General features: G+C 45.6%; 1 protein-coding gene across 2 annotated transcripts; it reads right to left on the bottom strand.

Moving 5' to 3' along the window:
• Positions 1-114189: 114189 nt before the first annotated feature.
• PDZRN3 (PDZ domain containing ring finger 3) lies at positions 114190-234980 on the bottom strand. 2 transcript variants are annotated; one of them, XM_072347623.1, is made up of 10 exons: positions 234153-234980; positions 228679-228765; positions 227424-227531; positions 130099-130349; positions 127584-127671; positions 121093-121191; positions 119759-119821; positions 118717-118818; positions 117542-117658; positions 114190-116630 (listed from the first exon to the last, which is right to left on the bottom strand). In XM_072347623.1, the coding sequence occupies exons 1-10, from the start codon at positions 234867-234869 to the stop codon at positions 115080-115082; spliced, it is 3183 nt and encodes a 1060-aa protein (XP_072203724.1). In that variant the 5' UTR covers positions 234870-234980; the 3' UTR covers positions 114190-115079. The 2 variants fall into 2 exon arrangements, with proteins under 2 accessions (XP_072203724.1, XP_072203725.1); XM_072347624.1 differs by lacking the exons at positions 227424-227531; positions 228679-228765; positions 234153-234980 and adding an exon at positions 142299-142634.
• Between the last annotated feature and the right edge of the window lie 53378 nt (positions 234981-288358).

The following is a 288358-nucleotide window of genomic DNA, read 5'->3' as shown; positions in this document are numbered from 1 at the left end:
TGTGCGGCTGTGTGGTACCGGCAGCCCTCGGCTGGGCCCGGTGGGCTGAGCGAGGCTGATGGGCGGGGAGCGGCAGGATGAGCTGGAGCTGCCGGTGTCTTCTCGAGCGCGGTGCAGGGCGGTGATGCTGAGCGAGAGCTGAGGCCGAGAGCTGTGCGGCGCCTCAGCCTCTGCCCCGGCCGCGCTTTGCGTTGCCGTTCCCGGCTGAGGTCGGGCCGCCCGCTCACAAGTGGGGCCCGTCGGGGCGCCGCGCGTGGTCTCCGGCGCCCATCCGCCGCTCCTGGGCCACCCGCCTCAGCCATTCCCCGTCCTCTTCTTCCCGGGGTGGCTCCTCGAAGCGGCTGCGCTGGTTGGGCTCCCCGTGCCAGGAGGAGCTGCGCACCAGCGGGCGGGGGGGCCTGGAGGGGCTGCGCTGCGTGCGCCGTGCTGGGACGCTGCGGGAGCGATGGGCAGATCTTGTCTGCCGCCGCTCCCTGGTGCGCTGCAGCCTTCCCCGGGGCCGGCGGGTCGGGGGGCGACCCGAGGGGCGCCAGCTGAGGCGCAGCATGCCGGTGATTAAGCCCCGGCACAGGGGGCAGTTGGACGTGTCGGCCGTCCAGCGCTGGATGCACTCCCTGCAGAAGATGTGCCTGCAGGGCAGAGCGCGGACGGGGTCCTCCATGGGGCCGAGGCAGATGGGGCACGGCTCCTCGTGGGCCACCGCCGGCCACGTCCACGTCTCCCTCCTCCTCCTGTTGGCAGCCGCCTCCCGGCTCATGGCTGCGGCTGCCCTGGCGCTGTGTGGCTCCGAGGATGGACTCGCTGCAAGCTGCCTCTTGCGGAGCAGTCGGCAGCCTCCGGGCCTCAGCGCCTGTCAGGCGTCCTACCTGGGACAGCTCGTGTGCCACCGGCAGGAGCTCTGAGCTCTGCTGATCCTCCGATGGGATCGGCAGTCACTCGCAGTCCTCTCGCAGGACTCGGATGTCTCTCGCACTGGCAAGGTCTCAGTGTCTCGTGCTCCCACAGGAGGACGTTCACACCTCGAGAGTCGCCAGCAAGACTCAATGCGGGCTGGGCCCGCTGGCTATGGGTAGGCACCCGGCCCACTGTGAGGTCACGGGGCCACTGTGACCCGGCGATGCCGTCACAGACTGCACAGACAGGTGGAGGTTTGCTGTCCGCTGGTTGTGGCCTTGATATTCGTGGCGTTTTCCTGCCAGAGTCCAGCCAAGGGCTTTCACTGGGACATTTTCACAAACAGTGAGAATAAATGATTTCCTGAAGCTACCAATGTATCAGATTTGGGGCTGTTGTCGCTCAGTGCTGTAGCTGTGACTGTGCTGGTATTTGGTAGCAGTGCTGGCAAAGCAAATGCTGTCCTGGGTGTATTTCACCAGGAAGTGACGGGGCAGTGCTTACCAAGAAGGGATCCCTGTCTTGGTGGGGAAAGAGCAGCCCAGCTTCTCTGTTTCTCTTGTCTCCTTAATGTCTCATCTCGCCCCTGCTCTGCACCCTCCAGGACTTTCCCTTACATCCCAACCTTCTCTCTTTCCTTTTTGGATGGCATTTAACATGACTTGGGTGTTGAGTTGTGAACATCAGTCTCATGTTTATAGCGTGTTCTTATTGGAGCGTTGTCGTGGGTTAACCTAAAATCTACCTGCACCCATGACAGGGGGGCAGTCGGCTCGCAGGCTGCTGGGCCAGAAGGAAAAGAAAACGGAAAAAAGAAAAGAAATACAGCGGCAACAGTCTAAGGAGGCACACTTATTTACTAAGTACTGTATCGGAATACAGAATAACACAATGTAATACAATATAATTGGAATTAAGGCTAACGAATCGAGTAAAATAGGAGAGAGTGAGTCCCAAAACCGAGAGGCCTACAAAATTGCAAAACCATGACAAGCGTGTTATCATACTTGGGGATATGAACTTTAATATTACCTTCATCCTCCTGCATGTCAGTTGTTACCATCAGTTCTCCAGTCTTGTTTGTTGTTGGGTTGTGTGTTGAATATTGTCTTTCCTCTCCCTTTTCAGGCCAATGTACTTTGGAAGCCTCTGTTGGTCTTCACGTCCCTTGCCAAAGCCGCTTCCAAGTGTGCTTTGGAGAATGTTGTTGGCCATGGGGCTTTTCTGCAGGGCTGCTTTCCAGCTGGTCACTCCTCACGTTCCCTGGTTCCTCGGGTTGTTCCTCCCCAAGTGCAGGACTTTGCCTTTCCCCTTGGTTCATTCTTGAGATTCCCCTCAAGCCGTTTCTGCAGCCCACCCGGATCCCTCCGGATGGCTGCACGGCCTTCTGCTGCATCAGCCTCTCAGCCCAGTTTGGGATCCTGTGCGGCCTTGTGAGGGTACGCTGTGTTCCATCACCCAGAGCATCCTTGGGGCTCTTCTATGGGACTGGACCCACTTTTGTCGCCTGCGATGAGCCTGCGGGGTGGCTGCATTTCTCCCACATTCAGGCAGAGCAGCAGATGTGTAGAGGTACGAAGGGGCACAGGTGCCTCAGCTTTGCATTGTCTGCATGTTGCCCTGAGTCATTTTCCAGATGCAGGTGAAGCTGTTTCGTGGCACAGTTACAGCTGTACCCCAAACGCCTACACTTGCTGATGGCCCTGCTAGCGTGTCAACATCTCATGCTGCCGTCTGAGTGTGGTCTCTCAGCTTGCAGCCCTGTCTCTGAGCTTCGTTTCCCTTCCTCAGGTCCCGGCCTCATGTCACAAACTCGTGTTTCACTCCCATGGCCTGATCTTGTGAATTGCTACGTATTAACAGCTTGAGGCTTTCATATTTCCAGTCCCAGCAGACTTCCCTGGTAATGGTTCTAAGCACCACTGCATCTCTCTGTGTTCTTGGGCTCACGTCCTGGCTTAGGTTGGAAAGGACCTTAAGGCCCACTCATTTTTAGCCCTTAACCATGGCCAGGCTTTCCATGCAGCTGCTCAGGCATCGCAGGCTCCATCCACCTTGGCCTTGAACACCTCTGGGGTTGGGGCGCCCACACTTCTCTGGGCAGCAGTGCCAGCACCTCACCGCCCTGTGAGTAAAGAAATGGATCTTTGTGTGGAACCTGAATGTCCCTTGTTTTGCTTAAAACTGTTTCCACTTGTCTTGTCTCTGTCTGACAGTGGGAACGGTTGCTCTCCCTCCTGTTAAGCTCCCTTTAAGTACTGGCAGACTTGGAATCCAGAACCAAAAGGCGTGAGATTTGCTTGTAAGCGTATCTGGGTGCAGGCTGAATGCCTGCATGGGCAGGTGAGCCTTACAGGCAGCGATGAGGTGCTTGGTGGGGCAGAGTCACTGCCATGATGGCAGGGGATGGCTGCAGGATGGGCTGGGCTGTGTGGCTGTGGGTTGCAATGCGAAAGGGAAGCTGTTCACAGCCATGGTGGGAATTAGTGTCACTGAATCCAGCGTGAGAAGTTGGTAGAGCTGTAGGGTTTCTTGTTGGCAGTAAAAAGCAGAGAGATCTGCTTAGTCTAAAGCATGTGTAGGGTGGCGCTCAGATGATACACCTTGGCAGTGTTGCAGCAACAGCAGTGATGAGATTTATGCGAGAGAAGGAGATTTTTCTTACTTTTTGGGTCAAAAATGGAGGGGAGATGTTTGGAAATGCTGTTACTCATCGATGACTACAAAAGAGGTTGCAGTAACAGAATGTCCAGGATTTTCTGACTTGTCCAAGGAAACCAGATGCCAGGCCTTGTGCTCGGTGCGTTGGGTTCAAATGCTTACCCTGTCCATCCAGGTTATGGCTTACAGTCGCACCTGCGACTGCTTTCTGGGAGGAACATAAGCCATGTCAGCACTCTCCTGGCTGACACAACTGTCTTGCTTCCAAGGGTTGAGTGTCCGTGTGCTGCTGCACAAAGTCTCAGGGTTCTGGGAGTAAATTTAGCAGCTCTTTTACAACAGCGGCCTCTTTAAGACAAATTGTCCCCAGCTGCTCCAAAAGGGCGAGGCCAGAGCTGGCCCGGAAAGGAGAGCCCGAGCGGCACCTTCCGTGGAGCAGCCCTGAAGGAGAGCTGCCCCAGAAGCAGCGCTGAGGCTCAGCCCCGTGTGTGGCTGCTGCCGGGCAGGACTGGGCCCCGTCTGCAGCAGCTCCAGGGGAGCACAGGCAGCAGCAGCACCGCGGGGTCTGCGCTCCGCAGGTGCCGGGCCGAAGCCCCTCCCTGGCTCGGTGGCGGCCGTGCAGCCTCAGCTGCAGCTCCCACCCGGCCGGGCTGTGCTGCAGCAGCAGGCAGAGCCCTGCTCAGCCCTCTGCCCCCCGGTCTGAGCTGCCACACAGTCACACAGCTCGGGCTCTCAGGGTTCTGGAAGTCAGCGGTTTCACCGACCGACCTTTTCCTCGGTCCCGGTCCTTGTTTTGCACTGAGATTCCAGGTTGAGAGTTTACCTTTCAGAAAGACACAGACGCAACAGCTGCTTGATGATCAATTTCACAACATTAAACATAGTTAATGGATATAAGTAATACAATTTATTTAGTGCATTTTTTTTACAATAACTGGGAAAGATGCAAGACATAGAAGTGGTGGGATACCTGACCGTGTTTTTGTGCAACAAATGCATCGGTCTGGTTTGGTGACAGTGGTCGCCGTTCTCAGTAAGCCCCTGTTTGGTTGTTGTGAATGATGGGTGTGCACTGGGGCCAAACTGAGCTGTGTGGTGGCGCAGAGTCACTGCCATGATGGCAGGGATGGCTGCAGGACGGGGTGGGTTGCCTGTCTGCAGGTTGGGATGCAGAAGGGAAGCTGTTGAAATGATGGTGGGAATGAGTGTCGCTGAACACAGCATGAGAAGTTGGTAGCGCTGTAGGATTTCTTGTTGCCAATAAAGTCCAGGGAGGTTTGCTTAGTCCAAAGCATGTGTAGGTTGGCACTCGCTGTATCCATCTTCCAGGTGTTGCAGCAGCAGCAGGGATGAGATTAGTGCAAGAGAGGGCGATTTTTCTTCCATTCCGGAGTCAAAAATCGAGGGGAGCTTTATGTCCCATTTCAGGGTGCGCTCTAATTTGTTGACAGCGTCCAGCTCCCCGTGCACTCTCTGTGTGGCAGTTGGGCCATCGCAGCCCTGTGCTCGTGGTGGTGACGTTCTGTTCTTCCAGCTCTCGGCCGCTGTTGGCTGTGCTCTGTGCAGTGTGCGGCTGTGTGGTACCGGCAGCCCTCGGCTGGGCCCGGTGGGCTGAGCGAGGCTGATGGGCGGGGAGCGGCAGGATGAGCTGGAGCTGCCGGTGTCTTGTCGAGCGCGGTGCAGGGCGGTGATGCTGAGCGAGAGCTGAGGCCGAGAGCTGTGCGGCGCCTCAGCCTCTGCCCCGGCCGCGCTTTGCGTTGCCGTTCCCGGCTGAGGTCGGGCCGCCCGCTCACAAGTGGGGCCCGTCGGGGCGCCGCGCGTGGTCTCCGGCGCCCATCCGCCGCTCCTGGGCCACCCGCCTCAGCCATTCCCCGTCCTCTTCTTCCCGGGGTGGCTCCTCGAAGCGGCTGCGCTGGTTGGGCTCCCCGTGCCAGGAGGAGCTGCGCACCAGCGGGCGGGGGGGCCTGGAGGGGCTGCGCTGCGTGCGCCGTGCTGGGACGCTGCGGGAGCGATGGGCAGATCTTGTCTGCCGCCGCTCCCTGGTGCGCTGCAGCCTTCCCCGGGGCCGGCGGGTCGGGGGGCGACCCGAGGGGCGCCAGCTGAGGCGCAGCATGCCGGTGATTAAGCCCCGGCACAGGGGGCAGTTGGACGTGTCGGCCGTCCAGCGCTGGATGCACTCCCTGCAGAAGATGTGCCTGCAGGGCAGAGCGCGGACGGGGTCCTCCATGGGGCCGAGGCAGATGGGGCACGGCTCCTCGTGGGCCACCGCCGGCCACGTCCACGTCTCCCTCCTCCTCCTGTTGGCAGCCGCCTCCCGGCTCATGGCTGCGGCTGCCCTGGCGCTGTGTGGCTCCGAGGATGGACTCGCTGCAAGCTGCCTCTTGCGGAGCAGTCGGCAGCCTCCGGGCCTCAGCGCCTGTCAGGCGTCCTACCTGGGACAGCTCGTGTGCCACCGGCAGGAGCTCTGAGCTCTGCTGATCCTCCGATGGGATCGGCAGTCACTCGCAGTCCTCTCGCAGGACTCGGATGTCTCTCGCACTGGCAAGGTCTCAGTGTCTCGTGCTCCCGCAGGAGGACGTTCACACCTCGAGAGTCGCCAGCAAGACTCAATGCGGGCTGGGCCCGCTGGCTATGGGTAGGCACCCGGCCCACTGTGAGGTCACGGGGCCACTGTGACCCGGCGATGCCGTCACAGACTGCACAGACAGGTGGAGGTTTGCTGTCCGCTGGTTGTGGCCTTGATATTCGTGGCGTTTTCCTGCCAGAGTCCAGCCAAGGGCTTTCACTGGGACATTTTCACAAACAGTGAGAATAAATGATTTCCTGAAGCTACCAATGTATCAGATTTGGGGCTGTCGTCGCTCAGTGCTGTAGCTGTGACTGTGCTGGTATTTGGTAGCAGTGCTGGCAAAGCAAATGCTGTCCTGGGTGTATTTCACCAGGAAGTGAAGGGGCAGTGCTTACCAAGAAGGGATCCCTGTCTTGGTGGGGAAAGAGCAGCCCAGCTTCTCTGTTTCTCTTGTCTCCTTAATGTCTCATCTCGCCCCTGCTCTGCACCCTCCAGGACTTTCCCTTACATCCCAACCTTCTCTCTTTCCTTTTTGGATGGCATTTAACATGACTTGGGTGTTGAGTTGTGAACATCAGTCTCATGTTTATAGCGTGTTCTTATTGGAGCGTTGTCGTGGGTTAACCTAAAATCTACCTGCACCCATGACAGGGGGGCAGTCGGCTCGCAGGCTGCTGGGCCAGAAGGAAAAGAAAACAGGGAAAAAAGAAAAGAAATACAGCGGCAACAGTCTAAGGAGGCACACTTATTTACTAAGTACTGTATCGGAATACAGAATAACACAATGTAATACAATATAATTGGAATTAAGGCTAACGAATCGAGTAAAATAGGAGAGAGTGAGTCCCAAAACCGAGAGGCCTACAAAATTGCAAAACCATGACAAGCGTGTTATCATACTTGGGGATATGAACTTTAATATTACCTTCATCCTCCTGCATGTCAGTTGTTACCATCAGTTCTCCAGTCTTGTTTGTTGTTGGGTTGTGTGTTGAATATTGTCTTTCCTCTCCCTTTTCAGGCCAATGTACTTTGGAAGCCTCTGTTGGTCTTCACGTCCCTTGCCAAAGCCGCTTCCAAGTGTGCTTTGGAGAATGTTGTTGGCCATGGGGCTTTTCTGCAGGGCTGCTTTCCAGCTGGTCACTCCTCACGTTCCCTGGTTCCTCGGGTTGTTCCTCCCCAAGTGCAGGACTTTGCCTTTCCCCTTGGTTCATTCTTGAGATTCCCCTCAAGCCGTTTCTGCAGCCCACCCGGATCCCTCCGGATGGCTGCACGGCCTTCTGCTGCATCAGCCTCTCAGCCCAGTTTGGGATCCTGTGCGGCCTTGTGAGGGTACGCTGTGTTCCATCACCCAGAGCATCCTTGGGGCTCTTCTATGGGACTGGACCCACTTTTGTCGCCTGCGATGAGCCTGCGGGGTGGCTGCATTTCTCCCACATTCAGGCAGAGCAGCAGATGTGTAGAGGTACGAAGGGGCACAGGTGCCTCAGCTTTGCATTGTCTGCATGTTGCCCTGAGTCATTTTCCAGATGCAGGTGAAGCTGTTTCGTGGCACAGTTACAGCTGTACCCCAAACGCCTACACTTGCTGATGGCCCTGCTAGCGTGTCAACATCTCATGCTGCCGTCTGAGTGTGGTCTCTCAGCTTGCAGCCCTGTCTCTGAGCTTCGTTTCCCTTCCTCAGGTCCCGGCCTCATGTCACAAACTCGTGTTTCACTCCCATGGCCTGATCTTGTGAATTGCTACGTATTAACAGCTTGAGGCTTTCATATTTCCAGTCCCAGCAGACTTCCCTGGTAATGGTTCTAAGCACCACTGCATCTCTCTGTGTTCTTGGGCTCACGTCCTGGCTTAGGTTGGAAAGGACCTTAAGGCCCACTCATTTTTAGCCCTTAACCATGGCCAGGCTTTCCATGCAGCTGCTCAGGCATCGCAGGCTCCATCCACCTTGGCCTTGAACACCTCTGGGGTTGGGGCGCCCACACTTCTCTGGGCAGCAGTGCCAGCACCTCACCGCCCTGTGAGTAAAGAAATGGATCTTTGTGTGGAACCTGAATGTCCCTTGTTTTGCTTAAAACTGTTTCCACTTGTCTTGTCTCTGTCTGACAGTGGGAACGGTTGCTCTCCCTCCTGTTAAGCTCCCTTTAAGTACTGGCAGACTTGGAATCCAGAACCAAAAGGCGTGAGATTTGCTTGTAAGCGTATCTGGGTGCAGGCTGAATGCCTGCATGGGCAGGTGAGCCTTACAGGCAGCGATGAGGTGCTTGGTGGGGCAGAGTCACTGCCATGATGGCAGGGGATGGCTGCAGGATGGGCTGGGCTGTGTGGCTGTGGGTTGCAATGCGAAAGGGAAGCTGTTCACAGCCATGGTGGGAATTAGTGTCACTGAATCCAGCGTGAGAAGTTGGTAGAGCTGTAGGGTTTCTTGTTGGCAGTAAAAAGCAGAGAGATCTGCTTAGTCTAAAGCATGTGTAGGGTGGCGCTCAGATGATACACCTTGGCAGTGTTGCAGCAACAGCAGTGATGAGATTTATGCGAGAGAAGGAGATTTTTCTTACTTTTTGGGTCAAAAATGGAGGGGAGATGTTTGGAAATGCTGTTACTCATCGATGACTACAAAAGAGGTTGCAGTAACAGAATGTCCAGGATTTTCTGACTTGTCCAAGGAAACCAGATGCCAGGCCTTGTGCTCGGTGCGTTGGGTTCAAATGCTTACCCTGTCCATCCAGGTTATGGCTTACAGTCGCACCTGCGACTGCTTTCTGGGAGGAACATAAGCCATGTCAGCACTCTCCTGGCTGACACAACTGTCTTGCTTCCAAGGGTTGAGTGTCCGTGTGCTGCTGCACAAAGTCTCAGGGTTCTGGGAGTAAATTTAGCAGCTCTTTTACAACAGCGGCCTCTTTAAGACAAATTGTCCCCAGCTGCTCCAAAAGGGCGAGGCCAGAGCTGGCCCGGAAAGGAGAGCCCGAGCGGCACCTTCCGTGGAGCAGCCCTGAAGGAGAGCTGCCCCAGAAGCAGCGCTGAGGCTCAGCCCCGTGTGTGGCTGCTGCCGGGCAGGACTGGGCCCCGTCTGCAGCAGCTCCAGGGGAGCACAGGCAGCAGCAGCACCGCGGGGTCTGCGCTCCGCAGGTGCCGGGCCGAAGCCCCTCCCTGGCTCGGTGGCGGCCGTGCAGCCTCAGCTGCAGCTCCCACCCGGCCGGGCTGTGCTGCAGCAGCAGGCAGAGCCCTGCTCAGCCCTCTGCCCCCCGGTCTGAGCTGCCACACAGTCACACAGCTCGGGCTCTCAGGGTTCTGGAAGTCAGCGGTTTCACCGACCGACCTTTTCCTCGGTCCCGGTCCTTGTTTTGCACTGAGATTCCAGGTTGAGAGTTTACCTTTCAGAAAGACACAGACGCAACAGCTGCTTGATGATCAATTTCACAACATTAAACATAGTTAATGGATATAAGTAATACAATTTATTTAGTGCATTTTTTTTACAATAACTGGGAAAGATGCAAGACATAGAAGTGGTGGGATACCTGACCGTGTTTTTGTGCAACAAATGCATCGGTCTGGTTTGGTGACAGTGGTCGCCGTTCTCAGTAAGCCCCTGTTTGGTTGTTGTGAATGATGGGTGTGCACTGGGGCCAAACTGAGCTGTGTGGTGGCGCAGAGTCACTGCCATGATGGCAGGGATGGCTGCAGGACGGGGTGGGTTGCCTGTCTGCAGGTTGGGATGCAGAAGGGAAGCTGTTTAAATGATGGTGGGAATGAGTGTCGCTGAACACAGCATGAGAAGTTGGTAGCGCTGTAGGATTTCTTGTTGCCAATAAAGTCCAGGGAGGTTTGCTTAGTCCAAAGCATGTGTAGGTTGGCACTCGCTGTATCCATCTTCCAGGTGTTGCAGCAGCAGCAGGGATGAGATTAGTGCAAGAGAGGGCGATTTTTCTTCCATTCCGGAGTCAAAAATCGAGGGGAGCTTTATGTCCCATTTCAGGGTGCGCTCTAATTTGTTGACAGCGTCCAGCTCCCCGTGCACTCTCTGTGTGGCAGTTGGGCCATCGCAGCCCTGTGCTCGTGGTGGTGACGTTCTGTTCTTCCAGCTCTCGGCCGCTGTTGGCTGTGCTCTGTGCAGTGTGCGGCTGTGTGGTACCGGCAGCCCTCGGCTGGGCCCGGTGGGCTGAGCGAGGCTGATGGGCGGGGAGCGGCAGGATGAGCTGGAGCTGCCGGTGTCTTGTCGAGCGCGGTGCAGGGCGGTGATGCTGAGCGAGAGCTGAGGCCGAGAGCTGTGCGGCGCCTCAGCCTCTGCCCCGGCCGCGCTTTGCGTTGCCGTTCCCGGCTGAGGTCGGGCCGCCCGCTCACAAGTGGGGCCCGTCGGGGCGCCGCGCGTGGTCTCCGGCGCCCATCCGCCGCTCCTGGGCCACCCGCCTCAGCCATTCCCCGTCCTCTTCTTCCCGGGGTGGCTCCTCGAAGCGGCTGCGCTGGTTGGGCTCCCCGTGCCAGGAGGAGCTGCGCACCAGCGGGCGGGGGGGCCTGGAGGGGCTGCGCTGCGTGCGCCGTGCTGGGACGCTGCGGGAGCGATGGGCAGATCTTGTCTGCCGCCGCTCCCTGGTGCGCTGCAGCCTTCCCCGGGGCCGGCGGGTCGGGGGGCGACCCGAGGGGCGCCAGCTGAGGCGCAGCATGCCGGTGATTAAGCCCCGGCACAGGGGGCAGTTGGACGTGTCGGCCGTCCAGCGCTGGATGCACTCCCTGCAGAAGATGTGCCTGCAGGGCAGAGCGCGGACGGGGTCCTCCATGGGGCCGAGGCAGATGGGGCACGGCTCCTCGTGGGCCACCGCCGGCCACGTCCACGTCTCCCTCCTCCTCCTGTTGGCAGCCGCCTCCCGGCTCATGGCTGCGGCTGCCCTGGCGCTGTGTGGCTCCGAGGATGGACTCGCTGCAAGCTGCCTCTTGCGGAGCAGTCGGCAGCCTCCGGGCCTCAGCGCCTGTCAGGCGTCCTACCTGGGACAGCTCGTGTGCCACCGGCAGGAGCTCTGAGCTCTGCTGATCCTCCGATGGGATCGGCAGTCACTCGCAGTCCTCTCGCAGGACTCGGATGTCTCTCGCACTGGCAAGGTCTCAGTGTCTCGTGCTCCCACAGGAGGACGTTCACACCTCGAGAGTCGCCAGCAAGACTCAATGCGGGCTGGGCCCGCTGGCTATGGGTAGGCACCCGGCCCACTGTGAGGTCACGGGGCCACTGTGACCCGGCGATGCCGTCACAGACTGCACAGACAGGTGGAGGTTTGCTGTCCGCTGGTTGTGGCCTTGATATTCGTGGCGTTTTCCTGCCAGAGTCCAGCCAAGGGCTTTCACTGGGACATTTTCACAAACAGTGAGAATAAATGATTTCCTGAAGCTACCAATGTATCAGATTTGGGGCTGTCGTCGCTCAGTGCTGTAGCTGTGACTGTGCTGGTATTTGGTAGCAGTGCTGGCAAAGCAAATGCTGTCCTGGGTGTATTTCACCAGGAAGTGAAGGGGCAGTGCTTACCAAGAAGGGATCCCTGTCTTGGTGGGGAAAGAGCAGCCCAGCTTCTCTGTTTCTCTTGTCTCCTTAATCTCTCACCTCGCCCCTGCTCTGCACCCTCCAGGACTTTCCCTTACATCCCAACCTTCTCTCTTTCCTTTTTGGATGGCATTTAACATGACTTGGGTGTTGAGTTGTGAACATCAGTCTCATGTTTATAGCGTGTTCTTATTGGAGCGTTGTCGTGGGTTAACCTAAAATCTACCTGCACCCATGACAGGGGGGCAGTCGGCTCGCAGGCTGCTGGGCCAGAAGGAAAAGAAAACAGGGAAAAAAGAAAAGAAATACAGCGGCAACAGTCTAAGGAGGCACACTTATTTACTAAGTACTGTATCGGAATACAGAATAACACAATGTAATACAATATAATTGGAATTAAGGCTAACGAATCGAGTAAAATAGGAGAGAGTGAGTCCCAAAACCCAGAGGCCTACAAAATTGCAAAACCATGACGAGCGTGTTATCATACTTGGGGATATGAACTTTAATATTACCTTCATCCTCCTGCATGTCAGTTGTTACCATCAGTTCTCCAGTCTTGTTTGTTGTTGGGTTGTGTGTTGAATATTGTCTTTCCTCTCCCTTTTCAGGCCAATGTACTTTGGAAGCCTCTGTTGGTCTTCACATCCCTTGCCAAAGCCGCTTCCAAGTGTGCTTTGGAGAATGTTGTTGGCCATGGGGCTTTTCTGCAGGGCTGCTTTCCAGCTGGTCACTCCTCACGTTCCCTGGTTCCTCGGGTTGTTCCTCCCCAAGTGCAGGACTTTGCCTTTCCCCTTGGTTCATTCTTGAGATTCCCCTCAAGCCGTTTCTGCAGCCCACCCGGATCCCTCCGGATGGCTGCACGGCCTTCTGCTGCATCAGCCTCTCAGCCCAGTTTGGGATCCTGTGCGGCCTTGTGAGGGTACGCTGTGTTCCATCACCCAGAGCATCCTTGGGGCTCTTCTATGGGACTGGACCCACTTTTGTCGCCTGCGATGAGCCTGCGGGGTGGCTGCATTTCTCCCACATTCAGGCAGAGCAGCAGATGTGTAGAGGTACGAAGGGGCACAGGTGCCTCAGCTTTGCATTGTCTGCATGTTGCCCTGAGTCATTTTCCAGATGCAGGTGAAGCTGTTTCGTGGCACAGTTACAGCTGTACCCCAAACGCCTACACTTGCTGATGGCCCTGCTAGCGTGTCAACATCTCATGCTGCCGTCTGAGTGTGGTCTCTCAGCTTGCAGCCCTGTCTCTGAGCTTCGTTTCCCTTCCTCAGGTCCCGGCCTCATGTCACAAACTCGTGTTTCACTCCCATGGCCTGATCTTGTGAATTGCTACGTATTAACAGCTTGAGGCTTTCATATTTCCAGTCCCAGCAGACTTCCCTGGTAATGGTTCTAAGCACCACTGCATCTCTCTGTGTTCTTGGGCTCACGTCCTGGCTTAGGTTGGAAAGGACCTTAAGGCCCACTCATTTTTAGCCCTTAACCATGGCCAGGCTTTCCATGCAGCTGCTCAGGCATCGCAGGCTCCATCCACCTTGGCCTTGAACACCTCTGGGGTTGGGGCGCCCACACTTCTCTGGGCAGCAGTGCCAGCACCTCACCGCCCTGTGAGTAAAGAAATGGATCTTTGTGTGGAACCTGAATGTCCCTTGTTTTGCTTAAAACTGTTTCCACTTGTCTTGTCTCTGTCTGACAGTGGGAACGGTTGCTCTCCCTCCTGTTAAGCTCCCTTTAAGTACTGGCAGACTTGGAATCCAGAACCAAAAGGCGTGAGATTTGCTTGTAAGCGTATCTGGGTGCAGGCTGAATGCCTGCATGGGCAGGTGAGCCTTACAGGCAGCGATGAGGTGCTTGGTGGGGCAGAGTCACTGCCATGATGGCAGGGGATGGCTGCAGGATGGGCTGGGCTGTGTGGCTGTGGGTTGCAATGCGAAAGGGAAGCTGTTCACAGCCATGGTGGGAATTAGTGTCACTGAATCCAGCGTGAGAAGTTGGTAGAGCTGTAGGGTTTCTTGTTGGCAGTAAAAAGCAGAGAGATCTGCTTAGTCTAAAGCATGTGTAGGGTGGCGCTCAGATGATACACCTTGGCAGTGTTGCAGCAACAGCAGTGATGAGATTTATGCGAGAGAAGGAGATTTTTCTTACTTTTTGGGTCAAAAATGGAGGGGAGATGTTTGGAAATGCTGTTACTCATCGATGACTACAAAAGAGGTTGCAGTAACAGAATGTCCAGGATTTTCTGACTTGTCCAAGGAAACCAGATGCCAGGCCTTGTGCTCGGTGCGTTGGGTTCAAATGCTTACCCTGTCCATCCAGGTTCTGGCTTACAGTCGCACCTGCGACTGCTTTCTGGGAGGAACATAAGCCATGTCAGCACTCTCCTGGCTGACACAACTGTCTTGCTTCCAAGGGTTGAGTGTCCGTGTGCTGCTGCACAAAGTCTCAGGGTTCTGGGAGTAAATTTAGCAGCTCTTTTACAACAGCGGCCTCTTTAAGACAAATTGTCCCCAGCTGCTCCAAAAGGGCGAGGCCAGAGCTGGCCCGGAAAGGAGAGCCCGAGCGGCACCTTCCGTGGAGCAGCCCTGAAGGAGAGCTGCCCCAGAAGCAGCGCTGAGGCTCAGCCCCGTGTGTGGCTGCTGCCGGGCAGGACTGGGCCCCGTCTGCAGCAGCTCCAGGGGAGCACAGGCAGCAGCAGCACCGCGGGGTCTGCGCTCCGCAGGTGCCGGGCCGAAGCCCCTCCCTGGCTCGGTGGCGGCCGTGCAGCCTCAGCTGCAGCTCCCACCCGGCCGGGCTGTGCTGCAGCAGCAGGCAGAGCCCTGCTCAGCCCTCTGCCCCCCGGTCTGAGCTGCCACACAGTCACACAGCTCGGGCTCTCAGGGTTCTGGAAGTCAGCGGTTTCACCGACCGACCTTTTCCTCGGTCCCGGTCCTTGTTTTGCACTGAGATTCCAGGTTGAGAGTTTACCTTTCAGAAAGACACAGACGCAACAGCTGCTTGATGATCAATTTCACAACATTAAACATAGTTAATGGATATAAGTAATACAATTTATTTAGTGCATTTTTTTTACAATAACTGGGAAAGATGCAAGACATAGAAGTGGTGGGATACCTGACCGTGTTTTTGTGCAACAAATGCATCGGTCTGGTTTGGTGACAGTGGTCGCCGTTCTCAGTAAGCCCCTGTTTGGTTGTTGTGAATGATGGGTGTGCACTGGGGCCAAACTGAGCTGTGTGGTGGCGCAGAGTCACTGCCATGATGGCAGGGATGGCTGCAGGACGGGGTGGGTTGCCTGTCTGCAGGTTGGGATGCAGAAGGGAAGCTGTTTAAATGATGGTGGGAATGAGTGTCGCTGAACACAGCATGAGAAGTTGGTAGCGCTGTAGGATTTCTTGTTGCCAATAAAGTCCAGGGAGGTTTGCTTAGTCCAAAGCATGTGTAGGTTGGCACTCGCTGTATCCATCTTCCAGGTGTTGCAGCAGCAGCAGGGATGAGATTAGTGCAAGAGAGGGCGATTTTTCTTCCATTCCGGAGTCAAAAATCGAGGGGAGCTTTATGTCCCATTTCAGGGTGCGCTCTAATTTGTTGACAGCGTCCAGCTCCCCGTGCACTCTCTGTGTGGCAGTTGGGCCATCGCAGCCCTGTGCTCGTGGTGGTGACGTTCTGTTCTTCCAGCTCTCGGCCGCTGTTGGCTGTGCTCTGTGCAGTGTGCGGCTGTGTGGTACCGGCAGCCCTCGGCTGGGCCCGGTGGGCTGAGCGAGGCTGATGGGCGGGGAGCGGCAGGATGAGCTGGAGCTGCCGGTGTCTTGTCGAGCGCGGTGCAGGGCGGTGATGCTGAGCGAGAGCTGAGGCCGAGAGCTGTGCGGCGCCTCAGCCTCTGCCCCGGCCGCGCTTTGCGTTGCCGTTCCCGGCTGAGGTCGGGCCGCCCGCTCACAAGTGGGGCCCGTCGGGGCGCCGCGCGTGGTCTCCGGCGCCCATCCGCCGCTCCTGGGCCACCCGCCTCAGCCATTCCCCGTCCTCTTCTTCCCGGGGTGGCTCCTCGAAGCGGCTGCGCTGGTTGGGCTCCCCGTGCCAGGAGGAGCTGCGCACCAGCGGGCGGGGGGGCCTGGAGGGGCTGCGCTGCGTGCGCCGTGCTGGGACGCTGCGGGAGCGATGGGCAGATCTTGTCTGCCGCCGCTCCCTGGTGCGCTGCAGCCTTCCCCGGGGCCGGCGGGTCGGGGGGCGACCCGAGGGGCGCCAGCTGAGGCGCAGCATGCCGGTGATTAAGCCCCGGCACAGGGGGCAGTTGGACGTGTCGGCCGTCCAGCGCTGGATGCACTCCCTGCAGAAGATGTGCCTGCAGGGCAGAGCGCGGACGGGGTCCTCCATGGGGCCGAGGCAGATGGGGCACGGCTCCTCGTGGGCCACCGCCGGCCACGTCCACGTCTCCCTCCTCCTCCTGTTGGCAGCCGCCTCCCGGCTCATGGCTGCGGCTGCCCTGGCGCTGTGTGGCTCCGAGGATGGACTCGCTGCAAGCTGCCTCTTGCGGAGCAGTCGGCAGCCTCCGGGCCTCAGCGCCTGTCAGGCGTCCTACCTGGGACAGCTCGTGTGCCACCGGCAGGAGCTCTGAGCTCTGCTGATCCTCCGATGGGATCGGCAGTCACTCGCAGTCCTCTCGCAGGACTCGGATGTCTCTCGCACTGGCAAGGTCTCAGTGTCTCGTGCTCCCACAGGAGGACGTTCACACCTCGAGAGTCGCCAGCAAGACTCAATGCGGGCTGGGCCCGCTGGCTATGGGTAGGCACCCGGCCCACTGTGAGGTCACGGGGCCACTGTGACCCGGCGATGCCGTCACAGACTGCACAGACAGGTGGAGGTTTGCTGTCCGCTGGTTGTGGCCTTGATATTCGTGGCGTTTTCCTGCCAGAGTCCAGCCAAGGGCTTTCACTGGGACATTTTCACAAACAGTGAGAATAAATGATTTCCTGAAGCTACCAATGTATCAGATTTGGGGCTGTCGTCGCTCAGTGCTGTAGCTGTGACTGTGCTGGTATTTGGTAGCAGTGCTGGCAAAGCAAATGCTGTCCTGGGTGTATTTCACCAGGAAGTGAAGGGGCAGTGCTTACCAAGAAGGGATCCCTGTCTTGGTGGGGAAAGAGCAGCCCAGCTTCTCTGTTTCTCTTGTCTCCTTAATGTCTCATCTCGCCCCTGCTCTGCACCCTCCAGGACTTTCCCTTACATCCCAACCTTCTCTCTTTCCTTTTTGGATGGCATTTAACATGACTTGGGTGTTGAGTTGTGAACATCAGTCTCATGTTTATAGCGTGTTCTTATTGGAGCGTTGTCGTGGGTTAACCTAAAATCTACCTGCACCCATGACAGGGGGGCAGTCGGCTCGCAGGCTGCTGGGCCAGAAGGAAAAGAAAACAGGGAAAAAAGAAAAGAAATACAGCGGCAACAGTCTAAGGAGGCACACTTATTTACTAAGTACTGTATCGGAATACAGAATAACACAATGTAATACAATATAATTGGAATTAAGGCTAACGAATCGAGTAAAATAGGAGAGAGTGAGTCCCAAAACCCAGAGGCCTACAAAATTGCAAAACCATGACGAGCGTGTTATCATACTTGGGGATATGAACTTTAATATTACCTTCATCCTCCTGCATGTCAGTTGTTACCATCAGTTCTCCAGTCTTGTTTGTTGTTGGGTTGTGTGTTGAATATTGTCTTTCCTCTCCCTTTTCAGGCCAATGTACTTTGGAAGCCTCTGTTGGTCTTCACGTCCCTTGCCAAAGCCGCTTCCAAGTGTGCTTTGGAGAATGTTGTTGGCCATGGGGCTTTTCTGCAGGGCTGCTTTCCAGCTGGTCACTCCTCACGTTCCCTGGTTCCTCGGGTTGTTCCTCCCCAAGTGCAGGACTTTGCCTTTCCCCTTGGTTCATTCTTGAGATTCCCCTCAAGCCGTTTCTGCAGCCCACCCGGATCCCTCCGGATGGCTGCACGGCCTTCTGCTGCATCAGCCTCTCAGCCCAGTTTGGGATCCTGTGCGGCCTTGTGAGGGTACGCTGTGTTCCATCACCCAGAGCATCCTTGGGGCTCTTCTATGGGACTGGACCCACTTTTGTCGCCTGCGATGAGCCTGCGGGGTGGCTGCATTTCTCCCACATTCAGGCAGAGCAGCAGATGTGTAGAGGTACGAAGGGGCACAGGTGCCTCAGCTTTGCATTGTCTGCATGTTGCCCTGAGTCATTTTCCAGATGCAGGTGAAGCTGTTTCGTGGCACAGTTACAGCTGTACCCCAAACGCCTACACTTGCTGATGGCCCTGCTAGCGTGTCAACATCTCATGCTGCCGTCTGAGTGTGGTCTCTCAGCTTGCAGCCCTGTCTCTGAGCTTCGTTTCCCTTCCTCAGGTCCCGGCCTCATGTCACAAACTCGTGTTTCACTCCCATGGCCTGATCTTGTGAATTGCTACGTATTAACAGCTTGAGGCTTTCATATTTCCAGTCCCAGCAGACTTCCCTGGTAATGGTTCTAAGCACCACTGCATCTCTCTGTGTTCTTGGGCTCACGTCCTGGCTTAGGTTGGAAAGGACCTTAAGGCCCACTCATTTTTAGCCCTTAACCATGGCCAGGCTTTCCATGCAGCTGCTCAGGCATCGCAGGCTCCATCCACCTTGGCCTTGAACACCTCTGGGGTTGGGGCGCCCACACTTCTCTGGGCAGCAGTGCCAGCACCTCACCGCCCTGTGAGTAAAGAAATGGATCTTTGTGTGGAACCTGAATGTCCCTTGTTTTGCTTAAAACTGTTTCCACTTGTCTTGTCTCTGTCTGACAGTGGGAACGGTTGCTCTCCCTCCTGTTAAGCTCCCTTTAAGTACTGGCAGACTTGGAATCCAGAACCAAAAGGCGTGAGATTTGCTTGTAAGCGTATCTGGGTGCAGGCTGAATGCCTGCATGGGCAGGTGAGCCTTACAGGCAGCGATGAGGTGCTTGGTGGGGCAGAGTCACTGCCATGATGGCAGGGGATGGCTGCAGGATGGGCTGGGCTGTGTGGCTGTGGGTTGCAATGCGAAAGGGAAGCTGTTCACAGCCATGGTGGGAATTAGTGTCACTGAATCCAGCGTGAGAAGTTGGTAGAGCTGTAGGGTTTCTTGTTGGCAGTAAAAAGCAGAGAGATCTGCTTAGTCTAAAGCATGTGTAGGGTGGCGCTCAGATGATACACCTTGGCAGTGTTGCAGCAACAGCAGTGATGAGATTTATGCGAGAGAAGGAGATTTTTCTTACTTTTTGGGTCAAAAATGGAGGGGAGATGTTTGGAAATGCTGTTACTCATCGATGACTACAAAAGAGGTTGCAGTAACAGAATGTCCAGGATTTTCTGACTTGTCCAAGGAAACCAGATGCCAGGCCTTGTGCTCGGTGCGTTGGGTTCAAATGCTTACCCTGTCCATCCAGGTTCTGGCTTACAGTCGCACCTGCGACTGCTTTCTGGGAGGAACATAAGCCATGTCAGCACTCTCCTGGCTGACACAACTGTCTTGCTTCCAAGGGTTGAGTGTCCGTGTGCTGCTGCACAAAGTCTCAGGGTTCTGGGAGTAAATTTAGCAGCTCTTTTACAACAGCGGCCTCTTTAAGACAAATTGTCCCCAGCTGCTCCAAAAGGGCGAGGCCAGAGCTGGCCCGGAAAGGAGAGCCCGAGCGGCACCTTCCGTGGAGCAGCCCTGAAGGAGAGCTGCCCCAGAAGCAGCGCTGAGGCTCAGCCCCGTGTGTGGCTGCTGCCGGGCAGGACTGGGCCCCGTCTGCAGCAGCTCCAGGGGAGCACAGGCAGCAGCAGCACCGCGGGGTCTGCGCTCCGCAGGTGCCGGGCCGAAGCCCCTCCCTGGCTCGGTGGCGGCCGTGCAGCCTCAGCTGCAGCTCCCACCCGGCCGGGCTGTGCTGCAGCAGCAGGCAGAGCCCTGCTCAGCCCTCTGCCCCCCGGTCTGAGCTGCCACACAGTCACACAGCTCGGGCTCTCAGGGTTCTGGAAGTCAGCGGTTTCACCGACCGACCTTTTCCTCGGTCCCGGTCCTTGTTTTGCACTGAGATTCCAGGTTGAGAGTTTACCTTTCAGAAAGACACAGACGCAACAGCTGCTTGATGATCAATTTCACAACATGAAACATAGTTAATGGATATAAGTAATACAATTTATTTAGTGCATTTTTTTTACAATAACTGGGAAAGATGCAAGACATAGAAGTGGTGGGATACCTGACCGTGTTTTTGTGCAACAAATGCATCGGTCTGGTTTGGTGACAGTGGTCGCCGTTCTCAGTAAGCCCCTGTTTGGTTGTTGTGAATGATGGGTGTGCACTGGGGCCAAACTGAGCTGTGTGGTGGCGCAGAGTCACTGCCATGATGGCAGGGATGGCTGCAGGACGGGGTGGGTTGCCTGTCTGCAGGTTGGGATGCAGAAGGGAAGCTGTTTAAATGATGGTGGGAATGAGTGTCGCTGAACACAGCATGAGAAGTTGGTAGCGCTGTAGGATTTCTTGTTGCCAATAAAGTCCAGGGAGGTTTGCTTAGTCCAAAGCATGTGTAGGTTGGCACTCGCTGTATCCATCTTCCAGGTGTTGCAGCAGCAGCAGGGATGAGATTAGTGCAAGAGAGGGCGATTTTTCTTCCATTCCGGAGTCAAAAATCGAGGGGAGCTTTATGTCCCATTTCAGGGTGCGCTCTAATTTGTTGACAGCGTCCAGCTCCCCGTGCACTCTCTGTGTGGCAGTTGGGCCATCGCAGCCCTGTGCTCGTGGTGGTGACGTTCTGTTCTTCCAGCTCTCGGCCGCTGTTGGCTGTGCTCTGTGCAGTGTGCGGCTGTGTGGTACCGGCAGCCCTCGGCTGGGCCCGGTGGGCTGAGCGAGGCTGATGGGCGGGGAGCGGCAGGATGAGCTGGAGCTGCCGGTGTCTTGTCGAGCGCGGTGCAGGGCGGTGATGCTGAGCGAGAGCTGAGGCCGAGAGCTGTGCGGCGCCTCAGCCTCTGCCCCGGCCGCGCTTTGCGTTGCCGTTCCCGGCTGAGGTCGGGCCGCCCGCTCACAAGTGGGGCCCGTCGGGGCGCCGCGCGTGGTCTCCGGCGCCCATCCGCCGCTCCTGGGCCACCCGCCTCAGCCATTCCCCGTCCTCTTCTTCCCGGGGTGGCTCCTCGAAGCGGCTGCGCTGGTTGGGCTCCCCGTGCCAGGAGGAGCTGCGCACCAGCGGGCGGGGGGGCCTGGAGGGGCTGCGCTGCGTGCGCCGTGCTGGGACGCTGCGGGAGCGATGGGCAGATCTTGTCTGCCGCCGCTCCCTGGTGCGCTGCAGCCTTCCCCGGGGCCGGCGGGTCGGGGGGCGACCCGAGGGGCGCCAGCTGAGGCGCAGCATGCCGGTGATTAAGCCCCGGCACAGGGGGCAGTTGGACGTGTCGGCCGTCCAGCGCTGGATGCACTCCCTGCAGAAGATGTGCCTGCAGGGCAGAGCGCGGACGGGGTCCTCCATGGGGCCGAGGCAGATGGGGCACGGCTCCTCGTGGGCCACCGCCGGCCACGTCCACGTCTCCCTCCTCCTCCTGTTGGCAGCCGCCTCCCGGCTCATGGCTGCGGCTGCCCTGGCGCTGTGTGGCTCCGAGGATGGACTCGCTGCAAGCTGCCTCTTGCGGAGCAGTCGGCAGCCTCCGGGCCTCAGCGCCTGTCAGGCGTCCTACCTGGGACAGCTCGTGTGCCACCGGCAGGAGCTCTGAGCTCTGCTGATCCTCCGATGGGATCGGCAGTCACTCGCAGTCCTCTCGCAGGACTCGGATGTCTCTCGCACTGGCAAGGTCTCAGTGTCTCGTGCTCCCACAGGAGGACGTTCACACCTCGAGAGTCGCCAGCAAGACTCAATGCGGGCTGGGCCCGCTGGCTATGGGTAGGCACCCGGCCCACTGTGAGGTCACGGGGCCACTGTGACCCGGCGATGCCGTCACAGACTGCACAGACAGGTGGAGGTTTGCTGTCCGCTGGTTGTGGCCTTGATATTCGTGGCGTTTTCCTGCCAGAGTCCAGCCAAGGGCTTTCACTGGGACATTTTCACAAACAGTGAGAATAAATGATTTCCTGAAGCTACCAATGTATCAGATTTGGGGCTGTCGTCGCTCAGTGCTGTAGCTGTGACTGTGCTGGTATTTGGTAGCAGTGCTGGCAAAGCAAATGCTGTCCTGGGTGTATTTCACCAGGAAGTGAAGGGGCAGTGCTTACCAAGAAGGGATCCCTGTCTTGGTGGGGAAAGAGCAGCCCAGCTTCTCTGTTTCTCTTGTCTCCTTAATGTCTCATCTCGCCCCTGCTCTGCACCCTCCAGGACTTTCCCTTACATCCCAACCTTCTCTCTTTCCTTTTTGGATGGCATTTAACATGACTTGGGTGTTGAGTTGTGAACATCAGTCTCATGTTTATAGCGTGTTCTTATTGGAGCGTTGTCGTGGGTTAACCTAAAATCTACCTGCACCCATGACAGGGGGGCAGTCGGCTCGCAGGCTGCTGGGCCAGAAGGAAAAGAAAACAGGGAAAAAAGAAAAGAAATACAGCGGCAACAGTCTAAGGAGGCACACTTATTTACTAAGTACTGTATCGGAATACAGAATAACACAATGTAATACAATATAATTGGAATTAAGGCTAACGAATCGAGTAAAATAGGAGAGAGTGAGTCCCAAAACCCAGAGGCCTACAAAATTGCAAAACCATGACGAGCGTGTTATCATACTTGGGGATATGAACTTTAATATTACCTTCATCCTCCTGCATGTCAGTTGTTACCATCAGTTCTCCAGTCTTGTTTGTTGTTGGGTTGTGTGTTGAATATTGTCTTTCCTCTCCCTTTTCAGGCCAATGTACTTTGGAAGCCTCTGTTGGTCTTCACGTCCCTTGCCAAAGCCGCTTCCAAGTGTGCTTTGGAGAATGTTGTTGGCCATGGGGCTTTTCTGCAGGGCTGCTTTCCAGCTGGTCACTCCTCACGTTCCCTGGTTCCTCGGGTTGTTCCTCCCCAAGTGCAGGACTTTGCCTTTCCCCTTGGTTCATTCTTGAGATTCCCCTCAAGCCGTTTCTGCAGCCCACCCGGATCCCTCCGGATGGCTGCACGGCCTTCTGCTGCATCAGCCTCTCAGCCCAGTTTGGGATCCTGTGCGGCCTTGTGAGGGTACGCTGTGTTCCATCACCCAGAGCATCCTTGGGGCTCTTCTATGGGACTGGACCCACTTTTGTCGCCTGCGATGAGCCTGCGGGGTGGCTGCATTTCTCCCACATTCAGGCAGAGCAGCAGATGTGTAGAGGTACGAAGGGGCACAGGTGCCTCAGCTTTGCATTGTCTGCATGTTGCCCTGAGTCATTTTCCAGATGCAGGTGAAGCTGTTTCGTGGCACAGTTACAGCTGTACCCCAAACGCCTACACTTGCTGATGGCCCTGCTAGCGTGTCAACATCTCATGCTGCCGTCTGAGTGTGGTCTCTCAGCTTGCAGCCCTGTCTCTGAGCTTCGTTTCCCTTCCTCAGGTCCCGGCCTCATGTCACAAACTCGTGTTTCACTCCCATGGCCTGATCTTGTGAATTGCTACGTATTAACAGCTTGAGGCTTTCATATTTCCAGTCCCAGCAGACTTCCCTGGTAATGGTTCTAAGCACCACTGCATCTCTCTGTGTTCTTGGGCTCACGTCCTGGCTTAGGTTGGAAAGGACCTTAAGGCCCACTCATTTTTAGCCCTTAACCATGGCCAGGCTTTCCATGCAGCTGCTCAGGCATCGCAGGCTCCATCCACCTTGGCCTTGAACACCTCTGGGGTTGGGGCGCCCACACTTCTCTGGGCAGCAGTGCCAGCACCTCACCGCCCTGTGAGTAAAGAAATGGATCTTTGTGTGGAACCTGAATGTCCCTTGTTTTGCTTAAAACTGTTTCCACTTGTCTTGTCTCTGTCTGACAGTGGGAACGGTTGCTCTCCCTCCTGTTAAGCTCCCTTTAAGTACTGGCAGACTTGGAATCCAGAACCAAAAGGCGTGAGATTTGCTTGTAAGCGTATCTGGGTGCAGGCTGAATGCCTGCATGGGCAGGTGAGCCTTACAGGCAGCGATGAGGTGCTTGGTGGGGCAGAGTCACTGCCATGATGGCAGGGGATGGCTGCAGGATGGGCTGGGCTGTGTGGCTGTGGGTTGCAATGCGAAAGGGAAGCTGTTCACAGCCATGGTGGGAATTAGTGTCACTGAATCCAGCGTGAGAAGTTGGTAGAGCTGTAGGGTTTCTTGTTGGCAGTAAAAAGCAGAGAGATCTGCTTAGTCTAAAGCATGTGTAGGGTGGCGCTCAGATGATACACCTTGGCAGTGTTGCAGCAACAGCAGTGATGAGATTTATGCGAGAGAAGGAGATTTTTCTTACTTTTTGGGTCAAAAATGGAGGGGAGATGTTTGGAAATGCTGTTACTCATCGATGACTACAAAAGAGGTTGCAGTAACAGAATGTCCAGGATTTTCTGACTTGTCCAAGGAAACCAGATGCCAGGCCTTGTGCTCGGTGCGTTGGGTTCAAATGCTTACCCTGTCCATCCAGGTTCTGGCTTACAGTCGCACCTGCGACTGCTTTCTGGGAGGAACATAAGCCATGTCAGCACTCTCCTGGCTGACACAACTGTCTTGCTTCCAAGGGTTGAGTGTCCGTGTGCTGCTGCACAAAGTCTCAGGGTTCTGGGAGTAAATTTAGCAGCTCTTTTACAACAGCGGCCTCTTTAAGACAAATTGTCCCCAGCTGCTCCAAAAGGGCGAGGCCAGAGCTGGCCCGGAAAGGAGAGCCCGAGCGGCACCTTCCGTGGAGCAGCCCTGAAGGAGAGCTGCCCCAGAAGCAGCGCTGAGGCTCAGCCCCGTGTGTGGCTGCTGCCGGGCAGGACTGGGCCCCGTCTGCAGCAGCTCCAGGGGAGCACAGGCAGCAGCAGCACCGCGGGGTCTGCGCTCCGCAGGTGCCGGGCCGAAGCCCCTCCCTGGCTCGGTGGCGGCCGTGCAGCCTCAGCTGCAGCTCCCACCCGGCCGGGCTGTGCTGCAGCAGCAGGCAGAGCCCTGCTCAGCCCTCTGCCCCCCGGTCTGAGCTGCCACACAGTCACACAGCTCGGGCTCTCAGGGTTCTGGAAGTCAGCGGTTTCACCGACCGACCTTTTCCTCGGTCCCGGTCCTTGTTTTGCACTGAGATTCCAGGTTGAGAGTTTACCTTTCAGAAAGACACAGACGCAACAGCTGCTTGATGATCAATTTCACAACATTAAACATAGTTAATGGATATAAGTAATACAATTTATTTAGTGCATTTTTTTTACAATAACTGGGAAAGATGCAAGACATAGAAGTGGTGGGATACCTGACCGTGTTTTTGTGCAACAAATGCATCGGTCTGGTTTGGTGACAGTGGTCGCCGTTCTCAGTAAGCCCCTGTTTGGTTGTTGTGAATGATGGGTGTGCACTGGGGCCAAACTGAGCTGTGTGGTGGCGCAGAGTCACTGCCATGATGGCAGGGATGGCTGCAGGACGGGGTGGGTTGCCTGTCTGCAGGTTGGGATGCAGAAGGGAAGCTGTTTAAATGATGGTGGGAATGAGTGTCGCTGAACACAGCATGAGAAGTTGGTAGCGCTGTAGGATTTCTTGTTGCCAATAAAGTCCAGGGAGGTTTGCTTAGTCCAAAGCATGTGTAGGTTGGCACTCGCTGTATCCATCTTCCAGGTGTTGCAGCAGCAGCAGGGATGAGATTAGTGCAAGAGAGGGCGATTTTTCTTCCATTCCGGAGTCAAAAATCGAGGGGAGCTTTATGTCCCATTTCAGGGTGCGCTCTAATTTGTTGACAGCGTCCAGCTCCCCGTGCACTCTCTGTGTGGCAGTTGGGCCATCGCAGCCCTGTGCTCGTGGTGGTGACGTTCTGTTCTTCCAGCTCTCGGCCGCTGTTGGCTGTGCTCTGTGCAGTGTGCGGCTGTGTGGTACCGGCAGCCCTCGGCTGGGCCCGGTGGGCTGAGCGAGGCTGATGGGCGGGGAGCGGCAGGATGAGCTGGAGCTGCCGGTGTCTTCTCGAGCGCGGTGCAGGGCGGTGATGCTGAGCGAGAGCTGAGGCCGAGAGCTGTGCGGCGCCTCAGCCTCTGCCCCGGCCGCGCTTTGCGTTGCCGTTCCCGGCTGAGGTCGGGCCGCCCGCTCACAAGTGGGGCCCGTCGGGGCGCCGCGCGTGGTCTCCGGCGCCCATCCGCCGCTCCTGGGCCACCCGCCTCAGCCATTCCCCGTCCTCTTCTTCCCGGGGTGGCTCCTCGAAGCGGCTGCGCTGGTTGGGCTCCCCGTGCCAGGAGGAGCTGCGCACCAGCGGGCGGGGGGGCCTGGAGGGGCTGCGCTGCGTGCGCCGTGCTGGGACGCTGCGGGAGCGATGGGCAGATCTTGTCTGCCGCCGCTCCCTGGTGCGCTGCAGCCTTCCCCGGGGCCGGCGGGTCGGGGGGCGACCCGAGGGGCGCCAGCTGAGGCGCAGCATGCCGGTGATTAAGCCCCGGCACAGGGGGCAGTTGGACGTGTCGGCCGTCCAGCGCTGGATGCACTCCCTGCAGAAGATGTGCCTGCAGGGCAGAGCGCGGACGGGGTCCTCCATGGGGCCGAGGCAGATGGGGCACGGCTCCTCGTGGGCCACCGCCGGCCACGTCCACGTCTCCCTCCTCCTCCTGTTGGCAGCCGCCTCCCGGCTCATGGCTGCGGCTGCCCTGGCGCTGTGTGGCTCCGAGGATGGACTCGCTGCAAGCTGCCTCTTGCGGAGCAGTCGGCAGCCTCCGGGCCTCAGCGCCTGTCAGGCGTCCTACCTGGGACAGCACGTGTGCCACCGGCAGGAGCTCTGAGCTCTGCTGATCCTCCGATGGGATCGGCAGTCACTCGCAGTCCTCTCGCAGGACTCGGATGTCTCTCGCACTGGCAAGGTCTCAGTGTCTCGTGCTCCCACAGGAGGACGTTCACACCTCGAGAGTCGCCAGCAAGACTCAATGCGGGCTGGGCCCGCTGGCTATGGGTAGGCACCCGGCCCACTGTGAGGTCACGGGGCCACTGTGACCCGGCGATGCCGTCACAGACTGCACAGACAGGTGGAGGTTTGCTGTCCGCTGGTTGTGGCCTTGATATTCGTGGCGTTTTCCTGCCAGAGTCCAGCCAAGGGCTTTCACTGGGACATTTTCACAAACAGTGAGAATAAATGATTTCCTGAAGCTACCAATGTATCAGATTTGGGGCTGTCGTCGCTCAGTGCTGTAGCTGTGACTGTGCTGGTATTTGGTAGCAGTGCTGGCAAAGCAAATGCTGTCCTGGGTGTATTTCACCAGGAAGTGAAGGGGCAGTGCTTACCAAGAAGGGATCCCTGTCTTGGTGGGGAAAGAGCAGCCCAGCTTCTCTGTTTCTCTTGTCTCCTTAATGTCTCATCTCGCCCCTGCTCTGCACCCTCCAGGACTTTCCCTTACATCCCAACCTTCTCTCTTTCCTTTTTGGATGGCATTTAACATGACTTGGGTGTTGAGTTGTGAACATCAGTCTCATGTTTATAGCGTGTTCTTATTGGAGCGTTGTCGTGGGTTAACCTAAAATCTACCTGCACCCATGACAGGGGGGCAGTCGGCTCGCAGGCTGCTGGGCCAGAAGGAAAAGAAAACAGGGAAAAAAGAAAAGAAATACAGCGGCAACAGTCTAAGGAGGCACACTTATTTACTAAGTACTGTATCGGAATACAGAATAACACAATGTAATACAATATAATTGGAATTAAGGCTAACGAATCGAGTAAAATAGGAGAGAGTGAGTCCCAAAACCCAGAGGCCTACAAAATTGCAAAACCATGACGAGCGTGTTATCATACTTGGGGATATGAACTTTAATATTACCTTCATCCTCCTGCATGTCAGTTGTTACCATCAGTTCTCCAGTCTTGTTTGTTGTTGGGTTGTGTGTTGAATATTGTCTTTCCTCTCCCTTTTCAGGCCAATGTACTTTGGAAGCCTCTGTTGGTCTTCACGTCCCTTGCCAAAGCCGCTTCCAAGTGTGCTTTGGAGAATGTTGTTGGCCATGGGGCTTTTCTGCAGGGCTGCTTTCCAGCTGGTCACTCCTCACGTTCCCTGGTTCCTCGGGTTGTTCCTCCCCAAGTGCAGGACTTTGCCTTTCCCCTTGGTTCATTCTTGAGATTCCCCTCAAGCCGTTTCTGCAGCCCACCCGGATCCCTCCGGATGGCTGCACGGCCTTCTGCTGCATCAGCCTCTCAGCCCAGTTTGGGATCCTGTGCGGCCTTGTGAGGGTACGCTGTGTTCCATCACCCAGAGCATCCTTGGGGCTCTTCTATGGGACTGGACCCACTTTTGTCGCCTGCGATGAGCCTGCGGGGTGGCTGCATTTCTCCCACATTCAGGCAGAGCAGCAGATGTGTAGAGGTACGAAGGGGCACAGGTGCCTCAGCTTTGCATTGTCTGCATGTTGCCCTGAGTCATTTTCCAGATGCAGGTGAAGCTGTTTCGTGGCACAGTTACAGCTGTACCCCAAACGCCTACACTTGCTGATGGCCCTGCTAGCGTGTCAACATCTCATGCTGCCGTCTGAGTGTGGTCTCTCAGCTTGCAGCCCTGTCTCTGAGCTTCGTTTCCCTTCCTCAGGTCCCGGCCTCATGTCACAAACTCGTGTTTCACTCCCATGGCCTGATCTTGTGAATTGCTACGTATTAACAGCTTGAGGCTTTCATATTTCCAGTCCCAGCAGACTTCCCTGGTAATGGTTCTAAGCACCACTGCATCTCTCTGTGTTCTTGGGCTCACGTCCTGGCTTAGGTTGGAAAGGACCTTAAGGCCCACTCATTTTTAGCCCTTAACCATGGCCAGGCTTTCCATGCAGCTGCTCAGGCATCGCAGGCTCCATCCACCTTGGCCTTGAACACCTCTGGGGTTGGGGCGCCCACACTTCTCTGGGCAGCAGTGCCAGCACCTCACCGCCCTGTGAGTAAAGAAATGGATCTTTGTGTGGAACCTGAATGTCCCTTGTTTTGCTTAAAACTGTTTCCACTTGTCTTGTCTCTGTCTGACAGTGGGAACGGTTGCTCTCCCTCCTGTTAAGCTCCCTTTAAGTACTGGCAGACTTGGAATCCAGAACCAAAAGGCGTGAGATTTGCTTGTAAGCGTATCTGGGTGCAGGCTGAATGCCTGCATGGGCAGGTGAGCCTTACAGGCAGCGATGAGGTGCTTGGTGGGGCAGAGTCACTGCCATGATGGCAGGGGATGGCTGCAGGATGGGCTGGGCTGTGTGGCTGTGGGTTGCAATGCGAAAGGGAAGCTGTTCACAGCCATGGTGGGAATTAGTGTCACTGAATCCAGCGTGAGAAGTTGGTAGAGCTGTAGGGTTTCTTGTTGGCAGTAAAAAGCAGAGAGATCTGCTTAGTCTAAAGCATGTGTAGGGTGGCGCTCAGATGATACACCTTGGCAGTGTTGCAGCAACAGCAGTGATGAGATTTATGCGAGAGAAGGAGATTTTTCTTACTTTTTGGGTCAAAAATGGAGGGGAGATGTTTGGAAATGCTGTTACTCATCGATGACTACAAAAGAGGTTGCAGTAACAGAATGTCCAGGATTTTCTGACTTGTCCAAGGAAACCAGATGCCAGGCCTTGTGCTCGGTGCGTTGGGTTCAAATGCTTACCCTGTCCATCCAGGTTCTGGCTTACAGTCGCACCTGCGACTGCTTTCTGGGAGGAACATAAGCCATGTCAGCACTCTCCTGGCTGACACAACTGTCTTGCTTCCAAGGGTTGAGTGTCCGTGTGCTGCTGCACAAAGTCTCAGGGTTCTGGGAGTAAATTTAGCAGCTCTTTTACAACAGCGGCCTCTTTAAGACAAATTGTCCCCAGCTGCTCCAAAAGGGCGAGGCCAGAGCTGGCCCGGAAAGGAGAGCCCGAGCGGCACCTTCCGTGGAGCAGCCCTGAAGGAGAGCTGCCCCAGAAGCAGCGCTGAGGCTCAGCCCCGTGTGTGGCTGCTGCCGGGCAGGACTGGGCCCCGTCTGCAGCAGCTCCAGGGGAGCACAGGCAGCAGCAGCACCGCGGGGTCTGCGCTCCGCAGGTGCCGGGCCGAAGCCCCTCCCTGGCTCGGTGGCGGCCGTGCAGCCTCAGCTGCAGCTCCCACCCGGCCGGGCTGTGCTGCAGCAGCAGGCAGAGCCCTGCTCAGCCCTCTGCCCCCCGGTCTGAGCTGCCACACAGTCACACAGCTCGGGCTCTCAGGGTTCTGGAAGTCAGCGGTTTCACCGACCGACCTTTTCCTCGGTCCCGGTCCTTGTTTTGCACTGAGATTCCAGGTTGAGAGTTTACCTTTCAGAAAGACACAGACGCAACAGCTGCTTGATGATCAATTTCACAACATGAAACATAGTTAATGGATATAAGTAATACAATTTATTTAGTGCATTTTTTTTACAATAACTGGGAAAGATGCAAGACATAGAAGTGGTGGGATACCTGACCGTGTTTTTGTGCAACAAATGCATCGGTCTGGTTTGGTGACAGTGGTCGCCGTTCTCAGTAAGCCCCTGTTTGGTTGTTGTGAATGATGGGTGTGCACTGGGGCCAAACTGAGCTGTGTGGTGGCGCAGAGTCACTGCCATGATGGCAGGGATGGCTGCAGGACGGGGTGGGTTGCCTGTCTGCAGGTTGGGATGCAGAAGGGAAGCTGTTTAAATGATGGTGGGAATGAGTGTCGCTGAACACAGCATGAGAAGTTGGTAGCGCTGTAGGATTTCTTGTTGCCAATAAAGTCCAGGGAGGTTTGCTTAGTCCAAAGCATGTGTAGGTTGGCACTCGCTGTATCCATCTTCCAGGTGTTGCAGCAGCAGCAGGGATGAGATTAGTGCAAGAGAGGGCGATTTTTCTTCCATTCCGGAGTCAAAAATCGAGGGGAGCTTTATGTCCCATTTCAGGGTGCGCTCTAATTTGTTGACAGCGTCCAGCTCCCCGTGCACTCTCTGTGTGGCAGTTGGGCCATCGCAGCCCTGTGCTCGTGGTGGTGACGTTCTGTTCTTCCAGCTCTCGGCCGCTGTTGGCTGTGCTCTGTGCAGTGTGCGGCTGTGTGGTACCGGCAGCCCTCGGCTGGGCCCGGTGGGCTGAGCGAGGCTGATGGGCGGGGAGCGGCAGGATGAGCTGGAGCTGCCGGTGTCTTGTCGAGCGCGGTGCAGGGCGGTGATGCTGAGCGAGAGCTGAGGCCGAGAGCTGTGCGGCGCCTCAGCCTCTGCCCCGGCCGCGCTTTGCGTTGCCGTTCCCGGCTGAGGTCGGGCCGCCCGCTCACAAGTGGGGCCCGTCGGGGCGCCGCGCGTGGTCTCCGGCGCCCATCCGCCGCTCCTGGGCCACCCGCCTCAGCCATTCCCCGTCCTCTTCTTCCCGGGGTGGCTCCTCGAAGCGGCTGCGCTGGTTGGGCTCCCCGTGCCAGGAGGAGCTGCGCACCAGCGGGCGGGGGGGCCTGGAGGGGCTGCGCTGCGTGCGCCGTGCTGGGACGCTGCGGGAGCGATGGGCAGATCTTGTCTGCCGCCGCTCCCTGGTGCGCTGCAGCCTTCCCCGGGGCCGGCGGGTCGGGGGGCGACCCGAGGGGCGCCAGCTGAGGCGCAGCATGCCGGTGATTAAGCCCCGGCACAGGGGGCAGTTGGACGTGTCGGCCGTCCAGCGCTGGATGCACTCCCTGCAGAAGATGTGCCTGCAGGGCAGAGCGCGGACGGGGTCCTCCATGGGGCCGAGGCAGATGGGGCACGGCTCCTCGTGGGCCACCGCCGGCCACGTCCACGTCTCCCTCCTCCTCCTGTTGGCAGCCGCCTCCCGGCTCATGGCTGCGGCTGCCCTGGCGCTGTGTGGCTCCGAGGATGGACTCGCTGCAAGCTGCCTCTTGCGGAGCAGTCGGCAGCCTCCGGGCCTCAGCGCCTGTCAGGCGTCCTACCTGGGACAGCTCGTGTGCCACCGGCAGGAGCTCTGAGCTCTGCTGATCCTCCGATGGGATCGGCAGTCACTCGCAGTCCTCTCGCAGGACTCGGATGTCTCTCGCACTGGCAAGGTCTCAGTGTCTCGTGCTCCCACAGGAGGACGTTCACACCTCGAGAGTTGCCAGCAAGACTCAATGCGGGCTGGGCCCGCTGGCTATGGGTAGGCACCCGGCCCACTGTGAGGTCACGGGGCCACTGTGACCCGGCGATGCCGTCACAGACTGCACAGACAGGTGGAGGTTTGCTGTCCGCTGGTTGTGGCCTTGATATTCGTGGCGTTTTCCTGCCAGAGTCCAGCCAAGGGCTTTCACTGGGACATTTTCACAAACAGTGAGAATAAATGATTTCCTGAAGCTACCAATGTATCAGATTTGGGGCTGTCGTCGCTCAGTGCTGTAGCTGTGACTGTGCTGGTATTTGGTAGCAGTGCTGGCAAAGCAAATGCTGTCCTGGGTGTATTTCACCAGGAAGTGAAGGGGCAGTGCTTACCAAGAAGGGATCCCTGTCTTGGTGGGGAAAGAGCAGCCCAGCTTCTCTGTTTCTCTTGTCTCCTTAATGTCTCATCTCGCCCCTGCTCTGCACCCTCCAGGACTTTCCCTTACATCCCAACCTTCTCTCTTTCCTTTTTGGATGGCATTTAACATGACTTGGGTGTTGAGTTGTGAACATCAGTCTCATGTTTATAGCGTGTTCTTATTGGAGCGTTGTCGTGGGTTAACCTAAAATCTACCTGCACCCATGACAGGGGGGCAGTCGGCTCGCAGGCTGCTGGGCCAGAAGGAAAAGAAAACAGGGAAAAAAGAAAAGAAATACAGCGGCAACAGTCTAAGGAGGCACACTTATTTACTAAGTACTGTATCGGAATACAGAATAACACAATGTAATACAATATAATTGGAATTAAGGCTAACGAATCGAGTAAAATAGGAGAGAGTGAGTCCCAAAACCCAGAGGCCTACAAAATTGCAAAACCATGACGAGCGTGTTATCATACTTGGGGATATGAACTTTAATATTACCTTCATCCTCCTGCATGTCAGTTGTTACCATCAGTTCTCCAGTCTTGTTTGTTGTTGGGTTGTGTGTTGAATATTGTCTTTCCTCTCCCTTTTCAGGCCAATGTACTTTGGAAGCCTCTGTTGGTCTTCACGTCCCTTGCCAAAGCCGCTTCCAAGTGTGCTTTGGAGAATGTTGTTGGCCATGGGGCTTTTCTGCAGGGCTGCTTTCCAGCTGGTCACTCCTCACGTTCCCTGGTTCCTCGGGTTGTTCCTCCCCAAGTGCAGGACTTTGCCTTTCCCCTTGGTTCATTCTTGAGATTCCCCTCAAGCCGTTTCTGCAGCCCACCCGGATCCCTCCGGATGGCTGCACGGCCTTCTGCTGCATCAGCCTCTCAGCCCAGTTTGGGATCCTGTGCGGCCTTGTGAGGGTACGCTGTGTTCCATCACCCAGAGCATCCTTGGGGCTCTTCTATGGGACTGGACCCACTTTTGTCGCCTGCGATGAGCCTGCGGGGTGGCTGCATTTCTCCCACATTCAGGCAGAGCAGCAGATGTGTAGAGGTACGAAGGGGCACAGGTGCCTCAGCTTTGCATTGTCTGCATGTTGCCCTGAGTCATTTTCCAGATGCAGGTGAAGCTGTTTCGTGGCACAGTTACAGCTGTACCCCAAACGCCTACACTTGCTGATGGCCCTGCTAGCGTGTCAACATCTCATGCTGCCGTCTGAGTGTGGTCTCTCAGCTTGCAGCCCTGTCTCTGAGCTTCGTTTCCCTTCCTCAGGTCCCGGCCTCATGTCACAAACTCGTGTTTCACTCCCATGGCCTGATCTTGTGAATTGCTACGTATTAACAGCTTGAGGCTTTCATATTTCCAGTCCCAGCAGACTTCCCTGGTAATGGTTCTAAGCACCACTGCATCTCTCTGTGTTCTTGGGCTCACGTCCTGGCTTAGGTTGGAAAGGACCTTAAGGCCCACTCATTTTTAGCCCTTAACCATGGCCAGGCTTTCCATGCAGCTGCTCAGGCATCGCAGGCTCCATCCACCTTGGCCTTGAACACCTCTGGGGTTGGGGCGCCCACACTTCTCTGGGCAGCAGTGCCAGCACCTCACCGCCCTGTGAGTAAAGAAATGGATCTTTGTGTGGAACCTGAATGTCCCTTGTTTTGCTTAAAACTGTTTCCACTTGTCTTGTCTCTGTCTGACAGTGGGAACGGTTGCTCTCCCTCCTGTTAAGCTCCCTTTAAGTACTGGCAGACTTGGAATCCAGAACCAAAAGGCGTGAGATTTGCTTGTAAGCGTATCTGGGTGCAGGCTGAATGCCTGCATGGGCAGGTGAGCCTTACAGGCAGCGATGAGGTGCTTGGTGGGGCAGAGTCACTGCCATGATGGCAGGGGATGGCTGCAGGATGGGCTGGGCTGTGTGGCTGTGGGTTGCAATGCGAAAGGGAAGCTGTTCACAGCCATGGTGGGAATTAGTGTCACTGAATCCAGCGTGAGAAGTTGGTAGAGCTGTAGGGTTTCTTGTTGGCAGTAAAAAGCAGAGAGATCTGCTTAGTCTAAAGCATGTGTAGGGTGGCGCTCAGATGATACACCTTGGCAGTGTTGCAGCAACAGCAGTGATGAGATTTATGCGAGAGAAGGAGATTTTTCTTACTTTTTGGGTCAAAAATGGAGGGGAGATGTTTGGAAATGCTGTTACTCATCGATGACTACAAAAGAGGTTGCAGTAACAGAATGTCCAGGATTTTCTGACTTGTCCAAGGAAACCAGATGCCAGGCCTTGTGCTCGGTGCGTTGGGTTCAAATGCTTACCCTGTCCATCCAGGTTCTGGCTTACAGTCGCACCTGCGACTGCTTTCTGGGAGGAACATAAGCCATGTCAGCACTCTCCTGGCTGACACAACTGTCTTGCTTCCAAGGGTTGAGTGTCCGTGTGCTGCTGCACAAAGTCTCAGGGTTCTGGGAGTAAATTTAGCAGCTCTTTTACAACAGCGGCCTCTTTAAGACAAATTGTCCCCAGCTGCTCCAAAAGGGCGAGGCCAGAGCTGGCCCGGAAAGGAGAGCCCGAGCGGCACCTTCCGTGGAGCAGCCCTGAAGGAGAGCTGCCCCAGAAGCAGCGCTGAGGCTCAGCCCCGTGTGTGGCTGCTGCCGGGCAGGACTGGGCCCCGTCTGCAGCAGCTCCAGGGGAGCACAGGCAGCAGCAGCACCGCGGGGTCTGCGCTCCGCAGGTGCCGGGCCGAAGCCCCTCCCTGGCTCGGTGGCGGCCGTGCAGCCTCAGCTGCAGCTCCCACCCGGCCGGGCTGTGCTGCAGCAGCAGGCAGAGCCCTGCTCAGCCCTCTGCCCCCCGGTCTGAGCTGCCACACAGTCACACAGCTCGGGCTCTCAGGGTTCTGGAAGTCAGCGGTTTCACCGACCGACCTTTTCCTCGGTCCCGGTCCTTGTTTTGCACTGAGATTCCAGGTTGAGAGTTTACCTTTCAGAAAGACACAGACGCAACAGCTGCTTGATGATCAATTTCACAACATTAAACATAGTTAATGGATATAAGTAATACAATTTATTTAGTGCATTTTTTTTACAATAACTGGGAAAGATGCAAGACATAGAAGTGGTGGGATACCTGACCGTGTTTTTGTGCAACAAATGCATCGGTCTGGTTTGGTGACAGTGGTCGCCGTTCTCAGTAAGCCCCTGTTTGGTTGTTGTGAATGATGGGTGTGCACTGGGGCCAAACTGAGCTGTGTGGTGGCGCAGAGTCACTGCCATGATGGCAGGGATGGCTGCAGGACGGGGTGGGTTGCCTGTCTGCAGGTTGGGATGCAGAAGGGAAGCTGTTTAAATGATGGTGGGAATGAGTGTCGCTGAACACAGCATGAGAAGTTGGTAGCGCTGTAGGATTTCTTGTTGCCAATAAAGTCCAGGGAGGTTTGCTTAGTCCAAAGCATGTGTAGGTTGGCACTCGCTGTATCCATCTTCCAGGTGTTGCAGCAGCAGCAGGGATGAGATTAGTGCAAGAGAGGGCGATTTTTCTTCCATTCCGGAGTCAAAAATCGAGGGGAGCTTTATGTCCCATTTCAGGGTGCGCTCTAATTTGTTGACAGCGTCCAGCTCCCCGTGCACTCTCTGTGTGGCAGTTGGGCCATCGCAGCCCTGTGCTCGTGGTGGTGACGTTCTGTTCTTCCAGCTCTCGGCCGCTGTTGGCTGTGCTCTGTGCAGTGTGCGGCTGTGTGGTACCGGCAGCCCTCGGCTGGGCCCGGTGGGCTGAGCGAGGCTGATGGGCGGGGAGCGGCAGGATGAGCTGGAGCTGCCGGTGTCTTGTCGAGCGCGGTGCAGGGCGGTGATGCTGAGCGAGAGCTGAGGCCGAGAGCTGTGCGGCGCCTCAGCCTCTGCCCCGGCCGCGCTTTGCGTTGCCGTTCCCGGCTGAGGTCGGGCCGCCCGCTCACAAGTGGGGCCCGTCGGGGCGCCGCGCGTGGTCTCCGGCGCCCATCCGCCGCTCCTGGGCCACCCGCCTCAGCCATTCCCCGTCCTCTTCTTCCCGGGGTGGCTCCTCGAAGCGGCTGCGCTGGTTGGGCTCCCCGTGCCAGGAGGAGCTGCGCACCAGCGGGCGGGGGGGCCTGGAGGGGCTGCGCTGCGTGCGCCGTGCTGGGACGCTGCGGGAGCGATGGGCAGATCTTGTCTGCCGCCGCTCCCTGGTGCGCTGCAGCCTTCCCCGGGGCCGGCGGGTCGGGGGGCGACCCGAGGGGCGCCAGCTGAGGCGCAGCATGCCGGTGATTAAGCCCCGGCACAGGGGGCAGTTGGACGTGTCGGCCGTCCAGCGCTGGATGCACTCCCTGCAGAAGATGTGCCTGCAGGGCAGAGCGCGGACGGGGTCCTCCATGGGGCCGAGGCAGATGGGGCACGGCTCCTCGTGGGCCACCGCCGGCCACGTCCACGTCTCCCTCCTCCTCCTGTTGGCAGCCGCCTCCCGGCTCATGGCTGCGGCTGCCCTGGCGCTGTGTGGCTCCGAGGATGGACTCGCTGCAAGCTGCCTCTTGCGGAGCAGTCGGCAGCCTCCGGGCCTCAGCGCCTGTCAGGCGTCCTACCTGGGACAGCTCGTGTGCCACCGGCAGGAGCTCTGAGCTCTGCTGATCCTCCGATGGGATCGGCAGTCACTCGCAGTCCTCTCGCAGGACTCGGATGTCTCTCGCACTGGCAAGGTCTCAGTGTCTCGTGCTCCCACAGGAGGACGTTCACACCTCGAGAGTCGCCAGCAAGACTCAATGCGGGCTGGGCCCGCTGGCTATGGGTAGGCACCCGGCCCACTGTGAGGTCACGGGGCCACTGTGACCCGGCGATGCCGTCACAGACTGCACAGACAGGTGGAGGTTTGCTGTCCGCTGGTTGTGGCCTTGATATTCGTGGCGTTTTCCTGCCAGAGTCCAGCCAAGGGCTTTCACTGGGACATTTTCACAAACAGTGAGAATAAATGATTTCCTGAAGCTACCAATGTATCAGATTTGGGGCTGTCGTCGCTCAGTGCTGTAGCTGTGACTGTGCTGGTATTTGGTAGCAGTGCTGGCAAAGCAAATGCTGTCCTGGGTGTATTTCACCAGGAAGTGAAGGGGCAGTGCTTACCAAGAAGGGATCCCTGTCTTGGTGGGGAAAGAGCAGCCCAGCTTCTCTGTTTCTCTTGTCTCCTTAATGTCTCATCTCGCCCCTGCTCTGCACCCTCCAGGACTTTCCCTTACATCCCAACCTTCTCTCTTTCCTTTTTGGATGGCATTTAACATGACTTGGGTGTTGAGTTGTGAACATCAGTCTCATGTTTATAGCGTGTTCTTATTGGAGCGTTGTCGTGGGTTAACCTAAAATCTACCTGCACCCATGACAGGGGGGCAGTCGGCTCGCAGGCTGCTGGGCCAGAAGGAAAAGAAAACAGGGAAAAAAGAAAAGAAATACAGCGGCAACAGTCTAAGGAGGCACACTTATTTACTAAGTACTGTATCGGAATACAGAATAACACAATGTAATACAATATAATTGGAATTAAGGCTAACGAATCGAGTAAAATAGGAGAGAGTGAGTCCCAAAACCGAGAGGCCTACAAAATTGCAAAACCATGACAAGCGTGTTATCATACTTGGGGATATGAACTTTAATATTACCTTCATCCTCCTGCATGTCAGTTGTTACCATCAGTTCTCCAGTCTTGTTTGTTGTTGGGTTGTGTGTTGAATATTGTCTTTCCTCTCCCTTTTCAGGCCAATGTACTTTGGAAGCCTCTGTTGGTCTTCACGTCCCTTGCCAAAGCCGCTTCCAAGTGTGCTTTGGAGAATGTTGTTGGCCATGGGGCTTTTCTGCAGGGCTGCTTTCCAGCTGGTCACTCCTCACGTTCCCTGGTTCCTCGGGTTGTTCCTCCCCAAGTGCAGGACTTTGCCTTTCCCCTTGGTTCATTCTTGAGATTCCCCTCAAGCCGTTTCTGCAGCCCACCCGGATCCCTCCGGATGGCTGCACGGCCTTCTGCTGCATCAGCCTCTCAGCCCAGTTTGGGATCCTGTGCGGCCTTGTGAGGGTACGCTGTGTTCCATCACCCAGAGCATCCTTGGGGCTCTTCTATGGGACTGGACCCACTTTTGTCGCCTGCGATGAGCCTGCGGGGTGGCTGCATTTCTCCCACATTCAGGCAGAGCAGCAGATGTGTAGAGGTACGAAGGGGCACAGGTGCCTCAGCTTTGCATTGTCTGCATGTTGCCCTGAGTCATTTTCCAGATGCAGGTGAAGCTGTTTCGTGGCACAGTTACAGCTGTACCCCAAACGCCTACACTTGCTGATGGCCCTGCTAGCGTGTCAACATCTCATGCTGCCGTCTGAGTGTGGTCTCTCAGCTTGCAGCCCTGTCTCTGAGCTTCGTTTCCCTTCCTCAGGTCCCGGCCTCATGTCACAAACTCGTGTTTCACTCCCATGGCCTGATCTTGTGAATTGCTACGTATTAACAGCTTGAGGCTTTCATATTTCCAGTCCCAGCAGACTTCCCTGGTAATGGTTCTAAGCACCACTGCATCTCTCTGTGTTCTTGGGCTCACGTCCTGGCTTAGGTTGGAAAGGACCTTAAGGCCCACTCATTTTTAGCCCTTAACCATGGCCAGGCTTTCCATGCAGCTGCTCAGGCATCGCAGGCTCCATCCACCTTGGCCTTGAACACCTCTGGGGTTGGGCGCCCACACTTCTCTGGGCAGCAGTGCCAGCACCTCACCGCCCTGTGAGTAAAGAAATGGATCTTTGTGTGGAACCTGAATGTCCCTTGTTTTGCTTAAAACTGTTTCACTTGTCTTGTCTCTGTCTGACAGTGGGAACGGTTGCTCTCCCTCCTGTTAAGCTCCCTTTAAGTACTGGCAGACTTGGAATCCAGAACCAAAAGGCGTGAGATTTGCTTGTAAGCGTATCTGGGTGCAGGCTGAATGCCTGCATGGCAGGTGAGCCTTACAGGCAGCGATGAGGTGCTTGGTGGGGCAGAGTCACTGCCATGATGGCAGGGGATGGCTGCAGGATGGGCTGGGCTGTGTGGCTGTGGGTTGCAATGCGAAAGGGAAGCTGTTCACAGCCATGGTGGGAATTAGTGTCACTGAATCCAGCGTGAGAAGTTGGTAGAGCTGTAGGGTTTCTTGTTGGCAGTAAAAAAGCAGAGAGATCTGCTTAGTCTAAAGCATGTGTAGGGTGGCGCTCAGATGATACACCTTGGCAGTGTTTGCAGCAACAGCAGTGATGAGATTTATGCGAGAGAAGGAGATTTTTCTTACTTTTTGGGTCAAAAATGGAGGGGAGATGTTTGGAAATGCTGTTACTCATCGATGACTACAAAAGAGGTTGCAGTAACAGAATGTCCAGGATTTTCTGACTTGTCCAAGGAAACCAGATGCCAGGCCTTGTGCTCGGTGCGTTGGGTTCAAATGCTTACCCTGTCCATCCAGGTTCTGGCTTACAGTCGCACCTGCGACTGCTTTCTGGGAGGAACATAAGCCATGTCAGCACTCTCCTGGCTGACACAACTGTCTTGCTTCCAAGGGTTGAGTGTCCGTGTGCTGCTGCACAAAGTCTCAGGGTTCTGGGAGTAATTTAGCAGCTCTTTTACAACAGCGGCCTCTTTAAGACAAATTGTCCCCAGCTGCTCCAAAAGGGCGAGGCCAGAGCTGGCCCGGAAAGGAGAGCCCGAGCGGCACCTTCCGTGGAGCAGCCCTGAAGGAGAGCTGCCCCAGAAGCAGCGCTGAGGCTCAGCCCCGTGTGTGGCTGCTGCCGGGCAGGACTGGGCCCCGTCTGCAGCAGCTCCAGGGGAGCACAGGCAGCAGCAGCACCGCGGGGTCTGCGCTCCGCAGGTGCCGGGCCGAAGCCCCTCCCTGGCTCGGTGGCGGCCGTGCAGCCTCAGCTGCAGCTCCACCCGGCCGGGCTGTGCTGCAGCAGCAGGCAGAGCCCTGCTCAGCCCTCTGCCCCCCGGTCTGAGCTGCCACACAGTCACACAGCTCGGGCTCTCAGGGTTCTGGAAGTCAGCGGTTTCACCGACCGACCTTTTCCTCGGTCCCGGTCCTTGTTTTGCACTGAGATTCCAGGTTGAGAGTTTACCTTTCAGAAAGACACAGACGCAACAGCTGCTTGATGATCAATTTCACAACATGAAACATAGTTAATGGATATAAGTAATACAATTTATTTAGTGCATTTTTTTTACAATAACTGGGAAAGATGCAAGACATAGAAGTGGTGGGATACCTGACCGTGTTTTTGTGCAACAAATGCATCGGTCTGGTTTGGTGACAGTGGTCGCCGTTCTCAGTAAGCCCCTGTTTGGTTGTTGTGAATGATGGGTGTGCACTGGGGCCAAACTGAGCTGTGTGGTGGCGCAGAGTCACTGCCATGATGGCAGGGATGGCTGCAGGACGGGGTGGGTTGCCTGTCTGCAGGTTGGGATGCAGAAGGGAAGCTGTTTAAATGATGGTGGGAATGAGTGTCGCTGAACACAGCATGAGAAGTTGGTAGCGCTGTAGGATTTCTTGTTGCCAATAAAGTCCAGGGAGGTTTGCTTAGTCCAAAGCATGTGTAGGTTGGCACTCGCTGTATCCATCTTCCAGGTGTTGCAGCAGCAGCAGGGATGAGATTAGTGCAAGAGAGGGCGATTTTTCTTCCATTCCGGAGTCAAAAATCGAGGGGAGCTTTATGTCCCATTTCAGGGTGCGCTCTAATTTGTTGACAGCGTCCAGCTCCCCGTGCACTCTCTGTGTGGCAGTTGGGCCATCGCAGCCCTGTGCTCGTGGTGGTGACGTTCTGTTCTTCCAGCTCTCGGCCGCTGTTGGCTGTGCTCTGTGCAGTGTGCGGCTGTGTGGTAACGGCAGCCCTCGGCTGGGCCCGGTGGGCTGAGCGAGGCTGATGGGCGGGGAGCGGCAGGATGAGCTGGAGCTGCCGGTGTCTTCTCGAGCGCGGTGCAGGGCGGTGATGCTGAGCGAGAGCTGAGGCCGAGAGCTGTGCGGCGCCTCAGCCTCTGCCCCGGCCGCGCTTTGCGTTGCCGTTCCCGGCTGAGGTCGGGCCGCCCGCTCACAAGTGGGGCCCGTCGGGGCGCCGCGCGTGGTCTCCGGCGCCCATCCGCCGCTCCTGGGCCACCCGCCTCAGCCATTCCCCGTCCTCTTCTTCCCGGGGTGGCTCCTCGAAGCGGCTGCGCTGGTTGGGCTCCCCGTGCCAGGAGGAGCTGCGCACCAGCGGGCGGGGGGGCCTGGAGGGGCTGCGCTGCGTGCGCCGTGCTGGGACGCTGCGGGAGCGATGGGCAGATCTTGTCTGCCGCCGCTCCCTGGTGCGCTGCAGCCTTCCCCGGGGCCGGCGGGTCGGGGGGCGACCCGAGGGGCGCCAGCTGAGGCGCAGCATGCCGGTGATTAAGCCCCGGCACAGGGGGCAGTTGGACGTGTCGGCCGTCCAGCGCTGGATGCACTCCCTGCAGAAGATGTGCCTGCAGGGCAGAGCGCGGACGGGGTCCTCCATGGGGCCGAGGCAGATGGGGCACGGCTCCTCGTGGGCCACCGCCGGCCACGTCCACGTCTCCCTCCTCCTCCTGTTGGCAGCCGCCTCCCGGCTCATGGCTGCGGCTGCCCTGGCGCTGTGTGGCTCCGAGGATGGACTCGCTGCAAGCTGCCTCTTGCGGAGCAGTCGGCAGCCTCCGGGCCTCAGCGCCTGTCAGGCGTCCTACCTGGGACAGCTCGTGTGCCACCGGCAGGAGCTCTGAGCTCTGCTGATCCTCCGATGGGATCGGCAGTCACTCGCAGTCCTCTCGCAGGACTCGGATGTCTCTCGCACTGGCAAGGTCTCAGTGTCTCGTGCTCCCACAGGAGGACGTTCACACCTCGAGAGTCGCCAGCAAGACTCAATGCGGGCTGGGCCCGCTGGCTATGGGTAGGCACCCGGCCCACTGTGAGGTCACGGGGCCACTGTGACCCGGCGATGCCGTCACAGACTGCACAGACAGGTGGAGGTTTGCTGTCCGCTGGTTGTGGCCTTGATATTCGTGGCGTTTTCCTGCCAGAGTCCAGCCAAGGGCTTTCACTGGGACATTTTCACAAACAGTGAGAATAAATGATTTCCTGAAGCTACCAATGTATCAGATTTGGGGCTGTCGTCGCTCAGTGCTGTAGCTGTGACTGTGCTGGTATTTGGTAGCAGTGCTGGCAAAGCAAATGCTGTCCTGGGTGTATTTCACCAGGAAGTGAAGGGGCAGTGCTTACCAAGAAGGGATCCCTGTCTTGGTGGGGAAAGAGCAGCCCAGCTTCTCTGTTTCTCTTGTCTCCTTAATGTCTCATCTCGCCCCTGCTCTGCACCCTCCAGGACTTTCCCTTACATCCCAACCTTCTCTCTTTCCTTTTTGGATGGCATTTAACATGACTTGGGTGTTGAGTTGTGAACATCAGTCTCATGTTTATAGCGTGTTCTTATTGGAGCGTTGTCGTGGGTTAACCTAAAATCTACCTGCACCCATGACAGGGGGGCAGTCGGCTCGCAGGCTGCTGGGCCAGAAGGAAAAGAAAACAGGGAAAAAAGAAAAGAAATACAGCGGCAACAGTCTAAGGAGGCACACTTATTTACTAAGTACTGTATCGGAATACAGAATAACACAATGTAATACAATATAATTGGAATTAAGGCTAACGAATCGAGTAAAATAGGAGAGAGTGAGTCCCAAAACCCAGAGGCCTACAAAATTGCAAAACCATGACGAGCGTGTTATCATACTTGGGGATATGAACTTTAATATTACCTTCATCCTCCTGCATGTCAGTTGTTACCATCAGTTCTCCAGTCTTGTTTGTTGTTGGGTTGTGTGTTGAATATTGTCTTTCCTCTCCCTTTTCAGGCCAATGTACTTTGGAAGCCTCTGTTGGTCTTCACGTCCCTTGCCAAAGCCGCTTCCAAGTGTGCTTTGGAGAATGTTGTTGGCCATGGGGCTTTTCTGCAGGGCTGCTTTCCAGCTGGTCACTCCTCACGTTCCCTGGTTCCTCGGGTTGTTCCTCCCCAAGTGCAGGACTTTGCCTTTCCCCTTGGTTCATTCTTGAGATTCCCCTCAAGCCGTTTCTGCAGCCCACCCGGATCCCTCCGGATGGCTGCACGGCCTTCTGCTGCATCAGCCTCTCAGCCCAGTTTGGGATCCTGTGCGGCCTTGTGAGGGTACGCTGTGTTCCATCACCCAGAGCATCCTTGGGGCTCTTCTATGGGACTGGACCCACTTTTGTCGCCTGCGATGAGCCTGCGGGGTGGCTGCATTTCTCCCACATTCAGGCAGAGCAGCAGATGTGTAGAGGTACGAAGGGGCACAGGTGCCTCAGCTTTGCATTGTCTGCATGTTGCCCTGAGTCATTTTCCAGATGCAGGTGAAGCTGTTTCGTGGCACAGTTACAGCTGTACCCCAAACGCCTACACTTGCTGATGGCCCTGCTAGCGTGTCAACATCTCATGCTGCCGTCTGAGTGTGGTCTCTCAGCTTGCAGCCCTGTCTCTGAGCTTCGTTTCCCTTCCTCAGGTCCCGGCCTCATGTCACAAACTCGTGTTTCACTCCCATGGCCTGATCTTGTGAATTGCTACGTATTAACAGCTTGAGGCTTTCATATTTCCAGTCCCAGCAGACTTCCCTGGTAATGGTTCTAAGCACCACTGCATCTCTCTGTGTTCTTGGGCTCACGTCCTGGCTTAGGTTGGAAAGGACCTTAAGGCCCACTCATTTTTAGCCCTTAACCATGGCCAGGCTTTCCATGCAGCTGCTCAGGCATCGCAGGCTCCATCCACCTTGGCCTTGAACACCTCTGGGGTTGGGGCGCCCACACTTCTCTGGGCAGCAGTGCCAGCACCTCACCGCCCTGTGAGTAAAGAAATGGATCTTTGTGTGGAACCTGAATGTCCCTTGTTTTGCTTAAAACTGTTTCCACTTGTCTTGTCTCTGTCTGACAGTGGGAACGGTTGCTCTCCCTCCTGTTAAGCTCCCTTTAAGTACTGGCAGACTTGGAATCCAGAACCAAAAGGCGTGAGATTTGCTTGTAAGCGTATCTGGGTGCAGGCTGAATGCCTGCATGGGCAGGTGAGCCTTACAGGCAGCGATGAGGTGCTTGGTGGGGCAGAGTCACTGCCATGATGGCAGGGGATGGCTGCAGGATGGGCTGGGCTGTGTGGCTGTGGGTTGCAATGCGAAAGGGAAGCTGTTCACAGCCATGGTGGGAATTAGTGTCACTGAATCCAGCGTGAGAAGTTGGTAGAGCTGTAGGGTTTCTTGTTGGCAGTAAAAAGCAGAGAGATCTGCTTAGTCTAAAGCATGTGTAGGGTGGCGCTCAGATGATACACCTTGGCAGTGTTGCAGCAACAGCAGTGATGAGATTTATGCGAGAGAAGGAGATTTTTCTTACTTTTTGGGTCAAAAATGGAGGGGAGATGTTTGGAAATGCTGTTACTCATCGATGACTACAAAAGAGGTTGCAGTAACAGAATGTCCAGGATTTTCTGACTTGTCCAAGGAAACCAGATGCCAGGCCTTGTGCTCGGTGCGTTGGGTTCAAATGCTTACCCTGTCCATCCAGGTTCTGGCTTACAGTCGCACCTGCGACTGCTTTCTGGGAGGAACATAAGCCATGTCAGCACTCTCCTGGCTGACACAACTGTCTTGCTTCCAAGGGTTGAGTGTCCGTGTGCTGCTGCACAAAGTCTCAGGGTTCTGGGAGTAAATTTAGCAGCTCTTTTACAACAGCGGCCTCTTTAAGACAAATTGTCCCCAGCTGCTCCAAAAGGGCGAGGCCAGAGCTGGCCCGGAAAGGAGAGCCCGAGCGGCACCTTCCGTGGAGCAGCCCTGAAGGAGAGCTGCCCCAGAAGCAGCGCTGAGGCTCAGCCCCGTGTGTGGCTGCTGCCGGGCAGGACTGGGCCCCGTCTGCAGCAGCTCCAGGGGAGCACAGGCAGCAGCAGCACCGCGGGGTCTGCGCTCCGCAGGTGCCGGGCCGAAGCCCCTCCCTGGCTCGGTGGCGGCCGTGCAGCCTCAGCTGCAGCTCCCACCCGGCCGGGCTGTGCTGCAGCAGCAGGCAGAGCCCTGCTCAGCCCTCTGCCCCCCGGTCTGAGCTGCCACACAGTCACACAGCTCGGGCTCTCAGGGTTCTGGAAGTCAGCGGTTTCACCGACCGACCTTTTCCTCGGTCCCGGTCCTTGTTTTGCACTGAGATTCCAGGTTGAGAGTTTACCTTTCAGAAAGACACAGACGCAACAGCTGCTTGATGATCAATTTCACAACATTAAACATAGTTAATGGATATAAGTAATACAATTTATTTAGTGCATTTTTTTTACAATAACTGGGAAAGATGCAAGACATAGAAGTGGTGGGATACCTGACCGTGTTTTTGTGCAACAAATGCATCGGTCTGGTTTGGTGACAGTGGTCGCCGTTCTCAGTAAGCCCCTGTTTGGTTGTTGTGAATGATGGGTGTGCACTGGGGCCAAACTGAGCTGTGTGGTGGCGCAGAGTCACTGCCATGATGGCAGGGATGGCTGCAGGACGGGGTGGGTTGCCTGTCTGCAGGTTGGGATGCAGAAGGGAAGCTGTTTAAATGATGGTGGGAATGAGTGTCGCTGAACACAGCATGAGAAGTTGGTAGCGCTGTAGGATTTCTTGTTGCCAATAAAGTCCAGGGAGGTTTGCTTAGTCCAAAGCATGTGTAGGTTGGCACTCGCTGTATCCATCTTCCAGGTGTTGCAGCAGCAGCAGGGATGAGATTAGTGCAAGAGAGGGCGATTTTTCTTCCATTCCGGAGTCAAAAATCGAGGGGAGCTTTATGTCCCATTTCAGGGTGCGCTCTAATTTGTTGACAGCGTCCAGCTCCCCGTGCACTCTCTGTGTGGCAGTTGGGCCATCGCAGCCCTGTGCTCGTGGTGGTGACGTTCTGTTCTTCCAGCTCTCGGCCGCTGTTGGCTGTGCTCTGTGCAGTGTGCGGCTGTGTGGTACCGGCAGCCCTCGGCTGGGCCCGGTGGGCTGAGCGAGGCTGATGGGCGGGGAGCGGCAGGATGAGCTGGAGCTGCCGGTGTCTTGTCGAGCGCGGTGCAGGGCGGTGATGCTGAGCGAGAGCTGAGGCCGAGAGCTGTGCGGCGCCTCAGCCTCTGCCCCGGCCGCGCTTTGCGTTGCCGTTCCCGGCTGAGGTCGGGCCGCCCGCTCACAAGTGGGGCCCGTCGGGGCGCCGCGCGTGGTCTCCGGCGCCCATCCGCCGCTCCTGGGCCACCCGCCTCAGCCATTCCCCGTCCTCTTCTTCCCGGGGTGGCTCCTCGAAGCGGCTGCGCTGGTTGGGCTCCCCGTGCCAGGAGGAGCTGCGCACCAGCGGGCGGGGGGGCCTGGAGGGGCTGCGCTGCGTGCGCCGTGCTGGGACGCTGCGGGAGCGATGGGCAGATCTTGTCTGCCGCCGCTCCCTGGTGCGCTGCAGCCTTCCCCGGGGCCGGCGGGTCGGGGGGCGACCCGAGGGGCGCCAGCTGAGGCGCAGCATGCCGGTGATTAAGCCCCGGCACAGGGGGCAGTTGGACGTGTCGGCCGTCCAGCGCTGGATGCACTCCCTGCAGAAGATGTGCCTGCAGGGCAGAGCGCGGACGGGGTCCTCCATGGGGCCGAGGCAGATGGGGCACGGCTCCTCGTGGGCCACCGCCGGCCACGTCCACGTCTCCCTCCTCCTCCTGTTGGCAGCCGCCTCCCGGCTCATGGCTGCGGCTGCCCTGGCGCTGTGTGGCTCCGAGGATGGACTCGCTGCAAGCTGCCTCTTGCGGAGCAGTCGGCAGCCTCCGGGCCTCAGCGCCTGTCAGGCGTCCTACCTGGGACAGCTCGTGTGCCACCGGCAGGAGCTCTGAGCTCTGCTGATCCTCCGATGGGATCGGCAGTCACTCGCAGTCCTCTCGCAGGACTCGGATGTCTCTCGCACTGGCAAGGTCTCAGTGTCTCGTGCTCCCACAGGAGGACGTTCACACCTCGAGAGTCGCCAGCAAGACTCAATGCGGGCTGGGCCCGCTGGCTATGGGTAGGCACCCGGCCCACTGTGAGGTCACGGGGCCACTGTGACCCGGCGATGCCGTCACAGACTGCACAGACAGGTGGAGGTTTGCTGTCCGCTGGTTGTGGCCTTGATATTCGTGGCGTTTTCCTGCCAGAGTCCAGCCAAGGGCTTTCACTGGGACATTTTCACAAACAGTGAGAATAAATGATTTCCTGAAGCTACCAATGTATCAGATTTGGGGCTGTCGTCGCTCAGTGCTGTAGCTGCGACTGTGCTGGTATTTGGTAGCAGTGCTGGCAAAGCAAATGCTGTCCTGGGTGTATTTCACCAGGAAGTGAAGGGGCAGTGCTTACCAAGAAGGGATCCCTGTCTTGGTGGGGAAAGAGCAGCCCAGCTTCTCTGTTTCTCTTGTCTCCTTAATCTCTCATCTCGCCCCTGCTCTGCACCCTCCAGGACTTTCCCTTACATCCCAACCTTCTCTCTTTCCTTTTTGGATGGCATTTAACATGACTTGGGTGTTGAGTTGTGAACATCAGTCTCATGTTTATAGCGTGTTCTTATTGGAGCGTTGTTGTGGGTTAACCTAAAATCTACCTGCACCCATGACAGGGGGGCAGTCGGCTCGCAGGCTGCTGGGCCAGAAGGAAAAGAAAACAGGGAAAAAAGAAAAGAAATACAGCGGCAACAGTCTAAGGAGGCACACTTATTTACTAAGTACTGTATCGGAATACAGAATAACACAATGTAATACAATATAATTGGAATTAAGGCTAACGAATCGAGTAAAATAGGAGAGAGTGAGTCCCAAAACCGAGAGGCCTACAAAATTGCAAAACCATGACAAGCGTGTTATCATACTTGGGGATATGAACTTTAATATTACCTTCATCCTCCTGCATGTCAGTTGTTACCATCAGTTCTCCAGTCTTGTTTGTTGTTGGGTTGTGTGTTGAATATTGTCTTTCCTCTCCCTTTTCAGGCCAATGTACTTTGGAAGCCTCTGTTGGTCTTCACGTCCCTTGCCAAAGCCGCTTCCAAGTGTGCTTTGGAGAATGTTGTTGGCCATGGGGCTTTTCTGCAGGGCTGCTTTCCAGCTGGTCACTCCTCACGTTCCCTGGTTCCTCGGGTTGTTCCTCCCCAAGTGCAGGACTTTGCCTTTCCCCTTGGTTCATTCTTGAGATTCCCCTCAAGCCGTTTCTGCAGCCCACCCGGATCCCTCCGGATGGCTGCACGGCCTTCTGCTGCATCAGCCTCTCAGCCCAGTTTGGGATCCTGTGCGGCCTTGTGAGGGTACGCTGTGTTCCATCACCCAGAGCATCCTTGGGGCTCTTCTATGGGACTGGACCCACTTTTGTCGCCTGCGATGAGCCTGCGGGGTGGCTGCATTTCTCCCACATTCAGGCAGAGCAGCAGATGTGTAGAGGTACGAAGGGGCACAGGTGCCTCAGCTTTGCATTGTCTGCATGTTGCCCTGAGTCATTTTCCAGATGCAGGTGAAGCTGTTTCGTGGCACAGTTACAGCTGTACCCCAAACGCCTACACTTGCTGATGGCCCTGCTAGCGTGTCAACATCTCATGCTGCCGTCTGAGTGTGGTCTCTCAGCTTGCAGCCCTGTCTCTGAGCTTCGTTTCCCTTCCTCAGGTCCCGGCCTCATGTCACAAACTCGTGTTTCACTCCCATGGCCTGATCTTGTGAATTGCTACGTATTAACAGCTTGAGGCTTTCATATTTCCAGTCCCAGCAGACTTCCCTGGTAATGGTTCTAAGCACCACTGCATCTCTCTGTGTTCTTGGGCTCACGTCCTGGCTTAGGTTGGAAAGGACCTTAAGGCCCACTCATTTTTAGCCCTTAACCATGGCCAGGCTTTCCATGCAGCTGCTCAGGCATCGCAGGCTCCATCCACCTTGGCCTTGAACACCTCTGGGGTTGGGGCGCCCACACTTCTCTGGGCAGCAGTGCCAGCACCTCACCGCCCTGTGAGTAAAGAAATGGATCTTTGTGTGGAACCTGAATGTCCCTTGTTTTGCTTAAAACTGTTTCCACTTGTCTTGTCTCTGTCTGACAGTGGGAACGGTTGCTCTCCCTCCTGTTAAGCTCCCTTTAAGTACTGGCAGACTTGGAATCCAGAACCAAAAGGCGTGAGATTTGCTTGTAAGCGTATCTGGGTGCAGGCTGAATGCCTGCATGGGCAGGTGAGCCTTACAGGCAGCGATGAGGTGCTTGGTGGGGCAGAGTCACTGCCATGATGGCAGGGGATGGCTGCAGGATGGGCTGGGCTGTGTGGCTGTGGGTTGCAATGCGAAAGGGAAGCTGTTCACAGCCATGGTGGGAATTAGTGTCACTGAATCCAGCGTGAGAAGTTGGTAGAGCTGTAGGGTTTCTTGTTGGCAGTAAAAAGCAGAGAGATCTGCTTAGTCTAAAGCATGTGTAGGGTGGCGCTCAGATGATACACCTTGGCAGTGTTGCAGCAACAGCAGTGATGAGATTTATGCGAGAGAAGGAGATTTTTCTTACTTTTTGGGTCAAAAATGGAGGGGAGATGTTTGGAAATGCTGTTACTCATCGATGACTACAAAAGAGGTTGCAGTAACAGAATGTCCAGGATTTTCTGACTTGTCCAAGGAAACCAGATGCCAGGCCTTGTGCTCGGTGCGTTGGGTTCAAATGCTTACCCTGTCCATCCAGGTTCTGGCTTACAGTCGCACCTGCGACTGCTTTCTGGGAGGAACATAAGCCATGTCAGCACTCTCCTGGCTGACACAACTGTCTTGCTTCCAAGGGTTGAGTGTCCGTGTGCTGCTGCACAAAGTCTCAGGGTTCTGGGAGTAAATTTAGCAGCTCTTTTACAACAGCGGCCTCTTTAAGACAAATTGTCCCCAGCTGCTCCAAAAGGGCGAGGCCAGAGCTGGCCCGGAAAGGAGAGCCCGAGCGGCACCTTCCGTGGAGCAGCCCTGAAGGAGAGCTGCCCCAGAAGCAGCGCTGAGGCTCAGCCCCGTGTGTGGCTGCTGCCGGGCAGGACTGGGCCCCGTCTGCAGCAGCTCCAGGGGAGCACAGGCAGCAGCAGCACCGCGGGGTCTGCGCTCCGCAGGTGCCGGGCCGAAGCCCCTCCCTGGCTCGGTGGCGGCCGTGCAGCCTCAGCTGCAGCTCCCACCCGGCCGGGCTGTGCTGCAGCAGCAGGCAGAGCCCTGCTCAGCCCTCTGCCCCCCGGTCTGAGCTGCCACACAGTCACACAGCTCGGGCTCTCAGGGTTCTGGAAGTCAGCGGTTTCACCGACCGACCTTTTCCTCGGTCCCGGTCCTTGTTTTGCACTGAGATTCCAGGTTGAGAGTTTACCTTTCAGAAAGACACAGACGCAACAGCTGCTTGATGATCAATTTCACAACATTAAACATAGTTAATGGATATAAGTAATACAATTTATTTAGTGCATTTTTTTTACAATAACTGGGAAAGATGCAAGACATAGAAGTGGTGGGATACCTGACCGTGTTTTTGTGCAACAAATGCATCGGTCTGGTTTGGTGACAGTGGTCGCCGTTCTCAGTAAGCCCCTGTTTGGTTGTTGTGAATGATGGGTGTGCACTGGGGCCAAACTGAGCCGTGTGGTGGCGCAGAGTCACTGCCATGATGGCAGGGATGGCTGCAGGACGGGGTGGGTTGCCTGTCTGCAGGTTGGGAAGCAGAAGGGAAGCTGTTTAAATGATGGTGGGAATGAGTGTCGCTGAACACAGCATGAGAAGTTGGTAGCGCTGTAGGATTTCTTGTTGCCAATAAAGTCCAGGGAGGTTTGCTTAGTCCAAAGCATGTGTAGGTTGGCACTCGCTGTATCCATCTTCCAGGTGTTGCAGCAGCAGCAGGGATGAGATTAGTGCAAGAGAGGGCGATTTTTCTTCCATTCCGGAGTCAAAAATCGAGGGGAGCTTTATGTCCCATTTCAGGGTGCGCTCTAATTTGTTGACAGCGTCCAGCTCCCCGTGCACTCTCTGTGTGGCAGTTGGGCCATCGCAGCCCTGTGCTCGTGGTGGTGACGTTCTGTTCTTCCAGCTCTCGGCCGCTGTTGGCTGTGCTCTGTGCAGTGTGCGGCTGTGTGGTACCGGCAGCCCTCGGCTGGGCCCGGTGGGCTGAGCGAGGCTGATGGGCGGGGAGCGGAAGGATGAGCTGGAGCTGCCGGTGTCTTGTCGAGCGCGGTGCAGGGCGGTGATGCTGAGCGAGAGCTGAGGCCGAGAGCTGTGCGGCGCCTCAGCCTCTGCCCCGGCCGCGCTTTGCGTTGCCGTTCCCGGCTGAGGTCGGGCCGCCCGCTCACAAGTGGGGCCCGTCGGGGCGCCGCGCGTGGTCTCCGGCGCCCATCCGCCGCTCCTGGGCCACCCGCCTCAGCCATTCCCCGTCCTCTTCTTCCCGGGGTGGCTCCTCGAAGCGGCTGCGCTGGTTGGGCTCCCCGTGCCAGGAGGAGCTGCGCACCAGCGGGCGGGGGGGCCTGGAGGGGCTGCGCTGCGTGCGCCGTGCTGGGACGCTGCGGGAGCGATGGGCAGATCTTGTCTGCCGCCGCTCCCTGGTGCGCTGCAGCCTTCCCCGGGGCCGGCGGGTCGGGGGGCGACCCGAGGGGCGCCAGCTGAGGCGCAGCATGCCGGTGATTAAGCCCCGGCACAGGGGGCAGTTGGACGTGTCGGCCGTCCAGCGCTGGATGCACTCCCTGCAGAAGATGTGCCTGCAGGGCAGAGCGCGGACGGGGTCCTCCATGGGGCCGAGGCAGATGGGGCACGGCTCCTCGTGGGCCACCGCCGGCCACGTCCACGTCTCCCTCCTCCTCCTGTTGGCAGCCGCCTCCCGGCTCATGGCTGCGGCTGCCCTGGCGCTGTGTGGCTCCGAGGATGGACTCGCTGCAAGCTGCCTCTTGCGGAGCAGTCGGCAGCCTCCGGGCCTCAGCGCCTGTCAGGCGTCCTACCTGGGACAGCTCGTGTGCCACCGGCAGGAGCTCTGAGCTCTGCTGATCCTCCGATGGGATCGGCAGTCACTCGCAGTCCTCTCGCAGGACTCGGATGTCTCTCGCACTGGCAAGGTCTCAGTGCCTCGTGCTCCCACAGGAGGACGTTCACACCTCGAGAGTCGCCAGCAAGACTCAATGCGGGCTGGGCCCGCTGGCTATGGGTAGGCACCCGGCCCACTGTGAGGTCACGGGGCCACTGTGACCCGGCGATGCCGTCACAGACTGCACAGACAGGTGGAGGTTTGCTGTCCGCTGGTTGTGGCCTTGATATTCGTGGCGTTTTCCTGCCAGAGTCCAGCCAAGGGCTTTCACTGGGACATTTTCACAAACAGTGAGAATAAATGATTTCCTGAAGCTACCAATGTATCAGATTTGGGGCTGTCGTCGCTCAGTGCTGTAGCTGCGACTGTGCTGGTATTTGGTAGCAGTGCTGGCAAAGCAAATGCTGTCCTGGGTGTATTTCACCAGGAAGTGAAGGGGCAGTGCTTACCAAGAAGGGATCCCTGTCTTGGTGGGGAAAGAGCAGCCCAGCTTCTCTGTTTCTCTTGTCTCCTTAATGTCTCATCTCGCCCCTGCTCTGCACCCTCCAGGACTTTCCCTTACATCCCAACCTTCTCTCTTTCCTTTTTGGATGGCATTTAACATGACTTGGGTGTTGAGTTGTGAACATCAGTCTCATGTTTATAGCGTGTTCTTATTGGAGCGTTGTCGTGGGTTAACCTAAAATCTACCTGCACCCATGACAGGGGGGCAGTCGGCTCGCAGGCTGCTGGGCCAGAAGGAAAAGAAAACAGGGAAAAAAGAAAAGAAATACAGCAGCAACAGTCTAAGGAGGCACACTTATTTACTAAGTACTGTATCGGAATACAGAATAACACAATGTAATACAATATAATTGGAATTAAGGCTAACGAATCGAGTAAAATAGGAGAGAGTGAGTCCCAAAACCGAGAGGCCTACAAAATTGCAAAACCATGACAAGCGTGTTATCATACTTGGGGATATGAACTTTAATATTACCTTCATCCTCCTGCATGTCAGTTGTTACCATCAGTTCTCCAGTCTTGTTTGTTGTTGGGTTGTGTGTTGAATATTGTCTTTCCTCTCCCTTTTCAGGCCAATGTACTTTGGAAGCCTCTGTTGGTCTTCACGTCCCTTGCCAAAGCCGCTTCCAAGTGTGCTTTGGAGAATGTTGTTGGCCATGGGGCTTTTCTGCAGGGCTGCTTTCCAGCTGGTCACTCCTCACGTTCCCTGGTTCCTCGGGTTGTTCCTCCCCAAGTGCAGGACTTTGCCTTTCCCCTTGGTTCATTCTTGAGATTCCCCTCAAGCCGTTTCTGCAGCCCACCCGGATCCCTCCGGATGGCTGCACGGCCTTCTGCTGCATCAGCCTCTCAGCCCAGTTTGGGATCCTGTGCGGCCTTGTGAGGGTACGCTGTGTTCCATCACCCAGAGCATCCTTGGGGCTCTTCTATGGGACTGGACCCACTTTTGTCGCCTGCGATGAGCCTGCGGGGTGGCTGCATTTCTCCCACATTCAGGCAGAGCAGCAGATGTGTAGAGGTACGAAGGGGCACAGGTGCCTCAGCTTTGCATTGTCTGCATGTTGCCCTGAGTCATTTTCCAGATGCAGGTGAAGCTGTTTCGTGGCACAGTTACAGCTGTACCCCAAACGCCTACACTTGCTGATGGCCCTGCTAGCGTGTCAACATCTCATGCTGCCGTCTGAGTGTGGTCTCTCAGCTTGCAGCCCTGTCTCTGAGCTTCGTTTCCCTTCCTCAGGTCCCGGCCTCATGTCACAAACTCGTGTTTCACTCCCATGGCCTGATCTTGTGAATTGCTACGTATTAACAGCTTGAGGCTTTCATATTTCCAGTCCCAGCAGACTTCCCTGGTAATGGTTCTAAGCACCACTGCATCTCTCTGTGTTCTTGGGCTCACGTCCTGGCTTAGGTTGGAAAGGACCTTAAGGCCCACTCATTTTTAGCCCTTAACCATGGCCAGGCTTTCCATGCAGCTGCTCAGGCATCGCAGGCTCCATCCACCTTGGCCTTGAACACCTCTGGGGTTGGGGCGCCCACACTTCTCTGGGCAGCAGTGCCAGCACCTCACCGCCCTGTGAGTAAAGAAATGGATCTTTGTGTGGAACCTGAATGTCCCTTGTTTTGCTTAAAACTGTTTCCACTTGTCTTGTCTCTGTCTGACAGTGGGAACGGTTGCTCTCCCTCCTGTTAAGCTCCCTTTAAGTACTGGCAGACTTGGAATCCAGAACCAAAAGGCGTGAGATTTGCTTGTAAGCGTATCTGGGTGCAGGCTGAATGCCTGCATGGGCAGGTGAGCCTTACAGGCAGCGATGAGGTGCTTGGTGGGGCAGAGTCACTGCCATGATGGCAGGGGATGGCTGCAGGATGGGCTGGGCTGTGTGGCTGTGGGTTGCAATGCGAAAGGGAAGCTGTTCACAGCCATGGTGGGAATTAGTGTCACTGAATCCAGCGTGAGAAGTTGGTAGAGCTGTAGGGTTTCTTGTTGGCAGTAAAAAGCAGAGAGATCTGCTTAGTCTAAAGCATGTGTAGGGTGGCGCTCAGATGATACACCTTGGCAGTGTTGCAGCAACAGCAGTGATGAGATTTATGCGAGAGAAGGAGATTTTTCTTACTTTTTGGGTCAAAAATGGAGGGGAGATGTTTGGAAATGCTGTTACTCATCGATGACTACAAAAGAGGTTGCAGTAACAGAATGTCCAGGATTTTCTGACTTGTCCAAGGAAACCAGATGCCAGGCCTTGTGCTCGGTGCGTTGGGTTCAAATGCTTACCCTGTCCATCCAGGTTCTGGCTTACAGTCGCACCTGCGACTGCTTTCTGGGAGGAACATAAGCCATGTCAGCACTCTCCTGGCTGACACAACTGTCTTGCTTCCAAGGGTTGAGTGTCCGTGTGCTGCTGCACAAAGTCTCAGGGTTCTGGGAGTAAATTTAGCAGCTCTTTTACAACAGCGGCCTCTTTAAGACAAATTGTCCCCAGCTGCTCCAAAAGGGCGAGGCCAGAGCTGGCCCGGAAAGGAGAGCCCGAGCGGCACCTTCCGTGGAGCAGCCCTGAAGGAGAGCTGCCCCAGAAGCAGCGCTGAGGCTCAGCCCCGTGTGTGGCTGCTGCCGGGCAGGACTGGGCCCCGTCTGCAGCAGCTCCAGGGGAGCACAGGCAGCAGCAGCACCGCGGGGTCTGCGCTCCGCAGGTGCCGGGCCGAAGCCCCTCCCTGGCTCGGTGGCGGCCGTGCAGCCTCAGCTGCAGCTCCCACCCGGCCGGGCTGTGCTGCAGCAGCAGGCAGAGCCCTGCTCAGCCCTCTGCCCCCCGGTCTGAGCTGCCACACAGTCACACAGCTCGGGCTCTCAGGGTTCTGGAAGTCAGCGGTTTCACCGACCGACCTTTTCCTCGGTCCCGGTCCTTGTTTTGCACTGAGATTCCAGGTTGAGAGTTTACCTTTCAGAAAGACACAGACGCAACAGCTGCTTGATGATCAATTTCACAACATGAAACATAGTTAATGGATATAAGTAATACAATTTATTTAGTGCATTTTTTTTACAATAACTGGGAAAGATGCAAGACATAGAAGTGGTGGGATACCTGACCGTGTTTTTGTGCAACAAATGCATCGGTCTGGTTTGGTGACAGTGGTCGCCGTTCTCAGTAAGCCCCTGTTTGGTTGTTGTGAATGATGGGTGTGCACTGGGGCCAAACTGAGCTGTGTGGTGGCGCAGAGTCACTGCCATGATGGCAGGGATGGCTGCAGGACGGGGTGGGTTGCCTGTCTGCAGGTTGGGATGCAGAAGGGAAGCTGTTTAAATGATGGTGGGAATGAGTGTCGCTGAACACAGCATGAGAAGTTGGTAGCGCTGTAGGATTTCTTGTTGCCAATAAAGTCCAGGGAGGTTTGCTTAGTCCAAAGCATGTGTAGGTTGGCACTCGCTGTATCCATCTTCCAGGTGTTGCAGCAGCAGCAGGGATGAGATTAGTGCAAGAGAGGGCGATTTTTCTTCCATTCCGGAGTCAAAAATCGAGGGGAGCTTTATGTCCCATTTCAGGGTGCGCTCTAATTTGTTGACAGCGTCCAGCTCCCCGTGCACTCTCTGTGTGGCAGTTGGGCCATCGCAGCCCTGTGCTCGTGGTGGTGACGTTCTGTTCTTCCAGCTCTCGGCCGCTGTTGGCTGTGCTCTGTGCAGTGTGCGGCTGTGTGGTACCGGCAGCCCTCGGCTGGGCCCGGTGGGCTGAGCGAGGCTGATGGGCGGGGAGCGGAAGGATGAGCTGGAGCTGCCGGTGTCTTGTCGAGCGCGGTGCAGGGCGGTGATGCTGAGCGAGAGCTGAGGCCGAGAGCTGTGCGGCGCCTCAGCCTCTGCCCCGGCCGCGCTTTGCGTTGCCGTTCCCGGCTGAGGTCGGGCCGCCCGCTCACAAGTGGGGCCCGTCGGGGCGCCGCGCGTGGTCTCCGGCGCCCATCCGCCGCTCCTGGGCCACCCGCCTCAGCCATTCCCCGTCCTCTTCTTCCCGGGGTGGCTCCTCGAAGCGGCTGCGCTGGTTGGGCTCCCCGTGCCAGGAGGAGCTGCGCACCAGCGGGCGGGGGGGCCTGGAGGGGCTGCGCTGCGTGCGCCGTGCTGGGACGCTGCGGGAGCGATGGGCAGATCTTGTCTGCCGCCGCTCCCTGGTGCGCTGCAGCCTTCCCCGGGGCCGGCGGGTCGGGGGGCGACCCGAGGGGCGCCAGCTGAGGCGCAGCATGCCGGTGATTAAGCCCCGGCACAGGGGGCAGTTGGACGTGTCGGCCGTCCAGCGCTGGATGCACTCCCTGCAGAAGATGTGCCTGCAGGGCAGAGCGCGGACGGGGTCCTCCATGGGGCCGAGGCAGATGGGGCACGGCTCCTCGTGGGCCACCGCCGGCCACGTCCACGTCTCCCTCCTCCTCCTGTTGGCAGCCGCCTCCCGGCTCATGGCTGCGGCTGCCCTGGCGCTGTGTGGCTCCGAGGATGGACTCGCTGCAAGCTGCCTCTTGCGGAGCAGTCGGCAGCCTCCGGGCCTCAGCGCCTGTCAGGCGTCCTACCTGGGACAGCTCGTGTGCCACCGGCAGGAGCTCTGAGCTCTGCTGATCCTCCGATGGGATCGGCAGTCACTCGCAGTCCTCTCGCAGGACTCAGATGTCTCTCGCACTGGCAAGGTCTCAGTGTCTCGTGCTCCCACAGGAGGACGTTCACACCTCGAGAGTCGCCAGCAAGACTCAATGCGGGCTGGGCCCGCTGGCTATGGGTAGGCACCCGGCCCACTGTGAGGTCACGGGGCCACTGTGACCCGGCGATGCCGTCACAGACTGCACAGACAGGTGGAGGTTTGCTGTCCGCTGGTTGTGGCCTTGATATTCGTGGCGTTTTCCTGCCAGAGTCCAGCCAAGGGCTTTCACTGGGACATTTTCACAAACAGTGAGAATAAATGATTTCCTGAAGCTACCAATGTATCAGATTTGGGGCTGTCGTCGCTCAGTGCTGTAGCTGCGACTGTGCTGGTATTTGGTAGCAGTGCTGGCAAAGCAAATGCTGTCCTGGGTGTATTTCACCAGGAAGTGAAGGGGCAGTGCTTACCAAGAAGGGATCCCTGTCTTGGTGGGGAAAGAGCAGCCCAGCTTCTCTGTTTCTCTTGTCTCCTTAATGTCTCATCTCGCCCCTGCTCTGCACCCTCCAGGACTTTCCCTTACATCCCAACCTTCTCTCTTTCCTTTTTGGATGGCATTTAACATGACTTGGGTGTTGAGTTGTGAACATCAGTCTCATGTTTATAGCGTGTTCTTATTGGAGCGTTGTCGTGGGTTAACCTAAAATCTACCTGCACCCATGACAGGGGGGCAGTCGGCTCGCAGGCTGCTGGGCCAGAAGGAAAAGAAAACAGGGAAAAAAGAAAAGAAATACAGCGGCAACAGTCTAAGGAGGCACACTTATTTACTAAGTACTGTATCGGAATACAGAATAACACAATGTAATACAATATAATTGGAATTAAGGCTAACGAATCGAGTAAAATAGGAGAGAGTGAGTCCCAAAACCGAGAGGCCTACAAAATTGCAAAACCATGACAAGCGTGTTATCATACTTGGGGATATGAACTTTAATATTACCTTCATCCTCCTGCATGTCAGTTGTTACCATCAGTTCTCCAGTCTTGTTTGTTGTTGGGTTGTGTGTTGAATATTGTCTTTCCTCTCCCTTTTCAGGCCAATGTACTTTGGAAGCCTCTGTTGGTCTTCACGTCCCTTGCCAAAGCCGCTTCCAAGTGTGCTTTGGAGAATGTTGTTGGCCATGGGGCTTTTCTGCAGGGCTGCTTTCCAGCTGGTCACTCCTCACGTTCCCTGGTTCCTCGGGTTGTTCCTCCCCAAGTGCAGGACTTTGCCTTTCCCCTTGGTTCATTCTTGAGATTCCCCTCAAGCCGTTTCTGCAGCCCACCCGGATCCCTCCGGATGGCTGCACGGCCTTCTGCTGCATCAGCCTCTCAGCCCAGTTTGGGATCCTGTGCGGCCTTGTGAGGGTACGCTGTGTTCCATCACCCAGAGCATCCTTGGGGCTCTTCTATGGGACTGGACCCACTTTTGTCGCCTGCGATGAGCCTGCGGGGTGGCTGCATTTCTCCCACATTCAGGCAGAGCAGCAGATGTGTAGAGGTACGAAGGGGCACAGGTGCCTCAGCTTTGCATTGTCTGCATGTTGCCCTGAGTCATTTTCCAGATGCAGGTGAAGCTGTTTCGTGGCACAGTTACAGCTGTACCCCAAACGCCTACACTTGCTGATGGCCCTGCTAGCGTGTCAACATCTCATGCTGCCGTCTGAGTGTGGTCTCTCAGCTTGCAGCCCTGTCTCTGAGCTTCGTTTCCCTTCCTCAGGTCCCGGCCTCATGTCACAAACTCGTGTTTCACTCCCATGGCCTGATCTTGTGAATTGCTACGTATTAACAGCTTGAGGCTTTCATATTTCCAGTCCCAGCAGACTTCCCTGGTAATGGTTCTAAGCACCACTGCATCTCTCTGTGTTCTTGGGCTCACGTCCTGGCTTAGGTTGGAAAGGACCTTAAGGCCCACTCATTTTTAGCCCTTAACCATGGCCAGGCTTTCCATGCAGCTGCTCAGGCATCGCAGGCTCCATCCACCTTGGCCTTGAACACCTCTGGGGTTGGGGCGCCCACACTTCTCTGGGCAGCAGTGCCAGCACCTCACCGCCCTGTGAGTAAAGAAATGGATCTTTGTGTGGAACCTGAATGTCCCTTGTTTTGCTTAAAACTGTTTCCACTTGTCTTGTCTCTGTCTGACAGTGGGAACGGTTGCTCTCCCTCCTGTTAAGCTCCCTTTAAGTACTGGCAGACTTGGAATCCAGAACCAAAAGGCGTGAGATTTGCTTGTAAGCGTATCTGGGTGCAGGCTGAATGCCTGCATGGGCAGGTGAGCCTTACAGGCAGCGATGAGGTGCTTGGTGGGGCAGAGTCACTGCCATGATGGCAGGGGATGGCTGCAGGATGGGCTGGGCTGTGTGGCTGTGGGTTGCAATGCGAAAGGGAAGCTGTTCACAGCCATGGTGGGAATTAGTGTCACTGAATCCAGCGTGAGAAGTTGGTAGAGCTGTAGGGTTTCTTGTTGGCAGTAAAAAGCAGAGAGATCTGCTTAGTCTAAAGCATGTGTAGGGTGGCGCTCAGATGATACACCTTGGCAGTGTTGCAGCAACAGCAGTGATGAGATTTATGCGAGAGAAGGAGATTTTTCTTACTTTTTGGGTCAAAAATGGAGGGGAGATGTTTGGAAATGCTGTTACTCATCGATGACTACAAAAGAGGTTGCAGTAACAGAATGTCCAGGATTTTCTGACTTGTCCAAGGAAACCAGATGCCAGGCCTTGTGCTCGGTGCGTTGGGTTCAAATGCTTACCCTGTCCATCCAGGTTATGGCTTACAGTCGCACCTGCGACTGCTTTCTGGGAGGAACATAAGCCATGTCAGCACTCTCCTGGCTGACACAACTGTCTTGCTTCCAAGGGTTGAGTGTCCGTGTGCTGCTGCACAAAGTCTCAGGGTTCTGGGAGTAAATTTAGCAGCTCTTTTACAACAGCGGCCTCTTTAAGACAAATTGTCCCCAGCTGCTCCAAAAGGGCGAGGCCAGAGCTGGCCCGGAAAGGAGAGCCCGAGCGGCACCTTCCGTGGAGCAGCCCTGAAGGAGAGCTGCCCCAGAAGCAGCGCTGAGGCTCAGCCCCGTGTGTGGCTGCTGCCGGGCAGGACTGGGCCCCGTCTGCAGCAGCTCCAGGGGAGCACAGGCAGCAGCAGCACCGCGGGGTCTGCGCTCCGCAGGTGCCGGGCCGAAGCCCCTCCCTGGCTCGGTGGCGGCCGTGCAGCCTCAGCTGCAGCTCCCACCCGGCCGGGCTGTGCTGCAGCAGCAGGCAGAGCCCTGCTCAGCCCTCTGCCCCCCGGTCTGAGCTGCCACACAGTCACACAGCTCGGGCTCTCAGGGTTCTGGAAGTCAGCGGTTTCACCGACCGACCTTTTCCTCGGTCCCGGTCCTTGTTTTGCACTGAGATTCCAGGTTGAGAGTTTACCTTTCAGAAAGACACAGACGCAACAGCTGCTTGATGATCAATTTCACAACATTAAACATAGTTAATGGATATAAGTAATACAATTTATTTAGTGCATTTTTTTTACAATAACTGGGAAAGATGCAAGACATAGAAGTGGTGGGATACCTGACCGTGTTTTTGTGCAACAAATGCATCGGTCTGGTTTGGTGACAGTGGTCGCCGTTCTCAGTAAGCCCCTGTTTGGTTGTTGTGAATGATGGGTGTGCACTGGGGCCAAACTGAGCTGTGTGGTGGCGCAGAGTCACTGCCATGATGGCAGGGATGGCTGCAGGACGGGGTGGGTTGCCTGTCTGCAGGTTGGGATGCAGAAGGGAAGCTGTTTAAATGATGGTGGGAATGAGTGTCGCTGAACACAGCATGAGAAGTTGGTAGCGCTGTAGGATTTCTTGTTGCCAATAAAGTCCAGGGAGGTTTGCTTAGTCCAAAGCATGTGTAGGTTGGCACTCGCTGTATCCATCTTCCAGGTGTTGCAGCAGCAGCAGGGATGAGATTAGTGCAAGAGAGGGCGATTTTTCTTCCATTCCGGAGTCAAAAATCGAGGGGAGCTTTATGTCCCATTTCAGGGTGCGCTCTAATTTGTTGACAGCGTCCAGCTCCCCGTGCACTCTCTGTGTGGCAGTTGGGCCATCGCAGCCCTGTGCTCGTGGTGGTGACGTTCTGTTCTTCCAGCTCTCGGCCGCTGTTGGCTGTGCTCTGTGCAGTGTGCGGCTGTGTGGTACCGGCAGCCCTCGGCTGGGCCCGGTGGGCTGAGCGAGGCTGATGGGCGGGGAGCGGCAGGATGAGCTGGAGCTGCCGGTGTCTTGTCGAGCGCGGTGCAGGGCGGTGATGCTGAGCGAGAGCTGAGGCCGAGAGCTGTGCGGCGCCTCAGCCTCTGCCCCGGCCGCGCTTTGCGTTGCCGTTCCCGGCTGAGGTCGGGCCGCCCGCTCACAAGTGGGGCCCGTCGGGGCGCCGCGCGTGGTCTCCGGCGCCCATCCGCCGCTCCTGGGCCACCCGCCTCAGCCATTCCCCGTCCTCTTCTTCCCGGGGTGGCTCCTCGAAGCGGCTGCGCTGGTTGGGCTCCCCGTGCCAGGAGGAGCTGCGCACCAGCGGGCGGGGGGGCCTGGAGGGGCTGCGCTGCGTGCGCCGTGCTGGGACGCTGCGGGAGCGATGGGCAGATCTTGTCTGCCGCCGCTCCCTGGTGCGCTGCAGCCTTCCCCGGGGCCGGCGGGTCGGGGGGCGACCCGAGGGGCGCCAGCTGAGGCGCAGCATGCCGGTGATTAAGCCCCGGCACAGGGGGCAGTTGGACGTGTCGGCCGTCCAGCGCTGGATGCACTCCCTGCAGAAGATGTGCCTGCAGGGCAGAGCGCGGACGGGGTCCTCCATGGGGCCGAGGCAGATGGGGCACGGCTCCTCGTGGGCCACCGCCGGCCACGTCCACGTCTCCCTCCTCCTCCTGTTGGCAGCCGCCTCCCGGCTCATGGCTGCGGCTGCCCTGGCGCTGTGTGGCTCCGAGGATGGACTCGCTGCAAGCTGCCTCTTGCGGAGCAGTCGGCAGCCTCCGGGCCTCAGCGCCTGTCAGGCGTCCTACCTGGGACAGCTCGTGTGCCACCGGCAGGAGCTCTGAGCTCTGCTGATCCTCCGATGGGATCGGCAGTCACTCGCAGTCCTCTCGCAGGACTCGGATGTCTCTCGCACTGGCAAGGTCTCAGTGTCTCGTGCTCCCACAGGAGGACGTTCACACCTCGAGAGTCGCCAGCAAGACTCAATGCGGGCTGGGCCCGCTGGCTATGGGTAGGCACACGGCCCACTGTGAGGTCACGGGGCCACTGTGACCCGGCGATGCCGTCACAGACTGCACAGACAGGTGGAGGTTTGCTGTCCGCTGGTTGTGGCCTTGATATTCGTGGCGTTTTCCTGCCAGAGTCCAGCCAAGGGCTTTCACTGGGACATTTTCACAAGCAGTGAGAATAAATGATTTCCTGAAGCTACCAATGTATCAGATTTGGGGCTGTCGTCGCTCAGTGCTGTAGCTGCGACTGTGCTGGTATTTGGTAGCAGTGCTGGCAAAGCAAATGCTGTCCTGGGTGTATTTCACCAGGAAGTGAAGGGGCAGTGCTTACCAAGAAGGGATCCCTGTCTTGGTGGGGAAAGAGCAGCCCAGCTTCTCTGTTTCTCTTGTCTCCTTAATGTCTCATCTCGCCCCTGCTCTGCACCCTCCAGGACTTTCCCTTACATCCCAACCTTCTCTCTTTCCTTTTTGGATGGCATTTAACATGACTTGGGTGTTGAGTTGTGAACATCAGTCTCATGTTTATAGCGTGTTCTTATTGGAGCGTTGTCGTGGGTTAACCTAAAATCTACCTGCACCCATGACAGGGGGGCAGTCGGCTCGCAGGCTGCTGGGCCAGAAGGAAAAGAAAACAGGGAAAAAAGAAAAGAAATACAGCGGCAACAGTCTAAGGAGGCACACTTATTTACTAAGTACTGTATCGGAATACAGAATAACACAATGTAATACAATATAATTGGAATTAAGGCTAACGAATCGAGTAAAATAGGAGAGAGTGAGTCCCAAAACCGAGAGGCCTACAAAATTGCAAAACCATGACAAGCGTGTTATCATACTTGGGGATATGAACTTTAATATTACCTTCATCCTCCTGCATGTCAGTTGTTACCATCAGTTCTCCAGTCTTGTTTGTTGTTGGGTTGTGTGTTGAATATTGTCTTTCCTCTCCCTTTTCAGGCCAATGTACTTTGGAAGCCTCTGTTGGTCTTCACGTCCCTTGCCAAAGCCGCTTCCAAGTGTGCTTTGGAGAATGTTGTTGGCCATGGGGCTTTTCTGCAGGGCTGCTTTCCAGCTGGTCACTCCTCACGTTCCCTGGTTCCTCGGGTTGTTCCTCCCCAAGTGCAGGACTTTGCCTTTCCCCTTGGTTCATTCTTGAGATTCCCCTCAAGCCGTTTCTGCAGCCCACCCGGATCCCTCCGGATGGCTGCACGGCCTTCTGCTGCATCAGCCTCTCAGCCCAGTTTGGGATCCTGTGCGGCCTTGTGAGGGTACGCTGTGTTCCATCACCCAGAGCATCCTTGGGGCTCTTCTATGGGACTGGACCCACTTTTGTCGCCTGCGATGAGCCTGCGGGGTGGCTGCATTTCTCCCACATTCAGGCAGAGCAGCAGATGTGTAGAGGTACGAAGGGGCACAGGTGCCTCAGCTTTGCATTGTCTGCATGTTGCCCTGAGTCATTTTCCAGATGCAGGTGAAGCTGTTTCGTGGCACAGTTACAGCTGTACCCCAAACGCCTACACTTGCTGATGGCCCTGCTAGCGTGTCAACATCTCATGCTGCCGTCTGAGTGTGGTCTCTCAGCTTGCAGCCCTGTCTCTGAGCTTCGTTTCCCTTCCTCAGGTCCCGGCCTCATGTCACAAACTCGTGTTTCACTCCCATGGCCTGATCTTGTGAATTGCTACGTATTAACAGCTTGAGGCTTTCATATTTCCAGTCCCAGCAGACTTCCCTGGTAATGGTTCTAAGCACCACTGCATCTCTCTGTGTTCTTGGGCTCACGTCCTGGCTTAGGTTGGAAAGGACCTTAAGGCCCACTCATTTTTAGCCCTTAACCATGGCCAGGCTTTCCATGCAGCTGCTCAGGCATCGCAGGCTCCATCCACCTTGGCCTTGAACACCTCTGGGGTTGGGGCGCCCACACTTCTCTGGGCAGCAGTGCCAGCACCTCACCGCCCTGTGAGTAAAGAAATGGATCTTTGTGTGGAACCTGAATGTCCCTTGTTTTGCTTAAAACTGTTTCCACTTGTCTTGTCTCTGTCTGACAGTGGGAACGGTTGCTCTCCCTCCTGTTAAGCTCCCTTTAAGTACTGGCAGACTTGGAATCCAGAACCAAAAGGCGTGAGATTTGCTTGTAAGCGTATCTGGGTGCAGGCTGAATGCCTGCATGGGCAGGTGAGCCTTACAGGCAGCGATGAGGTGCTTGGTGGGGCAGAGTCACTGCCATGATGGCAGGGGATGGCTGCAGGATGGGCTGGGCTGTGTGGCTGTGGGTTGCAATGCGAAAGGGAAGCTGTTCACAGCCATGGTGGGAATTAGTGTCACTGAATCCAGCGTGAGAAGTTGGTAGAGCTGTAGGGTTTCTTGTTGGCAGTAAAAAGCAGAGAGATCTGCTTAGTCTAAAGCATGTGTAGGGTGGCGCTCAGATGATACACCTTGGCAGTGTTGCAGCAACAGCAGTGATGAGATTTATGCGAGAGAAGGAGATTTTTCTTACTTTTTGGGTCAAAAATGGAGGGGAGATGTTTGGAAATGCTGTTACTCATCGATGACTACAAAAGAGGTTGCAGTAACAGAATGTCCAGGATTTTCTGACTTGTCCAAGGAAACCAGATGCCAGGCCTTGTGCTCGGTGCGTTGGGTTCAAATGCTTACCCTGTCCATCCAGGTTCTGGCTTACAGTCGCACCTGCGACTGCTTTCTGGGAGGAACATAAGCCATGTCAGCACTCTCCTGGCTGACACAACTGTCTTGCTTCCAAGGGTTGAGTGTCCGTGTGCTGCTGCACAAAGTCTCAGGGTTCTGGGAGTAAATTTAGCAGCTCTTTTACAACAGCGGCCTCTTTAAGACAAATTGTCCCCAGCTGCTCCAAAAGGGCGAGGCCAGAGCTGGCCCGGAAAGGAGAGCCCGAGCGGCACCTTCCGTGGAGCAGCCCTGAAGGAGAGCTGCCCCAGAAGCAGCGCTGAGGCTCAGCCCCGTGTGTGGCTGCTGCCGGGCAGGACTGGGCCCCGTCTGCAGCAGCTCCAGGGGAGCACAGGCAGCAGCAGCACCGCGGGGTCTGCGCTCCGCAGGTGCCGGGCCGAAGCCCCTCCCTGGCTCGGTGGCGGCCGTGCAGCCTCAGCTGCAGCTCCCACCCGGCCGGGCTGTGCTGCAGCAGCAGGCAGAGCCCTGCTCAGCCCTCTGCCCCCCGGTCTGAGCTGCCACACAGTCACACAGCTCGGGCTCTCAGGGTTCTGGAAGTCAGCGGTTTCACCGACCGACCTTTTCCTCGGTCCCGGTCCTTGTTTTGCACTGAGATTCCAGGTTGAGAGTTTACCTTTCAGAAAGACACAGACGCAACAGCTGCTTGATGATCAATTTCACAACATTAAACATAGTTAATGGATATAAGTAATACAATTTATTTAGTGCATTTTTTTTACAATAACTGGGAAAGATGCAAGACATAGAAGTGGTGGGATACCTGACCGTGTTTTTGTGCAACAAATGCATCGGTCTGGTTTGGTGACAGTGGTCGCCGTTCTCAGTAAGCCCCTGTTTGGTTGTTGTGAATGATGGGTGTGCACTGGGGCCAAACTGAGCTGTGTGGTGGCGCAGAGTCACTGCCATGATGGCAGGGATGGCTGCAGGACGGGGTGGGTTGCCTGTCTGCAGGTTGGGATGCAGAAGGGAAGCTGTTTAAATGATGGTGGGAATGAGTGTCGCTGAACACAGCATGAGAAGTTGGTAGCGCTGTAGGATTTCTTGTTGCCAATAAAGTCCAGGGAGGTTTGCTTAGTCCAAAGCATGTGTAGGTTGGCACTCGCTGTATCCATCTTCCAGGTGTTGCAGCAGCAGCAGGGATGAGATTAGTGCAAGAGAGGGCGATTTTTCTTCCATTCCGGAGTCAAAAATCGAGGGGAGCTTTATGTCCCATTTCAGGGTGCGCTCTAATTTGTTGACAGCGTCCAGCTCCCCGTGCACTCTCTGTGTGGCAGTTGGGCCATCGCAGCCCTGTGCTCGTGGTGGTGACGTTCTGTTCTTCCAGCTCTCGGCCGCTGTTGGCTGTGCTCTGTGCAGTGTGCGGCTGTGTGGTACCGGCAGCCCTCGGCTGGGCCCGGTGGGCTGAGCGAGGCTGATGGGCGGGGAGCGGCAGGATGAGCTGGAGCTGCCGGTGTCTTGTCGAGCGCGGTGCAGGGCGGTGATGCTGAGCGAGAGCTGAGGCCGAGAGCTGTGCGGCGCCTCAGCCTCTGCCCCGGCCGCGCTTTGCGTTGCCGTTCCCGGCTGAGGTCGGGCCGCCCGCTCACAAGTGGGGCCCGTCGGGGCGCCGCGCGTGGTCTCCGGCGCCCATCCGCCGCTCCTGGGCCACCCGCCTCAGCCATTCCCCGTCCTCTTCTTCCCGGGGTGGCTCCTCGAAGCGGCTGCGCTGGTTGGGCTCCCCGTGCCAGGAGGAGCTGCGCACCAGCGGGCGGGGGGGCCTGGAGGGGCTGCGCTGCGTGCGCCGTGCTGGGACGCTGCGGGAGCGATGGGCAGATCTTGTCTGCCGCCGCTCCCTGGTGCGCTGCAGCCTTCCCCGGGGCCGGCGGGTCGGGGGGCGACCCGAGGGGCGCCAGCTGAGGCGCAGCATGCCGGTGATTAAGCCCCGGCACAGGGGGCAGTTGGACGTGTCGGCCGTCCAGCGCTGGATGCACTCCCTGCAGAAGATGTGCCTGCAGGGCAGAGCGCGGACGGGGTCCTCCATGGGGCCGAGGCAGATGGGGCACGGCTCCTCGTGGGCCACCGCCGGCCACGTCCACGTCTCCCTCCTCCTCCTGTTGGCAGCCGCCTCCCGGCTCATGGCTGCGGCTGCCCTGGCGCTGTGTGGCTCCGAGGATGGACTCGCTGCAAGCTGCCTCTTGCGGAGCAGTCGGCAGCCTCCGGGCCTCAGCGCCTGTCAGGCGTCCTACCTGGGACAGCTCGTGTGCCACCGGCAGGAGCTCTGAGCTCTGCTGATCCTCCGATGGGATCGGCAGTCACTCGCAGTCCTCTCGCAGGACTCGGATGTCTCTCGCACTGGCAAGGTCTCAGTGTCTCGTGCTCCCACAGGAGGACGTTCACACCTCGAGAGTCGCCAGCAAGACTCAATGCGGGCTGGGCCCGCTGGCTATGGGTAGGCACCCGGCCCACTGTGAGGTCACGGGGCCACTGTGACCCGGCGATGCCGTCACAGACTGCACAGACAGGTGGAGGTTTGCTGTCCGCTGGTTGTGGCCTTGATATTCGTGGCGTTTTCCTGCCAGAGTCCAGCCAAGGGCTTTCACTGGGACATTTTCACAAGCAGTGAGAATAAATGATTTCCTGAAGCTACCAATGTATCAGATTTGGGGCTGTCGTCGCTCAGTGCTGTAGCTGCGACTGTGCTGGTATTTGGTAGCAGTGCTGGCAAAGCAAATGCTGTCCTGGGTGTATTTCACCAGGAAGTGAAGGGGCAGTGCTTACCAAGAAGGGATCCCTGTCTTGGTGGGGAAAGAGCAGCCCAGCTTCTCTGTTTCTCTTGTCTCCTTAATGTCTCATCTCGCCCCTGCTCTGCACCCTCCAGGACTTTCCCTTACATCCCAACCTTCTCTCTTTCCTTTTTGGATGGCATTTAACATGACTTGGGTGTTGAGTTGTGAACATCAGTCTCATGTTTATAGCGTGTTCTTATTGGAGCGTTGTCGTGGGTTAACCTAAAATCTACCTGCACCCATGACAGGGGGGCAGTCGGCTCGCAGGCTGCTGGGCCAGAAGGAAAAGAAAACAGGGAAAAAAGAAAAGAAATACAGCGGCAACAGTCTAAGGAGGCACACTTATTTACTAAGTACTGTATCGGAATACAGAATAACACAATGTAATACAATATAATTGGAATTAAGGCTAACGAATCGAGTAAAATAGGAGAGAGTGAGTCCCAAAACCGAGAGGCCTACAAAATTGCAAAACCATGACAAGCGTGTTATCATACTTGGGGATATGAACTTTAATATTACCTTCATCCTCCTGCATGTCAGTTGTTACCATCAGTTCTCCAGTCTTGTTTGTTGTTGGGTTGTGTGTTGAATATTGTCTTTCCTCTCCCTTTTCAGGCCAATGTACTTTGGAAGCCTCTGTTGGTCTTCACGTCCCTTGCCAAAGCCGCTTCCAAGTGTGCTTTGGAGAATGTTGTTGGCCATGGGGCTTTTCTGCAGGGCTGCTTTCCAGCTGGTCACTCCTCACGTTCCCTGGTTCCTCGGGTTGTTCCTCCCCAAGTGCAGGACTTTGCCTTTCCCCTTGGTTCATTCTTGAGATTCCCCTCAAGCCGTTTCTGCAGCCCACCCGGATCCCTCCGGATGGCTGCACGGCCTTCTGCTGCATCAGCCTCTCAGCCCAGTTTGGGATCCTGTGCGGCCTTGTGAGGGTACGCTGTGTTCCATCACCCAGAGCATCCTTGGGGCTCTTCTATGGGACTGGACCCACTTTTGTCGCCTGCGATGAGCCTGCGGGGTGGCTGCATTTCTCCCACATTCAGGCAGAGCAGCAGATGTGTAGAGGTACGAAGGGGCACAGGTGCCTCAGCTTTGCATTGTCTGCATGTTGCCCTGAGTCATTTTCCAGATGCAGGTGAAGCTGTTTCGTGGCACAGTTACAGCTGTACCCCAAACGCCTACACTTGCTGATGGCCCTGCTAGCGTGTCAACATCTCATGCTGCCGTCTGAGTGTGGTCTCTCAGCTTGCAGCCCTGTCTCTGAGCTTCGTTTCCCTTCCTCAGGTCCCGGCCTCATGTCACAAACTCGTGTTTCACTCCCATGGCCTGATCTTGTGAATTGCTACGTATTAACAGCTTGAGGCTTTCATATTTCCAGTCCCAGCAGACTTCCCTGGTAATGGTTCTAAGCACCACTGCATCTCTCTGTGTTCTTGGGCTCACGTCCTGGCTTAGGTTGGAAAGGACCTTAAGGCCCACTCATTTTTAGCCCTTAACCATGGCCAGGCTTTCCATGCAGCTGCTCAGGCATCGCAGGCTCCATCCACCTTGGCCTTGAACACCTCTGGGGTTGGGGCGCCCACACTTCTCTGGGCAGCAGTGCCAGCACCTCACCGCCCTGTGAGTAAAGAAATGGATCTTTGTGTGGAACCTGAATGTCCCTTGTTTTGCTTAAAACTGTTTCCACTTGTCTTGTCTCTGTCTGACAGTGGGAACGGTTGCTCTCCCTCCTGTTAAGCTCCCTTTAAGTACTGGCAGACTTGGAATCCAGAACCAAAAGGCGTGAGATTTGCTTGTAAGCGTATCTGGGTGCAGGCTGAATGCCTGCATGGGCAGGTGAGCCTTACAGGCAGCGATGAGGTGCTTGGTGGGGCAGAGTCACTGCCATGATGGCAGGGGATGGCTGCAGGATGGGCTGGGCTGTGTGGCTGTGGGTTGCAATGCGAAAGGGAAGCTGTTCACAGCCATGGTGGGAATTAGTGTCACTGAATCCAGCGTGAGAAGTTGGTAGAGCTGTAGGGTTTCTTGTTGGCAGTAAAAAGCAGAGAGATCTGCTTAGTCTAAAGCATGTGTAGGGTGGCGCTCAGATGATACACCTTGGCAGTGTTGCAGCAACAGCAGTGATGAGATTTATGCGAGAGAAGGAGATTTTTCTTACTTTTTGGGTCAAAAATGGAGGGGAGATGTTTGGAAATGCTGTTACTCATCGATGACTACAAAAGAGGTTGCAGTAACAGAATGTCCAGGATTTTCTGACTTGTCCAAGGAAACCAGATGCCAGGCCTTGTGCTCGGTGCGTTGGGTTCAAATGCTTACCCTGTCCATCCAGGTTATGGCTTACAGTCGCACCTGCGACTGCTTTCTGGGAGGAACATAAGCCATGTCAGCACTCTCCTGGCTGACACAACTGTCTTGCTTCCAAGGGTTGAGTGTCCGTGTGCTGCTGCACAAAGTCTCAGGGTTCTGGGAGTAAATTTAGCAGCTCTTTTACAACAGCGGCCTCTTTAAGACAAATTGTCCCCAGCTGCTCCAAAAGGGCGAGGCCAGAGCTGGCCCGGAAAGGAGAGCCCGAGCGGCACCTTCCGTGGAGCAGCCCTGAAGGAGAGCTGCCCCAGAAGCAGCGCTGAGGCTCAGCCCCGTGTGTGGCTGCTGCCGGGCAGGACTGGGCCCCGTCTGCAGCAGCTCCAGGGGAGCACAGGCAGCAGCAGCACCGCGGGGTCTGCGCTCCGCAGGTGCCGGGCCGAAGCCCCTCCCTGGCTCGGTGGCGGCCGTGCAGCCTCAGCTGCAGCTCCCACCCGGCCGGGCTGTGCTGCAGCAGCAGGCAGAGCCCTGCTCAGCCCTCTGCCCCCCGGTCTGAGCTGCCACACAGTCACACAGCTCGGGCTCTCAGGGTTCTGGAAGTCAGCGGTTTCACCGACCGACCTTTTCCTCGGTCCCGGTCCTTGTTTTGCACTGAGATTCCAGGTTGAGAGTTTACCTTTCAGAAAGACACAGACGCAACAGCTGCTTGATGATCAATTTCACAACATTAAACATAGTTAATGGATATAAGTAATACAATTTATTTAGTGCATTTTTTTTACAATAACTGGGAAAGATGCAAGACATAGAAGTGGTGGGATACCTGACCGTGTTTTTGTGCAACAAATGCATCGGTCTGGTTTGGTGACAGTGGTCGCCGTTCTCAGTAAGCCCCTGTTTGGTTGTTGTGAATGATGGGTGTGCACTGGGGCCAAACTGAGCTGTGTGGTGGCGCAGAGTCACTGCCATGATGGCAGGGATGGCTGCAGGACGGGGTGGGTTGCCTGTCTGCAGGTTGGGATGCAGAAGGGAAGCTGTTTAAATGATGGTGGGAATGAGTGTCGCTGAACACAGCATGAGAAGTTGGTAGCGCTGTAGGATTTCTTGTTGCCAATAAAGTCCAGGGAGGTTTGCTTAGTCCAAAGCATGTGTAGGTTGGCACTCGCTGTATCCATCTTCCAGGTGTTGCAGCAGCAGCAGGGATGAGATTAGTGCAAGAGAGGGCGATTTTTCTTCCATTCCGGAGTCAAAAATCGAGGGGAGCTTTATGTCCCATTTCAGGGTGCGCTCTAATTTGTTGACAGCGTCCAGCTCCCCGTGCACTCTCTGTGTGGCAGTTGGGCCATCGCAGCCCTGTGCTCGTGGTGGTGACGTTCTGTTCTTCCAGCTCTCGGCCGCTGTTGGCTGTGCTCTGTGCAGTGTGCGGCTGTGTGGTACCGGCAGCCCTCGGCTGGGCCCGGTGGGCTGAGCGAGGCTGATGGGCGGGGAGCGGCAGGATGAGCTGGAGCTGCCGGTGTCTTGTCGAGCGCGGTGCAGGGCGGTGATGCTGAGCGAGAGCTGAGGCCGAGAGCTGTGCGGCGCCTCAGCCTCTGCCCCGGCCGCGCTTTGCGTTGCCGTTCCCGGCTGAGGTCGGGCCGCCCGCTCACAAGTGGGGCCCGTCGGGGCGCCGCGCGTGGTCTCCGGCGCCCATCCGCCGCTCCTGGGCCACCCGCCTCAGCCATTCCCCGTCCTCTTCTTCCCGGGGTGGCTCCTCGAAGCGGCTGCGCTGGTTGGGCTCCCCGTGCCAGGAGGAGCTGCGCACCAGCGGGCGGGGGGGCCTGGAGGGGCTGCGCTGCGTGCGCCGTGCTGGGACGCTGCGGGAGCGATGGGCAGATCTTGTCTGCCGCCGCTCCCTGGTGCGCTGCAGCCTTCCCCGGGGCCGGCGGGTCGGGGGGCGACCCGAGGGGCGCCAGCTGAGGCGCAGCATGCCGGTGATTAAGCCCCGGCACAGGGGGCAGTTGGACGTGTCGGCCGTCCAGCGCTGGATGCACTCCCTGCAGAAGATGTGCCTGCAGGGCAGAGCGCGGACGGGGTCCTCCATGGGGCCGAGGCAGATGGGGCACGGCTCCTCGTGGGCCACCGCCGGCCACGTCCACGTCTCCCTCCTCCTCCTGTTGGCAGCCGCCTCCCGGCTCATGGCTGCGGCTGCCCTGGCGCTGTGTGGCTCCGAGGATGGACTCGCTGCAAGCTGCCTCTTGCGGAGCAGTCGGCAGCCTCCGGGCCTCAGCGCCTGTCAGGCGTCCTACCTGGGACAGCTCGTGTGCCACCGGCAGGAGCTCTGAGCTCTGCTGATCCTCCGATGGGATCGGCAGTCACTCGCAGTCCTCTCGCAGGACTCGGATGTCTCTCGCACTGGCAAGGTCTCAGTGTCTCGTGCTCCCGCAGGAGGACGTTCACACCTCGAGAGTCGCCAGCAAGACTCAATGCGGGCTGGGCCCGCTGGCTATGGGTAGGCACCCGGCCCACTGTGAGGTCACGGGGCCACTGTGACCCGGCGATGCCGTCACAGACTGCACAGACAGGTGGAGGTTTGCTGTCCGCTGGTTGTGGCCTTGATATTCGTGGCGTTTTCCTGCCAGAGTCCAGCCAAGGGCTTTCACTGGGACATTTTCACAAACAGTGAGAATAAATGATTTCCTGAAGCTACCAATGTATCAGATTTGGGGCTGTCGTCGCTCAGTGCTGTAGCTGTGACTGTGCTGGTATTTGGTAGCAGTGCTGGCAAAGCAAATGCTGTCCTGGGTGTATTTCACCAGGAAGTGAAGGGGCAGTGCTTACCAAGAAGGGATCCCTGTCTTGGTGGGGAAAGAGCAGCCCAGCTTCTCTGTTTCTCTTGTCTCCTTAATGTCTCATCTCGCCCCTGCTCTGCACCCTCCAGGACTTTCCCTTACATCCCAACCTTCTCTCTTTCCTTTTTGGATGGCATTTAACATGACTTGGGTGTTGAGTTGTGAACATCAGTCTCATGTTTATAGCGTGTTCTTATTGGAGCGTTGTCGTGGGTTAACCTAAAATCTACCTGCACCCATGACAGGGGGGCAGTCGGCTCGCAGGCTGCTGGGCCAGAAGGAAAAGAAAACAGGGAAAAAAGAAAAGAAATACAGCGGCAACAGTCTAAGGAGGCACACTTATTTACTAAGTACTGTATCGGAATACAGAATAACACAATGTAATACAATATAATTGGAATTAAGGCTAACGAATCGAGTAAAATAGGAGAGAGTGAGTCCCAAAACCGAGAGGCCTACAAAATTGCAAAACCATGACAAGCGTGTTATCATACTTGGGGATATGAACTTTAATATTACCTTCATCCTCCTGCATGTCAGTTGTTACCATCAGTTCTCCAGTCTTGTTTGTTGTTGGGTTGTGTGTTGAATATTGTCTTTCCTCTCCCTTTTCAGGCCAATGTACTTTGGAAGCCTCTGTTGGTCTTCACGTCCCTTGCCAAAGCCGCTTCCAAGTGTGCTTTGGAGAATGTTGTTGGCCATGGGGCTTTTCTGCAGGGCTGCTTTCCAGCTGGTCACTCCTCACGTTCCCTGGTTCCTCGGGTTGTTCCTCCCCAAGTGCAGGACTTTGCCTTTCCCCTTGGTTCATTCTTGAGATTCCCCTCAAGCCGTTTCTGCAGCCCACCCGGATCCCTCCGGATGGCTGCACGGCCTTCTGCTGCATCAGCCTCTCAGCCCAGTTTGGGATCCTGTGCGGCCTTGTGAGGGTACGCTGTGTTCCATCACCCAGAGCATCCTTGGGGCTCTTCTATGGGACTGGACCCACTTTTGTCGCCTGCGATGAGCCTGCGGGGTGGCTGCATTTCTCCCACATTCAGGCAGAGCAGCAGATGTGTAGAGGTACGAAGGGGCACAGGTGCCTCAGCTTTGCATTGTCTGCATGTTGCCCTGAGTCATTTTCCAGATGCAGGTGAAGCTGTTTCGTGGCACAGTTACAGCTGTACCCCAAACGCCTACACTTGCTGATGGCCCTGCTAGCGTGTCAACATCTCATGCTGCCGTCTGAGTGTGGTCTCTCAGCTTGCAGCCCTGTCTCTGAGCTTCGTTTCCCTTCCTCAGGTCCCGGCCTCATGTCACAAAATCGTGTTTCACTCCCATGGCCTGATCTTGTGAATTGCTACGTATTAACAGCTTGAGGCTTTCATATTTCCAGTCCCAGCAGACTTCCCTGGTAATGGTTCTAAGCACCACTGCATCTCTCTGTGTTCTTGGGCTCACGTCCTGGCTTAGGTTGGAAAGGACCTTAAGGCCCACTCATTTTTAGCCCTTAACCATGGCCAGGCTTTCCATGCAGCTGCTCAGGCATCGCAGGCTCCATCCACCTTGGCCTTGAACACCTCTGGGGTTGGGGCGCCCACACTTCTCTGGGCAGCAGTGCCAGCACCTCACCGCCCTGTGAGTAAAGAAATGGATCTTTGTGTGGAACCTGAATGTCCCTTGTTTTGCTTAAAACTGTTTCCACTTGTCTTGTCTCTGTCTGACAGTGGGAACGGTTGCTCTCCCTCCTGTTAAGCTCCCTTTAAGTACTGGCAGACTTGGAATCCAGAACCAAAAGGCGTGAGATTTGCTTGTAAGCGTATCTGGGTGCAGGCTGAATGCCTGCATGGGCAGGTGAGCCTTACAGGCAGCGATGAGGTGCTTGGTGGGGCAGAGTCACTGCCATGATGGCAGGGGATGGCTGCAGGATGGGCTGGGCTGTGTGGCTGTGGGTTGCAATGCGAAAGGGAAGCTGTTCACAGCCATGGTGGGAATTAGTGTCACTGAATCCAGCGTGAGAAGTTGGTAGAGCTGTAGGGTTTCTTGTTGGCAGTAAAAAGCAGAGAGATCTGCTTAGTCTAAAGCATGTGTAGGGTGGCGCTCAGATGATACACCTTGGCAGTGTTGCAGCAACAGCAGTGATGAGATTTATGCGAGAGAAGGAGATTTTTCTTACTTTTTGGGTCAAAAATGGAGGGGAGATGTTTGGAAATGCTGTTACTCATCGATGACTACAAAAGAGGTTGCAGTAACAGAATGTCCAGGATTTTCTGACTTGTCCAAGGAAACCAGATGCCAGGCCTTGTGCTCGGTGCGTTGGGTTCAAATGCTTACCCTGTCCATCCAGGTTCTGGCTTACAGTCGCACCTGCGACTGCTTTCTGGGAGGAACATAAGCCATGTCAGCACTCTCCTGGCTGACACAACTGTCTTGCTTCCAAGGGTTGAGTGTCCGTGTGCTGCTGCACAAAGTCTCAGGGTTCTGGGAGTAAATTTAGCAGCTCTTTTACAACAGCGGCCTCTTTAAGACAAATTGTCCCCAGCTGCTCCAAAAGGGCGAGGCCAGAGCTGGCCCGGAAAGGAGAGCCCGAGCGGCACCTTCCGTGGAGCAGCCCTGAAGGAGAGCTGCCCCAGAAGCAGCGCTGAGGCTCAGCCCCGTGTGTGGCTGCTGCCGGGCAGGACTGGGCCCCGTCTGCAGCAGCTCCAGGGGAGCACAGGCAGCAGCAGCACCGCGGGGTCTGCGCTCCGCAGGTGCCGGGCCGAAGCCCCTCCCTGGCTCGGTGGCGGCCGTGCAGCCTCAGCTGCAGCTCCCACCCGGCCGGGCTGTGCTGCAGCAGCAGGCAGAGCCCTGCTCAGCCCTCTGCCCCCCGGTCTGAGCTGCCACACAGTCACACAGCTCGGGCTCTCAGGGTTCTGGAAGTCAGCGGTTTCACCGACCGACCTTTTCCTCGGTCCCGGTCCTTGTTTTGCACTGAGATTCCAGGTTGAGAGTTTACCTTTCAGAAAGACACAGACGCAACAGCTGCTTGATGATCAATTTCACAACATTAAACATAGTTAATGGATATAAGTAATACAATTTATTTAGTGCATTTTTTTTACAATAACTGGGAAAGATGCAAGACATAGAAGTGGTGGGATACCTGACCGTGTTTTTGTGCAACAAATGCATCGGTCTGGTTTGGTGACAGTGGTCGCCGTTCTCAGTAAGCCCCTGTTTGGTTGTTGTGAATGATGGGTGTGCACTGGGGCCAAACTGAGCTGTGTGGTGGCGCAGAGTCACTGCCATGATGGCAGGGATGGCTGCAGGACGGGGTGGGTTGCCTGTCTGCAGGTTGGGATGCAGAAGGGAAGCTGTTTAAATGATGGTGGGAATGAGTGTCGCTGAACACAGCATGAGAAGTTGGTAGCGCTGTAGGATTTCTTGTTGCCAATAAAGTCCAGGGAGGTTTGCTTAGTCCAAAGCATGTGTAGGTTGGCACTCGCTGTATCCATCTTCCAGGTGTTGCAGCAGCAGCAGGGATGAGATTAGTGCAAGAGAGGGCGATTTTTCTTCCATTCCGGAGTCAAAAATCGAGGGGAGCTTTATGTCCCATTTCAGGGTGCGCTCTAATTTGTTGACAGCGTCCAGCTCCCCGTGCACTCTCTGTGTGGCAGTTGGGCCATCGCAGCCCTGTGCTCGTGGTGGTGACGTTCTGTTCTTCCAGCTCTCGGCCGCTGTTGGCTGTGCTCTGTGCAGTGTGCGGCTGTGTGGTACCGGCAGCCCTCGGCTGGGCCCGGTGGGCTGAGCGAGGCTGATGGGCGGGGAGCGGAAGGATGAGCTGGAGCTGCCGGTGTCTTGTCGAGCGCGGTGCAGGGCGGTGATGCTGAGCGAGAGCTGAGGCCGAGAGCTGTGCGGCGCCTCAGCCTCTGCCCCGGCCGCGCTTTGCGTTGCCGTTCCCGGCTGAGGTCGGGCCGCCCGCTCACAAGTGGGGCCCGTCGGGGCGCCGCGCGTGGTCTCCGGCGCCCATCCGCCGCTCCTGGGCCACCCGCCTCAGCCATTCCCCGTCCTCTTCTTCCCGGGGTGGCTCCTCGAAGCGGCTGCGCTGGTTGGGCTCCCCGTGCCAGGAGGAGCTGCGCACCAGCGGGCGGGGGGGCCTGGAGGGGCTGCGCTGCGTGCGCCGTGCTGGGACGCTGCGGGAGCGATGGGCAGATCTTGTCTGCCGCCGCTCCCTGGTGCGCTGCAGCCTTCCCCGGGGCCGGCGGGTCGGGGGGCGACCCGAGGGGCGCCAGCTGAGGCGCAGCATGCCGGTGATTAAGCCCCGGCACAGGGGGCAGTTGGACGTGTCGGCCGTCCAGCGCTGGATGCACTCCCTGCAGAAGATGTGCCTGCAGGGCAGAGCGCGGACGGGGTCCTCCATGGGGCCGAGGCAGATGGGGCACGGCTCCTCGTGGGCCACCGCCGGCCACGTCCACGTCTCCCTCCTCCTCCTGTTGGCAGCCGCCTCCCGGCTCATGGCTGCGGCTGCCCTGGCGCTGTGTGGCTCCGAGGATGGACTCGCTGCAAGCTGCCTCTTGCGGAGCAGTCGGCAGCCTCCGGGCCTCAGCGCCTGTCAGGCGTCCTACCTGGGACAGCTCGTGTGCCACCGGCAGGAGCTCTGAGCTCTGCTGATCCTCCGATGGGATCGGCAGTCACTCGCAGTCCTCTCGCAGGACTCGGATGTCTCTCGCACTGGCAAGGTCTCAGTGTCTCGTGCTCCCACAGGAGGACGTTCACACCTCGAGAGTCGCCAGCAAGACTCAATGCGGGCTGGGCCCGCTGGCTATGGGTAGGCACCCGGCCCACTGTGAGGTCACGGGGCCACTGTGACCCGGCGATGCCGTCACAGACTGCACAGACAGGTGGAGGTTTGCTGTCCGCTGGTTGTGGCCTTGATATTCGTGGCGTTTTCCTGCCAGAGTCCAGCCAAGGGCTTTCACTGGGACATTTTCACAAACAGTGAGAATAAATGATTTCCTGAAGCTACCAATGTATCAGATTTGGGGCTGTCGTCGCTCAGTGCTGTAGCTGTGACTGTGCTGGTATTTGGTAGCAGTGCTGGCAAAGCAAATGCTGTCCTGGGTGTATTTCACCAGGAAGTGAAGGGGCAGTGCTTACCAAGAAGGGATCCCTGTCTTGGTGGGGAAAGAGCAGCCCAGCTTCTCTGTTTCTCTTGTCTCCTTAATGTCTCATCTCGCCCCTGCTCTGCACCCTCCAGGACTTTCCCTTACATCCCAACCTTCTCTCTTTCCTTTTTGGATGGCATTTAACATGACTTGGGTGTTGAGTTGTGAACATCAGTCTCATGTTTATAGCGTGTTCTTATTGGAGCGTTGTCGTGGGTTAACCTAAAATCTACCTGCACCCATGACAGGGGGGCAGTCGGCTCGCAGGCTGCTGGGCCAGAAGGAAAAGAAAACAGGGAAAAAAGAAAAGAAATACAGCGGCAACAGTCTAAGGAGGCACACTTATTTACTAAGTACTGTATCGGAATACAGAATAACACAATGTAATACAATATAATTGGAATTAAGGCTAACGAATCGAGTAAAATAGGAGAGAGTGAGTCCCAAAACCGAGAGGCCTACAAAATTGCAAAACCATGACAAGCGTGTTATCATACTTGGGGATATGAACTTTAATATTACCTTCATCCTCCTGCATGTCAGTTGTTACCATCAGTTCTCCAGTCTTGTTTGTTGTTGGGTTGTGTGTTGAATATTGTCTTTCCTCTCCCTTTTCAGGCCAATGTACTTTGGAAGCCTCTGTTGGTCTTCACGTCCCTTGCCAAAGCCGCTTCCAAGTGTGCTTTGGAGAATGTTGTTGGCCATGGGGCTTTTCTGCAGGGCTGCTTTCCAGCTGGTCACTCCTCACGTTCCCTGGTTCCTCGGGTTGTTCCTCCCCAAGTGCAGGACTTTGCCTTTCCCCTTGGTTCATTCTTGAGATTCCCCTCAAGCCGTTTCTGCAGCCCACCCGGATCCCTCCGGATGGCTGCACGGCCTTCTGCTGCATCAGCCTCTCAGCCCAGTTTGGGATCCTGTGCGGCCTTGTGAGGGTACGCTGTGTTCCATCACCCAGAGCATCCTTGGGGCTCTTCTATGGGACTGGACCCACTTTTGTCGCCTGCGATGAGCCTGCGGGGTGGCTGCATTTCTCCCACATTCAGGCAGAGCAGCAGATGTGTAGAGGTACGAAGGGGCACAGGTGCCTCAGCTTTGCATTGTCTGCATGTTGCCCTGAGTCATTTTCCAGATGCAGGTGAAGCTGTTTCGTGGCACAGTTACAGCTGTACCCCAAACGCCTACACTTGCTGATGGCCCTGCTAGCGTGTCAACATCTCATGCTGCCGTCTGAGTGTGGTCTCTCAGCTTGCAGCCCTGTCTCTGAGCTTCGTTTCCCTTCCTCAGGTCCCGGCCTCATGTCACAAACTCGTGTTTCACTCCCATGGCCTGATCTTGTGAATTGCTACGTATTAACAGCTTGAGGCTTTCATATTTCCAGTCCCAGCAGACTTCCCTGGTAATGGTTCTAAGCACCACTGCATCTCTCTGTGTTCTTGGGCTCACGTCCTGGCTTAGGTTGGAAAGGACCTTAAGGCCCACTCATTTTTAGCCCTTAACCATGGCCAGGCTTTCCATGCAGCTGCTCAGGCATCGCAGGCTCCATCCACCTTGGCCTTGAACACCTCTGGGGTTGGGGCGCCCACACTTCTCTGGGCAGCAGTGCCAGCACCTCACCGCCCTGTGAGTAAAGAAATGGATCTTTGTGTGGAACCTGAATGTCCCTTGTTTTGCTTAAAACTGTTTCCACTTGTCTTGTCTCTGTCTGACAGTGGGAACGGTTGCTCTCCCTCCTGTTAAGCTCCCTTTAAGTACTGGCAGACTTGGAATCCAGAACCAAAAGGCGTGAGATTTGCTTGTAAGCGTATCTGGGTGCAGGCTGAATGCCTGCATGGGCAGGTGAGCCTTACAGGCAGCGATGAGGTGCTTGGTGGGGCAGAGTCACTGCCATGATGGCAGGGGATGGCTGCAGGATGGGCTGGGCTGTGTGGCTGTGGGTTGCAATGCGAAAGGGAAGCTGTTCACAGCCATGGTGGGAATTAGTGTCACTGAATCCAGCGTGAGAAGTTGGTAGAGCTGTAGGGTTTCTTGTTGGCAGTAAAAAGCAGAGAGATCTGCTTAGTCTAAAGCATGTGTAGGGTGGCGCTCAGATGATACACCTTGGCAGTGTTGCAGCAACAGCAGTGATGAGATTTATGCGAGAGAAGGAGATTTTTCTTACTTTTTGGGTCAAAAATGGAGGGGAGATGTTTGGAAATGCTGTTACTCATCGATGACTACAAAAGAGGTTGCAGTAACAGAATGTCCAGGATTTTCTGACTTGTCCAAGGAAACCAGATGCCAGGCCTTGTGCTCGGTGCGTTGGGTTCAAATGCTTACCCTGTCCATCCAGGTTATGGCTTACAGTCGCACCTGCGACTGCTTTCTGGGAGGAACATAAGCCATGTCAGCACTCTCCTGGCTGACACAACTGTCTTGCTTCCAAGGGTTGAGTGTCCGTGTGCTGCTGCACAAAGTCTCAGGGTTCTGGGAGTAAATTTAGCAGCTCTTTTACAACAGCGGCCTCTTTAAGACAAATTGTCCCCAGCTGCTCCAAAAGGGCGAGGCCAGAGCTGGCCCGGAAAGGAGAGCCCGAGCGGCACCTTCCGTGGAGCAGCCCTGAAGGAGAGCTGCCCCAGAAGCAGCGCTGAGGCTCAGCCCCGTGTGTGGCTGCTGCCGGGCAGGACTGGGCCCCGTCTGCAGCAGCTCCAGGGGAGCACAGGCAGCAGCAGCACCGCGGGGTCTGCGCTCCGCAGGTGCCGGGCCGAAGCCCCTCCCTGGCTCGGTGGCGGCCGTGCAGCCTCAGCTGCAGCTCCCACCCGGCCGGGCTGTGCTGCAGCAGCAGGCAGAGCCCTGCTCAGCCCTCTGCCCCCCGGTCTGAGCTGCCACACAGTCACACAGCTCGGGCTCTCAGGGTTCTGGAAGTCAGCGGTTTCACCGACCGACCTTTTCCTCGGTCCCGGTCCTTGTTTTGCACTGAGATTCCAGGTTGAGAGTTTACCTTTCAGAAAGACACAGACGCAACAGCTGCTTGATGATCAATTTCACAACATTAAACATAGTTAATGGATATAAGTAATACAATTTATTTAGTGCATTTTTTTTACAATAACTGGGAAAGATGCAAGACATAGAAGTGGTGGGATACCTGACCGTGTTTTTGTGCAACAAATGCATCGGTCTGGTTTGGTGACAGTGGTCGCCGTTCTCAGTAAGCCCCTGTTTGGTTGTTGTGAATGATGGGTGTGCACTGGGGCCAAACTGAGCTGTGTGGTGGCGCAGAGTCACTGCCATGATGGCAGGGATGGCTGCAGGACGGGGTGGGTTGCCTGTCTGCAGGTTGGGATGCAGAAGGGAAGCTGTTTAAATGATGGTGGGAATGAGTGTCGCTGAACACAGCATGAGAAGTTGGTAGCGCTGTAGGATTTCTTGTTGCCAATAAAGTCCAGGGAGGTTTGCTTAGTCCAAAGCATGTGTAGGTTGGCACTCGCTGTATCCATCTTCCAGGTGTTGCAGCAGCAGCAGGGATGAGATTAGTGCAAGAGAGGGCGATTTTTCTTCCATTCCGGAGTCAAAAATCGAGGGGAGCTTTATGTCCCATTTCAGGGTGCGCTCTAATTTGTTGACAGCGTCCAGCTCCCCGTGCACTCTCTGTGTGGCAGTTGGGCCATCGCAGCCCTGTGCTCGTGGTGGTGACGTTCTGTTCTTCCAGCTCTCGGCCGCTGTTGGCTGTGCTCTGTGCAGTGTGCGGCTGTGTGGTACCGGCAGCCCTCGGCTGGGCCCGGTGGGCTGAGCGAGGCTGATGGGCGGGGAGCGGCAGGATGAGCTGGAGCTGCCGGTGTCTTGTCGAGCGCGGTGCAGGGCGGTGATGCTGAGCGAGAGCTGAGGCCGAGAGCTGTGCGGCGCCTCAGCCTCTGCCCCGGCCGCGCTTTGCGTTGCCGTTCCCGGCTGAGGTCGGGCCGCCCGCTCACAAGTGGGGCCCGTCGGGGCGCCGCGCGTGGTCTCCGGCGCCCATCCGCCGCTCCTGGGCCACCCGCCTCAGCCATTCCCCGTCCTCTTCTTCCCGGGGTGGCTCCTCGAAGCGGCTGCGCTGGTTGGGCTCCCCGTGCCAGGAGGAGCTGCGCACCAGCGGGCGGGGGGGCCTGGAGGGGCTGCGCTGCGTGCGCCGTGCTGGGACGCTGCGGGAGCGATGGGCAGATCTTGTCTGCCGCCGCTCCCTGGTGCGCTGCAGCCTTCCCCGGGGCCGGCGGGTCGGGGGGCGACCCGAGGGGCGCCAGCTGAGGCGCAGCATGCCGGTGATTAAGCCCCGGCACAGGGGGCAGTTGGACGTGTCGGCCGTCCAGCGCTGGATGCACTCCCTGCAGAAGATGTGCCTGCAGGGCAGAGCGCGGACGGGGTCCTCCATGGGGCCGAGGCAGATGGGGCACGGCTCCTCGTGGGCCACCGCCGGCCACGTCCACGTCTCCCTCCTCCTCCTGTTGGCAGCCGCCTCCCGGCTCATGGCTGCGGCTGCCCTGGCGCTGTGTGGCTCCGAGGATGGACTCGCTGCAAGCTGCCTCTTGCGGAGCAGTCGGCAGCCTCCGGGCCTCAGCGCCTGTCAGGCGTCCTACCTGGGACAGCTCGTGTGCCACCGGCAGGAGCTCTGAGCTCTGCTGATCCTCCGATGGGATCGGCAGTCACTCGCAGTCCTCTCGCAGGACTCGGATGTCCCTCGCACTGGCAAGGTCTCAGTGTCTCGTGCTCCCACAGGAGGACGTTCACACCTCGAGAGTCGCCAGCAAGACTCAATGCGGGCTGGGCCCGCTGGCTATGGGTAGGCACCCGGCCCACTGTGAGGTCACGGGGCCACTGTGACCCGGCGATGCCGTCACAGACTGCACAGACAGGTGGAGGTTTGCTGTCCGCTGGTTGTGGCCTTGATATTCGTGGCGTTTTCCTGCCAGAGTCCAGCCAAGGGCTTTCACTGGGACATTTTCACAAGCAGTGAGAATAAATGATTTCCTGAAGCTACCAATGTATCAGATTTGGGGCTGTCGTCGCTCAGTGCTGTAGCTGCGACTGTGCTGGTATTTGGTAGCAGTGCTGGCAAAGCAAATGCTGTCCTGGGTGTATTTCACCAGGAAGTGAAGGGGCAGTGCTTACCAAGAAGGGATCCCTGTCTTGGTGGGGAAAGAGCAGCCCAGCTTCTCTGTTTCTCTTGTCTCCTTAATGTCTCATCTCGCCCCTGCTCTGCACCCTCCAGGACTTTCCCTTACATCCCAACCTTCTCTCTTTCCTTTTTGGATGGCATTTAACATGACTTGGGTGTTGAGTTGTGAACATCAGTCTCATGTTTATAGCGTGTTCTTATTGGAGCGTTGTCGTGGGTTAACCTAAAATCTACCTGCACCCATGACAGGGGGGCAGTCGGCTCGCAGGCTGCTGGGCCAGAAGGAAAAGAAAACAGGGAAAAAAGAAAAGAAATACAGCGGCAACAGTCTAAGGAGGCACACTTATTTACTAAGTACTGTATCGGAATACAGAATAACACAATGTAATACAATATAATTGGAATTAAGGCTAACGAATCGAGTAAAATAGGAGAGAGTGAGTCCCAAAACCGAGAGGCCTACAAAATTGCAAAACCATGACAAGCGTGTTATCATACTTGGGGATATGAACTTTAATATTACCTTCATCCTCCTGCATGTCAGTTGTTACCATCAGTTCTCCAGTCTTGTTTGTTGTTGGGTTGTGTGTTGAATATTGTCTTTCCTCTCCCTTTTCAGGCCAATGTACTTTGGAAGCCTCTGTTGGTCTTCACGTCCCTTGCCAAAGCCGCTTCCAAGTGTGCTTTGGAGAATGTTGTTGGCCATGGGGCTTTTCTGCAGGGCTGCTTTCCAGCTGGTCACTCCTCACGTTCCCTGGTTCCTCGGGTTGTTCCTCCCCAAGTGCAGGACTTTGCCTTTCCCCTTGGTTCATTCTTGAGATTCCCCTCAAGCCGTTTCTGCAGCCCACCCGGATCCCTCCGGATGGCTGCACGGCCTTCTGCTGCATCAGCCTCTCAGCCCAGTTTGGGATCCTGTGCGGCCTTGTGAGGGTACGCTGTGTTCCATCACCCAGAGCATCCTTGGGGCTCTTCTATGGGACTGGACCCACTTTTGTCGCCTGCGATGAGCCTGCGGGGTGGCTGCATTTCTCCCACATTCAGGCAGAGCAGCAGATGTGTAGAGGTACGAAGGGGCACAGGTGCCTCAGCTTTGCATTGTCTGCATGTTGCCCTGAGTCATTTTCCAGATGCAGGTGAAGCTGTTTCGTGGCACAGTTACAGCTGTACCCCAAACGCCTACACTTGCTGATGGCCCTGCTAGCGTGTCAACATCTCATGCTGCCGTCTGAGTGTGGTCTCTCAGCTTGCAGCCCTGTCTCTGAGCTTCGTTTCCCTTCCTCAGGTCCCGGCCTCATGTCACAAACTCGTGTTTCACTCCCATGGCCTGATCTTGTGAATTGCTACGTATTAACAGCTTGAGGCTTTCATATTTCCAGTCCCAGCAGACTTCCCTGGTAATGGTTCTAAGCACCACTGCATCTCTCTGTGTTCTTGGGCTCACGTCCTGGCTTACTAGTTATGAAGGCGGGTGGGGCAGTAGCTGGGGCAGTAGCTGGGGCCACCAGAATGGAAACTGCATGCAGTGTCCCTGTGCTTGCAGGAGAGGGGTGTGCTTCTAAACCCTTAATGTCTTGGCCCTTGGTGAAGGAGGAGGATGACTTGCCTCCTTGTAGGAAAAACATGAGGGCTGGTGTTAAGCTGGTGGCTGTGGAAATGCCTAATAGTAGTCATAAGGCTATTAGGGCTGCTGCTGATCGTGAGGAGGCCAAGCTCAGGTGCCTTTATGCTAATGCACACAGCATGGGTAATAAACAAGAGGAGCTGGAGGGCATTGATTGTTCAGACAATTTTGATATAGTTGCCGTCACTGAAACATGGTGGAATGACTCCCACACATGGAGTGCAGTGATTGAGGGCTACCAACTTTTAAAAAAAAATAGGTTAGGTAGGAAAGGTGGTGGTGTAGCTCTCTATGTTAAAAAAGATTGTGAATGCGTGGAAATCAATAATGGTGATGACAGGGTTGAAAGCTTATGGATCAGAATAAAAGCCAAGGCCAGCAATACTGATGTTATTGTGGGAGTTTGCTACAGGCCACCTACCCAGGATGATGAGGTGGAAGAGATGCTTTATAGGCAATTGGGGGAGGTCTCAAGGTCACTCCCCCTCATTCTGGTGGGGGATTTCAACTTCCCAGACATCTGCTGGGATTACAGTACAGCAGACAGGGAACAGTCTCGGAGGTTCCTAGAGTGTGTGGGAGATAACTTCCTGACACAGTTGGTGAAGGAGCCGACGAGGGGAAACAAAACTCTGGACCTGCGGTTTGTTAACAGAGATGGTCTGGTGAGGGATGTAAAGGTTGGAGGCCGTCTGGGACAAAGTGATCATGAAATGCTGGATTTCTCGATCCTTGTCGAACCGCGGAGGGGAGTCAGCAGAACTGCCACCTTGGACTTCCGGAGGGCAGACTTCAACCTCCTCAGGACTATGGTTGAGAGGGCCCCCTGGGGGGTAACTTTGGAGAGTGTGGGAGCCCAGGAAGGTTGGGAATACTTGAAGGAAATTGTCCTGAAGGCGCAGGAGCTGACTGTCCCAAAATCGCGAAAGATGAGCCGACGGGTGAGGAGGCCGGGCTGGCTGACCAGAGACCTTTGGCTTGATCTAAAGAACAAAAAGAGAGTTTACGGTCTCTGGAAGAATGGGGGAGCTACTTATGAGGATTACAGGTTTGTAGTGAGGCTGTGCAGGGAGAAAATTGGGAAGGCCAAGGCGCAGCTAGAACTGAGCTTGGCTTCTAAGGTTAAGGAGAATAGTAAATGTTTTTATAAACACATCAATGCCAAGAGGAAGGCTAAGGAAAATCCCCATCCCTTGTTGGATTCTGAGGGCAACTTGGTCACTGAGGATCGGGACAAGGCTGAGGTACTTAATACCTTCTTTGCCTCGGTCTTCAATAGTTATGCTTGTAACTCCCTGGGAACGCAGCCCCCTACACTGGTAGATGGGAAGGGGGAACCAAAAGAGCCTTGCGTGATCCGTGATGAGATGGTTCTGGACCTACTTAGAAAGCTGAATGTTTATAAGTCCATGGGGCCGGATGGGTTGCACCCTAGAGTTCTGAGGGAGTTGGCGGATGTGGTCGCCAAACCACTGTCCATAATTTTTCAGCAGTCTTGGCTGACTGGGGATGTCCCGGTGGATTGGAGACTGGCAAATGTGACGCCTATCTTCAAAAAGGGCCGGAAAGATGATCCTGGCAGCTACAGGACCATCAGTCTCACCTCGGTGCCTGGGAAGGTTATGGAAAGGATAATCTCAGGTATCATCATGGACGAACTAAAGGTCAGCCAAGGGATCGGGCCTAGTCAGCATGGATTTATGAATGGTAGATCCTGCCTGAGTAACTTGATTTCATTCTATGACAAGGTGACCCGCTTAGTAGATGAGGGAAAGGCTGTCGACGTGGTCTACCTGGACTTCAGTAAGGCCTTTGACACTGTCCCCCATAACATTCTGGTAGAGAAGCTGGCTGCCTGTGGTTTGGATGGGTGCACGCTCCGCTGGGTGAAGAACTGGTTGGATGGCCGGGCCCAGAGAGTTGTGGTCAATGGAGTGGAATCCAGTTGGCGGCCGGTCACAAGTGGCGTCCCCCAGGGCTCGGTGCTTGGGCCGCTTCTGTTTAACATCTTCATTGATGATTTGGATGAGGGGATTGAGTGCACCCTCAGTAAGTTCGCAGACGACACTAAGCTGGGAGGGAGTGTTGATCTGCCTGAGGGGAGAAGGGCACTACAGAGGGACCTGGATAGACTTGATCGATGGGCCAAGGTTAATGGAATGAGTTTCAACAGGGTCAAGTGTCGGGTCCTGCATTTTGGTCATAACAACCCCAGGCAACCCTACAGGCTTGGGGAGGTGTGGCTGGAAAGCTCCCAGACGGAAAAGGACCTTGGTGTGCTGATGGACAGTCGGCTGAATATGAGCCAGCAGTGTGCCCAGGTGGCCAAGAGGGCCAATGGCATCCTGGCTTGTATCAGGAATGGTGTGGTGAGCAGGACTAAGGAAGTCATCCTGCCCCTGTACTCAGCATTGGTGAGGCCTCACCTCGAGTACTGTGTCCAGTTTTGGGCACCTCAGCACAAAAAGGACATGGAGGTACTGGAGCAGGTCCAGAGAAGGGCAACAAGGCTTGTTAAGGGCTTGGAGAATCAGCCCTATGAGGAGAGACTAAGGAAGCTGGGGCTGTTTAGTCTGAGGAAGAGGAGGCTGAGGGGAGACCTTATTGCTGTCTGCCAGTACCTGAAAGGTTCTTACAGTGAGAGTGGGGCAGGTCTATTCTCACTACTGACTTGTGACAGGACGAGGGGAAATGGCCTCAAGTTGCGCCAGGGCAAGTTTAGGTTGGATATTAGAAAGAACTTCTTTACAGAAAGGGTGGTTAGGTACTGGAATGGGCTCCCCAAGGAGGTGGTTGAATCGCCATCCCTGGATGTGTTTAAGAGCCGTTTGGATGTGGTACTCAGGGATATGATTTAGCAGAGGTTTGTTGTTGTTTTTTAGAGATAGGCTACTGGTTGGGCTGCGGTTGGACTTGATGATCTTCAAGGTCTTTTCCAACCTGAGTAATTCTATGATTCTATGATTCTATGATTAGAGTAATAGTATCATGGGTTAGCTTGCTACACGTTGTCTGTGGTGAGGTGCAGTGTTACAGTAGGATAATATTGTAGGAAAAATCAAAGTGGAGTAGATATTTGCCAAGGGTTCTTTGTGATTAAGATAGCAGGGATTTTTTCTGACTTTATTCAGAACCATAATTGAAACCAGTGAAGTGATTGGTTTGTGCACTAGCTTTAGCACTCGTTTGCATATGCATATGTGTTTTTCTTTATGTAGCATTACTTGAGGAGTTGTACAGACATACTGTGGCAGTATTTGGATTGAGATCAATGAATTATTCTACCTCTGGCTGTAGCTCTGATGCACAAGATAGTGGCAGATGAGTTATGGTTATTCCTGAGTTAGTGCTGTGTGCAGGTGTGGGCTGCAGAGACCATCAGTATCCACCTGAGAAGGTGAAAAGAGGACCCACAGGCTCCCAGCTGACAGCATGTGCTGCCTGCACTTCATGTATCCCTCTCCAGCCTCAGCGCTTTCTGATGGGATTGCACTGCTTTGGTGCAGAGCTAGCTGACTCCGTGTAATGCTCTTTTCTTTGGGATAGACTCAAACCTTTCGTGGGGAATCAGCAGTTTTACAGAAGCTAGTTTTGTAGACTGACAGGTACTGTGATAATTTCTGTCTGGTCAGGAGGGGGATATGCACAGATCTCCCTTCTGAGTGAAATCAAATACAACTCATTACTCCTCTGCAGCATTTGGGATGCTGACAATAATTTCAAGCAGCAAATCCATCAAAACAAGAGCACAACTCTGAAATCAGGTTATGATGATGTTTCTACTTAGACTGCTACTTGTCTTCCAAATAAACAAATGCTATGGTTTTGATTTTAAACAATTGGATGACAAGTGGGGTAACTCTTAAGATATTCTCAATTATATGAGGTTTTTAGTAATGAAGTATGAGGTTTCTCTTTCTTGTCATTTACAGATGTGAAATCTCATGTTGATGCATTACACCTGTGTTCCTAATATGTGCTTTTGGTGTATCATATATAGGTTCCTCTGAAAGTTGTTTCTCTTATTTATTCCCATGGGAATGACAACAAATTTGAAGAGTGCGATGGCAGTGTTTGATAGAGCAAATTCTCAACTACAGAACACTGTTTTTCAACATAATCATCACCACTGGCTATGCATTTTCACTAGCAATGTGCAAGAATCCGTATGCTATGCCTGTAAAATAAATAGATAAAAAATACCAGCAGAGGTGACCTGCTGTTGCCACTGCTGAAGTGAGTTACTTGCTGCCTTACTGTACTAACATCCTCTGTTTGGTCACCATGAACATTCAGCAAGCATTTTTTTTCATATACAGGAATTCATTGATACGCCTTTGCTTCATACGCACTTCCTTGTCAGATGCCATTCTATCAGACTGCCCCCCTGCTGCCATCTGTCACATGGCAATGAAATTTAACTGAGTATTGGTGGGAAGGTTCAACCTCAGCTGCCATACCACCAATATCTTTCTTTGACATCGTGGGCCAGCATAACAGAAGAGGAGGCATTATGTTCAGATTAGCCCTCATATGTTAAGTGTATATATAATAGTTGATACTTCGGTTAATGTTTCATGTAACTCATTTTTAAGCAATATTTTTCTTTGCTTTGATTCAATTTCTGAAAAATCTTACTTACAAATAGTGATTTTAATAGAAAGCTCTGAGTGCTTATTTGTTGTAAGATTAATAGCACATTGCAAGCTAAACTGCCCTACTGCTCATATTCTAGTTTATCCTGATTCAGTGTAGAAGTAAAAGTTCTCTTATCAAAGATCTGCCTTTCTGAATTACAAACAGCTTTGCTGTTTTTTCTTTTTTTACCTTCTCATTTGTAGGAAGCTCAGATGTGGCTTAGTAAACAACGGCAATATTATCTGTAATCAGACACCTGTCCATCCCATTACAACTGTCACTTGTCCCAATTTTTATTCCTTATATGGAAAATGTTGGCACTGCAATGCAAGAGGAAGGGGAAAAAAAACATGTGCTAATCCTTTTAACCCGTTAGTAGGAATGCCAGCCAGCTGATCAAAATACCCTGCTTTGGGAATCTCCACAAATGCAGGGCCATGGAGGAAGATATGCAAGTAACATTCTGAAATGAAAGATAGTTTGGTTTCATGCTTTAGTGGTTGTTAAAGTTGTTATAGTCACCATATATACAAATGCATCATCACCTGTATTAGGCTCTTCAAATTTTAATATTTAAATACCTGCTTAGGGAGATACAGTATGTGGTTTTTAACCCAGTCACTTTCACTGATGGTAGCAGAGTTCTTTATATACAAATCCTGCAGCCCATATATTTCTGCAACATTTTATTTCCAGTGCTTCTGTGGGCTAAAACCTGTGAGTTTCAGCACTTTTGTTCCTAATTGAGTTGAGGGACTCTGTACTATATGATTAGTTTTAATAAAAATGATATTTAATGTCAAGCTGTTTTTTCCTTAATGAAAAATGATTGTTTTGACTCATGCCAGCCTGAAATGCAAAGACCATTTGTGGTAAGGCAATTTCTTCCACGTGAACTTAATTTCTATAGCAATGTATCAGGGTTTTCTCAGATGCACTCTATTTAGCCAACCAGAAGTTTTCTCTGGCCTGAATCGGGATATGTGATTTTACATGCACTGGGATTTGTGGATATTTGTTAGTGCTGCCTGTGTTCCTGCAGGATGTATGCAGTGAGTCTGAACTGCTCTGTGTAAGTAAACCCAAACAAGAACATGGCAGTTTCACTGCATCAGTATTGCACAGTTGCCAGGCTGATGATCTGCATGTATAAAAACAGCGTTAGCAAGAGCAATTAATAAATGTGGATGTGCTTCATGATTAGGGCAGTCCTCTGGTGTATGAGAGAGATTCAAGTTTTTGCCTCAAACAATGTGTAACAGATTTTGGTAGTGTTAAGGTCCTACTTTAAGACAACCAAAGTAAAACACAAGGCCCCTTTTTCCCCTTCATTCCTACCTACCCTTCAGGAACTGTCTCATGGCAAGAAAATAATTCCTCTTTTAGTTCCCATTAGTCCTATATGGCAGTGTCTTTACCTCAGACCCACCTGGACTTGTGCTGTCACTCAGAGATAAATTACAAGTTGGTGGAAACAGTCTGGCCCTTTACTCTCTGCTTCTGTAATATGGCAAAAGTTGGAATTTTGGTGGAAAATATCTGACCAGCTCTTAAGACAGTGGTAGGGTCTGTTTGAATCTTGCTGTTGTACTGTGCCTCTTCTTTGCCTTCCAGACTTCTACAAACCTTGCCTGTGTTCTGATTGATTGCATTCTCTAGTATTTGGTGTTTTGCCAAAGGGTGATCTTCTCCAGTGTCATACCTTGTAAGAAGACAACACTTAAAACAGCTTTTCCTCATTGAATGCAGTAGGTGCATCTAAGATCATAAATCTAGATGACAAAACATAAAATTTACATGGAAGATGTAATTTATCCTCTTCCAACTGATAAAAAAGTGGAGTCATTAGTGGGTAGTAAATTCAGATACAGTATAAAAGTTTTACCTGGAGGTGCTAAATCATCTGACCACATCAAGCTTATAAGGCTGTCTTTGCTAATAACTACAGTGTGGATTATCTGTCACTGGTTAGGGAGGAACATGAGGGAAGGTCAGTATTTGCCAAGCCTTTCCCATTTAAGTAATAGCTTTTTCAGACCTTCATGGTTTGGTTTTTGTCACTCTTTGTGATTACACAATTTTTCTTTGGGTTGTTAGCAGAATACTGGGCAGTGAGGCAGCGTTGCTTGCCTTTAACAATGTATAATACTTTATCATATATAATTACTGTACTATTATATAATATATATTGGTTTGTTTTGTTCCCAACTCTGCAGAAATGTTTGAGTTATGCTAGTATGCTAAGTCACCTCAGTTACACAAGGCAGGTCCATGAGCACTTACCATGTGTGCAAGTGCACAGGTGCATGTACATGCAATAAAGGCTACAAACTTGATTCTCAGAGGGTCTTGTTTACATTTCCCCCTTTCCACTTTAGATTGAGTTGTAGCATTTTCCCATACAATTGTATTGAAATCTTCACTGCAACAGACAGTTCCCTGCTGAGCCCAGGCTGCCTGTGTAAAATAAAGCAGGTGGTGAGCATGTTGTGACTTGAAGGGTTTAAGCTCTTCCTCCCTTCTTTCTTTCAAAAGCTGGAAAAAAATCAGATGAACCCTGATATTAAACTTCAGTATGGCTGAAAAGCAAATTGATGAGCTGAAGTAGAGACTTCTTTTCACAAGCTATTTTACACAAGACTTTGTTAAAAGCAGCCGTTGAACTTTAAAATTACTGATCAGGAAGTCTGTTCCTTGTAAAACAATGCTGTGTGTACAGGGGTTGTATGTTGCATTTTGGCCTGCGATTGGATTAGAACCAATCAGGAGGTTAATCCAAGCATTTTTTTAAAAATGATGGAGAATGACCCATTAAGAATAAAAAGGCTCTTCTGAATGTTATTACTTTTTGACTAAAGAAGATTCATAGTTGTCAAGATTCTACTGAATTTGTCAGTACTTGCTGAGTTAGTTCAGGTCTGGATTACCGAAGTAACTCACGGCACTGACATAATTCTGCTCCCCTTGAAATCAAAAGGGGCTGGAGTTAGGTCAGTGCTAAGAGCTTTCTGAAAACCTCACTGCTGGGCTGCTTGTGCCTCTGTCCACCTGTGAAAAAGAGGCCTTGTGCTGTGTGACAGATGGGTTGCCACAGAGTAGCATGTTAGTATTGCTGAGAGAATATCACTGTAGCCATCAGAGCAGACAAATTATTCTAGTTTTGGTGTTTTTCCAGGAAATGTATGCAACTATTTTAATTGAATCTCCAAGTATTGGAGTAAATATATTATCAGGCTGTAGTGGAAATGCTGAGTCATGGCTTGAAGTGGTGATTGATCACCTGGTGGGAAGACAGGGCCACACTAGAATAGCTCAGGTGTATGCAACGTACCTGAATAACCTGAAGGGGGAAGCCAGGATCTAGCTCTTCTGAGATCTCATTTAAGGGTTGGTAGTGGAGGCAAGGGGATCTTGTTGGCGGTGTCTGCATATCTGAGTCTTTCTGAAGGTAAGCAGCTTCTTTCCTTTATTTCTGTGCCTATGGCTGTTGCATTTGAGCAAATCCTCACTTCCTGTAGCCTCGGACCTTGCTGCTCTGCTGTTGTTGCTGTGCTTTCTATCATATTACAGAGGCTTCTTGACTAATTTACCTCCTGAAGGGAAGAAGACCAAAAATTGCAGAAAGGCTGTGGTTAGTGCCATATTCTAACTGTACAAAGCCCACAGATGACCAATTCTAGTTTGGAAGTATAGAATGAAACTCTGGCCCAGCAGTATCCAGTAGGATAAACCACTGCAGCAGTGCAGTGTCCCAGTTTCGTGAGGCTGTGTGAGGAATTGGTCATGGAATCAGGTAGACGACTGCTTTATGAGCTTTTATTGTTACTGCAAGTGGGAAGAAGTGGCGGTGTTCTTCCCCTGCTGAAGAAGCTGTTGTAGTTCTGCCTGGGAGATGTCAAGGATGGAGCAGAAGGGTCATCTTCGCATTAACCCACATCCAAACAGACCTAAGTGAAACATAAATATTTCTTACAAAGTCAGGGCCAGGGTTCTATTGCACAAATGTTACTATGGGATTGGAAACAGTGTACTGGCAAGAGGGTTTCACTGGGGATCAGTTTGAAAGGTTTGGACTTCAGGGCCATTATGCTGCGGAAGAAATAAATAATATGTCTCTAACTTTACAAAGTTTCTGCCTTAAATATGTTGGGTTTGAAGGGGAAACCACAGAGTCAAGGACTTTTCTGAACAAAAAAGAATATTGTTTTTCATACATCTGTGCATTTGAAATTGCATTTTTTCATATTTCTGCTGTCATTTTTTTAGAAAGGAAATGCAAATAAAATTTGAAATTAGAGAAGATGAGAATCATAAAGGCTGCTTAACCCAGTAGGCTGCTCAGCACCACTGTCATCTTGCTCTCCCCAGGTGGAATAGAGGAGAGAATAAGAAAGGCAAAAGTTTGAGAGCTCCTGGGTTGGTGAGATAGAGACAGTTCACTTGGTAAAGCAAAAGCTGTGTACACAAACAGGGCACAACTACCAATTCATTTACTAGGAATTCCCAGTGGTAGGCAGGTGTTCAGCTGCTTCTAGAAAAGGGGAGCACATCATGGGTAATGGTTTCTTTGGAAGACAAATACCATCGCTCTGAATGTCAGCCACCTCTCATTCTTTACTGCAGCTTCATGATGCCATATGGTATGGATGGCATCTTGAGTCAGTCTGGGTTTGTCCCCTCCCAGCTCTGTGTACCCCCAGCCTGTCTGTTGGCAGGGCAGCATGAGAAGTAGGAAAATCCTTGGCTCTGTGAAAGTACCACTTGGCAATAACAAAAACATCTGTGTGCTTTCACCCCTATTTTCATCAAAAATCCAAAACATAACATCACACAAGCCTCTGCGATGAAAATTAACTGCATCCCAGCTGAAGCCAAATAAAAGGCTGAAATAGCTTAGCATCTAATATTATCTCCTTCCTTTTCTTAGTTCCCTTCACCCTTCTGTTTGTCTTGGGACAAGAGATGCCTCATGTTGGCTGCTTTTGTGTAATGAATCAAGGAGAAAGAAATGAGCACCTATAAAATCTGCTGGTGGCGGGCCAGGATAATCGTGTCACTTAGTGTTATTATCTTTCTTGAAAAATGATAGCAGTCAGTGAAACTGTTCTTGGTGGGATGTTTGATTCATCTGTGGCATCCAGTTGGATTCTGGTCTTTTACTGGCCTGCTGTCCTCTGACAGATATGTTGGTGCTATAGATCAGGAACAGGCACACAGCAGCAATGCAAGCTATAGCAGATAGCTTTTCAGGCAATGTGATGGGTTCACTGCCCTCCTTTGGCAGTTGAGCTGATCAGCATAGTGAGATTCACAGGCCTGTAAAGGGGACAAACTGCTGTAGGGCTTGCTGGCTGATGCTAACATTCACAGCTCTACTTTCCTTTGATTTCCTGTTTAAACAGACTGGTATTAGTGTTATAGCTGCGTTTTGTACCTAGCAGCACTGCTACAATGAATGACCTGTCAGCATTTTTAGGGTAAGGTGCTAATTTCAGGCAATTACAACTCAGCCATAAAAGGTTGCTTCAAGCAGGAATATGAAATACAGATGCTCAGTAGAGGTGTTAATATTTATGTGTAATCTTTTATAACAGTAGCTTTGCACTTTAAAAGTGGTTTCATCTTAACTCCTGCGTTTGTACTTCAGAAACTAACATTTCCTGCTGGCTGTACAGGTGCTGGGTATGTTTTGTGATAAGAATGAAAGTTTGTCTTCAGCGGTCTGTTGTCTGGGTTAGCTGAGAATTCAACATTATGGACACCATCAACCACTGCAATAGCTAACCATTTGGCATTAAGGGTTCTTGTAGCTCGCATGCTACATGGAATAAATCCCTAACTGGTTCCTTTTTTCCGCTCTTAGCAAGCAGTTTTCTAGGCTGAGACTTCCACTCCATTCGCCTACTTTGGGAGTTTGTCAAGAGCCTCTGTACTTACTGTTTTGTTTGCACTGCTTTCTGCAAGTTGGTAACACTTATTGTCTTTTTGTGTAAAAACTGCAGTGTTTTTTCAGTACTTATTTCTGTCTCTTGATACTTTGAAGATAATCTTAACGTCTTTATTAGACTTGGTTGATCTCTAAGAGTCTTACGTTGTAAAAGGCTAGTAGTTACATAGGGGTTTGTCAAGTAGGGCCTCAGCAGCTGTCTAGTATGGCTGTTGAAGTTTAAACAAGCTGAGAAGCACCCTGGAAGACACTTTCCCTAGCCAGGAGTGTTTTACAAGCATAAGGAATTTTTCCAGCAATTACCTTTGATTTATATTATTAGTAGTTATACCTAAATTTCAAGTTTAGTAAGATTTGAATGAGACTGATTATTTCTTATATTACTGCCATGATTAAAACCAAAGAAAGAGCTGATTTTGCACATAGTGCTACTTCCAGGTGCGGTCTATGGATATTTTAAAGTTTTCAGGTTGTGATGTAGCAATTGATTTTTCAGTCACCCAGAATCAAAAGTGCTTTGAATGAGTTAGAGTAACAGCTTTCCTTTGATCTCCTTGGGTAATAACACTGCATAAGAACACACTGTGATCTACTTTACCTGGGCTGTCTGGTAAACCTTACTAGCATGGTGGCAACACTGGAGAAATATGTGGCTCACCTCCAGAGTGTGTGGATTTAGTTCAGTTTTCTGAGAAGTCTCTTGGTGAAACTTCCTACAACAGTTTTGCAGTTTGGGACAACCTCAGAACTGTGCAGCGATCTGTTTCTGCGGTCATGCAGTTTCTGTCAGACAAGCGTCTTTCTGAAAAGTCATGCATCCACAAGTAGCTGTCCTAATTTTGATGAGATTGCCTGTGCAGAAAGAGACTTATGGGGTAACTGGAGTTATGTAGGCTACCCTACGTCTGTATGGCCTCAGTTAAATTTGGGATTCAGAAAGTATTGCAACCTTGTCTTTTTTTTCTCTCATAACTGCTTGGAACATTCCTTTCTCTTTACTCTTTTCATGTAAGTAAATCTTGTTCCTGCTGACAGCCAAGGTAATTGCTTTATGTAGAATGGAAGTCTTCAATTCTCTTTCTCTATTTTTTTTATATTATGTAACCTTCCACAACTAAGTTTAAAAGGACAGAAAAATTCATGGTGTTTGCAATAAGAGCATGTTTTATGCTTGTCTGCTACTAAAGCAGAGGCAATACTGCCTTGATATGGAAATGTCAGAGGCATAGACCTGTATCTAAGGCAGTAAATGTTTCTTTTAATTGTTATCCCACTTTACTCTGGTAGATATTAATTTTAAACTTTTCTTAGCATTTGTAGCAATAAAACTAGCAAAAATCCTGATGTTTATTCCTAAATGGGTTTGTGTTTGTGAGCCAAGCCTTCAGACTTCAAGTGAGACTTTGGCCCCTTTTGCCTTCAGAGACAGCTGGGAACTCTGCAAATATATGGAAGCACTGGGACACCACAGAATTTGGGCTTAAGGCATTATTTGTTACTGGTGAAATTACAGAGAGTGCCCAATGTAGGTGGACTGGGGTAAATGTGAAAAGTCTTCATACAAATTTCTCTCTTCCTAGCTGCTCTTATGATACCCGCCAACTGTGATCTTAATGTCGCCTTGTGGCTTTTAACTGTAGTCCCCTGTGATGTGTAGCAGCTAAAAACCACATCACTGGCCACACATCCCCATAAAGACGATGTGCCCTCAGTGTGTAGCTTGAGCTCAGGGAGTGTTATGCTTTGTTTTGTGATGTGCCACAACCTGAAGTCTCTGCTTTTCCCAGGTTCTCTGTGTTACACGTGATGTAGTAGCATAATGTTCAGCTCCATTTGTTCTCTTTTCTGATGATTCTTTTTGAAGTTGGCCTGACTTTGACAGAGCAAATCTGGAGCCTATAGGGAAAGCTGTGATACGCCTTCTGCACTTCAACTCATGGATTGATTCATGTTGAGATTCTAAAGATTTTAAATTTTAAAATCAAATTAAGGAATGTGTGGTGCTTGGCAATGATACATAGGGCTTGAAAAATACATTCAATTGTGTTTAACTGCTAGACAGATTTTCACAGTTTTTGATTTAATGTCTAGAGCATTGACAGGAAGATTTGGCCCAGTACTTCCCTACTTAGCTGTGCTATTAGGCTACCAGACTGGAATGAAAAACAGCAGGTATTACCATGTTAGTGGAAGGCATCCTACAGCATGTTTTGTTCTAGGATGAAGCTGAACAATGAAGAAGTAACAATTTCTTGCCTGACTGAAAACAGCTGGTAAAATTGGGCTTATCAGGATGCAAAAATCTCATTCATTTCTTGGGAGTAGATGTCAAACTGCGTTCTTCTGACTGCAAGAATCCCCATGTTACTTAGCACTCAGCACATGCAATGTTTTTCATGGAAAAATTTCTAACTTGCAGTGCAGGCATGGCTTTAAATGCTGTGACTGTCCAGAGAGCAGTACCCTCTGAAGCTATGAATGAGACTCATTTCTGTGTTGTTCATCCTCCATTATCTTACAATTGCATCTCTGTAAATAAGTATATGCTATACAAGTGCCAGTGAACCTGATTTTACTGTCCAAGTTTTCAGGAAACATTTAGCTGAGATGCTGCTATATTACATCTTTTGTGAGTTGGAAAAAGTGGTACTTTCCTCTTTCTGGAGCAATATTTCCATTCTGTTCTGTATGAATAAGCTAAGGAAATGTAAGCCCTCTTTCTGATATTACTGCAAAGAGATTTACATGCAAAATATTTGTAAATCTTTTTAAGGATGCCTATGTTATTTATGGTTGTTTTATTTTGGTTTATATGCCATATTGCTCTCTTCTGTTCAATAGTTTTTCTAGCATCAAGCTTTTTAATGCATTCAAGCATTAATCACTGCAGCCTGTGCTCAGTTACCCCTGCTCAGGAGCCATCTATTACATTCCAGCATCCACAGCCAAATGATCTAATTTTTCTGTTGTTTATTTTAGCCGATGGTTCATAAACTCATGCCTATTATTGCAGTAGTAAAGATAAAGTTTTGATATATTACACTGTGATATATTTTCCTCTCTCCTGTCTTAGGAGAAGTCATGATTAAAATGGTGGCTCTGTCATGGGAAGAAATTACATGGGAATTTGTCTGATATTATACATTTAAACTCATGAATTGTAAGTCTGTAAGTATTAGACCACAAAAGCTGGCTTGATTAAACCAAGAACAGTTACTCTGTTTTCAGACTCTACTGCCCCGCTGGTCCTCCTGCTCTTTGAACCTCCACTCTTCTTGGCCTCCTACTATTTTTAGTTTTCTCACTCATCCGGAGTGAGATCACTGGGGCTTCTGCCCTTTTTTGACTTCCACTCCTCATTGTACCTTGGGAAATTAAAAAAGCATGCACACTTCTGCTGGTTCCTATAGACCTGCCACTTCTTCAGCTTCTATGTTCTTTTGATTTCATGTGTATTTGAGCCTTCACTCTCATTTGAGTCTCCACTGTTTCTGTGTCTCTATCTTTTTCAGTCTACCTGCTCCATGCCTCCCATTGCTTAAGGCTCCCACTAGTTTTAAAATTAGATGACGTGAGCATTTGTGACCCAAAAACTTCTCTGTAATTAAAATTTGAGTCACCAAGGTGAATTCATTTTTCAGCCTGCATTACTCAATTGAAGTTGATCCTGTCCTGAATTTACATGTATGTGAATTTCTGGAGATGATTAATGGGGTAAATATGTGTGTAAGCAATGAAGATTTGGAATTCTGCTTTCCTCATATGTGGCTGTAAATACCTTTGAGACTATTTTGATGGTCTCTGGAGAAATTTACTTATGTCTGTGAAACCAAACTGCTGGAAAAGATAGTGCAGCTGTTTAAGGTTTGTCCTTCTTTCTACCAAAAAGTCCTGGTACTACTCCTCTCGTGTGAAATAGGGCATACATGCTGAATTAGAGATCTTGTCATGTTGATTATCCTCTCAACAGTGAATACGTTGTCTGATGATGGGGTAATCTACAAATAACAAATTAAGTACAACTTTTGTATGAATGAATAACCAAAATGATTCATTAAAAATACATGAAGACAGATGGCTGTAAAGTAAGAAAATTGCAGCTGTTCATTCTCTTACAATTCTTAGGAGCACATTCTTAGCTGAGGTGCTTGAGACTATTCCAAAAACAGAGGAGACTGAGGGCAGGAAACCTGCTTGTAAGAGAAAAGCACAACAGGAGATGTTGCTCTGCTGTAATTCATGTGGGGTGTTGCTCTAATCCATAAAGCACAGCCATGTGCTCATATCCCTAAAGGGGCATAACTGTTTCATGATAACAGTACTCCCTAGAGATGCCTTACTGGTGTTATAAAAAGCATTTATTGTGGAGAAGCCTGCATTTGTGGTCCCGGTACTTAGGAATATTGAACAATACTTGCAGCTGAGCTGGTGATTCACAGAGATTAGCTCTTCTCATTAGCTGGGCACCACTTCTTCCAAGCCATAGGGGGAAAAATAAAAGAGGAAATTCTTAAGATAATTGCAGTTGAATCCGTAGAACAATTTCTAGTACTGTCATATAAACAGCAGTGTTTGTGTCAGGTCCAAAGAGCAGTGACTCATATTCTTTTCTTAGGAAGCCATATTGTGCACATGATTTGTGCTTTGAGAACCCTGTGAGGGCAACAAGCACTGTGTGAGGCTGTACACAGTGTTTGTTTTCTTCTTAGCAGAGGGATTATGTTGGAAGACTGTATGTTGTGGGGGTGAGCTTGCCATTTCAAAGCAGTGAATGAATAATTGCAACACTGGATTTGGGGTCTGAACATCATCTTTTGCAAGATGCTTTCAGATATGTATTCCCAGATATTTACAGCACGTTATACAGCATCTGATGCTGAAGGAGATTTTTACTGTGACTGGCTTGCAAGCATGTTTGAAAGCTCAAAAATTACATTTCTTAAACTGTTCTGGTCAAAGAATTTGTACGTGTGTTTCCTAAACATGTTTTGTGTAACTTAATTCCTCAGCTATCACTTAAACAGTAGCATTCTTTGGGAGGATGATTGTCCCTTAGCTGCCTTCAGAGGAACCAGTTTACTTCTATTTATCAATTGTTCTTTACCAAGTATTATAACGACAAATTTACAGAAAAAGAGAACGTGCAAGCTATATTTTTCAGTTTTAAAAATAGCAATTTCTGTTCCAAAAAACAGAAGACAAATCAAAAATGTCTGTCAAAACTACAGCAACACTGGAGAGCTGACACAACTGGCATTAGTATTGCTGCTATTAAGAGTGCTGTTAAGAGTAGTGTAGAGAAGGCTTTCTGTAGTCATGGTGTAAAAGCACACACTATTTTCTGAAAGATTAATAATGCGCATGAAGTATAAATAAAAACAGATTTGCAGTCTACAGACTAGCATAGCTGCAATGAGCCTTTTGATGCACTGCTTTAGCAGTCAAAACTTATGAAAAGTCAGTCTGAAAGAAACTGCTTGAGAAGTCCAGCCCTTTGATCAAACCCTTCTAAACCGCAGCTAGCATACTGTGTATCCGTCAGGTTTTATTTGCTTGTGTTTCCCTCTAAATTTCACTGCTGGTAGATGAGTAATATGTCTCCAAATGATTTATTTTCAAGAAAACAATGACCAGCTGCATCTTTCTTAAATGTACAAGCAGTTAAAGAAAAGACGATCCATTTATCTCCAAACACCAGCTTTCCATAGTCCCTTAATTTATAGGATTGTCCATTAAATGGCTGATTAGCTTTGTGTGCTTTATGCGTGCTTCAAGAGAAGCAATCTCTTTAAAGTTTGCAGAGAATTGCTATTATCCTTAGTACTTCAGTTGATTATTTATTTATATCCTCTTTCTTGTTCACTTCATTTATTGCCAGCCTAACCGTATCACATGCTCATGGAGTTGCTAGTGTGTTCCAAGTATTTAAAACTGGCATCATACTTGCTTTCTTTCTGTAAGCAAGAAAATTGCTTATTTTCTAGCTTTTTAAATCTCATTCTCCTCAGAGCACACCTTCTCCCCTGTCCTCATTGGCAATCTCTTCCCTTTCAGAAGGAGATGGCTCACATGGTCCAATTGTGGCCAGCAAGGTTCATCTGTGCAATTCCTCTAAAATCATCAACAAAGCCCTGGAGCTCCTGACAGGGAACTCCCTGCAGCCTTTCCTGCTGCCCTCTGCTAAGTGCCCCTGCTTGCTCACAAAGGAAGCAGAAATCTTCCCTTCCTTCCAGGTAACCATTGGACCTGCACCAAATTGCAGACAAATGTCTCAACTAGTTACTGGTTGTCACTGTCTTAGTCACCTGCTTCTTTGTGAGGCTTCTGACTTGAGTTACTGATGTCTCTGTGCTCTGTTATGTCCTATAAAAAGTACCATTCTCCAGTGTAAACAGCACAGATACAGGACTGTAAGCAAGTGAGATTCACTTGAGCTGGGAACTCTTTGTATTTCTTGTATCCCAAAGAAGTTAGGGTATAAATGCACATGGTTATCTTGGCTTGCTTGAGTCATGAAGTAGTGAAGAATTCTTGATTCTGATAGGTGTATTTCACTAGTGGATTAAATTCCCTTCCATTTTGAAGGAGGTGAAATCTGGCGAGGCACAGCGATTGTTTTGTTTGTTTTTAATAACTAGCTTTAAAGCAATAACAGGCGTGTAGTGTCAGGCTGATGTATTCTGGTTTGATTTCAGGCATTACACAAGGGGATAGACTATTTCTACATCTCCCCCTAGAGCTCTTTAGCAACTACAGCAGCAATAATAATAACATATTAAAAAATAAAATAAAAAAAATATATATCACAATGATTCCCTTAAGGGAGTAGCAGAAAGCCATAGACCCATAGTGAAGGTTCATAGGATGGAGCGTCTTTCCTCCCCCTGTAAGAACAATGCACGTGAAAATGCAAAACTTGTATATTGCTGATTGCCAGTTCTGATGCTCAGGAGAAATAAGTTCTCTTTAAGTTTTTTCAGTTATTTTAAAAATATTAGGCTTCTGACCACAAGGGTCATCTTCTCTACCATCGCCAATGTAGCAAAATTAATTTTCTGCTGAGATTGTTAGAGTAATTGTTGAGAGAACCTGTGGAATTACAGTGTCAGACTAATGCCTAGCATGGCTACCTGGAAAAATGCAGTGAGTTATGGTTTGGGTCTGGGTAACTGTAACCCCAACTGATGGGCTTCGAGGCTTGAGAAAGAGGAATGGGAAATGTCAATAGAGGGAACAGCTGATGCCTTTTTAATGGGAGAGGGTCAGCGGGGCTGGCAGGAGAACTGATGAAGTGCCAGTGTAATGTGCTGTGTGCAGCACTGAGGTAGTGCTGTGTACTGTGTTTATAAGAGCATGGTAACTGTACCCAGGAAAAGACATGAGCCCACCTCTTTGTTAAGCGAGTCTCAGACTTGCCATGTAATACAGATTTAGTTAGCTCCTTCTTTCCTTCCTTTCTGCATTTCATTTTTATTTTATTTTTATCTAAAATGATTGAAAAAAAGAACCTTTAGGCTCTTCTGTTCCGGAAATCTCAAGAGGATATATTTTGGATTTGCTGGGTGGTTATTGGGTGTTATGTTTGTATGGTGAGAGGGAGAGATGAGGTTAAAAGACAAGTTCAGTAGGAGTGCTGGAGGGAAGAATTGCACAAATCTTTTGTGCACTTTCAGCATATGTTTGTATGAACGTTTCATCAGAGCAGAAACAGCAGAAGTGAATCTTTTCTTTTATCAGATTTGAGGGAGGTGGTGGCATGACAGGAATAAGAGTGTGTGACCTTTTTTTTTTTTCTCCATACAGAAGCAGATGTGGGGATAAGGCTTGTACTGGAAAACGTAATCCTCTGAACATGTAGCTGGGGAGAAAGGGAGAACACAGCATTACAGAGAATAGAGCCAGGTGCTGAGCCATTGTTTTTCAGTTGTGGCAGACATAAGAACATCCTCTAATTAAGTTTCATCTACATCTGTCTTGCCATCTTACACTGTTTTTTTTTTCAAGTTCTTGTGATGTATTTCATCAACTGATTTTTTTTTTTTATGCCTTGATTTGCTTGGAAGGCATCTGATTAACTTTCATCCAGATTTTTAAGGTAATAGTTACTTAAGCGTTAAACTCTACAGTGAATATATGACAGGTATGGCTGCACTGTCAGCTGAGTTATGCTAATGGAAGGGATGGAAAAAACAAATGTGAAGCATGTATGTTAGTGAGCATGGTCATTGGTTAATTAGTGTGCTAACATGCACAGTGGTGTAGTTCAGCACCCTTAGAAGGTCTCCCTCCAATTGTACTTCTGCTGCTAGACATTTTGCCTTACATGAAAATGCTCCAGAAAAGCGTGTTCCACCTAAAATAGCCAGTGTCATTTTTTCAGATTTAGAGAAGAAAAGCCCTCTTTACTCCTTTCTCATTTTCACTTTCTCCTTGTTCTTCAAAACAAGGCATTAATCAATGACAGTAGAAACTGCTACTCTTAGGGCTGTCGATGTTTATAGCTTTGGGTTTAATAGCAAGGACATAAATACATACTTTTCATTACAGGTTTGCTGTTATTTGCTCATCATCCACAGTATCTGATATTATCATAACTCTTTGGATGAAGCTATTGAAGTTATAGTTTGTAGCTCATACTGGCATGAAGCAGACAGCCATAAAAGTGTATTAAAAAAGCGCACAGATTTAGATACAACTATTAGACAGTATCACTCATTTTCTCACTGTTCACATAAGAGCAAATCTAAACTTAGTATCTTGTATCTTTAACCTTCTTATTTCCTTATCCTGTGCACACCTTTGTCCCTCTGTAAAATCTCTTCAACTTAAGCTATGGCTATGTTTGCCATTGCAAGTGCTTTTTGTGTTTGGCTTTTTATGGCTAAGTACTGCTAAGCAAAAACAATTCTGTTTCTATCAGACAAAAGAAGCAGCTTGATTAGGGCTTAAAGAAAAGATGACTTGAAGCTATGGTTACAGTGAGCTGTTGTAGTGCCCACCAAAATCTGGGCTGTGATATCAAGGGCTATTATTTTGAGGACAACCTCCACTGAGAAATCTTCACATGGAAGCTTTCCATTTCTATATGATCAACTTTGCCTTGGAAATTTTTCCAGTGGGTCGCTGCCCAAGAACTTTTTATCTACATTTGGGGGATTATGTAATGTCAATACTTTCGCTTGTTTACAAGTGAGTGGGTAGAAAGACAATGAAGCAGTAAAACTTGTCTACTAATTAAAGATGGCCAATGTGAAAATAAAGCCTCAGCTGAGACTTGTCAGTATAGCAAGTATCTGAGATGGTGACTTAATGGGTATAAATCATTCATCTTCTGGCAGATAATCTTTCTTTCAGCTATCACTTAAATTACTAACAAGAAATTCTAGGTCAAATTCTCATTTCAACTTTGCTGAATCTTGAAGTGCTGCTGGGCTGCGCAAGGATATGAACTAACCTTTCTGTCTTACGGGGAGGAACCCTCACTTACGTGTGTCTGATCAAAAGTGCATTGCCTCTACTGGGTTCTGAATTAACTTGTTAGCACTCCAAGCTATTTCATAACCTATGTCAATTTAAATTTCTGTTCACGCTCTGTATCATAGAACGCAGATTTACAGAGTATATCATCAATGCTCTTTCATCTGTCCCCCTTCAGAACTGTTCAGTCTGATGTTGGCAGAGACTTATTTTTCCTGTGTTTTCCTAGCTTTCTGTGAATAATCCAGGCTTATCCTTAAGTAACCTAATTCTGTGCCAGAGAATATTAGGATTTTTTTTTAGCTTCTAAAATTTCATATGGCTATCAAACAAAATAAGACATCCTTTAAAAGTCTTTATACAGATCTAATTGTGTTCCCTTCTGAAGAAGTAGCACAGTTAGCAGCTTCAGAATAGGTTTGATTTACACTAAGATGTTATTCTTTGTAAGCTACTAGAGGCTTGTGGTAACTGCTTCAGGAAAGAGCCAGAAGTGAGTGTATTTCTCATCCCCCTATGTAGCAGCTCAATTGCTGCATTGTCATCTGAGCTGATGCCTTAAGACTCACTGATAGTGGGGTTCTTTTTGTTTTGTTTTCTTGTGCCCTTGTGGTGTGATATTGGAGCAAACCTGTATTATGTATAGCACAATCTGCTCTTTAATAGTACTGTTTCAGAAGCATTTTCTACAGAACGCTGCTGCTGCCAGGGTTAACCTTTGAAAATTCAATCCAGTAATGGTTGAGGAGCTTCCTGAGCTGACGGGCTTATCTTCTTAGTCTTCTGTTCATTCCGACTTGCATTGTAATTCCTAAATATTGGTTGTCATCTGGGTACATCACCTGCTCAGTATTATTCTTTTCTATCAAAGCCTTTCTGATTTTGAAATGGCTGTCTTTGTCTGACTGTCTTAGAAGCCAAACCACCCTTAGGATGGTTTTGTTATCCCATTACTGAATTTTTCTGCTGCTACTTTTCTTGGGACTTTCAGTCAAATATGTAATGTAAACAAATTGTTGTGTTGTGTGGTAGTAAATGATGCCAACACATTGAAAGGATTTGAGGGTAGAGGCTGAATGCTTCGCCTTTTCCAATAATCAGAATCTTCTTAGGATACCTGTGCCTGCAGTGGGTGAGAGGACACTGTCAGCTGAAAACTGTGAAAGTGCACTTAGCTGTAATCTGTAGCATGAGTGAACGTTTTTCAGCAAGTTGTTTTCCTTTCATAAAATGCAAAACTGAAGCTTTATGCTTGGGAGGGAGGCACAGCTGTCCCCAGCCTTTATGCTAAATGTTTTAAGATTCAGAAAGGACTTTCTAACTCCAGAGATAATAAGAAACCCATGAAGAGCCTGTGAAAGCTGAGATTTCATACTTGGGTTCTGGATGAGGCATCCTAGGGGAATCGTGCAGCCTGTGTAGACAGGCTTCTTTTGTATGTTAAATGCTGTTTGAACAGAGAGAGTAAGAAACGGTGTCGAGCTCTCATTGAATTCACCTGTTCTGGAGGCCTTGGGTCTGTGACTTGATATACAGCTGCTGTGCTTTGGCATCCCCTTCTTTTCATATTCCTACCAGCAGTGTTACAGAAGAATGTTTCAATACCACACAGAGGACACTTGCTTTGAAAGAAACTAGAAATGTCACAGAAGGGAGATGAAACATCTCACTGTGTGTCCTGTCACGCATGGTGATGTGCCTGAGGATCTGCTGTGTCAGCAGTTCCCTTCCTTTTTCTCTTCTTTTCTAAGAAGGGAGTGAGAGTGGAACCTGTTGTGGCCTTGTGAATAACTTGCTGTAGTGTTTCCAGATGGTCTCTCTAAGTGGAAGGGTTTTTGTGTCAGCATTTAAACAAGCTTACTTTCTGCAGCCCTGTGTGTGAAGGAAATGTTTTGTTGTGCAGGGAGAAGCAAACAGCAACTGCAGCACTGCAATCAGTGGCTGAATGGAATGACTATAGATGCTTTATTCAGTGACAGTGTTTTTTTCATCTGGCAACCTCCTGTCTTGGCTGAGTTCCTCTTGACATCTGACAATGAGATGACAGCCCTGGAGACTTTACCTTCTGCACCAAGACCTCCCACAGGAATGTCACTCCTGTGAGTAGACGAACTTCAGATCAGCCCACGAAGTGGAAGAATCTCAAGCTGAAATACCCTGTGACAGTGTTATAGTCGCTCCCTTTTGTAAATGCCATTTGCTTAAGCACTGCTCTCCTGCTAGTGATAGGCTTGACTGTTCTCACAAAGCAGTGCTCTATTCTCACTGTAGGTGCTCATTTTTAATTCCTTTTAACCCTACCACGTGGTATATAACCCTACCACTGGGCATAAATTGCTCTGGAGCAGTTCCACTCCCTTAGAAGAGGAGGATGGGACACCTTTGGGAACAGGAAAATGTTTGCTTGCCACAGATGGTTATGTACCCGAGGTCTGTCTAGTGTATTGATCTTCAAACAGTATTGACTTACCTTACATATAAAAGTGCTGTCTGCATTTGTGAGCATTGTTGGAGTGAAGATTCTTAATTTGGTCCAAATATCTTTTATTATATTATCTTTATTATATTATTTATTATATTATTATCTTTTATTATATCGCTTATTTCCAAATTTTCTTTTATTACTTTCAGATAAATGATATGCTCGGTCACTGACCATTTAAAGGTAACTCACATTCCTGACCTTAAGAAATGATTGTTGTTACCAGAACTGACCAACCAGGAAAGTGACAGAAGGTTCAAGAAAGTTTGAAGTGCTAGTGAAATATTTAATGGAAAAAAAGAGAACATTAAGAGATCTTTTTGCTGGGGTCTTGCTTCTGTTTGTGAGTTGGCAGAACAGGGAATCTGATTCTGAAGTAAATCTACTCTTCCTGTAGTAAGGAGTTCAGATTTTTGTCCTCCCGTTTTTAGGCAATCTTGTCTCAGATGTTGGTGATGAATTGAGGTTTAAAGCTATGCTGGGAGTATATAAGCCCTTTGGCAGGCACTTGTTATTTAGCAGAATTACTGCATGTTAGACTTGCGTGCCCCTGCTGATGGCACTAATCTCTGTGTTAGGAGACAAAGTACCAGCTGTGCCTGGTCCTGTTTGTACTATTTTAGCCACATGGATGTTCATCCACTTAATTTAGAAATATTTCTCTGCACTCATCATCAGCCACATGCAGGCAACTGAAATTGCCGCATTCATTCTGACTCAGTTTTGAAAACGGCAGATGCTACGTTACTGTAAGACATGGTGAAAGAGGTTTTGTTTTTGTTTCTCGTTTGTCTGTGAACATTTGATGTGTAAGTTATTCATGCTGATGAATGAGGCTACTTTTCTTCAATAAGGTCTGCTCCTCTCATTAAGTGAAGCAGAGCTTCCACAGAAACTGGTACCATTTATGCTTAGGAAAAGGACTTAGAGACTGCTCTGGGACTCAGGAAGGAGAAGAGATGGCGTATGTGGCTCACAAACATGCACAGCTGTGTTACGTGGCAGTTATTACTTTTTCTTAATTATGTGACTTTTTCTCTAGCCTGAATAATTCAAATAAACAATACTGCCGTGAGTATGATTAAAAGCATGTAGCCCTCTCTGTCCTCTAGTCTAGTGGTTTGTGTTCTGCTTACAGTGCAGATAAAGGGAATTCAAAGGGAAGAAATAGAAAAGCATCTGCCAGGTCTTGCTTGTTAAGCGTGAGCCTTGCATAGCTGCTTTGCATGCCTGCTCACCTCTACAGCTGTGTCACAGTTGTGCAAATGCCACCTTAACCTCATGATCTAACTGTACTCATGGTCTCATGTGAGGAAAGGGCTGAGCCATTGTGCCAAGGATCCTGTCCATGCAGACTGTGCCTTGTACACCCTGTGGGTCATGCACTTCCTCTCACAAAACCTGAGGTACTGCCAGAGTTCATATTGGAAAGATGGTAATTAGGGTGCTTAATGAAAAGTTTTGCAGGTCTAGGCTGTGAAATGTGTGCTGTATTGAAAATATTGACCCTGTTTAAGTGTCTGCTTCATAGGGCCTATGGGCTTTGCCTTAAATCTGTATTCTCTATCATGTTGTTTTCTTGTTTATGTTGTGTTTAGCAGTCCTTAATTGTGTGTTCGAGTGGGGGTTTGCATTAGCTGTTCTCCTAAGGTTTGCTCCTCCGTCAGCCATTCTGTAATACAGAGACACAGATGCCTACAAAGATTACTGGAAAGAATAAAGCAAAACTTCCAGTTGCATTGATAAACACTGGCACAGGAGAAAGGTGTGTGGCAGAAGGGAGCAATCTTTCCTTACTGGAAATAAATTTTGAGGACTTTGGAATGGAAATACTGAAAAAGGCTGATAAAATTTTTACTGAGCAAGCATGTAGTGCTTGCCTCTGTCTTGAGTTCTGCTTGTGGGGAGAAAAGCCTGCGGAGTTCCTTTGAATGAGATTTCAAATGCGTTAGAGTGGAGAAGCTTTTTCTGGAAAATTGGCTTTGCCTTTTGCTGCATTTGGCATCCATGCTTGCTGAAGTTCACGGCAAAACTGAGTCCTGCTTCTTGTACAAAGTATTTGGATGTGACCTTACTACATTTATTTTGGCTGCTAACTCGAGCCCTGAGGGCTAGTAAATGCTGGATACTTATATTTAACCAGAGCTGAGCAGAAGTTTGACAAAACTCGGAAGGCTTTTGATTTACTTTTATTAAACAATTATCATTGGATTTGCCTTTTGGGGAGTCTTTGTTTATAGCATTCTAAGCTAACAAAGACCAGCTAAGCTGAAGGATGGATTATTGAAAATCAAAGCTAGTTCTCCTAATGGGGACAATGGAATCCACTTGGTGTGAGCCTTGCTGTGACACCTGGGAGGCCTGCACTCCAATATGATAAAGTATTTTCTTTGAAAGGAGGTCACTGAAAGTTCACTTTTACAGAGGAGTTCTTATTCTCAGTTAATGGGGCTCCCTGTTGCATGGTCCTGCAGTTGTCAAGCATAAAAAGGATGGATTGTCAAAGAAATTACTTTTAAAGCTCCTTCCTGGCAAACTTATCTGAAAAGACAGACCAAGTGCTCTCCTGGCCAAAATGAGCCGTCTGTGACCCAGCCACCCAAACTATCATCGCCCTTTGCACTTCTACTGATTAGAATTTGTCAGCATTTGAATTTTGAACCTTTGTTTCTGGGCACGTGCTGTCCTTCAGGGTTGCATCTTAGAGCAGAGTCTCCTACCTGGGTTTCAGAGCAAGCCGTATTGAACTTGATGTTCTATAAGGTCTTTTCCAACCTGAGCTATTCCATGATTCTATTTGATCTTTTAAACTGTGGAAATGAAAAAATTTCCTTTGTGGATTTTCCTAGTTCCAAAAAAGCAACTTCTTAATTTAACATGAAATATATGCATATTGTATGACATTTTTAGTCCTTAAGAACTAAGCACAAATTCAAAACATACAAGCAGAACCAAATTTGGCTTTTTTTGTGTGTGAGTTTTCCGAATGTAGTTATGTGTGTATGTAAGTGAACTCTAATCTTAACTGGGCCGAGATCCAACTGAGAATCTGCAGTGATTATTCTTTCTGGTCTCCTTTCAACTTAGCTGACTCATTTCTGCAGAAAGGGGAGAGATGGAAGTAGGATGTGAGAAGTGTATGAGCCAAGGCCAACATCATCTGCCGGGAGAAATGTGTATGGGCTATCTGGGCTTACTTCAGTTTGGCCTTTCATATGTAACTGTAGGTGTTGGGAGAGGTATTAGAGAAATTTAGTTATGTTCTAAAAATTATTCTGATTTTGTACACGTGGAAGAAGTAAGAATATGGGGCCAGGTTTCTACATGGGCTTTGATTCTAGTGGAGCTACACTGATCGTTACAATATCGGTATAGTATTTCTGTAAATTAAAACACTTACTGGAGCATTATTACCTGGTCGTTGTTTTCATTATTAATTGATTTAATAAAATCTCCTCTAAAAAGCATTATGTGATGGCTTTTCTCTTTGTATCCTTCACTAGTGTAGTTTAGAATAAGTATGTTGATTAATTGCCAGCAAGGACAGGGCTATCCCCCTGCAGCCTGGAACTCTGTGTGTTTACAAGCTACTCAGGGGACAGCTGTATTAAACTTCATGCCTCCAGGGCCACCTCTTATGCTTGTCCTCTGTCCTGACTGGTGGCAGAACCTGGATGCTGAGTGTTCTGCAGTCCATCTGGAGGCAGAGACCTCCTTTTCTTATAGCAGTGCTTGTCCTACCTTCAGGATCCTCTTCTAATTCTTTGAGATTATGTGGAGTCTTTTAAATCATGCGAGTGGGCTTTGAGTCTTTCGGATCACATCAGTGAGCTCTATATTAAAACTCAAATGTTAAGTCAGCCCACCTAATCTTTGTATGTGACCCTCATCATATTTTTATGTAAAATGTCGACCACTATCTTGACAATCAAGTCTACAGTGGTCAGTCTTCTGTCTCCAGTGATGTGTGGGAAATAAGCAGTTTTCTCAATAGAAGCTCCTAAATCTCATACAGCTTTTTGCCATGGCAGACACTGAAAGATAAGTGGAATCAATTCTGCATGTTTGCATTTGAACAGTGAACATCACATCTTCATTTAAACCTTGTATTGCTGAGAAACTCTGCTTTGGTAAGAGAGATATCACTCTTCTAGGATAACTCTAGCTGCAGGCTCACAGAAGCTGCTCTGATGGAGAAATGAAGCTGCTGGGATGAAAACCCAAGCAGAATCTTGGCTATTTTCCTTCAATAACGAATTTACATTTGATAAAACCAGAGGCCTTTTGGTTTTATTAAATGTACCTCTCTGTTTCTGGGGATATGGAGGTATAGCATCTGCTGTGGCAGCTTCTATCTTGATTTTTTGACTTCTCTCTAATTAGTTTATGTTTCAGTAAATCCTTTATACAGCAACTGCTTTAAGAACAACTGAAAACACAGGAGCTCAAATTGCTTATGTCTTGCTTTTAAGGCTTCCAGGCATTTGAGCAATTTTGTTAACAAGTATCCTGTAACCTATTTCCAAAGGCCACTAGTAGATAATTATATTTGGTTAATTTACATACTTTCTGTTTATAATCCTAATTAGTTCTCCAACCAGTAGTCCCTAGGCAATATCTAGTCTTACCTCATTTTATTTGCCATCCTTAATGTGCAAATTCTCTTAATTTACAAAAAAACGCTGTTAGGTTTGGTTCAGGGCTTTCCCATTTCAGTGCACATCTAAACTGGTTGATTCCATGCTGATTTGAAGCCTATTTGCAAATAAGCATTTTACATTTTTATGGATCTTGCATCTGAGAGCATTCTGCAATTTAGGGAAACTGACCTGAGTTTGACACACAGCCTATTTTTATTGTGAAGAATTGAGCCAAATTCTGCACCAAACTATATTCAGGAATTCCTCTTCAAATCTTTAGTTTGTTGAAGTGGTGTATGTTAGCATGGGATGGTGCCGTGGGTTAAGTACTTTGGTAGGACACTGAAGAAGGGAGTGTGGCAAGGTAGCCCATAGAGAAAAGTAAAACCTGCAGTTTGTTTAGCTTCTGCCCAGATTTTCAGGAGAACAGATTCTGTGAAACTGTATTAGTTGATAAGTTGTATTACTAAAGCAGACAATTGATTTTTAAGTGACCAAAATGACAAATGGTTAGTGAGGAAAATTTCAAAGGTATCTGAGTAATTTTTGGTCTATAACTTTATTTCAGCATCCTAAAGAGTGCAAATTTTGTGCTGTTGTTGCTCTGGTGTCATTTCTACACATCACATTTGAATTTTCAGATATGTTTCTGCTGTTACATATGTGCATGTATGCTCAGCATTAATGTAACTGGTGCCTAAAGGAACTGCTACCTATTAAGATTTTTCCAAAGAAGCCATCACAATTTGATGATAATTTTACCTCATTAGAGCGTTTGAAATTCTACTCTAGAATTTACAAGTAGAATAAAGACAGCTTAAGTGCTTTTCTATGCCCGGTTTTAAAGACTGTGATTCCACAGTAATTATAGTTCTGCCTGTCTATCTGGATATCTGAAGTTTATTCTGCTATGGCACTCTCACCTGCAGTTAGGATGAACTGAACACAAAATCAGAGTAAAGAAGATATGAGAGAGAGACAGCAAGGATCACACACATGTATGCTTTGAAACTCACAAATATGTTTTTCCTACTATGCCACTTGTGACAGTAACCAGCTTTCCAGTAAGTCAAGTGAAATTCTGTCTCTGATAAAGTGAACAGAAAATCTTCCATAGCCTACAGGAGCAGCAGTGCTTCATCCTGAAGGAAAGTATTATTTCAAGATATATTTACAGGAGATTGTTGACAGTGTTAGATTTCAAGGGGCAATGAACATTTACATTAGCTTAAGATGTATTTTCTGGTATTTAAAATAGTTTAATGTGGAATATGGTAGGCATTTAGCAAAGGCTAAATATATGCTAACCCACAAAAGGAATGGGGAAATAAGCCCCAAATCTGTTATTTGCTTCTTGATAGCACACAAAATGGGTACTGAGAAGCTGTTAATCTTTTTCTTTCCAACTTTTACCTGTTATCATTCAGGTTATAATTCTGGCTCTGAATAGTCACAGTGGAAGAACAGAAATTGATTAAGAATTTGGGGGAGAAAAAGGGAGAGGGGGTGAAGAATCTAGGAGCTCTTAATAATGAGTCTAGTTTGCTATTTATCCAGGAAAAAAAAAAAATAAATAAATAAATCAAGTTTATTTCAGAATTCTTGTTTAGAAACAGAAAACAAGAAAAGGAGTGAAGTATCTCTTTGAAATTCACTTTCTGTCCTTTTCTCCATCTCCTTTAATTTACAAATTCGTCTGTCTTTAATGCAAACCTTTGCTAAAGTTTGTAGGTTAGTCACCATTAAGATACCGTGAAGCAAAACAGAAGAGTAGAAGTCCTATCTTTCTTTATGCTTACAAGGTGAGGTGAACATCTGCACTGTTTAATTTTACTCTTCATATTCCTGCTTCTTTCTTGCCTATTTCCTCCATGTCACCTCAGTGCTGGCTTCCCTCAAGGTCAGGATGTGGTCCTTCCTGTTAGGCTTGACTCCCACACATAGGAGCTGTGCTCTAGGAAAGGATACTCAGCATGGCGCAACAGTAAGGGAGTTAAAAATAAATTGTTTGAAATATAAAACAATAATTTATTTTACTTCATTTTACTTGTTAACATTTGCAGCTAGTGATGATTTAATGAAACCGCTTTTATAATTCAATACATTCAAATCTATAAAGCAAACAGTAACTACCATGGGCTTTTCAAATTCCACAAACTGTCTTATATAAACAAATCAGCTGTACATGCACATTTTCTTCAAGAGGTTGCAATGTTTGCAAACATGCTTTAAAATCTTTAAAGCTGCAGTACACTTCTCTTTGCTTCAGGCTTTTCAGATGAAACCTATATACTTTCTTTATAAACCTTAGAAAGAAAAATGTTTAAATGTTGATGGTAACTAAAAACTGCTGTTTGATAAATGTTAAATATTACAAGAGAATGGCTCTATTAGGAATTCAATAACTCTGAGTTTAAAACTTGAGCTAAATATAGATAAACAGCACTCAGTGTAGAAGTGAACAACAGCAGAATAGTATCAGAAAATATGGTTTCACAAAAAATACATATGTGCAGTTGCTCTTGTGGGGTTTTGCTTTTTTTTTTTTTTTTTTAGACAAAGAAGAGCATGGGCACCTTTTTATATGAATATAGTTTAAGCAAATTACCTGTGTAAATATGGTTAATACATTTCTGATATTTAAACACTTTATGTAAAAGGTAACAAGTAAAAAAGTACAATCGGTATCCAAAAAGCACTGCTAATATTGCCTCTGAAGGAGCTGGGGTGGGCAAACTTTCTCTCCATTTTATAATGGAGATCCTGGCACCCGCAGTCGTAGAGTTCAGTATTTGAACTATAAACTCGATGACTGTATCTTATATACAAAAATCTTGCCACATTGAACGAGGCATTGATTCCTACCTCAATGGTAGCGTTTTATGTACATAATTTAGCAATGATGATTATACTGTAGTCACTGACAGGAAGGAATTGTACACTCGTGTTCCATCTGGTGACTTTGTTCCATGGGTAAGCAGTTCCTGGATTGTCATCCAGTTGTCAAATATTTTTTTATTCCTTTTCTTCATCATTTTTTTGTGGCTCAGTTCAATGATATTCACCTCTTTCTTTTCTTCTGCACCTTGCTGTTCCTTTAAACAATCCAGCCTGCTCTGCATCATGAACTCACGTCTCCTCCTCTGCTCCTTTGCTTTCACTAAATGCTGCTTCCGCTCTTCCTTACTCCAGTAGCGGCCCATCTTCATTTCACTTATGGCATCATCATCAGTAGTCATCCCACTGCGCTCTTCCTTAATCTTTATGGCTCGTTCTCTTAGCAATCTGTCCCTGACTGGCCTCTTGGTGATGTAGCGGGTTCCATCACTTCGGACCTTCACTTTCCACTCCATCCTCGGCTCACTCTGACTTGCACCGAAGTCTTTGCACATACTCACTAGGCTCATTTGGCTCTGTGCGTACTCCACTGCTGACTTCTGTTGGATCAGTTGCATGTAGCTCTGATAGTGCTGTGCATGAGCAGGAATATGAGCATGCTTATATGGAGAGTGGTGGTATGGGGTGACATAAGAGCCAGAAGTTTTTTGACCATGAGTAGGGCTTTTGCTTCCATCACTGGATTTTCTCTCCTTGCATTCCATCTGTTTGCTTGTGTCAGGATCTTTAGCAGATGAATGGCATTTACCAGTGCTGGATTCATGACTTTCTGAGTTGGGAAACAAATTCTTTTGGGAGACATTATATGCCACTGCTCCCTCATTACTTTGACAGTTGATGCCTTCTGCAGTTCTGCGCAAGGAATTGTCAGGAGAAATCTCGAGCGTGAGCGGAGTGCTTCGGCAGCTTTCACCTGTGTTGTATGCACTTGAGCTATCCTTGTCAGACTTCTCTGGGAGCTCTGTAATGTCTGAGAGCTCATGCCTGCGAACATCAATGCTTGTGTTGTAGTTGCGGAACCCACTGTTATGCAGCATCCAGGGCTCCCGGTACTGATCTTTCAGCTGCTGCATTTTATGAGCTCTCACAATGTTCAGGCACTCTAGCTCAATATTGCGCAGCTCCTCATTCAGCATCTCCAGCTCTTTGTCAACGCTTTCTTGGTCACTTTTGCTCATATCCAGAGTGCTGGTATGGTAATACAGGCTGTAAGGGTTGGCAGACTTCACCTGGCATTTGAGTTCCAGCAGTTCCCGGAATCGCTCACATTCATCTACAGGGATGCCAAGGAAGTCGACATCCGTGCAGTCGGCTGAGATAAATGACTCATTGCTGAACTGCATATCGCCACTTCCAAGGGTATCATGACTGTATGTCAGCTTCTTCTGGCTTCCTAAAGTGTTAGTGGAAGTAGTGTGATCATCTGCATTGTTTTCTTGCTCAGAGCTCTCATCATTCCGAGTGCTGTCATCTGTGCGCCCTACGCCACTGTCCTTCTCATGCTGGTTAGATAAAATAGTGGCTGTGTCAGTGGTACCACCATCTTCCTCGTGCTTCTTCTAATAGTAAAAATCAAAAGACAAATTATTGTAAGGACATAAAATATCTCGGGTTGTCTATTATGTAATGGTTTTCTTAATTGCTGCCTGTTATATTTGGTGCATTTGATTTTTACTTGTACGGAAAGAAAACATAGAGATGCTGATTGAAAACACACCTTGATTTGGATGACCTTTTCAGAAGAACTGAGTCTGATTTCAGTTAGATAGCAACAACACTAGAATGTAAAATTTCAACGTGTTTCTTCTGGCGTGTGGCTGCACAGAATTATCCAGTTCTACTATGGTGCCACATTGAGAGTATCGCTCCTCCAAAATGTGGCTCCCACAGCAGATGTGGAGTTTTAGAAAACTCCACATAAAAACATGAGAAACTATTCATGAACTCGTATGATTGCATTGATTGTGGCAGGATAACAGGGAATCCAGGTCCAAATCTGTCTCTCTGCATAAACTTGCTATGCAGAAACATTTTCTTTCCCTTTCTTGTCAGATATACAGACCTCAGTTCAGTTATTTGCCTGACTTCCCCGTTTGTGTTTTATGGCTTTGGCAGACAGGCAGTTTTCAATATATGTGTGTATGTCAAATAGGCTATTTTATACAGAGAGCAATAGTTCTCAGCATCCTATATTTATTCTATACTTAGTTTCTACTTTTGTCACTGATCACAGCCTGAATGGTGCATTTTGAAGATCATGTCATAATGGGAAAAATGAAAAAGGATATATTTAAAAATAATTTAGTCTCCAAGAAGTTGTTTGTGGATAACCCTATAATATCTTGATTTTGCAGTAAATCTTTTTGTCTTGATGGTCATTTGAGACATTTATGTATTCAGTCAAGCTCAATACTGGAATATTGAGTGCAGTGTGAAGCTTTGACACCATTTCACAACAGAACAGCAGTACCTGCTGAAGCATGCTGGCAGTAAATTGCATTGCCTGGTGGTGCTGCTCCTCTAACATGTCCATGTGCAAGTCATCCAGAAAATCATTTCTGTCATCGTCCATCCATCCTTCATCCAGCTGTGTGAAAAAGAAGGCGAAAAAACCCAAACCAAACATTGTCAAAAGAATGTATACTGTTGTAAATTCGGTTCCTTCTTTGTGGAAGGTGATTGAGAAGTTTTAAGAGATTCCTTCCTGTGACAGTGCTGCTGTGTCCTGTGAGGATGCACACACCTCCTACTGAGTGTGGGCATTGACTCTTCCACCTTCCCCCACCTCAAACTTCAGCAGTATGGTTTTAATGTCAACTCCCTTTGCATGAAACCTATACAGTCCTTTCATCCATGGAAATGCTTCTTAGCATTGGGGCTGTTCTGGTTTGCATGTCATTTGATTAGGATATATAAAATACTCAAGGGTGCAACGCTTTAATACACAGCTTGTGTGGCAGCATAAAGGGCCAGAAGCAAAAGTTCTTGCTCTGGGTCTGTGAGTCTTTTTACTCCCAACCTGTCAGCCCCAAGGGAGAGAGCTCAGAAACATCTAGACTAACAAGATAGTCATGAGCATGACCCCGTGTTTCTGAGTGCACTGGCAACACATGGGTGCTTTCCCAACACGTGGAACAAGACAGTGCTGCTTGTTCAGCATCTTTGTTGTGCTAATCCCTGCTCCATGAAGGGACCTGATACAACCTATTATTAAGCTTAGGGAGCTTCTTGACAGTATTTAACTACATTAAGAGATGGTGTTATAAAGGGATAAATAATAGATGTTTTAATGAATGATTTATCAATGACTGTAGGATTTAGAACTCAGTATGGCCTTCCAAGCCACGGTTTGAAAACATCCAAAGTATCTTGCACTGGTAATTGTAACATATGTTGCAGCATAAATAAATCACTGAAATTCTTATACATTGGACTGTAATATAATGCATATCTATAAGCATAATGACTACTGTATTCTATTATTTTATATCACATGGATGTCCAGTCAAACTATCTAATATAGTTTTAGATATATTCAGTAGATTTAGTTTAGATAAAATTCTTTGATGGAAAATATTTTCTACAAACCAGCAAGTCTTTTAATTAAGACTCGAGAGAGTGTTTACTTATTTATTACTATGGTACCTGAATTTCTGGTCTTGCAACAAGTAAGGAGATGTTCTTGCTCTCTTCACTGGTGAGTAGTGCTACGGCTTCTTCTCGGTTCTGTACCTCTATGCCATTGATCTTTAAAGAAAAGAGCAACAGAATGACATCCTTTCAGAAGGATATTTAAATGCTGCCATGGCCAGCTCTAGAGGGCTGCATGGCTGGATAGATCCCAGTGCAGTACAAGCCAGAGAGCTTGAATCGACAGCCATGTTATTTAGGTAACTGTCAGGCAATGGATACATGAGGCTGTTCCAAACGTGTGCAGGTGATGCACAGATCATGTTATGAGAACAGAAATTAGACAGGGAGCAGAGTCAGCTCTTGTGGGTGGAAAGGAACATCCTCAAATGGGACAGCTGAGGGGCTATGAACAGCATCCCCAAAGACTACATGGGATGTGGACGTCTATGTGCATTAGTAACTGTGTAGGAGACAGACCACTTCCATCAACATCGCTATGATGTAAGATTGCACGACTGCTCCTTCTGGCATGCAGGAGTGGGTGTTCAGCCTGCACTGTTAGACACCCTGTTAATGAGGCTGACCCCTGTGATTTTGCAAATAAGATCAGAATGTTTATTTATTTATTTATTTATTTTTGTGGTAGAAGGTAAAGTTCAAGGTGTATCAGAGTGTGTGCTGGAAACAGACAAAATCTACTGACAAAATCTTTAGCCAGCAGACCAGGCTAGTATACATCTTAACCTGGCCAGCAATACCTAAATTTCATATGCAGCAGAGGAAATTCAAGTTTCAGAAAGTTAAAAGTGACTATACGAATGTTGAAAGGAACTTTATGAGCAACCAGGTCTAGTGGAAGCTGTCTCTGTCTATGGTAGGGGGACTGGAACTAGATGATCTTTAAGGTTCGTTCCAATCCAAACCATTCTAATACCAAATACCATTTTAAAGGAGTGATTTGTAAAAATGACACTAAAATGAAGATGTGGAATTACAGTGGTTGCAGCAGTAGGTTATAGTGCGTTACCAGGCTTTCAACCATTCACACACATACTTGAATAATGCGATCCCCTTCTCGGAGTCGACCATCTTTTGCAGCAATACTGTTGGGATCAATCTACAAAATAAGAGAGCTATAAGCATTGTGGAGATTTTAGGCCTCAGCATCTTTCTTCCCAGCATAACCTCAGCATTAGTAATATGACTAATGTGGTAAGCCATTGTGCCTGTTATTGCTGATACATAGTTGTTACATCTTGTTAGTGACTACAGGAATTTTCCTTGCATATAGAAGACAAAATGAAATGCAGGTTAATATGCCAATGTCAGAACTAAAGCACTAATTCTTGAGATGTGTCTTCAGGGACTGTAGGTTTATCATGTTTGCAAAATATTTAGTTACCTCATAATTTAACATTTTGCTTTACAGCATAGTACTCTTAGTTAGAATCTAAAGATTTTGCCTACAGAGCAGGAAGAATTATATCCTGAGTGATGCAGTTTAAATTTAGTTGATTTTTCCATTCCAAAATGCTGTTGTGAAATTTGAAATTGACCTGTGTGATAAAAAGATTTGATAAAATGCTACTTATTTTATGACAGGAAGCAAAGACAGAAAATTGAGCCCCAAATCTTTGCAAATATACATTTTTTTTTTTCTTTCATTTATATTATTTCTGGAATAATTGAGAACAAAAATGGAAGACAGAATATATTACAAATTTTCTGAAAACGACATCTGGAATTGAATATTGAGAACATGATAAGGAAAAATAAATACTAAATGTGAATGTAACAGAAACAGCCATACGAAAAGATGTCTTATAAATTCTAAGAGGTAATCAGACATTGTAAAATCCATGTATTTCTGTGATACAGTGGAAAAGCAATATTTAATGTGAAATGTTTTTACAGGTGAGAACCCAAGGATTTTTAATGAGTGTCTCAATTACAACCCACATTTTGTGTTTGTACAGACTGAAATAGGGTAACATTGCAGTTTTCTTCTCTAGGCTTCAGAACAAGGAACATGCATTCAAATTATAAAGGCAAGCATTTGTTCTGGGGTAGTTAATAATGTTCAATACTGGAGAAACTGTCAATTTAACATTGCTTTTCAAGTGAATAAAGAGCCTTCTACAGGCTGTGTGTTTGTTTTTTCCTGCTGTATTTCTAAAGATTGCTCACTGAAGTCAGTGGGAGTTGGACTTCAATGGAACGGGATTTCACTCAGTTTGAAGAAAAGGAAAAATAATTAGATTTCTTCCAATTATTACTTTCTAGCTGTTGTTTGAACATGGTGCAAGTAGAAGCAAGGAGTCATCTTAAATGTCTAGCACTGCAGTCTAAAAGACAAATTTTTTCTTAGGGGAATCAGCTCAATCCTACCTCGCTCACATAAATACCAATGTCATCCTCATCATCCGTCCTGTAACACACAGTAAGACCAAGCTTGTCCTGGCTGTTCACTCTGTGCAAATCTACTTCCTGAGGTTAAAAAAAAAAAGAGAGAGAAAAAAAAAAAATAAAAATAAAAAAAATAAAAGACATTGTCAATGAGATACTTGTGATCGATGAAAGTTATTTTTCAAGTACAATGAAAATATTTTGCTTAAGTGATATAGTGGATCTCCTCTCATTTTACTGTGTAGACTAGCTTAACTTACTGAGCAAAACATGATTATATGCATACAATCAATACTTCAAGTGTTTTTGGCCCTTCAATCAATACACTGTCATTTTGAAAATAGACCTTTTATTGATCTTATAGAAGAAAAATTACCTATATTTCATGTAGTCTAAGACTTCAAATGCTAAAATGCTTATATAGTAAGATTTCAATATTTGCTACAACTGATATACGTATCTTCTTATAAGCAGGTTTTTTTTTTTTTTTCCTGTTTCTTCAGAGAAAAAACATAATATTCTATTACATTAACTTGTGTAATTTTTATGAAATGATGTAATAAGTTTCTCATACATGTGATTGAAGATCAATATAGAGTTAGCAAAGCATTTGGTACTGGAAAGAGAAATAATGGAGTGCTTCAATATCTTGCAACGATGTCGTGTGAGTAGGTTGTGGTTTACCATTCCAGGGCTCTGTGGTGGTCATGTTGGTCTTGGAGGTATTTAAACCATCTTAAGAATACATTCTTGCCACACGGAATTAATCTGGGTTGTTTTCTCCTATGTTTGCTCTTGGTTTGTGTAAAAGTGTTGCAAGATGCTCATTAAGCTGTGAGATGCTCCTGGCTCCTTTGTAGTAAGTGTAAACATCTCTGTTCTCCTCCCTTCCAAAGGGCATCCCAAGATCCCAAGGATCCTAGGGTGCCTAACACGCTTAACTATCTTATTGTGACTGCTGCATCAGTTCTTCCACAGGGAGGAAGTATGGTTTGTGCTAGCTAGAGGGGGAGAAACAAGAGAAGTGGGGTTTTTTTTTTGTTTTGTTTTTTTTTTTTTGTTTTTTTTTTTGTTTTTTTTTTTCTCCTTACTCTCTCTGTGGTAAGGTTTGGAAAGGACCTTGCTTCTCTGCAGCTTACGCCTGGCTATGGGACTTCAGTACCATTGCAGTGAAGGGCTAGAGTGGGGCCAGGAAGACGAAGCAAAGGGACCTGTGCTGAGAAGGGGGAACAGCCCCTGTGTGAACTGAGGGCCATGCCTGCCAAGGGCAGACCTTTCTATGCTCGGGAAGCATCCAGCATTGTGTTCATGTGGAAGAGTCTTGCTAACAGGATTCATTATTTCTGAGCGTCTCTTCTGTTTTGACCTGCGCTGTGCCATTTGTAAGGGCAAGATAATAAAACAAGCTGATATGAATAATTTATTGGCATGTCAAGATGACAGCTGCCAAGATCAGCAATCTCATGTTATTTACTTGTCAACATGTGTAATTTCTTTTTTTCCAAGAAGCATTGCTGTAAATGTCAGTGACATTTCAGATGGTATTTAAATGGTTTCAATCAATAGTATCCATGGTGAACTGCTGCTCTTTTTCTCTTTTTCACTCTTTTGTTACACACTGGATGAACACAACACAATGCTTTAATAGTTTCTTTTTTTTTTTTTTTTTTAAGATTTCTAAAGCTTTTGGGGATTTCTAGAGAGTAGGTAAAAATTTTTCAGTACAAAAAGTGAGACAAAGTAGACTTGATTCTAGTCTTCGTTGATGTAATTAATCCTTGGAAGTACCACTGCAGCTAACTCATTCATTCTGGATGCAAGCAGGCTGTGATCTAGAGATGAGGTGAGAGTGTGTTGAATTGGACATAACTCAGGCATATTTCCTGCCTGCTTTAGCAAAAAGACTTCATGTTTTGAGGAAAGTTTTCATACAGTTTACTTGTTTGAAAATACAGCAATGAAATAACTGCAAGAAACTAATGCAATAGTTCACTGCTGTTTGTCATGCCGGTAGTGGAAACATACATACTGTGTTTAAATAATATATAAACATATGTATACAGTGGTTTTGGTCCTATTTGAAACATCCTATGTAACCGTGAACACTTGCCAGCACTTCTTGGAGTGCAGGGAGCAAGGTAGTAGCTTTGTTCTTCCTTCTTCCCTTCAGCATGTTTTAATAACAATATGTTCTTTTCCAACAGTACACAAGTATGGAGAGTACTCTGAGAATTAAAAAATAAGTATGAGTCTATATTTAAAATATACCTTCTCTGACATCTGTAATACAATGGAAGGTAATAAATGATCTAGTATATTAACTAGTATATATTTTAAAAAGAGAACAGACAGGTATGCTTTATAAACAAGCTCAAAAATAAAGCATCCAAAAGCTAAAGCAAACAGAATACTCTTACAGCAGGTGTTTAGAACCTGAATTTTTATGAGTAATTTGTTGACATTCTTACCCTGGGGTGCAATCCCTCTAGTCCTTGGTAGGAACAGAATAACTTGGTTTGATGCTACCCAAATATGGTAGTTTTATGTGCTTAGTGGTAGGAACGGCTGCTGTCTATGGGTCTTTGCAACAACAAAGTTTTAATATAATCATAAAGGTTTGAAATATTTGAGAGATGAAAGTATGCAATTCCAGTTGGAGTTGAAGAATCAACTCCAGCGTCTTCAAAGCAAAGGTTATTTCCCTTGTTCGGGGTGGAATCTGTATAATGTACAGATACATGAAAGAGAAAAACAGAACAGAAAATTGGCACCTGTGAATACAGATATTGCGGTAGCTTGTGTAATTGTACTAGGAATTAATTAAGCTCTAGGAATTAATGTGGGCCTAAAGAACTTTGAAGGTCTAAGTCCAGACAGTGACATTGGTCTTGCCATGTCTTACTCTGTTTTCTGATGCGTTGCCCTGCTGGATGGCCCAAGGGCCCAAGCATGTGAGCCTGCAGGGCTCTGTGCTCCTGCTGCAGAAGGAGCCGCTGCATGCACAGCAGTGCCTGGCCTGCTTCCAAAGCCCTGCTAGGCACCTGCTCATTTGGTTTGGGCAGGCATGCCACAGAGGCTCGAGATGAAAGCTCAGCCAGGGCTCAGATACTGTTGTAATGAACACATTATGAAATATATCAGCCACCTACAATGAGGAATGGAGACACTGAAGTGTCGTGGCACCTGGTCTAGATGTGCACAAATTAGTTAGTAGACAATGGTGGTATGGACAAAATGTGTCAGTATCAAGGGATGTGTTAAAATGATAATTGTGAAAATTTCAGATATGATGTAAGTTTTACACAAATGCTTTGAATCTTTTGCTTCTTCATGTCAGGTTAAAGTGGGATTTTGAGAGATGTGTGAGAAAAACAAGCTTGCACAGGTGATTTGTTTGAAAGATTACTGGCTCCATATGAAATGAAGGGCCAAGGAGGGCTCAAAGTAATTGCTACTGAAATCCACATGGCATTCAGAGGAAGGCAGGAGGAAATAAATGTGCACTATGACATTATACCTGCAACTGCCCACAATAATAGAGTAGTAAGTGGTAATAGTAAATTAACCTCTGTAAACTCAAGAGAGCCTTCATTTGCAACAGATGATTGGATTGTTATACTGGTGATTTAAAATTATGGCATGCTTGTGTATTTATAAAAATCCAAGTCTCTAACAAGACAAAAATGAACAGTAGAAAATTGGAAGGTGTGGGCAGTAATGGATAAAAAAAATATATTGCAAATGTTCAGAAAGGATTGTCTGAAGTTTGCACCATAAGTACTCTGCCCTTTGTCTCTCTGTAAAAAGTGGTGGTGTTTTGTTTTGTTTTCCTGAGCTGACTTCTGAGATACCTAATGAGCAGGGCCCACCTGGCTAAGGTGTGAGAGTCCATTTCTGTCCTCCTGGCATCACTGCTGTGACTGCAGTAGGGTCATAGCTCTTTGGAATAGGCTTGGTGTCAGTGGTAAAGAGCCATCTAAATGAGCAACTTCAGCTTTTTAAATGAAGAGTTCAAGATGGAGTGAGAGCATGAGAAAGGAGATTTTCTAGCAGTTAGCAAATGTTGCATGTTGCTTTTCATCTCCAAGCTGTGCTGTCAGCTCTGGTGAGCTCAGTTCTCTGCTCAGAAAGAGAACAAGAGTTGGGTATAGGAGGGGGTAAAGGACCAAGTCAGATGTGAGAGAACAAGTGTCCTTTTAGATTTAGAATGTTGTCCTTTGTAATCTGAGAAAATTAGCTCTCTGAGAAAGCACTCAATTAGGCTGCATGCTTGTTTGAATAAACATTAATGCATAGTGCTTCTGGGGAAGCAGGCAGTGGCATTATTCTTCCTTTATGAACCCAAAGTGACTTCTGGATGGGCCTCTGTGAAAAATGAATGTACTTCTAATTTGCAATAGAATCCGGAAATAGAACAGAATTCAAGATTTAGTCCTTCTTTCCTTGTGGCATGTAAACTTAGAGTGAAAAGGAATAATATCTGCTTATTTTAGTAGTAGGAAATAGATGACACTTATCACTGAATCCTACTGAGAATTGGGAATGTGTTTTTGGTGTCTTGGCAATACTGCTAGTGTAAATTCCTTCCTAAGAGCTATTTACATTAGAAGCTTGTTTTGAACTCAGTATTTCACTGTTTTGTGTTTTGTTTACTTGGTACAAATCACTAACCACTCAGCTATAGACCATAAAAGTTTGGGTGAGGAGCTGCTGATTTAAATTCAAAACATGTTTTATGGACGCAGAAACCCATAGGGCTGACTTGATGGCTTTCTTACTTTAGGCATTCTTGCTGCAGTCAATGAAACAGTGCTTTTGTGGTCCTTTAAAGCATATCTATCAAAAGGCAAACAAAAAAGCAACTAGCCAAGTTGAGTCCCTGTTAGCACTTTGACCTTACCATTGATCATAGTCACTACAATTTGAACAAGAATCTTTAGTGGCTTTTAAGAAATACTATTAGGCTACAGAGACTTTTCTAATGTTCATCCCCGTGTTACTGAGCTGATCACCTTTTACCATCGAGTACTATATCAATGTCAAAATTATTAATGTTGTGGTTTAAGCCACATTAATGTCTGGCTACTGAAGTACATGTGTTTGAACTGTTTTAAGCTCAACTGGTGGACCTTCTAATGGAAGCAATATGATTTATCTACAGTATTAGATTTCCTAAAAGATAGATTTTGAAAATACACTAGCAGAAAATACTAAATTTGTTCTACATTTTCCCTTAAGACCGGATTTGTGTTCTTTTTATTTAAGGGAAAAAAAAAAAAAAAGGCATTTCTTTAAAAGAAAGGCCTTGAAGGCTGATAAAATCGGTACCAGCAAAACAAACCCTGTTTACCCTGACTTCTATTTGGGTTTGTATACACAGATGAATTACTACCAGATCTGCAAAATCTGAAGACAGCGTGCAAACTTTTTATGGGGATTGAGGCCTTGATTTTGCAATCACTTTTATAGAGGGGAACTTCATGCTCATAGAAGGACTGAACTTTGCTCACGTTGAAGCTGTTGATAAATCTGTCACTGATTTAAACAGGACTACAGATAGTTTGCCATTATGTGCTTTGAGAGCTTTCTTAGCAGGACCACGATCTAAAAAATCAGATGTGCAAGCAAGCTAGGAGTGTAATCTAGTCACTAACTGTTAATCATGAACATATTTTCTGGATCAAATATAGTTGGAAGTATTTAGAAGTACTGAGATATTTGCTGCTATTTATTATAAATTATGAAAATAATTTCAGTGGGCCAGTACTGTTTAAGTAGATGCAGAAGTAGGGCCTACAATTCATATGCTGTACTCTGAGTGTTTGAGAATGGGTTATAAGAACTAAGAATGAGAAAACTGAAAAAAAATTGTTTGATGGGACATACAAACACAAAAACCACAAGTGAATTTTACAGATGTGGCAGGAAAATGAACTTGCATATCTTCATGACTGACCTCTAATTTTGTATGTATCCTCATGTAACTCTAGTAACGAAAAAGGAGGGAATAGCTTAGTATAGTGTGAGAGCTGTTCTCATCTTTTCTTGTAAACTTAAAATATTTCTAAGTGATACGATTGAGAACATCTGTTTCTCACCTGGGGAATATTTAAGGGAAACACATGTTTTTTATTATGGTGACCGTGTGGGATAGGTCCACTCAGCCAACCTGAAAAATCTTGGAGATTTCTAGGAAGCCTAAATCAGCACAGCTATAGAGAATTTACCTGATGGAACTAAGGAATTCATTATTTAGTTAATTAGCTGAAGATCTAGCTCATCATTCCATGGTACATTGTCAAATACGTTGCTAAGGGTGTCAGTAAGATTTGCAACCTGAAAAGCAACCAAGGTGCAATGTTATTAAAAATAACTGCTTTGAAATGGTCTTTTCAATTTATACAGAATATAAAGATCATGACATCCATGTGTTAGGCTTTGAGTAAATGAGCTGGTTACTAAACGTTAAGTACCTCCAATTCTAACTCATCTCGGTCCATTTCTTGATGGATTCCTCCCATGTAGTCATTTGGGTCATAGTATTCATGCACTGATGGATGACTGGAGAGAAAAAAAAAAGTGTTACAATAGCACTCAGTTCTACAGTTAGCATAGCAATGCATTCCTTATAGCATATTCCTACAAGCTTATAGCAAGTCATCATGAAACACAACAGACTAACAACCAAACCATGAAGATACATACGGTTAATTATATACACTATACTGGCAAATGTATTAGACAGTACATTACATGTATTGCAAGAAGAATCTAGAACATCTGACACGTGATGATGAATGAGAAATTTGTAAGAGTCTTAACGTTTGATTAGCAACTTTTCCTCAAATGTAAAGCTGACCTGGAGAAAAATACGAAGAGAGTGGTGGCAAAGTAGGACAACAGGTACTGTGTGACACAGCTAATGGGGCAGATATTTGCCAGAGTGCGAGATTACTTATTCATGAGCTCATGTTATTTGCAGAGATGTACATGAAATCTTTGTTGCCTACTTCCTTGGTAGTTTCTCTTAGCCTTGAAGACAGAAAATCATATTAAGTATTTTAAAAATAATTTGCCACCCAACTATTTTGATTTAAATCAACAGCATTTTGTTGATTGATTTGAATACAACAGGCTGTGCATAGTGATTTAAATGCCATTTAAATATGCAACGCTCATGTCACTGTTGGCATGATGTTTTTTTACATCTTGAACTGTCCAGCAGCTCTGCTGTCTGCACAGCAAGTTTAAGCAGTATGATTTTTTTGTCATCATTCTTACATGCTACAATTTTATTTCTCCCTTTAATTTTCTTAACTAGATACATGTTTCTATGTATGTGTGACAGTATTTAAATAACAGCATCTGCTAACTGGTTAAGTTACCCAATTCACTAAACACAGGATACATTCATTTGGATGGAATTTGGAAAAATTGCAGGAAGTATTAAGGAAGCATAAAGCGCATCCTCAGAAACTTGTGTTACTCTTCACTTGCACACACTGGATAACAGCATAATTTAATAGCAGTCTGACTGCCCTTGTATGCAGGATAGCAGTAAGGCAGGGTACAAACAACATCAAGACCTCAGAATAAGGCCAGCAGTTGGAACCTGTGCCTAATGCCTGAAGGGCAATGAGTCCTTGGCAGGACTGAGCTGGCATTATGTAGGCACACTGCAACTTAACAGAATTTTCAAGAATTAATCTTCGTTGTTTTCTTACTGCATTTGGTTTTGCAGTTGGAAAGTGGCAGGTAGTTGACTGAGGTACTGAAAGCCCCTCTTGCAAATATATTTGGGAGGTGCCCTAAGAACATGCAACCTCTCCACAGTGCTCTAATCCCTATTTCCTGCTCACTGCATACAAGCTCAGCTTTGTCAAGCGCTTATGCTAAAACATGCAGCTGTGCTTGAAATTTCAATGGATGATAACAGGTAGCGATGCAGTAATACTTGACCCAACCATCTTCCACGTAATCAGCACTGAGAGCCACAAGAGGAACAGACTGCACACAGAAGACCAGTTCCTGGCTGAACATGTGGATGTTAGCATGCCATACAAGTCACTTTGGAGCAGTACAAGATTGGTGCCTGTCTGTAGTGAAACTTGCTAGGAGTGCTGACAGCGCTGTCCGGAGGGGCGTGCTGGGTGTCTGTGTGCTGTGTTCACCGCTCAGGCTCTCAATGGAGTTCTTGCTCAGAGCCATACTGCACAGGCAAGACATGAGCATGCTGGCACTGCTTCTCACCCCATACAGGGTTGTCTTAGAACCTGGTATTGCTGTGGACTGATCAGATCACAGTCTGAGACAACACAACAACTGAGACATTCGGAACATTTCAATTACTTTTTCCATTGGGGAGGTATGTGTCAAGACGACAGGCAATTTGTATGGACTCCTTGGGGAGCTTTTTTCCTCTTGAACAGCATGTGAGGGCGTGGTGTGTGTGCACCAGGAGATAATTGTCATTTTTATTTGTACATACAAAACATCAAGCTACCATTAACAATAATTAAAATTTGATTCTAAAACATCCATGACAGCACTGGTAAGTAATTTTAGTCCTAGAAAATAATTTATTTGAGTAACATCGCTGCAGGGTTATAATAAAGTAATTAATACACTGGAACAGAATGTAGCGACTCTTAGCATTATACAATTTATGGCAGCCATAAAAAATAAAGTTAAAACATAAGCAACCCAAAGAGGCAATGAGAGGAATTACAAGAAGCAATAACTTTATCCATCAAACGCCAAAAAAAATGAGCTTTATGAGGCTGTGTTGTGACTCAGTGGCATTACTCATGTGAGTAATAGCTTGGTAATGTATAGAGTGTTTTGAATTATGAATCAATGTTGTATGAATCTTGGCTATATTTGGGAGCACACAACCACCAGCAAGTAAAGGTATGTTTGTAAACTACTTCTAACATGCCATGTTAAGGAATGCAAGGATTTTCAAGTGCTTCACAAGCAGTTACTTACTCTTCAGGTAGGAGGTAAGGGTCCAGCACTGAGACGGGTGGGGTAGGCGAGCCCATCTTGCTTAGAGCCATGATGTGTTCAAAGGTGATATCTGTCTGAGTGCCCACATCCACCAGCTGAGACTCGGGAGCAGTGAAGATCTTGGTGCGTGGAGTTCTCCTCAGGACCTGCACCACAATGGGCTCCTTGGCTGTTTTGAATGCTTCCACTGCCTGCTCATGTGTTGCTTTAGATAAATCCTTCCCATTGACCTGTGAGAGAAAAAAAAGCAAAACAATGCGAGGAACAGTCAGAAAGTGCAGGATAGCTTTGTTGTTGCGGGCTGTTAATGGAAAGGACTCAGATTCCATCTAAATGCTCATGCAGTAACTACTAGGAATGATTTATGTGATGTAATGCATCTCTTTTTCATCTGTCACTGGAATGATTTTACAAATCCTGTGCTCTCCTTCAAAATTTAATTAGCAGATTTTACTGGGATCACTCTGAACTAAAGTACAAACCAGCATCTCATTTACTTCTTGAAGATTAGAAATCTCTCAGCCCTAGTTCGAGCAGAATAAGTTATTGATTCCCCTGTAATTTTTCTGCTTTTGTTTGTTTGTTTTTTAATCATTTAACCTTGTTGCTGAACTAGTGCTGTTACAGAAATAGGTATCAGTGTATATCAGTGTATGTTAACCACTTTTTTGGATGGGACATGATGGTCATACACTAAAATAGAGATTTCTTTGGCTTGTTTGTTGAAAGATCTGAAAATGTAGGTCTCTGCACTCAGTCACTAAGAGCTGTGCTACAGAAATAGTAGAATTTTACCATTTTTTAACCTGCCAACTGTTGTCATTTTAACACAGATTTAAAGAAACAATTAAACAGAAGCTGCCCAGAGCAATTTTAGTGAAAGCTGTATAATAACATTGCAATCCCATAGCACTATGCTACTGTCATATAGTTGTTGCCTCAGTCCAAAGAATGTAACAAGTGTAGGCTCTCATGCAGACACAAAATGCAATTCAGAATTTGTAAGCTCTCCTAGCAGTGAGAGTGAGGACCCTTATCATAGCAATCCTCACCTTTATGAATAATGTCTTACACTGTTCTCTTTCCAGACATAAATTATTCACTTGATAAACTGTATTGCTGTATCTATCTGAGGTAAGTGCTGCACAGTAGAAACTCCTGCCTTCTGCAAGTTAGTGCTGAGTTTCTCAGGTCCAAGAGTAGCATATTTTTTCCAATGAGTAAAACCAGTGGGTGTAAATACAGAGCCAGGTATTAACAGCAGCTATTTCTTTGTCATTTAATTACTTCTGTAAATGTGCTGAAATGCGCTAATGTGGTGACTATGCCACATTAGTTTCTTGAATATTATTTACAACACTAAATGTCCAGATTCTGCTACACGTGTGTATCAGATAGCACTTAGTTCATACTTCGATCTGCCATGTTTAGTCCCTCTAAAGTAAGTGGGGCAGCTTACAGAGTACTATCACTCCGTGCGCTAACTGAATTGAGCCCATACTTCAAGTATTGCTTGCGGCAAAAAGCTGGGCAATAATAAAGAGGGTTAACTTGAGTGCAGAATCGATTGAAAGGTCTAAATTCCTTCTGAATTGCCTTGCACACATAACACTTATTACACTGTCATCTTTGCTTTATCTTAGAGAGGCAAAGACACCAGTTTTTTTGTAAAGCCAGCTGAGAATGGAAGATGCTAACCCTGCATTTGCATTCCACTAACAGTAGTATTGACCACAATTGCTCACAGTAATGCAGAGCATGTAAAGTTTGGCCTGGTCAAATTAGATATCATTAACTTGCCCAATCAAGCAGATTACTTTAAAACAATTTGTACATCTGTAAAATTAACTTCAGTGTAATGTTTTCGCTGGAAAAAGGAAATGCTGATTATGGTTCCAGTTTTATTATTTCCTACAAATTAAGTGTAGCACATTTTACTGTGTGCATCCTAATTCCTTTGGTACAGCTAAGTACAGCAAGCCATCAAAATAAAAGAATCCAAAATTGCAGCAAGCATAATCTCCAGAAATGTGCTAAAATAATTCTTGAGTGAAACATTTTTTTATGTGAGCTGCTTTCCATGTCTTTTGTTAAAGTCTGGTAAAATTGTGCAAAGGATAGCTTTCCAGTTTACTCTAGTACTGTAAGTAACCTGGATGCCAAGGATTTTAGCAGAGGTCTGCTGAGATGATTCATTGCTGCAGATCTGAGGACTGGTATCCCCTTTGTACTTTTATATGTGATTTACATGTAAATAATCAAAATTCAAAATAGACTGACATAAGCAAGGAATAAGGCCGTAGTTGGATTGTATCAGAAATTATTATTACATGAGTTATTTCCAAGTATCTATGTTGTACGGCAGTATCCTCATCATACTAGGCAACATTCTCTGGCCAAAAGCCGTTCACACAGAATGGTTTCTGGTCAGTCTGTGGATCTCTTATTGAGGGACTGACTCCTTAATTCACACTGGGTAGAATCCTTTTAGTCCTGCAGGTTTTTGTTTCCATCTGCAGTTAGTTGTAGGCAATATGGTGAACATTATTATATTTGATTTATTGAGAACTGTGCTAACAAAATAAGAGTTAATGGGTTGCACAGAGCTATCACTCTTAACCATTCAGATTCCAAATGAAGAATGATGGAAGAGGAAGCAATGATGGAAAAATATGCTTTAAAGCAATTTGCAGTTGGGAAATTATACCGCTCCAGATTAGGCCCTTAGAAAAACAATGCAAAGTGCCACATTGTGCACTAAATACTGAGCACTGAGTAGTTCATATCTACATGGTTTTTATAATTATCTTTATTGTGCTGGAATAGGAAATAATACCACTTTTTTTGTTGTTGAATCACGAGGAAGAGAGTGCTACATTTCGATAACAAAAACTGGTAATCCTCAATTCTGCTTATGTGCACTTAGCCAATGTGCTTTTTTGTCCAGGAAGTTAGCAGGTGTTGGTGTTCGATTCCTACTAGCAAAATAATTATGAAAAAAATACAGTAGGATGATTTCAATAATCTGTTGTCCGTGTGGAATTAGTTCTTGAGGCTCACTTTGAGTTCTTTTGAAATGTAAGCCAATAGAACATGTTGATTAGGGTGTTTCCCTGCTATCTGGAAAATGTGTCACAACTTAAGAAACTCCCAGTGCATAAAAAGCCAATGAATACATTTGTACAGTTCACTTTGTTAAAAAAGTGGCTGTACAAACATAAAATTTATTCCTGATGCTGCTCAATTGTACTCAGCAAAATTCATCTTTATAAATAATTACATCTGGAATCATACAGAAAGAAAAAAATCCATGCATATGAATGCTTCAGAAGACTTCCAAAAAACTACAATAAGCGTACTTTCCTAAGAACCTTACCAGGCCATGTGACAGAGACAATGGCATGAGACATGGAAGAGACATGGCAGAGACATGGCAAAAAAAGATGGACACGTTAACCACTATGATGTGAAAATGCTTGGGAGTGCCTTCTAAACTGAATATGAGAAAGCTGTAGTTAAACTAGAACATGAAGAATGGACCTTGATGAAATTTGTTGTTAATGTTCCTATCTGGCTCCACAACTGCATGAGACACAGATATAAATTCTGTTAACAAAGGCCATAACACAGGTGAAGGTCTTGTACTTGGATTTATTGAACCTCATGACATTCACCTAGGCTCACTGCTGGAGCCTGTCTAGGTCTCTCTGAATGGCCTCCTGACTCTTGGGCATGTCAACTGCACCGCACAGCTTGGCACCATCTGCAGACTTGCTGAAGGTGCACTTGATCCTACTGTCTTATGTCACTGGTGAAGATGTTAAAGAGCACTGGTCCCAGTACTTGGACACCACTTGTCACTGATCTCCATCTGGACTCTGAGCCATTGACCAACCCTCTATGGGTATGATCTCACAGTGAGTTTCTTGTCTTGAACAGTCCACCCATCAAATCCATATCTTTCCAATTTGGGGGGAAGGGTGTTATGGGAGACTGCGTCAAAGGCCTTAACTGAAGTTCAGATAGATGACATCAGTGGCTCTTCCTTTGTCTATTGATGTAGTTGTGCCAGCATAAAAATCCCCAAGCATAAGAGTTTACCATGTGTCCTTTAAATATTTTGCACATTATTTTTGCTTAAATAATGCATGATGTCTTTTGAGTCTTGGTAGTATACTACAGAAACTAGAAAGACTTCTGTAAAAGAAAATTATTTTTCCTTCTATCAAGTTAGACTGATTTATATGGGTTTTATGTCATGAATGGTAAACAATTGTATGCGTTGTACAGCTTGTTGGTTCTTCTCTGCTTCACAAATGTCACAGAAGAAAACTTTTTTGCTTAAGAATGAGTAAGCAGCTTTTCTTTGTAGAAATGCATGCAAATCCTTGGGAAGTGCTCTATAATAACATTAGTTCTGTCAGACTACAAACGTCTGTGCTCCATTTAAAACACTCTTTATGGTCTGATTCACCTCTTTAGCAAGTTCTTAAGAAGTCTGCATATTTACAAAAAAGCACCAGAACTTTAAAGATTTTATAGGAACTAGAGAAGCAAAAAGCCTATTTTCTAAACCTCCTTTTCCTCAGGAACTGGAAAAAGAAGGTTCAAAATATAGGTTAATTCTTCTTGCAGCTCCGTCTAATCCCTCTTTTATTTCCCTCATACGGACAGTCTCTCCGTCTCTCTTTTACTTTTTAGAAAAAAGAATAATATTGTTTAGTAATGGACTGTTTCCATGTGTGTGCATTTCCTTCTGCCTTGTGAGCCATCCATGACAAAATAGTTAAGACCAAAGAAAAAATCTTTTCTTAAGAGTACAGAATGCATTTGTTCTTGAAACCATTAACTTCCAAATGGAAAATCCTGGTAAGAAAGACCACTGAAATAAGGAATTTTTATTCTATTAGCAATTAGCTCATTTATGTGTTGACAATATAGCACCAGCATTGTACATTGCATACTGAAATGTATCTGCTTCTGGCTGGATTCTCAGGCTCTGCTCCTATTTTATCATTTGCTTCAAAGGAAACAGTTTTAGGTCAACACTGAGGTTTCTGAAACTCTTACACTTTCGCTACATACCGAGTGTACAGAGTACACTTGGAGTCTCTTCTCAAACATGCATTTATCATGTTAAATGATTTTATGTAGTGACAGGATTACTTCTACATATTTTGTCAGTGTTAAAATGACAATCTTTTGCATATCTGCTCATGGCTTAATAGCCTGGATCAGTATAAAACTGGACAAGTTTACAGGTTTTCCCTTTTTAATGACTCTTTCTGCCATCTCAGTTGCATGACCCAAGGGAACCAATCAATTATATTTCTGAGTGAGTTACAAACAACATCCATAAATAATTATGAATTGCTAATGAGAATAACCCAGTAACTGCAATTACCCACTATCTCTCATTTTCTAGATTTGCCTATGGGCAAATACTTTGAAGAATGATGCTTCTGCAGTGATGTTACTTTACAACATACCCATTCCCATTTCTTTGCTGTCACTTGCCATTTGCAGTTTTTGAGTCTATCCTCCTGCTCCCCTCCCTTTTTTCACAAATGTAATGTGCCTTTAATGTAAGATGGGGAAAGAGCAGTTCAGGTTAACTCTAAAGATATCAAGGAACGACTGGATGTTGTGTTGAGGGACATGGTTTAGTGGGAGCTATTGGTAATAGGTGAATGTTTGAACTGGATTCTATGATTCTATATCTATCTTGAAGAAGGTTATTGAAGTTGCTGTCAGAAAGAGATGGAAAAAATGCCTGGTGTTGCTATCTGGGAATCCAGCAGCAGTAACAGATCCAACTGGTTCAGCTGGGAACCTGCTCTTTCAGTAGCTACCTGCTATCAGGTATCTGCACCTTGTGATCTTGTGCCACATGCTTCCAGAAGCAGAGCAGTGCTGTCAGCTGCAGAACACAAACCTTAGAAGTTGTAGTGTAGGTAGAAGTCCCATCACCACCTCATCTCTGCCCTTTCAGTTCATGCTGCTTGAACGTGCCCTTCAATTTCCAGTGTGCTATTTGTCTTTAAAAAAACCCACAACTTATTTTTCCTTTACTTGGCTAAAACTGATAGCAGCTATACAGATACGGAGATGCAAGAGCCTATGCTGCACTCTATAAGCAAGTCTAAATTGAAGAAGGCTTTCATACCAACTGTGATTTTTTTACTGTATGAATGTCCAGTTTCTCAAAAACAATGCTGTTGGACCTAATTTTCTGTGTAAATGCATGCACTTAAACAGATAAAAACAGAAAGAAAATCTTTAATCAGATTGAAACAATATTTAGTACAATTAGTTTTTCTATGAAGCATTTAATTTTTCAAGAGTTCCTAAGGAGTCTGAAGGCAGTGTTTGGAAATTCTACTGAATCCATCTAAGGTATTGCCTCAGGATAAAGCCAGAAGAAATTTCAGTACTTAACAATGAAATGCAGAAGTGCCTACTTCCTGTGCCAGTGTGCCCCATCACCTACAATGAGATCACACCCAGAATTATCATTGGGTCTAATCAAGCTATAAAAGCTATACCATGATACTTCAGTTTTTTATTAGATGACAGCTCTAGCTTTTTGTCTAAAGATACACTGAATTAGTAGGAAGATTTGCTTCAGTAGTCACTATTTAGTAAATACTGAAGTGCTGTGTATATATGTAAACAGCGAAGTGTATGTATTATCATCAATTAATTACTCTTCCAGTCTCCTGTCAAATTCCTAACTGGTTCAGAAGGACTAGTTGGATCTGCTTATATTTACCTACCAAGCCTCTGAAAGAAAACAGTCTGATTTATATAAAAGTGTAGAGTTGTACAGTCCTAGTGAAAATGAAGCACGACCTTTTGTTTCATTATTAATGGACACAACAAAACACATTTATTAAATTTGCACTTTTTCATTAGTCCATATGTTTCTTTTATTCCAGCCCATGTCTGACATGTGACAGTAAAGCACAGAGTGATTTTGTCCCTAGTGCCTTCTCCCTTGAGGTTTCTTGCCACCTGCTTCATAGCATTAAACAGATGTATATGTGCAAAGCATTACAAAACCCATCTTTTCAATCATTTATCACTTAAAATAATAATTAAAAAAGAGAAATAGAGCTATGCTATGGTTAATCAATATATCTGCTAAATATAAAGAGAAAAGGCACTGCGGGTTTTAGGATGAAGCCGTAAGATATTTCAGGTACACAGTAGGTCAAGTTACCCATTTACATTGCAAGTAGCCATAAGGCATTTTGTTTATTTCATATCACGACTTGTTTATGTTCCTTTAATGACTGAAATATCCCTCTAACATGCAATAAAGGGTATCTTCAGAGAAATTCTAACAGAGGCATTACATTATTCATTGTCAAGTGAAGAGGAAAATTTCAATTGCCAGTTTCTGGTAAATGCCTAATTAAGAAAGGGGACTTCTGAGCCACAGACAGGCGCCACAATCATTAAAGGGCAGTTTTCTGAAGATTATGAGTCTCTAGTATGTCAAGCAGAGTTTTTCTACAGCTGAACTAATTCAGCAGTAGAAAACCCTGTCTAGAACAAAGCCCTGGGAATTAACGTCTTGTTTAAGCAAACACATACCTACTTTGAAGTAAGTGCGATAGGTTCACAACTGTTACTGAGGTCAAGTTTAATGGTAGCAGAGTGACAGAATATAACTTCAACAGTATTCTTAATTTCAGCTGCAGCACAGAAAGTGTACATGTACATACAGTGTATTTGAAGCCATATACTGCATATCAAGTTGACCGGTTTACTATAATTGGCACTTAACACTGAAAACTACTGAAATGCAGACTAATTCTCTGGCTGCCCAATTAAATTTGAAGGTGTGAAAAGCATATACACATATATACATAATTATTTTGTTTCCCAAACCTCACAGCTTTGATTAGAAATTTCTTTTTGAGATATGGCCCTGATTTGGGATAACATCATTACTAAGAAATGTTATTGTTCTTATTGTTAAGAAAAGTCTAGTCAGTCTGTGTGCTTGAATCAGCCTTTGTAAACACTGGTTGCTTTATTTTTTGTAATTCTAAATGCGTGAACAGAATTCTAATGACAAAGGGAGGCGTATCAGAGATCAGCTCAGTGCAGCTAGCTTGTGTATCAGTCTCCTTGCAAGAGCTGCTGCTGGAATTTGAAAATGAAATATAGTGTCAGCTACTTCCTCATCACTACCATCTTCTCATTAGCACAACAATTTGTATGCTAACCTTGGTGTTTATATGACTTTAGCCACATAATATCTTAATCTAGCATAAAGGGCAAATCCAGTTTGCCCACTGCCCTTTTTACCACTGTTGTTGTTTATACTTGTCTCAGAAATGTGCTTGGCAAAGAGCATGTGGACAGAGCTTTCAAGTTCTGAAAACACTGCCAGGTCATTGCATCAACTGTTTTGAGAGGTGCCTGCTCAACAGTCAGAGAGGTAGAAGTCATCTGCCCTCAGATCATCTGAAGCGAGTGCAGTGGCAATGTGAGCTTGTTTCCTACCAGTGTTTCTGTCCTTGATCTGGAAAGATAGCCTGGAGGAAAGAGTTGGGCCCCATTCTGCTTTAAACCACCATTTCTCATCTTGAAGTGTAGGTTTTGATGGGTTGTAGTTACAATATATTCCTACCATGAGAAGCAGATGAACTCCATTATCTTGAATCCCAGGGAACAGCTCTGAACATTGCTTGTACAGTTAATTTGATTTAAAATCCTGTGTTCTTACCCTTGGAGTTTTTAGATGTCTACTGAGGAAATGCTTGCCTTTCAAAATGTGTGTAAATGTGTGCTTAGAGTGAGATAGGTAGTTAAAAAACTGAGGTCCTAATCTTTATTTTTATTTTACAAACTCAAAAGCCCTGCTTCAGATGGTATATTCTTCTCTAAGTTTCCTTCAGTGGAGATTTTTTGTTTCCCAAGGTATTTCCCTAGAAAAGGAAGTGCCCATATTTCTGCTGTTTGTACAGGAGCTAAAGACACTGAGAAAAGAAAACTGGTCTGCAACATCTTCCCAATATTATGATTTTACCCTTAAGAAAACTCTTTCCTTTTGTCTCTATTTTCACCATCAAAAATATTCTGGAGAAAATTTCCATATAAATTGAAACCCAAACTCTAATAGCATGTAATTACTTCATTTCATATGCTATGTGCAACTGGGAAGTGAACCTCAGGATATATTTATGGTATCATATCAGGATATATCTATTGTATATGCACCATGTTGCTGCCCCAAGCATGCTTATCACCAGTGATGCTGTTCGGCATCAAGATTTCAAGTTGCCACAGTCCCCTTTGTATTTGTAGTGCAAAGCATTGATATGCACAGCTACAATAGCCTTTAATGACTAGGTGTCTTAATTTGCTTTTTATTATGTGATTAAAGGTACAATAAGGTATGTGTTCAACAAGAGGCAAGACCATTGTTCTGCATCATTAAGCTCACAGCAGCCCAAAAAGAAATTGTAGGCAATGTGCCAAAGCCCTTAATGAAGAGGATCTCTTTGAATTATCTATGGATGAGGAAGGGATAAAGCCTGAGCCCTGGTATATTTGATCCTCTTTGTGCTCTCTGTTATGAGGACTTACGGAGCCAGATGTACCAGACCTTCTGGAATTGTATTTTATTGAAGTATTGTTTTCCCAGCCACATAAAAGCTCTTGGCCTAATAGAGAAAGTGTAGTTATGTACTATTATTAATTCTTGCAAGTGTTTTCTGAATTCCCACACCTCAGAGCCATTAACCTTCTAAATATAAGGTTAAGGGGATTTATTTGTAACAATGGCCAATATTTCCTAAATCAAATTATGTAAATTTTGGTTTAACTGAGACTTTGAAAAAAACTTCTTTTAGTTTTCTCAGGAATGGCACTGTCAGCTTATGACACACTATGAGGGTTACATGGATGATGCAAAATAAAACCCACTGTAAGAGATCTTACTGCTATCATACTTTAAAACTTTTGTCTTTCGTATCCTGGTATTTTAATGAAAATAATGCTTCATACTCCTTACCGTTAAAATTTAACTGATTGCTCTTAAGCTATATGAGGATGCATTTTTATAGTCATTGTGACATTTAATTAGCTGGACATTTTCCCTAAGCTACAGAATTCCCTCCCACCTATCTTGTGAAAAAGAGAAAGTAGTATGCTGTTGAAATAATTTTGCATAATAATTTCTATTCTGGTATAATCATGGTTCATATACTAGAGAATTCAGATCTATGTTAGAAATTCTAGTTTTATAGGATTACATGCACCTTTCACTTCTACAGGAGCTGAGGGTATTCCAACCATGTTTCCCCAAAGGACTCTCACGCTCAACATTAATTACTGCTGCTGTGCACTGAGCTGCTTCTGCTGCAGAACAAGGTTGCAAGACTTTTCAGACTGATTTCCAACCCCATATCAGACTGCCCTGAACCAGCAGTCAGCACCAGATAGTTCAGTCAGCTCAGGTATCACCAGGACTGTTCCTGTGACTGATCTTAAGGATGTGTATTTAAAGAACACTGCCCTGCTTCTGTCAGTAAGTTGCAAAGGTTTTCTGATTCCTTCATTTTCACATCAAAGATTGCAAAAGCTTTGTAAAAAGTTATGAATAATTTGTTGCTCTGGTTGCTGAACTTCTGAATGGGATTCACTAATAGTCATCAAATGTAGACTGCATGAAGACTTGGCAACCCTGGGGGATAAGTAACTATCACCACAGCCACTGCATGATCTGAGCTGAGAGCTCACCAACAGAATGAGCACCAACAGAACGAGCACCAACTCTGCTGTTGCAGGCAGCATGTAAAGCCAGTTCTCAGTATGAAACAATATCCAAGAAATCTGATAATCTTTGAAATTCTTCCCATCATCACATGCACAGCAGCTTAGCAAGTGGAAGTGAGTCAGTATAAATAGAAATGACAGTAAGCATGTCTTTCTATTTGTTCTCACAAGTTATTTTTTCCCTCCACAAAGCAACAGTGTGTCCTTTGGGTAAGCAAGTGGGAATTAGATCAAAACTATGTCTTTAAAATTTAATCGCTTCCCTATTAGCATAATATACAAAACACATATATTATTCACTGTGTTGTCAGTGCCATCACTATCTGTGTTCACATGCAGGTAGCAGCACAGCAAAGAGCCCAGGGTTTCACTGCTCTGCGACGCTGAGCAATACCCTCTGCTGGCAAGCAAACACATGGCAGTGCTGGGAAATGTCACCCCCACCCCCCAGTCCTCATGTCACTTGGCAACTGTCATGTGTCCTAAACAGCACTAGGGATGGCAAAGTAGTAAAGTACAGTTTGAGAGATCTCAATATTTCCTATTTATCTGTAGTGTTCAATGCACTTCATGTTTTTGGGGATTAACCATAATGTGCTGATGATTATTTCAAGAGATCAGTAAGTGTGTGTCCCTTAAAAACCTGGCCATCACTGTTCTTGTCGAAATTATACTCCAGATGCAATAAAGTTAAGAGATTTCAGAGAGATAAACAATACAGATGAAAAGCAGAAAGACAGGAAATATTTAATAATAGAAGTTGGTATATTATCACACTTTTTGAAAACTTATCAGCTGCTCAATATGAAGAATGGGGTGTATAAAGATCTGTAGATATGTACATATATGTTATATGTAGTTTTCATCTGGTGTCAACTTCAGCTATTTGTTAGCTGATATTCCTGCACATAGAGGTGAGAGAACAGGACATAAACTTGTATTGGCAGGAAGCAGACTCAGCAGTGAATGAATGCATGGCATAGAAATCTCTATATGTACTTGTAAGCAGAGACAAAACCTTCTGAGCATCAGTCATTGCCTGTGCCTTCCTAACTTGCTCCGAGCGTGTGACCAAGCTATGACCCTCCTTGTGAAATTTTACTAATGCATACTAGAGAAATAAAGCAGTGCCCTGTTTCGTGATATAAAATAATGCAAAACATTTGGTGTATAATAGCATACATTTAAATATTTGATGTTCTGCAAGTGTACAGTAGGGAAAGTAAAAACATAATCATTATCTTACACACATGAAATTAGGCAACAGACCCTTTCATTTCCACTTGTATAAGCAATTTTTGGTATTCCATCTTCCCTGTCATTAACAGTGGTTACAAGCCTAAAAGAGAACATTTGTTTTTTAGAAATGAAATCTAATGCTTTACCTGACAAACTTCATACAGTAATTTGTACTGTTCTTCTTGCTTCTGTAGAGTGCACAAACTGCATCCCATGTTTAAACAAGCAGCAGAAAATATCTTCCTTATTCAGCCGTGCAGCCACAGAAATCTCAGTTAACAAGCATGCATGCAGATATCCTTTGAAACACCTGGGTGGGTCGGCTGACCTGGAGCACTTCACAGTAGTATCGCACAGAACGTTGCAGAGCAACCCTGCTCTTTTCTTTACAGCTTCCCCTCTCCCTGGCAGTACACAACACTCCCTCTGCTGCTTCACTCTGCCTGCCGTACTGAGCTCCAAAGCACGCACTTTATACTGCTACTCATGCATATTAATCAGCTCTCATTGACTATTCATAACAGACAGTGATACAGAAGCTATAATTGCCAACTATGACAGCTGAAATTTCTCTAATTAACAGGCAAGTGCTTCAGTAGCAGGCATAATAAAAGACACTAACAATTTTGTAAACCATTTTGTAGCAATTACAAATAAACATGACTACATTTTACTATGGTCCCTCAGGATAATTCTTAACATATTTAAGCAGACCAGAAATACATTTTAAATGTAAGGCACAATGCAATGAATCTAATAGCATGCAACTCAGCAGTGGCTGCAGCAAAGTTGAAATGTGCTGAGAAGCATTCATTTTTATCTCATACTGTGTTGGCATCTGAGGAGCTCAGTTATAGCAGGAGATGACTGAACTAGGAATTCAACACAACACAGAAAGGCCATCCCCATCCCTGAAAGCTTATGTACAGCCATCAGGGCTTGACTGCAAGGCAGTAGAGATGTTCCTGCTAAATGTATGTGGATTTTAACAAAGTAAATTACAAAAAGCATTGGATTAATATTTATAGAATAGCTTTAGGTTAATATTTATACCAACTGAAAAACGGCCATCTGTGCTGATTTCTCTAATTTATTAAAACTCAAAATGTTTCCCATTTACAAAAAAGCTATACAATAAGTATGGCATGTATTCACTATTTGAGTGCCTCAATCTACCTGTGCCACAGATGTAAAATATGAATCAGTGAGCTGCCCAACAAACTAGAAATGCATCCATAAGTGTAAGCCTTATGGCTATTGCTCACCCTGCAGGACATGCTGCCCTGTGTTAACAGTTTGGACTGAATATATGTTTAAACATTTAGAAAGTATGCATTTTTACAGTCTTATTTCAATTTATTCTGCTACACAGAAAAGAAGCCAGCATAACACAAGAATGAGTTGAAAAGTTTAATTTAGATACAGGTGTTTCATGGCAGAAGGCCTTGATCTCATGCTGTGGTCATCTACCTGGTTTCTGACTGCTGGCTTAGCAGATTTCAGAGGAAATTTTCAGGGATGATCATGTGCAACTTTTATGTACAGCCTCAATCCATAGGTATCTTGCTGTAGGATGCCCAGCTATTGCTACAATTACACTGACACAGTTCAAATTAAAATGGTCATCTTCTGAAAAGCAGTTCATGCTATGTATATGCTGTAGTGCCAGGTTTACTAGGTAGGGACTGTGACAAGAAGGGATCCTAGGGATCCCCGCACTCTAGAGAATGTGTTTTGGTGGGAGTCTGCCCGCCTCTGGGAAACAAAGATGGGAAACTTCTTCACATTCCTATCAAATGTCAGAAACCTCCTAAAGTAGGCAGGGGCTCCATCCCTGTGACGTTTCTCCCACAGTACTTCTGCTGCAACAGTAACTTTCAAGGTTAGAGCAAGACAGAGATTGCCCACGTCTTACTGCTGGCCCTCCCTGCTGAAGGATTCTGGCTCTTGCTCTTAGATACATTTCTTTCCAACAGTGTATTGGGTGCATCTTCACAGTCTGTGGCTGTGGATCTTCAACAACTGGAAAGCTCCTGCATATGGGAATTAGTGCTCACTCAAAGCAGGGTTATGTGATTTGATTAAGCAACTTAAGGTAAAATTTTCAAAGCTGACTCCTGTGGCTTTTCCTTTTTAAAGGAATTATGTTAATTCTTAAAGGCCACTTGCTGTTTAAATGTTAAACTTAGTTTAGGTGGCTGGGTTCAGTCAGGGATTCTCAGAAATAGCATGCAGCTGGATATGATGAGAAATAAAACTGAAACATGCATGATATTTCAATTGTAATTTCAACAGAAATGCATCAATTTATTGTTGTGCTGTGGTGATGTAATAGACTGTGAGAGATAATTTTTCATTATAGCTAACAACTACCCCAGAGACCAGTAATGATCTGTTTTCATGAAGTTTCATCTGATTCAAAAAGATAAGCCTTACATCAGGTCAGGAAAGTAAGTCCAGCAGAGCTCTCTCATGTATGTGATGCTTTGGATTCTTCAGCTCACAGAGTGAGCACGCTGCTCAGCAGCAGGCAGCATGGCTTAATGGTGTGGCTGCCTTTGTTGCACTGTTGCTCTGGTAAATAAGCCAGTCCAAAAGTCAGGCCAGCAGTTACCTCAACTGAGATATTTTCCGTTATTGAAATCTAATTCATACTTCCCTGTTCATCTCATGGACAGACATTGTGGCACTGTCTTGTGAGTATCGCCTCATTTTTTATGGTACTTTCCAACCATCAAACATTTGGACTGAAAACTTCTACTCTGGGCGTTGTCCAAGGTGGGTTTTTGTTTTAAAAGGCATATTTCAGCCATAGTGCTTTAGTCATTTCAAAGAGTAAGAGTACAGGAAAAAATACTTTGACTGCCCATGAGAAATGTTGGATATGTTTTCTTTGAGAAAGTTTTAGTATCAGTGGAATTTGAAACAAGAATTTGAAGTTTGGCACAGGGATGCCCGGTGCTGTCCCTGTGATAACTGCTAAATTTGATCAGCTTTTCAGCTGCTGCAGTTCGCACATTCTCAGTGAAAAGGTTTTTCAACTTTTCAGTGTAATTCTTATGAGACTTCTTCAGAACCTTTGCGAGGTTCAGGAATGGACACCAAAACCAAAGATGTGCAGTGATCCTCACTGCTGGACCCAGGTAGCATGCGAAATCCGCCTGAACTACAGAGGGTGTGTAATTGCCATAGCTTTGTAACATACATGCACAGGCCAGTCTGTGTGTTACAGAAACTAGTAAACATGTTGTATGTGGTTAAGGTAAACCAGCTGTGTTGGTTTGTCCGGATAAGGCAGCTTGTCACTGGCTGTCATCTGTGTTAACAATGTGTCATGTGTGGTCCCGCCGGCACCCCACAGATAATGAGCTTAGCAAAATGTAGGCATAGAGAACATCTTACATCATATGTAATATGAATATTATATTGGTCCCAGCTGAATCTGAGCAATCCAGACTGAATGGGAAGTTACTAAGCCAGCTGACTAGGAACAATGGTAAATAGCCTTTGAATATACAAGGTGCCAGGAAGAGCTTTCATTAGCATTTATCTAGATTATTTGCTCCCTATCTGATTATGTATGGCCAAGTCTGCAAAATCTCTTTTACCAAGATATCTGGCTCCAACTATCAGACATTTGCTTTTGTGTGTAAAAGCTAATTTCCAAGGAACTGAAAATGGAAAGCATCTAGAGTGTGAGGGCCACTGCAGACTGCAGGGTGCTGCTCTCGTCTCCAGGAGGCAGGATGTTCCAGACAGGTTGTATGATGGCTACAAGCAAATCCTGTCCCATCCTAAGGACAGGTTTTGCTGTTTATGTTTGTCATAGTTGCAACCTGCAATCCCCAGGCTTCTAACTACAAGCCTAGTTTAAATTTTGCTACTTAAATGTTTCATTTATTTTATGATTAAGCCTGTCAGATGTTGGTGGGTAAAGAGAATGCACAAGACTTAAGCACTGGTAGTGTCCTGTCTGCATGGGCTGGTGAGTCAGAATAAAGAGGGAAATGAAGAACTCATGAGGGACCTGCACCCTGGAAGGAACATTATTGGGGACTCAAAGGCTAAAAAGCACTGGCTGCCAGCTTTGTCAAGGGTAAGGACTTGCATTGCCAAGTGTTGGCTCTTAGACAGCAGTTCCCACCAGCAAGAATAAACTCATGTCCTTTGTGCAGGGAGCAGATGGCACATAGCTGCTTCACAGATCTGGGCAAACACCAAGCACTGCACTCAGTTCTGGGGCTCCTAATGTTTGAGCAGTTGACTGTAATATTAGTAATGGTTTGGCACTGTTTATTTTGTTTCTTTAAGCGCAAGTTGGCTTTGTTTGTATGTAAGTAACTGTTTAACATTATATTTTTGTACATATACTTAGCAAGTTCTTTTTAAACAAATGATTCCTATTTAAGGAGTATGATTGTGGAAATGTTTGCCTAATGCATCAATACTTTAATTACTTTTTTTTTTTTTTAACAAATATTTAAGATTTGAGAGAAACAAAGGCTAGGAAAGAGAACAGCTGTGACTTTATAAATAATTCTCACATTTGTGTGTTTTATAAACAGAAGTCAGGAAACTGTACAGATTATGATTACACAGAGTGGTGTGAAACAAAACTGTTTGTGCTACACAACTGGACTTTAAAGCAAGTATCTGGAATTCTTGAAGTGTTTTAGGGTTCCTTTAAATTAGAGCCACTGGGTTACCTCTATTAAATCCTGAGAGCCTCTTTGTTGAGAAAGTGCTCTAAGTTCTCTTTCCCTACGCTTATGTGCAAGTTTGCAGTACTACAGTCCACTGATAGACATGGCAAGTGTTTGATTCTTAATAACACATTTAATTGACATGGACCTGCTTTAAAAATGCCCTTCCGAAATGTCTTTCATTAAATAATTGAAAGTAAATGAGGATTTTCTATGGCATTGTGTAGGCACAAAAATTAAATTCATACTAAAAACATAAAGATCCCAATTCTGCAATTTTTTGCATATGGGCAGAGCAATCTGCCTATACACTGGAAGCTCCAAGATTGGAGCCAAAATATTTAAACTAAAACATACCACAAGAGAGGCTGTGAAAGCAAATGTAAAACTTTGGCTTTCTTCCCATCAGTTAATGTTGCTGCCTTGAGGTTCTTATTTGCTCCACTTAGCTTCTCTGAAAGAGTTCCAATTCTCAAAAGTAACTTAAATGAAATGATATTTATTGTTAGATCGTTGAAGGGATTGTTCTGTCCTCTAAGCTCTTTAAGAAGTCCAGTATCTTCTTAATTAATGCCACTTGAAAAAGAGAGTAACATTATAGGACAATTAGAGCAACATCACTGTAAGCAATGCAACACCAGCATGTATGAGAACATTGTGTTAACTCAGTCTTTGCAAAGCAGAAACGATGAGGTCAGAATAGTGTAAATGACTGTTCAATATGCCACTGAGACCTTGTGATGGAGAGAAGGATGCAGAGAGCTGATCTATAGACTACAGATCTATCTCCTCCTTGGGCTGCCTGTTCTGGTGTCTATTCCCACAGTGCCAAGAAATGCTGATCAAAGATTAAGACAAAAGGTGATCCCTAAACCAGCAAATGTACACACTGGATTTACAGAGACACTATTATGGAGTGGGTGGAACAAGGTTTTAGCTACTACAGGACCAAAAATGAACTAATCAAAATACAAATGCTCTTTCACATATTAATAAAGCAGTTCCAGAATCACCATCAGCAGTATCTCCAACCCAGCAATGCCAGCTTGAGGGACCTGGAGGCACACACTTCAGGTAGCTGCACTTTAGCTCAAATCCTGGATGCAGTATCATTGCCCATTTTCCCATTCATCACAAAATGTATTCAGCCACTAAGAACACAAACCAAAAAGTATAGAACACTGGCAAGGAAATGAGAAAATCTTATTATAGGCTGGATTTGTGCTCTAAAAGGTTTTTCTGTGTTGGAAGAAACCTCAGCTTCCTCTCAAAAAGCATCTTTGATTTCCTGGGTTTGATACTGGAACAGGCAAGCTGGCCTCTGTAATTTGTTACAGGTGATTTAACTAGATACTTTCTATTTAAGAAGAACTGCAAATTTAAGGCTGTACAAAGTATTGCTTCTTACATGGCAAGAGCACTGTGATCATTGTTAGCACAGTTATAAGAATATTGAATTGAAAATTAAAGATCTTTAAATGATGAAAGCAGATCATGAAAAAATATGAGTGTAAAACTGATTGACAGTTACACACTTGTGTTTACAAGGTTCATGTGTTGTCAAATCTAAAACTACTTACAGAGCTTCTATCCCCACTTTGCTTTACTGTGTAATATCACTTTAGAGGAATAGCATTGGTGAGCACAGGCTGCTGTGAGTGATGGTTCATTTCAAATAAAAATGTTTTTTATAAAAGTGATAATACTGTTTTATAATTTCAGAGCCAGCAAAATGATTCATTGTACTTGAATGCTGCATAGAATCTATCGACATAATACTTAATCTTTAAAACTGATAGACATGTGCCCAAAAGCTAATAAAGTTCATTCTAATACAAACGAGCAAGTAAAATAGTATATCATAGTCTGTGATAGCTTTGGATCTTGATCATATAACTGTAGCCCAGGGACAAAGAAAATTGAAGTGATTTAGAAAGGTAGCCAATAGGATTTATCTAATATTAGGCAGTTTGCTGAAGCAAAACAGTAATGTCAGAAAGAGACAAAGGTGTAAAATCCATTTGACTGTGTCCAAATGCTTCTACTCTTTGACCTTAACGGCTCCTGATGAACTCTCTGTAAGGTCAGCAGAATAATAATAATATATGGTCAGAAATTACCAAGACCTGCTAAGTATCACAGCCTTTACTAAGTTTTATATTTTAGATACTGCATTCATATTATGAAACTTAAACCTTCTCTATTTGAAAAGACATTAGCTTTCATTTCTCAGTTTGTACTGTTCCACTCTTAATTTGAAACAGAGCAAAACAGGAATGACATCTATGGTTCATTAGGTTTTATATTAACCATCTAATGAAAAGGATATGTGGGAATATTAAGTATTAATGGTAAATGGCAGTCAATATGAAAAAAGATGCTGATATGTTTGTCTTTGTATTCATTTCTATGTTCAGGTGCACAAGAGGTATCTCATTGCTAACCCTACTTAGCAAAAAAAAAAACAACACAGAAGATGAGCAGACTTTGAATGAAATGAAATTTAAGGCATTTAGCAGCAAAGAGAATGTCAGTATTCATTTTTGTCTTTGAAGGTGGGAAAGCTGCATTTCCTCCGAAGGTGATAGGCGCTTGCTCCAGAATTGGTCTGTGATTAATTCCAACATGGGCACACAGAGTGGGCCAGCAGTGAATGAGCCGTGCTGGTTTTGCCCACATGAGGCACCAGTCATCTCTGCATCAGCAAAGTACTGTCAAAAGAGATCAGGCACACTGGGTAGGAGATAAGTGACTGAGGTTCATGGTGACTCAAGTGATTTGCAGTCACAGAGACAGGCTGTGCCAGTGCTGTGAATTGCATCTGTGTTTTCCTAGTGCCAACTAGGAATAATCTTGAAACTGTCTTCTTCCAAATACAGAAGAATGTAGAAAATGGCTGCGGTCCTGCTGAGTGCTCTAGTGCACTCTGAGTTCCCTATTGCTCAGTGTATAAAATACACCAACAATTCTGTGTGGTTTCCATTTCTCCTGTTCATAGTATAATCTTGCCATCCTATAAAACTACAGCTACTCTGCTCACTTCTTGTTTTGTTATGAAATCAGTACTATTTTGGTAACACTGATTTGATAAAAGATCAACTCTAACACAGGAAGGAAACTTCTCACATCTAACTTGGCTCACTTTGAACAAGCAATTCTGATCCAATGTGTGCAGTTCATTCCCGGAGATCACAAAGCTCACAGTGTTGTTCCTTCCAAGTTAACTTGATCTACCTTGATCTTAAGTGGTGGTGGAATCTATTTCCACTTGTTATTAGCACTGCATTTTTGTGCAGCCCTGTGAATCAATGGTACATGTCTACCCTAATGAAAAAGAAAATTACTTACACAGGTTATTGTATTGGCAAACCGCACAGAATTATTGTGTAGACATACGTTCTCTGCTGTTCCCTCCCACAATATACATACTCTGAGAACCAGTATTGATTAAGGGGAATTGAAATGAATACAAAAATATAAATGTTTGATAAAAGAAACGTGAAAGTAGACAGGCAGACACAGTGATGAATATCCATAATAACCTAGAAATACTCATTCCTATTGGAACATACAGTCACCCACTAATCTCATAATTTAAAATGAAGCCCCATAGCTGCAGGCTCTCCACAATGCAGGAAGCGGAATGAGATTTTCCTGCAGACTCTTCTTTTTCAGACTGGTAAGCCTACTAAGAAAGGGAGCTGTGTGTGCTTCTTTTGCTTACTCTGTGAGAATAGATCAACATCCTGGATAAGAATTTTACAGACAGAATGTTGATTTAAAAGATAAGTATTAATTCACATGATGGTTTAGTCATAAACAAGATGATTTGGGTTCTTTCAAAGTACTATTGCAAGTCCAGAATTTTTGTCCTGGTGGCTAACTGCAGTAAGGCACTGGGCTGTGAAATATCAAAGCTTTTATGGTTTACTGTATGCTTTACAGCTTTATTTACTTATATATTTATTTATTTGTTTAAATATATTTTGGGTTGTGGCTTGTTTTGGAGAATCAAGAAATATGTATCCATTTTAGTGAAACATATTATCCACTGTCTATCTTTGTTATCCTTCCTCCTTCTTGAAAATGAGAGGGCTGCTGCACAGTACCATGCTTTCTGTTCAAATTGTTTTTGTCTGTTCTGACTATGATGATGATGATAGAAAACTCACATACATTGTTTCAATACTGCATAGTGCAATGAACATACTGGATTGCGTGTACGTGTCTAGAGGCACAATCAGTTAATGGCTGGAGGGAAGAAACTTCAGGTGAGGCACCTATGAAAACACTGAACAATTCACAAATAAAACACAGACAATGAGGGCACCTACTTAGCAGTTTAGTTGCCAATATGGTGATCGACATGATTTTCTTTGCTACTTAAAATCCCTTCCTGTTTATTGGCTTTATTTTTCAGGTCATAAACTGCCAAACACAGATTCCTAGGTCCTTAGTATTGAAGTTTCTGTATGCTTTCTTTGAGTTTCATGTTCTTAGCAGAGAAGAGAAATCAAAATAATTAGAGCTTAAAATATTCTCATTTCATGGTGTGGCTAACAAGTGAAACTACAAGTAATGATGTAATCTAACGTGTCAAAAAAGAAAATGAAAAGAGGAGACAGAAGGCAGGACGGAGCCAAGGGATGAGATGTGCCATGTCATCTTCTAATTAACTAACTGATCCTTTAAACTGTCAAAATCAGCAAGGAGCTCCATGGCCCGGTGTCTTATTAATATTCATATGAGGCCAGTAGAAGCTATGATTCCAGTCCCAGCGGTTATAGTTAAACATTAAAAAAAAAAAAAAAAAAAAAAGAAAGAAAGGCAGGCCAGCCAAGACTTCAGCAGCTCCAATTCATAAGGAAATGCAGGCAGGCCACCCTGCTTCCTCCAAACCTCTGCTGGGGGAAATTCTCTGAGGATGCATATTGATTTCTGAATTATTAGGGGGTTGTCTATTGAGAAAACAATTATTTTTTTTCTTGCTATGAACTGCCGCACTGTTCATCTCATCGAGCTCCATGGTGTCAGATGAAAGAAAGACGCATGTAACATTTTGTCCATTTTTAATTTTGAGCACACCAAATGAATACTCAGTTAATAAAACCCTTTCATTTAGAGGAATGGATGAATTCATTTTGCCTTGTAGGATGCAATTCAGGATTGCTTTTGCAGAAATCTGGGGCCCGCAAGCAAAATAATCTTCCATAATCTTCTTATAATACAATTACTCTCTTACAATTCAGCCTGCCAGTCTTTTCCCTCTCCCACAAAGTAGAGTTTCCTGAACCTTGAAGTCTAAGGGAGCAGCTGACATTTGGTTTCTCCATTCATTTTCTGTTTAATTCTTCATGGCAGGACAATGCGATATTTTATTTATTTATTTATTTTTCTTATATAAAACCATAAAGCAATCTTCTCTTTGTACTACACAGTATATTTTGGGGCCCAATACAGGTCAGCCACTGACAGGTTTGTTCTTGTCTGCAGTAGAAGATGGGGATAGGGACATAATTCAGCACCCCCTGAGGTCAAAGGGAATTTCAGTGCTGGCCTTATGTAAGTAATTTCAAGAGCAGACTATGTTGAGAATAGCTAATCCCATTTTACACTTGCCATTTCTATCTGTGCATGTCATAGTAGAAAGTAATATATTATGCAGCATTTTACAGCAGTATGATCAGAATAGGAGGGGCTGGGCCATAAATCATGTGCTATGCTTCCCAATGAAAAAATAATTAAAATGTTTGAAACTCATCAGTGAATTTAATTGAAATTCTAAAGAAAAAATATCTTTGGTTACCACCCTACTTCTTCTGTCACCTTTACTCCACCCATGACCAGTTTTCTTTGATGCAACCTTTTAACAAGTTTAACATAGCTCCTAGAGCAGAACAAACTGGGGATCAATCATTGCAGTCCAAGTCCTTTTCCTCTGCAGATGAGCAGGGTCAGGAGCAGAGCTCCTGTGGAGAGCTGAGGGCAGAGCCCTGCTCCTTCTGCATCCTGCACTGTCTTCCAGCACCATCTCACAGGACTGGTTCTGGATTCTCACCACAAAGTCCTCTAATTTTTAGCACCTGAAATAATTGCTCCATTGGCTCCTCCATCGGCTGCAGCAACCTGGCTGTGCCCCTGCAGTGTCAGCAAAGCAGAGCCCTTGGCAGGCCCCCCACCTCCAAAGCCATGGTGAGCAGCCCATGTCTTCCTCCATGCAGGCAGACTGCTCTGGCCATGCATACGGGAATCCTGGGCCTATGATGTGCAGATAAATGTACATATGGTGCTTACGTGGATCTGAGATTTGTCTGGGCAGCCTCTCAGTGCCAGATAAAAAAGGGAATCTCTAAGCAAAGATATTAACCCAGACATATAACAATGCATGTTTGTTCCATTGTTTAACTTCTCTTACGTACAAAAGACAGGCTGAAATAAAAAAAATTTAAACAATTTAAACTGTCTGTCAGCTGGGTTAACACCAGGCACTGAACTGCCAGACCACAAATCTTGAATGTGTTGACTCTAAATGTCTACCAGGAGCATATGTTATGGATCAGAGAACACACTGATTAATCCAGCAGAGACGAAAGTCTGTCACTTTGGTCATGGTGGCATGATACCACAGAAGACAGTAGTGAAGAAGCAAATGAACAGAAAACAAATGTCAGTGAATATAATAGCTATGAAAGGTTATCTTCTGAAATACAGTTTTGTAAGCTCAAATATTGAGTGCACCTTTTTTGTTCAATAATTGCTGCTTTTTACAAATCATGACATTCATACGGATTTTTTGTAAACTAATGCATATCTGTTTCCCTGCTATCATTTATTTTTTTTCGAGCAGTTTACAATGTTTAGTGTGACAGCTGATTCCATGAAGCTGTGTACATTGCCATTTCACTGGGAAGCATTTGGAAGCGCAGTAATGCTGTACTCAGGGCTAGATTCTTTTTCTTCAGTAGTTTGAATGTATCTGGTATGACTTCCTCAACTAAAGGTTGCTTCAGCAAACCTTTCCCATAACTTACAGAGGAACACTTCACTCATTTTCCATTTAGACTGAGTGTTTACTTGAAAGCATTTCAAATATTTTCCATCTCTGCACTCAGAGTTTCTTTTTTTATACTGTAAGTTTAATTTGATTTAGTTTTGAATTTGAAGGAAAACAAAAAACCAACATCTTGGATAATAAGACCTTCCTGAAATTCAAGCTGTAATACTGAATTTCTTGTGCACGAGGTACCACAGCCAATAGTCTGTGGGGATCCTCTGCATGTAAACCAGGGATTTGTATGTGGATTACACTCAGAGACATCTGATTCTCTGAAAAGAATGGAACTCCCAGCACTGTCTTTTAGCTTCCAGAACAGTCTCTGATTAAATTCTGCTGAAAGGCTCCTGATTCTGCTTGTCATTCAGCAGTGTTTTAATGTCCCCTACTTCTTGCAAAGATAGCTGCCTTTGTCCTACTAATATCCTGTCAATACATGCATGTATAGTTGCTAGCTTAATGCATAATTTATGAATTAGGTTTTCCAAAACCATACACTGAGTGGATATAGTAATGATACACGTTTGGTAAATTCTCTGCCTTGTTTTGGCACAGGATAAATTATCAGTAATCTCAGAAGAGAGAGATGTGTGTGTGAGTGTATGTGCATATTTTATGCTTGGAAATAAACATTTAAATCATGGTACCTAGCAAGCATGTCAGAAAATACGTGAACCTACACTTTTACCTAATTTTATTGCAAAATGACAGTGTATTTGTGCTTTCTGGAGGAATAAACACTGCTATATTAGCCAGGTTCGTCTAACAAGCCACTGTTCAGTTACACTTGTCCTCAGCTTGTTCTTCTGCATAATTTAAAAGACAGCTGTCATAGCTACATGTTATCTGGTCTAAAATCTGACACTCATACAGTGTTAAAAAGCTACCTACTGTGCTCAGTGAGAGTGTGCCCGTTCCCCTCAGCATCAGCTGGAGCTGGGGGCACTTGTGCATGGCAGTGGGACTTAAAACCTTTCAAGTTTGACTTAACCACATAGAGTCATACTATGGAGAAAGTTCAGAATTGAAAGGAGAGGAAAAAAATGAGTCTTTACAGTGCTGTTCACAGTGCCTGTTGCACTGAGCAAGATGGCATCCTGTGCACCAGGGCACAGCACAGGAGGTCTTTGCTGGGGTAAGCAGCTCAGGCCAGCAGCACCCAAGTAGCCCTCAGTTCCCCAAAGTAACCCCTGGGAAGCAGTCTGTGTAATCCACAGCCTGACACTGACTTGGAGAAAGAGCATTAAGGCAAGGCTTTGAATGGAGCAAACCACTGGAAAAACAGCAGCAGCAACTCATCAAATCAAGTTACACTACCAGAATGACCAGGAGTTTGTTCAGAAACAGAATTCATGCTAATGGCAGAGTAAAGACTGAGCTCAGGATCCGTGTGACTCAAGGACTGATTTATGCACTGCAAATAAGTATATCCTTCTGAGAAAAGGCCATTTCCTGTTTAAAAATTTAAAAATACTTGATTAAACTCTGAGGTTAGCAAACTAAACACATTACACTATTTAGTCCATTAAAACTCAGAAAGCCCGTTACTTATCATGCAGGGATGCACTGATTGTATTTAATCTTTCCTCTGCCTGCAGTTGTTTTCATTTCCTGTGAGCAGTGTGCTCCACCAGCAACAAAATGCAGCGAGCATCTGCTGCCCAGAGCCAGAGCTGATTATAAAAACCTATTGTCCTTTTGGCAATATTTGTAAGAAAATATCTGCATTTTATGAACTCTTATCATTATTATCATTGTAACAAACATATGAAAGCTGGAGCCAGGTGATAATAAGGAAACTTGAGCAAGCTTCACTGGAAAAACTCTGTCTTTTGCAGTTAAATTCTGTGTGTTTTGATATTCTGAAATGTCTGAAGTGCTACTTTATGAAAAGCATTTTTGAACTGAAGCTAGAAATAGAGTAAGTGTGTTTCTTATAGAGGAAAAAACAGAGGACCTCGACCCCTACTATACTTGTCCCACAATAGTTTGTTATTTTCCAAGCAACAAAGGCAAGTCCTACTATTAGTCTAACATTCCCTGCCGGGTTATAAACAGACAGAGTAAATGATGCACTCAGACCCTTGTTTTCTCTCACCTACTTACGGGCATTTCATACAGCTGAGGCAGGCAGCCTTAGAAGTAGCAGTCATCTCCATTAAAGGAATTTATCAAACAGAACTGGGATGGAGCACAGTGATAAGCCCTGATATCCAGCTTAGTGCCAAAGATAATGATTTTCCATAAAGATCAAGTTCAGAAATACTTTTCTGTGAAGTTTATGAGCCAGCACTAATTTCATCTTTTAGGTCTCTCTTTCTCCTCAGAGTGGTGAAGAAACACGTGGTTTTAAAGCCTGCCTTCCAGCTCCGTGTTTCTGAAAGGCTTTCCTTTCACACTGCTGTTCACACATTGAACATACAAAGCCATGAAAGCACAAAGATTCTAAATCACAGTGCTTGTGAATTTACTTAATTTACTTTATTTCAAAATCATGGAATAATTTTGGAAAAGCAACGTGCATTCTCAAACAGCTGTAATACACACAGTACGGATCAATTCTGCCGAGTACAATGATTTAAACTGAGATGTGAAACTGTCTGCTCCCAGATTTGGTTTTCATTTACATGTAAAGAGTATACTTTCCTCTTTACACCTTGTGCATTGTGTTGGGAACTTTCTCTAATGAATTCAGGAGAAATGCTAATGGAGAATTATTGACTTAGCAATTCATGGAATAGTAATTTTATTTTTTTCCCTGTTCATTTAACCACTTTATCTGAAACTCAGCATCTGCATTACAGCCTTTTCAGCTCAGTTTGGTCATTCAGCTTAAAGATGATTTCTGCTGTCAGTGAGCAGAATTAGGTGACTTCTCAGTTCTGCAGTCTGAATTTGTCCTTGTTTAGCCCAGACATCAAGAGCAAAGGAGAAAGGGAAGACTTACTGTTTCTTCCAACAAATACAACACCTCCGAATGGTGGGGGAGCAAGAATTGCTATTATAAAATATAATATAGCCAGAAACTTCCAAAAGGTGTCATGTTGTGATTTTTAAGTGACCAACATCAATTTAATGCAAAATGCTGCCCCAACAGAAATGGGATTATTATCTCTGTTAAATATGTCTTTAGGAACTTAAAAAAGCCTTGAGTCATCACTCAGATGTACTTAACACCACATCTTTAAGTTGTTGAGTAAGTCATTTTTAAGGTGACTTACTCATTTGATTTTGTGGCATTTAAAAGTGTGCATTTGCCAGAGAAAGCAGATCAGCAGGAAGAAATTGTGTGACTTTTTTCCTGCTGCTGCAGATGTAGCCTTTTGGGTCCTCTGGTAATTACTTGGATCAGACTACAGAACTTTCATGATTATCCTGCAAACTTTGCTCCTACCTGGAAGAGAAAGGATTAATCTTTTCAACTGTCGCAGCACACAGCCTGCACTGTGCTGCTGGACATGATGGTAATTTCTTAAGTCACGTGCTTAGGGTTAAAATCTTATTCTTGAGTTGCAATATCTGATCAGGATTTAAGTATCTGTTTTGTGTGATTAAGAGTAATTCTGAGCAATTAAAGAAAACACTTTAAAAGTTCACTTGCAGCAGGTGGCAGAAGACTAAAGAAGATAATTGCTCTTTTTAGCCATCTGCATTAACTGCCATTAGCAGAATTAACCTGAGAGTCACCACTTTGAAATCTGAGACAAAGTTCTATTCCCTTAATCACACAATATAACATTGTCTGAAGTCTAATTAGGAAAAATAAATAAATAAATCTTCCTTCCATGGGGTGTCTATTTCTCAAATTTATTATCTTTTATTAAAAGTACGATAAATTGAACAAGTGCTTGTATTAAAGGCTTTGGAATTACATGTTGGCTTTGAAAAGCTGTTCAACTTAAAAGAGTTTGTCCTGGAAAGTCCTGATCCATATTCCCAGCAACTGCAGGAATGAACTTCTGTTGGAAAGAAGTCACATTTCTATTCCATCCATCAAGTGTCACAGCCATGGAATAATCCAATACCCCTCCCCATGTATGCTGACAGTCATGACTGCTTAAATTGCTGCTTGAGACTTTGTTAAATGATCAGGAACCGTGCCACTTTTATGGCCCTTTTGCTGTGAAAGGCTAGGAGCAGTTATAGACACATTTGTTGAGAAGTAGAAGATACAACAGTGTCAAAACTGGAAAGTGAGCAAAGGGAAATCTGTCCTCACACAAAGAGCGGCTGGAAAAGTAAAGAACAGCAGGTATTCTTGCCTCCTTGAAACCACTGCATGAAGTGCTGTAGCACCATCCGGTTAAAGCTGATTTAAACAAAAAGCATGACTCTGGAAAAGCAGCCATTTCTGATACCCAAGCATTTTTTTCTGTCTTTTCTATTCTCTGGAAATTTCAAGGAGCTTGTGTTTCATGAATATGAGCAGCTAGCTCATGTTTTATCCCTCCACACTTGTCAGATGTGTCTGGTCTGTACTTTAGATACCAAGATTCTGCTAATATCTTATGCTGTGACATGACAGATCCAGACACAGACCCAGCCACTGTATTAAATGGACAGAAGCTTTCTGTGGAATAACTGTAAAGTTTTCCAAATATCAATGATATTTTTGAGTACTAAAGTAGTAGGGTTGCTTTTCCCAAAATACAGATATCCATCTCAGATACCTTGACATCCTCATACCTGCAGACAGGATGCAGGACTTAGGAGGACCTGCAGCCCTTAGAATCAGGATCTGGAGACCTGCTTCCATGTTCAGGCCACTGAATGATGGTGCATAAATGCTATTGCCAAGCTGATCAGGCAGTTGGAACAAGCTGATCTGTAGCTATAGCTAGATACCTTAAATACTCATTTCCATAGATAAGATGTGATTCTGTAAAAAAGTTTCTTTCTAGGTTCAGTGTGCTTTGATCCATATATCATTGCAATTTTCTTTTAGCTACTGAGTTGTCTTGATTTGAAATAATATATTTGCTATGGAGGAAATATAAACAAGCTGAATTTAACCAAATAGCTTTATGTTAAATATTCAAATCTCCTCTCATGTACCAGATTGCTGGAAGGGGCATTGCCTGGTTTGCTTTGCTGTGCAGCCACAAGCGCTTTCTTCAGCAAAAGATGCCTCTTTCTTCTCCTCTTTCAGTGTTCTGGGGCTTCCATACAAAACAAAGAGGAGAGTAGGAAGGAGGCAGATAGATACTGTGCAGGAGAACAAAAGCCCTTCAAATAACTCTTTTAGACACATTTCACACTTTAATTGAATAAATTGTACAGAAAATCCAAAGTCTGTAGAATATAACTCCCCAGGTGCTCTCAGCTACTACATCTGCAGCTGTTTATATTCAAACTAGGTAATTTAATACAGTTACATCTGTATATATTGTACAGTGTATTTTACAATCAAAATGGCTATGAATAATTCAGAACAAAGCAAGCACCTATGAAAAGACACTTCCATTCTCTTTGGACCTTCTGTTAATCTCTGAACATTAAAGCAATATTAAAAATAGAGCACTATGCTGGCACAAAAGCTCTGTTCTCAATAGGTGCGTAATGTCACTAAGATGACACACATGCACCAAAAAATAAATGTATCATGTCAGTTGGCAAATCAGTTACTGCCTGGTGTTCCCCAAGGGGAGGGATTCATGCATGAGGCTGCCAAAAGAAGGGCCATGATTCAGTTTGGCAGGGGCACTGCCTGTTCACATTTTCACTTAATTGCTCCTTGTCATGTGAGATGTGGTGACACAGTGGCTAGAATAACAGAGAAAACAAATGCACAGAATCTCATATATGCCAGAATCTCTAAATGCTCTGTTTATTTTGCTGCTGATCATTAGAGATAAGAATAATTAGTCTTTCATTTTCTCCTACTTTTTTTTTCCATCATTTCTGCTTGGGTGATGCAGAAGTCAACAAATGACCTACAGTACATTAAAGCAGGATATACTGCCCAGTTGATTTCCATTGCTAGAGTCAAACTGCTTGTGTTTCACTCTGTAACTTCATCAACACATGTAAGAAAGACTAAAGATGCTTCTGGGTCCCCTGTAAAGCCTGATGGCCAGGGATGTCCTGCACTTCATTCACAGCAGGAAGCAGAGTAATTGTCAGCTCCATATTTCTCTCCAAAGAGCTGCCCTCAGCTAAAAGGAGGAAAAAGATTATGTACAAGGTTTTACAAATTTGGCAGCTGGTAGAGTAACTGAGGAGGCTGAAAACAAGTGAGCAGCTGTACAGTACAGGACAGGATACTCTTCTGCATGTAAGGAAACGTCTCCTTTTGGAACCTCAGTATATAAAACTGATTTGATTTCCTGGTGGTAGAGTTGCTGGTACAGGGGAGGCTGGGGAGGGAGAAACTTCATGGATATGTTGGAGTAGAAGAAAAGAGACAGAGTAGGCTGGAGGGGATGGATGGTGTCAGGGTTGGGGGCAGGACGTTCTGATGGCTGCCAGCACAAAGCACCGTGGCACCAAAGGAAAGGCCTTTGCTTCATTTGTCCACAATAAGCTCTTCTACTCCTTGTGCAGTTATCATTAAGATGTGTCCAGTGCTGGAAGACGGCAGCCATTAAATTATATAAAAGTGAAGGTTTAACCACAAAAGCTGCCAGACACTCCTACAATGAGCATTTATCAGCCATGTAGAATGTCTCCAGGTTATGTATTCATCAAATGTTCATTGATTTAAGCTTTGGGCATTGTACAGGATTAGAAATTATTAATTCTGATTTAAATAGTGTTTAGGGGACAGAAATCAAATATAAAACACTCCTTATATAACCATAGATTTTTTTTAAGGATTGCACAGCAGAAATATTGAAGATTATGAGACTTTTTCCAGTGTTTTAGAACTAAGGAATAGCCTCTACCTAGAGCAACTGGCTGAGTATTAGAAATGAAGTATGCCCATTGTTCACCTTAAGTGAGACTGATGTTCTTCCCAGCGACTGTTCAGAGCAGAGGATACCAGGCCTCCTGAAAAGCTTTGCAATTATGTGAGAACACAGACACATGAACTTTGCCTGCTTGTTGCTCTCATCTGGTTCATAAACAACTGAAAAATGCCACAACTCCCTTCTTTTCAATCCTACACCGTTCCCAATGCAGGCAGCAAACACAGGTTGGATACTTGAACTCCACTAAAAATTGTACTCGGGTGCTCAGGAAAGGGGCTATCTAATGAAGAGAGGAAATGTCCTCCCCAATGCAGTGAAAACTGATCTGCCACAGAGATGCACTCATTAGCACATAGTCTTATATATAAATGAAGCACTCTTCTGGTAGAACAAAGCCTTCACATGCTTTGCGTGCGAGCATATAGATATAAATACATTATCTACTGCACTGTATCTCTGAAACAGCTTTATCATATCAAAGTAATAATCCCATGAATGTGGTGGAGTTACTCGGCACACCAGGCCCAGCAGTGATTGGTCACAGCTGAGACTCTGCCCTGGATGGTCCCTACCACCAAAGATATAAACAATCTGCTGTTCCTCATCTGCAGCCTTCATTTTCTCTTTAAAAAGTTCATTGAAGGATGCATTTATTTATACTAAAGGTATAACCATTTTATGTATTACCTTGCTCTTTAATGGCTTGTCCTGTATGTAGCCACAGGAGGATGACATTTGTTTATAGCCATAACTTGTTTTAAGTGAGGGACATCTTACACAGCAATTTGTCAGTGGCTAAAGAGCCTGGGGCTAGGCATTCACTTAGAGAATCTTTAGACTATTTTAAATAGGCCTTTGGGACCTCCTTGCTGACCAACCTATAACATGCCCTCCTATAGCATCTCACTGTGCTATTTCTTTTAATTGACTAACCTCAACACTGGCTGTTCAAAATCACTTTAACCCAAACATGCCCCCGGTCTAAAGCTCCTAATGACCTTCCCCTGGCCCTAAACACATATGGCTGAGACAATGCAAACATCATTTAGAAGATGAGTAAATTCAATAACTCAATTACCACTGCACCAAAATAACATTTATCAAACACTGGCCACAGTGGTTTGTATCTTTAGCTCTCTGTGTTTCAATGGCACGACATTTGGGTGAAAGTAACTAATCGATTTAGGAATGATTAAATAGAAATTTGTAACACTTGGCATTATTAAACCTTCAATCTTCATTAGAACTGCTTAACGATTACATCATGGGCTGTGTAAAATAAATTAACAGTAGCTGGAAACAATCTCATCATAAAGAAAGAAAGGAAAGGTATTAGACTGGTGTTCATTAGAAATACGTATGTTGTGGAGTTAGTAGGTTGTACATGCTGAGGTTTGGAGAAGTTTTAAGATTGAAAATATGTAAAAAAAGCCCAACCCCGTTAACCATCACCCTCAATAAGTATCTCACATAGAACGCATTTATTTCAAAGGTGGAACAGTAGAGCCAGTAGCTCACAGAACAGAGATAATAACAGGACCCCCCTGCATCCTCCCCTAAAGCAGAAGCAAGACTTCATTCACAGGCAGCGGACATGAATCCCGGCTTCTCCTCACAGGCTCCCAGCCCCTCATCCTTTGTCTGAAGTCAGTGTGGGTCTCTAGTTCCTTCTGCTCCTCAGACACCCAGGAGGCCCTTTCCTTTTCTTCTGTAACAACCAAAGCACTTGACATTTTAAGTAACTTAATTTAAAAAAAAAAAGATTTTGAAAACTCTTTAAAAGTCTTTCAGTTATTTTTCTAACAGCTTTGCTCAAACCATGATTTTCCTATGATCATCCACTTATCCAAGGTCGCTCATGTCTTATCTTGCTATCCCCAAATATACTCAGACTTTGTTCTGTTCTAGTGGTCTGCCCTTAGTGTAATCAGCAGCTCTGGCTTCAGTGGGCTTCATCAACGTTTTATTGTAGAAATGACAGTACACTGACTCTGCCCTCATGAAATTTCTATGTGGCATCAGCCATGGCACGAAGGACTACGGGTGCAGTACGTTCTGCAAATAAATACCTATTTTGAAAGGTTTGCACACTGTTACTGCTACATGAAATCAAAGCATTTCCCTAAGAGTTACACTGGTGAGCTACTAAGTAAATAAATGTGGTCTGGGGATCCCTGCAGTTCCATTCTTATTTATGAAATACTTACATGGAATTTTATTTTTTAATCTATTCTAGAAAGAACAATGAGTTGAGGGTATGAAGAAGCCTGTTGGTGCTGCCCTGTTTCACACTGTCTGCAAGGCCACGCTGAGATCTGAAAGGACTTTCCAGGTAGCTATAATCCGTACTTACTCTCTCCTCTTTGGGATCATGCTATGCTCAGCTTGCCTGGTATTTGAAAATGCCAGAAGGTTCAAACACCAAAACTTTAATCCCCAGCAGTAACATGCAAATAGCCTCTACCTTTACATTGAGGTTCAAAAAACAAAGCAGCCTTTTCTTTTCTTTCCTGCTACCAATTCATCTAGGAGGTAAAAAAGAAAGAAGCAGTGAACCCAGTCCTGAATAGCTAATGAAGTAAAATCAAAACTCAAAGAAAAAAGATTTAACAAATATTTATCAAATATTATTCAGCCCTCTAGAAAGGACTGTACAACACAGGACTGTTTTCCAACGCATCAGCCATTAATGTTTCAATGAGTAATAATTTATATCACAAATCTCCTGCTAAAACTGGAATTTAAATTTAAGTCCCCAAATCCATTTCTATACCATGACATATATTAAATAATAAATCAAATATTATTGACAATGATAAATACAGTCTCTTGCTTCTTCTTTTTTATTTATTTATTTTCTTCCAAAAGGAATCAAGAGAAATGATGGCTGCCCTATAATTTTCTTCCAGTCTCAGGAATATAGCAAATGTCATTATTGTGTTCAAAGTTGTTTTCTTTTAAAGCTAAGAAAATAAGCCATTCAGGTAAAGCAGTCAGCGTGAGGTATTTAAGGCCATTTACTTATTTTATTATGCAAAGAAACTCTTTTTAAGTGAATGAAAAGAGAAAAAAGGAAGGGAATATCTTGAGGATAAACAGCTGAACAATGGGTGGAGGGGAAAGCTTAAGAAGGCAAAAATATTATAACTTGAGTCATGAAGGAAATACCCATTCAAATGGCTGCTGTCCCATGGCTTATAACTACATCCACCTTCACTGCCTAGCACTGAGCTGGGGTACAGCTACAACAGCTCTACAGTCATGGTACAGATCATGCAAATCAAGGTACAGTAATTAACAAACTAAATGTGACAGTTACCTTCAGCTCCTTAGGTTTTAATCCAAACAGTGTTTACTTTTTTTCACTTAGATTAAATTTACTTGAATTATTTAAAAATATATTTTATGTTCAAAAACTTACAGTAGACCTTAAAGTGAAATAGTTGCAATGAACTCAGTCATTGGCATCAAATCAGGACTAAAACCGCTTATTTCATAAACTGATGATGTGCTGTGAAAATAAAATGTTTGGACCCTTTCTACAGTATTTCCAAATATTTTATTTAATGGCATATTTAGAAAATTTAAAGATGAAACGTGTATAAATTGTAACTGTTTTGTAGTCATTGACATGAAACATATAGAACACTTTTCCCCCACAGATGGAGGTATGTACCACATACTGAGTAGTGGCTTATATTTATGTACTGTACAAAAGACTTACAATATAAAACTTCTATAGTCTGATTTTGGAAAGTTCTGCCTCTTGTACAAGAGAGCTTTGCTAATAAGCTGTTTCACATGTCAAATACATCTGTATCAAAAAGTTGACTGGTAGGCTGACAGCTGGAATTGGTTTTATCTCAGTGCTATGGACTTGATTCATGCCAGGTGAGCAGCCCAGAGGGCTGAGCCAGTTGCTGTCCAGTGGGAATGGCATTCAAATCCCACAGCAACCAGTATCCTAAAGCACAGGTAAGATGCTAAACAAACTGGGACAAGAGAGGCCTGTTACTCTAGAACAAGTTTCCATCTTGTGCTGAAGTGCTAAGGGAGAAAGTTTGCTCTATTTCTGACTTCTCCTTACAAGTGAGGGGATCTTATGCCATTGATCCAGAGATAGGGAGCATGTCTACACCCATACTCTCTCAGAAGTGCTGTCTAAAGCTTTGTGGACTCAATAGAAAGATTTATGTGGTCTTGAAAGATCAGGTTCTGGGGTGTGCACACATCCCATGAAAACTTACAGAAAATATCAAAGAGTCCAGAAAATTGGATGTTGCCTTAGTTTATTTTATGACCACACTACATCAGAGATTATCTCTGTGGTTGATATGAGCACAATTTGTGGAGGGGTAAAGACTTCACAGTTGAGCCTGTTCCAAATCCCGTACCATAGGCGTTCCTTAATCTCTCTGCCTGGAATGTTCACAGTCTCAGCCTGCTCTGACATCACTTCAGTCCTGAGATGTCTGAAGCTCGGAGAGACAGCTGAGCTTGGTTACTGGTGACAACTGGGCATCTTTTCAAGTGTTTAACTTTGTTAAGCTTTGTTTAGCTTCTGCAGACAGTTTTAAGAGTTGCTACTGACATACATCCCACCAAGTTTTGCACTAAGTTAACTGCCAAATAATTGAGAGCAGATGTAGGGCAATAATGCAACAAACATGATGGTCTTGTTATCAGTTCATGAGACAGCAGATGATCCTTTCTATCTGTAGGAAAGACACTTTGAAATGATTACTGTAACAGCACTGCATCCCTCGTGGTGTAATGATCTACAGCCGCAGGGTAAAGCGCTCAGTGTTTGGGATACTGAAGGCAGTCAGGATTCAAACACAGTGTAGATGATGGAGTTCAGCTCTCTACACTTCTCTGTGGTAGCTCTTTCATTTTTATTTATTTATGGAGAAATAAAGAGTGTGATGTGGAACTGTGAAGGTGTTCTAAAATGTTTCAGCTAGATGTGTTTTGGTTGGCAACATAATAATAACTTCATAATGACCTCACAATAGCATTGGTGGTACTGGAGCATGAATGTAGCCTACACTTGTAAATGTCCAAGTGTTTATGGAGGAGGATAAATTTATTCCCAGAGTTCAACAACTGCTTCTCAGCAAGTTATGGCTATTCTGCTTCTGGTTTGCTAGAGGTGTTTGGTGCTGGGGAGCTGTACGGAGGGAGGCACTGAAACCAGCTGGGCACAGCAGTGGTGGGACTCGGGCGCTGCTCTGTTTGCAGGCTGACAGCCCTCTGACCACTCAGTGCTGGTTTTATTTGGTATAGTAGAACTCACCCATCTGTGTCAGTCTGATCTTTGGAGGGTGTCAGAGCAGATATTCTGATTACATTTCCAAAGGCAGTACAAATAACAGCTGCCTGTAATTGAATGTAGTCTTTGAGAAGGTCCTGTAACTTATATTGAGGGAATGTTGGATATAGCAGGAGCTGAGTGTTCACACAGAACACAGGTGTTCAGCTGTACTTGCAACCTCTCTCTTTTTAAGTTGTAAGGACTCTGTCTGAAGCTGTGACTAAATGGATCAAGCTTTGTGTAGCTGTGTGAACTTTCTAAAAGAGCAACTTTAGTTGCAAATGCAATCTTCTTATTGGTGTCTGTTTGGCTTTGTCAAACTAAAATTTCTAAAGCTGAATTACAAACCTGTGAAGAATGCAGTCCCTGTTTAGGTACCAAAACAGCCATACTTGTATTGGTGCAAATGGTACCATTGTAACACAATAATCAAATGAGTTTCTCATAAACTCTTCTGTAATCCAATAAAGAAACAGCCTTTTTTTTTAAACCTTTATCAATCTCAATCTGTAATATTTACATACATATCACAGATAGGGGATGAAAGGGAACTGGAATAACTGACAAGCAAACTGAGATAAATGAGAAATAACCCATCATTATGGCAAAAAAAGCAAAAGGCAGCATTATGTAGAAACTTTATCAAGTAATTAATGATCTATCTGGGAATAATTACATGTGACTCACTGCTCCCATTTTCTTAAATGAATTTAAAAGCTATTAGATATCCCCTTAACAATAAACAGCATATGAGATATTGCTTTGCAGCTTTTGTTCACAAAATTTTATCTTAATCAGTGAATATGGACAGTCTTGAGGAAGCGTGTCTGAGCGGATCCAGCTGCCAGGTAGTGAGGGATATGTATGCTTAGCAGGAAAAGGCTAAGATAATGGATAAGAAGATGCAGAGCGTTGCACATTAATGGCATTACTACTACTTGCATTGTTTGGGTCTAACTAGCAGATGATGTCTTTTTGTGGCCAGTCTGATATGGGTAAGGTGCTCCCAGTGAATGCATGTCCTGAACACTCTGTAAATTGCCTGTTCTGACATGTAAACACAGGATGATGTGGGAAAAGGATATTTGACTGCGTGTGTGGGTCTGAGTGAGCGGAACAGTCACAGAAGGGATTTAAATGAAGAAATTGTCTATACACAATCAGTGTTTGCTGCTCTGTGCAGTCACGATGCTACCCTACCATTTTTGTTAAACAATAGGAATGATGTAACCATGAGAGTGATGCAAGAAGATGCAGATGAAGAAAGATCTGACTCAGTGAGAGCCCAAGTTCAATAGAGAAGACAGAAAAGCATTGTTTTCTTGTTAACTATACAGAAGGATAAGGCATTCACCTGCTTTGTGAGTAGGGTGGATCTGAGGCGAATAGTGCACTAAGTTTTCTTCCTGAGGACAGTAAATACTAGATCACTATGGATGCATTAGCTGCAGTATTTTTAAAATAAGCGAGTGGGAACACTAATTTCAAAGCACTCAGTGCTGCCTGTATGTACAAGGATGAAATGAGCCCACCTAACAGACAGAACTGCTTTAAACAGACAGCAATCTTTAAATATTCTATTTCCAAAGATATCGTCTTTGCCATTTTTCTTTTTTCCCCACAGAAAATACCGTGTTTTGCTAACATGATGAATGTTCTATGAGTGTCATTATTGGTGCTCTCTCTGAGTGCTAATGACCTTGTATAAAGCAGACATAAATTATTTTCACATGTCATCCCTAGAGTAGCTTTATGAAAAAGCATGCAGTGATTGTGTACTTTGTTCTTTGATTAAATGCTGGAGTAGAAGTGACTTTGGAAAGGTTCTGCCACTTGATTTCAAGGGATGATCCCATTCCCAAAAGGGACAGTAACCTACTTCTATGCTAACAGGCAGTAATTTGAAGGAGCATATTAAAAATCTATAGCTGCTGTATTTAGCATTTAATTTAAACTCAATTAAATTGCCATTTGATTGGGAAAACATTAATTCTAAATGTCCAAATGAGACAATTCAAAGACAATTTGTTCATCAAAAGTACAACTTTTCAGGCAAAATTTTCAGGTCTGAATTTTTATAGCACACCCAATAGGTACGAGGTATGCAGAAAATACATGCTTAAAAATACAAATAGTTTGATCCTGACAAATTAAAAGACATCATACACATAGGCTCAAGTTTTGTAGTTATTTCAAGCCAATGCGTGTAACATAGAAAAGACAGTTTCACACAGTTAGGTACTCTGTATTCTACAAGCCAAAGATGATGTACTTGTAAATGTAACTGTTGTGAAGAAGTCAGCTTTCACTGTAACTTTTGGATCCAGATCTAAATTTCTACAACTAGGATGTCTGGTGCTGGCTGGCTGCAGGGCTGCCTTTGGCCACTGGCTGACCTTCCACTTAGGTTACTTGCTCTAGGAAATGGCTTCAGTTTCATGCCCAGTCCTTCCCAGATAAGCTTTGTGGAACTAACGTGCTGTGTTTAAGGCACTCTCAGTCAAATAAGTAGAAATGCAACACAGCCGAGTAACGTGTGTACAGGCCTGTTTGTGAAACTTCATATTCCCCAGATGCCAATGGATTGAGTGAGTTCTCTCACTTTCTGTATTTTTTGTATTTTACAAATATTTTACAAATATTGTACCGTGACTAATAAATATGCAGCACTAGGTATATATTATTTTGTTTCATACAGAATCACAGAATCACAGAATGACCCAGGTTGGAAGGGACCTCAAGGATCATGTAGTTCCAACCCCCCTGCCTAGCAGGGCCACCAAACATACGCCTTAACTAGATCAGGTTGCCCAGAGCCCTGTCCAACCTGGTCTTGAACACCTCCAAGGACGGGGCATCCACAACCTCCCTGGGCAGCCATACCCCAGGATCAATACAAGCAGAAGAAACATAAGCAAATTTTCACAATGAACTTTTTACAACAGGCAACACCATGGTATGTCTTCACAAAAGAGTAAATTTAGTTACAAAACTCTTTGAGTTTGTGCCCTATGATGATAGCAATACCTAAGCTGAAGAATAGGATTGTGCAAGTAGCTTGTGAGGCTCACTAATGCAAGCTGCTGCTTGTGACACCACACAACTGAAAGCAACGTTGTGCCTGGATTGCAAATTAATGTGGGTGAAACTGAGATGGGATATGACACATTTGAGTCTGAGCTCGTACTGAACAGATGAGCTCAAAGCATGCCATGTCAGATTGCGTGAGAGGAGAGCAATGCACCTGAACCCACTAACATTGCCCCGATCTGCCAGCTCCAGCCTGAACCCACTCAGCTCTCAGCTGGCATTCCTGCTTGTTCTGTCTCTGGAGCCAGCTTTTGCTAGCTAAGAAATGTATACTGAACCTGCAGCATACATGAATTAGAAGAAAGATTATTTGATTTTATTTCTATTTCTCCCATACACCTGGCTTAGCGCTGCAATGAATAACGCAATCGACAACCACCTCCTAAGCATGTGTTGATTTGTGAATGTAAGAAATAAAATGGCAATCTTGAGGTACTATTACTTAATTTTTCCTTCCCAGCATCTAGAGGAAATACAGCTAATTGTTATCTTTGGCCTCAGTATGGCTACATGGAGAAGATGTGTATGAAATATGTGTTGACAGAAGGCCAAAGTGCCCTGCTCTTTTCTTTTTGATCATCTCAGCATTAACTCCATGTAATTCTTCCTTCCCGACGAATGTGAGGTTGAAGAAGTGCAAACAACTGTTTCCAGAGATAAAACCAAAGAATTAAAATGATATTATCCTTTAGCTCCTGGCTCCTGTGCTGGTAAATTAATTCATAAATGGGAGTATTAATACTTATAAAAATGCTTCCTATAATTGCCCCACTTAGTAGATGAAGGGCCAAGAGAAAGAAAACAAAAAAAAAAAAGAAAGAAGCAATTAAAGAAAATTAGTGTTTCCATTTGAGTATGAAGTTTTGAGTTGCAAATGAAGATAAAATGAACTATATTTCCTGTTTATGATACCAAGAATCTCATTAGGGTGCCTCCTCTTTGACCTATGTTGTTATGAGAAAGAAACCACAGCAAGCAGGCTTATGCTAATGAGAGGCAAGAGTATCCTTGCTTTTTCACAATTAGAATGAATGTAACGGGGAGCCAGATGGGACCTTTAAAAATGCCCACAATTATATGCTTTCCATAGATAATGGCAAAGACTCCATGATGGCTGTTGTAAAGTAACACTCAGATGAACACAATAGTAGACTTCTAAGATTTTAGATTTAAGATTAAGATTTTTCTTGCCTTTAGTTGTGTCTTGATTTTTGGTGAGTTCTGGAGAAGAGGCAAAGGTGGGAAAGAGGTGATTTGCTGGAATGTTTTCAGTTCAAGTAACAGATTTCATACAGCCAAACTAGCAAAACAGGGCTTTGCTGGATGAAAGGAAAGCTGAATAAATTTTAAAAATATATCCTTTGGTGGCTTTAATGATAAGCAACTAATTCTGTCAGTTTTATCTAATTAAAACATCAGTGTCCTTGCTTCTACCACAACAATGTTATTGCTCCTCTGTTTGTAATCCCTCTTCTCTGTGCTTGTCACATCTCGTAAGCCCTGTGATGCCACTCATTGCTAACTGCGTGGGCTTGCTTCTTCCTTGTTCATCTCAGTTCCTTCACTGAGGTTCATAATTAATTGAAATTATATAATTCAAGAACAGTTGTTTCATTGCCTAGTCAGCTTTGTAGAGTTCATAAGTTATAGGACAGCTTAGTGAAAATAATGAAGACAAAGCTGAAATTACAGTGCTGTCAACCTGGCTTGCTGGCACTGAGCTGAGCACTGCTCAGGGTACACGTGCTGTGTGCCTGTAGCCTGCCCTGTGTGTGCGGAGCAGTGTGCTGGGTCATCTCCGCACTGCCCACGGGTTGGCAGGCCTCCAGCAAGCACCTCGTTGTTCAGACTGTTACCCATCTAGGTGTGCCTGCCTATGGGCCATCAACCTGACGTGTGTCACCGGTCCCCAGATTCTCTGGATTCCAAAGTCACACAGGGCTGCAGCATCAGCACTTCCCAAGGCCTCGTAGCTTCTTTCCAGAAGTCTGCAGCACAGGGCTGAACAAAAGTTAGGGCTTGTCTCTACTTCATATAGATGGGGTCAGACTCCAAAGCAATGGAGATTTACAGGCCCAGCCTGACAGCCTGACTGCTTGCCCTGGCCCCATGCGGTTTGTCAGCCCCAACAATTACACAGCAAAGCCCTGCAAGTATGTGGAATGGGAACTTACAGACAAGAAGTTATTGAAGGTCAGCTGATGGATGGACACTCATTAAGCTGTGGTAATATTATTGCTTGCAATGCTCTGCCCATAGAGTTAATCAATTTTCTAAGTGAATGAAAGTGAATTAATGCTGCTTTAATTCCAGATGAGAATGTCGACACAAGCATTTAGTGAAGTTCAACTAATCCATTTAAAACAAACTTGGATTTGTTTCTCTCAGCAACCGTGCATAGGTAACTATGGGAAATAGAGCTGGTTAAATATAGGAAACTATCATATAGAAAAGACTACAGATAGAAGAGTTTTTAGCACAATTGCTGAAGGCACATTGGTCACTTGGTCTTCATTCCTGAACACTCACAGAAATGTGTGCAAAAACCATGACAAAGAGTTGTCATATCAGACCATGGGAAACAAAGGAGAAACACAGTACTGGCACAGCATACCAGGTAGAAGAAATATCACACTGAGCCCAGAGATTTGAGAAGACACCCTCGTCTCCTTGAAGCTGATGGGAATTTTGCCACTGACTTAATGGAGACAGATTTACACCCACACTGTCTTAAAAGTGCATGCTTAGCTGCTGAAGTACACATGGCATCAGCCCCAGAAAAACACCACCAGCCTGATAAACCCCACCACATGCTGACTCAATCCAAAACCTGTTCTTAGCTCAAGGACTGATTTTTTGTACCTCTCTTGTTTTACTTGCCACAGCCTTAAGCAGGGATTGTACAGAAGCTAACTGAGACAAATCTGCTAATAAACATGAAATGGAGATCACAGGATAGCCAGGACATAGTGGCAGAACAAGAAATGATTGGAAGCAGATGGAAGATTGATTTCTGACTCAAAGAATACAGAGTAAAGTACTTTAATTAAACTTTATTTCATACCATGAAGTGACAGAGTTTTAAAAAGGTAATAAAAACTAGATGTAAATACTCAGTAGCATCTCCCATGTCCAAAATATTTGGTATGCAGATTCAGTTTTTTCTCTCCATCAATTCCTGCCTAGAGATCTGGCTGTGTCATTCCCTGTACATGGGGTGGGTTAGGGATGAACCCTGGTTTATTGCTCTGCTTGCTGTGAGCTTCTCCAAGAGGGCTGTGCCTCATTCACTGGTCTGAGCCTCTCTAACACCTAAGTCATCTCCTTGAACGACATGGTCATACCGTAGGGTTAATATGGATTTGCGTAACAAAAACATCAGATTATTTTAAATACTACCCTGCCTCCAAGTAGTAATTACAGTAACAAAAGAATCAAGCACCTGGACGCAACTGGCTACTTTTGATGCCTCTTCCTCTTCACCAGTGCATCCCAAAAAAACAAGAGCAACCTCATTCCTCAGTTCTAAGCACTGCACTGTGTTAGTTTGTAATAAATCTCTAACCCATTCACAGCAGATGCTGTGAATCACAAGCAGGACCAAGCAGGACTTCTTCGTGCTTGTCTACCCATGAATGGTTCGGTACAAAAATGTATGGAGTTTTGAAACAATCTTGAAGCAAAGTGAACTGCTTTCTGCAGTCAAAGGACGTTCTGTACCATGTGGGCTGTGGCTTCCAGCTGTGGGCAAAGGGAAAGTTTTCCTTAGAGGCATTCTTCAGCAACTGAGGGGTAGTGAGAAAAGCTAGCCAATGCCTTTCACTTCATTTTCTCTAAAGTAGTCCCCATAGAATACATTTCATGCAACCTTGTCATTGTTTAATGTGAATTGGGCCAAAAGGTGAAAGATGAGCACCTCCTCCAGCCTCCTGGGATCACCAGCCACTAACAGAGCCTATTCAAATGATCTCATTAACTAGCAGCCCTACTTCCATAGACCCTTTCACATACCCATAGAAACCAACAAAGGTTCCTTCAAGGCCGACATAATTTCCATCTGGTATTTTTTTCCATTTATTTGGTACTGTTCACAAAGTAAACTTATACAAACCCAGTACAAATGTAAGAGAGTCAGATACTATGGCAGAAAACATTTGCTTTAAGCTGCTAGGGCTGGGTATTCCAGCCTCATTCCCTTCTCGCTCTTTTGGATACTGACAGTCACTCTGTGCACCTCTCCAGCGTGTGTGCATCCTTTCCCTGGGAAGCCAGTGGCGTCAATCAGGAAGAGATCTGCCTGGTTAACCACCAACCTGAGCAGGGAGAGACTTGTGTCTGATGGATCCAGACCTCTAGTGTTACAAGCAGGCCCTGGATTTCCTAGAATTAATAGTTACAGACGTGTTGATCTAGAAGTGAGAAAGGTCACATTCCCAGAAGTCAGAAACGTAAAAGAGAAAAATGCAAATGAAATGGCTTTATGCTTCTTCCAGAGTGTTACAGCTGCTGAGCTGTAAATGATAATGTACGGCCTCTTTCCAAAACTGTTTGTCTGCATACAGGACTATGATGGGGACTCAGAATGTGCCTTAGCTACAACGTCCCAATTTGCAATATCCCAGCATTGACAAACCTTCCCAACACTGCAACAACACCAGGTTTTAATCACAGAGAATGTCACCTTCACATTGAAATGATCCAGATATTTTTCAGCGTATGTGAATCAGCAGAGTTCTCTGAGACTGAAATATGACCATGGTAGCATTCATTGTTTTATGCGGAATGAAGAGAGAAACTAATTCACTGTCCTTTTGTACTGGGAATGGAATCATGCATGCGATTTTCTACCTAGAAAAGATATTTAATAATCCCATTTAATGTTGAGTCCAACATTTCATTGTCTGCCATGACTAATCCACAGATTTGAAAGGGAAATTCCCCTTTAAAAGATAATGGAGCCTCTCAGATCCTTCACTTTTAAATTAGAATTAACACAATTTTGAAAGTAAGTACTATTTTGTGGGGATATTTCCTACTGTATATTCTGACACACGTACCCTAAGTACAGTGAAACAGAGGGTGCTTTGGATCACAAATGCCACTGCAGTCGGACTAGTAAAGCCAGAGCGATCTTCACTCACAAAAACCTTCTAATTAAATGAATAAACTTATTCTGAAAGACATTCAATGAAGGATGCAGAATAGGATTATTCTACTCCATCGAACACCCTTTTGATGTTTAATGAATCTACAGCACCAGGTAAATTATGGTTTTGTGTTCACTGCACACTTTTTAATGAGATTATAAAGAAAAATCCAATATATGACAAGTGGGTCAGATACATTTTTATGTATCTGTCTGGAGAGAAACTCCTGAATGATCATTTAGAAATATGCAGCTGACTACAGAAAGAACATTTAAACAAGCACAGCTATTAAAGCATGGAAACCACACAAGTGTTGCTATTAACTGATACTTTCAAGCATCAGACTGCTTTGAATCAGTTGTGGCCAGTGAATAAGCCATAAAAATAGGTAAATATTCATGGATACACAATGATGAACTTTAATAACAAATTCTATTACACTGTTTTTAAAGAATCACAACCATCCCTGCTATCTCCTGGTATTTCACTACTGTTTTAACAAATAACACCATCCATGTCAGTATGCACGGGGAAAAGGTGCAGACACTCAAGCCTCACATGCCATGAAGTGTTTGCCACACTGCACAGGGTTACAACTCTGTTAGCATTTCCAAGTAAATGAGGCTCAATATTCAGATACCTAGTCATGTGCGCCCTTTCTCAACCTAAAGCAATTGTATGTCACGAGTGTGAAGGTGATACAGAAGTGCTTTCTATTTAAACAGCACTGCTCACTGTGACAGCAGTCACTGAGCTCCTTATGCCTTCCCCAAGATCCCAACCAGCCTAATGGGAAGTGCTGTGGAGGGTCCCCCCTAGAATGCACCCTGGCACCAAGGCACCAATCTCACCTGCTCCCTAGACCAGCTCCCATAGCATCACTGAACTACTACAGTCCTCTTTGCAACGACTGCTTCTTTCTTCCATGCAAAGTATTCACTGGCCATCTGGCCTCCATTGCCCACCCGAGGCTTGGGCCAAAGGTACAGATTCTTGGACTTCTGCACAACAGCATTCTGTTTACAATGCAAAGTCTTTAAATTGAGACCAAATGGCTAAATTACTCTTCCTCCACTTGTCAATGCTTCTGGCTGTAAAAAGACAAGTTGTCCAGGGTAGCCAGGATACATGTCTCAGCAATCTCAATTGGACACGAACTAATTGGAAACTTCATTGCAAATGAATGAATATCACATGCATTCTCTGCAGCCAGGCGGCATCTTTCAATCGCTTTGACTAGAAGCTGAAGAGCCAGATTAAATGGAACAATCTTAACCACACAGAACTCATACTGAAATGTCCAGTACTATAATCAAGGTCTGTGTGACAGCCATGTGGCAGAAACTGAGTAGTTTGTACTTCGACAAAAAAGTTTTTCATTACTCAGAGACTTGAAGTCAGTATAATACCAGTTCCAATGCTAAAGGTATGTCCCATACAAGGAAGCCTCAAGCTCAAATTGACACTTTTTCACTGAATCAACAAAAAACCCACGACTCCAGGGCTTGGAAATGCTGGGTATCTAGTTTTTTTCTAAAAAAAAAAACAAAACAAACTTGTGCATCACACTCACCTGCAGCCACCCCCGTGACACTTTCCTGTCAGTGCAAGAGGACAAGTATTCACTACTGTGAATATTAGTGCACCGTGGACTGTGACACGCTGCAATAAGGTTGCAGCTATGGACTTGCAAATAGTTTTAATAATGAAATGGACAAACAATATTTTACCTCCTAATTCAGAATTCACCAGCAGTTAGTTGGTGAGTTTTGATTGGCTTTAGTTTAGATCTGTGAAGTCAACACTGTGAGAAGGTGCTCAAAAGTTATGTTAAACTTTTTTTATCCAGGGCTGGATTTAAGTGTGTGCTTTGCAGGTCTGTCAATGACCTTGTTTCCCAATATCAGGCTCTGAAAGATGTGGTTGGGGCAGTTGTTCCTATCCCAGCTGCCTGCTAGTGCTGATGCTGACTGCTGCTACTGTGCAGGGAGCATATCTGTATGTCCGTCTGCCTGTCCAGCTTATTGCTGTACTTCACACCTCCTCACCAACACTTTAAGCTGAAAGGCCAGGCTGCCAATTGGGCACCTGAAGTGTTGACACATGTTCCATTCCGCCATCCTTTCTAGTGGATGATGATGCTGGAAGGCAGAGGTATGGGGAGAACAGCTGGAGGTGGTCACCTCTTAAGCCACTGCAGCTAAATCTGCCAAGTCTTATCTGTCAGAGTACACAGTTTGTGCTTTTAGTCTCCCGTGTTTGGAACCACAGGATTACTACTTAAATACAACGAATTAGCCTGGATGAGATCAACTGGAGAAAAATGCAACTATAGCTGGAAGATCTGAGTGCTTCAATGAAAAGCATATTGTTAACACCATTGAGAAAAAATACAGAATCTTAAACTTCGCACATAATTTAATACTGTTCTTTGGAGCCAAAAAATAATAAAAATAAAAAATAAAAAATAAAAAAAAAGGAAAAAGGAAAAAAAAAAGGAAAAAGAAGAAAACAAATGAAAAACAAAACACAACAAGCTTTCAATAGAAGATATTATCTGCTTGCTTGATAAACGCTTCAAACTTACAGATGTCTGATCTTCATCTGTTTTAAGTCAGAATGACTTCACTTTTGTCAGGGCCATGAAAGCCAACAGCAGATGAAGAGCTGGCCCTAGTTTGCCATTCATTAATCTCCCGGGAAGGCATAAGATTATGGACAGAACACTTTCCTTCTCCAAGATAAGGAAATACAATATCCCTAGAGTAACTCTTATCTACCCTGAGATTCAATCTGGAAAGGCTTTCCTCTCTCCTAAGCCTGTTGTAGAATTTCTGTTCTATAAACACAGCCTTTCCCAGTTTAGGGGTATTTTTAATGCATTAAAGCTGTGGCTTTCTCGGCCACAGTCCCCTCTTTTCCTGATTCCTCTCAGAACTTTGGAAGCCTGTTCTTTTGCTGCCACGTGCACTCCACAGCTTTTTCTTCCCCCCTTTACTACTGGGGATGGAAATGCTTCCACTTACAGTTCCCCTTAAGTCTCTGTGCTGTTTTTTAGCTTTTGACCTTTCCAGGTGTGGCAGATAGAGAACAAGTGCGTTGAATTTAGACTGCATACTCATCAGCATCACACCTAAAAGGAATTACAAAAGTAAAAGTGCAGATACACTCCAAATGCAGGAGCTAAATTACGTCCTTCCAGTGCTTAAAGTGTTCTAGTGCCATCTAGCGACACACAGATATAGTAAATATTAGGAAAACGTGAGAAAAGTCCTTTTTTAGCATTGATACATTTCTAACTGCATTACAGAACACACATACTGTTGTTCTCTATGAATGCTCCAAATGCAGTGATGAATACTGTAGCAATACAGAAGGTAATTTTTTTAACTGGTGTGATTTCTTACGGTACCCCAAAGCAAAGCATTGCATTTCCAAGGCACCCGGGCTGCACGTGAGTTAGCATTCCATCGCACGTATAAAACCTAATTCTTAAATCTTTGATAAATCCTTTCCAAGTAGAAACAAAGGAGCTTCAGTTAACCGTATCCAGTTTGCAGACTAAACACATACCTTGTACAATCGGTCTCAAAAAGCTGTTTACACTATTTGCCACATTTGCAAAGGAATGTGTAAAGGCCCGTTATTTACCTAGAATATGTTCTCAAAATCTTAACTCCTGCATAGCTTCTTATTTATAGCAGATGCCAGCAAAAGCACCTCAAGTGCCAGTAGCTTTGAATGGAAAATCTCCTATTTAACCCTTCCCTCCCCTTCCAAGCAGGATTCAGTATTTTCTTCTAGGTCCCTTGCAGCAGGGCTGCTCTGCCTCAGTCCCTGCTACCCTGTGGGACATTTCTGCACATTGCAAAGTGTGCCCCCAAGCACTGTGGTCAATACAACACAGACGTGGCACATAAGCCACAGCTGCCACACGTGAGGCTTTCAGGAAAGAAGTGGTCCAAGGCAGTGCTGCAGCACACATGCAGGAGGCAGACGACACAGTGAGAAGCCTGGGGTAGGAACCAGCTCAGTGAGGCTCAGGAGTAGCCTGCCAGTCTTGGTAAATCTGTGTGGAGGTGACATTGCTGCCCATTAATTGAATCAAGAGATAAATGAAAAAACATTGTCCAAAGGATCTCATTTAATTATGGATATAATTCATCTCAAGTACAAATAGTTTGCAAGATGCCAGGGAAATTGTACAGGGATTGCTTTGGAAACTCTATCAATGTGTCGTCTTTGTCTTATAGTTTCTGTAGAAAATACAGCACGTGATCAGAAGTGCATTCTTTTGTCTAAATAGCCACTTCCAACTTTGTTCTATTACTACTGCTTTTTATAATGCTGTAGAAAAGCCAAGCCAGAATTAGAAAATGGCTCTAGTGCGTGATGTGCTGTCACAGCCGGAGACAGCCCTGCCCCAAGGACTGCAAATCAAGGGTTTGATCCAGAATCAGTTAATGAAGGTCTTTTCACTGATCTCAGTGAGGTCTGGAGCAGGCCTAGCAGCAAAGATGTTGTCTATTAAGTTAAATTTTCTTTTGGATGACATTTTGGAACTGTTAGCATAGTTCACATTTCAGTTTCCATTGTCTGCCGCCATATGAACTTGATATTTAACAACAGTTTTACGTACAGATTGGAAATCTGATTTCAGTTACTCCTACTACTGCTTTATTTCATTGAAGGAAATTGGTATTAAATTGTTGGATATATTTATGTGCTCACATTTGTTATTACTTTAGGCCGTCTGAAGTACCATGCAACCTACGGTACTTCATTCTCACCATTAATTAAATCTTTTCCAAGGTTAACACACCCAGGAAATAGGATTGGCGAGCAAGTGTTGTGCAACAGATGAACTCATATAAAATCTCAATGTGATTTAATTAGTTGATAATGGATCATTAATTACAAAGCCAGCGAAATGAAACACATTGTTTTGGGAGCACATAATGGAACTATTGAGAAAGAATAGATTTGTTTTTACTAAGTACTCGTCTGCTAAGAAAACCACCTGTGCAAATAACTAGCTCAAATCAGATGACAAGCAGATTTTTTATTGCACAAGAAAGATTTTGGTTTCCATGACAACGCACCTAGGTCAAAACAGCAAATTCTATATTTCTCTGCAATAAACATTTCATTTACTCTAGCAGGTTTATCATCCGGGTTTATAATGTGTCTAAAATATATTTATTAGCTAGCAATTATTTAATACAGCAGCTTCTGCCCAGAAATTGCTGGTCGGTGACTGGGGATTCAGCTAGAAGTGTATGGGATCTATCCTAAGCCTTTTGGCATTTTAAACAAATGCCGTAATGCTGTTTGGCTCGCAGCAACCTACTGTGAGCTCTGGGGAGAACTAAGCAAACAGTTTAAACGTTACACAAAAAGTTTTTATTTAATTGAATTCAAGCATTTATAAAGTTATATTAAACTAGGTCATATTCATAGGTTATAGGGGATTTCACATTTTCATCCATAATTGCCCGTACATCTCATTTAAAATTTAATGAAAGTCTATGAAAAAGGTTTTCTTGATCAGAGAGCAAATCTGCCTTATTTATAGGCCTTTTTCTCAGACCGAGAATGGAAAGTACGAATGTGTTACTCATTAAGCCCCACGTTGTTCCATGATTGGATGACTGAATCACCACTTCCCCAGGGCGCCCGAGCCAAAAAGAGCCCGAGTCAGCGAAAGTGGAGGAATAGGTGTGTGCTGCCTTGCAGTGCTCCGAACCAAAAGAACAATTAGCAAATCCTGAACTGACAAGGGGCTGCCTTCCTGGGAGCAGTGCTGAATGGTTGGGGGGGGGGGCTGATGGCAGGGCACTGATACGCCTTCGTGGGCCTGCAGGGCCAAACATGCATGGATAAGGACACTATACATATTTTGATTAAAGGATTAGGATGCTTTGCATAATACTGCTCCCAATATCCACTCTTCCTGAGCAAAGAATGAACAGCTTCAAGATTATCATGAGGCTGAAAGTCAGAGCAGACAGCTGGCAGAAGTTAGGAAAACTCCAGCACGTTGCAGGTCCAGGCGTGCGGCCTGACTCCCTCAGAGCACCCCATGCTCACAAGCGATGGCAACGAGAAGGAGACCGGCTGTCGGGATGCGGCGTGCCCTCCGTGTCCGCCCGTCCCACCTGTGCAAAGAGAGTCGTCGTGACCCGTCGGGTTCGGGGCAGCCCCGCAACTCCGCTGCGGAGCGGCCACGCGATCCCTAGCCGCTAGGTGGCTGCCGCGGCACGGCCTGGGGCGGAGTGTGGGATCCGCTGGGACGCGATGGGAACGGGAGGGAACGGACATCGGACCGAGAGTACAACGTCACGGGCTGCTCAGAAAGGGGCTTTGAAGTTCTCGGAGCCTTGAGCACTGACAGCGCAGGAAAAGCTGCGCTGTTTGCGCGGTGTGGTTTCAGAGCAGCCCTCTGCAGAGCGGATTCTCAGAGCAACTTTTCTTCTCTCCACGTGGCAGCTCTCATTTTCACTGGGCGGCTGGAGGAATACGTAGTGCTTTTTTTTTTTTGTGGGGGGGGCAAACGAACTTTCTAATAATATCTTCACTTCCTGCCTTAGGATTTTGCCCAGGCTTTTTCTTCCCTCCTACTCACGCAGCAGTTTTTAAAACCGAGCGCAGCCTCCAAAGCACCACGTATGTGCTGGGTTTGGAGCCCTCAGGAGCCCTGCGAGCACCTTTCCACCGCAGGCTCACATTACAGCACAGCTCTAACTTAGCTGCGAGCCAGCTTAATTGGCATCACTTGGTTTCCCTCGGCTTGTTCCTGGCTTCTTTTAATTTCTTCTTATTTTAATGAATTTATGATAATGGCCAGTGTCTTTCAGCAGTTGCCCCGCCAATGTTCGTCTCCCAGGGAAGCCCTCTGAAGGAAACCACTTTCCACTGCCTGTAACTCAACCCACGATTTCGGCTACCGGCAGGGTTGGCTCTTCAAAAGAAAAGAACCTGGTAAGCAGCTGAGCACTGCTGAAATCTTTCCGTGTTGTGGTGTGGTGATCACATGAGTGCACAACTGTTGACAGAAGTACAGCTCGAAGTTTCTTAGAACATCTACAGCTTGAGAGATTTACTGGCCTACTGGCAGTAAGCAGAAATAAACAAAAACCTAATTTCCTCTGTAAACCAACAGTTAGAAGAGCATACTTTCTAAACATGGCACGCACTTATAATCCTAAGGTAAAACTTTCCATCTGGGAGCATGGAGAAGGAGGTCAGTTTGCTTACCGTTGGACATGTGCTCAGTGGTTTGGACACATACACTGCTAATGAGGAAATGCTGGCACAATGAGCTCTATAGCTTAAGCTCTATAATGACAGGTTTCAGATGTACGTGAAATTCTATTAAGATTACAATCACTGTGAAAACCAAAGTTTCTAACCCTTTAATGAGAGCTACACAACAACTGTTGGCCTGGGAGTTTTTCTGCTCCTGGAGCATGGACATTCCGGCTGCTGCATGTCAGGGTGCCATGTGCATCATCTCAGTGTGTGTTTCCCTGCTCCTGCTTCTCCCAGAGAAAGCTGCCTGTGTGGGCAGCCCCCAGTGCTGGATGGGAGAGGGACTGCAGTGTACAGCAAGGCCTCTTCAGCTCAGCTCTGCCCTCTCACTGCAACTTCACAACCCTCTGGGTAAGGACACTGGGGAGCTGCAATCTCCTACAAGTATGGTCATAACCAAAATTCTTTCTGCATGTACTGGATATATACGTATTACAGCTCAGGCAGGTTGCCTTAATGGAGTTGAAGCACTTTGCTTAGATGCAAGCAACTGAATGGTCTTGTATGCCTAGCTGGACAGTTCAACAAAGCTCCCAATACCTGTGGAATTGCCTTTAACGTAAATGTCACAAGGAGACACGATGCAGAAAAACTCCATTTCCACCGAGTTCTTCACTTTCCTATTCTACCTTTCTGAAACTACAGTTTCAGAAACAGTGGGGATGTTGAAATTAATTATGATGGCTATTCCCTGTGCACACCAAGCCCATCCTCCACATTACATTAGGCAATACCACCATTTAAAGATTTTAATCATCTGCATTTTCAGGGATGATAGAGTAAAACGTTATTTTGCTGCACATTAAACTTATCACATGCACATTAAACCTATCATAAGCTCACAGCCGTTCCAAGCTGAGACAGGAAACACCTGGACTTCTGCGGTAAAACATCACTGTGAGTGCGCTGTGTGCTTTGGAACAGATCATACTGAATTGTTAATAAATATTCATCTTATGGCAGTAAAACACTGTGTGTCCAGTGCTATAAACATCAGTGGAGTTAGGTTAACATGCATGCAATCTTAGTCATCTTGCTTTTCTTCCCTAAAATGAGAACTTGACTTCCCCTCCAAGAACATCTTAAGTTTTAAAAGCTTAAAACCCAAAAGATCATTCTATCGGATATACAAATTAAATATCTCAGTTTCTGTTATATTTATTCTTTGTTAACATATTCTCCCATCTTTTTTAAAGGGCACACTATTAAGTTAACTAAAATGAAGGCTTTGTTTCCTTTCCTGGGAAAAGCCTTGCACCTTGGCAGACGTAGCCCTGTGGGCTCACACAGGAATTCACTGCGACTCAATGGTCTCAATTTGGAAAACAAACCTAGAGATGTACCTAATTATGTGAAAGCCAAGGGGCAAGATGCAAATTGTAGACAGGCTTTTCCCCAAGAAACTGCACACCATGTGCATCATTATTTTTGTCACATTGGTCAGGTTTACTTTTGTGACAAGAAGGCTCAGAACCGTGCCTTGAATTGAGAAGAATTCCTGATTCTACTACTAATAATGTAATTGCTACTGTGATGTAATGCCCATCAGTCCTGAGCTGAATGAAGACCTGAACTGGCTGACTGTGGAACTTGGCCCAAATGGGTCAGGGAGCACAAGCAGGCAAACCTGAAACAAGGAAATTCTACTGAAGACCATTAAATTCATCTGCAGGACACACACAGTTACAGAACTGCAGATAAAGCAGTATGCTTCAGCACTCTGAGGTACATGTGATCAGAAACCTGAATATTTTGTTCATTTTTGGCAAATACCACATGAAAGCCACAAACCATGTGCCTCAGAACACCTATCCCAGCAGCTCCAAGTTGCATTTGGGCACATCTCTGAAGAGAGGTGGGAATTCAAGGGTGAAAGCTGTTTCTATTGCAAGGGGTGGCTCTCCAGCTCCCACCTAAGACTTGGGATCTGTTGCATTCTGTAGGGACAGAAGATGCAGCTTGAACTCATTTCCAAATCATAACACAGATTCATTAAAGGACATGATAAATTCATCCTGAGTGCATCCTGCTGCACATGCTTACAAGCAAAGTTCAACTTTTACAGAAAATTTGCTCTGGTTTGGGAGCTGTTTCCTTGTTTCTCTTGCCTGCTATGCTTGTACTGTTTTGTACAGCTTGCCTGCTCATGCTGTAGTTCTGTGTCCTAACAGCTTTCATTGTTTGGGTTTAACATAAGCATCCACCAATTTTCTACTCAAACCTATTGCCCATGGAAAATTAATATATTTTTTTTCTGTCTTTTCTCAAAGTATTTTAATACTCAGGAAAACAAGATATCATAAATCTAAGGAAAGAAAAGCTGCTTTCAATTGGGCAGAAAAAATAAAAGGCGAAGTCTGTTGTGCATGTGTGTCAACAGCTTTCAAAGCTGCGATCTGAGTGCAAATAGCAATCAGAAAAATCTTACTGCTCATGCAAGAAAAATTTCCCTTGGTGAGAACTGCACAAACACTGAAGCAGCCTTAAAACTTGGCTTATTGTGACTGTCTGTGGCTCTACAAAGACTACTTGTTTCTATTTTCTGAATGTGTTGAAAACTAAAACATGGCAGCTGTAGTTCTGCTGTAAAGCTCCCCCAAACAAACACCAAAACAACCCTGACCACCTGTTTTGAGCAGACTTCAGCTGTGCAAAATGGCTCTCCAAAGGGAAGTGCTGGGCATTATTCACAAGAGCCTCAAAGAGAGGGGGTTTGAGTTGGATTTTCCTGCGCATGTGGCACTGTTATTTGCCATTGCTTTATCCTTTCTGCCCCAGATAGGGTATTTATTCTGTGCTCTCATCACTGCTGTAAGGAGGAGTGTTTCTTCATGGTGAGATGCAGTTTCAGGCTCAGCAGTTAACCGATGCCCTGTAGGGAACCCTGGAGCTGAGCTGCAGCATGGCAGGAACATGGCCAGGCTCTGCTGGCCCTATGTGCCCCCAGCTACCACCACACTTCAGCTGCTCTTTGGTGTTGACATAGATAATTGTGCAAAAGTGCAGACATTTTGAAAGGCCATTGGGTTTGACAGACACTAATATGTCCATAAGCAATCAGGCAGTCTGATATTTAAGTACCGCAGAATTACTGCATGAGATACCCAGAGTCTTCAAACAAATTCTTACTATAATGCCTGGTTCAATGCCACTAAGGTACACATATAACATTCTCTGGACGTTTGCAAAGCTGTGTATCAGCACTGCCTATCCACCAGTAGCACAGAGTAACTTAACAAGGTGCCAAGCAGCAGGGAAGGGGTGCTCACAGTAAGGATGGACAGAGAAAGGTGAAAGGTGCTATTCCTCAAGCTATCTCAGCTGGAACAGTTGTCATGAAATAAATAGGTCATTGCCTATCTGACAAGAAGACTCCTTCTGTGAAGTGGGAGCTTAGCAAAGCATTCAGTAGCTTGCTTTTTTAAAGCATTCTGACCAGTGCAGAGGAAATGGATGGAATGAAAGACTAGCTCGTGTACCATGAACAGATTTAATAATCCTCACCATTCTTATTTGTCAGCTCCCCTCTCTAGCCAGTTAAAAAGAGAGAAGCTCCTGTTCGTAACAGATCACCTCACTTTGCAGTGCAGCGATGCTGACTATCCTCAGTGCTGGGGATTCTTGTGTTTTTAATCTCCTGCATAGCAAGGCTGCCAGGGCATTGTGGTGATTTCCCCATGCTGCAGATGTTCGTGCAGAGACTGGTCTGTCCCTCCGTATGGTTCAAAACACAAATGGTTTACTTGGTATCTTGAGAGCTTTCAGAATTTATTCCAGCTGGACTGCAGAGCTGGGCTGACGTTTTCTTGCTAGTCTTGCCCCACGCTGCAATACTGAGAAAAAGCTCAGACTGTTCCAAGGCTCCCCTGCTCTCATGAATGGTTTGTTTGTAAGGGTGGTTTTGCCACCAGTCTTGGGAGTATGAACACTCTCACTGTTACTGTTTAACTATAGTAAATCAGTTAAAGTCTAACCGTGGTGTTCCGGAGAAATATTTTATTTCATGCAATGAGACTGGTCTACAGTCATGTATCCGACTTCCAGACTGGAAAGACTATAAAGAACAATGATTCTGAACTTTACAGTATTTTTTTCCCAGTGATTTATATGCACCCAGAGTAAGGAAGATGAAGACTTTATGTGGTGAACACATCTTCATTTTCAAACATCCTACAGGCAGGGGGTCTGAAAAACCTGGGAAATACATATAAGTGTGAAAGTCATTTTTATGAACGATTTCACAGCGTATTTCTCCTGCCAGCTAATTATGCATAAAACAACTGAGAGCACACACTGTTATGGTAACTCCTGAGTGACCGGTTCAAACAGGCAGAGCATGATAACAGCGCTGGAAAGCAGTCCCTGCTTGGCGGATGTTAGGGCAGATGCCTTTCCAATAAACTCTCTGAACTCCAAACTACAGCATTTAATTTTTCCAGAAGCCTCTCAAGTATGTGGATTTTCAATGGCAGAAACATCCTGCTCACAGCTGATGTTTTGTCAAGATGTTTTCTTCTCCAAGCCAAGCCAGGAGAAAATGCATAAATATTCTTAGAAGCAGGTCACTTATTTTCCAGCTGACATACATGTTGTATTCTGCTATTTTCACTCTATTTCCCTTACACACAGAGGCATATTGTTACATGGGAAGTACTTTATATGAGAAAATGAAACTGGTACAACTCAGATTGTTCTCGCAAAATTGAAGTACGAAGTTTGTGTGGACACTTTGCTGTTGAAGACTGGAGTGCTGCAATTTAATGTAAAGCACTCAGAAAAGGGTTCAGCTCAACTAAATGGGAAAGTCCAGTCAGGACTCTGCAGTTTGGCCCCCACTAACTATGCTTTTTTAGAAAGTCACATTCAAATTCTGTCCTGGTGTCTTTTTCATACAGACAAACCCTGAAACTGTCTGCTGTTTTGAGATGCTTTCTGCAACCACACAGACAGGCTTCAGGACACACTGGAATGGTCAGTCTGTTTTGCATTACACACCATCTGAATAGGCACTAATTCCACTAAAACACACGGACATAAACCGGTGAGAGATGAAAATGAACTCAATCTGATATGTAGTATGTAAGAGGAAAAGGAAAATCACTGATGCAAAGTATGAGGAGAAAATGAGTTTTAAATCCCTGTATGAGCAGGCCAAACTTCTGACATCTGAAGCATGATCTAACGTTACACCAGATGTTAATGTATTTGTCTTTTAGTAAAGCATATGACAATCTCATATAGAATTTTTGCTTTAATGATTAGTGTGTGAAAACAGCATTTGGGAGGCGATCACAGTAAGTTTGAAGCTTTGCTCTGATTAACAAATTAGCCAGTTCTAAACAGATCAAGTAACAGTCAGAAAAGCCAATGACCCTTGAAAGCAGGCTTAAACTTTCATTGGGCCACTTCTTACAGACCACTTACTTTGGATGCAAACAATATCAGGTGTGCCCCTTTAGACCAGAAAATCTCTTTATTAAAAATGAAAGAGCACTTGGTTTTCACCAGCTGCTTTGAAGTAACAGCATTTATTCCTAATAAGAGGGATTTTCAAGACCCAAAGAGTCTGTATTTAGAAAGAGATTGCTTTCAATGGTATGTTCCAATTTAATTAACTCAGATTTATAAGCTGATAATCTATGTTAGTTGCATTTGTGATAGGAAATACAAAATTAAAAATGCGTTTGTAATCAAATGAAATTTATAGCAAGGGGTCAATACTTTAAAACCCCACAATATCAAAAAATATGATGCTGTTTAAGGGCAAATAATTGTGTTTTCATAATGGGTGATACCTCCCCTGAAAGCTTTTGGGAAATGCCAGATGGGTCAAAGCTGGTAACTCACAGAAGCCTTTTCTTGGATTCCAGTGGGTGCTGAGTTGGGCAAAGGCACCCTGAATAACAAAGATGTTTCCTTTGAATTCTTTGCTTTCTTCGAGATGTTTTCTCAAATATTCAAATGCTAAATACTTCAGCTTCTATTCAGTATTTACGGGCATTATTTGTCAGAAAGGGAAACGATTCCTTTGCTGGTGTAAATCAGTACCCTTAAAGACCTGCTGCATGTATTTACAAGCTCAAGAGTGTTCTCCTAGGCACATTAAAATGTGTATGATTTAGGTGGGATCTCACGAACTAGGCCAATCCATTACCTCAACAGTCCAGCATTAATTAAAAAAAAAGTATCTAACAAACCATTTCAATTACAGTATTTATGAAAAATCCATTTTTGGCAGAATGACATGAAATTAGTTCAGCAAATGATACCATATACTAAACTTGCAGCCATTGCAGTGATTTCTGTTCATCGTATATCTCATTCATTATAGATTCCCTCTTGGAATGGCATTCCTCTACTGATGCTATACTCTTGTATGCATGTCAGTTTCAGTATTCAGGCATGGCTCATGTTTGCTACGCTGGGACAACACAGCTCCTGACCTTGCAGGTACTTTCTCATGAGAGTAACTTTATACTCAGTGATGTGTAGCACATATAGCTGTAAATCCAGAACGCCCTTCTCCAAGAATTAGAGACTGTTTTTTCAGTAAATACCCAACCAGGGGAGGGCGGCACACGGCAGAGCTGCCAGTCTGAAACCTGGAAACATGTGCAGAGTTCCTTTCTGTAGCCTACAGAAGGCAGAATGCACCCTTTGCTGGGCAGCATACTCCATTAGATGTGTGAGTTTATTCAAGGGTAATGCTTAGTGACGAGGGAATAGAACATACTTTCCCAGTCTCCAGGTTTCAAGCTGCTACAGAATTTCAGTTCCAAAGTATGACTTAGTCTAGCTTGGGAATTTTCATATGAAGGCTATTAGTGCATCTGGTTTGGTTTGTTTCTAATCAACCAATGTGGATCTTTAGAATGCATTCCCTTGGAAAGTTTAGCTGATATTTTCAAGGAAAACAATGAAGAAAATTCAGCTTTACCATGCACTTTTTTTTTTTTTTTGCTTATACAACAAATACTTGTGCTTTCAAGTCCTTGGTGTTCCAGAGACTGTTCCAGAGGGGAACAGAAATATTTCTTCATGACAAAATATGCACTTCTGTCCTAAGTAGATTATTTAAAGAAACTTGTCCCATTAAGTGAAAATCCTCCGTTCATCAGTTCATAAGTGAAAACTGTTTGTTAATACAAAGAACATCAGATTTGAACAAAAAGATCCACTGCAGCTCTACTTATTTCTGTCAGCTACTGAAACCCCCTGCAGGGACTGCAGCAGCACGTACCCAGAAGTGGGTCCTTGCACCAGGGATACTCAGGGCTGCAGGACACTCACAGTGCTTCCCCAGGCTGTGGCATGCTGTGGTGGGGCCTGACTCTTTGCATCCTGCCTGCATTTCCACTTGGCTTCAGCATCAGTCTGCTGGTTTCCTCTTCTGTGCCATATCCCACATGCCATTTCTGTCTGGATGTCTATTTTTCCACGTGCAACCCTCCAGTCTCAATTTACTGCTGTAATTAATGGGTTTGCTATCCCTCTTGCCACTTTCTTACCACTTTCTGGAAGACTGAAATAAAGTCCATAGGAATATTTCTCAACATAAGTATGCTTTGTTCAATGCCTGGCTGCAGAATAAGCATTACCGAGAATTTCCATCATTTCTACATGTAGCATGAACTGGGGGGTCCTGAACAACGCTATTTCACAGTGCCCTTTTGAACATCATGAATTAAAGACAGGACTGGGACAAGCACTCATGATTTGTCATCTTTGATAACTTTTCTGATCACAAAGTGCACTTTCTTGCACTTTACCATTTTCACCCAGGAGGCTGAAATTGTCAACACGGTTATTTGCTTCGTGTTCAGTTTTCAGGAGCAATTTTCGAGAAAAAAATGTTCATCTGTCTGTGAGAATGTACATAAGGGAAAACACAGCGCTCTGCACACTGAACTGGGACTTCAGGCCTCTCCCTTCACATACAGGTGGACAGTGGGATGGCTCTGGGGGGAAACGCAGCCAGTTTTTCAAACAGTGCAGCACTGCTCTGCTGGTTCTGGTGCTCAGCTGAGCATATCGCTCCAAATGAGCTTTTCACAGGTGGCCAAAAGCTGAACGCTCCCTGATGTGTTAATACCCAACTGGCTGCCCCAATCTAGATGATCCGTAGGAGTGCTGGCACCCCACAACTTCACTTTGTGTTCATGTTCCTGCTTGCACATTCAAAGCGACTACACAACCCCAAATGCCCTGAGAGATCGGGTATAGAGCTTAAGAGCTGTCAGCTCTGGCCTGGCACCCAACACAAGATGACTTCTTTGTGTGTATTTCCTGCCTTGTGGTATCATCTCGCTTTGCGGTGGGAAGATCGATTAATGTTTGGGAAAATGCCACAGGATGGGACAACTGTGGCAAAATTAGCAGTTCTGTATCTAAAGCAAAGTTCACACTGTGTCAGTAATCCATGAGCAACAGTGGCTGACAATACAGCAGCACAGGAGTGCCGAAAGCTGCTCATTACAGCCAGCGCTGCTGTGCCCACAGTGGAGATCTGAACCTGATCACAGGAATAAAGAAAAGAATACACAGCTGTCCTAGCTGCTGAGCCATTCCATGTACAACTTAACCACCTTTTAATGTAATCTGTGTATGATGTGTGCTTCATGAATTAAACATGAAAGCCCTCTGTATGTGGTGCATTTGTAGTTCCTTGCTGTTTGCTTTAGAAATTCCTAAATGCCCAGCTGCATACAACATAACCCTTAACAAATTGCTTTGCTGATAATCAAGGCTGCAAGGGCCAAGGTCAGAGTTCAGCTCTGTCTGATGTCAAGGCCTTCCACCACAGCCCGAAGCAGCATGTGATGCAGAGCGCTCCCTAACACAGCTGCCACCAGCGGCTGTGGCCCTTCATGCTCCATTGGATCTGGTGGGACAATGCTTACATCTGTGGCGAGCTTAAAGCTCCTCTTGGTTAATCCCTCAAACGGCCCAGTGACTGCTTTCATGAAGTAAAGATTAAAACTACTCGATTTTTCCCCCCTGTAGTTCACAGGAAGATGCTGATGTCATTTTTGAAGTGTTAAAGAGCACCGAAAATGCATTTGAAAGAGAAGTAAGACATAGGAAGGATATGAACATCAGTTTTGTGACTTCCAGAAAAGCTTCAAGTGGTTTGTTAATGAGAATTACACAAAGCAATAAACCAATACAGATAATATCTCTTATCTGGGGATAATGCTACAAAGCAAGGATGAAAAGGCTACTCTGATATTCAGTGCTTCTTCTCCTTAGGCAAGTTTTCATGTTCCTAGATGTATTATAGAGTAGAATCTGACTGACACTTTAATTATTGCCTCTTGAGAAAGAAGCTAACATTAAACATGAAACACCACTTTCTCCTTCAAACTTTTAAAACCGAAATGATAAGTGTGGCATCTGTGATGCTGACTCAGCGGTGGAAGTCATGTTGAGGTGCATTGAGGGGAGAAATCACGAGGTGCTGGGAGGCAGCGTGTCCACGAGCTGTGCTGTGTATGTGCTTACCTCTTCACACTGCACTGAACAGGTAGCTGGGTGCCTAAGGTAGGGATCTAGATTTCGTTAGACAGTGAGGATCTTCATTAAGGGCTGTAGAGCCCAGCTTTACAGCATTTCAGATATGTTTCTCAATTTAAAAGAGGATTTGGCCATAGCTGTGAGGATATCCCATCTCATCCAGGAAGCACCACAAGGTTTTCTGTACTGTGTCTCCTTCTCTAGCCTCATTCCACTTGATTAGGTGCTTTTCTGCTGTAAACAGATGTGATCTGGGGAAGTCTCCTTTTCAGTACAGATAAGCATGTTCTTTGAGGTACCATTTCTTATGGCAACCAGGAAGTACTGCAGTACCTTCTTCTCATACTTTAACTCTCTCATTAATCTGAACATTTTTTTGCTACTAAACTTGGAAGTTAAAAGTAACTACAGGGAAAATAAGCTCCCCAACTGTTCATTCTTTGTAATCCTCTCTCTGCATCCTGATCACTTCAGTCTGTGGGACAGTGTGCTGAGTTAGGTAGTACAAATCAAGACGTGCTATGATCTTCTTAATAAACTTTCCAAGATGATCTCTGTACTTTCCAACTGTGGTTTCCAAATGAAGTCCTCTTATTGCAGGGGGTCTTCAGTCAGATCTGATACACAACACGAGAAAATCCTGTATTTTGAAGTGGTACAACCTGAAATGATCCTTAACACAGAACTGTTTACTATTTTTTGTTCTGGTAGTTTGCACTTTTGTTTATACTTTTAAGTTCATGCTTTGCCACATGTTAAGACTCTCAGCTAAAGCACTTCCACTGATCAAAAGCACATCCACAGTTCAGGGCTGCTCTTCAGTTACTTTACAGCCCGGGGGCATCTACTTTCATAAGGTTTAACAAACCACTCATGCTGATGTTTTAATCCCAACAGCCTTTGTATGACGTGAGAGTGCAAGTTCTGAATGTTTCTGTGCTTTTCCGCACTGGAATGAATGGCTGGCTCTGTGACACGAGGGTACTGGAAATTCATTTGGAATCTCTGCCCTAAACTGTTACTGGTATTTTGATGTGAGCTTGGAACTTTTACAACTTGCTTATTCATACTTATTTGTAGATGGGCCATAGAAAGAAGCCAACTTGTTACCAACACACCGGCCATTATTCTGAAAGTGTGAAAAGATGACAGCAGTTTTTTCAACTGGAAGAATTTTTCCATCTTAGCAGAAAACCGTCTTTCACAATGTAAATATTTAGGGATGAAATGTACCTCTCATTTTCTACGCTAGTATCTTCTTTCTTCTTCAAAGTGCACCCTTAACTATTTACAAATTACACTGATTAGAAACAGCATATTTTTTTTAGTTATAAGGAAATTTTATCACCACCAGTCGACTTTGTAAGCCACTGATTGATTCACTAATGTTTATACTGTTGGTACGAATACTCAGTAATGAAGAGTTCTGAAGGTATGCAGAGCACATCAATGCAATCAGAGGGTAAAATCACGCTACTTTTCCTGCTTAACTCTGTAATCAGTTCTAACAAAATCATATGGGAAGCCAATCTGACCCACATCTTGCCTTGTTCAGAATTGTGTGTTGGATTTGATTAATCTTCCATCAGTCACAAATGTGAATTTAGATTTTCATTTGCACCCAAGCAAGGCTACAAGTAAATATTATACGACTTCAGAGGACTTCAGCATATGATACTAAAGTGAATAAAAAACTAAGCCAACTGACTAGGCAAATAAACAGTACCCATAACTGCACAGATCCTTAATTGGAATAAGAAAGTAAATAGTCAAGCAGCTTTCAAACAAATTAAACTCAGTAATGTGAAAAATGAGAAATCTCTTTTAATTTGGTTGTAACAAAAAGGAAAAGATGAAGTCAAAACAAAAGAAAGAATAGGACAGATCTTCTGGTTGAGTGCTCTTTTTCTGTTGAATAGAAAAAGCCAAGATTTACAATAACTAAAAGCCTAACCCATAATTTTTTTAACTGACCATATTTTTTTTCCAACAAACTGGTGACACGATGGCAGCTTTTCAAGGCTTTCCTTTAAAAGAGATTCCTCAGCATTTTCCTAAAGCAGTGCTGAGCTGTTACAGTATTTCATCTGTATGAAATAATTGCTATGAATTAATCTCATGGCCGAGCTCTACTCATTTAGCATTACTTCCAGCCACGTATATTCCATGACAACTTATTGTAAAGGATTAAAGTTCACGATTCCTACATAAATATGAATCCTTTATGTCTCTCATGACTTACTCATGTTAGCTGTATACTAAATGATGTTAGACATGAGACTAAGTTAGCGTGTTGATTCTGGAATGCAGCAGTTGCACGTGGTCGACTGGCCTCCACACAAAGGTTTATAGCACAGTTTTGTACTTCATAACACAGGCAGATTTTACAATATAACGCCCCTGCTAATAAAAACAAAATTGTTACGTAAGGCCACTCCTAAATAATGAACCCACTACTATGTTTAATTTCCCTGTTAAATTCTGTGTAGCAGTAAACGTCGTTACAGAGGTTGTTATTAATGTGAGTAACCTCAAGGCTGCTGCCAACGCTTCGAACATAAAATTTCTGTATAGATGTTGGAATCAAATGATATAGTGCTTTATATACAAAGTTGGGGTAGAATTCCCTGTAACTGTGAGATTTCCAGTAGCACTATATACTGCATTGGAACCTGCCAGGCAATCTCAGACACCACTTCCTCATGGTTTCACCATTGAAAAGATGATCTATTGTGGTTTGTTTATGGATTAACTCTGTTAAGTAATTCAGCTTTACTTTGCAAGCATGCATGTGATGCAAGGAAGTATCAAGACTGTGAAGATAATTTTCAGATTTCCACTTATTTCCATTACGAACAGTGCAGGAGCTCCAGGAAGGATGCCAGTCCTCCTGAACACAAAGATGCCATGGCATGCTGGGCACAGAGCCCTTTCTGGGTGAAGGATGACAAACAGCTCCAAGTCATAACTAAAAAGGAAAGAGCTGAGTGTAAAATTATGAGTAGTATCCACCACCATAATTAAAGAAATCTGAAATAAAACCTTGCTGGAATAAGAAAAAACATAGAAAACACTCCTAGCTTTTCTAAAAGAAAACACGGTAACTAACAAAGTTCTGCCTCAGTGAATCTTCACTGTGACCTCAGGACTCAATTTTAACAAGTTGATTTTAATCCTGTTAGCGCAAGATCAAAGAAAAAGATTCATTGGCAGGGTTAAATGGAGCAACATTGAAGGATTTATAAAAGTAAGGCCAATACTCACATCAGTCCTTCTGTCCTAATTAGACTTATGTTTTTTCTAAGCATTGCTGGCAGGAACTAATGCTCACAGGCCTGTGCCAAAGTAGCTCACTTTAACCTGAGGACATCTTTTTGCTCATTTGGATTGTATTTTAGGACTTGTAATGTGAAGTGTTATTTTCCTACTTCAGAAAGTGAGGGCCTTTCCAGTAGCTCTCAGTGACAATGTAGAAGATGCTCATCAAGAGGGGAGCCCTATGGGATTTGTCCTTATTCTGAGACACTCCAAGGAGGTGGGAGATGTTACAGGGCAATCAGCCAACATGGAGAAAAGAAACAAGCAAGGTGAATGTGGAAATAATCTGAAAGATAACACATAAAACTATAACTGCAATCTCTAATCACTTTTAGACATCTTTAGTCCTTCCAACTTTACAGCGCCTGGCTCTGAAAAAAGCAGGCTTTTGGATTCATGACACATAATACCTACTTCAGTGCAAGTTAAGCACTTGTTCATTCTCCATCTTAACAGGAGCTACTGGGCCTGCAATTTTTTGTTACCTCTTGGATCACCTGGAGGACAGGTTCTCTTCTTCTCAGCTGATTTTCCCTGGCTCATACACAATACATACTATATATATATAGTATATAATGTGAGATTGTCTTGAGAGAAAATGTGGTTACCAAGGTAGAATGCTGTGATGTTGTTTCATTGTGAACCTCCTCAGAATCAGGCGATAAACAGTTAACTTGGGCCATGCATCTGTGTATCTGTATGTATACATGTAATGTATAAACTTAATTAAAACCAACTGCAACTGCCAAAGTGTAACATTACTGAGCATAACATGTATTCTGTCATGACTTCAAAATGCAAATGTGCTTTTTGACTTGTTATGGAAGTCTTGCTTGCCAGACATTTCTAAACAAAGCCCAGGAGGCTGCATTATACATCTTCCCTGTCTTAACCCTCCTCTTAATCACTTCCCTCTAATTCCACTTTTTTCAATGTGTGTGGTTCGAGCAAAGCCTCTTCTCTATAATTGTATTCTAAATTGGCAAAAGGGTAGTGTGGAGTGTGACTCCTCCAGCTTTTTTATGCAGTCGTATTCTCCTGTGTCCCATTCTCCTACAAGCTCTCCCACGTCCCTGTTAAGTAGCCAGGATCGTATGAAGCAGTCAGATTCCATCTGTGTCTTCCTACAGCAATAGGATCCATAAAATGAGTTCTCATCGTAGTATTTGATAATATTCCAAGCCAGAGATACTCTGTCTTTGCATCTGGAAATGAGTTGTTCCCTCCTTTTAGCTGCAGAACGTGGGGTAGCTCACTGCACAGTGCAAGCGACAGTGAAAGAGAAGCAGCTGAGAGTTTCAGAGGAGCAGAAGTAGGTCCATGCAACAGAAGAGAACACAGTTGCAGGAGAAATACTGGCGCAGAAAGTTCCTAAAATGTTTTTCCTTTGTTAGGGATTCATTCTGAGCTATTAGCAGCCACTGGAAAGATTTCACTGATTGAAAGCATGTCTCATTTCATGTAGTTAAAATGCTCTTTGTCATTCCAGTGCTCACTAGGACATATATGCACATCATGCACTGCTACCCTTGTTTGAAAGATGGACTCCACAGCACTAAGTATGAGAGTGCTGCTCCTGCAGTACAATCTCATACACACAGAAGAGACTTGTGAAAATAGCATGCTTGAACAGTCAATATTGTGATCTTAAAGACCAATTCTAGAGAAGAAACACACTGTGTGGCAGTCCAACATTACTACTTTTGCCTTAATTCTCTCCTGTTTGTTAAACACAAATGTTTATGCCACCCCTTATTCAACAGTAAGCTAGTTGGACAGCTTTTGGCACACACTGATTTTTTAATAACTACCATCCATTGGCATACATTTACTTCTTTAATAAGTACCATCCCCTGAGCACACATACCAGTGATGTAAAACAGTTTCATCAAATTAAGCAGAGGCACCACTAATTAAAATTATTTGCTTATTAATAAAAGGCATTTCTTTACATCTATTAACACTATATTCAGTTCAAACTGAACGAATGATGGAGAACCTATTTAGCAATACCTTTCAAACCAGTTTTTGTGGGGTTTTAGAATACGAGTTTAAAAGACAGCATCTTAACAAACAGCATTCTGTAACCTTTGGTTCTAATGAGATTCAGGACCATTCCTGCCCATTTCACACACCTGCTCTGGGGAAGGACCTGACCCATCCCCGGTCCCCACCCCCAGCTGGCAGTGCTGTGCTGCAGAGCAGGGGATCACCTGACCTACACTATGGGACACAAGCTGGACAGTGCCGCATGCTCCACGTGCTCTGCATTGTGGATCCCTGTTCTCTCTTCTGATAATCCAACTGATTCCCTCAGTGACTGCAACCACCTGTCAGCAGTGAGCCGTGCCATGCAGCCTATACTACGCACTGAGCACACAGGCTCAGTGTACCAGCCCAACATCGCCATCCTGAGAGCTCCCCACCTTGTCATTTGCCTACATCTGTGATCACTACCCAAAAGTGAATCTAAATGATGAAAAAGCTGTCATGACCTTTGGCTATAACATTTTCTTCATGGCATTACAACTGCAACCAGAGAAGCTTGCAGTCTTTGAGGTGTTATACAACATAGCTTTATTTTGTTCATCAGTATTAGTTTGCATAAAAATGGAAAAACAGATTCCTGGGAGTCGTGTGAATGCACAGGGCGCAGTGCTGTCATGTTCAAAAAGAAGGAAAAAGGAAGTAAATATTCTCATCTTGAAAATGTCTGCAATGGGTTGCAATGTGCTGCTGTCTGCTGGAGGGGTCTGTGGAGCCCATGAAGTGCTCGGGCTGACTGTGATTTATGGCTGCTTCCAGGTACATTTTCCATCCCCCATATAGACTCGAGCACTGTGCTAGACAGTCACGAGAGATTAAAATTCCTGCATATTTTCTGGAAGCACTGGCCGTGCTGAGGAAGAAGCACAGGAAGGATCGTTTGTTTTATGCTTACAAGAATCCTTTACACATACATGCGTTTTCTCTGCATTTCACAAGGGCATGAGTTAAAATATTCCATTTGGGTAAGATGTTATTTTAGTTAATTTCCTGCAGACTGTTTTCAGCATATTTCTAAGTGAATGGTGAATAAGCCTTCAGTTGAACGCAGCATTTTCAGATCCCACTGCTTAGAATAGCTCCCTGCTTCTCAAGTATTAATTGTATCTGGTTATGGTTAAATGTCATTAAAATACGCAGTGAGCGATCTACAGGGATTTGTATTTCCACCACAAATCAAGCCTGCACCTTCCCGTCCCCACGCAGCAATCCCGGATGGGTTTCTCCCTCTGTGCCTGCGACAAACATCTGCAACTTCTGCGTATGGAAAATAAAACTTTCAGCTCGAATCTCAGAATCGGAGCTGACTGATTTTAGGAGAGAACATTGTCGTTCTGTTCATAAGTTGGTTCAAGAAAGGAAAGGGAGAGAAGAAGCAAGGAAGTAAGCCAAGAGTGCTTTGACTTGCTTTCTGTTTTAAAGTGTCTCAGTGAGCAGCGTGCCAAGAAAAACAAAGTGCAGCACAGCGAGCAGCGAGGAGCTCCGGTTACAGCCGCTGAGCACGGCGAGAGCCGACCGCCCCAGGCAGGAGGAAGGGAAGAAAGCAGGGAGCAAAGCAGTTTGTGCAGGTTGGCGACAAGGGCCCATTCTGCGGGCTGACATCAGTGGGACCATTCATCCAGGTCTGGGCGGGCAGAGTGAGAACGGAGAGGGCTGCATGCTACTAGCGTGGGGGAATGTGCGCATGTGAGCACACACACAGCTGCTGTGGCCACTGGATAGTAGAGCTTTGCTAAGGGGGTCATAGCAAGAGAGGGAAAAACAGCACCAACCCCCAGCATTTTGGGGTGTTTTCTGTGTATTTTAGTCTAAATTCAGAAAGCAAGCCTCATTAGGGTACATACTATTGCAAATTACTTTAGTAAGGACATGTCAGCAACTTCTATACGTTTGTATGTGGAACTCAGGACAAGCTCACAAAGCTTGAATTTATCATCCTTTTAGGAAAGCAGGGCTGCTAGTTCTCCCACAGGTCAGCACCAGGTTTTGCCCCCCACCTTCTTCTCATACAAAGATAAAAACTCTGCTCAAGTGCACATGGAGCTGCTTTAAGAGGGAAGGTACAGCAGCAGGAGCCAACTTACAAAGCAAAACTTGTAGAGCAATCCCACTGGACCTTCCAGTGTCCTGGGGATGCGGACAGGAATGGGTTGTGTTTCCATCAGTGGCATGGATTCCTTTAAAAGAGAGCAATGCCTTCATGGAGTGATTAAGGAGAGGGAGAATTTGGGAAGAAGATGTAGTAGTTCAAGTGTGTAACAACTGCAACAAATTCACTATAGATTTTTACTGCAAGACCTGTGAAAGGAGAGTATAGCTCTGAGACAGTCAAGTCATCCTGCCCAACAAATGGCAGTCTTTGTCCTGCCCTAGGAAAGACAGGATAACCTGCGGTGTTCGGAGGCTCTGATGGCCCCAACCAGCCACACCTGGGGCCTCTGCCCACCCTTCCATAGGCCCAGCAGCCCACTTAAGCTCAGCCTCAGGGTTTCAGCCCTTTCCTGAACTGCCCTGGAGAGGTAGTAGTCCCCAACTTTGATCTTGATCTGTCTGGATGGCTACTATGACTGCAGACCTGGCTTGCTGCCTTCCATGTATTTGCCTGGTGATCCCTGGACTGCCGGTAAGGCATATTGTCATTGCTGTCCTGCTTTATCACTGCTGTTTTTATTTTTATCAGTGCTTTATAGTGCTATCACAGTCAACTTGTAGTTGGTTAAGAATTGCTGTCTCTGGTTGGATCCTTCTAACGTTGAGCCCCTTGGCTGTTAGGTTAGTTACATCCCTGTGAACCTTCCTGCTAAGGAAGGCAAGCATTGGCGTAAAATTGAATTAGGATAAGTATTTTGATGGGAGTGAAAAGGCTTACTTCTTTTGCCTCAGTTTGTGTCTAGAATTGAGCTCTTACCAAAGTTTTTCCAGCAGACACTGAGTCTTAAGTTTAAGAAGCTGTGACTTCTCCTGGTAGTGGAGGTTATATAAGTCTTCACATTCTTTAATTGAGAAGATTGTCTGGGGGAGATCTTCACAGAAACTTGATGCAATTCAGGTTTGCTCCAGCACACGTGTGGTTTCTTATAGTCTGAAGGGCTGTTTTACTTGTCGGAGATTACTAGAAGAAAGAGTGATGATTTGCTGAAGGCATTTCCATGAGGTTGCAGACTACTAGTGGCTCCTTTGAAACTGCTAAAAATCATCTTCCTCTCTTTGGTTTGAATGAGGTGAACCATTTTGTGGCCATCGCTATTGGGCCTATGGCTAAGCCACTTTGTGGAAGATAAAATTACTGACAGTGGTGCCAGATACTTGCAGGAGTATCTGGGTAGCACAGCCCATGAACTCTGCATGAAGGTAGTGGACTACCATTCTAAATGGGACAACTGTTTATCTGACTGTCATAATCCACAGGAATGCAAGGAATACAGATGAAAAATGATATTTTCAGTACAAGCCACATAGCAAATACTAACCTTGCTGTACCAGCATAGGATTTAAGAGCTCTGGGTTTACTTTCCAAGTCTACTTGATTGCTTGTATTGCCCTGAGGCCTGTATATGTCAGTTATAAAGCTTTTTAAATATGATTTTTTTTTAAAAAAATCCCTTTTCTCACAGCCCAATGTAAACACAGAAGGAGCTTTGGCTAGAGTACGTGTAAGGTGTCTAGCCTGAGGGAAGTACCAGGAAGTAGGACATGCCTGTGAATCTTACTGAAACAAGGCACAAAAATTGACAACTTGAGCATTTCCTCCAAGTTAAATGTGATACAGACCTTAACTGAAAACAGTTTCTTGTACCAGAAGATATGTCATCTACTGCCAGCTAAAAGCCAAAAAGGAAAAGCCAAGAGCTGAATGGTGCTCTACTCACACAGAGCATAATTGCGGTTCAAAGCTTCACTGCCAAAAGCGAGCCTTGAGGATGAACTAGAAGGGTTGTGTTGCTGTTTGCTCTTATAGAGAATTGTGAAAGATAATCTCATGCAGGAAGGTGGGAGACGTGCCAGCAGCTTGTGTCTGTATCCCAGAACTCTGAAGAAAAAGTGTGTTATGCTTAGCATCGTGATTTCATTTTTCTAACAGCCCCGTCTTTATGATTTAGATACTGAAAGCAGAGTAAGAGATGTCAAGAAGCATTAGCTGTTTTTGTTAGAATATCCACAACTACGTATGCACTATTAAGGACAATGCACTGTTCTATTTAATGGAGATTTTGAAGTGGAATTTTGGTACAATTTTAAGCCTTAAACTGCAATGATTTACAAGATGACTACAGATAAGTGCTAGTTGTTTTGGAACTAACAATGCAAGTTTATTCTTCACTGTGCTAAGCTCCCTGGCCCACTTCTGAAAGAAAACATGCTGATTTAAAGAAAGCAGCTGTTTTGCATTTATAAAATTTGCATTATCTTTTCTTGGAACTGGGTCATCAGCCTTAGGTTAGGAAATCTGGAAATATTTCAGTGAATATTTCTGAACCGATTTCCGTCAACATGTTTCTTCATTCTGACTTCAGTAATAAAACTGACCATGTGGTCACAATTTATCTTTGATCTCCATAGTAAAGGTGAATACTGAAAGCAGGACTTCATCTGAGAAGTTTCAAAACAGTTCTCAAATATTAACTAATGTATGTGTTCACATCACCTTAAGTGCCTTGTATGGCTATTTAGAAAACATTTAACTGCCAGAAAATGAGGATTACAGAGTATAACTTTCTATTCAGTTGTGTTTTTGCTGTAGATTTTTCTCTTAATGATTTTTCCCTTCATAATGTTCTGCTTATAGTGGATCTTTTCTCTTAAGAATTCCTCCCTTGAATTCCTAATGGCCCCATTCATTCATCCCCCGATGCAGATTGCTTGTTAGTGGTAACAGTTGTTACCAATAAAAATACCCTGTGCTCTCACCAGGCTGGAAATGGAGGCCACATCTCAGCTATGTGCAACAGCCATGGAGAACTGCTCCCATAAGATACCCACCCAGCACAAAGTGCTGGAAGGTTTGACAGCGGCAGTATCTAATGTATACCCCTTTGTTCTTAGTTTGCCTTCGGGTCAAAACCAAAGGTTAAAAACAGAAGACAACACCAAACCCTTTGCAAAGTGAAATAACCTCCAAACCAGGATATTATATTTAAAGGCTAAAAATGGGCGTAAAGATCATTACAATATCAATGTAAGCATAACATACTGTTTTGAGTCACAGGGCTTTTATATGAAAACAGGATGCCATTCTTCTGCCTTTGACCCTACACAAGTCACTGGGGTTAGGAAGGTTGGAAGGAAAAACATTTCCATGGATGCATCAGAACCAGACGTAGGGGTCTGCATTGCTTCAGATTACTGCTTTGTGTGAGAGTGTAGCATGTTAGTCAACATCAACACCTAACAGCAACTTCACGGAGGCCAAAATATATTTTATTACAGTCTAAGGGGATGTGCTCACAAAACAATTCCCTACTGGCACAAATAACTGAGTGGACTTCATTTTTTTTTTATTTTATTTTTTTTTAACATCTGAGAGGTTTCTGTGCTCAAAGCCCTTAGAGGCAGTTGCAGCCATTTTCATCAATGTTTGAACGATTCGTTTTCTCAAAGCTAAGCCACATATTTGCTATGCACCTGAATAACATAAAATGAGAAATTCTGATTTGCAGTACATGACTGGGATCTTCATATAGCTGAAAAGTTAATTTAATCAGAATTTCTCCAGATCTCAAGACTGAAAACCTGAAATGACTTGCATGAAATTATACATATTGAGTATCATTTATCTCCATTAAAAATATATATATTAATAGGCAATATAACAACATGTGAAGGGAAGTATGTTCATCCCACAGTCGGATGGAACGCTCCAGAGGTGACGAAAGCTAGACTGCAAGTACAGCATGTTAGGCAGTTAATGAAAGGTAGGACTGAAATGTGGCCTTGCTTGCTTTTCTCAGATACCTGCCTGGCACAGCAAACCAGCTGATCACTGCCATCTCATTGTACACCTTGTGTAATCTGCTATTAACATTGGTAACTCATTTTGTTTAACAACAGAACCAGGTAGCACAATGCAGAGTCCAATCCAAGCCCGATTCAAACATGACAGCCTTGCCATTTGTTTCCACAAAAGCTGGATAAAAGCTGTAATTTTTATTTCTGGAAAGATTCTGGCTCTGTGTTTTGACTGAGCCAAATGGAATGCTCTTACAGCAACAAATTCCCTTAAATATTTCAGCACAATTGGATTAGAATAATTTCAGTGTGCTTAGCCCTCGAGATACTCTTGTATCCATAACAAAGCTGACTGCAATAAGATGCCAGAATAAGAAAGACTCCCTCTCAAAAATATGGCACAATCTTTCATATTTTTAAAATCTCCTAAGGGTAAAATATTCCAGCAGACATATGCATCTATTTTGGCGAAGGCACTAAATCATAAAGACATTGAAACTCTTGTTCAAGACGTATACATGAATTTTAATATGCATATTTTATATATATATATATACATATATATATATATACACTTATAAGTTAATGTAGTGTATTCATTGGTGAATATTTGACTTATCTAGGGACAGTGATACAAAGTATTTGAGTCAGCAACCAGACTGATCTTTAATACAGACCTGAACCCAACTCCTGGTCTTCCATGAGAAGCAGAGTGTAGATGTTTGGATGCTTGCTGTCATTCCATGAAAATGGAGTGTGTTTATCTGAATTTAGACAGCACTTGCTGTGTCCTTAACTGTGTCTTGTAACTCGGGAACAATTAAATCACATGAAGTGTGTGACAAAGGTGAGTAGGGACCTTAGAGGAAGAACAGAGGTAGGATGCAGAGGTGAGCAATCTGCTTATCTGACCAACGCACCAGGCAGACTGGAGATGTGTGGTTTAATGCTTCTGAGATATGAAGTGGAGAAAAAATAATTAAGGCAGGTGGAATGTTCTGGATCATTAAGAAAAGTATTCATGGCATTAGTCTAGAAAGTTTGTAAGAGAGTATCATAGTGTTATTCATTCTTTGTAATATATTGCAGTCAGCAAATGGGTAGTGTGACTGCAGATTGAGTCGAGTATCAGATCATGTAGGCACGCAGTTGGGCTTCAGCATAAAATGCTTTTGGTCTCTGCTCGCTGGAAGTCAGAGGATTTGAAGTTTTCCAGTCCAGTGTAAAAAATGTTACTGTTCACTTCTACGCTTGTGGGCAGGAGCTGTGATTTGCTCACTGACCACAGCCCATATCCTGCAGTAGATGTCACCTCGCTGCCAGAGAGGACAGACACAACTTGTGCTCGGTGACACAGTGGCAGCTTTCCCTGTGCTGTTGTCCCATTGGGTATTACAGCTGTGTGGATGGTGAACTGCACTTCTGTCACAGATGTGACCTGCAGGGTTAGTGGGTGATGCTGGCAGACACAGATACAGTTCTGCCATTAGAACAACAGTTGCTATGTTATAGTCTGTTGGGGGGGATCCAGAATAACTGATCACTTTTGCCATGGAAAGCAATGTGACATTATCCTACAGTTAATTCATGTGATGACAGTCAGCAGTATTTCAAGCAAAAGATCAATTCCTATGTCTAGTAAGCAACTATGTATATTTGCCAGGTGACTGGGACTTCAATAGGCTAGGATATTGCCTACAGTCATTAAGAAATTACCATTTACTTCGGTACAAGTAATCCATTTCAACATAATCAAAGTCAGGGATAACCACAGTCAGAAACCACTTGACATCCACACGAGCAGCAGAAAATGGCTTAGCTGTCACTTGCTGGCTAATGTCTTTCAGGTGAATTTAAAAACTCCCTTTTGTGTTCATTATGAATAGTTTTATTTTATTCTATTCATGTCCATATACTTAAATACAGCTTTTATTCTGGGATTGTTTCTACTCTTCTACAGAATTCTGCAAGAGGCGCTTCTTGCCATAAAGCACAAATATTCTATGTAATTACAGAGGCTCCAACAAGACAAGTTAATGGCAAGCAGAATGTGATTCTTCCCCTTTTGCATCAGTTTTACATTGTCATAAATCTCTTGAAGCTTGGAGTTACACTAGCATGAACTGTTCAATGAATGGAAAGTCACCCAATAGTGGCAATTAAATAATGTCTTGTGTTGTGAACTCTTCTACCAATCACAGTTGTGATCAGTGGGGAAAGCATCATGCAGAGACATACAGTGACTGCCTGGGAAGGGCTGCATAGACGCCTCAGTGCCTTTTGAGGATAGCAAAGCACAATAAATCAGGATGTTTTGGATTCTGTTTTATTACTGGAAAAGATTATGCTGATCTTTACAAAAAGGAGAGCACAGCCTTCTGATGCACAGAATTTGATGGTTACTCCTCACTTTTCTCATGAAGAAGAAAGGAGTAAATTGTCCATAGTATTTTAAATAATGCTGTCAAGATAAAGTATTTCTAAATCAGTTTAATCCATTTTGCTATAAATGGAAACCATGCTTACAGTATTTCTGGTGGGATTAGTTAGCTAAGAGCTACAACTTGCCAAACTGTGTCTTACATTAAAGAAAAAAAACCCAAGAATCTTCATGAATCAGAAGCAGTGTTCAGCTGCATGCTAAATGGCTTCTAGAACACATGCCTGGTAATCACATCTCGATAGCCTAATATCTCGTATACAAACCAGGAGCTTTTTTCTGCATCTGACAATGTTTACAATAGGGAGGCCTGAAGTCTGCCCTCCTATAGTTACTATTTCATACAGTGATATTTATGGCCTAAAACTGACTGGGCTTCCTATTTACAGCTAGTGGGATACTCATTTGTCAGGTGAGCATTGACTACATAATTCTGCTCAGCCTTTGTGTGAAACAGGATGTGAGATGGAAGTGTAATCCAAAGTGGAATGGAATTTGTCCCTTGGGTGCTGTGAGCTTGCACTGGGTGCAGCAGCAGCCAGTGCTGCCATCAGCTGTGCTCACTGTGCTGCCTCTGGCTGTGGGGCAGGGGATGCCTGAGACCAGCAGGGATCTCCCTGCACATCAAGCAGATGTGCTGCAGGAGGATTTAACTCCTTCACCTGAAGCGTGGAGGCAAAGCAAATGTAAGGGGGAAAAATGTTTTAGAAGCCCAAATAACTGTTTCCATCTGAGGAGAACTTGAGAGGCACAAGGAAGCAGGGTCTTCTCATCTGCACTGGAGGAACCAGGCTGGTGTTTAGCTGTTTTGTAGCTGTTCTGACCTTGCAGGCCACAGGTATATTTATATTCTGCAGTGCTGCCAGCGGGTTGGCAGGTGCTTGTTTTGCTTCCAGCTTGAGAGGCCTTTTAGAGGGGCTGATGCCTTTTACTATCTGCTTGACAGAAGTAGGTTTGATGGATGTGACTTACACAGAAGGAAAAATGGACTAAGTGCTTAGAGATGACTGACAGGTGCAATAAATCGAAGCTGGCCTTTGAAGATCAAGAGCCAATGGCAGTGCACACGCAGCACTATCCTTCTCTCTGTTCAGGCCTTTCAGCTTACAACCAGTGCCCTTTTTCATGTTGTTGAAAACTGAACATATGGTTACATTCAATTCAAACAAGTCAGAATCACTGTCAGATGAACATAGATTAAAACCACAAGAGAAATCTGACCCACGCAGATGCTGTGGCATTAGTGCCCTCCCACCATCACTCACAGCCCACTCCTGCCTGCAGGCTTTGCTAGGAGCACGCTGGCACTGCTCTATCAGGAAGCAGTCATGTTAAATGATGTATGATTCCCAAACACTCTCCTCAAGAAAGAATTAATGTGATTATTTGCTGTGAATAATATGCTATCACCACATGGCTCTATGCCTTGCCTTTGTCAGGAAGATGGTGTGCTGGCATAGCTTGGTGCTCTTCAGAACTTGATAGCGTAAGTTCTGCAGCACTCCAGATAAACAAGTGAACTCTCCATCATGCATTCTGTCGGACTTCTCTTTCACCACTTGCTAAGACGGTAAACTCCCTTTCTCTGGGAGGTACAGCCATCCTCCCTTGTGGTCAGAGCTCCTCCTGTCAAATGTGCTGGATGAGGGAGCTGACCTTTCTACAACAGTCATATTCCAATTCCTCTGCCAGTAATGGAATTCAGGTGTTTCACAGGACAAAGCAAATGCTGCTAGCAAGCAGTGAGCATCTTGAAGCATAAAAACCTTGTGCTCAGCAACAGAAGAATACAGAGATCAAATGTATAATATCAAATACTGTCCAGTCCAATGACTGCAGCTTTGCCTAGGTGCTGAGCTTTTGTTGACACATCTTGGAATTGCTGGAATATAGGCACAGCTCTTAAATCCCACAGGAAGGCTCCTTTTGGGTTTCAGGATAGGCTGAGACCAGACTCTAGCAGGCTGCTGACCCTGCTTTCCTGTGAGACCAACTCCATTTCAAAATGAAATTTATTCGTAATAATAAACATGTAAGGGGATGATTGCATTACAGTCAGAAACACTTAACGGTTGCAGTGCTTTTGAATTATTACTTCAAAAAGTTGAGATAAAAATCCTGCTTTGTACACATGCAATACTTTATGAATCCAAACCTATTTTCTAATTCTGCATTCTGCTATCAGGCACTAATAAGGTGGATACCAGGCAGTGGCCAAGATTATTAGTATACCAGTTCAGTGCCAGTATGAGGCTGATGCTACCATCTGATATGCCTTTCCAATCTCTAATTTCGATGAGTCTGCGATACACAATATGCGTCGTGCCTTACTGTGTTAGATCATATGTTAGAGGGCTGTTGCAACATTTGTCAGCATCTTTATAGAGGAAAGAAACCCTAGGAAATGCACTGATTCCCTGCTAATGTTCAGCCAAACACGCAAAGCTGATAATATTCAGCAAGAGCTGTTCCAAAACCCAAAGGAAAGTAATGTGGTTGGTAGCAAATCTGATAGCTTATTTTTAAAGTTGCAATTCCCATTTACAAGAAGGCATTCCTAGTTTTCCTCCATTTGCCCAGAGATTTAAGATTTGTTTGTTATAAGAGTAATGATATCATCTAAACCCTTCAAGTGATGTGATTTAAGAGGAAACAAAGCAGGAAGAGTTGAAAAGCACGACTTTTTCAACGCAACTTTACTCAGGAAGAATCATTGAGTGAAGCAGTTGAAATCCTTTGAGTACAAGTATGCTGTGCTGTTCCGTGCAATACTCTTAAAGGTTAAGCTGTTAGCTGTCACCGTTCAGTAACACACCGTGGTGCTGCTGGGGGAAGGGAGCACTAACTGCTCTATTTTTCCAGCTCTGCAGCCAGACTCTCTAAACAATTTCCTGCACTGGGTTCACCTAAGAGACTAAATTGTTTTTAATACAAGGAATGTAGTTAACCACAACCGATAGACAAATACCTTTTCTTATCACTAATGGATTACAACACTTGACTGCAAAAGCAATTTAAACCTTACAAATGGCATATTCAACTCCATAACAGCAGTTTTGCAGGGAGAACTGTTGTTACAGCAGCTTTTCATTATATCTTTGAATGTTTGCACTGGAAAATTGATCATATATTTCTTTAAAGTCAGCAATATAGCTTGGGTTTTATCTGCTGTGTCTGAAAACGAAAGTTTCATGAGTATCTCCTGTAGGCCTCCAAGCTGTGGGCGATGCTTGGTGCTGAGCAGCTCACAGGGATGCTCAGCAACAAAGCACTGATGGCTCAAGAATAGTTTATATGTTTTGAGTGGAAAAAATGTTCATTGTTTTAAAGACATCTGAGAAACATCACCAAGATTAGAGTCCCAAAAGATAAACGACATGGGTAAAATTTATGTATGTGGACGTATATAACAGTAATCCCCAAACAGCATGAAAGTCACATGGGCAGACTGACTGGCCTGGCAGTACTTAGCTCAGGGAAATGGGGCATAGAAACATCAAGGGCAGATTCAGACCACAGAACTTTCACGGACTGTGCACACAGTAGTCAGGAAGCAGAATTAATCCTTCCTCCTTTCCTTCTGGACCTGCTCCTTGTATTCCTTCCAGAGTCTCTTGCTTCAGTGGAAGGAGCTACCCTTCATGCCAGCTTCACATGCACAGTGACAAGGATGGGTGATCCTCTCATCTTCCACTCTCTGGATAGAGAAAGGTGTTAAATTTACACACTACATTTTTGGTACATAGCTGGTTTTGCTAGCAATGAAGCTGTTAATGACAATTGCCAGCAGGCAGGCTCAGTGCACAAAGACGAGGTCTGTCTGGGCAGCGACCTCAGCACCCATCTGCCTGTCATGGGTGAGGTGCCTGCAGTCTGCCTGTCCCTTCCTGAAGCAAACAGCCCAAGTCCTTCCCCGTGAGTTGTGCTTAGGCTTACACACACAACCAGTAGTGCTGCTGTTAGTAGGCAGGCTGGAGTAATGTGTCAGCTCCCAGGCTTTCTAGTGACACAAGCACTGTGTAACAGATGTCTCTCCAATTACGAGAAGGTAATATCTGGAGACAAAAAAAATCTATGAGCATCTCCTCTGTGCCGATTATCCACTTCCACTGGGTCTCTCTCCCTCCTGCCTTGTACCACGTGCAGTCATTTAAATTGCAGTGAATTGAGGCACCATCAGTGAGAACAATTGTGCTTTACATGCTTCTTACATTAAATAAAATGACCACACAAGGGGCATGGTAATGGAGAATATGACCCAGGGGAAAATTTATCTGAAATAATGGTTTCTTCTGAGCTTGAATATCACTGATATGTTCTGAGAGTTCAACTTTGATTTAATGACTCCCAGACCTGTAGGAGTGTCTGCTCTGGATCTCTGTTTCTCAGCTGGTCTCTGTTCCCAGCAACCACTATCAGTGTCCCAGAACGGAGGACTCGTTAGGAACTTCAGGTCTCTGATTCATCTGTGTTTAGCTACCATCTTATCACTCTTCTGCAAGACTTCTTGCATATAAATAATATATGCTCTCTAAGTGTTCTACCTTTGGTTAAAACCAGCAGTAATGTGTTAGTGCTATAGATCACATATGTCAACAGGTCCTCACTGAGTAATGGTTTAGTGTTTATTATACATCCTTAAAGATATTTTCGACAAGCATTTTAACATTACTACATTTCACACTGTAAAAACTCAGGTTTCAGCACAAATGTCAGACATAACAACACCGAAATCCTTAAATAAACAGTCCTTTGGGGTGAGTTCTGTTAGAAGTGCATTTTTCAGGAGCTGGTGCCATTTGTTGGAGCTTGCCCTGAACTGTCAGCATACCTTTTCAATCAAAGCAACAGCTGCCAGACTGATATAGTCCTGCACCCGAACGAGAACCCCTCAGAGCCTACACGTCCCCTTCTTATCATGGAGGGGTCTGTCGCTGCTGATACCAAATCACTAAAAATGGCAGCAGAAACAGTAATTCAGGGCTAATCTCATGTCATGGGCTGAAGGGAAGCCACAGTCCACCCCACCCCACATTCCTCAAACAGCCAAATCTCCCACTGGGAGTCTTAGGTATACAAAGAATGAACGCTCTCTCTATCTGTAAACAGATTCACATTTTGCTCTGATTTAAAAAGGTTGTTATTAATTGTTGCTAGAAGTGGACATTGCAGCAAGCTGCAGTTGGGAATTTTGAGCAATTGTAGTTATAGCTTGTTTGTATGGCATATGACTGCAGGTGTTGTAGGTATGACTTAAAAGCATTTTAACAACGTAAGCTTTTGTTTTCATTACTTTGCTGGGAAGATTCTTATTCTGTTTCATATTTCCCATGTTTTTAGTCTGAAGGCAGCTGACTGATATTGTAAGAATCAGTAAAATCCCACAGAACATTTTATTCAGTGATGGAATAGTTTGTAACTTGTCTCTGACCATTTTCTAACACTTCATGCTGCTGTCACTCCACCGACCTGAACTGTTAACATTTGTGGGCTAATCTGTTCAAACATAGATTAAAAAAAAACAAGCATAGATGTGGTGGTCTCTACTTTAATACTTGCTCAGTTGGTCACATTAAAAGTGATGTTCCCCTAAACTTTCACTTGATTAGTTCAACATATGTAATAATAGGGTGCTTAAGTAGCTTCCTGGATTGACAGGTCTGGGCTCTGCACCTGGCTGAGAAGTAAAATTGTGTGAAGTAATCTGTGCCTTGGTTCCCTGGTGGCTACAATGATACAATTCCTCTTCACTTTGTCCTTCTGTATGTTTTGAGTATTTACAGCACGCATTTTTGGAGACAGGCACTACTGCCCATGGGAATGCAGTTGCAGTGAGGGGTCCTCAGGCATTGCTAGAGTAATAATAAAAGATGCACTGGATCTCACATAGCTTTTATACTCTGACTTAAAGGTTAAGTAGGGCAGAATGTGCCTGTCCACTCCAGTGCAAGGCGAAAAAATATTACTCCTCTCTGACTACCCATGAAATAAGCCCGCTGAAGCCAATATGAGCCCCTAAATGACAACCCAGTTTGTTTGTTTGTGTTATTTCTTTCTGGTGAACTGCTCAAGTAAACCTTTGGGTTCTACTCTGATAACTGAATGACTACATAGTCTTTCAGATGACCAAGTGGAATTAACACAAAGGCACAGGATTCACAGATCCTCCAGGCATGAATGGTTTTAATGATGTGAGAAGGCCAGAAATGGAAAGAGCAAATGCTCTTATCCTAATGCAGAAGTTATTGGATATAACAAGGCAGTTGTAAAACTGTCAAATATTTGGTGCTTATGTAAAATAGTCTTGTATTATTTACCTTCTGTTGCTAAAGTCTGTTCTGTTGATGCCACTGGACTGTTTAGTACTGGTAGCAATAACATAATCAGTTTTAGGATTTATCACCAGTATTTGATCAAAGGCCTTTTCCCAATGGAAAAAAAATGGTATCAGTGTGACTTCATGCTGACTGCAGCAGAGGAAATATGTAGGCACTGAAAATAATCCATGAAGACATTGCTGTGTGAGTAATTACACAAGTACAACTCTTTAGATAAAGATTTCAGGCTCTGTCAGTTTCAGAACAGGCAGTGGACACTGCAAATGGGAGCCATGAACCCCGCATACTTAACAGTTTCTGATGCCTTTTGTTACACCTAAAAATAGGAATGGAAAATGTCTGAGAGCATTCTGATACTGAGGAGCTGAAAGGTGTGCTTAATTCAGCCTTTATGCAGTATTTGTGCTCTGACTGCATCTCAGGACCCAAATCCTGCTTCCATCCAGAGGAAGAATGCAGTCAACAGACATGGGAACTGAGCTTAGATAACCATACACATCAGGCCATGCAATAGGTTTGTGGATTCGTTTGACACAAAGAACTCCATATAATGCCTTGATAACACAGTTATTAACCAACTGTATGTCTTGATGGCTCACCCAGCTCTGTCATTAATGATCTTTTAATTGCCTCAGTGCAAACATCTTTCAAGTGGAAAGAACTTTTGTCCTATAGGCCTAAAGAAAAATATTTTAAGTAACGCATAAACAAGACAACTAGTTATTGTGCTGCAATAGCACATTAGAGAAGAAGTTTGTTTGTCCATGTGTGTTTTGAAGGAGAAAGAACTAAAATAACATTTGCCCTGGTTGCTTGTTATGAAAAGCACATGAAAATTGAGCGCAACTTGCTGAAGCTGCGTAAGACATAATTCATGCAGCTAAAATGGAAGTCTTGGAAAGACTACAACTTTTATGCAGTGCAGTTTGACTCTAACCACCTGTTGCAAGGATTCAGAATAGTTTCCAGTGTCTTTCCATATCCCAGGGCTTTTTGAAAGAGGTCTCTAAAAGGGGCATTTGAAACAATAACACTCCCCACCTGGAAAGGAAAGGCAGTGTCAGCCTGCTCAGCAGCCTGGCAGCTGCTGATGTGAAATTCTTGTTTTAGTGATGGGGGAAAACGTCCGTTTCAGGTCATAACTGAAAGCTTACTTTGGTTTAAGTGTGTGAGGTGAGAAGGCTTCCTCTGGCACCTGTTAAAATGCATCAGGCATCGCTTTGCTTTGCTGAACCTATTGGCCTTTACAAGCTCGTAACTGATGGTGTCTGCAGAGATCTGCCACTCCAGAAACATCTGCACCAAGAAATCTTCTAGTTCTGCCTTGAGAACAAGAATCAGTTTCTCCTTTCTCATTTCAGCTTCCCTCATGTCCTCTGCAGCTGTCCTTCAATGGAACAATAGATTGATTCAGACCCACCCCAAAAGAAGAGAGCACAACTAAACATTACATCTCTCCCAGGGTTACCAAAGCAGAAAGAGTGTTTTGCTCTTTAGCACGTAGGACCTGTTTCTGGCACAAGGGAAGATGTATCTGCTTGGCCTCCTGCACTTGAGCTGTGAGACACCCGAGTGATGGAGACAAAGATAAATGTGTTTGGGAATGAAAGGTTTTAGCCGGCTCTGTGCAAATTCCTACACAATGTTATCATCGTGGAACCCAACCGCCAGACAAATAGTAACAACGTGTAAGCGCTGTCTCTGAAAAATAGCCCGAGTGCAATTAAACTTCAGTTCACAGCTTTTTAATTTCTTTATCATCTAAAGTTTTTCATTTACGCTACGCTAAACTTCCTTAATCTAATCCACGGCAGTGCTGGCTTTGAGCTCAGTGGTACATAACAATCTGTAGTTTTCCAATCGGATTCCCCTGTTCTGAGAGTTCTCTGTTACTGTTTTAAATCCCTCTGGACAATGAAGTTAACTCCAAGTGTGATAGCACAAAGCCATTAATCAGGTATATAAAGGACTGCACGATGCCCCTACAGCAAACTGATTTGGAAGTGATCGTAAGTAGGTAAATATTTCACCCAGAAGTGAATTTTAAATGCAATTCCACGGAAGAGCTGTGATTTCAGGCTTTATAAGGAGGATTGCAATTACATTTTTTCCAAGGGGATGCAGTGCACTGACAGATGTGTCTTCCCTGAAGCGAACTTCTGTATTTCAGCCACACTTAATGCTTCCGAGATAAACTCTTTCTTGAGGTCCCTAAAGAAGCAAAAAATAATCTTGCCCTGTGCTTCTTTTTTTAACCAAGTCTCTCCTTGAGATATGTCTGCTTTTAGTTCTTCTGCCCTCCCTTACTGTTTACTGTATGTTTCTTTTAACTTCACTTTAAAGGAATTAAACAAAGCAGTATCTGAATATACATAGTTGTTATCGCAGGATGATTGCTAGGAGCTTAAATTAACTCTATCAGCTCTGTATATGAAAACTTGAAATGTCTATATTTAGAAAATAAGCAAAGCACAGTGCACAGCGCTCCAGTGAGAGCCGACAGGATATGGAATGGATTTAACCACTTTCCTGCTAAGTGTCTCCTCCTTTACCTTTATATTTTCATGCATGTAATGCCAAGTACCAAACTGCTAACAAAATGCAGTTATACTGTCTTGTTGCCCCCTAATTTTGCACTAAGTTTTACCTATTTGTTTGTAGCTCGTCTTTAACTGTCTCATTCTTTACAATTTCAATTTACTTAAACTCTCAGCCTCTTCAGTGTAGGTGGTCTGTAACATGAAACCATCAAACAATTAGTTTTATGCTTTCCTTTCTAATTCCAACCCCAGCTTTCTTTTCACAAGCAGTGGTAGGAAATCCTCTGTCTGACATGTAAAGGATAAAGCAAAACAAAAATCAGGCCCACTTGTGAGCTAAAGACACGCTTAGTGCTTTTAATGCTCTAAATGTTACATTTCTTAACGTAATAGTATACTTTAATCCAGAGGCTATTTAGATAACAAAATGGCTGGGAGGCAACGGCGACGATAAAGGCTTTCCAACAAACTGCAGATTTAGAACTGAACTTGATCCAGAGTTTGTCTAATTTGTACATCCAACCAAAAGGAAACTTAACTGTAAACTTTTACATAATAAACCCAGTTAGGCTGTAGTACACAGAAATGACTGACTTTTCTGAGAAGCAGAAGGAAGAAGTGTGGGCAGCGCTTTTACATATTTATAAATCAAATAAATATACTTAGACAATAGACAAATACATATTTTATACACATACATATATGCTTGTATATAAGTGCATCTGTATATTTACATACATATAAATCCATACTACATATATGAATTCGAGGCTTGTTCAGCCTGGAGAAGAGAAAGCTCCAGGAAGGCTGCAATGCAGCCTTCCACTATTGAAAGGGAGCTTATAAGTAGGACGGAGAATGACTTTGTAAATGGGTGCACAGTGATAGGAGAAGTGCAAAAGGTTTTAAACTAGAAGAGTGGAGATTTAGATTAGATATTAGGGGAAAGTGTTTCCCACAGAATGCAGTGCGGCCCTGGCACTGCTGCCCAGAGCTGTGGGTGCTCCATCCCTAGAGGTGCTCGAGGCCAGGCTGGGTGGCCACCAGCCCACAGCAGGGGTTGGAAATGGATGGGCTTTAAGGTCTCCTCCAGCACAAGCAATCCCAAGGTTCTATGAGTAGTCCCTTTGGCTTTAGTAAAGCCAATTCTGTACTTAAAGTTAAGCGTGTTTACATGTTCAGGCTTTTTTTCTGCAGTAGACAGCTTATGGTAACACTGTTTGCGCTAGAGACTGCTTTATCCCAAGGGATTCCCATTCAGTTACAAATTAAAACATAAAGTAACAGAATGAATACTTGTAAATTTACTTTTTGTTATCAGATTAGGAAAGATTTTACAAATGTGGCCATCAGTTCCCATAAATCCACCAATGCAAGTGGGTGTAACTTCATTACTGATCTTCGGTTAGTAGAAAAATTCCCCCAGTGAAACCTTCACTGCTGCCTTCAGCTAACCAAGTTTTTGCTCTAGTAGATATCAAACTAATTGTCACTGTGCTGTTGCTTCAGGTCAGGATTTGTCTTTGGATTTTGTCAGTTTTTAAAATACTGTTGTGCCGCCCTTGGCTACTTACAGACAATTCCCTTTGAGAAAGGACTTTCATGGTTTGAAATGTGAATTACAGCTAACAACTCACTGGTAATGTATCAATGATGGATAGGAAAGGCCTTAAGTCTTTTAGCATCCATCTGATGCTGTGAGTGTATACATATTCCCACAGCTTTTTTTTTCCTGCAAAAGATGGTGTGTATCATCTGATTGCCCAAGAATATGAATGACTTAGTGTGATTATCAGGCTGGTGGCAGAAAGCAGTCAAGACCTTTCCCAAGACCTCCAGTTATAGCCTTAATTTGCATTCTTCTACAAGGATAAGTTAATTGTGCCATGGTTTATCGCTTCATTGACAGCTCAGTTTAATTAAGCAGCCATGATAATTGCATTTCTTCCTGAAACTGCAGGAAAACACTTTCTAAGTAGATAAAAGCTTCTGGGCTTAGGTTTGTGGTTTGGCTTTTTTTCTTTTTAATGTTTTCTAAGAGGAAGGAATTAAATGGTTGCAATCAGACACAGAAGCAGAATAGGCCAGACTCTGCAACCCTTGTTCATGCTGATCAGAACCTCGGGGTATGGAATAAACAAATGGAAAAGAAATTATTTCTAGGGTAAATTATTATTCAGGGCAAAAGGGATAGGATTAGGGAGAAGTGCATTGCCTCAGCTCTCACTGTGGGGTTTTGGCTCCTTTGTTCCACAAACCTATTCACATTATAACACATTATGCAAAAGCAAGCATAAAGCCTAATCAAGAGACCAGCACCTGTTAACAGCAAATGGCTTGAACAGGAGGAGGCTGTCAGGCACTGCTCTTCCTGATTCCTCAGTTTATGCATGGAATTCATTTTAGCCCCACAGAACGTCACAGCACCTTCTTGACCCCCTGACACCTCTCTGTTTCTGCCTGAGATACATTACTAAAATGCTTCTGATTAATCTAATGAATTCGGATATCCAACTGCAGCAGATTGTCTGGGGAAGAGAAGCTGGGAAAATGAGCTGAGGTGCACAATGTCAGCCCAGTGAAAGCACCCTTTAATAGTCTATAAAACTTGGAGATTTGCTAGACCCAGCAAGAGGCTAATATATTATCTATCACTCTCTGACACCCCTCCTCATTCCTATGTTTATTACTTACTTCAAGTCAGCAGCTCTGAAAGTCTGCAAAAATCTTCTGCAGTGTGGAATCCTCAGAGAGCAAACAAACTTTATTTATGGTGAATGTAAAGCAAAGAGAGAGCAAGAGAAAACTTTAATTATCAGCAGGGGCTAAAACTGAAAGAAAAGTTCCAGTTGCCAGAGAAAGGTTTGTAATAGAAACAGCAATTCCCCCGCTGCAAGGGAAACTGCCTACAAAGCAAGAGAAAAGGAGGCCAAAATGAAAGGAAAACAATGAGAGGTTATATTTAAAAAGAAAAAAAGAAAAGAAAAAAAGAAGAAAAAAAAAAGAAAAAAAAAAAAAGCTCTTTCAAATACAAGAAGGAATAAGAGTTGGCTGTGTGAACTTGAAAATTAATACAAGTTGCTAGCAGGACACATCAACTGCATCTGCAGGCTGCTCATTTCTTTATGTTCCAAGTTATTGGACAGTAACCTCTACTAAAGGAACAAGGAGAAAGGGAATCAGACTGCTGCAAGCCAGTGCCCTGGTGATGTGCAGGTCCCGAGGCTTCAGTGCACGAGAACTTGCCCCTTACTTTTAGCAACATCTCATATTCTGGGATGTTATCATTGTCTCACTTTTACTTCTTCACACTTGGGATGAACTGAGCTATGAATAGTTGGCACAGCCTTCTCAAAGCACACTCAGTGACTTAAGAATTTGAGCTAGAGACCTGAGACTTCCTTAACAACTGCAGTATATGAATGCTAGCCCCCCACCAAGCATTTCTTATGAAAGAAGCGCTTCCAAGTTTGCCTGAGCCTTCTGGCTTCAGGAAGCACTCGTGTGGTGGACATTGGTGTGTCTGCCCCAGCACTGCTGGACCAGCAAAAGGCATTTTGCTTCTCACCCTGCCCAAAGCCACACTGAATCTTAACAGGTCAGACTGCACCTTCATACAGAGCAGTCTTTGCTCATAGATCAATTCCATCTTTTTCTCTGGCACGGCATAGTGCTCTGTGTAAGTGGTACGATGCTGCTGCGTGGAATAAGCATTTACTTTTTTTTGTTTCCTTTTTGCTAGAGGGAAAACCAATTAGCCAGAAAACAACAGTCCATCTCCACACCCACACAGGAAGAGTAATTTAAACTTCCAACTGTTCTGTGTTTGTGGATCAGGTTAAATACACTGGGATTTCCAGTGAATGAAATGGGACCTGGGCTGAGCCAAGAGTGTGTTCAGTTTACATCTATTATATGGCCACAGGATTCTTTTCTTTCTTTATCTTCTTGTCAAACCACAACGCATCTCCATCCAAAAGCAGGATATTCTCAGGAATACCACCAGTCCTAAAAAGCTCCAATTTCAGCAGCAAAATATTTCTTTGAATGACTTCAGGCTGACATTAGCTTCTATCCAAGACATGTCTTACTGCTGACAAACAGTCATAGTTTGAGCAACAGAGAAAAAACAACAACCCACCCAATTCATTCATGGGTTCAACTCAAGAAAGCTCTGCCTAGAGCCCGTTACTAGTACTATACTATTAAGATTTTGGTCTTCAAAAGAGAGGACTGTTAAGAGAAAGAAGAAAAAGATTTTTGTTTAGGAATCGAGCTAGAGAAACATTTCACAGAGACCGCTGCAAGGCAGGAGATCAGATGATCTCTTTGTGTGTTTCTTTAGAAGGAAAAAGCAGTTATGCAATCCCAAGCAGTCATGTGGCACGGCAGCTGCTAAGGTTACTGCTAATTTTTATTAGAGCTGGCCGGAGCCAGAGAAAGATCTGCTTTATAAGCAAGACCTTTTGAGAAATAAACTAAATCTTCCTGAGCTGGGAAGCCTGCAGAACTGACAGAGAAGGAAAAAATAGCACTGAAAAGCTTTTTTTTTTCTCCCCAAACGATTCAGGAAACATTTTCACTCTCCCTTCCTGTTGCTGGTTTCTTTCTCATGTTCATCCAATCAATCAAACATACATAATATTTACCAGTTTGCAGCTGAGATTCCTGCCCAGCCCCACAGCCCAAAAGGCCTATTCACAGACACAGTGTGTGCGAGCCTCTATTCTGAGTCCCAAGGAAGGAGCCTGGCCCTGGGCACTGGGCTTCAGCTGGCCCTGCTCTGGGCAACGCAGAGGTCTGTTCTGTGACCCTGGGAAGCAAGATTTGCTCTGTTGGTTAAACTTGGAGGCAGGACTTTGCAATTACCCGTATCCCTGTGATACTTCAAAGTTACTGAGACTTTCGTGTACTTCAAAGTTACTTGGATTTTGGCAGAAGAAAAACAGACAGTAGAAAAATTAACTACTTCTATACAAAACTCTTTACAGTCAAGAGACCCATCGTGCCTCTGTGTATGTCACTTAAACCTAATTTCAGCTATTTTATACTACTGGTAAATGAACTGGAATTAATAATGGATAGTTTGGTGATGATAACCACCTATATTTTGTCACTGTGAAAGGGTGTATAAGAAGAGCCTGCCAGAGCATACACGGCTTCTGGGATCCATAGGTGAAGTTCTACGACTGAGGCTATATAAATTGATGATCATTTTGAAACAGTATTTTAAGACGAGGCTTGCGTAGGCTAGTAGCAATGAGCTTGTACCAACAGTAGATAATATTTTGCACACCTCGCACACCTGAAATATATTCCACCATTAATGCACCATTTTAGTTGCAGAAAAGATATTTGCAACATTTGGGCTAATTGTGTGGCCCAAAGACAGTCATCACCTGGTCCTCCTCCAAAAGAGTGGCTTTTGCACATGGATGGGACGTGTGCTCCTTCCCACGCAGTGTCTGTGCCAATCCCCTTCGTCAGAGCAAATTCACAACTTCCCATTTTTGCAACATTATTCTCCCTCAGTCTTTAAAAGCCAGAATTCCACTTTTGGTGAAAAATTCCCTTTACAGGTATAAGATTTTACAGATAGCATTAAAAAAAAACCCAACAACTACTACAGCATTATAAAAGCAACAACTTACACACTGTACTCATTTAAAAGCCCCAGTACTGAAGCAAAACATCTCTACTGCTATTGTTGCCAGCCCAGTGCCATTTCTGTTTATGAGACCTAAAAACTTTATAAGTCCTGTAGTTGTGCTTTGTAGAAAAACATAAAATAGCAAAGTAATATTGTTTTAAAAATTATCAACATTGTGTATAAAGTGGAGAAGTGGACAACAGCGTTGCAGCTGGGTCACAGTGCTGATAAGTTGACACCTCTCAGTGTTTGACGCACAGAACTGCGGTTAACTGTGAACAGCTTTTAGGTTTTTGGGGTGTAAAGAATAAATTAGGAAAAGGAACTAAAACAGCCCAGTACTTCATGCTGGAAGATATGCTGTAGCATATAGTAAGAAGTTGATGTGAGCACTATGAAGAACACTGTTTAGAAGCGGCTGTACTGTGTGTGCTACCAGAAGAGATTCTAGGATTTCAAGTTCCATATTATATGTGTGAGAAAAGAAGGAAATTGCACTATTGTGAAATAGAGACAAATGAGACACTCAAGACGGGCAGGTTTGCACACCATGCTCTTGTTTTGAAGACAGATCCCACTGGTGGCACAAACCAGGTTAGCACTGCAGGGTGAGCTGCTCCAGGTGGAGGATGTTTGGAAAGGTCTGGTGCCCTCACACATACAAACAGCCTTCCTTCACATTTGCTGGGCAAATTCCATCTTTCTTATAACTCCAGGTTGAAAGTAATGCAAATTTTACTCAAGTGCATTTTGAATGGCAATGGCCTGAGCTCGCTTATTTTTCCCCCCAGTTAATCTGCACTTGCTTTTTGCATATCTTTTCATACAATTGACATGGTAATGTGCTACATATGTACTAAACTAGAGATGATTGCATCTGATTGCTCCATTATTGTGATACAAACAAAATGTATGAAAATAGTTGACATGACATTCTGCGTGCTGCCTCCAAAAAGACTCAGAGCATTCAAACATCTAAAAATAAAATCTAACAGTTAATCATAATGGTTTGGCTTTCAGTGTGGAAAACTGAACAGGAGATGATTTAAAATGCAAAATAAATTGTGCCACGTGTGAAAGGATTAAATTGCCCCATTGTTAAAGGCTTTATATGCATCCTTTTAAAAAGTCTTTGTTGGAACTTGACACATTTCTTTTCGCTCAGCTAAAGAGAATATGAAACAGCTATTTTTCACTTTGAAAGAGCGATAATTCATAAGGCCAGAATCAGGATTTCTCAAGTTTTATTTCCTCTCTGGAGTGCATGCCCAGGCCGTGGGTTTGTGTGCTGTACTGTGACAGCTCCTGCAGTCCACGAGGCGACACCAGGCAGCAGAACCTTCACACTGTGCCTTCCCAGGCAGCGGGTGACCTTGTCTTGCCTCGGCACAGAATAGACTGACAAAGGGCTGCACAGACAGCTGGTGTCCTTGGGATGCTAACAAGATGTTAGCAGGAAGAAACCAAACCAAGCATGGATTCATTCACTGGAAATGGTAAACACGAGGGCTGGAGAATGGAAGAGATGCTAGACGAGCCTGTGATCTTGCAACACGAGTCGCCTGCTGGGTCCCACGCTTCGTGTGAAGCTTGGCAGGCCTGGAAGTTATCAAAGCAGTCTGCATTTCCCCTCAAAGTCCCGTTTTTCGTGGCATCAAGCAAATTCATCATCACGCCAAAGAATTCAGGGAGGTGGGGCACATGTTCAGTCCATGCCTTAAGTGATTTGGTTTTTAAAGTCTTATAAAAAACTGTCTCATTGCTGGCATTTTTCTCTCCCATTTTTCATTCCAATGGTCAAGAAGTTTGATGCATGAGCATATGGTCTAGAAAGAATATTCCTCATCATCACTTCTTTTTCTCAAGAACAACTTCCCTTGTAACCACATAATTCCAACACAAACTGAACAAAATTGTTTCATCCTCTGCAGGGGTTTTGGAAGTAGAGGCACCTGCTCTCTGCAACTACTCCCACCTCACAGGTTTCCCCAGGGTGCCACTGCCTGTGCTGTAACAGGGATTCTAAGTCCTTCCCAGAGGAAAGAAGAAAAAGGAGCTGTTGGAAGAAGATGCAGATGTTGTGAAGGAGTGCCCATGAGCCACAGCAAAGCTGGAAGTGAATCAGAGTGTGGATGCTACCCTGCAATCTGAGACATAGAGGTAGTGCTGTGCCAGGGAGAGGGACACTGATATTGTAATCCCATTAATTTAATGAGTTGCACATAAGGGATCTATTCCTGAACTTAGAGTTCTTTCTTGGATAATTTAATTTCATCTTTGTTATTTGGCATACTCTTGAGAGCAACATTCCAAGCTCCCTCATTGAAATGCCCATGTCACACTTAGGGGCAGCATCCTGTGGACTTCTACTGATGGCAATAAAATGGTGGGGATACCTGAGGGAACTCACGAAGGACTTTACAGGAAGTTACAGCATGAAATGTGCTTATAAGCGTAGCTCTGCAGTCTGCCTTGCTCATCAGTGAGGAGACAGAGGAGGGTCTGCTAGGCTAGAAACAATTGTTTCCTTCTTTGCAAAACTTTGTATTTTCATCCAGTGGATTTTTCTTTTTCCTTTTTTTTTTTTCTTTTTCCTTTTTTTTTTTTTTTTTTTTTTTTTGTTGCTTGTGGGAAGGATGGTGACTCAGCATTTACTTTAAAACATGTACTGCACATCTTTGGTTCATCCTCCTCTTGCTGTCTGCTTTATTGCCTTCCTCCCCACAGCTTAGAATGCAGCACTGATGGGGAATCAGGCAAATCCACTTATGAGATGAAAAAATGCAGTGATAACCAACATCTTCTGTTTTTATTTCCATTTTCTCCTTAAGATTATTATAACTCCCTTTTAACACTGACCAAGACCTACATTTTAGTACAGACATGAGGATGCTTCGTGATAGCATTAGCAGATACGGACAAAGGGCTTCTGCAAGTATGCACTCCAAAAAAAGCTGACTGCTATTATTGTACTCATTGCCCCACTGTGTTCCCTCTCCAGAAATACTCCAGTGTGTTTGCATGTCCTGGCAGGAACAGGAACAATCCATTTTAAGTTGTTGTCTGAGACTATTTTTTTTCCAGAAAATTAATTCCTAAGTATGTATCTGCATCTTGTTTGCAGAGCTGAACTCTTCCATTCATGACAGTGAACAAATTCTGTTCAGCCTCTATGCCTATCAGAGCTCAGCTTGTTCACGCAGTGAGTCTTTTGCAAGAAAAATGCTTAAGTTAATCATGTTAAAGCTGATTTTAAAGAGTGCACCAGCAAATGAGATACTGAAAGCTCTGCTCAGATATCACCTTTACTGAGTTCTCATGGATGTCTCCTATGAGCAGTCTGTGAGTGGTGATAAGCTGCAGTGGGCATGCAGCTTGGGGACAACTGTACGCTGGCAGGAAAGGTGGGCTGGCAGCACATGAATTTCTTTCAGCCCAAATACTCAGCCTCACAGAAAAACTAGATCCCATCACGTGCCAGCAAACCACGTGAAAAGTTTCTTCATTTACTCTTTCAGCCCACTTTAAAGCAGCAGATCTTTCTTAGCCCACATATTTCCCTGACAGGGAAATGTATGCCGTGCTGAGAGCACTCCTTTCCCTGCCCTCCTGCCCGGCTGATGTGCTCTCTCTGTGCTGATCTGACTTTTTGAAGGTGGTACCATTAACTCTGATACCCAGCATGATTTGCTGAGAGCCCCCTCCCCTGAGCAGAAAGCGGCTCTGCTAGAACTGCCCGTGTACTACAGGGTGAATGGGGAACCCACAGCAAACTGTACATTTTATTTGCAAGTATACAGGAGACGATTTTGCTAAAAAGTTTCATTGTTCCTATGTGTAACCTATGAAGAAACTCACCTAACAGAAAGGCAGCCTGTAATTTGTAGCAAAGGAGTGCGCTTTGGGGAAAATCAATCAAATGCACTAAGACAAATTCTCAACTTTTAAACTAATGATCCTTCCTGCGAGCAGCATGAGACATCGGGCAAGCCCCAGGTGGCATAAATCCTTGTGGTTTCGGTGCAGCTATGACAGTTTATGCTACCGCAACAGTACCCTAATTGTACTTAAAACATTTTAAGGTGGCAAGCAGTCAGCATTTCAAGCTTCGTTTCTGAACAGCTCTGAAGTTAAACAAACAAGTTTACTAGTCGGTGAGGAGAGAATGCTGTCTTTAGTTCATGATCCTCCAGAGCTGATGTGCTTAAAAATAAAAACTTGGGAAATTCAACTTTGTCTTAAGAAATGCCAGGCAGCTGCATAGAGGAGTGAGTCCTTCATGGCTGGGACTTGAACCAACTCTGCTACAAGAGGAAATCAGGACCATTTTGTTACCCTGACAAAAATGTAATCTATGAAAACAGTAATTCCTCTGCAATGAAATCATTAGTTTCAGCATGTTTGTGACATGGCAATTTGCTATGGAACAATAATGCAGAATATCACCTTAAATCTGCTGTATGCTTTGAATAAATAAGTCACAGCCGTACATGAAAATCCTGTAGTTACACCACTGAAAGTCTCATAGTATCTTCCCCACTTCTAGAGTAGTTGTGAAATACCTGGAAACAGATATAGGTGGAAAGCATTGCTTAACATAGAGCAGGAATGAACAGACCAAGACCCAAGTCTTTTACCCTGACCGGACAATTTGGGAAGATATTTCCCAGTATATTTCAGATTACCCATTTACAAAATAAGGATAATAATATAAAACAGCAAAAAATCCTGTGTAAGCACTAAAAATCTTTATTATGTGTCAGACTTGGTAAAATGAAATACAAACAAAAAGGATGTACCTGTATTTCTGTTGTGTGCTGCTTTGAAGACTGAGCAGCACAGATCATGCAACATTCACCTTGACGATGGATGTCACTTACTTAGCAGTAGAAGCACTTCACAGTGCACTGCTTGTGGTACTGAAATGCAGTTAAAGAAATGCTTTTCTAGAAATTCTAGACTATTATTATACCTGATTTTCTTTTTTTTTTTTTTTAATATTTATTCTTTTAAAATGTGTAAAATAGGAAATCCAAACCAGTGGGAAAATATGATTAAAAACTATCTCAGGCACAATTCAAAGTTATCTCAGTAATTTGTCAGGGGAAAGAACTTCCAAGCAACATTTGCTATCAGCTACAAACAGCACTCTGCATCCAAACTGCACACTGTGCAATCCCTGCTAAGTGCTGAGAAATGTTTTGACAGTTTTGAAAATGAGAAACAATGCTCCCATTTTACATATGCTCCAAAATATGTCTGCCAGGAGATCCACAACACAGAAACAGCTTCAAAAGGGAACAGAATTATTTCTGTCTTGCTCCATTTTAAGTTCACTGCCATGGATTCTGGAATCGTTTTGGAGATGTTGTGCTCAGCACCTTATGTTAGAATGAGAGTTCTTTGTGAGAGCATCTATTTAAAATCATGCTGGTGTTACTTAACACCATAATATTAAGAGCAAGTCAGATAAGTTCTAGATAGCCAAACTCAGTTCTAGATAATTATCCCTTTTCTTTGCCACCTCTCATGCTTTTCAAAGCAAACAAGACCCATCAGCATGCTCTGTTCTGTGATGGGTTCTGTCTGAAGCTTCTGACTGCATCTTGTCATTTACAGCTACAGCTGTTGAACTGCTGGACGTGGTTATGAAGTTTGAGTTTGGGTTCATTAGAGACTATCATTAAATGTTTACTGATTTTCAGCTAGGTAATTCACAGGATATTTCAATGATCTAATTGGTTTAGATGCCTTGATGCAAGAGGTATCCCTTTCCTTCCTTGCCTGGAATGGGGTTAAATACACTGCAGTAAGTACAAATTTCACAGAGTAAGAAATTATACATTTGTTTTTAGGTGCTGATGTCCCAGCACAAGTACTTTCAGGGCTTTGCATCAGACCACTCTAGTCTAGTTCTGTGAACTGGATGTCTGTAGTGGCTGGGAAGCATTATATTAAGCCATTTTAACTGAGAAGAACCTATTAGCACACTCAGTGTCTACCCCACAGTGGGAAGGAGTCAGAACACATCAGCTTGGCATCTCTCACAGACTGCCTTCAACAGGGTGTTCCTAATCCGAACTCACACACCCAAAGTCAATGACTCTGCAACCATTTTGCTAAATTCTCATCAGCCTTTTGTGTGTATTTGAAATGTGTGAATATGAAAATGAATCTGTGGACAGCACAGGCTGTCAACACGCAGCATTCAGTTGGGCTTCTGCTACCCTTTAACATGCTACAAATACAACCAGTTTCCCTTTGTGTCTTTATTCTGGAGTTCTCTCTCATGAGAAAATGTAGCTTGGAACTGCGGGAAGGACCCTGCCCAAATGCTACTCACGGAGGTACGGATGAACTCATAGAGCAGAGGCAGCCAAGAAACACAGCGTGGAAATCTCACCCTGCCTGAACCTCTATGTTCTTCTTGGGTTCTTGCTGTTGGCACACCATAGCAGCATTTAGGTGCTCAGCCTGGTCTGTGCTACCAGTGCCAAGTACTGAACTTGTGGAAAAATGGAGAAGAGAAAAGCAGTAAGGAGTGAAATTGCTTGCAAGAGAGAGCAGATACTGCAGAGCCCGTGGAGGTCAGCTGCCTTCGTTCTCCCGTGGCAACTCCTACAACAAATTGTCATATGGTTGCAATTCCAGGCTGAGTTACAGTGCTTACACTGAAGGAGATTGAAAACCAGGACATCTCCTTACTTTGGGGAATTTGATTTTCCAACATTTTGTTTTTCATAGTTGTTTTGTTTGTGTGATTATGCGCTACTTCAAAAACGGATGTCAGCTTTTCAAACATGCTTTGGGGAAATATGTGCCTATGGGAAAAATTTCACTTCAAACAAAAATTGCAGACCTTTTCCCAATTATGTTATACCATAAATACAGTTTAAGCAACTCTGGATCATTTCACAGCTCAGCTTCTTATCTTTTTATAGTTCTGCTACCGTGGCTCCACTCCTTTCCATATGAAGAAACTTAATTAATATTTAATATCCTTACTAAATTGTGAATACAATTTACCATCACAGTACAGAAAATAGCAAATACACATTGTCTCCTGCCAACAGAAAATCTTTAACAGCTGTTTACCGCTCATTTGCAAAACATAAGAGCAATAGAATTCCATTACTTAGAGCAACTGAGTTGCTCCATGATATCCTTGGCAACAAACACAGCACTTATCTTTCTGAACAACAGACTCTCCAAGTATCTCCAGCCTACAAAAATAAGACAGAGAACACTTTTCCTTAACTGTAAAATGCTAAACAAAGGGAACGGACTCACACTCAGCTGCTCTTCATGAAAACGAACTTCCTTCTTTCTCTCAAAAAAAACCAACAGCCTTTTTTCCCCCCAAACAAACATTTCCAGCAACTGGCACTTTCACAGAAAGGCCTTTTTAGTGATGTCAGGACTTTGGCAAAATGAGAAGAAATTCAGTCTCCAAACAGAATAATACAAGCAGTTACAAACAGCAGTAAAGGAGCACCTTAGGCAGGTTTATAATAAATCCTACAGAAACTGCAGAGTAGAATATTTTCTGTCCGTTTGGAACATTTATTACCTTTGGTCTTAGAGCCCAAGATAAATAAAATCATGGTTTGCACTACAGATATTTCACATATGGTTTTAACTGAATAACTTACAAGTTTCCAATAGCTTTAAAAAGAAATATCTACAGCATACCAGATAGATACTAATTCCTCAGAAAGTCAGGACGTGCACATACCAACCATAATCTGGTTTCTATATTTAGGTAAGAACTATACCTAAAGCCACAAAGGTCAGCACTGAATCAAGTCAAGCATGTTTTAGCAGACATGTCTTCTAGACAGTGTTTACCGGGGTACATTTCTCCCAAACCCACGCTAAACTTCATGCCATTTGAAGACATGACAACGGAACTCGGACTATTAAAAGAGACTGGATAGTGTACTCACATACCTCAATAATCCTGTCATGAATTTGCAGCCCTCCTTCCTTAGCAGCAGGCCCAGTGTCAACTATTTTTGATACAAAAATTCCTTCGCTGGCTGAACCATCTTGATTGTCCTTTAAAGATGAAATGAAAAACACATTATTGCACCTTGAAGTAACTCTAATTTGCACTAAGCTAAAGCTCATCTGTGCCACAGCAATGCGTGTAATTTGGAGCAAATGTTCTTAGTGATGTCTCAATATGGGACTATTTGGACTAATGAGAACACCTGATCCTCCCATTCTGAGATGTTACACAGCCAGGAATGGATTTTGATTAGGCTCATCATTTGCAAGATAATTGTTTTCTTCTGACTGAGGGCAGCTCAGTAGTAACTGTCATTATAATTATTATAATGTAGAATCCAGCAAGACAGCATCCTGACTGCACATCAAACAGAAAGCAGCAGGGCATTTGTATTTTTAGTTGCACAGCTCTTCCTCTGGAGCCTTAAAAATAAAACTGTGGAAAACAATCTCTAACTGATAAGGCATCTTCATATCCCCGCCTACTGTAAAATCAGCTATCGGTGCACAGCTATGGCTCCGAAAAGGCAAATGAAAAGTGTTAACTATAAAGAATAGCTTTCAAGTGAATTTACTGGGAATAATTTGTGATTAATGTCACATTTCTGACAGGCCAAGGAGAAGTTCTGAATACTTTTCTAAATTACTAGGACAAGGTATATTCCACTCCTTGATCTAATTAAAGTCAGATGCAGCAGCTCCTGCCAGCAAGCATCAAGCAAAAATACATTAGCGAGTGTGTGTGCAGGAAACATCTGCTGAAATCGTGGAATTCAAAAGTAGGTTGTTTAAATGACATCCCTTCACCTGCACAGAGGGCAGCCTAATCTCTGGTGGAAAGGAGAGTAAATGTCGACTTCTTAATGAACTGTAAAGGGTCTGAAGCTGCAGGTCCTGAACTCATGCACTATCTTCTACACAGTATGGTCTGAGAAAAAGATACCAGGGCTTTCACCATCTTGGGAGTTACACTCCACCTGTATCAGTGCCACCAGCTGTGACCGTGTGCAAGATTAAACATGTGAGAGAAAAGAACATATAGGTAATAGACCTCCAATACTAATCTGAACGTAAGATCTGCTCTGAAAGAATCCCAAGAGAACCAAATAGTTGTCAGCAGCATTTTTCCTCTAAGTGTTGACCTACATGGTTTTCCCAACTGGAAAGGGCAAACATATTTTAACAATTAACATACCACGCATGGTCGGCCACCAATAATATTAAATCCAAGAGAGCCCGAGTCACGATGAAGGACGAGAGTCAGTGCTTTAGTTTCTTCACCCTGCAAAGAACAGAGAGATGCATTCAAAGCATTTGTGTGCGCTGATGAGCAGCACAGATAACACTTCTATCCTGGTCTGTTGGGTCGCTTTGTTAGTTCCTTTTCCCATGAAGTTTAGAGAAAAAGCCTTGCAACAAGTCTGCGGGAGAGCTGGGAAGGCAGCAGCCCCGGCTCCAGCCACCCCACGGCGCCTCTGCAAAACCCGCCCTTGAGATTTATGCGTATTTTTTATTGAGATCTACAGTGAGACACTTAACAGCAACAGAAGATATTTATATGCAATGCTGTTCCTGCAACTACTTGACCCAGTCATATGTGATCTGTTACGTAAAATACTCCACGGCTCCAGTAGTCAGATTCTTGACTTTTCCAGTGCTTGAGGGTGTCTGAAGGACAGCATTTTTATGTCGTCTCTCTCTAGTGCTAACTGCAATGCACTGCTTTCAACAGTACGGAATATGAACTGTTATACAACAGCAAATCTCTGGCCAGCTTTAGAAACGGCTGTAAACAAAACTGCCACAAACTTTGCAAAGGGCCTATGATGCTAATTGCCATTCACAGCGCCTGCTGGAAGGAGATTCTAAGTACAATTTTCTTTGGAATTCTCACACTAGCAAAACAGAAATCCCCCAGCACTGAAAACTGTTAATTAAATTCCCCAAAACATGACATTCTGCAGTGAACAAATTCTGATTATGCAAAAAAAACGCCCAACAGAGAAAGGCAGGACAGCCTTGTAAAATCTGAAGGGCTGTGCAAGTGTCATTTGCTATCCTGACCTACCCAAGCTTGCTCCTATGTGCAGATATGCTCATAAAAGGTACATCTCCTATAACCTCACACAAAAGCTCTTTTGTGACAGTGTGACGCTACTTGGGCCTACACATTTTGCTAGGACAAACCTACATGAATACAACTAAATCTTCCCAATCCCCACAACTTCAGAATCAATCAAGTGCAAAACACAGGACTCTACAATAGCTCACAAGTACAAAAAGCCATCGAAATAATGGCCTCTTTTTAAGAAGTAAGAACAGCGTACTCCCAGCTGTATGGTGTGCACCCACAGATATCTGTGAACATTTCTACCTCTGAGATCTCTTCTTTGTTTTATTCATAGGGTGAAAAAGTTATGAACACAAAGAAGGTTTGAGGAAGTTATCTTACAAGTCTGGTTTTCATAACCAATTAATGACAAATATTACAACAGTTACATTGTAATTTGATGCAGCTGGTTTTAGTTTGTGCATTTTTCATCTAACATATCAGTTTGAAGTTGCCAATCAAATATTAATGTCTATTAGACTCATAAAAAATGTCCAAGTAATCCTGGATTACTGAATTACCTTCACAGATCTGGGGGAGATAACGAAGCCCAATTCCCTCCCAGTGTAATCTGGCAGAGCTCCGCTGACCACAGCGCTGCTGAGCCAACAGACCGCACCTGAAAATGTGGTTTACAATTTTCTTGTCAGACTGTGATCTTATCTTTCCTATGGGTCCCATAATAAGCACACTTGGGCCTGGTACAGAGAAATATGAATGAGTTCCAACTACTTTTATTTTAATTTGCCTACACTCGGCATCAGTAAGAATCAGGTACTCAGAGAGGACTGGAAAATGAAGTGAAGGCTGTTGCTCTGTGAGTCTTCCAACCCATATGTCAGACAGCATTTCAAGAAGCAAACTTCCAGTCCTGTGGGGCCACTTTCAGGGACTGATAAGTCAGCATTTGAAAGACAAGGATGTGACAGTGTCACTGTTTACTTCCACTGTTATGCCTTTTTAAAAAGGCAAATCAATTAGAACAATCAAGAAACAATTACAACATGGCTCTTGAGACACTCCCTGTAATTAAAATTGAACGCTTTCATTAAGGCCTCCTTATGTGGCTCCGATTGGATGCCTGTATGCCTGGCAGGATTAGTATTAAAGCAGATAGGTTAGGATTAGCCAAAAGTGGTGGGAAAAAAACCCCAAACACTCCGCTGCAGTGTTTTCCTGAAGTATTCCTGAAAAATGAACTCAGGGGTTTTAAGAAACTTTCCAGTCAGTCCTGACAGATTTGTGCACCATCTCCAGCGTCCCTTGAGCAGTGGAGTAGTGTTACAGAGCAAACCCCACATGTCATTCAGTGATAACTCCACCATCTGTGCTGAACAGCCAAGCACATGGGAGCAGCAGTGCATTGCTTTGGTACTTGGTTACTTTTGCAGATTCACCTCTCCGTGTTAGCAGTTTCTTTCACAATTGCTTTTGCTTCTTAAGAAAGCCATGATGTAAATTACTCTTCCAGAGCTCTGCCATTCTTTCCTCCTCAAATATGTCTAGCATTCCAGTGAAGCAATCATTAGGCAGTGAGGTAACTGGAAATGCAGCAGCTCCCTGTTCTTCCCAGCTGAGTAATGGGGATCTAATTGGCTGCTTTTTGCTTCATGTATTGCAAGACTGATTTCTTTGGTAATGCAGTGGCTAGGAAGCTCTGTCAGTTACAGGAAACACTTCAGCTCCTTGTTTATTGACTGCAGCCCAGCTGAGCCTGTTTGGGTCAGCCTGAGAAAGAACACAGTCTTGTCTTAAAGGACTTCATTTGGCATTCATGCAATTAAAACTTGTGCTCCTACCTCCACAGAGACCTCCACAGGTCTTAAACACCAGATCATGAACTGGTTCCTTTATCTCTGATGTATTTACCAAAAGCCTGCTCCTGCATTTGGTTACCATAAAGCAAAAGGGCATAAGACCAGACTTCCAAAGACCGTGCTTTGCCAAGCCACAAACCCTTCATTCACCTTTGACAGACTGACAACTGTACAGCACCAATGCCACCCCAAAAGCGCACCTTGCCAGGCACAGCTTTTACACTGCAGACTGGAACCAGCACCATGAGCTGGTTCTGATTCCCTCCTACTGCTTTCCAGTGGACTTTGATGGCTGTGTACATAAAGGATCGACTACATCAGCTTATCAATAGGTGTGAACAGTGGTATGTTTCAGCAAGGATTAAGCATTGTTTGAATAGTATGAGGTTTTTCTTGCTTACTTAGACTTTGATGTTTCAGGATGGACAGGTCTGATCAAAGGCAACATTAATTTTGAGTAAGACATGTTGCCTTTCCTACCACTCCCTCCTTAAGCTTGTCCACAATAAGCCTCACCTCCCAGCCGAGGGATAAAGTCTCCCTCTAAAGAAGCCTTCAGATTTGTCTTTTGGAATAAGCGTGGGTCAGACATCCAGTAAATACACTGCAAAACTGTTCCCTCAGTGGCTAAGAGGATGGAAAAGTGTACATGTGTTAAACAGAACTAGATTTATTTAATACCTATCTGTTTAGTGGACTTACGGAACTGAGGTATTACCAGAAGACTCTCTGGGTGCGTATAAAATAAGTATTTTATGTATTAATATAGTTACGGCAAAAGTGTGGGAAAGCTGAGTGACAAATGCAGTGCCACAAAGGAAGACTGTGTTAAGGCAAACCCAGGTCTGTGTGCCTGCAGTTCCCCCAGCTAAAAGAACAACAGTTTGGGTCCTTCATGATGGGCCTTACATCCATCACTATCATATTTCCCCTCAGCTAAGCCTTTAAACAGATCTGTAAGTGGGCACTTTGTTTTGACTGGAAGGAACACCCCCTGATTTATTCTAGTCTGCTTCTGCACCTGCAGAAACAAGCAACCCATCTGCAGGCAGAGCATCCCTTTTTCTCCATCTACAGAGAATCCAGAACATCCCGCAATAAGTTTGGGAATCACCACACTTAGCCCCTGAACCCCATTCATTAGTGCCAGGTGTTTTAACACAGAATAGTTACAGTTTGTAACAAAACCTATCGAGTATATTCATAAGAAAATAACGACAGCGGTGGTGCTGCACACTTTGGATACACAATTTCCTCTGAAGTCTGTTATTCTATATTATCATGTATGTAATCCAGGCAGCAAGGGATCTAATCCTTAGGCAAGCACACAGTGCCTTGCCAAGTGTTTATAACCGGCATCCTGCACTGTGCAGCCTGTGCTAGCACCTCTGAGAAAACAGCCCCCAAGGAAGCTTGGAAGCAGGCCACATCCCTAAACTGGGAAAGCATCCCCTGCGCTTGGTGACCACCAAGGGTCTTCAGAACACTCTCTAGCGCCCAAAGATGCAAGTTTCCCGATTGTACTTCTTTGGGCACAAGGCAGAGTGTAGCTGTTGGTGTTGGAGGGCTGCCCAAACTGCTGTGAGACATGTGATTGACCGCTGAGCCACAAGCCTGTGGTGACATGACACCTTCCAGCTTTCTGCAGATTAGGCACTGCTTCAGAAAGCTGCATAGCGGCCTTTTGTAATAGGGCTGAAAACCAGCACAGTCCTCCTGGCCAGCTGCATCCATCAATTTGATGAGAAGTACTGCTGTTAGCTACGCACCCTGCGTGCTTACAGCTATTGGGAGTAGCACCCTTGGTGCACCTCACTAACTTTACAGTGCGAAACTGAGCATAAGCAACATGACCAGCATTGGCCATGGAGCCACGTGAAGGGAAGCTGTGCTGCTGGGGGCAGAGCAGAGCTGAGGAGTGAGGAGGCAGCAGAGCTGTGCAGGAGCTCTGTGTGGGACAGCATCCCACCCAGCACTGCCTCAAATCAGAGGGGTTGGCTCGGTGTCAAGATACTTTTGGAGCTGGCAAAACATGCTGGCCTCTCTAGGAAGAAAACACCGTAATACAGAGTTTGGTCTCCCTTGCACAGCTCCTGCAGCCCCAGCACCACCGCGGCGGGGACACAGCTGCGACAGTCCCAAGCAGCTGAGAACGCCGTGCCGGGATGTGATTGTGCCGGGATGTGGCCGTGCCGGGATGTGGCCGTGCCGGGATGTGGCCGTGCCGGGATGTGGCCGTGCCGGGATGTGGCCGTGCCGGGATGTGGCCGTGCCGGGATGTGGCAGCGCATTCCGGGTCACCGGGAGGGCTCCGAGTCTCTTCATTTAAAAGATAATTGGCTCCAAGCGCTTCCCTCGCTGGGGAGCCTCGTTCCAATTAGAGCTCGGGGGCTGTTGCAGCTCTGCCTTTTGATTCCGAGCATTTTATAAATAGGCTATTTCTGAATGCCTGGAATCAAGTTAATTTTTCTCCTCGCAAATTGATTTTTTAAGGATAAAACGCAGGGACGGGACGGCTGTCCGACCCCGGCACGCAGACAGCACAGCGCGCCCCCAGGCCACCGAACACCCGCCCAGGGCCGAGCGGCAGCTCTCGGTCCCGGATCCCGCCGCCCCCGGAGGCTTAGTGCCGGTTCCAGCCCCGGAAACTCCAGCTTCGTTACGGGGAGAGAACGGCGGAGAACGCGCGCCGGGTGCGCGGGGCAGCGGGCGGGCGCGCCGTCCCCGCGGGGCCGCCCTTACCTTGCCGGGCGAGGCGGAGCGGGCGCGGGCCAGGGCGTCCAGGCGGGCGCTGTACTGCGTGAAGCGCTTCTGGTAGCGCAGCGCCGTCACCTGCAGCTCCAGCTGCGCCGCCGCCAGCCGCGACAGCAGCGACTGCTCCCGCTTCCCGGCGCGCAGCGCCTCCTTCTTCAGCGCCTTCTCCAGCGCCGCCGCCCGCGCCTGCAGAGCGGCCCCGTGGGCGCGCAGGGCCCGCAGGCAGCTGTGGCCGCCGCTCCGGCGCTCGCCGTGCGTGAGCATCAGGCCGCAGCCCTGTTCGCACAGCCCGGCCGGCCGCGCCTCGCAGCGCTCCCGCATGTGCGCCTCCACGTCGCGCAGGTTGAGCACCTGGCGGCAGCCGCGGTTGCGGCACTTGGCGGGGGAGAAGTCGCAGGTCTCGGCGTGCTCTCCCAGGTGCTGCAGCGGCACCACCGCCTCGCAGCCCCGCGCGTGGTTGTCGCACTTGATGTCCAGCTTGAGGATGAGGCTCTTGAGGGGCAGGACGTGGTTGAGCTCCTTGGCGGAGATGCGCTGGCAGTTGGCGGGGCAGCTGCCCTGCTGCACCACCCAGGGCAGCACGCAGCCGGCGCAGAACACGTGGCCGCAGGGGGTGGTCAGCGGGTCCTCCAGCACCTTGTTGCACAGGTTGCACTTGAAGTCGGGGTCCACTTCCCCGCTGAAGCGATCCAGCTCGAATCCCATCCTCCTTCCGCTTCCCCCAAAATAACGATAAAAAAGAAAAACAAAAAGCCCGGCCGAAGTAAGCGAACCGCAGACGGGACGGGGGAAGCGAAGCAGCCCCAGCAGCCCCAGCAGCCCCGGCAGCCCCAGCTCCCCGCGAGCAGTCCGGCCCGCAGCGCCGTCACGGAGCGGCCGCTCGTTCTCCGCCGCTCCCGCGGAGCGCCCGGCCCCGCTGCCCCGCGCCCTCGCTCCGCCGCGCTGCAGTGCCGGGCGCTGCCTGCACTCAGCTCCGCCGCGCGCCCCGCCCCGGCCCGGCCCGCACCGCCCCTCGGCTCGCACCGCCCCCCGGGCCCCCTCGCGGCTCGTGCCGCCCCTCGTCCCGCTCGCGGCCCCGTGCTGCCCCTCAGAGCCCGGCGGAGCTGCGCGTTGCCCCTCGCGGTTCCGTGCCGCCCTCAAAGCTCTTCAGTCTTTCGCCGCCCCTCGCAGCCCCGACGGAACGTCCCCCGGGACTCCCGGTGAGGCACGAGGGCGGCTTTGCGCTCCGTGGTGAGGCGTTGTGCGGCGGCCGTTCTGCTGCAGGTGACGGAGAGCACCGGCAGGGCGAGGGAGAGCGCGGCTGAGAAGCACGTGGCGTGCCGGGCCCGGCGGGAGCCGCTCCGTCCTTCTTGTAACGTGCTTTCCGTCATGGTAAGACAAGCCCAGCTAGAAGTGTCAGCTTCAGTGCCCTCCGCGCACACCGTGCCACGGCGCGATGGTTTCTGAGCGTGTGGGCCGTTGTCCCGTACCCGGCCGCTGAGAGGTGCCGGGCCGCTGGACACGTGTCTGTGCTCGGGGCTGTCTCAGGGGCGCACGTTTAGCATCGAGGCGCTCCGCTTCTCCAGCGTGAGTTCACTCCAGCTACGAGCGATCCATAAAGCTAAAGGCAGCGAGCATCACATGCAGCGGGTTAGGTACGCGATCAGGGAAGCTTTGCTGCAGGATGTCTGGAGATAGCTGCTCTAAAGCAGAGCCCTTTGTGACCACCGCCAAACGGCCGTCCTTAGATGAGCATACCAAGTGCTTCCTCACACGTTGAGCGGGCTGCAGCAGGTAGGGATGGTAATGCTGTGTCCTTCACTGGTGCCCCGGCAGTTTGCGCCGGTGCTTCCAGCTGTGCATGCAGGGTGCACAGCTGGCCTGGTGGAGCCGGGGGCAGAGCTTTATTGATTCAGCAGTGATGTCAGTACGGGCTCCTGAAGCCATCTGAAACTGTACAAATATTTGGATGGAAAATATGGGCAAGAGCTTGAATAACATTTTCATGTGAGGTCGTGGCTAGGCAGATGCTGTGCTGAGTTCTGTGATGCCCTTTAATGTGACGTTTATGTAGGAATGGATACTTTATTTATAAACCAAGTATGACGGAAGCTTTCAAAGGCCACTGCAGTTTAGGCAGCAGTTGGGAATACTGACAGGGAACCAAAGTTCCCCTCTCCCTGCTGCCATTATCCGAGGGATAAGGCACAAATGGAGCCTTCCCTACTGGAGACACTTACATTTCAGTTCTCCCTCTAAAAAAAAATAAATAAATTAAAAAGCAGTCTCTCAACAGGAGCCTTTAATGTTACTTTCAAAGGCTGTGGTTGGAACTGAAAGGAGGTTTGGTTTCCAGCGTGTTGCCAACAGGGCTGAAATTACATTGCCGCAGCTGAGGAAGATGGTTTGTGTGTGGTCAGAGCTCCCCATCAGAGGTGGTGTGCTGGGGCAGGAGCTCCTCCTGAACCAATAGGGCTGTCCTTTAATTCTGCTGTCCCAACATAAGGATACGGCATGTCATTGTTGTGCTTTGGGATGCAGCACAGACACAGTGCCAGCTCTGGAAGACCTGCAAAAATAAGGTTTTGTTCAGTATGCATTTTTTCTGCCGCCGCATTTTCCAGTCTCAGGAAAAACCAAATTGCTTAGGGGTGCCAATTCAGTTTTAATTGCACTTGTTCATATGGGTTAGCATCACTTTGTGCTTGATTATGAGATCCCTGCAAGAAACCTGGTCTTTTTTTATACACCATTTGCCTTTAAAATGCCAAAACCATTTGACAGTTCAGATGGAGTCAAATCCTGCTTCATGGTCATCCTGTGTCATTCTTTGGTCTTACTCTATTCTGGACAAACCTGCTGTGTTAACAGGACATGTCCTGTGTGAAGTGATCCTCGTGCACGTGGTTTGTGAGCTGGAGCCTTGTGGAAGCTGAAGCTCGCAGTGCTCATGAGCATACTTGAAATATTTGTAGCATATTTATAATACGTGCCTTATACTGCGTGTGTATCCAGAATGTCGAGGTTTTCCCAGCGTTCTGTTCATTGCCTGGCGCTGCAGAGTTCTGTCAATTTGAAAGGTTCTGTATCCTGTGAGATTTTATGAGCTTTGTTGTACTGTGTATGTTGTAGATGTGTATCAGTAAAATACAGATCCTTTGTTCTACTGCTGGTGGGAATCTACATTTGTGTTAACAGAGGATAGCAGAACAGCTGGCGGGTGTGGACCAAATGAAACTCTGCCTTATAATGGCAGAGCATAGTATCAACCACAGCATAGGCAGTTTGCAGTGATAATGATTTATATGACACTTATTTGAAGTATTTTGTAAGAGGTTACACTGCGGCTTGGCAGTGGAGCTCGGATTCCATGGCTTTGTGTGTACAAGGAGATGGCTGATGGAATAGTGGGGCAGATGCTTAAAGGTAATTGTAGATAGCAACAGAACAGGCGTCAAAAATAGGAATCAATCCCTCTATCAGAAGGAATGTTTGAGCAAGAAGTAGAAGATAGCACCCAGCAGAAACACGAATGTCCTTTCTTGACGTTCCATACATATTTTTGTGTAGTTGATTAACAGCTGCTTCACTGCCTCAGAAACCTTGAAAGCCATCATTTGTGCCCGTTTCATAGCTTCCTTCTCCTCATCTCTTCACATAACTAAAGCCATAGCGATGCTTGTATTTTATTGATTAAGAGACGAGGCCCAGAAGAGTTTTGGCTGTAAGAACACATTCCAAAATTAACACGAATAAAGATAAAGGTATAATTCAGTGCTGTCTGTCCAGATAGTTATATCAATTCCCCTCCACGTTATCTGAAAGAATTGAAGTTATTTGTTGTCCTTTTTATTATGACACTCCTCTTTACTGTCAAGGAGAATTGTCTGTTTTAAGTTTGGGCTTCATGGAGTGCAAGAATGTAATTCAGTCCTGGTCTGTATGCTAGCAATTGAATACTGCTTTTCCTGAGCTGTTCTTCACTTGATGCTGGAGCCAGTTTTGGTGAGCAGCTGCTTTTTACACACCAGTCTGTGATCTGAGCACATGACAGAGGCCCGGACGTGGCTGCTGGTTGCCTGAAAATACCGAAGGATGCCAGATTTCATTGGAAATCCCAAAAAGGCTCCGTTCTTGTGCCCTGGCCTGTGACCACAAATGCTGCATCTTTGAGATTCCTCTGCAATATAAAAATGTGCAGAAGGTACCAAATTGTGATGCAGACCCCCACATTCAGTACCATATCATTTCTGTGTCTTTTCCTCCCGTATTTAAATATTTAGAGAGAGTGAACTGTCATTATCTGTTCTTAATTCCCTTTTACACATCTTAAATGTTGTAGCTAATGATAATGTTTAAATCCAGACTGTAGTTAACTCAGTGGTAAAGGGTGGGACATAAAATGCAAGCTGTAATTAAAAGGCATCTTATGTAGGAGGTTTTATGATGAATTCAGAAAAGGGAGGTCAGGCAACGTCTCAGAGAACAGTGCGAGGGAGCACACAACGCTCAGCATCTTTTCTCCTGCTTCTGTAGACATAGATGTTGCGAATCTGTTGGGTAGGGCTAACAGATGGCTTTGGGCATGGGTTGGTGTGTTTAGGCTGGTGTAGCTGGTGAATCCAAGAACCAGAATGCCATGTACAATAGAAGGAAAATGTTCTATCTGGAAAATTAACTAACACACGCTAATAAAACAGCTGACATTGTTTTTATTTGAAAACAAACAAACAAGAAACAACAAACAACCAGGGACAATTTTTAAAGGCATTAAAATATTGAAAAAATGACTGAACATTTTCAATCAGGTGTAGAAATACAAAGGAACGGTCACTGTGAGCATGAAGGAACCTGTATCCTGCTTTGTGTTTGTAGGAGAGCTTGCTCATGTGGCTGAAATTTCTGATATCGGAGGAGAAGAGGAGAGAGGCTGGTTTGGATCAGAGGACCAGAGGGATATCCAGGTAAGTCAAGTCTGAAATAAGGACTGCGCTCCTCATTCGGCATCTGACTGTTCTCCCTGTTGAAGGCACGTGAGTAGGATTGGCAGCTCTGGTAATGAAGGAGGTGAAGATGGAGATTTGTGTCCTAAGAAGTTCTATAGAAACGAAAACTTGCAGAGGCTGCAGAGGAGGCAGCTGATACGCTCTAGGAAGTGAGGAGACTCCTATGGAGTGCAGGGCTGATCCAGTGTGGAGATCTTGGTGTGCTTTATCCTTGGAGATCTGTATTTGTATCTAGGTTATACAGTTTCATGGACAGCCATGAGACCATAAGCTCTGCTATATCAGGTCATGCTTTCCTTCTAGTTTTCAATGCTTTTGCTAGTTAATGCCATACACAGTTTGTTCCCCAATTCAACATGTACCTGAAGTAGTAAAGACACATTTAAGACCTCAAGTAGAGTAAGATAACTACCAGAGAGCTGAGGTCCATGGTCCTGGAACGCCAGTTTCCTGGGCTTTCAATATGGCTCCTTTGTAACAAGCCTTCCTTTAGGGAGAGAGTTGGAGTGCCAGCATGAGTGAATCCTTTTAGTTTGAAAACTCCAGGTTTTCAAAGAAGCTGTCTCCGGAGTTGCCCTGGTTTTCACTTCTCAGTAAAAATTTCCACTGACATCACAACAGGAATGCAGTTTCAGAAATGGTTTAGATATCAGTTCCACAGGTATTCCTTCTCTTTCCTCTTCTCCCTCCCCTGCAGTTTATGTTCTTCGCTGTGTAGCTAAACTAGGAGGCTGAAAACTTGCCAATTTATTTATGATCGATGCTTTCTCCCAGACTGCAAAGCAGAGAAGCCTGCTAAGTATCAGGGGAAGATCTAACTAGTAACTAGTACAGAGTGTTGTATGATTGGTAACAAATCCCTCTCTGTAGCTGTTTACTGCTGCAGGCTATTTTAGGAAAATGATTGTTTTCAACATAATGGCTAACGCTGTATGTCTGTTCATTGCTTTATAACAATGAGGACATTATGAGATTGCTCTCATACCTTCTCTTCATGTTCTGCTAATTCATTTTCCATTAGGCAGCATTTATAAAAAACTGCAGCAAGAATTTTCCACAGTCTTGTTAAGCTAACTGTTCTTTGTGAGAGGACCTTATGCAACAAAGTCAGGGAGGCTTTTCACCTATGGTACGTAAGACAAGGGCAAAACCTTTGTACTAGGTTACAAGCTACAATTTTGACTGCATCCAGCATCCTGCATGTTGAAAAATCTGCTTTAGGAACCTTATCAACATTTCCTACTTTATCAGATATATTTGGGGGATGGGAAGTGCTTTTCCATCTCTGCCTGTTGTTTGATCATCAGAACTTCAGCTGAGAGATATTATGGGAAGAGCAAACTACTCATATCTTCCTGATACACGTTTATGTAAAGCCACTGGCTACTCTGCACTGTTTCCATCTATAAGCAGTCATAGTAGATTTGTATTGCTACGCACCCAAGTTAACTCTGAATCCAGAGCATGGCTCTGTAGCTCCCATCTTCAAAGAGTGACATATCTGATTCTGAGGGCAGATGTTACCTTACCAGGAGTGTTTATCCTGCATTAGCTTTGTGCCTCCCAGTAGTTTTCTCATTAGCTACTGTAGGAATGAACTTTTTTTTTCCTAATGTAAGGAGAAATTTGGTAAAGTTCATAAAGAAAATTAGACCGACTGTGGAAAAATCGTGACAAAATCATGGTGTATAAATGGTTGTTTTATAGATTATTTAAGTTTTATGAAGTCGTCTCTAGTGACTGATTTAAGTAATTGTATAACAAGATAGAAAGTAATGGAAAAAGCCAAAGGTAACAGCCTTGATGGTAGAGTTAAATGATTTATCTGACTATAGCTATTCTAAAGGCAAAGGTTAATGTACTGAAGTGGTGGTAGGAATTATTTCAGGAGGCATGCAGAGCATTTTCAAGTTACTGAAATTCATTTAAGTTGTACATTTGTCATCCCCTTAGTATTAGCCCCAGTCATCATATAAAAGGATAATATTGACATCTCCTGAGTAAGGTTAACACACATGTGATTATCAGGAATTTATTGAAGATGTATTGAAATAGACTGGCACCACTCATGGCAATGGCAAAAATAAGGGTAGAACTATAGGTAATAAAGGAAAGGTCAGAGCTTTTTGTAGACAGATGTAGTCCCATACTTTCCCAAACATTTGATAAGGCATACATTTATAGAAAACATTAACTTTTGTCTCACAGATCCTAACGGCTAAATTACTTTCACACAGGCAATGATATTATAGCTAGCAATGATTTCTGCATATGTGCCTAAAAAGCATTTTTCTCCCTTTTGCAGGCGTGTCTGCCTTCCTTTTCTTTCCTACAGAGCCTTCTTTTCTCATACTGTCAGTGTCACTTCTTCTGTCTCTTCCTTTATTTCTCCACTTGTTTCCTTGTTCTCTCCTCATATTCTCATATCACACTGTCTACCAGTGCATTCTGTATCTTTCCAACCCATGGCATCTGGTTTTATTTGGCTGTCCTTGGCAGGATATTATTATTGCTCAAGGGGTTGGCATGTTACTGGAATATACACCCTTCTGGGGCCTTGGATGGTAAATGTTAATGCTCAAACTCTATCTGCACTCTGTTGGTGGCATAAGTTCTGTCTCTGGACTTATGCCTGTCTCAGAGGCAAAGACTCTGTTCCCAGACACTAAAGCAAAATCAAAGTGACCTGGGGAAATTAGAGCAGGAAATGATCTACATACCTTTAAAAGTGATGAACCTATAGAGAAAACTTCAAAATAGGAAAGGGGGGAGGGGTGGAGGTAGGTGCTGTGCTTGGGAAGACTGATGTGTAATCATATAAAAAGTAACTTTGAAGAAGAAATCTGTCTCAAGTGATAAGATCTGAGGAGACAATTACAAATGTAGTGAATGTCAGTTGATGAAGTGCTGCTCAACTCCACACAAGAGAATGCATCAGTGATTGCATTCCAGAAAATGAGAAAAAGTATGATAAGTTGGTTAATGACAGGACACAGGAAGGTGAGATACTGGCGGGTTTCTTGAAATATGTGGTCCCAGTGATGCCTCTTTCATTTGCAGCTGAATGCTGGAAGCTTGATGAGAATAGTGATAAAGGGAACTGATTACAGAAATAACACACAGCTTAGGCTTGTGCTTTTCCTGTGAAGAGATCCTGCTACAAACAGTGTAATTCTGCTATAGCATTGATTTATCTGGGGAATAAATTAGCTGCTTTCATTATTATTTGTTGCTGATATTTTTCATATGGCTCTACTACTTGACTGTTATTTTCCCATAGCATTTTCCCAGCATGCCTTCAGAAATATCAGAAAATGATCACACACAGTCCAGAAAAGTGCCAGCTAAATATTCCACAAAGTGCTTACAGATCTTGTGCAATGTTTCCCCTGGTCTTTCCCAGCTGTTTTTTAGCATTGATCTAATATTTCCCCCATGAACCGTTAGCATTTTTGTGACATTAAACATAGCAGGGAGGTTGCTTTCTACAAATGAATAAAGCGACTGCTCTGACTTTGGGATGATGAGAAGTGCCCAGTATTCCTCTCCACCAGAAACTGCTCCTCCACAGTACTCAGTACTTCTGAAGAATTTGGTTTTTTGAGACTCTTTTGTGGCTTTTTTTCTATCCAAGGAAAATAAGATACTTGTATTTTAATTCAGGCCACTCAAAATATGTAGCATGACACTTTGGTTTTCCATTGGCATTGACAGACTTTGGATTAGGCTCTGAATATGTTGAATAAAATATAAACGGATCACTTGAAGTGTTTTTCAATATACCTGGGTGCTAAAGAAGAAACGACTGTCTGTCTGCAGCATGAGGAATTTGGGCTATGTGGATGTACAGTCACACAGATCTTACCTGCCTCACAAAATAGTTCACCAGCAGCTCCTTGCTCTTTCCTTCCCTATAAATTGTTTCTAAACAATAACAAGACAGGATTCAAGGCTCTGCTTTTGAGTTCAGTAATTCAGCGTAGAGGGACCAACGCTCCAAATAAAACCAGCTGTATAGTGTATAATTGTATAAATGTTTGAGAGATACTCTGGGCTGGAACAATATCCCAGACATTGCTTCTAACATTTAATGTTTTCAAATCTGAGTAATGTTCAGTAGAATCTGTATTATCACTATCAGGCTGTGATCCACTTTAATTGGCTGACAGCATCTACTGTAGCCTGTTATTCGTGCTATCTACTTAATCCTACCAAGAATAAACTAGTCTCTGGAAATGGCAGTCCTATGAAAGATCATCAGTCTTTATATATACCAGACTTATGGTTCATAGAGAGGGGCAACCTTGTTCTCGCTAGACAAAGTAGTGGTTGCATTAATAAACAATGCCTACATATGAGGCACCTTTGTTGTCTTGGTTCTGTGATGAGCTGAAATGAGATGTCAAAGTTCTTTTGTCTCCTGCTATGCAAAACCAAGGAAAGGAGTACCTTTTTGTGCTGCTGACAGTATTTCACCCAGAGGGTGGTGTCACACTGGAACAGGTTGCCCAAGGAGGCTGTGGATGCTCCATCCCTGCAGGCATTCAAGGCCAGGCTGGATGTGGCTCTGGGCAGCCTGGTCTGCTAGTTGGTGACCCTGCACACAGCAGGCGGGTTGAAACAAGATGAGCATTGTGGGCCTTTTCAACCCAGGCCATTCTCTGATTCTGTGATTTGAATGTTGCTGAGCTTTAAGAATCAGCAGCAGTCTCCATGCATTTCTTGTTCAAGGTTGATTTAGTCCAGTTTAGTTTGCTATTTGAGTGTTTTGACTTTAATGAATTCATTGTGAACATACAGCTGAGGAAAAGATCCAGGTTGCAGGTAATAGTTGGATGCCTAAATAAGAAGGCATCTGTTCTGCAGTGCTACAGTGCAATGGCAACTTTGTGAGTTCACAGTTAGTTTTCACATTTCACATAAACAAGTTTACATTTAGATCCTCCCTGAGGGAACTGTTTGGCATCCTTATATAAATAACAAAGCCCTCCTCACTCAGAACAGGCTTCTGTCCAAGTGTGGCAGGCCTCTCCCACAGCCTGTGTAAGTTTGAAAAATCCATGTGAAGGACCTGAGGCCCCATCCAGCTCCGCTGTGCCCGGCCGAGGGCGGTACAGCTTTCTTACCATTTGTGCTGCTGCCACAACATCTGAAAGGTTTCTGTGCTGCAGTTCTCCCCAGAAGGAGTGGAGGGGTCAGTGTTACGCCCAGGCAGGCTTCCATCTGGAAATACATTCAGAGTGGTGGAGAGCAGGCTGCAGAAAACTGCTGGTCCTGCAGGTTTGTTATCTGCAGGACTGGGGTCGAGAGTGCTGCTGCACAGCCCTTCCATCAGTCCCCTTGCTTTGGCTGTGCAGTGCCACTTGCCGTAGCAGGTGGTTGTATCTTCTCTCTGCCTGTTCACCGTGCGTGCATTGGAAACCAAATGATGACTGGGGATGGGTCAGAGTTCCCGTAACTAGTTAAACAATTTAGTTATTTAATCATTAACTGGCTAGATTTGCCCTAAGGAAAAAGCCTGTTTGACTAATTATTTTAATGGAAAAAAATACAGCTGCCACGAAGCAGCAGCACTAGTTTGTAGGGGGCTACCCTTAACTGGTGTGTTTTAGGTGGATTGAAAAGCAGGAGGTGGGAAGAAGGATAAAAATAGGATTAAGAACAGTTCACAGTGCAGAAATGATGTGTGTAAGTGTTGAGCTGTTAGTCCTGTGTACTGCTCTCCACCAGAGGCCAAAGGAGCTGTTGTACCTGTGTGAAATCCTTGGACTTGTAGCATAAAGTGAAACCAATGCTGACTCTCCTGCCCTCTTGTTCTTAGAGTTAATCAAACAAAAATTGTATGTGATGAATGCTGCGTGTTTTTATATTTTTGAGTGTACTTTTTATCATTTCTATCAGAGCTAATATGTTGTTCCTTCAAATAGATGCTATGTTCTTATCTCAGCGCTGCTAATTGATTAACATCTTCCTTTACTCAGTGGAATCGGAGCACCCCCCCAAAAAAGGGAGGATTTGGCTGTATGGAGGAATAGGACTTTCTGGCCTGGGTAGCCCAGAAATGCCATACTGGGTGTCCAGTGTTCCTCCTGGAGTTTGTGCTGTGCAGGAACAGGAGAGCAGCACACAATGTGGGAGAACTGAGGAACAGTTTTCTTTGTAGAACTGGACAGCAAGCCATGATAGGTGTCTTCTAATAATTCAGCAGAAAGTTCTCATTGAAGTTTTCTGACTTATTTTTCAGCCAGACATGCTTGTGGTTGTTAATGTTTGCACCAGCTCAGCTTGCATGTTTGTAATGCAGTTTAGGTTCTTCTTTTGCCAAAGGAAGTGAATACATTATCACTGATCACGGGCAACTGTCCACCTGAGTGCCTCTGCTGAGTGCTCTCCCTCAGCTGTTCTGTGACTTGTGAAACATATAGAAAACGTTTTCTGGTTATTTTGGCCAGTGGATGTGTATCATCTTTGTGTAAATATGTATAAATCCTTTTCTTTTATTAGACCAATTAGTTAGAAGGAACACAAAGTTTCTGGCACGCAAGCCCTTTAAAAAAAGTTTTTTGTGGGATTCTTCAGCGTCTCTTCAGTGACATCAAGAATGATTTATGTGCCCCAAATATGGGTTGGGGTTTTTTTGCTGCATAATTTAGTCCCCTAAACAATATTACATCCTACAGACCTTGCCTCCCTTCTATTCTTAGACAGTCTCGTCTATGGTGACATTTCTGATTTACGTGGAAACTTTGCTATTTGAAATAATGAACCTTCAGTTGGGAATTAAAAGCTTCATACCACGTCTCTCATTCGTTGGAGAGATTTAATCTCGAGTCCTGTTTGCCATGTTTTCATCATGTTTGTATCTGACTTTGTTGTACAGTTCCTCAGAGCTTAATTGAGGGAGTTTAAAAATAGACGGCGAGAAGATCGAGGGGTTTATGTTAAAGTATATCTTGGAGATTGCTGTATTTCCTCATCAAAAACACAGAAAATTGGGACTGGATGTGAGCCTGATCTTTCAAACACAGTTATAATGTGGTGTTTAGTGACCACAATGAGTAGATGGAGCACAGAGGATCGACTTGAATTGCCACTCCTTTTTTACAATTCCCTGTTTGAAACGTGCAGAGCTCTCTTGGAGGCACTTTGTGTGTTCTTTCCACTTTTTTCTTTTGCTTTTTTCAGTAATTCCAAACTCTTTTGGGACTCATTTACTCCTGAGGTGTCAGATACAGATTTATGCTTTTCGGTTACATAATGTGAGCCTTAGTTGAAAAATGAATTTCTGCCCAGAACGTATCCCTTCTCCACCATTAAAAAATGGTATTCCAAGCAAAATCAAGTTGGTACTGTTCCATATGGAGAAGTAAGATCCAATAATGTCACTAGACAGCAGTTGCACAGAAATCCCATGGGTGTGTTCTGTTTTCAGCTCATAATATCCAGCAAAGGTGTGGCCACTGCTGTTCTGGAGAAGAAATAGCCTTGAAGGTCACGTTCACTAACAAGACCTCAGGACTGCCTGTACATGGTTATGTTTGGGATATTTAGGAAAAAATTAATTGTGTTTTTTTCTTTGGTCTCCCGATCTACCTTTGTGTAAAGTCTGAGGTAGATCTTATGGTAGCAAAGAACATCATCTGATGTATGGACGTTCATTGAATTGTATTTCAGCTGTTTGATACTTCCTTGCTTTAAAATATTCTCATGGCTTCTTTCTGGTTTGTAATCTGAGACACAGGCATAAACCAACTGCTGTGGCAGCTAAAGTCACTGAAGGCTGTCCCTCATTTCTTAAGCTAATGCTAGAGGAAAGTTAGAATTACTGGGATATTTATGGACCTTCCTTCTCAAAACTGCAGGACAGAAAATGGAAATGATCTGCAGAGATTACTTACCACAATCCTGGAGTATTCAGATACAGAATCAAATATATGTGGACACAGATGTGTGCTAGGCTATGCAGTCAGGATACTTTGCATCCTCATATTCATTATGAGCCAGTGAATCAACGACTGCATACATTCTGCTAATTTCCTCTTGAGTTAATTCCATAATTGTAATTGGGATCTGCAAAATGTAGTAGCAATTTAAAAAAGATTCCATTCTTACCCTTGTTTGTTACTTAGTAACCATAGCTTTTATAGCCCAAATAAAACCTAGAAATTAAAAGGTTGTTAAAAAAAATAAGAACATTAAAGAAAAACAAACTAGAAACAATCCCAGCCTCCTTGCATAACTCACTGTTCTCTGAATGCCACGAGGGAAAAACTCTTTCTCTGGCTTATTCTGGTGGAAAAAGTTTGCAGAGTTTGCATGGGATGTAAAATAAAGCAGGAGAAAGTCATAGGAAAACTGACAGCAGCTCGGTCTGTTTTAAAGGAAACAAAGTGAAAGTCAGTGGGAGCCTGGCTGCACTGGAATGCCTGCCCCAGTTGTGAACTGTGCAATCCAGATGGTTTTCCTCCGTCTGAATGGGGAGCACTGCAGCAGCTGGGCTGGCTGCATCCTGCTGCAGTTATACTTGCGTCCTGCTGTGTGCTTGGAGCCTGGCAGCTGCCTGTCCCCATCACTGGGGGAGAGGAGGAGAAGCGTGGGGAGCAGGAGGTGGCACATTTCTACCCGTGCCCCAAATCCAGGGCTTGCCACAGTGCCCTGATGTTGTGCTGGTTCTCCTGCATCCAGGCACAGCTGCTTAGAAGCAAGTTAGGAGCCTTACTCTTTTATCAAACCTTCCTGGGTGCAGTGTTGATGACGGGGTGTGGGAGCTGCCTGTGCTTGATGAGGTCTCTGAGATTTTTAGAACCAGCCTTCAGTAAAGTTCATGATATTTTTAATGTCATAAATATGCATAAAAATAGGCTACTTCCGTTGTGTGCATCAAAGGAGACCCCTTTTCTGCATATATTATAATGTCTACAATACAACTGAACTTGTGCCCTTGCCACGAAGAAGGTTGACATTGTCCTGAGCTGCCTAAGCCTGAGCCCTGCCAGCAGGTTGAGGTGATCCCTCCCTTCTGCTCAATGCTGGTGAGGCTGCACATGGAGTACTGGATCCTGTGCTGGTGTTCCTGCACTAGAGAGACCCGAACAGACTGGAGAGAGAGCAACGGAGGTACTGAAAGGAGATGAGCATCTCCGCTATGGCGAGGGGCTGGGGGAGCTGGCAGAGCTGAGCTGGGCTTGGGGAGGGGTCTTTACAATGCTATTAAAGTTGAGGCTGGAAATGTTTAACATGAAAGTTGTTTGTTGAGGATCTTGAAAAACATTTGCAATGAAAGCATCGTGAACTCCTCAGCTCTTCCAGAGGATTTTTGGAGTGCATTGCAATTCATTCTTTCTCTGAATTGAATATTCTTTTTGTTATAAGCTACACTGGAGTACTGGATCAGAAATACACACTGAACTCTACTACTTTAAATGTAAAAGTGGCTGCAGTGAAATATTCCATCTGTTTTATAGCTGCCAATATGCTTTGTTCTACAAAGGCTATTTCCATTCAGTAGCAATATAAACTTTCCAGTGTTGCCGGTATGGTTAACCTTGCTTGAATGTAACATCTAAAAGGACAGAATTCCGACTTCTCCAGTGGCAGCAACTGTATTATAATCACTTCATTTACTTTGAGCTATATTAAGCCAACGTTGCTCAAAGTGCAGAACCTATTTGTTAGGATTCAAAGAATGGATGAGCGGGTTCTGCCTTTGTGCGACCCAAGTTTGGAGTCAGTTGTCAGGATTGGTGCCTTGACCAAAGTGTGCTGTGCACAGGGATCTCTTCAGCCATAGTGGCAGACTGCTCTACTTACTATTGTCTGTGTCATTGTTTTCATAAACCAGTTAAATCCAAGTGTTTGTCCTCTTTACTGATGGGAAGCAGGAGAGAAGAAAGTAGCTTTCTAATTTTGGAGCCCTCTGAAATGTTAATGATATTCAGATCATAACTGAAAATTAAGAACCATTCTCAGAGGACTCGCTGCTTTCTGCAGCTGCCGTGCACTGCAGCACTGCGAGGTCACATCTGATGCCGGAGATTTTCTAGTATTTTTTCTGAAGTGTTGATGTTAATCAGCTTTCAAGGGCAGGGTGGCATGTTTAATGATAATGGAAGTGTCTGGTGCTAATGCTTTTGCTTGCTGTCTCTTGCATGCCTTACTTCCAAGCCATCCATCAAGATTAACTAGAATTTATTACATTCGGCTTCCTTTCAAGAGGTATTATTAGAGGCATATAATCATTTGTAAGATTTATCTGTTCACCACAAGGATCTTGGAAAGGTGTACAAACTCAAAGAATGAACATATAGCTTGATTTGGGATGTGATGAGGGCTCCAGCTTATCAGAAAATTGCTTAATGAAGAGTAAATTTTAGCCCACATTCTGCCTGACATCAGTCTCCTTCTAAGACACCTTCCACCTGGCTATTTTCATGCAGTGGCTTTTAAAGTAAATCTGGTTGTCTCTTGATTGCTCAGAATGCCCCCCAGTGCTGCCAGCCACACGTCTTTAATTTCTCTGTGTTGGATCTTATCTGAAAATATGATCCACAGCCTCCCTGAGCTGAGCTGCTTGCACCCCTGCAGCACTCTCTCCTGGGAATCCTGGAAGCATTTCTGGTTCATTTCAGTAGTGAACATATAGCAGAACTGATGCTTCTGTAAATGTTAGACTTATGATGTACAGCGTGCTGTAGAGACAATTTGCACATGCTCAATAAATCCATCAGTATCCATTTACTCATACGTACATCACCGGACTGGCAGTCCCAGAGGCACAGCACTCGTTACAGGTGTGTGGTGGAGCTGATCCACATGTGGTCAGACTGGGCTCTTTGGCATCTGGAAGTGCTGGACAAATGTACAGAATCCTCCTCTGTGGAGGTGGGATGTTGTACCTGCACTGTAAGTAGGCCTGAAGAGGCAAATGCATTAGAATAAAACAGACTTCAGCTGTAATTTTTCATAGTGCTTTGAAGAGCAGTAAGGCAGTGGAGCATTCTTACCTGCTTCCTTTGTTTCCAAAACTTCACTGAGGACTGAATTTAATAGAAGATGGTTGAGTAATGTGATATCTTTTCTTTGTTAAGGAGTTCTGCAGATAACATTTGGGCAGGTCATGGTGCATAATGTCAGCATGATTGACTGGAACATTCTCCCATCAAAATTCAGGTTCATTAAACCAAATGGTGACATTGGAAAACATAAAGTCAGGCCCCTAATGATGTTATTGATAGTCTCAACTTTGAGAACCTGCGTACCTGAGTAAAACTTCAGAGAGCTTAAAGAGTGCATCAGGATCCGTAGGAGGTTTCCTGGAGACCATATGAAAATTATTAAGTAGTGCCTGTAGTGGAACCCAATATTCTTGGACCATGAAGCAACAGCTAAATGGAAACTTTGGCTATTACCATATTCATGTTTCATGCTAAAATAGTTCTGAGATCAAAGTTTCTGTTATTAAAATAATGGGCATAAAAATAACAAAATTACTTTTTCTAAAACAGATCCCTTGTATCTGATTTTTGACAGAAATCTTTATTTTGGAGCAGTAATTTGTTGCAGGTTTTTTTTAATGTACTACTTTTGATTCATTCATTAAAACGTTCTTTTAATTTTGGCTTGTTGCTAAGGCCTAAATAAAAGCATTTGAGTTACATAAATACAGATTCTGTGGACTCAACAGTAATATAGTGCGTTTAGAAAACTGTCATTTATTCTGAAAATATACAAAGGCAAAGCCACAGACAGAATTTTCTGTGTATTGTAAACATTCTCACAGTATGGGTATAAATATCCCTCCTTTGATTCATTGCATGCCAGATCTTCAAGTAAAGAGATAGAAAAAGAAGCTAATGAAAGGGATTGTAAATTTAGCAAGACTCCTGAAGGCAGCGAAAGCCAAACAAGAAAAGGGCTTGCAAAGTTTTAAGACACTGTGTACAGACACGACCATAAAATTGCAATAACAATACTAGATAATATAATCTCATATTTACATCATTTTCATCTGCCAAGATCCCCTCGAATTATGGTGTAATTAAGGAACGGTTCTAATGGCTGTTTGCTTTATCTGGTGGTCTCTGAGCAAAGCAAGGCAACTGTTGCATCATGGAGGAAAGTTTAGGTTTAGCAGGGTCTGTGAAGAGCCTTTTCTGCTGTGGTACAGAAGGTGTGTTATTTACCATCAGAAATATTTCAAGACCAAGTTAGCAGTTCTCCTCGTTAATTCCATAACAAAAGTTTTCCCTCTCCTTTCTTTGGAATCTGTTTGCTGATTTCGGTCAGTCTGCAGAACCATCTTGCCTAACAGTCTTCTTCCAACACTGCGAAGTGTCGCTTGTTTTACAGGCAAGGAAACCACTCATTTGGCAATGCTGTAGCATCCTTCCAATGCAGAGAATATTCCTAACTTCAGTTGTGTGTGTGTATCAGAAGGCAGGACTTTTTATAATGTGAGTATATCGAGGTTATCTAATGCAGCGGCAAATGGTCTTACTGCTTATACCCATATCCAGCTGCTGATTTGCGGTGTTGTTTGTATCTCAGTGTCTGCTGTATTGAGCAGTGACAAGTTTTGCGTTTGGATCATGGAAGTGCTTTATTGATCCAAAGTTAAGAAGCTTATGTAGCTTCCCCATCTGTCCCCTTCCTGTGAACGAAAACCTCTTCCAAAGAGATACTGCCAACCACAGTTGTCCATTCCCCTCAGGCCACACCACCTAGAAGTGGTCCAGGGGCGGGAGAGGTAGGAAGATCCTCATCCTGACACACTGCAGCCTGGTGGGGCTGGGGAGCCTGTGGGGATGCCTTCAGCTGGTCTGACAGCAGCTGAATGATGCCTGATTTTAATGTAAATGTGCATAAATTTTGGTGTATGTAGGAGAATTCTAGTGACTTTCAGAAACCAATAGGTTTGAGTGCCTTTTCTTTTTGCTTTTAAAAACAAAAAATGTTTTTTTAAAGACGAATACAGTGTGCTATTTTACATGATAGAAGCCTTTCTTAAATTGAACATCTCTTAGGAGACTTGTTTGCTCCTTTCCTGGCAGAGCTCCCAGTGCCTTGATAGCAGTTTCATCTGAGAAAAGCCCTGAGTATTTGCATGACACTGAAGAGCTAAATTTCTCTTTAAATGGAGCACAAAGATTGCCGATATGTATTGTTCTAAAAAAAAACCTAAACTTGCTTGTTGGCTGGCCCAGAGGGGACGTATTGTAAATATAACTGAAACATGTCTCTGCTACTGCTGTCTGATCTTGTCATCAGATGGTGCTGTGGAATTTGTGCGGGCCCTAGGAAAAAGAAACAGGCTGACAACATGAGCTTATGCTGTGAGAAAATCCCTCCTAATTACTTTGCATAGATGAAATTAAAAAAAAGCCAAACTAATTAGAAATATCTTATAAAAAGGAAAACAAGCATTAAAATGTTGTCTATCTGAATTTATCACTAAGAACTTAAAATGTAAGAGCTGCTTACTGATTCTTTGATGTCAGGAAAGAGATGTTTTTCTCCAGCCCTGTCTGACTGTTCTGATGAAGCTCAGATTTCCATCCATCTTCCTGACACTAACTGTACAAGATGCCTCTGGGCAGAATTGCTGTGTAGAGTTTGATTACAGTAGAAAAGAAGCAAGTACTTTGCAGGGTTCTGTATGTTAAAAATCTTGTATTTGTCCAATAAATCATTATTCATCTCCTCGCTTAGTCTAGAGAGCTGCTGACTTTTTGTCAGTAGATATTTTTTTTCACCATCAGTCAGCAGTGTACTGCACTGTATATGTTGTAATATGGTATAGTTAGGACTTCTTATTCTGAGTACTGAGCTCAGTAATACAGCAGTAGGAAGTAAAGATGGCAAGGCATGTAAATGTCTGAAATTAAGTGCAGTTTAAGAGCTGGAGTATATTATCAGGTAGAGTTTACAATTCAATTTGTTGGACCAAACCTTTTTACATTGTGGCATTTTCTAAGCACACAGACATCAAGGAATCCTGGAACATGTTATGCGCTGAGAACAGTATTTGCATTTTAGAGATATTTTGAATTAATCCAGGAAAGATGATTAGCAATTAGGTTATGAAAGATTATTCACAATTATTTGACAAAATTACTAATATGTCTGTTCCTTAATTCATACCTGAGAGTACATCTCTGCATAGATAACAAGGGTTTGATTTCATAGGAAAGCTACCCAGGGCATTTAATTATAATTGCAATGAGTAGCAGCAGTATCAAAAGCTGAGTGGTGACAATTTCAGTATAGATGTGCTATGGATCCATGGTTATGCTCAGAGAGCTGATATGCATCAAAAATCACACTGCTATGTCTTCACACTACATGCCTGTATGCTGTATCAGTGCTAAAGTAAGCTTGACCATGCATGTCTGCAGTCAAACCTGCAGGAATAGGATGGAAACTGGGATCCTTCCTGAAGGCCAGTTATAATTAACCACCTAATGAAGGTGAATGGAGAAAAAAAAGTGACTATTTTTCTTGCTCTGTTTGCAGTGGGTGGTACTTGGTGTGTGGCCTCATGCAGCTCAAAGTGTGCTGACCAGTCAAATACTCTGCATAGAGTTGGGCCTAAAGTAAGTCTGGGTTTGGGAATCTAGGCACGTATGTTCCTTTCTTTGCCATTTGCCTGCTAGGCAACCACTGGCATTAACTCGATTGGGTCTATGGATTTTTCAAGCTCATTTCTTGATTCTAGTGTAGATAGAAGTGGAAGAAAATGATGTGGAAGAAATAAAGACAAATAAAATATTTTTATTGCTCTTATCTTCCTCGTAGGTTATCTGTTTCATATATGCCAGCCTGGTGAAAAGTGTGACCTCTCCATTCTGCCCTTCTCATTATTTACATGGATGGCCCTTATGGCTGCATATTCTTACTCAAACAAACCTAATGATCAGCCAGGAATAATAAGTCTTACAGCATGCAGAGAAGAGGCAGAACTGGAGACAGCATGAGATCTGCAGGTACAGGGTGTGTGTTTTGAATGGCCACCAGGCAGTGAACTCTGGAATCTGGCATTTAGGAAAGTGCTTGGCCAAAGTTGGCATGGTGAGAAAAGAAATAAATTCTACCTGCAGGAGCTGTGAGTAAATATAACTGAAACAGATCTGATGGTACGTGACTATGTGAAGAACAATAAGGAAATGAATGATAAATCCTTGCAGATTCCATGTAGTCCTTATGTTTTTATAGAAAAAATATTTATGGTAGACAAAGTCTTGCACTTGTATAAATAGAGACTTCCATATGGTCTAAATACTTAAAAGGGGGGAGGTTTGTCTATTTTGTATTATCTCAGCTGCTTTTTTGTTGGGTTCTGTAACTGCTGCTGCTGCATTTTGTATCTCTGTTTCTTTTCTTCTATGCAGCACATGGGGTGCAACCAGTCCTTTGTAAGGAAAAAAAGTGTTTATGAGTGCTTCTCAAAAATGCTGTCATTTAAACAAAATTACTATGATCAAACATTAGGAAAAAAAATCTACCATCACCTTTTTGTTCATGCATATAGTCTGCTTCTTTTCCCTTTCTTGCTGTTTAGTTCAGGAAATGGCATAAATCAGTGAAATTGATATTATTTCTTCCTGTAGAGAATAATCAAACAGACTGAATGGCCATGGCAAGAAAGCTACATATACAGTAACAGCTAGTAGTAGGAGATTTAAACATTTGCCTAAATTCTGAATTCAAGTTATTCTGTTTCTACACAGGAATCTTAAGGAACAAAAATAATAAGTATATCGCTAGTGAGAGAAGTACTTTTGGTGCCAGTCACAGTCAGGAGCTGTGGATTATTTTATGTATGTCAGAAGGATAGCTCAGTAAATGCATTTGCCAATGCTCTTTTACACTTGTTCCCATTTTGGATTGAAGAATCCCAGTCAGTGGTGGGGATGAGTCCTTTTGCCTTTGTTTCTCTGACTACTTGAATTCCAGATAGGACACGATAAGGGCAAACTGCAGTTCCAAGCTCTACTTTAAATTGAATATGAAGTCTAAATATCTTCCTCATTGATGGTGCCCAATGAGTTTCTTTCAGAGACATCTTGAAGCCTTCCGGCTGCAAGAATATTCAATATGTATTGAAAAAGTTTTCTGAAGAAGTTGAATAGTCAGGGGCAAATGTGGAAAAGAAAGGCACGTTGTTCCAGCAGACAAAGACAGGGTATCAGCATTCATAAATCTGCATTCCCGAGACAACTGCTCAAATCTGGTATAAGGCCCGTTGCTTTGAGCTTACATATCAGAAAGCTTTCATTCCTCCACTCCACAGCAGACAGGAGTACAATCTCACCAATGTTATGCTTTGGATGATTCAGTGAGCAATTCTTTAGTTCAACAATGGAAGGTACTACCTACTCCAGGAGTAAAGAAGGAGGAACGGAAGGGTTACCTGTGGTGTCGGACAGTGCTTTAGAGGGTTTGGTTTCTCTTAGTTTACAAAGCTCAGCTTTTAAGATTCATCATGGTTTTGAAGTTGTAAATGTTATAATTTAAGACTTGTGTTACCGAAAAAAAATAGTTTACTTGTTGATGAAGTAGTGCATGCCAAAATCCCAACCATGGATGTCCTGCCTCACTTCAGGTCTTCTGGTTTACAGTTATTGCTGTTTCAGCTCCCTTGCTGCTGTTCCTCAATGACAATAAACGACAGCCTAAAATTGTCTTTGTTTAACCCCAGTAGAAACTGGATACGGAGTCCCAGCTTTTGTCGTCCCACAGTGTGCTGTGAAACTATCCTTCATTGCTAGCACAGAACCCCCCCAGCTTACACCAGCTCAGCAGCACTGCATCAGAATTAAGTGCTTGGAGTGTAAGCATGTTGCAGCAGTTATTCTCAGTGCTTGTGAAATCTAAATATGTGCCTTGATATTTTCTCCAGTCATTTTAATGTTATTGTATCTTTTTGGTGGAAGAGCTTCCAGACATTCTGAGTGAAAAGTGGCCATGGGTGCCTGCATTTGTAGTAAGAACAAGCAGCTGGACACTGTTTTTTTCTCACATTACACTTGCTGTATGTTGATGGAGTACATAGCACCTTTGTGAGCAGAGAGGATAGATTGAAGTTTTAGGCAATGGTGTAACTATGGCAAGTACAGGACTGCAAAGGTAGAGAGAAGTGAGTAGGGACAACGGATGGCTGGCTGGAGAGAGGATGGTCTCTTATTTCTCATATGTGAATTCTTCCTACTAAACACACCACAACTGGCAGCTATTCTTGTGTTTTAATTTCCTTTTCTCAGGCATTCAGCTGTTGTTTCTGTCTGGCAGTCTTTTCCCTGGTCACAGTCGGTCAGCTGAAACTTCAGCTCACACCATGTATCATACTGTCTTATAGTCCTGCCTCAAAGGTTGTTGTATCTGAGTCTGGGCAGATGTGAGAAGTCAAATAAAGTGATAAATGAATGTTCTGGTAAAAATGTTACACGAATTCATGGAATTTGTGTTTCTGATTGTCATGCGTGGCTAATCTACAGCTGTTCTATGTATGGATCTTTATAGTTTTGATTAGCAGAGGTAATCATGGAAAAAGCTACACAGCCTTGAAAGTGAAGTTTGTTGTGCGAGCAGAAAGATAATTGCACCTTAACTTGTTCCCTTTGCTTTGAGCATGGATCTATGAAGGTAAAGTACTGCTTGGTAAGTCTCACAGTATTTGTAACAGCAGTGTGCATCTTCAACCTTAGCTGTGTAACTCAAGTGGTTTAATTTCTTGGTATTGATTAGATACAAGCTGTGGTGTATCTATCATCTATCTGTCTGCAATCAGTCAATAAATTAACCCAAACCAGACATCCAAACTGGTGTGAATAAATTGCCAGTACATGTTGCTAATGTCCTTAAAATCTAGCTCAACCATGTGCACTCTACGCTCATTCCACAACACTGTGAATTTCATCAGCTGACATTCTGGGCTGCACCTGGATGTTGGGACTGGCCCAATTTACGAGATTCTGGGGAGTTTTAGCAATGGGAAATAACGTCTAGCAGTGTAGCAATGGGCTGTGCTAGTGTGTAGGTTGAGAAAGTGAAATTCTTTTTGTCTCACTTTGTCAGTTTTCTTTGTTATCATTGGTTTAAATCCTAAACGTTTTCTCTTTAAAAGAAATAATAAATCTATTTGACCTGTGTGTTTTTGTCTCATTTGTTTGGTCTGAAATCATCTGCTCTGTGCCTGGCCTGACCAGCAGAAACAGGCGTGAGAGGGTGGGAGGATCTGAAGAGATCATCAGGCACTTCACATCCTGGTGGAAGTGCTTTTCTGAATGAGTGAGAAAAAGCTTACTTGACTGATGGGAGATCTGAAAGGCTCACCCTGGAGTTAATGGCTGAAACATCACAGTTTTCTGTGGTATTAAAGTCAAGTCTAAGATTTGTCTGAGCAAGGTTGTGATTATCCATACAGACCAATGATTCTGAATACTCAATACATTTTTTAGCTTAAGTGATGGACAGTGGAGTGTAATGTCAGTGACTGGGTCCTCTCAATAATGGAAAATTGCTTATCTTCTAAAGTATTGTGCTTTAAATCAGCAGCATACTTTAAGCAGCTTTGAAGGTTTCCCAAATTGCTGCAGTATTATACAGTGAGGGCTCCCTAAAGCCCTTGTGCTTGTGTTCACTTTCTAGTTTTCAGTTTTCTTTTTGTTTCCTTTCAAAGTTGTGAAGTTACCTACCGCCTGCAGGGCTAGGAATGCATACACCCAAAGTGTTCTTCTACAGTTGCAGGGAATTACATTGAGTAAATTATTTCACGTCTCTTTGATGTGCTTCAAATGAAGACAAAATGATATCCAGCTTCTTTTGAAAAGAATGTGAAGGCCTGCGGAGGGAAAAGCAGCGTGTCTCTTCTTTCTCAATTGCAGTGTCTGTCTGTAGGGAAATGTTCATATATGTATATGCACTTATTACTTAAAGACAATTTGATAAACATAGGAGAGGATCTGCATCTTTGGTCTTGTAAATAGAAGCATCTTCTCTGAACTGGTGAAATGTTGAGCAGTTACACAGGCAGCTAATTAAGCCCTCTATCCCTAAAATGGCTTGCCATTCAGAATACAACTGAATGCCTGTATACCTTCCCCACAGTACTAATAATTGCAAGATACTCTCTTGTTAAGAATGAAAGGGCACGTTACTGTAATGTAGCTAAAAGTGCACTTCTCACTGCTTCAGACTTTTGTCCTTTGATCCTTATATCACAGACCTTTACGTAGCACTTCAGGAAGCTATCACAATAGGCAGAAGTATTGTTGGGCACTTACATTTCTACATTTGTATATATGCTGTCTTACAGCTTCCACTGCTCCGAAAATATCTAAAGCGATTTTGGAGGATAAATTCTGTTCTTGGTGGTGCGAGCTGTATGGTGCTGCCCTGACCTGTGCTGTTCCTCCCACTAAATTCACTGACAACTACAATATCTGACCTTTTGCAAGGGATACCTGGCAATGATTATGACTGAAATAGAGCATCAGTTCAAATGATCCACAGTTTAAATTAATTTAAATTAAAGAAATGAGAAGACTATAATCCAGCTGGAGACTGGATGATAGAGAGGATTTTGAAAATTCCACGGGAAAAAAGAAACTCCAGAGCAGAGGGTCCATAATGTCTGACTTTTGTATGTGAAACTTCTATAAATGCTTTTCATCAATAGGAAGAGTTGAAATATGGAATTAACCCTTAATGAATTAGAGAAAGGCATGCACTTCCAACTGGAGAATGTAACCTGAGCTACTGTAGCCCTTTGATCTTGAGGTTCATAAAATAAGTAATGTGTTCCTGACTTCACAGACTAGGTCATCTGAAAGGCAATGATTATTTTGTTTTTCATTAGAAAAGACTGAGGGAGATAAAGACTAAGTGAGATAAAAGAGATTCATAGGCCTTGTAGGCTTTAAACAAACACATAACTGATTTGTTAGGGGAATATTTTTTTTTCTTTCTGGACAAAGCAATTAAACTCCTGTTAGGAGAAAGGAAGCACTGGTCTCAGGAGGTATAAGATGTGTGAAATGGGCAAGTTTCCAGTGTAAGAAGGTGAAAGATAAGGGTGTGTATCGTTGCCAGTTATTTTAATGTGCTATTGGATTTCATTATGTGTTATGCTATATATAATAGGTACTGATGGGTTATTAAAGTAGCAGGAGGCTTTCTGGAAGATCAAGACAATATTTATGGTGCGGTTTTCATAGAGAAGGCACTAGATAATGCACGGTAAATAATGGATAAATCAAATTGGAAGAAAGAAAGGTCATTCATGTCCTTTGTTGCCCAAGGACGGCGTAAATTGGTGGCCAGGGTTGGCACTGATGGAAAAGTTAAGGGGAGAGCTGAGAAGTTAAGAGTAAGGCTCCAGGCTGCTCAGAGAGTGTGGGAAACACAGCAGTCTAGAACAAAGGATTTTACAACAGCAACCATTTTTATTGCTCCTGCTAACTGTGTTTGGTGAGGATGGTCTTTTCAGAGCTGGCACAACTGGTTATGGATTTATCCTTGGCTCATACACAAGGTCTACTGGGAAGAAATCCCAAGCCCTATGCCAAAACTAGTATTTCTAGCTTTTATCCTTTTCTCATTGAAATCTGAGCACAGAACAAAGGTTATGTGGAGCTCGTGGGGTAATGTGCTGGTAATCTTGTGTGTCTTCATAGGCTTGTGTGAAGTTATGGGGTTGGTTTTGGTGCAGATCTTCCCTTTTCTATAGCCACTCCCTGCTGCTCCATCAGACATTGCAGTTTGATTCTGAATATGAGAACCACCTTGCAAACAAAGCATCTAGCAACCACCATTGTCTCCGTGAGGCCAATACATCATGAATATGTTGAGTGGGTCAGGGAGGGAACTTTGCTTCAAGACACACACAGACACAGTTGAAACATTGCAGACTTGTCAGAGAACCACTTGGGTCTCTGCTGCAGCCTTCTCTTTTGGGACAGGAGTGATAATAAATATGGCCAGTGTCTGACATCCGAGCTGTGTTAGAGTGGCAGCTGTAAACAGGGACATAAATTTGGTTTCGAGGAGTGCTGTGTTCTGGGGGGTCTGCTGGAATCCTGCTGATCTGGTGCTCAGCATACAGCACAAGCCCTGAAAGAGAGTGATTTGAAATCTGAGAAACAGAAATATAAGAGAACTCGAGGGAGTTTGCCTTTGAAAATGAAAATCTCAATTTCATTCAATATTTGCTTTCAGCTATAATTAAGGAAAATAAACTGGGACATGCATTGATTTGAAGCCATGGGAGATGTAAGTGGATGGCATCTCTCAAGCTGAGCGTCCAAATTAGAAGTCCATTGAAGGTGTAGCTCTGAACCCTGAATGCACAACAGCATGATTGATTGAAAGAACAGTTAAATTGCTATGGTAGTTAACAGATTTGAAAGGGAAGGGTTGACTTGTGGGTAAGGGAAGAGAGAAATGTGTGGGCTGATGTAGAAGGATATAATTTAATATATATATATATAAGGGCCAACTCATGAGGTGGTTGTGCTTCTGAATTCCAAAGTGGGCTGTTAACTCAGTGTGTGTATCTGTTGACTGTGGGTCCTCTTTGTTCCCGCAGGCTGACCTACAGCTACAACACAGACATTGGTATAAGCAATCTGTGCTGGCTACTGGAAAGGACACGTAGAAATTCCATGATCTTAACCTACTTCTTTAACATTTACATTTCTGGAATTGAATTATGAGAAGTAGTTACCATTGAAGATTCAGGTTGCAATAGTCTGTTTAAAAGAGTGCTTGAATGACCTACCACAGTTATTAGTATTTGCTGAATGAAGGAGTTAGGAAAATCCAAGTATTTTTCAGTTTCTTTTGCATTGTTTTGACAAAATGCTTTCCTTGTTTACAGAAAACTCAAGTTTTAGAAAGTGATTTCATAATTCCCAAGGAGAGCAGCAACCTCACGCTTCTGTCCAAGCAAAAAGAGATCAAAGGGGTTTTGTTTAGAGAACAGTTACATTTCTTCACATCACTTCCAGTTGTTGCAGGGCTGTTGTTGCCACATCATCAGTCCTAGATGTGCATCAGGCTTGGAATGTCATTAAACTTTGTGTTGTGGCTTGCAGAAATGTCTTCTGTTTTTTTGCTCTGTATGCAGAGGAGGAGGGATTTTTCTGAACCCATTAAAAATGTACTTGGAATGATATGAAGAGGTTTTCAAAAGGAAATGTTTGTACAGAATTGTGATCAGAGTGGCTTTCCTTCTGTTTCTGTCTTCCTTAGGTGTTAGAAGCTTTACATTTCCATGCAATGGGCCACATCTTCCTGCTGTCTGAAATCTATCCTTTCTATTTGATGTACAACACTTTCTTTTGCAGATGTGTTGGAGACCTCCTGAAGGAAATGCTAGCTGCATAGCACTCCCCTTCTGCCCCAGCCCCAGACCATTAGTCACAGGAGTGGTATGCGGCTTGCATAGGGAGTAGAACTGACTGGGTCTGCATAACCACAGCCTGCCTGTGGCTTTTCTGTCTCAAGTACATATTGGTAGTTTGTGCCAGCCAATTCTGGATGCAGCTTGGAGTCCCAGCAGCGTGATGTGGGAGTCCTCTTCAGTTGGTGTGGAGCTGTGCTGGACTCTAGTGATAAGAAAGCTTTGGATCAGGATTTGCCCTATGCAATTTGTTCCACAGTCAGTAGAGCAAAGAAGCTGCCAAGGCTGCAGGACTGCCTAATGTGTTTGTGATTCCATGGCCACAGCACTGCTGTTTTTTGCTTCTTTCTTCACCAGAAATGCTTTACAAGGCTGTATCTCCTGTTACAGTGGGATTTAGGCTCCTAGGTGAGATTGAGAGTAGCCTGTCAGAGAAAAGCTGAAGGCTGCTGGTGCTCCTCCAAGTGCAACTAAACAGCCAAAGGAAAAACAGTATTTATCCTATGAAGACTGTGAGTAGGTTTAATGAAAGCTGCAAGTAATATTCAGGTGAAACAGGATAGCCCTTAAGGTCGTGTATTGGCCAGAGCTTTCCTATCAGTGCAGCAAAAACATGTTCTTAAAAATTAAACAGTGATGATTTCTACTTTTATCATCAATGGAAACTCTTTTAAAAACTGGATAACAGTATGTTTTGTTTGCTGCTTGTTTCTCAAAACTTTATACTATTTTGGGAGGCCAATAAAGATTCACTGACGTCAAAATGGAATATTAAAGGCAGATGTTTCTATTTAGCTTATTTATCCTTAACCCTTTTCCTGATTTTTGTTTTTTGTTGAGAGATAAGTCTAGACTTGGAGCACATTTCTGATGTGTGCTTACTAACAGATTAGTTGGTTATTGAGCATTTTCCAGACTATCAATTTCGTTTTTATATTATTACATTTTATATATTATTATATTATTTTGTGGCCTTTTGAAAAGCCAACAATCTTAATGCACTTGATCCAAAAAAGAAAAAAAAGTCTCCTCTGTAACGACAATTATCAGTAACTTTATTAGATACAGATGCAATGTGCCACTGGCGTGAAACATTAAACATCTGGAGAAGATGGATGTTCAGGTAAATGATATGAAAGGGCTTTAAGATTTAGATAAAACAACAAGATTAATATATGTGGGGAAGTTTGTCTCTGTGAACTGTTTTTGGTTCATTCCCTTCCATAACCCCAAAAATATTGTAAACAGATTAGTTTCTTGGAAGAGGCAGACTTGGAATTGGACGTAAAAGCAATACTGACTTCAGATGAGGGGAAGGAAAGCTGTGCAACAGCATGATACTGCTTTGCCACAGGACCCAGACTCCACAGCAGGCAGTGCTGATAGGAGAAGAAATATTGCTCCATTAGCTCTCATGGTAAATATGCGCTGGATCAGGAGAGCAATAAATATAAATATAGACGTTGGTTGCTGGAACTGGTCTGGGCCTTTTGCAGAAGTAAAAGCATTCAAGACTGCTTTCAGTTACACCACCTTTTTTTAGGCAACTGGTATAGTCCTGTCTACATTTCTTTTCCACCAGAAAATGGATGTTGCCTCCAACAGAGGTTATAAGAGATTAAGGCAGCAGATGCAGGGATGACAGACTGCATATTTTGCCTTTGCTCGAGGAGATGAAGATCAGCTGTTGCAGACTTAAATCTGCATCGTTGCCCCTGTTGTCCTGCTGCACAGCCCTCCCTGTGCTGGGGATTCCTTGCAGGGCCCCATGCTGGCAGGGGGTCCTCAGCAGTGGGATGGATTGCTGCTATATCAGCGGGATTGGAATGGGGGAGAGCTTCTCTCCTCAGCAGCCTCTCTTTGCTCACAACCCCTCAACACTTCCCATTTCTCAGCCTCTCCCGCCCATCTTCACCTCCTTTGATTCCAGCTGGCTCTTGGCAGTCTCTTCTTGCTCTTACTGTCCCCAGACCTGATCTGTGACTGGCACAAAATCAAGTTTAGCCAATATTTCTGGGAAGCCTTTAATTATCTCTGGGAATACAAATGACACTGTCAACTTCAGGCTAGCCAGGAAACCTTTGGCAGTTGACTCTAGGGCTTCTCATCTTGCTAGCATACTGTAACAGCACCCAGGATTTGGCTGTGGATATGGCTTGGTCACGAGGCTTCTAACCTTTTTTTTTCTGCCTAATTTAATGCTATTTTTAAAACTCAGCCAGATTTTTTTTCCCTTGACAGCTGGATTTGGCTCAGCATTTCTCTGTGATTCCATAACATCTTTTTACAGTATTATCGTATTACTTAGTTTCATTTTTAGCCTTGGGCTTCATTTGGGTGCTCTGAAGGAGTTATTGTAATAACTGACATTCCACCAGATGTGTGTAGCACAATAGCCAATAGCTTCAGACAAATCTTTTTATGGTTTTTCTATAATAATAAAACAATAAACTTTCAGTTTATATGGAGACACATTAATGTAACTTTCCACATGTAATTCAGCTTATAGGAATCTTAAACCTTCCAGAAAATAATGCTTAAGTAGATTACCATGAGCCTTACTAGACATTTAAGGGAAAATATTTATTAAAATGTACTTTGGTTGTGAGGATATACTTGCCTTTAAACAAGTAATTGAAACCATATTGAACTGGACCCTGCCAGGCTTGTTGGATGGAGACTTATTCTAGCTGAAATCCATTGGTGACTTCTGGAGTCAGTGATTATTTTATCTGAATTAAGGTACCACAACTGGGTCCATTATTTAGGCAGCTTCTTATTAAGAATTATTTGATTATGTGGAATGTGAACAGTTATGTATAGACACGACCTACATGATTCAGGTACAGCTTTGTTCTCACAGACCTTATTTGTATGGGGGCTCTGCTCCCCCATAAGCAAACAGAATTAGGCCACGTCTCACCATCGTAGGCTTTGTCCACTTTTCCGTAGTTCTATGTGTGCATCTGCTCTTGTAGGAGTGGGTAGTTCGCATTGTCTAATTCAAAGAAAAAAAGGCACTGTATTGCTTCAGGGTGGTCCTGCTACATTCAAATGAGAACAGTGAGGATTTCTAACCTCCAAAACAGAGTTGTTGAAAAAAGTGTTGATTTACTCAGAGCTTAGCCTAAAGATTAGCTGGGATGCTAATACTAGTGAACACACTGGGCTCTGTGAATGCCCACTGTCATGATTCCTCACAGACAGCCTCACTAGGACTGTATTGTGACTTGACAGCTAAGTGCTGTAAAAAATAGAAAGAAAGAGCAAATTTAAAGTGTTCCACATGGTTGGTTCTTCTCTGTTCTGTATCTCCGCACTGCTTAGGGTTTGGGTTCCTGTGGCAGATGTAGTTAGGGCTACAGTTCCTGCTAGAATGTTCTGCAAATGCTAAGAGAGTAACTGAAGAAATAAATCCTGTTTATTACCCTCAGTAAGTTTTGGTAGTTCGGTTCTTTGTGAATTAAAGTTTTCTTCCTAACCCATTTGGGTGCGTCAGCATGGAGCCAGGGTAAGAAGTGCAGACTTAACTAGTGACTGACCTGAGCACAGAACAGCTCCTTTATTTACTTACTTTGTACTGTTAGCTACCTAGTAAGTGTTTAATGAAACAGCAAACTGTACGTATAGACCTAAATTTATATTTTGAGTTTTGTGTTTAGCTTTTGATGAGGAAACGTTGATGTTATGGTCAACATAATAATAGATACTTTGATACTTGCTTGAAGTCTGTAATTTAATCTTTTCCGTTTCTTAGAACAAAGGAACTAATTTTAAGTCTATGGCAGGCGGGATTGTAGTTTGAAAGCTGTGAGACCAGCCAATCTCTGAGGAAACAAAAAAGGCATGAAGGCTGCCAGGGTTTCCAAGAAGCAGCTCTTCCTATTTAGCTGTGATCTCAAAGCCTCTTCTGGAATAAACAAATTAATGTGGTTTTGGTGCCTGGTCTTCTGGAAGACCTCCTAGCTCCACGTGAAGGCAGATCTGTAGAAGACACTGCACTGACTGGAAGATACTTCACCTTGCTGCTTTCTTGCAGCCTAAGCAGAATGCTCTGCTTCTCTGTGTCCAGCCGTCCCCACCTGCCCTCTTGCTTATATTTATTTTTGTTTACATACATACTTCTAATACTTGGTGCCATTTCTCAACTCTTCAGCTTTTATCACTACTCAGGGTTTCAGCTCAACAGAGAAAGCTGATGGTAAAAGATCTCTGTTGAGATCTTTTTGAGTAGGCTTCCCCCAGACAGCGTGCATCTGAGTTGCGGTTTGACTATAAATATTCCACTCGTACACCTATATGACTTTTCGTTCTCTTAATCCTCCAGTCAATGTGACTGCTTCTGCTCAAGCACTACCTTCTTTTCCAGTATTACTTCAATTTTGTAGCTCTTTATCTTCTTAATAGGAATGCCAGAATCTGGAAGCAGTCTGCTATTAGCTAGATCAACAAAGAAGCTTTGATTACTGTAAAGCATGGGCAAAACATGTAGCATGAAATTGTGGGATGATCCGAATAAATGGGAATTTTGCCACTGGCTCCAATAGACTAAAGATTACATGCTTGTTTAAGTTTGAAATCTCAAATGCTGAAGGAAGTGAAAATGCTATGAAAGCTTCTTGTGGAAAAAAACCCCAAAAACAAAACCACATCCAAACCCTTTGAAAGGGCTAATTTTCTTTGAAGCTTATTTCTTACTAGCTGAACTGAGCCTTGGATGAGCATCAGAATCCAACTAAATAGTAGTTGGGCATGATGGGGGGAGACTCGTCCAACAAATAGAAAAGAGCTTGGATAGCAGAACATGGACCTTTTCTTCTCTTCCATTTGACAATCGTTTAAGACATGGGTCTTAAATGATCCCCATTTTCTTACCTTGAGCTTTTCAAAAAGGGCCTAATGTGCTTATGAAAACATAATATCAATATACAGTTGCTCTTTTGAAATCCGGTACGTTCCTTCAAATTTCTGCTGATTTCCTTGACAGCAGAATTTGGCTTTACTAATCCATCATGTCAAATTCTCTGGCACTCTCGTGTAAATAATCACTCCCAGGCAGTTGTTAAAAATGGGCAATGCGTGCAGTATTTTCTTATCCAGTACATCCTCAGAGCTTTTTATTCAGATGCAAATTACTAGGGAAGAAGATTTGGTAAGCTGTGATAGCCATTGCAGCTCAGTTGCTTTTGTTATTTCGTATAGTCCTGCTCGCTTTCCAAATCTAGAGGCTGTTCAGCTTCCTGGAGGCTTTGTACAGCTTGACCTTTCATGAAGAACTCATCTCTTCTGTTGCTGGCAGTTCACATTAGGAAACTATATTGTGTTCTTCTGCTATCTGTAGAACACATTACCAGCCTTAAAACATGTTGGAAAAGGTCTTCCAAGGGCTGCTGTACTGGTTTGTATTAACACGTGTACCCCACGATTTCCCAAGATCTTTTTTAGAGGGAGAGCCAAGGCTGAATCCAGAGAAGATATGCTGTATGGCATAAGCAACTGAGTCATCAAACCAATTTTGTTTCAGCATTATGGGGTGCTCTTGGGCTAGAGGAGCGGGAAAGAATCTTTCTTCGTCTAGGTCAGCAAAGAGGGATATACAGCTGGAGCCCAGTTCCTTTCCTTTTCAAACCAGCCAGGGTGGAGAAGGAAACTGAGCTGAGGGTGAAAAGGCAGTCCAGAAGAGTTACTTCCTGTGTTTGAAACCAGATCCTATTTATCTGCTGATCTTATCGATCTCCATTCCCCCTTTCCGTCCTTCTCAGACTGATATTAGGTTACTGATGGGAGTGAAGAGAGCACTGCCTGATCTTGGGAACTTGGCTACTACTTCCATCCCGGGAAGCAGACGCTAGGATAAACAATTTGTCAGAGAGGTTGGTTGAAATTTCCTTTAGCTTGGCTAAAATTTATGAGAAAGTAGAAAGTTCTCATGTGACTGGGAGAGCAGCTCTCACCCTGGCCAGAATCTGCCATTTGGCGAAAATTCATGCAACCTGGGCTGTGGGACGTGAATGTTAAAATCAAGAGTGCCAATGCCGTGTTATGCAATGGTTGAGCCTACAAGGTCCCTTCTGGCTTTGAAATCTGGGAATCACTGGGTAATTGCTAGTACACAGCCATTTGTTTACAAGCATCACTCGTGCTCAACAGGTCTTGTAGGTCAGAGCCAGTGCAGTGAGAAGCAGAACTGGGGCAGAAATGTCTCAAGATCTTTCCAGAACACTAGGGATCGTAACACTGCTGTCTGTGGTAATTTTAGAGTGTCATCTGTCATTAACTCTTAATCACTAATTACAGAGGTAGCATATCCATGAACCTACACTTGTAACTGCATTTCAGACCAGCTGGCCAATTCTTCATTCTGTATGTATTTCAGTTGTGAATCTGAGAGCCACAACCAGGAGGCTCCTCCCGTGCAGGAGCAGAAGGTTCCATTTCTTGTGATTTTATGAAGATTTCACATTGCTTTCTACTCTGCGGTGAGACTTTGACACATGGTTTTGGATTCTTGTGACATGAGTTTTTGTGAGGGATGTATTACTTTATGAGAACAGAAACTTTTCAATATAATGTAATTATGATTTGAATTTGATTTCTCTGTTTTATATTGCAAAACATAGGATTAAAGGGATTGGAAGGCCTTATTTCAAAGCAGAAAAATTCCACTCCAGAAAAGTTTGAATGTTCAGTCTGAACCTAAGCCCTCTTCCAATGTGTTTCAAAACACAGTGTCATTGAACCTGACACCTTCCTGAAAACATTTGGGATTCAAGGAAACAAAATTTCCTCCTGGAGGAATGTCCTGATGGGAAACCTCTCAGCAGCTCCATCTTGCATTACTTGGCAGACTTCACATTAGACATTGCTTGTTTCCTTGGCCTTATGGAGTACTTTTCTTGGAAATATTGCCAACTTTGCAACCCAAATATGGAGAACTGTAATGTGATAAAATTCACATTGATACTGCTCAATAAAAAAACCTCTGAATGCAGTCAGTTTGTCCATGGCAAGTCACAGCTGAAGGGCTGGAGCCCAGCATTCAGGTAGCTGGAGGCAGCAGGCTCATTGCATCACACCTCACAGCACACACAAGTTGTCTGCAGTGACGCAACAGTAGACACCTCACTGTCAAGAGCTGCTCATTGTGCAAGTGTGTCTTTATTAAAACCTGTCCTTGCAAGGAAGCTTTCCCTGCCTACAGCATCGGGGTTGGAACTAAATGATCTTAAAGGTCCCTTCCAACCCAAACCATACTATGATTTTGTGATGTTCAGAATAACATAGAACTACTGAAAGTACTTAGAAAATGTTTGAGTACTTTGACTCAGAAAGGTGGTCAAAGGTTGGCTGAAGTCTAAGTCTCATCACTCTGTAACAGCAGCAGCTCTGGCACTTTAGGGGCATAATCTGTTGGCTGCTCTTTTCACCTGTGTTTTTTAAACTTTTTTCTGTCTTAAATAGAAATTAATCTTTACTTTCAGTCACCCATCACAAACTGAAGATGATCCTCATCAGTGGAGTAAAAAGGATGCTCTTAGCAAAAACACCTGTGCTGAAGTGAGACAGTCTTTTTCCTCCCTCCTGGCATGTTGTAGATATGGAATTTGTAGAGGAGAGCAGGAAAGCCTGCCTTCCTGTGCTGTATGGTTGACACAACTTGTGACTGTGGGACATCAGCCTGCAGGTCTTTCAGCTAGCGCCTGCTCTTGTGGGGGTCTCAGCACATTGTCTCTTTCTAGATGACATTCCTCACAGTCACCTCTGCTCAGGCTGTTGCAGCTGCCTTCTCCCCACAAGAACAGACCTTCTTTGACTCTGGCAGTCCCTGAATATCCCTTGCAAAATTCAGATCAGCTGGCACTCTTTAAGTGTGCAGTTAACACACACAAGCTATGAAAGATTAAAGGAAACTCATGTTCCTCCTCTCCACATGGAAAGGGTTTGTAAACTCTTTCACTGCCTATTTTTTTTTTGTACTCATGGTAACAAAATAGAGCTGAGTCAAACAGTTGTCCAAGATCTAAGGAAGAAAGCTCAGGGTTATTTTCTACCCTGCTATCTTAGCTAATAACTGATTTCACAATATGCAGTGTTGTGAGTGAGCTACAGAGAGCTATTGTCATGGAAGTGCAAAGAGTTATGAGAGACTTCAAGAGACACCTTGGAGCAGAGCTGTGAGCTTCTCAACTGGTTCTTAGCAGCATTGGGAGCGACATTCTGCTGTGAGTGTTAATGTCATCACCTCCACAGACTTTGCATATTGTAAAGTGACACTTCCTGGAGCACTGTGTGTAGTTGTCTGCCTCCATTTGGGCTTTAGATGTTTATTTATTGGGTTTTTGTTTTTGTTTTACTTTTTTCTTTTTCTTTTCCTATAGCTTTGAAGTTGTCTTTTTGCTAGCTGATACATTTTGGAGGCCTTTGGGTGAGCAGGACCAAGCAATCTGTGCAAGAGCTTTCTAAAATGCTAGATGTAAATCCTAACTTCTGATTTGTCAGTGCGAGTGCAGGCCATCTCTGATACTCTTCAGATGAGAAATGCTGCACAAGCCCTGGCTCACTTTCCCTGTGTGGGAGGGCCCGCAGTGGCTGTATCGCTCTGCATTCCCATGCAGCTTCCCTGCAGGTCTGAGGCTTGCGTAGCTCTTACTGGTCCTTGCAGTGTTTTCCAGAGCAGGGATACAGCAGGTCTGTACTTTTTCCCAGTCTGCTCTGGTCCCTGTTTGCCTGACCAGATCTGCACATCCCCCGTGCATCTCGGAAGTGGAATTCCTCAGCTCCCTCTGTGCCTGCTGTTGAACGTTCACTGCCATCACTACACTGCCTGCATCATCGCTGGTGAATGCTGCCATGTGCTGAGCTGCCGGCAGGGAAGCAAAGCAACCCTGGGAGTAATGTAAACATTAGCAGCAGCTTTGGTGCATGTTGGTAGCTTGTGTGCATTCATTGCCATTTTGCATGTGGGCCGTGGTACTCCCAAGGGTTTGTGACTAAATGTCCACTACATAAATCCTCTACTGCAGGCAAAGCCAAGCTGCCAGTGTGCTATTCAAAACTTCCTTGGCTGTTGGATTCAAACTGAAGCTAACATCTGAACTTCAAAGCTAAATGCAGTGTATCTTGTTTAAAGGAAACTTTTCAAGTAGATTGTTAAGCAAAATGAATCTCCCCACTGTGTTTTTTATGGGTTGAAACCAAAGGCTGTTGCCCCAGAATGGCAGAAGTTTTCCTTCCCTTTTTAGAAATGCAACTTCTTCAGAGAAAATAAAATAAGATAAAATAGAGGAAAAAAAAGAAGGGAGATGTAACATTATTTTTCCCTAGTGTTCAACATTTGCTGTTTCTGTTAGGTCATCAACCACCATGAAACCAACATTTAACTTACAGACTGATTGCAGCAGCTGCCTGAAGCCCTGCTCATAACCTCAAAAACCAAACCAGAAGAGAAAACATTCCAGATGAACTTAGTTTAATTTGCTCGATGTATTTGTAATGGAACACGGTATTGCAGATGGGCATTGAAGTTCAGCATTTCATCTGCGTTATAAGAGAAGAAAGTGCTACTTTATGCTGCAGAAACTATTCTGGGTTTAATTCAATAAATTGTAATCACGTGCAGTATACTTGTGTTCACAACAAATGTCCCAGATATCCCGGAGAGGGAGACATAAAAGGCTTCACGTCTTTTAGCTTTAGAGCTGTTAATCTTTTTTAATTCATTTGTTTGGTTTCACTTAGTGTAGACCTTGGTATATTTAGAGCATGACGGTTCACCGAGCATGACTCTGCTAAGTCACTGCAAACAGTGCTTACCTAGTTCTCAGAGTCATTTTTGTCCCTTGAGTAGTGGCCCTGCCCAGAGAAGGAGGAATTAAATGCTCTCTTCTAGCTTATGTTGATGCTGGTCTCCTAGTCGTTGGCATGTGTATCTGTTTTCAGTTGTGTCACTTTGTTAGCGTAGTTTCTGAGCCCCTCAGTTTACGTTCATGGTAATAAAAACAAGTTGAAGCACAACCGAAACAGGGGCTGAAGGGGGGGTAATGGTGAGGGCACTGAGGTGGCTGTGGGGAGCAGGACCCACTGAGGATATCAGTGCTGTCCCGAACTGCTGATTTGACCACTGGGCCATTTTGCACCTTCTTGCAGCCAGGCAGAATCAGCTGGAGATCTGTTGTTACTCCTCTTGGATGGGGAACGGAGCTGTAGGAGACAGATGGGGACTTTTCTCTGTATTACTGCAGCAGAGTGAAAATACACAGGCTCTTTTTCTGTCTGGCTGTTGGACAGGAGCCACCAAAAAGTATGAGCAAGTCCTTGAAACGTGTCCACATCCTACGGATACTTTCCAGGAGACTCATCTGGTGAAATTTTGCCACTCACACTTGCGAGTGATGGTGTGGAGTGGCCTGAAGACTGAGGGCTGCAGTGCTTGGTGTGCAAGCTGCCCTGCTGCAGAGGAGCAGTGCAGGAGTCATGTCCACATGCAGGCTGCAGTAGGAGTGCCCTGCGTCTTGTTGAAGCCAGGAGCATCCCAGCACCTGGTGGGTAGCAGGTCAGACCTTCCTGCCCTGCGTGCTGGCTGTGCACCCCACTGGGGCAGGGTGGGTGCAGCCATCTGGGAGGGAGGCTGGGGCCCAGCATGGGGAGGGTCAGCCCGAGCTCCTTGCTGAGGCTTAGTGTCCTGCAGCTGCCGCTGGGATATTTGCTGCATGCTGAATACCCCTGAAGGTCTGAGAAAGAGGTGTAAGAGCTCAGCTGTCTTGGAAATCTCTTCCAAAGCTGCTTCCTGCCCTGGCTGTATTACAGAGTGAGGTCAGTGCTGGGCTGCTGGACTCCCTGAGTGTTTCCTTAAAGCGAAGATTGCTGCGATTTGGAGGATTCCAAATACTTCCATTTGCCTCATGTGCTTTCCATTATTTGCTGTTTATTTGCCTGCATGAAACACATTGATATTGTTAAGCTGTTCATGGCAGGAAACATTTGCATGAACAAATATTTTGCTAGTTGTGCTCTGATCAGGAAATCACCCAGCAGGGGCATTGATTTTTGTTGCTCTCTCTCTCTCTTTTTAAAAACCAATCCAGAGCTCTGTTCCCCAGCATGGGGCACCAGTCTTTGGCATTTGGGAGAGAAATTTCCAACGATGAGTGAGTAGCAGTTGGCTTTCTATTGAAAGTCATTGAAACATCCCACCTGTCACAGCAAATTTACACATTCATATGCTAAAGAGCTCGGAATCAGCTGGTGTTATGTTTCTGTTGGGAGCCAGATTGTTTGCCTGTTACTGTCGGAGCAGCAGCCACTTCCTCCAGCGTTTGCACAGGGTGGGTGGATGAGCGCTTGCAAGCTGCTCCTCAGTGCCTGAGTCCTTCCGATGTGACATGAGGCAGAAGTTCACCACCTGGGCGCAGTGTCCTGCAGTGGAAGGGGAAGTTCGAGTGTTTCTGTGCAAATCCTGAATCCAGCATTGATTTTGGGACTGACTGCGCCAGATGGTGAGGCTGCCGGGCTCATACTGAAGCTCACATTTTCAAGGATACCTAGACGTGGCTCCACTTGCTGTTGTGAGGCTTAACTTACTTACGAACAAGCATCTCATTTTCTGAAGGTGTTCCTTATTCTGGTGCCTAAATGATACTGCAGCTGGACAGGCCCCAGGCATGCCCTGAAATGGTGGGGACAATCCAAGGGCTGTGCCCCAAATAAGAGACATTCCATCTAGCAGGGCTAACGGTCTGTGGCACTGCTGGTTCCAACCTCCCCAGCAGCGTTAGTGAGATGATTTTTTAATTATTATTATTAGTGTAGAAACAAAGCAGATAATTCAGCATTTTGACTGTAGCCACCTGACAGAGATCACAATATGACTGATGACTGATTGAGCAGCGGATGTGTAATTTGTCACTATTAAAGCCGCATTTGTTCTGCCAGCTGCAGCTTGCGGCGGCTCGGCGAGATGGTGGATCCAACACTGCCACCTTCTGCTAGCACAGCGCGCAGGTGTGGGCTGCTTCAAGGCCTCTGGATGTGACAGATCCATATCCATACAGTGAGACAGCAGGAGGTTTTGCAGGTAACATACCCCTGGCTATGCACACTCATAGGAGGACACTGCCCTGACTGCTCTCATTTTGATATTCCTGCAGCTCAACGGGTCAGATGTTAGCTTTCTTAAGTCTTGTTTCCTTCAGCATGTGCGTGTGCACACAGTTGTTAACTTGTGAGGATGAGGGGAAAAAGGCCTTCATTTCATAGAAATAGGCTAGCTTTCAAATGTGTCTGTTGAAGAAATGGCTATCAGGAAATATTTGCAATACACAGATTCTTGTTCAACATGTAAATTGGTTTGGCTTGCATCGGGAAGACTCTGAATAGAACAATTATAATGAAAAAATAACTGGAAGTGAGACTTTTTCATTATTGAAATGCACTGGACTACTCAGTCACTGTAGAAAAGAGTGGGCTGTGGCTGCTATTTCTTAGGACTAAATTTTAGCATCAACTGAAAAGAGAAACATTTGTGTTTTAATTGGTAACAGAGCCTGGGAAGCCTTCTTAGTGCATCTTAGGTGATGTGTGCTTATCAAATGAAGACTTGTGTGCTGCTGGTGCTGATAGATCCTTAAAGGAATTGCCCTCTGAGGAGCTGTGCCAGCACAGGGTGAAGAGCTTCTTATCCAGTGCAGGCTGAGCACAGCTGACACAAGAAGCATCCCCCAACATTGGCTTCCATATGTGCAAGTCCTCTGCAGAGGTGCTTGTACATATGGGCTTCTGCACATGGATCTGTTAATCTAAAGATGCCTATGCAAGCATTAGCACTTTAGAATGCATGCAAATTTATTACATCCCCCAAAGGATTTGGGTTCTATAAATTTAAAATACTGGCAGGCTGGGACAAATATTATCCAGCTTCCATATGTTTCCTGGTATATAAAAAAGAAAATAAGCATATTTTCTTTACACACACAGTGTGTATTCAAGCCACTAAAACATCTCCTTTCTACTTGAAGAACAGCGATTCATTTCATATCTTCTGCTAACATCAGGCTTCTGAGGTGAGTGGAGCTCATACAGTGTTAATTAGTTCTTCAGCCTCTGTTTTCGTTAGAGTGCTGGTATGATGCTCTGTTTTGATTCTAGGAGAAAACCGATGTCGATAACACACTGATGTTTATAGTTGCTGCTAAGCAGTGTTGTACAGAGCCCAGGCTATTTGCAGCAAAGGGCCTAAGGAGCAGAATTAGGACAGCTGGCCGAAACTGGCCAGAGGGATGTTCCATGCCATATGACATCCGATGGAAGGAGTTTGGAAGAGAGTGGAAGTTCATCTTGCTCTCTTCCATTGCTTGGGGGCTATCTTGGCATCGATTTGGGGTGGTGGGCAATCGCTCGTGCATCACTTGGTACGTACATTTATATATATGTGTATTTGTCATAATTATTATCCTTTCCTTTTCTCTATCTTAGTAAACAACTCAACCCATGAGTTCTACTTTGTTTTTCTCAGTTCTCTCTCCCATCCTACTGGGAAGGGGGAGGTGCGTGCTGCTGAGCCCTGCTGGGTTAAACCACAACAGCAGTTTATCAGGGTGATTGCCTGTGCCTTGGAAGCAGCCCTGGCTTGCCTGTATCCCTTCCTTGTCTCTTAGCCTGGTTAAATTGCAGACTGTTTAGTGATGGTTTCTATCTTCATGCCCTTGTACAGTAAGGTCAGAGCACTTGACCAGAGCTCACAGGCCCAGCAGCTGGAGAAATAATAAGAATATTTTGGAGATCTGAGAATGTTTAAAAGTGTCTATTCAGACAGACAGCAACTCTGAAATTGCTTTCAGATCAACAGAATTGTGCCTCTCATGTTGGCTTTTCAGATCATTAAGCTCTTTTGGAATATTTATAATGTTTTTGAGTGATTAAACAATAGGGTTTTGTTTGAGGCTGTTTCTCCCCCCAGAGCACTATGTTATTAAAGCTGCTTGTGTAAGGCAATACGCTGCCATTGAGGAGGGTGGTGCAGAGCTGGGTTAGTGAAGCAGAGCTGTTACACATCACACCTCCTCCTTGAAGAGCTTCCTAGGTGAGAATGAAGCTGAATAGCTGGTTCTGGGGTGTGTGTTTTAAAAGATAACAGATGGTTCATCCCTGTAGTTTGGAAAGGGTTCCACTTCACTTTGTGCCACTCTGGAAAGGAAGGTTTCAATGCTTTCCCATAACTATAGCGTTCAAAGTTTACATAAGACAAGCACTACTAGAAAAGTCAAACACTATAATCTTGTTGGGGAAAATGTTTCATATTTTCTGGTATTCAGATGCTTGAAAATAGGCACATAATGATTCTGTGGGACTGTTAGGAGCACTGTAGAACTGAGGGGACTGAATGCTTAATTCTAAGCTGACTGACTGATATTATCTCTGGTGCGATTTACCCAGGCAAAAAGGAATACTCTGATCTCTGCTCAGTAGGCAAAAACCATCTTTGTACAACTGGAGATGCCAGTTGCTTCTGGCTATTGAGATTCTGTCCTATGACAGTGGGACTGTTAGTGAGAGTGCGCTGCTGCCATAGTGTGCCTGTGTCTTTCCTTCCAGGATACAAAAGGCTCTTAGGAATTTGCATATCTGTGAGCATGTATATGTGAGTCAGACACACACACAAGGCTTATAAACACCTATTCCATATTATACAATATTTGCTCATAAAATTTTTCTAAACAAAACACATTCTTTGCTCACAGAGTTTTCAAGGTCTGCAGTGAGGGTTAAGTGAAGGTCTGCAGATTACTATGGTTTTCCTAAGTAAGACTTTCCTTCTTCTAAGTAAAAATGCTTTAGAAATTGAACACGCAGTAATATTTGCTGCACAGACAGTTATGACCAACCATTCACCAAGGGCTGCCCTCCAGCTCCTCCACAGATTTGAAGTTCGGGATACTTGGATGGCCCTTACTGCTATTACTCAACCAAAAACCTCAGCCCCCACAATGGGCATGCATCCGTCTTTGAAATTATGAAGGATGTATTGATAGGGGCAAGGGAAAGAAATACCCTGAAACAGCACTGAAAGGAGTTGTTATGTGCAGTGAGTAGAGCTGGGGTTTTGCTGCTTGTTGTCTGTCCTCAGCTCACCTCCCATGCAGGGCTCTGGAGCATCAGTGAGGCTCAGTGGTAGCAAATTTTTAAACAGATTGGATTTTGCTGTGTTGCAGTTTCTAGGCCACATTATGGCTGCTCATTGGAAGATCTCCCGTGGAGCTGCATGGTTTTTCCATAAAAATTCAGCTTGTGTAACTACAGCTGAATGCTCTTGCTGGACTAAGCCAAATGCATAAAGATACTGAAGGGCACGAAACTTAAACTCTGCAATTGGGCCTAAATGCTGCTTTGGGACTTTGAAAATTTGACATAAAATTTCTAAGTCACTTGGGCATTATTGAACAGATTCCCTTGGAGCTGTGTAAATTCTGTGTCTGGCCAGCCTTGTATTTCATTTTCAGGCGGTGGTTGGAACATATATTACCGTGACTGGGAAGAGGAGAATTGCATTAAGTAGTGGTGGGGCTATTTTTCTCGCTGTATGCCAGAAGATGTCTGAATAAATTGACAGCGTATTTTTTTATTGTTCTTTACTTTGATTTATTTTCATTCCTGAACTTTCCCCCTTTGGATAATCCAGTTATAGTTTCATCCAGTATAGCTTGCAGCGGGCCAACCTTCTGTGAGTGGTCTCCCAGCATATGTCAGCAGACTGAATAACTGTTCTTGCCTGTTTGTGAGGAGCAGATAGGACAAAGAGGGGCAACTCTGAATTGTTGGATTTTGGAACGAGGAGAGGAACAAATGTAGAGCAAAGACCACCCAAAATATTTTCGAGCTCAAGATTCCAGTGAAAACAAACAGCAACAAAAATAATGTGCTTCTGATTAGTTGCGTAAATTAGCTGGTATTGTTCCTCTTTCCAGGCCAAATGATTTATTGGTTTATCCCACATGATGCTAAATGTAAATTGGAAAGGTGTAAAATTGTGTTTCACAGTGGAGCAGATAGTATTTACTCAGTTGGTGAGCAAAGTTAGCCCCATATGTTCTATACATTATGGGTACGTAGTTACAGCGTTATGGCATGAAATGCCAGCTGTTAGGTCATGATATGAGTGATGTGCAGATCAAGAGCTATCAAATGTATGAATCTGTAACAACTGAATAATGAACATATTGAAGAGATTGTGGCGTTAGTAGACCAGCTGTAGGGTGCCCAACTGTTCAGTTTTCCTGCTGCTGCATAATAAAAACGAGTTATATTCCTGCCATCGGAAAGAACAGGGACAGGTCTGCAAAGTGAGGAAAACTTCCCCAAATTGAAGACTGGGGCCCTCAGTTCCCAGCCTGCACGCCTCCTGCAGGGGTTTGCTACTTCGTGCAGGGCTCCTGGCTGGAAGCACAGTGCATGCCTCTTTCCCTGGCTGTATGTGTTGGGAAGGGCAGCTCCTAGAGCTGGTTCTTTTCTGCTCAGTTTGTGAATCCAGACCGGCCCTGGTGTTTAGGGGATTTTGCCTTGTGAGATTGGACATAACCTGGTTCATGAGAGACTTCCCACTGGAGTGCAGCTGGGTTTCTGGTTTGTGAAAAAGACCTTTTCATACTACTTGGAGCTATTCAGAAAGACAGAGGGCCAAAAGAAAAGAGACACCCGTTCCTTGGTTTGCAGCTGTTGCATCTTATGCCTTAAGTTTAACTCCATATTTCTTTCTCACTTTAACACTGAGCACTGTAATGTGGTGGGAGCTGTCCTGTTGTGCTATTTGCTGTACTCTTTGTGCAGAGCATCAGGCATCAGTACTGCACAACACCTGCATTTATCCAGAATATTTACTGATCGATGGCCGTTTCCAAAATATTTGTCTTTCTCATGTATAGAATTTGTGCTGTATTTATTTATTATACAATTTCTGTCTCTTCCACTTCATTCTTTCTTGTGTGTTTCTTATCGGTGTCAGTTGTAGTCAATTACTTGTGTAAAAAGATTGAGGACCTAATTTATGGCATGATGACATACAGTAGATACGCTGCTCCCATTAAAACCTGATGAAACCTCTCTATTAATTTTCACAGTGTGCCGAGTCAAGTCACAGAGGGTAGAGCTTTGATGAATAACGCATATTTTCTTACTTAGCTCCATTCCCAACTAGCTCAACTTCTAGAAATAACATGAGTTGGCCAATGAAAACAGCTCCTTGATAGTGGTAGGAATTTAAGATAAAAAACAGCTGGGTACATTTTTTTTTAGATGAAGGGAAACAACTTTGAACTCTGCAGACAATGTAGTTTAAACCCAAGCAGATGTGGTTTAATCTCAGTTTTGATCCTCGTGTAGGTTTTCTTTTCAAATGCATGCGTGTGCACAGAAATGATGACTTTCAGATGTCTTGACATAATTTGTTAGAGAATCACCTTGGTGCATAAATCTTGTGTAGCAAATACTTCACATCTTTGAACGTGGACTGAAGGGTACCAGAGAGGATTTATGTTGTTCTTTTGGTACTATCCTGCAACCGTGTACAAGAAACAGTACTGTCATATGAATGGAAAGGCTCAGTGATGGGAAACTGTTCCCTAATAAATCTTCTTACTGTTGGGGTCTAAGTTACTCTACAGTAGAAAAGACAATATCAGGCTTATTCCAAATCAGCAGGCACGATTGATCTGAGCCCTTCCTTGTCTTACCTTTGTAGCCGTTTGTCATGTCTGGCATTTTCGTTTGTTAATTTCCCTTTTCTTTCACCTGTATGAGCAAAAAGTGGAAGTAAACATATAAACGGGCCTCCTTTCAATGGATTATCAACTTTGGATATGAATGTGGCAACGACACTGCCTGGCAGCAGATGATCAAATAACTGTTCAACTTCAAAGTTCTGTGCAATCAAGGCCTACTTCTCTGCAGCCAAATCAAAAGACTGAATACTGGAGAACTGCCTACAGATGTGACTCTACATGGATGTGAGTGTCTCATTCTCACAGTCATTTTTCATCACTAAAATCAGGGAGGTGGGCTGGAAAAATTTCAAAGCTGTATGAGGAGATCAGCAGGCAGCCAGCAGAAAAAATAACTGCTTCTCTGCTTGGCAGGAAGGAAGAGTACTTGGGAAAAAGGACAGTGGTGTGGGGATACCCTATCCAGAGGTATAGGAGCTGAAGCAAGTACAACCAGTGCATACTTTTAGCGAGTCCCTTGTTTCACCCCAAGATCTCAGAATTATTCAGACCATTCACACACATTGAAACCAAGGGGAATTAGTCATTCAAATACCTTTTGATTTGCTAAGCTGTGATTTGTTTTCGTAACGTCTCTGTTTCTGGAGTGGAGATATTTTACCAGACTCACCAAGGGAAAAATCTGCCTTCAGAGTGGTGGGAAAAATACTGAAGATGTAATGCTCATTTGTAATCAAAAAGAATGAAAAAACAAAAAACCACCACAAAAAGAAAACAAAACAACAACAACAACAAAACCCACAACAGAATCATTATATTAAAAACAAACAAAAAGGGACCGATTTTCTGACTTACAGTTTTCCTTTTTAGTGGATTGATTTGTGACTTCAGAACTGGATGAAAATACCGTGCGTTTCCAATGCCTTCGTTGTAGTGCGGTATGTACTGCTTATAAATGATCTGTCCTACTGAGCGTGAGAGGCTTGTCCTGTGGCTGGATGTGCTGCTATCCTGTTGGCAGAGCTCTGAAATTAGACAGGCTTTTCCTGCATCCCTTCCTCTAACACAGCCATGCCAAGCACAGGGATTTGGCAGTAGGTTTTTTCAAAGCTAGAGATAAAGCTGTTGAATGGTTTCTTATAAGACTAAAAACACAGCTTGTAAGAAAATAAATACAGTCAAATATCCTGGCTTTTTACCATGACTTAACCGAGTGTTGGTTTAGCAGATAGCAGGAAACTATGAGTAATCCTTTCTTGGAGTGTGATGGAAAAATGGGTCAAGCTGCCATAAATCTTGAAGTCCGTCTGGACTCATATGGTAGCATCTACCTTGCCTGGAGCACCTGCTGCTGTTCCATTTCCTTCCAAATCTTTAGGGTGGAACTGTATTTTATCAATATTTTCCTTTCTGTCCTCTGTCAACAAGAGTTTTCATGTGCAACCAGAAACCTTTTTAAGGAAATCTTTTGAGGTATTTCAGCGTTCCTTTGCTATAAAGATCTCCGCCATGTTTATTACGTAGGGTAAGGATTACAATAAGAAATTCTCACCTTAGAAGGTTGACAGTCCTTGCAGACAAATGGCACCCATTACCTCCTGTGCAGAGATGCAGAAGCACTTTGTATATGGGATGTTGTGGACAAAGCACTCCAGGTTCACATCACCAGCTGGTACCATAGCTATACTGTACAAAGCATGGCCCTACACTGCCTGCGTGAAGCTGCCAAAATACCCTTGTGTCAGCAGGAGCCAGGTGTCCAAAAGGGTGATGTAGACCTGAGCCTAGTATATATGAAATGCATCCTGTAGTACTCGAGCATCTCCATACATCCAGCCATCCTTTCTACCTTATTGACCTGTAAATTTGAGAGCAGGTATGCAGAGAACCTGAGAGTTGTTTCAGTTTCTAACATCTTGCAGTCTCTTTGTGTATTGAGCACTTTTCATATCGTATTCCAGAAGCACCAAAAGGCCGGTGAACACCACACATCCCCATGGCAGCATCATGCCTGAGAGGCTGCATTCCTGTTTCTGTGGGCTCCTGCTCTGTGCTTTCATTGGAGCTCTGGCTTTCCACAACCAGCACAAGTGTGGAATGTTATTCCGGCATCACCAGGTAGAGCTGATTGACAGACAAGTGGAAAAGGAGGCAGTAATGAGTGGCAAGAGTAGTCATTGACACAGATGACTGCAGAAAACCTGTAATCAGTTAATGATTTTCATGTTCAGAATAAAGATGAGCAGTGAATTATTAACTGCAGCCTAATAGCTTCAGCTAGATGATATCTGATAACTCGTTACGCTTACGTTAACCAGTAAGTGAGGTAGTCAGGATACCTCCAAATCCAAAATGGCTGCATTAGAATTTGTGTGAGGACCAGAAAGGTACCTATTGAGCACAACTTTATTGCTGTTCCTTCTGAAGAAAATATCATTTTTTGCATTAAAGATATTTTTCATGAACTGTGTGTTTTATAAAAAGTTTTGGTGTTTCATAAAAAGGAAAGAACATTTTAACTGAGTAAGGAACAGGATTACAAGTCACACATTTTTTTAACATTTCTTCTTTTGTTCTTCAGCTTTTTAATGGCTGCACAGTGTTGTGCCAGCAGCACCCAGGATGCTGGGATTGTTTCAGCTATTGATGGGGAGAATAAATTCCTGGGTCTTGGAAACCATCACCTAGTGATTTTATGGTAACAACAGTTTATCCTTCATTCTGTCATTGCTTTTAATTCAGCTCTTCCCTGTAAGCTAATCACAGCCAGCGTAAAGTGCTCTCCCTGATACAAAGGGCAACAGGAATTGCATTTCAAGGGTGAGCTCCTCTAGCAAAATGTGGAGCTTTGCTGTGGCAGTGTACGGTCTGTAAGACCTGCTACAGTCACACTGGGATAATTCTCCTTCGCTTCAGTGGGAGCTGAGCTAGCCCTTACACGTTATATGTGCACTCTTGTTTTCAGGTAGGTGTTAGTGTTACAGAAGCAGAATTCCATATTTTCCTAGTTTCAGTCATTTTAGATTGGAAATGAACACAAACTGCAGCAGGAATTTTGTCATGCTTCACTATCCGTCGTTTACAGACTTTCAGGGATGCTTTAGAGGCAGTGCTGACATGGGCAACCTTGCTGCATCCCAGGGAATGCAGTCTGCATCAGGCCTATTTTTAAAGGTAGTTATCCTTCATGTGTAAATACAGAGGAGAGAGAAGTTCTGTAATTTTATGGCATGGCTCTCCATTTGTATCGTCGTTAGCTAAGGGCACAAGCTCATTGGCTCATGCTGTGTTGTCTCACTGCTGTTACAGCTCATGTGGCCATGTGTTGCATGTTGGCCTGGGCACCTCTCCTGCTGCTGGCCGATAGCACTTGCCATCTGGAAAACTGTCTTGTAAGGACAGTTGGAATTACTCTGTCTGTGGCTGAAACAGTGCTGGCAGTGCAGGCTGCGATCTCCTGCGGGTGTTCCTCCAGCACAAGGAACATGCTGGGTTGTGCCATGGCTTCTATCCTAGTTCCTGGAACTAGTTCCTTCAGTGTGTGTGCATCTCCAGTACAGATTCAACATTCCCAAAATGGGAAAAAATGAACAGTGTTACAGAAACAGTATTTTCTGTGATAAGGAGTGAGATGGCAGCTGCATGGATTTTTAAGTCTGGAGGCCCATCAGTTTCCACTGGGAGATACGGACAGCTCAGGATCCAGAGTTAACTCAGCACAGGTTAAGGGATAGAGTTAAATATCCTCCTTTAGCAGTGAGATTTGAGATGCAGCCCTACAGCATCAATCTCAGTTTCTGGTCATCCAGTCTGTGCCATAACCACTGGAGACATTGCTGCTCAGCTCTGGGTATGTTAATTCAATTGATTACAGTCAGCATATTTCTTGAAAGTAGGAAAAGGTTAAACCAGAAAGTGTTGGGAGATCATCAAAGCTGATTCTAAAGGAAAGAGAGAAGTCTAAATGTAGGGGGGAGTCAATGAGAACTGTGAAATGGAGCCAAGGTTTCCCAAGGGAGGGAGCCTACATCCCGCATGCCTTCTAACACAGCTGCTGGTGTGGAAGCTGTAATTTAGCTTCAGTGAGCATTGAATCCTGCTCATTAGGCTGGGCCACGGACCCAGATCGGCACTGCTCCACCTCTAATGCCCTTACAACTCCTGTGATTAGTCAGTGTAATTAGAAAGTCTGTATTCACTGGAAGAAAACTGCTTTGGTCAATGCTCTGGTATGGATTAAGCTGAAAATCAAAATCTCATCATGTTTTGACTAATTGCTGTTGAAGCTTTTCAGCAAAATGTCAAAACTTGAAGTGAGGCCACGTCAGGAAATTAAAGTACAGTGAGTACATGGCTGGTATTAAAAACATCTAAAAGAAAAAATCAAATGGATAGATCTAAGGGAAAAGAAGTTACTAAGCATAGTCGCTTGGGTTCTGCAAAGTGAAATGTAGGTTCAGTATATTAAAACACATGTGGTCTGTGTTTGAAAACATTTTGTGTACAGGTCTGAGAGCAAAAATGGGAAAGATGTAGCTGCAGATAAGCTCTCATAGAGAGAACAGGTCATGGATCAGGCATGAGAAGGAAAATCTTCACTTGGGATCAAGTACAGTGAGTGAATATTTTGTTACTGACTTTGGTAGGTTTCAGAGAACTCACAGAGTGTATTTTCCCAAAGCTGTTGGGGTAGGGATTCCTGTCAGCCTGAGTGGACTTCAGGACTGCGCCAAGCAAGAGCAGCAGTTACAGTGTCTGGGTTCTGCTAATTCAGAGGGCGCTGCAAATTACGAAGCTGACTGTGGAGGTACCAGCAGAAGGTACCACAGCAACATTTTTTGTTTTATTAGTGAGACTGAAGCTAAATCAGTGATTGTTGCCTGCTATACAATGAGGCAGCACTGCCCCAGGTAATAGTTTGCCTAAGAAAATGATAATCTTTTCCATTTTCATCTCAGAAAAAGCAAGGGCCCTGCATTTTTATCTGAATTTCATGTGCGCTGCCTGTGGTGGCCTTTAGAAAGGGTTTCATTGTGTGGTTTCTGAAAGGGAGATATTGGACAGGACATTAAGCTTCAGGTCTTGACACGCTAGAGGAGTGTGTTTGAAGCCTTGCTTGAGTGAATGAGGGCAAGGTCTGTGGCCCTGGCTTTTGAGAAGGTTGCATCTTACACCGCTGCTCACACCTGAGCTGAGGGGATGCCCAATTTCTGTAGTCATAGCTCATGGCTCCAGCAGTTTTGTCAGGAAATTCCTGTGAGAGCTGTCCTACTATTGTACTCCAGTGCAACTTCTGCACGGCTGGATGCAAACTAAAATCATTATCTGCAAAATATGCACGTAGGAAATTTTGTTCCTCTGTGAAATTCTGCTGTGTTGGTTGAGATAGCTTACAATAAACGTTGGGAAGATGGGATTACATTCAGTTAACTCTAATGTCTTAGTGCATCCAAATTGACCGTGACTTAATACTACCTTGGAGCACACAGAAGTTCACCAGTGATGACTGCATCAAAAACAGTCTTCTGTTCAACTAAGCTTTGGACTAAGCCATTTCTTAAGAATACTGAGACAATTGCTGATCTTAGTGTCCTTCACCAGGGATCAGAAGCCTGGGCACTTCATTTCTTCGCTGCTCCACAAGTCAGTCAGAAATCTTCAGTTTTGATTGCTGCCTTGAGTGAGGAGACTGTGCTTTCTTGGTCTTACCAGTCTGTGTAGGCGGTATCAGTGGTACATGGCCTAAAACAGTCATCTGATTTTGATTGTCATTTCTACAGATGGTAGTTTCAGAGCTAATCAGGAGCCTAAAAATGAAGGCTGAAATCATATATGTTCAAATGCACATATCCTTCTCTGGTACCAGGTGGGACGTATGTATGTAAAAAAGAACCACATAAAACTCAGGAGACGTGAATAATGTTTTGAGTCTGGCTGTCATCTGTGCAGTAATACAGATAGATCTTCCTGCTGAGACCAGCTAACGTGCCTTTGTGGAGCTGTGGGTGAGGAAAAGTATACTCTGGTCAGACTTCCTGTTACTTGTTGAAGACTGATGAAAAATAGCTCTAGGTGTAACCCAACCAACGGCTTAATGTGATACAATTGGAATGAATTATCCTGTGTGTCTGCTGGGAAAAGGGAAGGTGCTTTCAGACAGTCCTATTTGCAGAATGCCAGGCCCTAGGGATCCTTTCTGTTAGCCCTTTGTTCACAGCCCTCTTCTTCAATATCTGCCATGACGGCTGGCATTTTTTATTCTTCCACTTTACACCTGCTTTGTGTTAACAGCCAGCCAGAGCTGGAGCATAACAAAGAGAATTTGTCATATCATTGCACTTCTGACGCACCCAAGGTAGGATGCTGATCAGTCATGCATGGGTGGCTGGCTCGTCAGGCAGTATAGTTCATGCATATATCTCGTTGATGAAAGCAAGTTGAAATCATCATCAATATGCAGTTAGATTAAGGAATCTTATAGCATTCCCTTGCTGAAAGCACTAACTGGTCCATTAGCAAACATGGTTGGGTTATTTCAGTGGGCTGCCTTCAAACTCTGTATTCCTTCTTGTTTTATAACTTGAGGAAGAAGGAACACTTCAGGTACCACTCAGGACCTTCGCTAAGACCTAAGTCGGAAGATGGGCACCCATGTAAAACCAGTTTGTACTTTTCATTGTATTTCCTGAGGAAGAGATTCCCAAACAGGAACAAATCTTGGCTGCTTAGTTGCTTAATTCTTGGAAAGAAACATGTCATTGATAAGGCCATTCAGTGTGACTTGTGAAATAGAAGCTGACCCTGCTTATGCCGATAGAGGTGAACATAGTATCTGGAAATGAAGTAACTTTAATTCTGTATGCAGTATCACTGTGCTGTATCAGTATCACAGTTTCTCACAAAGGAAGCATTGTCTGTAGATGACTGGAAAGCGTATCAGGAAATGTAACAGTAAGGGAAGGACTCCGTTCAACTTTTAGTTTTAAAGAATTCAGCACAGTTTCCATCTGATGTGAATTACATTGTACACTTTATACATTTTTGTTCCAAACTAACGGCACTGAAACGTTTGATTATAGCAGATTCTTATCTGACTTTTTCCACGTGCACAATAGTCTCCAATTTACTGAAGGAAACCTGGAAGAACTTAAAGTTTTTTAAGAGAGTAAGTAGTGTTCATGAAATACCTTCTGCTCTGTGGATCAGCCAGAGAATGCCAAGATTCCAGCCTAGTTCTTAGAAATAATCTATCAGCCTACCTTGTAGGTGATTTCTGCTTAGGCAATTGAAAACGGGAATGCTGGTTGGGAGCAACAAGAGTGGGAAGCTGCTGTAGCACAACACAGAGCTGGTATATGGAGGTTCTGCTTCAGGCATAGCTGTGAGCCTTGAGCTGTACAGCTGGATTGAGGTCACAGCTGAGTATTTTACAGCGTCATTTAAATTACATCAGCAGTGTTCACCAGGTCTCAGTGTGTTTACCAAACTTAAGTGAATGCTCATGCAAATCTGTAGTTGTCTTTGCAAGTGGTGGACTTATTAGATTGTTTTGTTGTTGTTGTTCACGTAGTACATATGCGTGCTGGAGGAAATGTTAACGTGCTCAAAATCCTGAGCACTTCAACCTGATAAGAATCCAAATATTTAAGCAGTTCCTTCTGAGTTGGAAGAAAAAAATTTGAACTCGGAACATTGTATCGTAGAATAGAAAGGTCTAAAAGCAGTGAGCTGAGCTGCCCCGGGGCTTCCAGGGAGTCCAAATCCACCCTGGTGTTGTGTATCTGGTGTTACCTCTGGGCAAAGCTTCAAGGACACATAGAAGTATCCCTGAGATTATCCCCCAAAAGAAGCATGCTGAGTCTGATGCTGGGGACATGCCCTTGGAGCCCTCAGGCTGCAGCACAGCTCAGCTGTGTCAGGCAGGCAGGGTTAGACTTGTAGTGCAGCAGGTGCTGGTCCTCCTGCAGCTGTAGGTGATGAGTATGAAGAGGGCTGGCCCCCACTTAGGGCTGCCTGCAGCTGGGCAGTAGGGGGAGTGATTGGGCTGTGGCACAGTATTTGTGTTCTGTTGGAGGGCTGTGGAAGTTTGGTCTTTGTTTTTGACTTCAGCGTGGCAGAATCTGTGGTTGTTTCTTGATGCTAGTCTCATCTCCATCCTCCAAGTGGGTGAGTACGAGGCTTTTGTGTGCACTGTGAGCGGGGCTGTCTTGGGATGGTGTGTTGATGCTAGTGTGAGAATTAGCAATGTCTTTGTGTTGGGAGGAAAAAGAACAAAATCCTCAAAAGACTTCAAGTGTTAATTCCTCTGCAAGCCTAGCTTTGATTCCACTTGTGTAGAGTGTGTTCTCACAGACCTGGGAGTGAGAGAGAAGCTTACTAATTAATGTTTAAAAACCTACCTCTACGAATGCTCTGAAATTGCTCTTTCAGTGCAGAGTAACTGAATAATTCCAGGGCTTGATGTCTGAAGGTCTTTAAGCTCTAGCAGTAATTCCAATAGGAACTCTTTCTTTTCTTCCAGAGGCATTTAAAGGGGAAGTTTTTGGAACAGGTTTGAAATCTGGCTGCTCTTGGTCTTCAGCCAGTGCAGTTTTTGCAGGGGAAAATACTTATTCTGTTAGATGAACACAAGTGCTTTTCTCTGGGGAAAAAGGGAATAATTTTCTGTGCTAAACTGGTGTGTCTGAGTCTGAGCACTAAACATTATCAGTAAATGTTGAGTATCTGATCTGTGTAAAAGCATAATTACCAGTTTTCTGCCCAGGTGGGTGGTGATGTAAATGGAAATGACTGATCCAGAAAGAGGGAGGAATATATTTAAAAGAATTTGAGCCTTAATGCTGCAAAATGGCTCCTTCCTTTCACTGCAGGGCTTGTAAAGAGCATGTAAGACCCATGTTAGGCTGTAAGACCCCAAGTGTATGAGCACAATGTCTGCTGAAGCACCCAGCAAGGGGAAAGCTTGGTCTCTGCTGCATGGAGTTCTTGCAAAGCTTGAGAGCGGGTATTTATCCTTACCTCCTGTTAATCCTGAGCTGATTAAGCTTGGCAAAAATTTGGTGAGGCTGATGGAAGTTCAGTGTCCAACAAATATCTTTCTTG

The sequence above is a fragment of the Excalfactoria chinensis genome, chromosome 12, assembly GCF_039878825.1.
Source record: "Excalfactoria chinensis isolate bCotChi1 chromosome 12, bCotChi1.hap2, whole genome shotgun sequence".
In the NCBI taxonomy this organism is placed as follows: Eukaryota; Metazoa; Chordata; class Aves; order Galliformes; family Phasianidae; genus Excalfactoria; species Excalfactoria chinensis.
The sequence above is the reverse complement of the archived record's forward strand: the minus strand, read 5'-3'. Positions and strand labels throughout refer to the sequence as shown.

What these genes read in the sequence shown, in the direction of transcription:
- PDZRN3 (XM_072347623.1), bottom strand. Translation starts at nt 234,869, where the DNA reads ATGGGATTCGAGCTGGATCGCTTCAGCGGGGAAGTGGACCCCGACTTC. An exon ending in TTCATGACAGGATTATTGAG is followed by an intron (nt 130,350 to 227,423) that starts GTATGTGAGTAC and finishes TTTCTCTCACAG; the next exon opens with GTCAATGGGAAGGATTTATC. An exon ending in AAGGGGATCGCATTATTCAA is followed by an intron (nt 118,819 to 119,758) that starts GTATGTGTGTGA and finishes TTTTCTTTAAAG; the next exon opens with ATCAATGGCATAGAGGTACA.